This window comes from Falco peregrinus, chromosome 1 (assembly GCF_023634155.1).
Source record: "Falco peregrinus isolate bFalPer1 chromosome 1, bFalPer1.pri, whole genome shotgun sequence".
NCBI lineage: Eukaryota > Metazoa > Chordata > Aves > Falconiformes > Falconidae > Falco > Falco peregrinus.
This window is the reverse complement of record NC_073721.1, coordinates 96,144,709-96,393,135: the sequence shown is the minus strand read 5'-3', so window position 1 is coordinate 96,393,135 and position 248,427 is coordinate 96,144,709. Positions and strand designations below refer to the sequence as shown.

Genomic DNA, 248,427 nt, shown 5'->3' with positions numbered 1-248,427 from the left:
CAAGAAGTCAAGTCACCTGCAGTAACGAGCTCTTTGAGTGACTCTTCAGGGCTTCTATCTAAAAGCTGCATAAAATTTCTAGAGCAAGATATTTATGTAGAAGCTAGTTGTGCTTCCCGATGTTGGGGCCATGTTGGCACGCCGTTCCTGCTGTGCAGGCTGTGCTTTGCTTCAAACTGCAGGCACAAATCCGGTATGGTTCCCGTCCTACGGCAGAGGCGGGTGGGCATCCACTGCTGCAAACAGCTGGTCCTGCAATGCAGCCAAAGTCCTTTTGGCTCCTGTAGCTTATTTGGGATGTTTCCTGGTTCCTTCCGTGAGTGCTGGGCTTTGCAGTCGTGTAGCTCTTCTGAACAAACACGGCAAAGGTCTGTTTAAAGGGAGGCTCCTGCATTTAGTGGCTGGTTTCACGGAAATCCCTGGGGATGTTTGGTATCATCCTGTGTGTGGCTTGTTCCTGTTTGCTTTCCTCCTGCTTAATTTTTCATGGATATTTGTGGCCTTCATCAGGCCCAATGTCCACAGCCTTGGGCTCCCGGTCTGGGTCTCGCTGCTGCTCCCCTGGCTGGCTAGAAGTGGCAAAACTGTTTCTGACATCAGACTTGAAATTTTGCATTGGAGCTGTGAAATCGCACAGCTGTGTCAGTGGCTGCAATGGTGATTGCAGCAGTGATTTTTAATTACGGCAGCTGCTGCTGCCTATGGCAATGAAATAACCAACCAACAGGGGCCATTAAGATCATGGAAGCAAGTACCTGGCTGCTTTTATGCTGGGAGGATCATCTCCCACTAGGCTGCTCTTATGTTACTTTCATCAAAGATGGGTTTTGCTCTATTACACAGCTCTGGGCAGAGCTACAAATAGATGCTCCATCACCTGGAGCCTTCTGTGGAGCTGTACCGAGCCAGCTGGGCACGGGGCGCGCTCATCCAGCGAAAAGCACTGGCAGGACAGTGCTATCTATAACTTTCAATTCAGGTGGAAGTGAAATGCCAAACCAAAAATGAGCAGAAAACATGGAATGGGTTTTCAAGTAAAAACAGTTAAATCTCTACTAGCTGGGTTTTGGGTTTTTTTGGTTGTTTTTTTTTGTTTGTTTGTTTTTAAAGATGCGCCCTGAATAATTTAATAGAATTCCACTGGAGTCTTCAGAAATGCTTTTTTGTCCAGAATTTGCCACCTTTCTGTTGGAAAACCAGGTCTTTTAGAAAAGCCAACCTGGAAACTGTGTCAAAGAACCTGCCTGATGTCGATTACTCTGACCATGCTCAGAAATCCAGCGAGGGGGGATTGCCCTGTGGGAACAGCTGATCTTTGGATGAGATTTGAAAGGCTCCAGCTACTGACCGACTGCCAGGGCTCTGCTGTTTTCTGTCCCCGCGTTGTGGCGCCGAAAAGCTTTGCTGTGCCTAACCCCAACCCCAGCTCCCCCGCCTAATTACTGCCATTCCTCTTCAAACCCCAGAAACACAAAGCACCTTCTCTTTCTTGCTCTTTGTGCCTGCCGTCCTCTCCTGTTGTGTTGCATTATTTGACCTTAAAAAAATAAATCCCTCTCTCATGCATTTTTACTTAAGAAGAAAGTCATGTTAAAGAAGTGGTGTAATGAAAACAGCAGGTGATGGAATTTGCAAAAGAGAGTATTGCTGAATATTTGTGTGTGTGGCATTTTGTTCAGTTACTGTTGTTGCTCCATGTCTAACTTAGAGCTGCTCCTTGCTGGAATGCTGCAGCTACTACCCAAAAATAGTTCCACTCTGGTGGGTTCAGTCTGTCAGCTTTTCGGGGTGCGTGTGTGTGTGTGTATAATCCAAAGTAGCAAACACCCCCTGCACTTGTTCCATAGCTGACAGAGTGTTTCAAGCCCTTTATGTTCTAGAAAGATCTATAAATTACCTACTAGGTGTGCTGGAGCATTGCTAACCTGTTGGACTTCAGAGGAAGGCACTGGACCTGCAGGAAGCTCAGCATTTATTCAGAGAAAGAACATTTGTACTACAAATAAACAAAATATTTGCTCAGCTCATAAAAAATGTTTTCTTTGGCTTTCCCAGCACTTGCTCCATAACATAATTTTGCTACAAAAGAAACCAACACCACAACACAGCCCAGTCCATAAAACCAACGTGAAAAGCCTCATCTGCTGTGGGAGCATCGCACTGCAGTACGACAGGGCATGAGCTCAGAGGAGGATGGCAGGTACGCCAGGGGAGGAAAGCACTCTTCCCATGGCATTTCATTTTCTACCCGAGATGCTTACTGCTGCCGGGCTTAGACACGCAGGGCCAGCAGCCAACAGGCAGGTGACACTGTGGCTGGGCTCCCGAATGAGTCTTTTGCACACCCGACTTTTATTATTTTTTTTAATGGTGTGTAATGCCAAATCCTGACAGAGAAACCTCTCTGCCCTTTGCGTGTCATGAATCCACGTCAACTTCCATTATTTTGGATTTGGAGAGCTTTCTTTGGCTGTGCTTTAAATCCCACGATGAGCAGCCTCTGGCGAGGATGCCAGTTCACATGGTACACAGCACAGAGCAGTAGCTGTTTTCAAATCGGTGTAAGGCCAATTGCTGCCTTTCATAGCAGGAGCTGGAACTTTTTTTGTGGTTTTCAGCATAGGTAGGGATCACATTAGATCTGTTTGCAGCACAACATGCGACAACTTTGTTGCAAGTACTTGGTACTGGAGTGCGACAGCAAATGGTTTGTGGCAATACAACGCTAGGTAAGATGCTTATCTCCATCAGCGAAGAAAGATTTCTCCTCTTGGCTCCTGAGGGTGTCCTGTATCTCCAGTTCCCACAGCAAACCTGGTCCTTCCTGGGGTTAGCGCCACTGATGTTGGCTGGGGAGCTGTTGGTTCCTCAGGGCTTCTGCTGTGTCCCTCCCTCAGGATTTTCATCCATCTAAAGCAAAGTTCCTGTGGCTTGTTTGGAATTCTGTTTCCTCATAAGAAAACTAACTAACTGTTGGTTTTAACTTCTCCCTTGGCTGCTGCAGGGGTGATGCCATCAGACTCAAATGGAGATTTGCTTTACAAAGCTGGTGCAAGTTGCACCCTGCCCCTGGCCTCTGCAGTTGTCACCTGCCCTGACAGTGCATGCAGCTGGCACAGCTTGGCTGCTCCAGCCGAGCAAGTTTCTTACCTTGTAGATGGTTAAAAAAAGTTGATACAAATGATGAATGGTGGGAAAATCAAAAAAACTCAACCAGCTATGAAGCTTGGGGTAGAGCTGGGCAAAGGAGAGCCTATGTTCATGTAGAGGAATGAAGGCAGGTTAATTTACATTGATAATATACAGCTGTGGGCTTGCTTCAGGGGCGGTGGGTTGGCTGAGGTGGATGATGTGCAGCTGTGGCTGGTTCCTGCTGAGTAGTTAAATAGCTCTAAGGGGTAGGGAAGAGGAGCAGTGAATGAGGAGAGACATAGAAGAAGCAGAAGAGAGAGTGCCCTGGAGATAGAAGAGACAAGGAGAAGGATGCAGCAGAGGCAAGAAGTAGGGTGGACTGGCCTGAAGAGGATGAAGAAACAGCATGGACAGTAGATGAACTTTTGAAAGCTTGTGGGGGATTGGTGACTGTGCTGGGACAAGGTGTGGGAACTACTTACTGAAGTTAACCTGGTATGGGGTGGTAGAAGCCTTGTTGCAGCTTGATAGTTTTGAGAGTGCTGTGACATGTTCGGATGAGCTTTCCCTTCTCAAACATCTTCTGGCTATGAAACGCACCTCAATGTCTTTCCAAAGAATGTAACTGTGTTGGTTGTGGAGTGACTCAGCTTGGTAGTCCTGGCTGGCTAGTTCGAGGAGAAGACAACAGCAGTGAGAACTGCCTGTGAGGAGGCCAGGTGTCTCATGCAGCAGAGCTTTTTGATGAAGAACAGCAGACCTGGCTGCTCCTCCCTCCTCTCAGTTGATGCACTACATGTACTCGGCTGAATGCTGCAGTACATGTTTAATAGGAACGCATTTACTTAAAGGCAGGCAATACACAAACACCTACTCAGGCTGCAAAAAGAGCCACTTGATGTTGAACTCGATTGGACATGAATGGCAGAGAAATTTTGCAGGAAGAGTTTGAAGCAGTGTGTTGCCAGGGAACAGTCCAGCCTACAAATCGCATTATCGACCTCGGGGTAATAAAGGTGAGAGGCGACCAAGGGGAGTGATGCAGGGACACGGCTGCTATTCCCGGCTGCCCAGGGCATGAATCAAGAGCTGCTCTTGGTTTAGGAGTGGAGGCACCTAGAGATCGCCCTGGTCACTGTCAGATAGCTCCCCTCGGAAACACAGTATGGGTCCATGGGAGCCTGGGGACTTGTGTTATACATCTGTTTTCACATTCCTAAAAGTGCAAATATGAATTTACTTCCTACAGCCTGGCTGGGCCATCCCTCTGAAAATTTTCAGATTTTTGGGGAGCAAAGGCTGGAGGAGTCCATTGGTGTTCTCGAAATCCTGTGTCCTTGCTCTGTGAAGGCACAAAAGGAAACCCTGGGCAGGGCAAACCAGCTGCCTTCACTTCTAGTTTCACCTCTAGAATGTGAGACCTCACCAGGGAAGTTAAAATGCAGATTGCATCTGCAGGAGACCCCTCAGACCTTGGGGATCCTCTGTCCTTACAGAGTGACAAATCCCTCTAAGAGATTAGTATTTTAGGAGCCTGTAATCAATTTTGCTTGTTATTCTGAGTAACAGAATTAAACTGCTTGTGATTCACTCTTTATGCTAATACACTGTGATTCCAGGGGCTGATAGGTCTCAATATGTATTTTCAGGGCTCAGGAAGGATGTCAGCAGGCTGCGACGTTGCCATCCATCGCTGCTGTGGGCTCAGCTATTATTTGAGGATCACGTTCGGGCCACGCTCTGGCTTGATGTTAATAGCAGGATCGATCTGCATCGCTCTTCTCCTGCTTGAGCTGTTAATGATACACTGAGTTGACACAGACGCTCTGAGAAGGTGGAATTTATCACTTCTAACCTTAAGCTCTGAGAAGGTGGAATTTATCACTTCTAACCTTAAGCTCCGAGCCCAGTCCTAAATGCTCCCGCTTTATAGTCAACAGAGGAAAAATAGTTGTCTTTTGTGCGTGACTTCTCAGCCTTTTGGCAGCTTTTGGAGTATAAATTGCTCTTGAAATACCTTTTAGATGGCCTCATCTGACCCAGTGAGGAATGCCCAGGGTCTCTTCACCCTTAGCCAGCTTGGTGTGGAGAGATTTCCTTTGACAGCCTGCTCTTCAAACCCTGAGGAGCATCTGAGGCATGCAGGGAATGATGCTCCAGACTTTCCCTGCCGGGTCCCACTCAATGCTATTGAAACAGCAAGGAAGCTCAACTGACTAAAATGGGTCAAGGAGTCGGAGCCTGAATACAAACCCGTTCCGTCCCATCCCTATTTTATATTTTCCCTACTTCTGAAGATGAAGGCGGTCTCTGATGGGCTTTACCATAGGCCATGCACCACCCTGGTGCCCAGCAGCATCCCTTTGCTCTTGCAGGGCCCCCCCAGGTACCCACCAGCAGGTGTGCTGAGCTTCTACCTGCTTTAAACCTTATTCTAGATTTGCAAATAATTTAAGTTACAGCCTCAGGGCTTTTTGCTCTCCCTGTTTTGTTGCTTTTTAAGAATCTTTCATCAGTCTTCGAACAGCAAAAATAACCTCCAAGCTCTGAGTGAGCACAGGAAAGAGAAAGAGGGCACATTCCCTCTAGGAAATCCAGAGTATCTTTTAACAACATTGCGCAGTACTGTCTGCTGCTCTTCTGGTTTACAGCCTGCGTTTCACATTTTTTGGATATATTTGGAAACAGCAAGAAAAATTTCTTCAGGAAGGCTCAATGAGAACATGGGGTGTAATTAACAGGGTACTAGCAATAAAATCTTATTGCAAGATACTGTAAAGAAAAAAGGGCCAAGCATTAGTGCTTCTGCTTACCCGTCTGATGTGGGCTTGTGTTTTAGAGGGAGAGGACTTCACCACGGCTGGAAATCATGGCCTGGCACATACCTAAATTACCCAAACCTAATAATCCCATGCTTGCAAATGTTGTTAGCAGAACGGCCAGCATTGGCTCCCGTGTGTGCAACCGCTGCTCAAACGTACCCAAAGTGGTTTTCAGTGCTCACACCAGCAACTGCCCTCATCTCCCCGTAAACAGGAGAAAAACTACAACCAACAACTTCTGACTTCAGACTGTTATAAAGCCTGGGGAGGACTCTGGAGAGAGCATATGGTCTTCTTTTCCAAGAAAATAAAGGTAGTAAAGACTTAGGAGTGCCAAAACACTTAGATGCCCTTTACTAACCCCTTTCTCATATGGACTATTAGGTCCCAGCGGTTTATCGTTTCTGAGAAATGCTACTCAACCCTTTGAACAGTGTCAGCTTGCTCCAGATCCGAATGAAAGCGGTAGTCATTCTGCTGACTCCCATTGCATATTTTTTTTCAGCACATTTCTAGTAAGACAACCCATCTAGTTTCTGTGGAGCATTTGGACATCCGCAGAGGGCTGTGACATCATGTGAGGTCCCCGGCTGCACCCAGTGGGTGACTGGGGAGGAGCGGGGGTGGAGTTCAGAACTTCAGATGCTCCAGCACAGCAGTTTCTGTGGTGGATCGGAGCCCTGGGCAGTAACACGGCAGTAAAGCCTGGCTGGCTGCGGGCCAGCGCCGGCCCCTTGATTTCACCTGAGTCATCCTGCCTCTCTGCTGGTAAAACCTGTGACCAGAAAGCAAATGATAAATGTGGAGTGTGTTATTGCTGCCGGTTTTTTTGGTTTGTGTTTTTTTTTTTTTTTTTTAATTTTTCTACCCCCACCCCCTGTCTTGGTTAAATGTAGCTCTTGTGCCAACAGGGGATGGAAGAAAGCCAGTGAGTCATGCTCCGCGCCTCATTCTTCCAACAGTTCCTTCCCCTCCTTATCCCAGTGATTTACCATTCCTTAGGCACAAGGCGGGAGAATTTCTCCCTTGTTGCCTTACGGATGGATCGGGTGTGAAAAGAGAAGACTTTGTTGTGTCCCGTAGCACCTCAGCCATTTATTTTGGTGGCAACCCAGGAAATGATGGCTTTTGGGGTTGGGGTGGTGGAGTGCACACCCTGTGCTCAGCAGAACCTTAGGACTCAGTTTCTCTCTCATAAAATCCTGGCAGAGCTTTGGTTGGAGGGGATCTCCCTTCCAAACCACCCAACCCAGCATTTCTTTCTTTGTTAACATCTGAACCCTACGTGGGGCCGGGGCAGAAAGGGCTGTTGGCAAAAATGAGCTGTTGATGTCTGCTGTATTTGCCCCCCAAATGCCTGGAGGATGCGGGATGCTCAAACCACTGTCAGGGCGATATCCCAGCCAGATCCCCAGGGAACCCCCAAAATATTTGGTTTCAGGTCATCAGAGACGGTGCGTTTCCAGTGTTGCAGGTGGGAATATGAAAACACCAGGGTGCATGAGCCCTGTGGCAGGAAGGTGTCTGCAGAGCTCATAGGTTTGAAGGGACTGAAACCCAGCCCTGAGGACTCGGAGAATCATGGAATGGTTTGGTTTGGGAGGGACCTTAAAGACCATCCAGTTCCAGCCCCCTGCCACGGGCAGGGACACCTCCCACCAGCCCAGGTTGCTCCCAGCCCCATCCAGCCTGGCCCTGAGCACTGAGGCGAAGCGGTAGGGACTGTCGCGATGGGGTACGTCGCACCCAGCATCGCCCCGAAGGATGCAGCCAGAGGCGGGGGGGACCCAGTGGGATGCGCCAGCAGCACCCCGGGACAAAACGGCCGGCTCCCCAAGCCTGAGAGGAGGAGGAGGAGAACATGGAGAACGGTGTCGGGACTGCTGCCCAGGGCACTGCCGCGCACGCCGGCGGGACCCTCCCCACGCCCATCCCCTGCCGCAGCTGCCCCGCCGCTGCCCCGGGGCTCTCCACTGCCGCGCCCCGCACCGGAGGGCGGGCAGGGGGAGCCCCGCGGCGGCCCGGGGCCGGCACTCTGCACGCCGCACCCGCACTCCGCACCCCTCATCCGGCACTCTGCACCGCTCACCCGCATCCGCACCCCGCTCCCCTACTCCGCACCTTTCATCCCGCACCCCTCACTCCGCATCCGCACTCCGCACCTTTCACCCCCCACTCCGCACCCCGCACCCCCCGCTCCGCACCCGCGCTCCGGCTGAGACCGGCCGGCTCGTGACACGGTGGGTGACGTCGCGGCGGCGGCGGCCAATGGGAGCGGCGCGGGCGGTATAAAGCGGGCGGCCGGGGCAGCGGGCGGGAGCGCAGAGGCGGCGGGCTGAGGGGTGAGGGGGCGGGGCGGAGGGCGACGGGCTCCGGCACAGCGTGCTGCCCGCACGGCGGCGGCCCGGCCGGGCCCTGCCGGCGCCCGATGGAGGCGGCGCGGAGCTGTAACGGGTACGCGCGGCCCGAGAGGCCGCCGCCCTCCGCGGGCGCCGAGACGCCGCGCGTCCCCCCCGGTGGCAGCGGGAACGGCTGGCGGGGCGAGCGGCCCCGCAGCGAGGAGGACAACGAGCTAAGCCTGCCCAGCCTGGCGGCCGCCTACACCACCATCCTGCGCTCGCTGGGCGAGGACCCCGAGCGGCAGGGGCTGCTGAAGACGCCCTGGAGGGCCGCCACCGCCATGCAGTTCTTCACCAAGGGCTACCAGGAGACCATCTCGGGTAGGGAGCGCTGCCCGGGGGGGGCTCCGGGCCGGGGGGGCTTCGCTGCTAGCTTAAACGGCCACCGCCCCTGCCCTGCCGCCGCGCCGCCCCTCCGGTGCCCCCTGCCAGTGAGTCCTCAGCGGGGTGGCCTGGCGGCACCTGGGGTCTCTTCGCACCCTCCTTCCCCCCATTTCTTTTTGTTTCAAGTCCGCGCCGGTAGCGTTCGCATTCTGTCATAAACTTCAGCGCTCCCGGCTGGGGCGGCGGCGTCGCTTCCCCCCGGGGCGGTGCGCGGCTCCCTCAGCCCCCGCGGGCCGTGAGCGGCGCCGGGCCGGTTGCGTGTGCCCGGCCAAGGGCCTGCCCCGCCGGTGCTTTTGTTGGGGTGCGCTTCTTCAAAGGTAGGAATGAAACTTGGGGAAGCGAGATGAGGAGGTTAGGGAGACCCCTGCCGCGCCTCAGGGCCCCAGGAGCCAGAGTGGGTGCGGGGGGGCGCCTCGGGTCTTCTCCCCTTGCTGGCTGCGGGCAGGAGGGGAGGGACTGGGTGGGATTTGTTCTCACCGCCAGCAACTCCGGAGTTTTCCCTTCCAGTGCAGGGTGAATCCTACTTGAAAATTTAGGTTTTCCATCCATTTTTCCTCTTAGCCTTTCCACTAAAGGCTGTACCCAGTACAAACAGTAAAAGAGGGCTTGGTAAGCTGGGGAATTCCCCAGTAAAAGGCAAGTTCCTGTCAGTGCATGAGGGATGCAAATGCTGTCGGCCAAGATCTTCAAATGTGACTCAGAAGGAGCTGATCATGTTCCGCTCTCCGGAGTACAGCGCTGGTGTGTTGAGCCTGCCCCAGAACCGCGCTGGTGTGTTGCGGTTGAATGAAGAGGCTGAACTGTGCCGATGGCTGGCATCAGGGAGCTCCTGCATACGCATCAGAGCCTCTTCGGAATGCACTGTGCTTCAGCTTCAGGGTTGGCTTTGTGTTTAGTTTCTGTTTCACTTCCCAGCTGTTGGCTCTTCTGAAATCAGATTGAGTGTAACTTCCAGCATTAACTTATTCGTGACCAGCTCATACTTGTGTGCCAGCATTGTGTCCTAGCTTCTCCCTAGAGGAGTGGCATTTCTTTTGCCTTTCAGATCAAACTAGGTTTTCGGGTTCAGATCTGGAAATGGGCTCTGGGCTGCAATGGCCGTTCTTGTACCTCTCTTCTTTTAGTCCCGCTGCATGCTGTGTTTGAGTTGGTTTCATCAGGGTCTCACAGAATTAGCCTTTGTCTACTGGGAATAACTTACTTGGGGATTGCATGTGTCTCTACTGCTGTAAAACACAGGATGTCTCTCAGTCATCCTGCCAGTCTCTAGCAGAAGGATTTTCTTTTAGTGATAGTTCCTGAACACAGATTTCTGTGCTGAACCTGGATGAGGCTGCTGCCCCTCTTAGTCCTCTCTCATCTTGCTGCCAGTTTTGGTGTGGAGCCGCATGTTCCCTTAAGGTTTTTTTAATAGTTTTTTCTGCTTCAATGTGGATTCTCTGGGATTAAGCAGAGTAGTTCTGGATTGTCCCTTCCTGAATATCCATACCAATTCAAGAGTAGAAAGCATCACTGCTAGCTGCTGTACTATTGGGCTGCTTTTTTTGTTTTCTTTCTGGGAAATAGAACGAAGCTGTGATACTAACATTCTTTCCTGTGCCAGGTGGGGAATCCTTTTACTTTCTACCTGCTCACTGCTGCCTGTACAATGCCCAGCTTCCAGGCTTCCCACTCTTACTAGCCAAACAGAAGACAGAGCTGTAGCTGAAGGGCAGGTCTGCAGCAGCTAGGAAAACAACTAGTGGATGAGGAATTGGCTGGGAAAGTTGGTATGGAAATAACTTCTGGGGAGAGTTTTCAATCCATCTTGAAACCTAAAGGCTTTGGGAACAAGGCTAGCGGTGGGACTGTGGCTTCTGCTACTTGTCTCTGCTGTAGTTCCCCTTGTGCTGTTAACTTGGTTATACTAGTACAACTGCCTGCCTAGCCAGGCTGTGAACTAGACAGGAATAAATTATCTTGTAAAAGAAATAATTTTACAAAAAAACTAACCCCCCCCCCCCCCCCCCTCAACAAAAAGCAGCCTTCACCTCTTGTTTTTGCAGTTTTATTTTGCAGCTTATCCAGCTCCTTATGTGGAACTATCTGGATAGGCAGAGGTCGAAGCAGTGATTTACATGGTGTATGTTGGGGTGTTCAAGTTTACCCCTCAACAGGCAGAGGACAACAGATAGTTACAATAGCTGTAAGTCCCATTTTTTCATAAAAGGTTTCTTAAGTAAAAGCGCTGTGGTGGTGACTGTACAAACACAAAGCTGGAAGCAGTGTGTGTGGCAATAAGCACTTGTTCTCAGCTGGCCCTAGTTAAGCTCACAACCTGTGCTAGTATGTGGAAGTGTTGCCAGGCTGTACAACCAGAAAAGAGTGGCAAAGATGAGCCAAGGTAGTGAGTGTTAGTACAGTTGCAGGCTTTAAAATCAGCCTTCTGGGTTTGTGTGCTTGAGTATCTGCCTTGGGTAGGCAGGAGAAAAGCAGTTCATTTTTGATGGAATATTAAAATGCCATACACAAACACAAAAATGATATAATATATAAATCCTGAATTATGAAATATAGCGAAGGTTGGAGGGTGTAAAGTTGCAAATACACTAGTGGCAGGAGGTCTTCAGTGTTTAATGTGCTTGACTTGAGCCTCACTTACTGTGAAAATGTGGGGGTTCCGTGGTTGGTAGCACAACTAAGCTACCTGACTACCTGGAATGCTGCCCACTGCCCTCAGAGGTTAGTGGTTTGAGTGATGCCTTGCATTTACCTGTCACTAAATACTTTTGAGTGCAGTCAGGTTGCTGGAAGCTTTTGGGTACAGTGAGGGATGATGGTCTTACCTGCCCTGCAGCAATCTGTTCTCTGTGGCGGCATTGGAGAAGACCAAGTGGTGTGAGTGTGGGGGAGTTTGGCTTAAGGAACCTGTAAAGCTTTTGGAAGCTGCTGAGCTGATGGGTGGTTCCGCAGGGTCAGCTGATGGGTATTGTTTTTCTTTTGGAGCCTTGATTGATAATTCACACTTAAAGAACAAACACCCTCAGCAAGCTTGTGGATGACACAGAGATGAGTGGTGCAGTTGACATGCCTGAAGGATGGGATGCCATCCAGAGGGTCCTGGACAGGCTCAAGAAGTGGGCCCATGTGAAGCTCATGAAGTTCAACGAGGCCAAGTGCAAGCTTCTGCACACTGGGTCAAAGCAACCCCTGGTATCAGTACAGTCTGGGGGATGAAAGGATTGAGCAGCCTTGCTGAGAAGGACCTGGGGGTGTTGGTGGATGAAAAGCTGGACGTGACTCAGCAATGTGTGCTTGCCAGCCCAGAAAGCCAACTACATCTGGGCTGCATCAAAAGTGGTGTGACGAGCAGGTCAAGGGAAGGGATTCCACTCCGAGACCCCACCTGCAGCACTGCATCCAGGTCTGGGGTCCTCAGCAGAGGAAACACAAGGACCTGCTGGAGCGAGTCCAGAGGAGGCCACGGAGATGCTCAGAGGGCTGGAGCCCCTCTGCTGTGGAGATGGGCTGAGGGAATTGCAGTTGTCTGGCCTGGAGAAGAGAAGGCTCTGGGCAAATGTTATCGTAGCCTTTCAATACTTAAAGGGGCTTACAAGAAAGGTGGAGACAGACTTTTTAGTAGGGTCTGTAGTGACAGGACAAGGAGGAAAGGCTTTAAACTGAAGGAGGGCAGGTATAGATTAGATATTGGGAAGAAATTTTTTACACTGAGCGTGGTGAGACACTGGCACAGGTTGCCTGGAGAGATGGTAGATGACCCATCCCTGGAAACATTCAAGGTCAGGTTGGATGGGGCTCTGAGCAACCTGATCAAGTTGCAGATGTCCCTGCTCACTGCAGGGGTGTTGGGACTCGATGGCCTGTAAAGGTCCCTTCCAACCTGAACCATTCTGTGATCTTTTTAGTTACCACATCTCTGAGAACATAACACATTTGGGACATGGTTAAATATGCTGGACATTTGATCTTCTTTCCTGGGTGTTGTCACTTTGCTTCCATGACACCTGATTGTGGTTGTATTTTTGTACTTTCCATGGCTTGACTTTGTAGTGTTGTAGGGAAGGTGACATCTAAATTCTGTCCCTTCTCTCCATTCAGATTTATGCGAGTAGCAGGTTATTCTGCTTTCCAGCTTCCACTGTGTATGTATTTCTGAGCTTGTTTTTGATTGTGGGAAGTAAGTGTTCCTGCTTTACCTGTTATTCATCTTTGCTATCTGTGTTCTGCAGCTGGTCAGTATTGTATTTCAGAGCCATTAGTAGAGTTTACCTGCTAAATGTCTAAATCTGGCTCCTTCTGTTCTTTCTAGATTATGCCTCCTCTCATTAATCCTGGCTTTACTGAAAGTCCCAACCACTGTCTTTAACAAAATGTATTAGTCTTACTTCTATAGTACTAGTCATCAAACTTACATTGGAGTAGCAAGAATGCCTCCAGTGACTTCAAATAAAATCCACCTGGGGACCAGATTAAAAAATGCTAGCAGTTCACACTTGGGCAGCTGTGCAGGCTAACAGCTGTTACAATACATTAAGAGATTTCTGTTGTAAGGATGGCAGAGCAGGGTTTTACTGTTCAGTTTTGTGCAGTGCTTCTGCATGAGCATCCAAGAACGTGTTTTCTTTTCCAGGGTCAGATCTATCAGCTTCATACTTCTGGGAGTAAATTATATTACGAAATGGTACCCTGTCCCCTTGGTTAATACAGGTTCGCAGCAGGACTGTTGATAGCCAGTTGCCTTTAGCATGCTTATAGTTGGTTCAGGCAATTGCTTGCCACAAAAGACTAAATCTTGAGAGATCTGTCTGTCCTTAAAAGGCTTGATGTCATACTCAGAGGTGCTGTCTGTGAATCTATACATAAATACTACAAAGCACAAGTAAACAAGTGAAAAAATGGAAATAGTACCATCTGCGATTTTTTAACTTGTAACTGAAGCTGAAGACTTCAGAATCACCTGCTAAGCAGAGCTAATGGGTAAGTTACAGAAACTGTGTCAGTTACAGTGGATGCCAAGGACGCTAGCTTCAAAAGGTAAATCATAAAGGAGTTGGTTCAGGTTGTGTAATCCTGTAGGAAACACTGGGCACAGGGCTGAACAAGCTGCCTGCATTTGCAGTAGGAAGTTAACTTGTTTTTATCATACATAAGCACTCTTAAGTGGAACAGTACGTTCACTAAACGGTGTACTTGCTGGTAATGGTGGTAGCTGTTAGATGAACAAAGGCTGGGAGAATTCATGGTAGGTGTGTTAACTTTCAAACATGTTGGCAGGTTCAGATGTCCTTTCACCATGTTTAATACGGAAATGAAAATTAGAAATAAGAGCAGGAGATAAATTTGCTGTTTGAAAGGCTGCATGTATGCTTTATTTGCCTGGAAGCTAAGTGACTCTACGATGCAGCTTTTATTTTGCCAATAACTAGTTAGGTCTCGTACTATAGATTAACACCTGCTGAACTGTGTATGTTGCTCTTCCTACGGTGAAAGGTGAAAAAAAAAAATGCAACCTTAGTACTCTTTTTCTTCATCTTCTTGTCTGTGTGGATTTGGTATTTTGACAGGTGACAGTGGTGGTGTAACCTCATATTTTTTTTCCAGTCCTACTTACTTTGCTGTGGATGAGAGGTGTTAAGCATTGCTATGTAAAAATAGAGAGGCAGTGCCTTAAACAAGGCTGTTCGATCAGCAGCACTGCACTTTGCCAAGAGCTGGTGAGTTACTCCATTCTTTCCTGGAAACAGGGTACTGCTGGTTCTCTTGCTTCTTGTAGATGCAACAGCCTAACCTATTAACTTAAGCATCACCATTATTGTGGTAGGGCTGTGGCTTGTTTCTTGTGAACCCGTGAGTGGGAGATACAGGGTTGTTCAGAGTCAGGTTCTTGGGGTTTTCTTTTTTCAACCTGTATCCCCACGAGTGAAGCCTACCACGCTGAAACAGGTACTTGGTGCAGTGAAATTTCTGCTGGGAAGCAGGACTGTAGGACTTCCCAGGATGATCTCCCCTGCCCACTAATGTTCAAGTAACACTGAGTTAGTTTGGGGTTTTGCTGGGAATTTATTAAATATCTTAACCTCTTGGATCTTGAATATCAAAGGCTTCTGCTCTTTTCATGTTGCTTTTCCAAAGTGTTGTTTCATCTTCTGATTTTTTTTTCCTTTGTTTCAATTTCAGAAAGAAGGGTGGAGGAGGGGACTTTCAGCACCTTCTATGACATAAGGCATTGAAATGGTTATTGCAATCCTGATGCATTTTAATGAGCATCTCCATAACCGTGTTTTCCCTCACATTAATAAACCTCCTGGCAGAGGACAACTTCTAGAACCTAATCTTAGCTTCATCTGAGAGTCTTCAATAACTGATCTTTTATGAATAGACTCGAGTCTCACTGCAGCATGAAAAGTGTCTTACAGGAAACTAAATGGATCTGTACAAATGACGGCCAGAGTTAGTTGAATAGCAATAATACTTTCCTTCCATCTTTGCTTCTATGGAAAGTGCCTTAAATTACACCTCTGGTTCACCTCTCCTCAGGTAACTGAGGAATTAAGCTTTGCTTTGGAAACAACTGTTCCTATCTGAAGTTGAATGTCTGTTTTCAGTGCTTTGGTGTGGCAGTGGTGAAATCTGAAATATTAGCCAAACTTGTAAATTCTTCTGTGCCTGGTATTTCTCTTGTTTCCTGTTAGGAAGGTACGTTGTGGCAAGGAAGCCACATAGTGCATGTTTAATTTTCCCTGCAGCTTTTGAACTCTATTGCCCATTTAAATAATAATCTGGTATCTTAGGCTGTGTCTCTTTCTAGAGCACTTCAAGAGTTCTTGAAGCAAATGGTGTACCTGGACTTAGCAACCTGAAGCAATTAACTTTTCTGCAGCAGTACAAACTCTGTATGATTGAGTGTTTTTATAGCCTGATTCTCTTCTCTATATAAAAAATTCCTGGTACCTTTTTAATACTGTAAGGCTGCAATCATTTTCTTGTTTCTTGTCCGGAATATTTTCTCTAACTGCAGTTACATGTGGTGTCATCACATGGATAAATAAATAAAAAAAATTGGTTTTGATTCTTACTGCTTACCCAGTAGCAACTGAAAGGTTTTTACAGAAATTTTCTTCCAGATTTAATTCTGACCCTGTAGTCTCGTGGTTTCCCTGCCACGCGTTCAGTTGTTAGGTCATGTCTCCTGCTATCAGTTACCTCTGTCTTCAGAGGAACTTCTTTAGAAAGACGGTTAAAGGTATCTGCCAGCATATCCCAGTTGATTCTGCCTTAGTGAAGGGTTGGCCTTTCATCTCTGGCTTGTGGCAGTGCTGTTCTGGAGTAGCAGCCAAACCATTACCTGTTCCTGGCTCATGCAAGGTCCCCTGCCGTTGGTTTTGGTGTAACTCTGTGTTCCTGGGAAGTACCTGACCTTAACCCGTACTTCAGTTTGTTCAAACTAATGGGTATCAGTGTGGTGTGACTTGCCCTGCCACCCTGATAGGATGTCTGCCTCCTTCCTTGGCCTGAACCCATGCTGCAATGGCCTCGGCTGTCTGCTGGGACTTATGGGTCACTATGGAGAGAGATGGGCTGTCATGAAGATGGTCTGGAGCTCTGTAATGGGTGGCAGGATATGCATTGTCTCTACCAGGATGGATGAGCTCAAGGAACAGTATTGTGGAATCTCTGAGGCTGCTGTCACCCTGTTGACACTGAGGAATCCTCAGTCTGATTGCTCTCTGAAGTGGAGCAGTGAGGTAAATTAGCACCATGGGGAAGTACTTTAACTCATAGTGAGAACAATCTATATCACTTCAGTCTCCTCTGTCCCAGGCATACTAAAAATGGGACATCTGAAGTGCTGTGAAGCTGATGCATTGCTGCTCTGCACAGTGCTGCCACCCTTCATTCCCTTCACCATATGCTGGGTGGGCTTTAGCTTCTTTGGTTGCCAGAGGTGCTTTTGCTTTCTTGTGTCACATTAAAGCCATGCAAATAGTTTCTATAGCAACAGGTCTTTTTGCTTAGCTCTGACGCAAAATCCTGAAAGGTCTTTCTCATTTTGTCTACATCTAATTCTGATTTTTGCTTTTATCAACTCTTTCTGAAGATAAAGGGGGGAAAATTTAATTCTGTTCTTTCAGGAGTTAACTTGCAGTGGGAAGTGACTGTTCAGTTTTAGAGCCCACTGAAGGTTCTACAGCAGGACTTGAACGCTGGGCTGAAGGAAAAATCCGCTGGAATAATCTGGAGAGCACCCCAGTTGTACATGAAATGTTTGTTCTTGTTCCTTTCCTCCTCAGCCATATATTTTAATTCAAATCTTAGGTTTTCATTAACATGATGTGTCTAGGCTTAAGGACTTAAGCAGTAAATTCTGTTGACTTTTCTGGGGTAGCGGAGAATGAAAATGGTGTTATTTGCAGTCTCCTTTGGCATATAGACAGGGCTGGGTGGCAGCACTTGGGCACAGCTGTGCCTAATAAAAGCAGAGTGAGGGGAGGTATGGCTCTGGCAGGCCAAGGGGTGATGTAATGAATATGCCCATCTTGCTAGCGGAGGAGATGCTAGTCCTGTTCTACTAGCATGTAGATGGTACTTGGAGGGAGTAAAAGTGTTACCTCCTTTGAGAGGAAGAATTTCTTTTTTGTATTAAGAAAAAGTAGCCTGTTGAGGAGGAGCCCATCTGAGCTGAAGGGGCCTGCCTTTGTCAGGAAACCAAGCTAGTAATATTTACTACTTCTAGCCCTCTTTCCCTCTGAAAGCCCTGTTGACTTCTATGCCTTTGCTTTGAAGATTTTGGTGTCACAGGAGGGAATGGAAAAGATGCTGTTGTATTAGAAGGGCAGGTGAGGAATTTACAGCTGAGAGATACAGCCAGTGTAACAGCCATGTTGCTCTGTGAACTGGGACGTGCCTGGGCAGGGACAACATGACTTCTAGACCTTGCCCTGGGTGGCAAGAGTAAAAAGTTTTGGGGCCTCCAAATGAGGAAACTGAAATTAAGCTAGCAAAGCAGGCAGCATGCCCTAGCGGGTAGGATGAAAGAACAGGAAAAGAGGCATGAGTTTTTCGCCTGCTTTGCCTCTGGCCTGGTTAGTCGGAGGCCCTGTTTCCCCTTCTGTCCTCCCAGCTCCGCTGTGTCTCCAGGATGCAGGCTGGACTTGTTGGAGCCCTATTTGATGCCGTTGCAAACTGAATGACTGAAAAAGAATAATAATGGAAGGCAGACAAAGTTAGATAAAATGGTACTGCCTCCCTGCACAAAGTGTTTGAGTCTTTGCCAAACAAGTCCCTCCTGTGTAATTACCGAAAACAATTGCTGCAGTGGGACATAGCACAGCATCTTACAGCTACTTTTACCTAACTGTTTTGTCAGCATAACACTTGGATTTCAAAGTGGGAGGTGTAGGGATAGACAGGCTTCAAGCTATGCCTATTTTCAGCAGAGCAAGTGGGACTGGAGCATGATGGGGTGACTGGGGCTCTCTTAACACTGTGGCCATTTACTTGGGTAGCACCCTTCAATCTCATGTTTTGTTTTACCTTTATCCCCCTGTATCATTTGGCACTTGTGAAGGGGTTACTGGAGGGGCTAACACTAATCTGGTTTCTTCCTTTATGGGCTCTGGCCTTCCTTCTCAAGGAGTAACTGGTGCTGACTTAAAATCAGCACACCTTGCTACAGGCACAGCTGCAGAGGTTATGCGGCTGAGCAGGTATCATCTGTGATCTGGCTGCAAGTTGCTGCTGATAGTAAATAAATCTAAGGTGCAAAATTGGCAGGACCTGTATAAATGAGAAGTGGGAAGCAATCCCACAGCTGTGGTTGTATTCTTGATGCATGGGTCTGTTTGCTCACACACCTCTAAAGCTCTCTTGGCTGTGAGGGGCATTGCCCAGACTCCTGTGATGCTGGGCTCTAGGCTAAGAGGAGATATGCAAGAAGGATAATTTTATTATTCCTGAATATTAAATATTCTAAATAAATATAAAAATAATTTTATTATTCCTGAAGTTGCCTGTGCCTTCACAGGTCACTTAACCTTCTTTTTCTCCCAACTTTAAAATAGGGCTTAACGTCCGTCTGCACAATACAGTGTGGCTCTTTAGCATTCCAAATAATTAGGTTCCTTAGATGAAGTTTCTAAGGGTCTGTTAGTATATATTTTATGGATTTACAAGTGTGTATGTGCATATATATGTACATGTATATGAGACTTTGTGGCTGAAACATCTTTTGTTGTAGCTTTGGCCTTACGCCGTGTCGCATGTTGCCGTGACTCTTAATGAGAATATGGCTGTTTTTGAATGTTCTGAGCAGTCTGCTTTGCGAGCGTGCTGACGTAAATCTATATCTAACATCGGGCTCTGATACGCTCCTGGCAAGGCTGGCGTGAGCCAAGCTGGTGGTCTAATAACAGCAATAGTCACTCTGGAGATGCTTCGTGGATCTGTTTGGATTCTGCTTTAATAACACTGGGCATAGTAGCAGGTTTTGTGAAACCACTGTTTGCCTTTCCGCTGAAGAAATGGCACAGAGTCTGCAGAGTGCACCGAGAGGGAGCTATGGACCCAGGTGGCTGCTCTGTCTCCCCTTCCCTCGCCTCTGAGCCTGCTCTGGCTATTCCTGACTGGATCTGTAGTTATACAACTGTGTGATGCTTCCCATGTAATCAAAATCCTCTCCAGCAGTGTTTGGTGTAAACTAGACTCTAAAATACAAGGAACAAAATCACGTGCCTTTACAGAGTTGTTTCCTGGCCTCTTTCATGGCCCCTGCTCCTGCTCTCTGACCTGATCAAAAGCCTCTGGGGTTCAGCCTTGCTGTCTTGCAGGTTGCCAGCTATTCTCAGGAAAGAACATGCGTCGCAGGCAGAACATCTTGCACACAGTTTCCAGGGTTACCTGTGTAGTGCTGATAGCAAGCAGGAAATTAAAATGCTCCATGATGATGATACGTTATCGACAACAGATGGTGGCCATTAGGTGTACGTGCATGTCAGGGGAAGGCATAAAGGCAAGAAGAGCAGACACAACTATTAGATTTGTGTAATCACCACTGCAGGTGCTAAGCTCCACAGTGGATGAAGCAGGGCAGTGCCTCAACACCCTTGTTCCCCTTCTAGCTATGGTGTATGTGACTCCGGTTCCTGAAAGTAACTGGAAGTCATTGTGGCTTCAAGTTAACTTTTTTGTGGAGTTCCATGTTTTGATTATCAGGCTTTCTGTGTAGAGCTAGTTCTCTCCCCCTACCCTGTTATACAGCTCTTCTCTCTTGTCCTTCAGAAGCTTTGGTCTCTTAATTTGAGATTGTTCTACATTTAACCTCTCCGGGCATGGTCCAGCTGCCTGCAATCTGGATGGAGACTATAGTGATCTGCTGTAAACTATGCCAGGATTGCTTGGGCACTCATTGGGGGACCACTAAATCTGGAAAATGGACTGAGGATCTGTTCTGCTGAGCTCTGAGGATAGCAAAGTGTCACAATCTATGTTCCTTTTCTTACTGAGCTGTCTCTTCCTTCTATCTTTGAGGGTTTCTTCACCTCAACCCTCTGTTAACTCTGAGGTGCAGAGTTAGACCAGAGTATGCATATACATACCTGCTTTCAGTTCAGGACAGCAAATCTCTCCTTGATCTGTGGATACAGAGCTGTCTCTTCAACTTTTGTACACACCTGAACAGCTGCTGGCTGGTGTGCTTCAGGGTGAAATAACAGTATCTTATTTGTGTGCAAAGCCTTCTTGAGGATAGTGAGGCTGGCGTTGAAGTGTTTGAAGAAACCACTGTGACTGCTTAGCTTTTCTAAAACCTCAGGCTCAGCTTCACTTGTGGTATGTGGAAATGCTAATGGAAGCCCACTATGAGATGTGCTCTCCTCCTCAGCACTTGCTTTATCAGCTGTACTTTTAACTGTTCTTAAGACGTCATGTTAATTCTGCAAAGACTAGACTCATTCTAACCTGGGCTCGAACTATTATTTAGATAAAATGTTCTAGGCTGACTCCTGGTGTAGCACGTAGGTAGTCTGACATAGTATTGTGGCAACTGTATGATTGTATGCAAACCAAAGCATACTTGTCGTGTTATTCCTTACTTGCCTCCCATATCTTAACCCTAAACTCTGTAGTTCTGAGAGGGCTATGCTCTTGCTATAAACTTTCTCAAATACTGGCTGGAAGAACCTCCCATGCTTGTGCATTTATTATTTTTTTTAATGCAAATGTTTAATTTCAGATGTTTTGAATGACGCCATCTTTGATGAAGACCATGATGAGATGGTAATTGTGAAGGACATAGACATGTTCTCATTGTGTGAGCATCACCTCGTTCCATTTGTTGGAAAGGTAACTCTTCTTCACAAAACAAATGTGGGAATACACGATAAAAGACCTAAAGTACATGTAAAAGACTTCGTAGCGGTAGCAACAAAGCTTTTAAAGCTATAAGTATTTGCTGCTTACGGCTGTGATTCTAGAAGTTAATTTTCAGAATACAAATAAGGAAGACCTCCTTAATGTGAGTTTTGTTTGGATTTAAGCTCCTAAAATACAACACTAAACCTTTCGTAGTCTAAGTAATCTAATGGTTTCTGACATTTCATATCAAAGCTCTTCTTTGTGAAGCAGCAGCAAGCCTTGAGGGCAGACATCTTGATATTAAACCAGCTCACCCTGCACGCCGGCTCTGTCATGGATTTAGCTTCTGGCTCGGAGCTATCTAGTGCACATTCATCTCGGGGAACCCCCCGTGAGTGGAACAAACTTTTGATTAACGGCCCTGTCTGAAATAAGCAAACCCTGTCAGGGAGAGGGTGGTCAGAACTGACTAGCAGGGGGCTGCTTACGTTGGGACTCCCATGAAAGGGGCTGGTGTTTCGGAGGGTGTTGGCATCACAATTTCAACAACTTTGAAAAGAAAATAAAAATTCTCAAGTTAACCACTGTAAATATGGTGAAGAGTTCAGAGTGGGTAGTCCTTTCGGCACATCTCAGCCTCTTTGCTCCCCTACCAGCATAGAAGGATGGAGCTTATTCTGACCCATCTGTTCTACTGTAAAGTATTCACAGGCCAGAGAGTAGCAAGTGATTTTGTTGTCTGTAAAACTTGATCAGTACCACGTATGTTCCAAGTAAACTGTCTCCTCAAAATAAAATATCCAAACAGAAACTAGCTGTTTATTTAGTTGAGTCAACTCAATTTCATCTGCTTTCTTTTCTTACTGTTAGTATTTTATATTGGAAGACAAGGTAACTTTTCTGTGCAAGCTTTCTATTTTGCCTGTTATTCTTGGTTACATGTACTGTTTATATTCTCTTCATTACTCCTGTGGCAATGTATGCATTCTTTTTACATCTAGCTGTTTAGCCTGTGTGGTTTGGAGAAATCTCCTCGCAAACACCGAATTGGTCCTGCTCGTATAATGGTCTGGTAAATGACTTGGTATGCCTCTAAATATTCTCAGACTAACCATTCTTCTGTTGGGTATATCAAACAGGCTGCAAATACTGACCAGTAGGTCTTGTATTTGCAGTACTATCTTAAGTGAAATAAAGAAATTTGCAAAAGTACTCTGTGGGGAACAGGATTCAACGCTTATTTCTAAGTTATATCTCTCACTTTGAAATGTTTTGTGTCTGAAAAGTATCAGTGGGGTTGATTACCCAACAGAAGTGATAGGAATGAGCAAGTTAGCCAATAATTAGGTGCACTGTGGTACCTCTAACTGCAGGTACAGCAATACAGGATTCTGAGAGGGGGCCTCTAGGCAAAGTGCTAAGACAGAATCCTACACTGACACTCCCCTACTGTATCTTGGCTAATTTTTCAAGTCTCCGGTACAGTGACACAGATGCTGGTTTATAACATATTATAACTGTAAACCCACTTGAGTTCGGTAGCCTGTGTTGCTTTCTGAAACAAGAAGCTGAATGCCTTTCCCCCACCTTCGTATCTGAGCACTTTTCTACTAAAGAATTACTCCAACTTAGTGCAAATATGTGTTCACTAACAAATCCATATTCGAGCAGGATGGCAGTTGACTTAATCATACAGTGATCTATGGTATTACCAAAGCAGAAAAAAAAAATCAATAAGTGCAGCCTGATTTTAGTGGCTAAGTACTTCTTGCCATCAGAACTTTCCCTGGAAGTACTGTCCCTTCTCCCTCCTACTCCCTAAATCCATTTTAGGTCGTGAAGGAAAAGCATGTTTATTTTAGACAAATAGTGCTGTGCTGAGTAATAGACTGCTTTTTGTACCCAAATGTAGTAGTACTCTGTAGCATTCCTGAGACTTGGAACATAAGCCTTGACTTGAAGAGTTGTGATTTTTCTCCCCCTCAGAAAACTTACCTGTTCTTCACCAGGACACTGACCTCACCAGGCGTTTACAGTCTCTTAGCTCCACAATTTTTCAGGCTTGCATGGTGGCATGTTCCTCCCACATGCTAAGACTTCTGGACTGTTCCAGACTTAGTTCTGGGGCAAACGCACATCTCATTCTCTATGCATGAGTTTCATATGCATTTGGAAGTGTGGGTTTGATTCTGTTAATGGTTTGTTCTCCTCTGTCTAGGTACATATTGGCTATCTTCCTAACAAACAAGTACTTGGCCTCAGCAAGCTTGCTAGGTAAGTGTTAACGTAATGAAAGTGATACTAATTTGTAAAAAGGATTCCAAGCTGTGCTAACTGTGCTAATCTTTCTAATCTGGTCCCCTTCTAAAGCTCAGTCCACTTTGTGTCCTAGATTTGGATTTAGACCAATCCTTGGCATTATGCTTTCTGTGGAGAGGACAGATAAGTCTTAGAGCTCTGTATGAACTGACACCAGTTCACTGTAGTAGAGCTGTAACGCTTCTGTATGTTCATTCAAAGCATTAGTGTCTCCAGGGAGCACTGAAGCAAGAGGCATGCTCTATGGCAGGCTGGCCACAAAAACCCACGGGGATCTCTAGCTGTTTCTTACTTGTGTGTATTTTGACCGACAAGAACAAAAATCTGCAACTTCCAAACTGTAGATGAACACAGTCTATGGAGAGAAACCGAATCTAAAGCTTTCATCTGTGAGCTGACTCTTCAGATGAATTTGGCATTTCTTTCTTTCGCTTGAGACCTGCTGAGAGCTGTGGGGCAGATTTTATAGATAAGGCTCAGCCTAAGAAACAAAGCAATTATGATACACTTGAGAAATCCATTTGTTATGTAAAACAGCTTTTTCCTCACCAAGTGCTCTTGGATCAGTTGTTGCACTGAATCTTGTTAGGAAGTGACGCTTTCTAGTTCTGGTGAGGAAGGGGATGGTAGATCCCTTCAATAAGCAGCTTATGGCTTATTGGGGAGGGTCTCTCTTGAGAAATGAGTCTGAAAAATTGGCTGCAGTACAGAAAGACCACATAGGTTTTTCTTACGCTTTCCCTGATATGTCTGTTAATCTTGCTGTAGTTCCAATAATACGAATGAGAATTAGCCTTGTAAATCTGCATGCCTGCTGGGTTTTCTTAGCAGGTAAGAAATGTGTAGGATACAGCACTACAATGCTTTTAAAGTCAGCTCTGTTCTGTGCTCTGCTTGCACAACAGTGAATTTCATTTGGAAGTGGAAGGGCCCTTGGAGGTCACATCTTTATTAACGTTAACCTCATATTACAGGGAGGCCATCTTCATGTCTTTTAGCAGCGCTTATAGGAGCGGACTTTGCTCTGATTAGAAGGCTGAAACAGGCAGTTCAACGTTTAACTTTTTTCCTATGTGTTTTCTGTGGCTGCACCTAACTGCTTGAAATTGTAGGATGAGGTTCTGAGCTGTCAGCACTGCAGTTGCTGGGTGAAAGACACTGCCTTCTGTAGCTGCTTATGCTTGGGGATGTCTGTGTGGCAGTTCAGGGGCTTGTCTTGTGTTGGCTGGTGTGGCTGGATCTTTTTAAGTGGTGTGGTTTGTTTTGTTTTTCGTAAGTTTGATTTCTGAAGGCGAACATCCTTCCTGAAGAGACTGTCTTTAGCACTTGCTTTCATTTCTGCAGGGCTTGAGTGCAGAATTGAGCATCACATTGGAAATACTCATCAGTTGATTTGTGTTTGCTCTGGTTTCTAGTTACCTCTGAATTGCAGATGTAAAAAGGAGCTCAAAACTATCCAGTGATTTTTTTTTTTTTTAATGCAAGTGGCAACATGGTGCTAAAAGTGTACAGTTTCCCTACTCTTTATTCTCCATGTAGGAATATGCATGAATATATGCAAGGTTTCCTGTATTGTGCTTGAAAGGCTGTATCTTGCCTCTTTTTTCAAGTCAGGGTAAAACTCCCATATATTGCAATAATGAAAAGCTTAGATTCGTGTGTAACAAAATGTTCTGGATTCTCACTCGCTTTTGAGTGCTTACTATGAAGAGATTGGTGGGCCAAATAGTGCTTCCCTTTTGTGCCCTATATAATGCAACCAGTGTTCAAACAAAGATTTATGAGGCTGTTGGTACTGTAGGCCTAATCTTTCATAATAGGATTAGTCTAATGTGGTGAGTTTCTGTAGTTGTGGATGACCTGTATTCTGTAAACAAAGATCTTTCTTTGGACTTCAAGCTCAGGCTCGAAAATGATAAGGCAAATAACTGTGTTTATGTAAACATCCTTATAGGACTACTTATGTGCAACACCGGTGTAGCAGTACCTCAGCATCAGCTTGTTTCCAATCTATATATTTAATCTAAAAATTATGTTGCTTTGTTTAGAATAGCTGTAACACAACCATTTCATTTCTGAAGGGCACTTTCTGCATATAATTCTCTTCCCGAAACAGCAGACAAGTCTCGTTGTTAGAAATGTTCCTTGTAACTAATGCCTCAGGCTGCCAGCCGGTGTCTGTTTTTTGTCTAGTCTGACCAGACGGATATTGAAGCTTTCTATAGCAGCTTCTTTACGTGACCACTTGACGTGTAATTAAGCATTTGAGGTTGGCATGAATAACCGATTGAGTCAGAGCAGTTGTAAGACTTTTCTTAAACGTGTGGATTATAGTATTATGGTGATAAATGATGGTAGTATCACTTGCGTTGCCCCACAAGTGGCTTAAATTTGAAGTAATATTTGAGGAGAGCATTAAGGTGATCCCCGCATTGAAATGTGAAGGATGGTGTGATATATGGGTGGAGGGTGTCTGTTTTAAATAAAGACAATTCAGTCTCATTGTTCTTAGTTGGATTTGTGGTTAAAATGCAAGAATTCAAAACATCTCTTGCTCAATTTCAGTAACCTTCTGGGAATCTCAGTATCTGAACTGTCCTTAAACAGCATTTCGTTTAGGTTGAAGCAAAAGGAGGTAGTCTGACCTCTGTTTGAGGATTAGTTTTCAGGGAGTCTTTGGGCATGGATTCCCTTGCAACCATGGGATGCAGGTGGGTGGTGGTACAAGTAATTCAGAAGTAACAGCCCACAGAAGCAGCTTTAGGGAGAATTGCTGGGTTTGCCCCTGAAATAGTCTCTGGGCTTGCAGGTAGGGGAAACCGGTCCCTAAACGCAGTGATGTGGTAGGGGAATTCTTTGAGCACTGCCAGCCAGGGGCAGAGGAGCAGCGTGATGTTGCATGGATTTCCAGGAAGGCTGCAGATCAGTACAGGGTGATCAAATGACACCCTTAACACCAGCATATTTGATAGTGTCGAGTCAATGGTGAAGATCAGACAATGGTCAGATGGGAATAACTAAGCATTGCCTTTTTTTCTTTCTCCTTTAGGATCGTGGAAATATACAGTAGAAGATTACAAGGTGAACAGATGAATTTCTGGGTTTGTTGCATGCACTTCTTTGCTAGCCAGCTCAGGGTACTGATAATTAATTGTGGGTGGACTGTAGCTATGCAAAGTTTAGTGTGAAGAAAACCACTCTTCTTGAAGAGATGTTTCTCGTCTGTCATCTTACTTAGCCTCTGCCTTACAAGTGAAGGGTAACATCAGCCTATGAAAATAGATGTAGGCAGTAACGGATTCGGAGGATAAATGTGCTACAAGATACAGCTGCCAGGAATAACTAAACCAGTTGGATGCTGCTGGAGATGAAGTCTCCTGCAGATAATTTGAGAGATACCTTCAAGATTTCTTATCTGAAGAAACAAAGCGAGCGCTGCCTGCCTGCAGCCCCTGAGAAGTGGAGGAAGTTGCACGACCTGAAGCCTTGGGTTTGGCTCAGTCTGCTCTCATTGTCCTGCAGTTAAATTTGGCCTGTTCTTGGCGACAAAAATCTTGGCGACCTTTAGGTGTCAGATTGGTGAAGACAGGGTGCTAGAGCTGCAGGAAGTAAAGCTTTGCAGGACAATAGAGTCTCTAAATTTGCTCTTTTTTTTTTTTTTTAATCTCCATTTCCTTTCCTTAAAAAGAGAAACTGTGTGTAGGGAATGAATAATGCAGCAGTAAAGCCAGTGAACAAATACATAAAAACTGAAAGAAAATAGAGAAGGAAGAAAATGTAACTGCATAATAGGAAATGTAAGAGCTGTTACAACAAATCATGGTAATGCAATTCCTGCAAAGGGGTAATGCAAAGTGACTCCCAATATAAACAAGTAAATAAAAGGTCTGTTCCAGGGTACAAAACATAAGATGTGATTTGGTACTAATAAAATTTACTTAGGAAGAGCAGTACTTGTGTGGGTGGTGGTGATGGTGGTGGGGAACAGGCACACTTGGAAGTGAGGATGTAATATATCGCTATCCAGATAGTGGTGGTGCATTGATGCTAGTCAGATTTAATCCTGACTGAACTCTGTTGTTCTTTCAGTCCAGGAGCGCCTTACCAAACAAATTGCAATAGCTATCACAGAAGCCTTACAGCCTGCTGGAGTTGGAGTGGTTATTGAAGCTACGTAAGTTACTCTGAGCTGTTCTGAGGTAGTGTATAGGCTGGGTGTAACTCCAGCTGTGTGCTACAGAGCTGTTGTGTGTTGCCTCTTTGGCTGTGGTGGCTGTCATGCTTGTTTGAGGCAGACTGTGAAGCGAAATGGCGTGGGGGTTGGAGCCATGTGGAAGTTGAGGACATACCTGAACTGCTGCAGAGATGTGGCAACTGGCTGTGCGGTCAGCTGTCCCAGTTGCGCTGGGTCTGTGCCTCAGGGCACCTTCTACTTGCTCAAGTAGAGCAAAGCTTGGGACTAGCAACAGGCATGTCCCTGTGATCAGAGTGCACATTGGAAAGGTGGGATTTTCCTAGGATCACAGGAGAGAAGACAGTGCTCAGGGGCTGGGAATTTGACTTTATTTTCTGTAGAGGACAGCTGAGGTACTGCTGATAGTTGTGCATTCTGGATATGGAGGTTTTGTTATTTCCCCAGAATTTAACATGACCGTGTAAGAAAGGTCTCTCCTTGTGGGATTACTTTTTTCTTTTGAGTATGCCTGACTTACTGATTCCCCTCCCATTTCTTCTAGGCATATGTGTATGGTAATGCGTGGGGTACAGAAAATGAACAGTAAAACAGTAACCAGCACAATGTTGGGGGTATTCCGGGAAGATCCAAAGACCCGTGAAGAATTCTTGACACTCATCAGGAGCTGAAACTGTGTTATTCTCTAAATGCACTCTGGAGATTGTTCTGTCCAGTGTCGCTGTCTGTTCTTACTTGTTCCTACATCTCACTTTTAAACTAAATTGTTGTGAATTGTTGTCATAGTCTTTGTGAAGTAAGAGACTTCTGATGGCAAATGAAAAATGTAATGATGAGGTAGGCTCCTCCTGGATTTCCAATGATGCTGATGTCACAGGATTACAAGCTACAAGTAGGGTTTTGGAAATGTTTTTCCACCCACAATGCAGAATATGCTGGTGTTAAGAGAGAAGTGGGGCTTGGGAGTGAAATGGATATTTATGAAATAATTATGTTTATTAGAATAAATATGGAGCAGCACAAGAAACACCTGCAAGTCTGTGGATCCTTTGTAGGACCACTTATGCTGCAGATACTGTACTGCTGCTGAAAAGGATGGTCCTGAATTCTCTCTGACTGTATTTTATTACAAGTCCTACAGTGGCTGTTTCGGTATCTAGATATATATGTTATACCTCTTTGAGATGTTACCTCTGGTGGTGTTTTATATTCTTGCTAGTATTAATGCTCCTTTTTTTGATTGTGGGTGGGTTTTTTTTGTTTGAGAAATTTAAAACACATTTTTCCTAGCCTCCTAACATGCAAGGAATTAGCTTCTAAATTATTTGGGACACTGTTTTATCTCAATGTAAAGGGGTTTATGCACCTTTTTTGCTGTGCCTCAGAATGTCTGACCACTTTCACTGTCAATTTCTTGCTATTTTTAAGCAAACTTTAACGGGGGGAGGAGAAAAACCCCAGATTCTGTCTGCAAAGTGCTAAAATATCCAAAGAGGTTTTTAATGGTATTTATTATTTTGAGCTTCCCTTGGATTTCCATGGGTTAGACAGAGAAGCTAAAACTAGTCATAATCTGAAAATGGAAGACTTCTCTTCAAGCATTTAAAGACTTGTCTCATAAATTTTGGACCAAAGGGGTGAGCACTGAAATCCTGAACACAGCACATTGTACCCCTCCTGCCTGATGGCAGGTCGTTTCAGGGCAAAGTAACCTGAAATGACAACAACTTATTTCATAAGAGCAATTGAGAAAAGCATTTCCAGGGCCATCAAAATTAATTAAACCACATTTTTCTGTTTATGTGGCAACCTCTGTATGTGGCAGTATTGGTACAAAAAGTTTCAGTCGGCTGGACTTGACTGAACTTCTTATACTTTGTTACAATTTTAATGGGTGTTTTGTAACTCTTAATTGGGAAAACATGAGATACAAATGAAAACCACCCTTCTCAAACTAAGCACAGGAGGCAAAACTTAAAAAATAAAATGTCAGCCAGGGTGTCAGATGCCCACAATGCATGTTCCCACAGTCGTATCTGCTTTGGCGAATATGAATCCAAGATGTTCTGTATGCTAACCTAAAAGGCAGTTCCTGGTCTGGCAAGCTTGATCTTACCAACATTCCTGTCTCTTGCCTCAACCCATGTTGGAAATGAAATGAAAATTTAAGTTCTGGCAAATTTCCATTGGGCCTAAAGGACTTCCAAGAACAACCACCTCATGTGTTTAATAATACTCATTTTACCTTGACCTTAACAGCATTATTGGAAAAATCTTTTATCCTCCGTTCTGGATTCTGTAGAGTTTAGGTGCTATAGCAGTGTTTGTCTGCTAGTGTAAACGAGCTGTGTGGTACACATTTATAAAATACACTAACTCTATGGCATTTGTTTTCCTTAAATGATTGAGAGCAGACCTTTTCAGTTCAGTATATGTTTCAAATATCCAGCTGAAAAGCCTTAAATCTTTCTTGCCTGAAAAAAAAAAAAGAGTAAAACTCTTTCTCTTTTTAGCTCAACAACTGGAAGGAGAATTTGGTGACTGCACTAGTACATTTGTTTCTCTTTGCCTATTTAGTTTGGAAAGTAAAAAGTCTCTGTAAAAGACTGTCTTGCTCCTGAGGTAATGAAAAGGTTGTGTTTTAACCACTTATCTCTGTTCAGGATAAAGTTCACATTGCACCACCACTGTTTTTTTTATTTCCATGCGACCTGTAGTCCTTAAAACATACCTCTCTATACTTGTGGCCTTGGATTTTGTTCACCTTTTTTTTTGTCGTTGTAAGACTTGGTGCATTTTTTTGAACATTAGTATTATTGTTCAAATACATGAGCTTTAACTACACCCAGTGTGTATATATGTATAGTACGTACAGCCTGCTGTTGTACCACAAAAGTCCATTGTCTCTAAAATATTAAAGCACAGTATTATCCTTTGGAATGGTAGCATCCTTGGTGACTTGGAGGTGATGGCATCGCACAAGGAGGTGGCACAAGCTCTGTCTCCTTGGGTGGGGGTTGTTTCTATGCTAGCAGGTGCTCCAAGCCTATGATGAGATGTTGGATTGCTGTTGTCCCCAGATGAGTTGTTTGACTGGGCAGCAAAAAACCCATGAGGTACGGTGTCACCTTCTTCTGTCACTACTTACCTTGTTGCCAGAGGAATCATTGGCAAATCTGTTGGGGCAGGGAAGGTGGGAGGCAGTGACTGCTGTGGAGTGGCTGCTGAATTTATCGAGCCTCGCGTGGGCTTGTAGCCCTCTTGGGCACTTCTGGATGCCTCATCACACTTCACTGAGGAAATACCTGGTTTGTGGCCAAATGTTCAAATTACCTGAACAGATATATCCTAACAGCAGGTGTGATGCAGGTGCAACAAGAGACCTCAAAGCTGAAGTCTTGGTTGGGTCTCCCCACGGTGTACCACGCATAGCAACGAGCTCAGCCTGTGCTGGCAGAAGCTGCACTGCTCTTTCAGGGAGCGAGGCTGTCTTCAAGGCTCCTGCTGCCCTCCAGCCTCTCTGCTGGCCTCGCAGGATGCAGGTATTGCTGAGATTCAGGGAAAAAAATTAAACTCTACAGATCCCAGACTCCTGGGGAGCATTGTAGCCGACAGGTAGTGTAGAGGGAAGAGGGGCTGTGTGTGGCTGTGCTTGTACACCCAGGGACAGCATTCAGCCACCCTGTTGGGTCTCATCACCTCGAGTCACCAGAAGGAAAGCAGGCTCTGCCTGTGTGTGCTGGGGAAGTCCCTTTGTAGCCCTTTTACACTTAATGTTTGCTCTCCAGTGTTGCCAGGCGGTTTGAAGGGGCAGGCGGTGTCTGTGCTGTGGTTGGAGCTGTGACTTCCAAGTGCTCGGGGCCAGGCTGGATGGAGCTTGGAGCAACCTGGTCTGGTGGAAGGTGTCCCTGCCCGTGGCTGGGGGTTGGAACTAGGTGATCTTTAAGGTCCCTTCCAGCCCAACCCAGTCTATGATTCTATAACTGCACCAACAGGTGAGTGTGACCACCTGCAAGCTGCCAACCTCTGGCAGGAGCCCTCATCAGCCTGTGTTGGCCCTGGCTTTTCTGCTGCCCGGATGAGAAAAGGAGAGAAAAAAGATAACGTTAAACGCCTATATGAAAATTAACTCTATCACGGCCAAATCCAGCACAGCTTCTTTAATCTCTTACCTACTTCGCTATGCTGAAGCACATGATAAACCAAGCAACCAGAGAAGTTTTTGGGCTGCAGGCGGCGATGGGGAATCCGCTGGTACAGTGTGGCTTTGTGGGTGAACGCTGTGGCAGTCTGCAGTGGAGAAGGAATAATGAAAGTCCCCTCCAGCCCTTCATGCGTTTTTTTTTCCAAATGGTCCATCCTATTGGGAAATAACCCTCCTGGGAAGCCCCAGGAGCATTGTCAAGAATAGTCTTTGTCATGAAGCTGAGTTACTTCTGTCTTTCTCACGGTTGTATATTAAAACTGGTGATTGTGGTGGAAAATGGCCTGTTTGTCAAAACAGGCATTTCTGCAAGAAATGTGCCATTCCCTGCTTTTTTTTTTTTTTTTTTGAGGTGTGGGATTGGGAAGGAACTTCCCTGGCTTTGTGATCATGGGAAAATCTGCTTTCATTGGACTGAAAAAATATTCAGCTTGAAAGTGTTTACAGCTCAAAACGGAAAACCAGAAGAAAGCAAAAATCAAATTGTGAAAGAACCAAAATCTGTTATTAAGGTGACATCCTACCATCCACAGCCTACCATGATTCCCACGTGCTTCATCACGTGCTCTATTCATTTCTGATACCCTCTGGTGGTATGTGTTGCTTCTCAGGTTTTTTTTCCTCAAGAGTCCCCTGTATAAGCAGCTTCTTTGCATTTTTCCTATCACTGTGGTTTACTTTTGGGTGTCTCCCATCATCTCCTGCACATGTGCTGCAGAGTGACCGGTCAACAAGGCCCTGTGCTATGCCCATCCAGAGTCCTTGGCACAGGTTCTGTGGTCCTCTCCTTGTGTTCTACCTCTAGGTGCAGGTTTATCCTTTGGTTCGTGCAACTTTTCTCAGCTAGGAGCCCTGAGAGGTGGTTAGTCCTGTTTATCTCGTGGTGTGAAGAAGTGGCCTTGGTTCCTTTTATGCTGTGGATTGAATTCCCTACTGAGACCTGGCTGGTGGGTTGCTTGCCCTGCCAGCATGTCCCAGCTGGCCCTGGTCTGGGAGCTTGCTGGAGGTGGGAATGCTTCTGGAAACCCTGGGCAGATATCTCCTGCCCACCTGCATTGCTTGTGACTGGAGCTCATGCCTGCCTTTGGGCATTTACTCAAAATAGGCTTTTTCCAGCCAAAAGTCCACCTTCTGACTGACTTCAGCGGCTGCAGTCAAGGGCTCTGATCATCCTGGAGGCTTTATGCAGCCATCGTAACCTTCCAGCAGCTCTTAGTTGCTTAACGAGCTCAAATTGCTCATTACCTGGCCTCTGGTTTCTGCCCCTGCGCTCTCGAGTGAGCTGTGGGTGTTGGGAAAGAGCCCCCCGTCAGCCGTGCCCTTTGAGCTTTGGCTGAGACCTTCTGCTGAACTTGGGGAAATAACCTTTATGAAAAGCTTTGCCTTCCAGTTGTGTTTAAAGTTGCAGTTGTGATTCAGTAGGTGGGAGGATATACAACATTAAAGCTCTTTTTAATTAAAAAGTCTTGGGCTGGGCTGTTAAAAGGGACAGGAAATGTATCACAAGTATTCGAAGAAATGTTGCTAAAATAACCCCAAAAACACAATCCTGAGGAATTGATCTTTTTTGAACAACTTTGCATTGTTGTTTTGGTGTTGGAGCTTTGCAGGGGCAGTTCGGGCAGAGTGGACGGTGCCACGTTACCTGTTTGCTTTGCTGCTCCATACTGAGATTGCAACAGTAAAGCAAAGGTTAAAAATCCACCTAAGAGCGGGTGGCTGAGCTACACAGGCCTGTAAACTATTCTAGAAGTGCTAAGGCAAACAACAGTGGTACTTCTTTTCCCTGAGATGGATGAATGCCACCAAAGGAGCATTGCTGGGGTGGGTGCCCACCACCCAACCTTCACGTGTGACCTGGGGAACCCCTTACCGGGTGCTATGGGGGATGTTCATGGCTCCACTCCGTCCTGCCCTGGCCATCAGTGCTCATACACCCTCTCGGCATCCTGCTGTTCCCCCAGAGAAGCTGTATCTCACCATACAGCATTTCTTTAGCTCCCTTGTCCTGTAACACCTGCAGCAGCCGTGCACCAAGCTGATGGAGAGCTGTGGGAGTGGGTGGAGGAGGTGATGGCCGCCACTCCAGCCAGGACATGCTGTAGCGCATTGATGCATAGGAAGAAAGCAAAATTTTTTTCCTGTATAATTAACGTTATCAGCATCCAACATTAGCAACATTGTTATGAGCAGATTAGCCAAGGGGGGTATCTTGAAGGTAAAACAAATGGTAAATTTGTTTTTACCTATTATTTTTATCTCCTGCAGAGAGCAAGGGCTCATCCTTTGCATGCATTTTCCACTCTAGCCAGCATTATTGCAGGTTGTGTGGCTTATAGATAGGTTATTGGAATACGTAAACATCATTCCCATTGGTTTCCCCTTCATAATATACTCCCAGGATACATTTAGGATCTCTGTTTGTTTTTAAAGTTGTGTAGGGTGACAGCCCTCAGCACTGTGTAAACGCTTCCTACCAGGACCCAAATCAGCATAGCTGCGAGCGGGTGCCCCTCAGGTCTGGGCTCATCTCCATTGCTCGTCACCTGGGGAGATAAACTGGGAGGGAAATGGGTGCAGCTGGAAGAGAGAATGAGAAGGACCTGTTGAACCTTGAGAAGACTGAGAGGGGATCTCATCAATGCCTACAAATATCTTAGGGACGGAGCCAGGCTCTTCTCAGTGGTGCCCAGTGACAGGACAAGGGGCAACGGGCACACGCTGCAACACGGGGAGTTCAACCTGAATGTGAGGAAAAACGTCTTTACCGTGAGGGTGCCGGAGTGCTGGGCCGGGCCGCCCAGAGAGGCGGTGGGGTCTCCTTCTCTGGAGACATCCAAACCCGCCTGGGCTGTGCAGCCCGCTCTAGGAGACCCTGCTTGAGCAGGGGTTGGGCTGGGTGAGCTCCAGAGGTCCCTTCCAGCCCCACCAGGCTGGGGTCCTGTGAGGGGAAAGGTTTTTGTAGGGAGGCAGCAGCAGCAGGAGGGGGATCTGGCAAGGGCTTTGGAAGTGGCCAGGCTGCGGCTGGGTGATGCTCAAGGTCAGTGATGCGGGGAGAGGGGAAAGGGGCCGGGCTGGGTCCCAGCCTCTGCGGCCGCTGCCCGGGGACACACAGTCTGTGGCTCCCTCTGCTGAGCCCGGCTCTGAGCTCTGCTTGCCGCAGGAGAGGAGCAAGAGCTCTCATGGAAGCTGGAAAGGCTTTTCAGGGAGACCAGGTGGTCACCCCGATGCCAGGCTGGGGGTATGGGGGGTGGGAGAGGGGCACCCAGCCCCTCTGCTGCATCCTGCTGCTGGATGATGCCACCCTGGGGAGCAAACACCTGCCTGCAACACCTCTTTGCAGGGATGGGGATGGAGCTGGTTTGTCAAAAAGCAGGGGCTAACCTGCCAGGATGATTTTTTTTTTTAAATTATTATTTAAAATTGGCCAAAAAAATCTATTTTCTGTAGAGAAGTGGGAATTCTGGTGGAGCTGGGCAATTTCTTTTCTGACCAGGCTTGGTCAGTGGGATGTTTTCTTAGAGAAAAGAGGGAAAATGCTGCTTTGCTCTTCCAGGCACCCGCAGGCTGTAAGCACGGCTCTGCTGCCTGCCTAGAGCACCACTGCCGGCCTCAGCTTTGCCTGTGGGGAAGCCACAGTCCGTCCTTCTCTGACTGCTCCCTTCCTTGGTGCCAATGGCTCCACAGCAGCCAGCACAGCTCTGGGACCCTCTCCCCCAAACTGCACAGGGGTGGATCGATGCTGTTGCTAGGTTAATTTAAGCACCCATCACCAGACACCTTGCTGGGAGATGCAGAGAGGTGGCTTCGTCTTCTTAAGGCTGCAGAACCTCTGCCTGCGTGGACATACGTAGCTATATAGATAGAGGGTATCCATTCTGATCCCGTGCCAGGCCCCGTGACCCACAGAGATGGGGACACCCTGCGTCCATGGACACCGCTGACCCAAGGTGTGCCTGTGCCAGGTGTACACTGCTGAGCTGTTTGCAGATCCTAATTAAAAATAGCTCGTTGGAGCGCTCGGTGACGCTGCTGAGCCCTGCAGTGAGTTCACTCTCTGGAAGTGCTGTCAAGCATCGCCTCTGCCGCAGCTGAACAGCGTCATGCTGCTTACGGGAATAACCGGCCCCTTGCAGCCTCGGGTTTGGATGCACCAGCTCTGGGAATATTTTTCTCTCCGGGGATGGCATGGCATTGCTTGCTGCTCATGAGGAGGTGGCAGAGGCCACACAGAACAAAACAGTGGCGCTGCTGGTGCAGGCTGCCAGCCCAGGGCTCCCAGGGGCAGCACGGCAGCAGCAATTCCCGATATTCTGGGAGCGGGTCCCTGGGCTGGCAGATAGCCCCCCTTTATCATTCAGCCTTTTCTTTGTAGCCTCAGCCAACAGACTTGGGGAATTAATTATTCCTTGGACTCAAGGAGCTCTTCTGGTAAAGTCCTCTCCACCGTGATTAAAAACATCTCTTTAATGGGAAATCGCTGCCTACCACTGCTGATAAACTGTCCTCTGGCTATTCCCCTCGCCATTAAATAGGAGGCGTTTGTCCCCACACCGGGAACCTGGGGTTGGGGCCAAAGGGACAAGAGCATCCCCTTGGAGGGTGCACCTGGGTGGCTGCTCTGGCTCCTGGGGCTGGGGCTGCTTCTCCATCACCTGCTGGGGTAGATGTAGGAAAGACCCTCTTAGCAAGATAACCTGGGGTTATCCTGTGCCTGCTGGGGATGCTGCCGAGGCTGAGACAGGCCAAGCAGCTTCTAAAAGAGCGGCCACTGGCTGCTGTCTTTGCTCCCGGCTGGCTGGGGGCTGCAGCCCCTGTAGGGCAGGAGAACAGGAGCCCAGCTGCCCTGGGCTGGATGGGGCTCAGGTGTGACGTAATCCAGGAGCACAGGTTGGTGAAGCCTTTAGTCTTAGGTATGGATTCAGCCAACAGCTCCTGACAGCACAGAAATGTTTGGGGGTGGGTTTTAGTTCCCTGCCCTGCCCCCTCCCCCCCCCCCCCCCCCCTTCTGCTTTTTCTTTTTTAAGCCTCTCTCCAGTTTGCCCATCGGTGGGATCTGCAGTTTCTCCCTCACTGCGCAGCTGCTGTGGACTTTCCTTGGAGCCTTTTCAGCCCCTCCAGCTCCGATTTTCCATCCCAGAGCTTTTGCTTTTTCCTTTCCGTTTTCATTCACTTTTAGTGCAACAAACCGGTGCTTTGAGACCCAGACAGCAGGCACACATACATGGAAAGGCAAAATGTTTATGGAAGGAAATGGCATTTCTCTGGGCTTTAGGTAATGCTTTTCTTAGCCGCGTTGCGGGGGATGGTGCATGGTGGGTGCAGGCAGCCGTTGCCTGTGGGCTGTGGGTGTGGGTGCTTTCCTGGGCAGGGTAATTCAGGTGGGACCAAACACCACGATGACTCTTTCCCTCCTGGGGTGGCCCTGCCGGTGATGCTCAGGAGCATCTTTAAACAGAAGGACCTTGAGGACACACTTTTGGGATGCTTGGCTTCATCAGCGTTTGGGGGGCTTGCTGGGAGCCTCTTCTAAGGAGAAGCAGCGGATGAGCTACCCAGCAATCTGAAGAAGCCCCATGTTTGCAAGTTCTGCTCATCATGGGGGACATTAGCCACCCTGATGCCTGCCGGAGGGATATGGCAGCAGAGTCCAGGCCACCCAGGAGGTCTCTGGAGGGCACCCATGATGTTGTCCTGACACAGGCAAACAAGGGGAGATGCTGTGCTGCACCTCATGCTTGCAACCCAGTAAGGACTGGTGGGGGACATGAAAGTCAGGGGCAGCGCTGGATGCCCAAGGAGCTCCTGACACAACTCAGACATTAAAAGGAACTGTACAAAAGATGGAAGCAGGGGCCCTGGGAGAAGCATAGGGACACAGTGTGGGCATCCAGGGATGGGGTTTGGGAAGCCAAAGCTCACCTGGTGTTGGTTCTGGTGAGGGATGTGGACATGCACAAGTCCATGGGACCTGATGGGCTGCACTCATGGGTGCTGTGGGAGGTGCTGCAAGGCCACTGCTTATGATCTTGGAAAGGGCACAGGGATCAGGGAGGTTTCTGAGGGCTGGAAGGGAGCAAAAGCTGCTCCTTCCCTCACGGACAAGGAGGCTTGGGAGAGCTGCAGGCCAGGCAGCTTCACCTCCCCCCATGCAGGTGGCGGAGCAGCTAATCCTGGATGCCATTTCCAGACACCTGAAGGACAAGAAGGTGATGGGAAGCAGTCAGCGTGGCTTCACAAGAGAACACATGCCCATCCAGCCTTCTGCAGTGCGGTGGCTGGCCCAGTGGATGGGGCCGAGCAGTGGGTGCTTTACCTTGACTCCAGTGAGGCTTTTGGCACTCTCCCCTGCAATGCCTTCATGAAGTACAGGCTGGGTAAGCCGACCTTGATGGGGGCTGAAAACTGGCTGACCGGCCAGGCTCGGAGGGCTGGGTTCACTGGCACAAAGTCCAGCTGGAGAGTGGTTACCAGTGGTGTACCCCAGGGGTCAACAGTGGGGCCCAACTACTCGTTAACCTCGTCATTAATGACCTTGACACAGGGCCAGAGGGTGTGCTCAGCACATCTGAGATAATACAAAACCGGGAGGAGTGGCTGGTGTGCCAGAGGGTCATGCTGCTGTTCAGAGGGGACCTCAGCAGGCTGGAGAAATGGGCTGAGAGGAACCTCAAGAAGTTCAGCAAGCGGCCAAGCCCTGCCCCTTGTGAGGGATAAACCTCCCCCCTCCCCATGCACCCTGGGGGCCGACTGGGTGGAAAGCAGTTTTGCAGAGGAGGAACTAGGAATGCTGGTGGACACCAAGCTGCCACAAGCCAGCAATCCCCCCTCACAGCAAAGGCGGCCACCAGCATCCTGGGCTGCATTAAGAAGACCGTCTCTAGCAGGAGACACACTGGTGTGCTGGGCCTCCCAGTACAGGAGGGACAGGGACATACGAGTACAGAGAATGGCCAAGCTGATGATTTAAAGCTTGGACTGGTTGAGAAGAGCCAGCAGGAACTGGGCTTGGTCAGCCTGCAGAAGCAGAGGCTCAGGGGGATCTTACTGATGCATCCAACAGTGAGGGGGACAAAAACGAGCTACAAGAGGCAACGGCCACAAGCAGAAACATGGGAAATTCCATTTAAATGCCAGAAAAAAAGCCTTTTTTTAACCGTAAGTGTGGTCTAACCTTGCACCAGGCTGCCCATGCAGCCACCACCCCTGGAGGTACCCAACCCCAGGCTGAGCATCCTGCTCTCACTGCCCCCGTGCTGGCTGAGGGCTGCGGCACCCTGGGGGGGTCCCTGCCACCCTCAGCAAGGCGGTGACACTGCCAGCAGCACCAGCACGTGCAGAGCGCAAAGCTGAGAAAATTATGGAAAAACCTGGGCCAGAAGCCATTGGCCTGCCCTCGACACCTCCTGCGGCTGAGCACCCACGGCCAGCGGCAGCACCATCCTTCCGTGCCTGCTCTGGCCCACGGTGGGTCTGAAATTTGCAGGTTTTAAGACCAGAACCAGCCCAGCCTTAAAAACCGGACCCAAACATCTCCACAGCTGAGGCTTTTTGGCCACGTGTCTCCGCAGCCTCCAAGCTGCTCAGCCCTGATTCCTGCTCATTTCAAAAGAAAATCCCGTATCTGAACAGCTCCCGGGGCGTGGGCATCCAAAAGGGACAGAGATGCAGCTGCATGGGGGATGCCGGGGGTTTCTAAACCCTGCCACGGGCTTCATATAATGACACTAAACCCCGCTGCAGAACTGCGCCACTCCTCCTCCCTTACCCTATGGGACCAGGCATTTATTTTATTCTATTTTTTTTTTTTTAAGTACGAGGCCATTTGCCAAAAAGAGGATAAATAAGGAGGCGCCACACCCCAGTGTTACAAAACCTTGTATTAATCATCTCCCTTCACTTTCAATATAACGTTGATATGAAATATAGCCATGATTCCTAGTTACATGGGAGGAAATGAGTAATAAATACATTGGAGCAAGTTGAAATCACGAGGGTGTTTCACTGGGAACAACATTTGAAAACTGTACACTTGCAAAGACCGGCATCTCCAAACATTAGTATTTCTTTATATCGGGAAGCTTTTACATGTAACAAACATGCTATTTCCATATATGACAAAAAAAAAAAAAAAAAAAAGAAAAGAAATTAAAAATATGCATTGCTCGGCAACATTAACTAGGCAAAAATAGTTCTTTGTGCACTAACTTTGTACAGAAAAACCAGGACTAAAGGCATGCATGTACAATAAAAGGCTGCCCAGGAACGGCATGCAACAGAAGAGAGTTCAAAGCTTTTTAAAGTAAGCTTACAGTATGCATAAATACATAAGGGTTATATATATATTAATAAGGGAGGAAGTATTCTGTTTAACATTATTAACATTCCTGTTTGTTTTTTTTTTCTTCCTATTCCTCCCAGAGGAATACACATTCACCTTTAAGTAAAGATAAAGGAATACAAAAAATAAAACTCACTTTGCAAACTCTGATGACTCGTATAAAATCAACTTTAGTGTTATCGTCGCTGTGTGCAAATTATAGACGTCTGCAGGACCCACTTTCCATCAGGCACATTCAGAAAGCCAAACCTGGGGCACAGCCGCACCCCGACATGGAGAAAGGTGACAACAGAAATCGTTTCCCTAAGTGCTGACCAACCTTGAGCTTTGCTCTGCGCCACTCGCGAGCGTAAATCACAGTTTTGGATTTTCCTGCTGGATGCTGGCTGGGCTTGACCCCCGCTAAGATTTTTTTAATGAGCTGAGCAAGCCAAGGCAAAGCCCAGCTCAAGTCCAGTCGAGCGCAGGGCTTGTCCCTGGGGAGGGGGAGGTCACCTCGGAAAAAAAAAAAGGTTTTGTGGTTGGTTTTTCCCCCCCCGGGTGTCGCAGCCACGGGGAGCATCCGCCGGACCCAAGGACACTTGGGCGCTGAGCTGGCCGGCCCCCCCGCCGCAGCCGGGGACGGCTCAGGGGAACAGCACCAGTAAAAGGTCCCCGGTGGGCGCTGGGGGCGCCAGGGGCTGTCTCTGGGGGAGCAGGGTGGGGGGGAGATGCCCACCCAACACCGAGGGCCCCCGTGGTGGCGACATCGCCCTAGCCACAACGCGCGCGTGGTACAAAACAGTTGCACGTGGGGTGAACGGGTGAATACAAAAAAGAAAGGCACTGCCGCTTTATTACTAAAGATTTGACTTCACAGCCTCACTCATGCAACTGGTTTTTTGTGGTTTTTTGTTTTTTTTTTCCCCTTTTTTCTTTTTATAAATAATTTTTATTTTCTTTTAGGATTCAAGCTTTTTTTTTTTTTTTTTTTTCTTTTTTTTTTCTGAACTTCTTTTTCTGGACCTCTGCTGCCTGCACTCAGCACAGGCATCCCAGGGCCAAGCAGGACTTCCTGAACGCAACTGAAGCCACGATTATTTTTTTTTGTTACTTAGAAAAAAACAACCAAGGAACAGCAAACACAACTAAGTTGTTATTAACACTGTCAATGGAAAAGAAGCTCTTTTTTTTTTTTTAACAAAAGGAAAAAACAATTGAATTATTTGGTGGTTGTTAATAACAGACATTATCATGGTTACCAGCCATAGCAAGTTAATAGGTAATATATCCAAAATAATATCTCTTAACAATCAGATAACCTCTGTTTCTATAGTCAGCGAAGGAATAAATAGAATTTCAGCTCCGTAAATACATTTGAGCCTTTCCCGAGGAAGGCTCCTGCTACAGCGGTTGTGTTCACACCTCGGTTTCATACAACCTGGGGATGCTCAGGGGGTGGCCCAGGTGTCCAGCGCCGGCTGGCGCCTGCGGCTCAGCCCCCTCCAGCCCCCTCTTTGCCTTCACCTTCTCACACCTCTTCCCGACCTCCCTCGCTTTCCGTTTTCCCCTTCTCCGCTCCCCCCCGCACACCCCACCCTACCTCATGCCTGCTGGGAAGCAGGGCACCAAGGAATGGCAAACATAAAACATTGCATTTGGCACTTGTGTTTTTTCGTGGTTTTTTTGTTGTTTTTTTTAGAAAACAACTTAAAAATGCTGCATGGCAAATGGATTCACACATCTCCCATCCCTGCTGGCCCAGCCGATGCTCTGGTTCCCCTTAGCCCCCAGCCCTGCTCCCACTGGTCCCAGCACACACTGCTGCCCATCGGTGCTTACGGTCCAGCTCATTTTGGGAATATTGCTGCAACCTCCATGGCTGCTGCTCCCACCCATCACCTCCTTTCTTTAATTAATCTTCAATTTATTATTCCATCAGAAGACTCGGAGCAGCATGAGGACCAGCAGGAGCAAAGCTGCCACTATGCCAAGCATCACTGTTGCACTGATGGCTTCTCTGTCCCCCTTCTTGCTTTGAGCACGGGCTTGAGCAGCACCGTGTCGGATTTACCGATTTAATGCCCTTGGCTCAAATTTAGCTCCCTGTGGCAGGGGGCAAGGGGGCAGCCAAGCCACAGCCACAGTCTCCTCCTTGGCATGTGTTTAGTGCCAAGAAAAGGGGGCTGTGAAGCTGCATTTTGGTGCCTTTTGGGGCTTGGTTTTTTTTTAATTTGGCTAAATAAAACCACAGGCTTGCTCCCAAGCCTCTTTCATCCCTCGTTAGCCACCCCTGGGCTGGAAAAGCCCCTTATGGCTGGATTTTGGCAGGCTGGGGCCAAATGTGTAAAGCCAAGATGCAGCACCTTCCTGGTACCTGTGCAGGCAAGGCAAGAGACATGGAAACTCACCCAGTGTGTCCCCCCCCCTTCACTGACATCCCCCGGGACCCTCTGCTGGGCAAGACGAGACACCCCACCCCACCCCCCCACATCCCCACACCCTGACCCATGCCAGGGGCGCAGGGACAGGGGACCGACCCCACGCCCAGCAGGCGCCCGCCGACCCTCCGCCTCCTCTGCCCGGTGCACAATGCTGCATTGAAACTGCGGATGCTCTTGGCTAAACTGAAAGGAAATTTTGGGGTTATTTTCATTATTATTTGGTTTTGATTTGTTTTTTGTTTTTTAACTCTGGGCTCGCCGGGCCAGTCTATGCCTGAAGGCAGCAAAACTCAAGAGATGGGACCACCGGCCCCGAAGCCCCTGGCAGGACTGGCAAATCCTCCTCAAAGGGTTTTTGGTCACACACGTCCCTGTGTGATACTCGGCACTCATTCGTATCCTTGTCCAGAAACAGGGCTTGCCCATGGTGCTCTGGTGAACCCTCCGTTGTCAGCACTCTCCTGCCGCGTCCTTCCCCACCCTCCCCATGCTTTTCATCATCGTTGTCGATTTTTTTTGCCATTTTTTCCCCCCTAGCATGGATGTAATAAATGACAACACAAATTCCAAGTCTAATGATATGTTCACAAGGACAATCTACACATTCACAAAATTAAAACAGGAGAGAGAGAAAAAGAGAGGAGAGGAGGAGAGAGAGGAGAAAGGATGCAAGCTATCGCTGAGGCTCCCTGCAAGCCCCGACCTCGCCGCTGGACCCGCAGCAGTTGTTCTCCCGGCCAGCGTCCCCGTTGCGACGCCTTCTAGATCGTGGAGGTTCGGTCGACACCATCTGCAAGCAGGAAGGCAGAGTTAGCAGCAGCCCTGGCGAGCAGCTGCTCACCTTGCACCAGCATCCCCTGAGCTGGGGAGTGGAGGGGAACGGACCCCCAGAGCACCCTCAACCCGCAGACCCTACGGTGAGGTGGCACTGCGAAGCCACCCCCTCCCCATCACCCCAGGGGGGTGCAGAGGGGTTCTGGGGTGTCAGCACTCTGCCAGTGCCTCCATTCCACCGTCTGTCCCCACCCCGCAGCAGCCCCCCAGGTCGCTGTTCCAACACCAGTCCAGGCTTTCTGCCCCGTCCCCATGGCACCTTTCCCTGGAGCAGAGGGGGCTTCTGGGCAGCCTGGACTCACTGCAAGATGGGTGTAAGTCTGGGAATGCCCCCCCCCCCCCCCCCCGCAGGTCAAGTTCATGACCCACTGCCCAGGAGTGGGGGGACGGAGCTGGAGCCAGTCACGGGGGGCTGCCTTCCCCCCACCTAACCCGGCCCTGCAACACCTGCACCGCAGAGGATGCAAAATTTTCCTCCGTCTGAGGATGATGGCAGCACCCAACCCCCTGCCCCGAGTCATTTCTGTCTCCCCAGAGCCCCTGTCCCCAGCGTCCCATCACAGCAAGGACACGTTCAGCTGCAGCCCCGAGCCCAGGAGTGAGGGGTCCACGACCCATCCCAACGCCACACAAAGGACGCTGCAGCCAGCAGCCCCCCCCCTCCGCCACCTCCTGGGCACCGGCAGCTCTTATGGGGCCAGAAATCAACACCCAGCAGCATTTCCCACCCCCCAGCCCTCCTCCGGCCGCAACCACCCCCGTCCCTCATCCCAACCCCCCATCCCTGGGATGGAGAGCGTGGGCGGGGGGGCAGCTCCCAGGGTAGCCCCCGAACAGAGCGCTCCCTGTTACGCTACCCAGGGCATCACGGCCACCTCCCTTCTTAAGACTAAAAACAAACAGGTTTGTTACGCCTTTTTTTTTTTTTTTTCTCCCCCGAAGGTTTATTTTTTTAAGAGCTATTTATAGCACAACCAGTTTCCAGAGGCTCGGGTATGCAACCTGGAAAAAATAACTCGGAGGAACAGTACCCTGCAGAGGAACAAGACAGCTAAGCCTCGCCTGGGCACACGCCGGAGAACCGCTTCGGGTGACAGAAGTGTCCTTGTCTTCCCAGCCAGGGATGCTGCTGCGGCGCTGCCAGGGCTCTGCTGCCTCTTACAGTCCTGGCTCCTCCGTCCCTCTCCCCGGACGGGCCGTGGCGTTGCTGCAGGGAGCCCGGTAGCACTCATCCTCCCCGGTGGCACTCATCTTCCCCGAGGGCTCCCGTCCTCAACTGTTCCACACAGTCCGGGGATTGCCGGGGCGAGACCCCAGCTGGTTATTCAGGAGGGTCTGGGCAATGCTGGTGGCCGTGCTCGTCCCTTTGCCGGGGAGAGGGGTCATCCTTCTGCTTGGGGGTCCAGTGCATCGGCGAGGGGTGCTAGGCGCTTCTGGTGCCGGTGCTTTTTGCTGCACCGGGCTCTCCATTGCGCTGCTGTTGCCTTTTCCAGCTTTCCTGCCTGTTTTTTCTGCCTGGTCCTCCTCCCTCCCCATGCCTGTTACCCCCTGCTTGAGCTGGCAGCTGCAGCCACCCCGGGCACAGGTGAGGAGCCATCAGTGCCACTGGCACAGTGCCCAGCACAGCGCCCGGCAGGGTTTTAGCCCCGTGTCCTGGGCTCCCGCACCCCCCGGCCAAACGAGGGATGCTGGTGGCAGAAGGGTAAAATACTCCCAAGCCTGTGAGCCACGTGAGCACACTGGTGGCAGGGGCTTTTATTAAAAACTAGTAATAGACTAGTGAGCTAATACTAATTATTATTAGCAAGCTAACTAGTGGCTAATAAGCACGGACTCCACTAGTGCTGCATGCGAACCCTGTGTTCGGTTTTACCCCCTGCCCCGGCTGCTTCGCCGAGAGAAGCCAATGTCCCCGTCCGACCCCTCCCAGGAGCATCCCCGGGAGCATCTGTGCATCCAGCCCCACCGTCATCCTGACCCCTCACAGCCACAGCCTGTCCCAGGTTTTGGGGGGTAACGGGACAGGTGCCAGGGGGCTCGGTGGAGGCAGCGTGGACATGCTGGAAGAGCCCAAGGAGGAGGGAGTGCTCACCGCTGAGCGCGTGCTCCGTCATGCTCAGGCACAGGGACTCCAGCCTGTTGTTGATGTCAGGTTCAGTCACCGGCACCTGGAACTCTGTGGGGAGAAAGGGACAGGAGACTTTGGTCAGGGGACCTAGCAGGGCTCCCGCCCGCCTGCCCTGCACACCCTGCCTGCCCTGCTGCCACTGGCACGGGTGCGCACGAGGGAGGAAACCACTGGAAAGATGCCCCAGAAGGCTCTGACCGCACGGCCGGACTCTGGCAGCGCTTTGCTTCCTGGTGCAACCATCACAGCCGGCAAGAGACAGTTGCAAAAATAGTCATTGCTCCCCTATTTCTTCTCAATAAGGGGTAAACCTGGGAAGAGGCAATGGCATTGCAGCAGGAGATGGATGGAAACGAGGGGTTCAGGCACCAGTCAGAGATGCTGCAGGGGAGCTGGGGTGAGAGCGGGACCCCCGCCCCAGCAGGGGACAGCCCTGGGCTCTCCCCTTGCCCAAGCCCCGCAAAACTCTCAATATGTGCAAAACCTTCCAGTGGCTCCGGGGAGCCGGGAGCTGCCCACGCAGGCAGCGTGCAGGCAGGGCTAGTGCTGGACGTGGGATGGCAGCACAGACCGGCGGAGCCGCCAGCCGGCTTTTCCATGGCCGGCTTCACCGGCTGCTCGGTCGCCCACGGCCCCGCTGCCACCACCCCGGGTGGGGGGTGAGCACAAAAAAAGGGGGTGAACAAAGTTTGGTGTGCTGCAGCACCCCGGCCTGATCCCTACCGCACCAAACTGCATGCTCTGCAGTAAAAGCTGCAAATACAGCTTTTGCTACTGCTGGGTGGCATCTCCTGCTTGCCACGGGCTCACAGGAACATGGGATGAGATTCAGGAGGGTTGAGGTCCCCGCAGCCTGATGAAAAGTGGTTTGAGAGCCCAGCACCACATTATTGCTTATTTTCTTCGTGACTCGGTCTGCATCTTTGGCTCCCTAATCCTCCTACACCCTCAGTCACCGCAGGCTAACATGCAAAGAGAAACCTATTTATTCTCCCTCAGCGCATGCAAAAATGTGCCCTTGTCCTGGTGTTTAATCAATACCCAAAAACAGACGCTGCTTTTGCTGGACAGGACATTTGCTGCCTAAATTATGCAGTTAAAACACCGCAGGCGTGTGATGTGAGGGGAGCTGCCAAGCCGAGACCATGGCAGAACCTTATGGATGAGGTTTAGTTTACTGGGGGGTGTGTGTAAATCCCTGTCCTGTGGTATAAAACGTTATGGTAAGCGTGCTGGTAAGAAAAGTCAGGCTTAAAGGCTAATGAAGGGATACACAGAGAAAAAAAGCATGAATATCCTAATTGGTAGGATGCTCCAGGTTCAGGGGTCAAGTTCAGCAGAAACCCTCCTGAATCAGAGGATGCTCCTATATATGGGAGCATTTTCACAGTGTTTGGGAGGGAAGCACCGATGTAGCACCATTTGCCTTCACACGGATCATGAAAAGAATTCCCCTTGAGTGGGCAAAGGCAGTCCTTCCCCACCAGGTCTCTGTGTCCACACATGAGCAAAAAAGGTGACGGATGAGCTACCGCCTTCCCCACCTGGCATGAAGCCCCTCAGAAGCTAGGTAAGGCACCAACACTTCTATATAGGGCCAAGATGTTATATATAGGGTCAAAAATCCTTCCGGTGATGCCACTGGGTCAATCAACCCATTAATCCCACTAGTGCCAAAGATACCCAGCTCGGGCTGTGCCGGCACAGCGGCGTGCCTGTGGCGAGGCTCCCCGCCAGGGAGCCTTTCATGCAGCCTCCCCTCGTCTCGCCAGGCTGTGGGTAAGTGAAAAAGCAAATGTCTGCTTCCTACCTGGCTGCTGAAACATCAGCATGGTCTGCGGGGAGGTGTGGACCGGCAGCGAGCGCGTCCTCTGCACCGAGCTGTGGCTCCGGCTGGGCATGCTGTTGCTGCCCCCGGGGTTGGCAAACCAGAGGTTCTGTGGGAAGCAAACAGAAAGAGGGGTGTGGGATGTGAAATGGAGGCTTCTGTGCTGTGTATTTATAACTCCCCTTGGGCTCATTTCCCCGGCCCCCCACCCCTTGGTTTGCCTCCCCCCACCGCCCCCCGCCGCCGCTCCCTCTTCTGCATCCCGCTGCCCGGAGGAGAGCGCAACTCAAAGGCCAGCAAACTGGTCTTGCTCGCTTGAAAAGGAGAACAAAGCCAGGGATCTGAATAATTTAGAGGAGGAAAAGCAAAGGAAGCTTGTCTGGAAAAGCTGGAGATGCCGTCAACGCTGACCAACCTGTCTGCCTTGCTTGAGGATGGCGGGGCTGGCGGCAGGGCTGCGCTGGGGGGTGCCCAGCAGCCCACTGGGGCCCAGCAGCCCCAGCCGGGCAGTGGGGAGGTTGCGGGAGGGGATCTGGAACTGGCGGGGGTTCCGCCGGCCCAGTCCTGCCCCTGCAGATCCGGCTGTCGGTAAGGAGTTCGACTGGCCAAAGCCTCGGCTGCGGAGAGAGAAAGCACTGAGGGTGAGAAACGGGCCCCTGGGAGGGGACGGTGCTGCCAGCACGGGGGCGAGCGGCTGGTTTGGTGCGCTCAGACCAACAGCCAAACGTCCCGAGCGTGCCCCAGTGTTGTTGCAAAGTGCCGTACCGGGGTTCGCCACCCCGTGCCCATCCCACGGCCACCGGACCACCGCAAGCTCTGCTCCTGGCCCGACCTTCCCATCCTGCTGAGGATGGTCCTCCATCCGCACGTGCAGTGGGAAGGAGGAGGTCTGGGCATACCGCAGCGGCATCCTTTCTTCTTCCTACCTGCCAGTCACCCTCTCCCCCTTCTGCAGTTGTCAGATTCTCACTATTTTTCTTTAAAGTTTATTTTACTCCTGCAAAATAGGCCTGTTCTTAAATGCAAGTTAAAATAATGCAGGTAATTCCCTGGGCACTGGAGCTAGCAGCACCTGATTTCTTGGGTTTTGACTTAAACTCTTCATGCCTTTGAACTGTACAAAAGAGATATCTTGTGTGGATTCTCTAGTGTCTGATAAAGGTTCAGCTGATGCTGTTGGGTTTTCTTTTGTGGGAATGCTTGAAGGGTCAGGCTGCCTCCCCTTCCAGGAGGCTTATTTTTACAAACACAGTCCTCTCTGAGACGTCTCAAATTCTGTAAAATTTGGTTAAAATTACCTAACAAATCCAAGATTTCCTAGGGAGGGGACGACCAAAAGGCACATTCCTGCAGAGGTGGGACTGGCTCTGCACCTGCTCCCGTCTCTGCACTGCAAACCTCATCCAGCTCCCTGCGGTCAGAGCAAAACCATCTGGACCCAAGACCACGCAGCCCAAACGTCCCGAGACACAGGTCTCAGGGCACAAAACCATCTTTGTTACTCCTTGGAGGGGAGGGTCGCACACATCGGCATCCCTCCCCATTTAAAACCAGAGGAATGACAAAAAATATCAGGTAATCCTTGGAAACACAAGCAGTGTGGGTCTCCTCTGCACAACATCAGCTTGGTGGCTCTGCCCGACCAGCTGGGCAGCAGGACAGCAATGCCATTACCAGGTTTAAGGGTAGGAGCACTCCGCAAACGCACCGCTGCGGTTGCTTTTACACTCCCCGTTCCCTCCTGCCCTTCTCCAGCTTCATCATCCTCACAGATGTTTCAGCTCACCTTCCTCCCAGCCCTCATCTCTCCTGCTTGTGTGGGTGGCTGCAAACATGCTGCAGACGACATGAGCACGCTGGGATTCCAAAACCAGATAAATTTACTAGGCAGGAGTATGACGGGTTTTCTTTAAACTTCTTCCAAGAAACCCTCTTGCCATTAAATCCCCATGAGAAAACCAGGGCTGGCTGCATGCTCATTCCTCGCCCGTAGCTTCCCAGGAGCAGAAAGAACAGAAGACACGTAAAATGCAAACCACCCAAAAGCAGCAACGAAACTGGAGAGCATCCTGCGTGGCTCCAGGAAAGGGACTGGGATCATTTCAAGCCAGCGGCTCTATCTTGTGCTTGGGGTCAGCCTGGCTGCGCAGCTAAACTGCTGCACCAGTGACAGCCCAGAGCAAATGGGTCCATCAAAAACCTTTGCTCTTGCCTATTCTGCATCCGATCGTGCCACAAACACTGAAACATCTTATTTTTCTCCGTTCCAAAATATTTTATTTCATAACACTGGGGAACACTCTGGTTCTGCGCTTGTTCCTTCCGAACTCGCATCCCAGCTGTCCCAATGCTCCCAGTTATCTCCAAAACATTTCCTTTTTGAGAAAAAAGAACTTGCATGAGACTGCAATAAAACAGACTTAGCAAAATGAAACAAAAGGCTGATGTTATTGTTAAAACTCATCTAAAAATGTATCTTCTTTGCCATAACCCCAACATTTTTCTAGGATGCCCCAAAATCCAGCATCACCCTGGAAGTGAGCGAACACAGTGTTTGCAATACAGCCCTACCCGGTGTTCTGACCCCAGCCCTCTGCATCCTCTGCATGCTCCAAGCCTTTTTTTGCCAGTTGATGGCTTTTTGGTGAAACTCCAGCGCTGACGTAATTAGCAAAGGGCAGCAGGCAGGGGCACAACCGCCGGGGTAAGCACCGACCACACATACAAGTGAACTTACTGCTGCTTTCACTTCCCAGCCAGTGCCTGGGGTTTTATCACTGAAGCTTTTCCAAGCCTCTTCCCTCCCAAAATGCAGCTCTGAACCTGGCAGGATCCAACCCTCCCTGTTGGGAGACACTGGTCCCACTTGAGATGCTCTTGCCGGACCCCCAGATGCTGCATCCACCCCTCCACCCCCGAAATTCCACGTACCTCCTCTGCTGCCGATAGCCTGACAGCTCCAGTAGGGATTTCCGAGGGAAAGACCGAAAGAGTTTCTGCACCTGCTGTTTCCATGACAGCAGCCGTTTCTTCTGGATCTCTGTAAACGCCTGCCCCCAAAAAAAGAGAGAAAAAAAGGAAACATGAATATTTTTCTGGACAAAGTGAGCAGAGATGCGTCTGTGGGTGTGTGGCTAAAGAAAAACAGCTGGAGCGGGCGGTGGCGTGAGTCGAGCCCCACTGGCAAGTCCAGAGGGAAACCTCGGTCTCTCTTGAGGATTTACTCATCTCAGGTGGAGAAAACGCTCCGGCAGTGTCCCCTGTGCCCCTGAGCAATGGCCCGGCTCTGCCCCCGAGGCTGCTGCCCCCCCAGCTCCAGCACAGCAGGGCTTCCCCACAGCTTCCCTGCTCCCTGCCACAGCCCCGAGCTCCCTGCCTGCTGCCAGGCTGTGAGTGCAGCTTCCCATGGATTGATGGCTGGTCCCTGCCAGGTGGTGACACTTGTCACCTGGACGTGGCTCTAGAAAATGTTGCCAGGGTGGGAAAAAGCTGGGATTTGGAAAACAGAGCTGCTCTATGGCATCCTGCATCCTGTCCTCCTCCTCCGGGCTGGGCAGAGCTCGGCTCCGTTCCTGGCACCGACGGCTTCTGTGGGAGGTCACCCAGGGTGAGCTCTGTCACCCGCCAGGCTCCCTGCGAAGGTCACCCATGCAGTGGACAGAACCTCCTCCCAAAACGCCCCAGACCTCCTGGCAGCCGGTGTGGGTTACGGTGTGGGTTACGGGGACACCCACGTGCCCACCACAGCTAACTTTAGACACCCAACGTCTCCACGCTGGCGGCAGAGAGAAGTAGAGGTCTCCGGAGGACAATCTGGAGGCTAATTAGCATCTGACTTGATTGCTCTGAACCGCCTTCCAGAGGAGACGCTCTCCCCCAGTGCTGATTACACCGGAGCCGACACAGACAGTGCTCCCTGGGACACAGGCTGGCACTGGTGGGGTGATGCTGCGTCACCACGGCCACCCTGGGTGCTCTTGGAAAATGAGCCCCTCTGCAGCTCCATGTCTTCCTGGCTCTGCTCTCCAGCCCTGGCCCCTCTGCTCCCACCACCCTTGTCCCTTTCTTGGCACCTCTGCTCCCCCCGAGATACCCTGCTCGGCCATTCAGAAAGTCCAGGCACCATTTCCAGGCTCTGATGCTGTCCAAGAGGGGAGCAAGTGGGGGCACAACATACTCCCCGCTCCAGCCCCTCCAGCTGTTTTCCACTATGTAAAGCACCAAGACGACCATATCGATGGCTCTGAACTCATTTTGCAGCAAACCCCAACAGTGGGTGCCACCCCGATACCACACGGGGCCAAATGTCAGCTGGCACCACAGGCACTGCCAGCAAAATGCACTGAACCCCCCCGCCCGCGACTGACAGAGGTGCCCAAGAGCACTGTTCAGAAAATATGATGAAGCGCTTCCATTTTGCCCGGGATCCAACAATTTCACCCCAATTCCAGATGCCCTGTGTGTGGCCCTGCAGAGATCCATGGATCAAACCTTTGCATAAGCGTGGCTCGGGAGTTGGCTTCAGCTGCGAGGAAAGGGGCTGCACGCTGCCTCTCTCCTCTTCCACGTGCTGTGCACCACCTTTTAGGGTTTGCAGCCACCAGCCCTCTCTGGAGGAGATTTTTCCGTGCTTTCCAGCACATTTTTCTATAAACAAATAACTGAGAAACATTTAAAGCCTGCAGCTCCTACCAGAGGGCGTGCGATCTTCCCCTGACCCCCGCCATATGGGCAGGCGCTGAGAAGCAGCTTGTCCTTCCAGGTGCAGCCGGCATGGGTACAAAATGCTGCAGGACACTGGGGACACGGGCCATCCCTCCCTGCCACCAGGCAGGAGCGTGCCAGAGCCCTGTGGCACTGCCTCAGCCATCCCAAGCCATCACCTGGCAAAGGCAGATCTGCCGGGAGCAGAAGCAGATGCCCCTGTTGCAAAACCCCAGGACCACATGCTGCAAAACAGGAGGCGGCAACGCCGAGGGATCATCGGGTCTGTGTCATAGAAACAGCCTGCATGTTCATCCTGGGTGTTTTTCTTTCATCCAGCTGTTGATCGGACTGTCACGAGCCAGATGAATTTCCCAGCTCCAGACCTTGGCAACTAAGTGAGCGTAGGGGGGAGCAACATGTCCATGCACCACGTTGGAACTACCTCCTGCTCCAGTCCCGCTCTGTCAGAATTCCCGTTAATACCCCCCCAAAATATTTGTGCTAGAAACCAAAAAGTTTACATAAACAGACACTTTGGAAACAGTTCCTAAGTGATGAGAACAACAGCTTTAGATGATCTGTCACGACTCACCTCATGGATTAGACATTTGTCTATGAGCTGTAAATAGGAACTTATATTCTCTTCATCAGGTCGGGAAACTAAAAGTTGTGTGCATACTGGAAAAAAAAGAGAGAAGAGAAATGGGCACGGGAACACCGAGCTGGGGTCCAACAAACACCTTGGACAACCTGTTTCCCTTGTCCCATGGGCAGGTCTTCTCATCAGTGAGAAGAAATGTCCTTCCCCAATTCCTGCCATGCTGTCCTATATTTAGGCCCAGATTTTGTTCTCTGTTATGATGGTGTAAATCCAGAGTAACACCACTGGAGTCACCAAAATTAGACCTGAGCATATCAGGGGCACAGGATTATTCCCTATTCCTATGCAAGAGCAGGCGCTGGCAGAGCTCCTGCTCCTATGGCCAAAATCTGCCCTCGCTGCAAACAGATTCCCACCTTATCCCGATGGGTTTTAACCTCTTTTGGAATTAATGCCATAAAAGCAAGCAGAAACGAGTCTCCCCTGTCTTAAGCCCCAGGCAGGGTTGCCTCGTGGTCCAGGAGGACACCTTGTCCTGGCAAGGCTTGTGCCATACGTGCAGCTTCCTGCGTGACGGAGCCATTTGTCACGGGCTGAATTCATCAGCGGGTTTAAAATGGGGCCCCAAACCCACGTTTGTTTGTGCATGCAGTCAATTAGCTGGTCAGATATTTGGCACCAAGCTTTTATACAGGGGCTGGTATTTCTTTGTGGCATCCCAACGAGCTTCTTTCTATTCCCGGTCTCCCACGTGAGCCTGCAGATGAGGCTCCTCTCTCCTCTTCCCCAGGGAGATCTCCCGCCACGTGGCCAGCACCGACAGCTCAGGTGCCACCGATGGGAGGTAGGACACATCCAGGCTCACACAAATTGGCTCCAGAGCCCTGTACACAGCACAGGAGGTCAGACCCTACTTCACGTCACTCGTGTGCACTTGCCAGTGTGTTAATCCTGATGCAAAGCCGTGCACCCCGCACCAGGCATGGAATGACACCTGGGTATTTTGGATGTCCTGCATATAATCCAGGGCTTAAAAAGGGGCTTGGACCCAGCTGATCTGCACTCTAGACGGCTCACATCCAGCCCATGCACCACCGCTACCCCACCAAACAAAGCAAGCCTAAGGGATGCTGCTGTCAACACCTCCGGACTGGTGGGACGCCTCCAGGGCTCTAAATGGGAAGGGAGAGGATGCTATCTGTCCCCAACCGGGGGGCAGGCAGCCCATCCCATCGCTGCTCCTCCCAAAAACCACTGCCCACCTCCCCACCCATGCTCTTACCTCTTTACCACAGCGTGATGGAGCCTCAAAAAATCATCACCCCTAGGACTGTGGCTTGCAGGAGCTCAGAGAAAGGCTGCTGCCAGTGCTGCCGGTGCACACACCCTGCCCTGAAGCAGCTCTCCCCAGCGAGGACACCAGTAATAAGTGACAGCCGCTCACCTTTCCCCACCACTCTGGTGAACTGTCCGGGCAGGTCGCCTTCGGGCAAAGGGCCCCCCCCTGACTCGCCCTCGCATCCTGGCAAATGGTGCTGCTGCATCCCCCCCGCGGCAGAGTCCTTGCAGTCAGAGCCTTGGCTGTCGGAGCCCATCAGGGAGGAGGGGTGATGCGAGTCTGCGTCCCGGCTGTGCTCCTCCGTGCTCAAGTTTTGGGAAGAGTAGGCTTTGATGGGGGTGAGGATCATTTGGTGTAGTTCCTGCAGCGGGACACGCAAGTTTCCACCTTCCAGGATGTCCTGTGGATTCAAGTGGAGAGAAGAGGGTTTGTCTCTGCAGGGACAACAGGGCATCAGCTAGGAACCAGATCCCTACTGTTATTCCCCAGAAAATTCCCACCAAAGCCGACAGCCTTGCTCCTGCTCCAGGACCCTGCCGCAGTCCATCTTCAACAGCCGTGTTTCATTCACCGAGTCTTTTCCTTAGACCAGGGGAGCATGGGGCTGCTGCAGGGACTGTGTCTGATTATCCATGGATATGCTCGGACCTAACTCCCAGAGAAAACATGCCCTGTCGAGCACTGGGATACAAACCCAGCGATGACCTAGCTTCAGTGTTTCCAAATTTCTACCAGGAAGATGGCAACTCTGTGACAGCAACTGAGCCTGTGAGATTTCAACGCCCAGACCAGCACGTATCTTGCTCCCTCCCCAGCAATCCCACAACCATTTCAGCTTTATTTAATTGGAATTATATTTTTTAACCACAGGCTTGTCTCCAGCTTCGAGCACTGCCTTCACACCTGGCTCTCCATTAATCGCTCAGCCCCAAAGTGCCTGCCACAGCATCCTTATGCCCTGGGACCATCGTGGAGCCCAGGACCGCACTGGGATGCAGGAGCCTGTCCTGCAGCAGAGAAGTGGGGACATCCCTGTCCGCACTGGGATGAGCTGGGGGAGTGGGTGCAGAGGGGAAAGGGAGGATTTCAAGGGGCGCAGGGTGGGTTGTGGTCAGACACAGAAGGGGAGACCACGAGCTTGCAGGCAAACTTACATCCCTATAGTGGAAACATTCAGCTTGGAGACCCTGGGGAGAATTTGGGTACACCCCCAGCCTTGCTGTCAGTTATAGTCTGGACCAAGAACTCCCTTTCTACAGTCAGACCCTTGTTCCACTGATGGGAAATAATTGCATTTTGTTTTTAAGGTAGCCTGGACCAGAACAGCTCATTGCAGGTTCCTGCACGGTCTGGCTCGTAGGATGCCGCTTGGAAAGAGGCAGCTTTTGGAGCGAGTCCTGGCTGTGCCTAGTGCAGAGACACGAGGTGGGCACACAGGCTGCGTGTGAGCCAGCTGAAGCCCTGAAATGGTTGTTCCCCTAATTCCTGCTGCACCCCTGGCTCGCTCTCCGATGTCTCAGCTCCACTTCTCTCCAAGACCTGGTGCCAGTCTGCTGGGCACTATTTTTTGGGAAATATCCCGCTCTGCTAACTGGCAGAGAGGGGTGGAGCAGCTCTTTCCAGGAAAGCAGCGATCTTTAGCAGCAAGACGCTGCCCAAAAAAATCAAGTCCCACACATGCTCTTGTTTAGCAAAAAGAAATTGGATGGGGAGCCTGGAAAACCAGAGACATCTCCTCCCAAGTAAAGCAGATCACAGGCACCTCCGAGCCCCAGCAACGTGGGCCACGGTCACAGCCCCAGAGCCCAAACCCACCCGACGAGGGCTCAGAAGCAGCCCCTGGCACTTATCTCCTGTATTTTACAGTGTGCATGGCTGGTTGTATCAGCTGAACTGGGCTTAAGCTCCTGCACTGCACCAGTCAATCAATACCGTATTTCAAAACCCAGGCAGAGAAGCAGGGGAAGAGGCTGTGCAATCGCCTGCAAAACACATCGCCGAAGCGAGCACAATCCAGCGGGCTGTCTCTTGGATTTAACAGTTATTATTAATATATGGAGGTAAATATGGCTTTACTAGCTCCTGCCATACTCTGAGTACAATCCCATATTATAAATAAATAGTGAAGCAGTGAGCTAACAAAAACACCAATAAATAGCAACACACCACATAAGTATTTAAAAGCCCCTAGCGGGAGGCTCTGCAAGTTGCTGTTTGAAGATGGTGCAATTAAATCTAATACAGTATTGCGATAATAAATAGTGAGAGGATGGGGGAGCTGCTCCCACCATGTCTGTGGTGCTGCTGCTTCTCCGACGGCCATTTCTGCAGAGTTTTGGCTTTTGCTGAAGTGACAAAGAAGTTTCTGTTGGTCCTCCTTGGAAACTTGAGATGTTCAGGCACTGATGTGGGTGTCTGACTTTTTATCTAAGGACTGGTTGCCCGTATGATGCTCCAGAAAAGAGCCATGGCCAACGACCTAACAGACACTGGCATATCCCCTCTCTTTTTGGGGACAGCGAGGCAGGGACAGGGCTGGGGGATCCCCATGCTGACCCTGTGGATGGAGGGGTCTCATGAGAGGGACAGTGGCACGGAGAAGGGAGAAATAACCCAGTGGCCGAGGGATAAGCAGGGGTTAAAAGCTCTGCACAGCTGGCTCTCCAGCAGCAGAGAGGACTGCGATGGCTGGTGTGGCTACATCTGGTCCTGCATCACGGTTCAGCAGATGGACATCCCCCTTCCAGTCAGCATTGCTGGGGTGGTGCCCTCCACCACTCAAAGCTCAGGTGTTTCTGAGCACCCTGGAGCTGGCCAGGGCTTGTACCAGTGCTGCAGGGTGTAGCCATCCCAGCTGCATGCGTGTCAGAGATGGATTAGGAGCCACTCTGCAAAATACAGCCCCAAATAAAACCTGCATCTGGTACAGAAGTGTCTGAGACATCATTCAGATGTGGCCAAGCCAACAAGCCAACAACAGATTCCTCTGCAAAAGATTCCAACAACATGTGTAACTGGAGTACTTCACCCCAGAATGAATTCCTGGCTTCTTGAAAAAGAAGAAATACGTAAGTGGTTGTGATTACTTACCCTTTCTAAAGATTTGAGCAGGTTTTGTCTTTCTTTTAGCTTTTGGATACTGATGACTATTTTGTGTCTTGCGCCTTTGGTAACGTTCTGCAAAAACAGCACAAAACCTGGCATTAACATTTCCACAGGGCAGCCGGGTCAACCCAGATCCTTCCTCCCCTAAATGAAAAGGGCTGCGATAAATTAATCAGATTTCTGAGTGCAGGGATCACAGGGGACATAGAAAATAACTTTGAGACTTGCTGAAGATAGAGATTTCCAGCTAGTCTGTCCCTTCCTGGTACATCTCACACAGTGGAAGCAAAGGTGCTGACCAACCCTCTTCATCCCCAGGATAACGCAGAGGTAAATCTGAAAGCGGGGACATTTTCAAAGGTTAACAAGGCAATCGGCCACCAAGACCCCTCTGACTTTAGAGCAGCTGGTTACTGCAGACTGTGCCCCTGCACCTCCTGAACTTAATCCCAACTGGAAAAAAACCCAAGTGTGGCTCCCAGTGATGGGACTTCCGTGCTGGGGCTCAGTAAGAAATGTGGGACGAGACCGTTTTCAGGTACAACATGGAACTCCCAAAGACCCAATTTTCCTTTCTCCGATCGCTTCCCAACCACCTGCAGGTGAAACACCTTCCATGTGAAGACACAGAAAGAGGTGTTGGAGGCATCTCATCTACCAACTGTGCAAGCACCGGGACCATGGCTGATTGCTTTACGACTGATGTGGGACGTACTTGTGCCTCGAGCTGGCATTCGGTGAGGGCCATCATCTCCTCGTACGTCATCTGCGAGAAGAGGGCAGCGTACTTGTGCAGCCGGAGGCTCTTCAGCCAGGCTGGGACATCTGCAGCACAAAGGCAAGGAGATGAGAGCTCCTGCTGAGCTCCAGACACGGCTTAACCATGCGCAGTAGCATCAACAGCAACGCCAGGAGCTGGTTAGGTGCCATCCACCACCCCACTGGTGCTTTAGATGCCCTGCTGCCCTTCCTGGACCTTTTGGAGGACATAGTGCTATGGATACGGATGGTTGGAGGAACCAGCCCCCAGAGGAGGACACAGCCTCAGAGGCTGGGTTTCCATGGCTGAGCCGCTGGCCATTAGCCCACGGGGAGCCGGTGTCGTGCTGCTGCACGCCAAGCTCCTCACTGCCCTGTTCCCAGGAGCGGGGGAACTGCTGAAGCTGATGGCGCGGTCGAGGTTAGGATTAGCAAATGGCTGTTTTGCAGATGGCAGACACCTGATTTACGGCATGAGAGAAGATGGTATGTGCTGAAACTTTAAACGGCTGCTTAAAGTGAAATAAAGAGGGTTGTTTTTTTTTTTTTGAGCACGGTGAAATGATGTGCGATCAAAGATGGTCCAGCAACACACTTCAGAAAGATGACTTGGGACCTCAAAATGCAGTGACTGAAATGGCTCCTTCCCTCCCAGGCGTTATCTGCAGTGTAGCACCTCTGTGCCCAGCTGGATGGGTACCCAAATACTTTTATCCTCCTGACACCAACGTGGCTTAACAGGGAGGGACCTGGGAGGGGAAACCTTCCTCTGCAACATGCAAAACCCCACCAGACCCCATGATGGGGGTGTCCTCCACAGAGCAGGCAATGGGATATGGGCCTCCCCTGCTCCAGCCTGCTCAGCAGCTACTCGGGGTTTTGCAGGCTTGGGGTGCCTGTGGTGACACCCCACAAGGTGGGGGGGAGCCCTGCAGACATCTGTGCTGCAGCACCACACCGTGCCCACGGCAGCGCTTTTGTTTTGCATCTGAAAGCCTTCAAATGCTGTGCCAAATCGGGACCTGCTTTATTTAGCACCTACAACCCAACAATAGCTCTGCCTTACCCTACCGAGCTCACCTGCTCCACTCCCAGCAATACCCTTGTCCATCCTGTCTCCTCCTGCCACGAGACACCCAGGAACCCCATCTCAACCCATATCAGGTGCAGTTTACAATAAAACCCCAGCGTTTCAGCCCCAGGCAGCCCCAAACTCCACCTTGAATGGAGAGAGCAGGTGGAGGCTCGGGAAATGTTTCTTCTGCAGTGCTGTGTCCAGCTCTGGGGCCCCCAGTATCAGGGGGATGTGAACCTGTTGGAGCGAGTCCAGAGGAGGCCACGGAGATGCTCAGAGGGCTGGAGCCCCTCTGCTGTGGAGACAGGCTGAGGGAGTTGGGGCTGTTCAGCCTGGAGAAGAGAAGGCTGCGGGGAGACCTGACAGCACCTGCCAGTGCCCAAAGGGGCCGACAGGGAAGCTGGGGAGGGGCTTTTTACAGGGGCCTGGAGTGCAGGACAAGGGGGAATGGCTTTAAACTGAAAGAGGAGAGATTTAGGTTAGACAGTAGGAAGAAATTCTTTACTGTGAGGGCGGCGAGGCGCTGGCACAGGCTGCCCAGAGCAGCTGTGGATGCCCCATCCCTGGGAGTGCTCAGGGCCAGGCTGGATGGGGCTGGGAGCAACCTGGGCTGGTGGGAGGTGTCCCTGCCCGTGGCAGGGGGTCGGAACTAGATGGTCTTTAAGGTCCCTTCCCACCCAAACCATTCCACGATTCTACAGTGATTCTATGATCAATACCAGTTAGCAGCAACACTCTGATCTCTTCGATCGCCCCCAAGTCCAGTGTAAGGGGTATGCATCAAATGGGTGGTGCAGTCCATGTCCCATGGCAAGCAGGGGCTGATGGTGTAGGAGAGCCCCAGGAGAGGGAGGGATGGCTGGTAGCAAGGCTGCCCTGATGGAGTTCTTCTGCCCAACATGCCCACCAAGGAGGGAGGAGGACTGGGGGCTTGCACTATTTTCAGGAGGGATTTCTACCCACTGTGCTTCTGCTGCCGGGCTGGGGCTGCTGTGGGTGCTGGTGCTCTGCTCACCACCCCTGAGGCCAGCACGAGGACAACCTTCATGGTCATGTCCAATAACCCTCGCTAACACAGCCAACCTCAGAGGTTTTCTAGGCTGATCCAACTGCAAAGTGCGAGGCCAGACTTTATTCAGAAAGGGATGAGACGATGCGAGGAGGACAGTCTTACTGCTGGGACATCCCATGGTGTGGGTAGTCTGTCCAAAAAGCCCCATGCTGCTGAGGGCCACATGCAAGGCAAGGATTGTCACAGACCTCTTCCTGAACCACCACCTCGTTGCTGGAGGGGACAGGGCAAGACAGACAGACCATTGGTTTGGTCCCCTAAGGCAATTCATACATCTGCCAGAAGTCACTGCCTGGGCTGACCCCAAACCCCACTCACATCCAAGCAGAGGATGCAAACAGCCCCAAAATGCTGCGTTTTGCTCACACTCTCCATCCTCTGACACACATCAGGATCTGCATTTCAATTAAATTCCTCAAATGCTGCACAGGAGATCGACCCTACAGCAGACACGGGGGCAAAGCCAGTACTGAGCACAGACGGGCTGAACTTTGGCATTTCCCAAAAGTCCTGACATTCACCGGTCCTAAACCCTGCTACCGGAGGCCTCTTAAATCAATATTCTGTTTAAAAAAATTAAAAAGCTATATGCAGAAAGCCCTCTCTTTCCAGCATGGGACTGGCAGGCTTGAACCTCAGCTTCATTTTAACACAAACCCACACCACCGTAGTGACGCCACATTAGAAGTCTACCTGAGCCCGTGTCTCCGGGGACATCTGCCTTTGGTGCATGTCCACGGTGACGGCAAAGCCCACAGGAATACTTTCAGAAGAGAGATGCAACTTCATATAGACCTTAAACCCTGCGGAACACCCGCCTCCAGCCTTTGCAGAGAGTCAGAGCGCAGAAGCAGCTCTTCTTTCCCTTTGCATCAGCCTCCCTGGACCGCCTCCTAATTCTGGTGAGCTACAACGGTCCCAGGAGAATACGATCCTAGGAGCAGGCTGGGGAGAAGGAGCCACCCCAGCACACAAAGGGATGCTGGTGGGTCTTTCACCCTTGCCATGGGGAAGAGGCAACCAGGAGGTACAAGGTCATCTAAGGCAATTTCGTGGTCCTTGGAAAGCCAAACTCGCTAATGCTCCCCACGGGGCAGTGAGCCGCAGTGATCCTTAATCACCGATTACCAGCAGCTAATTGTGAAGTCATGGCACAACTGTCAGAAACGCCGTGTCTGATGTGAGCAGCAGAGTGGGGACTTCCACGCTGCTCACATACATTGTCCCCTGTAGGCATTAAACTCTGGAGTTCGGCTGGCACGTGCTGGCATGGAAACTGAGAAGGAAAACAATTCATTCTGCCATATACATACACACAAGCTGACATATACACAGGACACCATCAGCAGTGCCTTACGGCACACCAAGCTAACCCATGGATGTACTCACAGCAGAAACCCCCAGCTCTACCCAAACCCTCCTCCCAGTGCACCCCGAGCTGCGCCCTGCGAAGGGACGGATGGACAGATGGATGGGCTCCGCAGGGAACAAAGTGTCCGCATCTCCCCCTGGAGAAACCAAAGGCTGGGAAAAAGCCAAGAGGCACCCTTCCTTCAGCACGAAGATAGATGGAGAGAAATAGGTGATGTCAGGGGAGATGAACTGCTGAGCCACGTCGGATGGGGTTCTGTCATGGATCTGGTTTCCCCACTGTCCTCCTGGATGCCCCAGAGGGTGTTAAAGAAGGAGCAAGCTGACCAGAGGCACGAGTGACACCAAACCACAAGAGCCTGCAGGAGCTCGTGGAGACGTGGCTGCAATTCAGAGAAGGGACTTGGCAAACCGAGCAACTGGTCTGGATGAAATAAGATGCAACCCAATAAAAATGCACAAAGTTGTGTGTTTCTGTAGGAACAAGAAACAGCATGAACTGAGGGCAGGGAACAGGCAGTACTTTTTTTTTTTTTTTTTTGCAGGAAAGCTGTGGGGACACAATGGGTCATACGCAGCCCGTGGTGGTGTGTTACTTGAGGACGATGAGCTATACAGCCACAGGAACGCTGTCTGTATGGCAAGCTAGTCTCTGTTCTGCTCCCGAGTCCAGTTTTGGGCAACACACCTTCAATAAAATATGGGCTTTTTGGAAAAAACCCAGCAGAGAGAAACAAGGACAACCCCAATTTAGAAAACACCATTTGGGAAGAAACTGGATGACTTCAGTCTGAAGAAAATACAGTGGAGGGGGGAGGACACAACAGTGGTAGACACCAGCGGCTGCAGACATCTGTTTCACATGTCCCCGGACAGCGGGACAAAAGCAGTTGGGCTGACTCAGCAGTGGAGGGAGAATCAGGTTTAGATGTTTCAAGCCTTCCTCCAGAGAAGGAGGATGCCCGGGAAGGGATGGCTCAAGGAAGGGCAGCCATCTCCCCCCGGGGGGCTGCATGCAGCAGCAACAGGCTGTCTCCATATGTCGTTTATTTAATTGGTTATTGCTTGTGGACAGCCTGGGCAATAGCACCTTTGGGTTTTGCAGATTTGGCCACACAGGTTGATGGCACTGCACTGGAAAGTTTCTATGCATACAGGTCCAGGAGCTGCAGCTGTGGACCACAAGGAGCCTGGCTCCCCGTGGTCTCCTCCCCAGCTCCATCAGCAGAAACCTGGAGAAATGTAGCATTAAACAGACCCTTCTGCACCACCTGCTCCCCAAAAGGGTCTCCCTGGCCTGACAGACTGCAGGATCTGGCCCCAGGCATAGAAAACCTTGGGGACCCTTCACACTGATCGCAGCTTAGTCTTCAACATGCTCCCGGTGACCCCTCCAAGCCCACCTGCCTGCCTGCTGCCGGTCCACCATAAGGTTATGCAGGCAGCGAGAGCCACAGGTAGGCACAGAGCCTGCAGCAGCGCTGGGGACCAAACACCCCCTGGCTCCCCTACCTGCTTCGGTGGTCGTTAGCGAGCAGAGCCGCAGAGAAGCCAAGCCCAGCTCTGCAAGCCTGCTGGGCTTAGAAAACTCTCCTGTCACATCTACAGCCCATCGCCCCCAGCCCAGAGCAACGCTACGGTGCACAGTCCAGCCAGGGAGGGGGCCGAGCCCCGAGCATCCATCTCACGGGGGAGCTGTGAGGGTTCTTTTTATGCACTTAATTCATGCACAGCAATGTCATACAGTGCCAAGCCAAGCGCGGTTCCACTTTACAGAGATTTATACGTATCTAGATCTATCTGTAATCAGAATAAAATCAGGCCTTGTGACTATTTAAAAAATATGATTATTTCCTTATTCTGATACATCGCTGGTCTTTACACAATTGAGTTGCTTTGCATTAATGAAAATTGCAGCTGTTCAAATCAGTCTCTGATCGCTGCAGGTTCTTTTCAGTCATTTTGTCTGTTCACAGGAATACACAGTCTGCATGTTCGCCCAGTTTTCATCAATTTATCCCTCTACAGCCTGAAGTTTGCTCTCCATCTTTGACTGCAGCAGTAGGCTTTGTTTCTGCCTTGTTTACCAACAGGATCACATGTATTTACTGCTGAAAGTCTCTGTGAAATGCAGGCACAACGGGGAAAAACAACTGAAACACACTAGATAAAACCACTGCGAACAAGTATCCTAAGCCAGAACTTCCCCAAATACTCGGTGGGTACCAAACACTGCAATGGTAAATCCCACACGGCTTGCTAAACCTACGCTAAGCTATTTTTCACCGTAATAAAACAGAAAAAGAGCACCAGTCACAGCCAAAAGCCACAGGCTATGGAAAAAATCCAGCTTTTTGGAAAGCTGGCAGCTTGCAGAATTCTGGGGCAAAACCAGCCCACTGGCACCCAACTGCAAGATGTCAGATCAGGACCAGCTGCTGCTTAAAAGAAAACCTAACTTATTGCCCTAAACCTAAATTCCTAAGCCGGGAAGAAACGCTGAAAGGCCCCGTTTGCTTACGAGGACTCTCGCCCAAAACCGCCAACCGAGCCCCGCGCTGCCGGGAAAACGGCTTTTCCCCTCCTGCCTCTGGGTGCTGGGCGCGGGGGGGGAGGCGTCTGGTTTTTCACTCACCTTTCATCCCACTCCCTTCCTCCTGGAATGTGTTACGAGCAGAAGGCTGATCTTCTAAATGTTCACTCCCACCACTTCCCGAAGAGGCTACACTGCTTTGTGGAGACAGGGGGGCATGATCGGAAGGGATGCACTGGGGTCCTCTAGCTCGTAAGTCCTCATGAGACATCCATCCATGTCCTAGAGGTTGGTTTGGCACATTCATGGGTGGGGTAAGGGACACAGAGCGTTTCAAAGGGCTGTGGTGTGTCTGGCCTGAGAGAACTGAAAAAAAAATAAAATCAAAGAGGTTATTCCCCCCTCGCGGCCCAGGATGCAGCGGAGTCCCCCGAAAAAAAAAAAAATGAAATCATAAAATGCGTGGTGGTCGGCCCTGAGCTCTCTGCCTTGTCTCGGGCAAGCTGAGGGGATGGGGGTACCTGCAAGGAGATGGGGTTACACGAGCCAGGTCGCGTTGCTTAAGGAAAGGTGTTGTGTGGATTGCACCTCTAGGATGAAAAAAATAATAATAACTGAGCAGCTCTGGAGGTTTTTTTCCCTGCGGAGTCCAGTAGCGACAGCCCACCTGAGCACGGGGTTGTGCCAGGCACTTGGCTGCCACCCCGTGCCTACCCTGGAGCCCGGACAGCATCGCCGCTATTGCACCTGTAATGGGGACCTTCACCGAGGCCATGAAGCTTGCCCTGCTAAAATCATCCAGCCCCGTATCTTTCTGGGAAAGGCATAAAAATCCCCAGGACGGGAACATCCTCCCCCAGACCCAGGGGAAGCTTTCTCCATCTCTCCCTTCAGGTTAAGACTTGGCTTACGCCCCAAAGCACGAGCATTTACACACCTGCCTAACATCATCGTGGAGGTACTTACAAATGTCTAAGCCTTGTGAGTCCTGCTAAGATCTTGCACTTCACTGAGCTGTTACCAGCAATGAGAGAATCCCAGCCCAGCCACCCCTCAGGTGAGCTTCCGAGCACATGCCTTTTAACCCTCCCCAAGAGCAAACACCAAAGCAACGGTGACAATACATCCATGACAAAGAGGTGAGGCCGAATCCACCAACAAATGATCTTTGGAAAGCTATGGATTTGTTTTTCCTTCCCAGTTGTATACGGGTTTGTATTTCCTTGGCTGAACGCCAAGTTCAATTTGTTTTTAGCAAATAACTTCAATGCCACTAAGCGAAGAGTGTGGCACCAGCTCCTGTGATTTGGAGTTATCCCTCGAGAAAGGCTTTACAATGGGTAGGTATTTACCTGCCTTTCAGTCAAGTTCAGAAAATACTTCTTATATAGGCTAAATTATTTAAAAAGCCCAAATCATAGGTTTGCCAACACTTTTTTGTAGAAGCGTTGCAACTTAAGTAGATTTTTAAATACAATTTTTACTGGTCTCCATTTTTCACTGCTCTTCTTCTGTACTGTCTCATTCACTTTTAATTATCTCCTTAAAGATTTAGGTATCTTTTTCTCGAGTCTGTTGGTTAGCAGGGGTGATACACGGCATTTAGAAGAAAAGATGGATACGGACAAAACATATCCTCATAATAAAAACATATTAGAAAATTGGTCTGTTGGCTTAACAACATTCAATTTCTATCAGTCACAAAGTCACTGAACTTCCGGTTAAACCATAAATGCAGTTAATGTATCTTAATGTACACATTTAGGATGTAAAAAACTTGTTCAATGTTTTACTGCACTTACTCTCAATGAAATCAGCTGAACTTACCAGGGGCTGCTTCCTGATCACTGAGACCAAAAAAATGGCTGGATTTAGGCATCGCTCAGCCCAGCCATGTCTCATCACCCACCGGAATAACAGGACAAGTTCTGGGGCCAGTGCTAGAAGGTCCTTTCTAGTTTGCATCAAACCCAAGTGAACGCTGTTGGTTTTGATGTGCCCCCGGTACAGAAGTGGGGCTCACATCGCGACGGCTAACAAAACTGGTCAGTTAACAAGGGGTAATTTCTAGAGAGAAGAGCAAATTCTACAGAACGACACTAATTTCTCACAATTAGCATCTCTAAGCTTCACGGTGGGGTAGATGAAACGAAAAGCAGACTTTCTGCTCCAGGGAAACCTGAGGGCAGAGGGGTTAAAATGACCTTTCAGTCCATATGAAACTGAAGCAAAAACCTTTCCATTTTTCTTTCAAAATCAAGTTTCTTAAGTCTGTACAAAACCTGGGGGAAATTCATTGTTCTTGTTGCTTTTCCTCCTAAAGCACCAAAGCCCTACAGCTCCCTAACCCCCTTTTTTTTGCATCAAAACCACTCGCGGCTCCTCCATGTGTTATTTGCTAATATAAACGAGTCTTGGTAGAACCGCCCCCCGCCCCCCCCCCGGCCAGGTGTACTGTGCTGTAAAAGTTAAGCTGGGTTTAATTCCCAGCTAAAGCCTGTGGGAAAACCTGCCATCAAAGCCATCTCTGCTGACCAGAAGCAGAATGAAAATGAGCAAGTAGTGGGGTTATAAAAGGAGGGGAGAGAAAAACACCAGAGCTTGTTTGCATTTATTAAGCACCTGTAAAAAGCAGCCGGTGCCACACGCAGCTGATGGATGAAGCCAAAACCCTGCAGATTTCTCCAGCATCTAAATTGTTCCTGTTTCCAAAAGCATTTTCTTCTACCAGCCCATAACACTAACACCATGCTGTGCAGGGAAGCAAGGGGATGGCTTATGGTGAAGGATTTGTTCCCTTCCCCTTAAATAACTACAGACACATCTTCCAGATGTCTCCTGGCAGAAAAGGATGTCAATGGGGACCCAGGCTTGTTTTCAGAGCAGTGTTATGTTTCTTAAAGTTGTGATGCATCCTGATGGGAAATACATGGATTTAAGAATGTCTTGGCTAAGCTATTTCAGCTCCTGGCTTTGCAATTGTACCCCACAAGCAGCACCATAACAGGGCTCTGTAGATGTCACCTCACCCTCTGAGAAGAAAAAAATATTTAGCATTAAAAAAAAAAATATGGAGGGGAAAGATGGGGGAAAAAACTGATAAATCAGTTGAAATGCATCACCAGGGCTGAGCACTGCAGCAACATCACCCAGAGCCCCTCCTGAGCTGCTGCCCCTCTGTAGGAAAACGTCTGGTTTAGGCAATATTTGTGCCCTTTGAATGAATGAGAGATGCAGGGGAGCAGGCAGAGAGGACAGGAGCTGATTGCCCCCTTTTAGGAGATGAAGGCTGCTCCGTTAATCCTCCTTCTTACAGGGTGTACGCACCAGCTAGTACCCTGCAGTGCTTAAGCCATCCTCTCCCCACCAAAACCTTGCAAACAAGAGGGTATTTTTGGCTTAAATCCAGACCAGATTCCTTCCTGAGCAGCAGTACCCTTGCAAACTGCTGCTCTTCCATCTTAATTTTATGTCCCCTAATTAGAAGCCGGTGTCGGCTGGAGGAGAAATAATGAACTCCACAGGATGGCCAGGAACAATTAGAAATCATCCAGTGCAACATATAAAAATTAGTTCCACTTCCTTCCCCGAGATAACGCAACGCTGGAGTCCAATAGAGCATGTTTTATTTAAACCACAACCATTTTTACCGAACTATGAATCAATTCACACAAGTTCAGGAGACGCAGTAGAGATAATTCCTCTGCAAAGGATGCTACAAGCAGAAAAAGTCATTGGCTCTTTGAACCCCCCCCAGCTACTCTTGGTACCAGTCACAGATTATTTAAGGGCTCTTAGAACTGGCTTAACTTTAGGCTCCACTTCAGCCTTTCTGGCTGCAACACAGACCTGTGAGCAAGACGGCTTCTTGCAAACCCTCTTAACCAGCTTCCACCAGCACTCAGGCTTAAAAATGCTGCCAACCCTGGGATGGCACCTGCCTGGCATGCACACACCTCTCCCTCTTTTAATTCGTAACCCTTCGAAAGGGGATTAATAAATGTGCCTGTTTATTAACTCTGCTGCTTGTGTTCATGTCCTTGGGTTCTCAAAATAAGAGGATGTAGCGAATGATTTTCAAAGTGTCAGTTTAGCCTAGGTCCTGCCCTGCTTTTGACAATCCTCTGTGCCTTTTAGATGGTCCAAGGTGAACCCAGGGCTGCTGACAGCCCAGTGGGGACAAGTCACATATCCAGTCTCTTGTTAATTAAATGGTCCACATGTGCTTCAGCAGAAAAAAACCAAGTGTGAGTTTATAACCTTACACTCAAGCCTCTTTTTTTTTTTTTTTTTTTTAAATTACAAAAACATTCAACTTTAATATAAAAAGGAAATCTAATATATTCTTCTAGGGTAAGATAAGCTTCCAGGAGGTGGCCAGAGGCACGCCTGCCTTTGAGTGCCACAGCAGTGCGAGCCGGACGAACAAAGAGAGGAAACCACCGCTCCAAAGTGCGAGCCACACTGGTACACGGATCCTCTACAACTTGTAAAGTGTGTCCCTCTTCTGCTTTAGAAGTGTTTTCCTGCCAGCCGCAGGCTCGTTTAGGCGGTGCAAGAGCCATCCGCTCCCCAGGGACCCACCAGCCACTCTGCAAAGGCACTGCCTGTTCCGGCTCCTTCCACCCGGGTATCCCATGGGATGGGGGCGAGAGCAGACCACGGTCCTCCCCACGGTAAGCAGGTTGGGACCGTGGCTCTGAAAGGCCATAGGGGTTGTGCTCAGCCCATGCCAGCCCATGTTTCCTCCAGACCAGGGTCAGCTGCGACCCAGCAGATGCTACTAAATACAATGCCTTTGAGATGAGCTTGGCATGTTTTGCATCCCAGGGAAAAAAGTGATACATAAGCTGGAGCTGAGAAGTATGAGGTGTTGCCGAAGTGCTCTCAGGCTTCAAACCAAGTTTGACTTAATATTCCCAGGTGAAAAAAATTAAAGAGGACGGAGAAAGAGTGATGGCGAAGATGGAGCCACCGTGGCGTGCAGGGCTCCCCATCGCAGGAGGTGGCTGCAGACCACACTGCTGCAGGGCTGGAGCAGCAAGGAGCATCCCTGGGGGGCCACCAACTCTCTGGGCAGCACCGGCTTTATCACGGACCGAAGGCTTGACAATGTGCTTATAGAAACCCTGAGGCTGCAAGTGCTTTCCCTGTGAAGCCTTGAGCTTCTTTTTTTTTCCTTTTTTTTTTTTTCCTCCTCTCCTTCTTCCTTTTTGAAGTGGTGTTGCCTATTTTGGTAGGCAAGGGCTAATTTCAAGAGGGTTTTTGTTCGCTGAAGACCATGTGGAACAGTGTCAGACATTTGTGTTGTGGTTTCTCAGGGTTCCAGGCCAATTTTTCAGCCTGAGAAGGGAAAAGCCACCCATTCCTGTGATTAGAGCTGAGGAATCGGGCTCTGCAGGCAGACCTTCCTCCACAGCATGCGGCGGCTGACGAGGCACTCGCTCTCCCTCTGCCCCGATGCACCCTTCGTTAAATCTGGTTTAATGTGCTGCAAAAGTCCTTGACAAGAGGCATGTGTGGCTGATGTGAGCATTTCCACCGAGAGCCAGACCCTTTGTTGGGTACAGAGGAGTGGTCAGACCGTCTCCAGCCCCCATGGGTCCCTGACACCCAGAGGACCTCTACAACAACCTCACAACCCTTTATACCAGCACACAGTCCATACAGCAGATTACAATTCAGCGTAAGGTCCTCCCCGTGGCTGGAGGAAGGAGAAAGTGCTGCAAGGTGCATGCTGGACTCTTCGCAAGATTTTTTTGCTGTTGTTTTTAGTCTAAAAATGGCCCTTCTTGGCTGCAAAGCTGGCTGTGGCCCATCCTCGGGAGGTGCCCGATCACGTACAATTCCTTTTCTGGTCTGCAGGTATCTGGAGCAGCAGCTTGACCCCAGTTTGCTATAGGAAGCAGGGATGTTTTTAATCCACTGAAGCCACACGGTCTCTTGCGCAGGCCGGAGGCAGCCCCACGGAGGGGGAATACTGAGCAGCTCCTGCAACGTCCCCCTCACAAAGCAACCACCAAGTTCAACTCGGTCCTCTCCTCCGCCTCCTCCTTGCTACCCTGGTCACGAAACATCCTCTCCTCCAGGAAGGCTCCCCCACGCTGGCAGACCAGTGCTCGTGGCTTTTCCAGCCTTTCTGTACCAGGACCCTTGGAAGCAGCTGCCAGTGGGTCACGCTGCCCCGCTGGCACCCAGCCCCCTTCCTGGGCACCTCATTCACCCGCTCCCCACGCCGCTGCAGGCAGCTCCAGCGTGGCCAAAGCAGAACCTGATGGAACATTTTTCAGCTCAGTATCCCCTAACCCTTGGAGCCTTTTCTTTGTGCCTTTTTTCCCCCCCCTGGGTTTTGTGGCTGTGACTTTAACTGTGTTTGTACGGTGCCGGATAAACCATGTCCTTATCCCTGAATCAGGGGCTGATATAAGCCACGGGGGGTGTGTGTGTGTGTGTGTGAAGCCAAGAGTCCTAAATGCAAGCAGCCACTGGGTTGCTGCCTGCATTAGGGAAAAAAATAAGTAAATAAGCAGAGTGCTGCCTTGAGCAGAGAAATTAGGGGAAAAAAATAAATGAGCAGAGTGCTGCCTTGAGCAGAGAAATTAGGAAGAAGCACAGACTCAAGAAACGCCTGGCAAGCAAACTTTTTTTTAAAAAATGACGTTTTCAAACAGAGTTTCCTGTTCAAGAAACTGGACAGAGAAACAATAACCCATTTGTTGGTGCTCTCCCCACGCAGCGCAGGCGAGGCCCCGTCCAGGCTCCGCTGGGAAGGGGACGTCGCTGCCGGCCACAGAGGGTTTTGTGAGCCCCTGCACAGCACGAGCGCGCACGGATCCGCTCTTCGGCTCCGGCAGGAATCGCTGTTCTTTGTATGAACTCGTCTGCGCGGCAGTAGGAGCTGGGCTGCATCTAAAGACATGTAAACGCAGCTCTATGGTGGTTTCAGCAATCCGATGGGACGCATTTCTGGAAGGAAGCCCGGCTCGTCTCACCAAGGAGCCGGAGCTCGGGAGTTGCTTTGGAGGTCCTTGCGCGGGGCTTCCCACCAGAGCATCCAGCAAGGTGGGAGCAAGACAGACCAGGTGCGAAGCCCCACCGTGACGTAACTCGCAGGCAAATGGATGCACGGAATGGCAGTGGGGGGAGGTGGGAATCGGTGTGGGGGACAGAGCATCAGAGGCACGTTGCAGGAAGGCGCTGCCCTAAACCACACTGCTCTCCGGGTAAATGCAACGCCCCAATCTCCAGGCCAATAAATGTGGTTTCTCTCATGCATTTATACACAAACCACAGAAAAAACAGTGTTTGCCCCTGGGAAATCCCGGTCTGTTAATAACAACGCTGCTGTGTGGAACCAAGCCTCCGTAATTATCCCAGAATTCACTGATTTTTTGCTAAAGGCTCCCGGGGGAAATTCCTCCCCTTCTCATGGATCAAGCCAGAGAGACGACGCTGGGATGCAGAAACTCTCCTTCCTACAGTCCTCCTTTTCCACCCAGAAGAGATGTCCAAGAGCATCTGCTCCACTCAAGCTGTGGCCAGCGCTGCCCGCTGCCTCCACCAGCTGCTAATAAGATCCCTGGTCTGAGGAGCATTTGCCTCCCGAGATCAACAGCATCAGCTTCTGCCACTCGTTAACACTTCAGATGGAGAAAACCCTCTATCAGTTACAACCACTTCAGGACACCAGGCTGGAAGACACACAACCTTTATGTAGCGACATGCAACCTGTTGCGAACTGGGAGTAAGAAAAAAAGGGACCTAAGCCAGCTGACTGGAAGGAGTGAGTGAGAAATCTCTGGAATGGCCTCAAGACACCGGGATCCAATAATCCCTACAGAGTCATTAAAAATCCGTGGAGCAAGTGCAGGGAGACACCGTGCCTTCAGCAGTGACAAAATACGGGACAACGTGCATCTCACGTGACATACGCCCCACGATCACCACCCCACCATCACCAGGGGAATTTCACCCAGAAAGCAACTGGACTTTGCTACAGCACCGGAGCTTTTTCCATCCTCTGACTGATTTGGGTTTTTCTCCTCCCTTGTCTCTTTTTACTCACTTTCACTCATTCAAAAAAGCCACCAGCACAAGCCATTTAGCCCTCCGCTCCTGTAGGCACCACGGCCCAGATTTTGCAAGACAAATTCCTCCACATTTCAGCGTCCCCTGGCCTCCCGCTCTCGGGGGCGCGCACCCCTGTCCCGAGCACTCTCTGTCTGGGCTGGCGATGTCTTATTCCTTCTCCTCCATCTTCCACCAAGAGCATAAAATCTTACCAGCTCCAGGAGATAAGAAAAGCCTGCTGGGTCCCTGAGGCCACTGAGGGGCGAATGCAGTACCCAGTTCCCAACATGAGAAGATGAAATAGGTATTGCCGAGGAGGGACACCTCACGACCGCCCGTATTGCCCCAAATACCGAGCTCTGCAATGCTCCCAGCGGTCCCCAGCAGCAACGGGATAGCCACGGCTGCTATCATAAAACAAGTATTAATTCTTTCCCATTAGTGCTCCAAATTGACTCAGCTCAGCTTTCCGCCTCCTCTACATACCGACAGCATATGCATCCTAAAAATCTGTCCTCATCATCCTCCGAAACATTCCCAATTGCTCAGATATTGCCTTGCACTCGAGTTATGACACAGATTTCTGCACCGGCTAACACGAGACTGTATTGCTCAGCAAACAGGGGGGGACTATGGTTACAAGAAAACATCAAATGCAGAGCAACCAGCCTCAAATAAAATTGCGTAACAAATGGAAACAGCAAACTTGAGGGGAAAATAAAATAAAAAAAATTAATTCGGCTTCAAGGCTGCCAAACCTGAACCATTGATTACAGCGCATTTGATCCATTTGCATGCAGAGAGCTTTGCTTTGGAGCCGAGATGGAAACAGAGTCTTAATATAGCTGGAGAGAAAAATATCCTTCTTGCACTCTGCTAACTGCACTTTGATAGGAAGCAGCCACAGAGCAGATGGTGCCTATATATAATCACCAGACCTATTATCCCAGCCTCTTTTAGTAATTTGAAGGATGTGATAACCACAAGGAGAGCAGCAAATATTCCCCCTCTCTCCCTCCCTTCCCCCTGCTAAGAAAAATATATTAAAAAAAAAAAAAAAGAGGAGGAAGCTATAATTATGGTAACGATTAAAAGAATTTCCCAATGAAGTAAATAACTATTTTGTGCACTGCTCCTTTAACCGAGAAGTCAAAAGTTAATTAAATAGCAGCATGTTACTGAGTCAGGAGAACACAGCAAGTCCCCATGCAGTCGGGAGGGAAACTGGAGTCGCTTCGGCTGAATCCAAGCCCCAGCACTCCCTTCCCTCCCTGGTGCCCTCCTGCCATCTCTCTGCAGCTGCTGTTTGATGGCGGGGTGAAGGAGAGCTCATCTGTCTCCATTTCTTTACTTGCCAAAGCCCAGAGCTGCGCAGTTTCAAAGGATGAGTGATGGAAAGGCAATTCTCTCTGGGGGTTTCTCACCCCACGAAGCTGCTCAGGAAAACATCACAAATCTGATTTTCATCATGTGGTGAGGAAAGGCTGGGGAAACATGATGTCGGGAGGCTGTCGTGGAGGAAGAAAAGGGGTTTCGGGGTGGGGGTGGGGGTCTGCATGCCTCTGCCAGCACAGACCCTTCCTCCCCTTCTGCTGCTGCCTGCTGGGCACCCCAAAAGTTCCTGCTGGCACCTAGGAACCCAGGGGCGAGTTGGAGAGAGCAATCCCTAGCTGGAGGCAGCTGGAGGCATTACTCATCAGGCACACTATGGATATAAGTTACTAGCGGAGGCAATGAGGAGCACCCCTGGGTACGCAGCTCCCAGACGGAGCCCCTGGCCCCATGCCGATGGTGGCTCCAGCGGTGATGCAAACTGCAGACAGGGACCCACGGGTGCTCATGGGGTGATGAGAAAAGCAAAGCTTCCCTCGGGAGAGCAACAAGCTCCTATGCAATGAGTAACCACAGCTTACTGTCATCTATGCCAGTATCCAACAGGCACCGGGGGTGTGTGGTAAAATACACCTGGGTCTAGGAGGGTCCATCCATCAACAAAACCTCCCTGTCAACTGACATGGGAGACTGCCGAGGGGTCTGAGAGATTTACTGGGGATGTCTGACTTTGCTCCACAGCCCAAGAGCATCAATCAGCTGTGCTGGCAGCTTCTGCACCACTTCCAGGTCAGAAGCATGATTCATTGGTGACAGGAATCCCAAGGACTGTAGGATAACGTGCAAAACCATCGCTGCTGCTTCTTAATGCCCCTTCCCGAGACACCCGGGCTGCCGTAAAGGAAAGCAGAGGCGGTGGCGGAGCTGCAAGCTTCAAGCTTCCCCCACCCTTGCAGGTCAAGGATGGTGTCCTACCTGCCACTGCCAACGGACAAGCACCCCACTAAGGGCCATGCAAAACCAGGGCATGCAGTGATTGCACCGGGATCTCACAAGTAGAGAGGGTGGGAGCATTGCTGGGTGCTGCTGGAATAGAAGTTCCCAAAATTAGGTGGCCTCGTTCCAGCCAGGAAGCTGCGGAGCCATCACTGTGAGCAGGGTATGTGAATTCGGGAGCGGTGCCCCGTAAGATGTGCCGGTACATGCAAAGATCAAACCTCACATATACCAGATTTGGAGGAAGCAGTGGTGTGGTCCCAGAGGATGCATGTGTGACGTGCCCTCTTGGGGGACAGGCACGTTCCACCTGCTGGCACCCAGAGCTCCCCCTTCTCTTCACCAGCCACGCAGTCCAACCACCTCCTGCTTCACCGCTTCCCTAGCGATGGAGCGGTTTGCTAGGGCTAGGGCAGGCTGGATTATGTGGATTATTTAAGCGCCTAGAAGCATCATTTGGTGTCACGAGGGCTGGTTGAGGAGCATCAGTGTGGGTCCGCACTTACCAGCAGCCAGAAGCAACCAGCGACATCCCCGCGTGTTTATGTGCCACCCACGGTGCAAACCACCACTGAGCCCAGCCTCGAGCTCCCCTCCCCTCTTTCCTTTTGGGACTACAGTAGGACCCCTCTGCCTCTCGGTGACACCTCTGCCTCTGAGCATCATGGTTGACGAGGGGCCAAGCAGAGGCAGGACCACCAGATCCAGCCCGCTGCCCACGTGAAAACCCACTGGCTGCAGCATGCCTGTGGGAGACGCGTTCGCTTCCCTGCCTACTTGCTCTGCTTGGTGAGCAGGTATCCGTCACTCACTCGACACCCTGCCTACAGCAGGATCGGCGCACAGCCCAAAAGCACTGCCTACTGTAGGCTGCACATATGCCCCCCGTCATCACTTGCTCCCACATGAAAGCAGTGAGCATGGCAGGGAGGACCCCATCTCTGTGCTGATGCCTGGGATAACATCAGCCCTGCTCTGCTAACCTCAATCCCCTAGAGCCATCTGCATCCCCCCAGAGCCATCCGCGTCCCCCCAGAGCCATCCACATCCCCACAGAGCCATCTGCATCACCCTAAAGCCACCCGCATCCCCCTACAGCCAACCACTGCTGGCAAGAAACTTCTTCTGCCCCACTGGCTGTGCCTCCCCTACGAGCAAGGCTACCTGTGAACAGCAAGTCCCAGCTGAACAGGAACAGGAGAGCCACCCTCCCAGATGCTGGCCTGGGGACAAGGACCAACGATAGTCCTCTCTTTTTTTTCCTTCCAGTGCAGACCATGATAGCTGGGAAGACAACAGCTAAGCTGATTAGCTTCAATGTCAGTCTAAGTCCCCCATGGAGATGCACTGCAGGTGGGACCTCAGCACCACATGCCCTCTGTTAGCCACCCTCTTTTCTGGCCAAAGACACAGTGAGGAGAGACCCTCTGGGAGCAAAGAAGTGAAGGAAACATGCCAAAACAGGCTCTGACCACTGCTCGAGTACAAGAGTCCATCAGGATGCTTCAATACCTTGGGTTAGGAAACACTGAACACAGCAGCACGGATGATGAAAGGTGACAGACCAGAAGGCTGGGCCAAACCAACTTCCTGCCCAAAGTGTCTTCAAGCCTCTTCACCTTGAGAACTTGCGAGCAAGTGCACAGCAGAGATCACAGAATCACAGAATTGTTTAGGTTAGAAAAGACTGTTAACATCATCAAGTCCAACCACTAACCCAGCACTGCCAAACCCACCACTAAACCATGTCCCTGAGTGCCACATCTACACAGCTTTTAAATACCTCCAGGGATGGTGATTCCACCACCTCCCTGGACAGCCTGTTCTGACACCTCACAAACTTTTTAGTGAAGAAATTTTCCCTAATATTCAAGCTAAACTTCCCCTGGCACAACTTGACGCCATTTCTTCTTGTCCTATCACTTGGACTGTATGATGGGGCTGCCCTGATCTCTTCCGTTTAGACAACCCCGTTTTCCCAGACTGTACCTTGCTGCTGCACAACTGGATCCCACAGACCCCGGGGCAGCAACCTCCCTCCCTGCACCCAACCAGCCAACAGTCACCTCGGGGGCTGCTCTGGTCCCAGGGCAGGGTGGCTCACCTGACCACCCTGCTTGAAGACCAGGTCTGGGCAATGTGGGAGCTTAGCTGACCGTGGGATGAGCGCTCATAGCTGGCCCATCAACTAAAAACATCCTGCCCAGCAGACCAGCTCATGGAGCATGGGCACAGGTTGCTCTGTTTTGACTCTGGACACCTCACTGCTAACCAGAGGGTGAGGGACATGGCAACTGGAGTGCCCTCAACAGCAGGAAGGGACGCTGGCTGTGAAACACAGCTTTGCAGTGACCACTCAAAGAGTAGCAGCAGATTTTTGCCAGCATTGCTGACACCCCAAAAGGCCATCGCTCTTGTCCTCCATGAGTGCTACCATCTCCAAAGTTTGATGGCTTCCAGGCTGAGGGCAGGTGACTGTTCATCTCCTTGCTTGCTGAGTGATGGTCTGCTGAGCAGCGGACAGTACCTCCCAGGGACCAAGTGCTTTGAATTTATAGAGGGGCCAGGAAATCTGTAGTTAGTGTTCAGAGCTGGAGTAGATGATTATGGTTGGACTCGATGATCTTAAAGGTCTTTTCCAACCGAAATGATTCTATGATTCCATGTTGTCCTTACTCAGTCCTGTTTGCTGTTGTATTTGTGCTTATTCTGCATGGATTTGAGAAAACAACTCTGCTCACATTAGCTTTTTGTACAAAGACTCTGTTTTTAAGCTATGGACTTAGCAAGGTATTGTAGTGATGGGACCCTGGCAAAGTGGGTGACTCCTAGAGATGCTCTCCAACAGCTATGTGCAACACTAGAGGGCATGAGCAAGACAACAAATGCCCCCATCTGCCACCGCTGAAAAGCTCAAGTGTAATAAAGTCCAATGAGCTTTTCTCAGTCCATCAGTAAAAGAGAAAAAACAGCAAGTATTAGAGGTGTCCCCGCCTGGTAGGATGAATGCCAGGGTGCCACGTCTCAGCTCAGAGCACAGACAGCCGAGGAACAAGTTTCTGGAGGCAATCCCCAAGTACAAAGCTAATCTCCCCCTCAGTAAGAACAGTACATTTGTTTGCTTCGCTGTTGTAACCTTATTAAGACTTTGGCACTCTATTTTTGAGCAAGCAAAACGACATGTTTTGCTAACGTATGGGAAGAAACGTGTTGCCCTGCATAAGTCAAACATCAGCTGAGGGCACACAACCCCCTTCAGGTGTCATTGCAAATGTACACAGAGGAGAGCATTGTACCTGCAAGCTGCCCATCAACCCAACACAAACCAGGGTGGTCCTGTGGGTTGGAACACGCAGCTATCCCGTTAGCAACATCAGCTGGGATACTGGGTATGATGACAGGGTTGTCTCCAGTGGTAGGCAGTGAGCTGCTGCACACCAGTGTAGGTGAGGAAGAGTCAGGAAAGCCAAGCTCTGTTCATGCCAAGTTCTTTCTTGGTGTCGTTTCTTCCACCCTCAATTCCCTGATGACCTGGGGAAGAGCTCCATCATCTGTGCTCTCATCAGGGAGACCACAACTGGGACAAATGCAGGCAAAATCCAGCAAGCCACGTCACGCACACACATGCCGACATACAGTTTAGCAGCTGTAGATCTGCCTGCAGGGCAGCAGTTGAGATTGAGTCTCTTCTGAGAAAGAGCAACCCAACAGAAAGCCCTTCCCAGGATGGCAGGGTCTCCGCAAGCCGGCACTGGGTCTGCCCCAGAGCCAGCAGCCCCTGGTGGGATCTTCACATAAGAGTCCATGGGGAGGTCCTTCCTTCTGCAGGCTGCCCTGCTTCCACCAGTATCTCTACATTTCTGTGGTACTGGGAGTTTGATCATCAGTACGACTCGCTGGTGCCACCTGAACATCACTGTGAAACATTAAGCATTTCTCGAGAGCTGGGAGGTGCGGGGGGAGAGCCATGAATCTGGACTGGTGTGCATGGAAGGAAGTACGCTGATTTATTCCTTTTCTTCAGCTCCAGGACAAGACAAGAGATTTTTCTTTTTCAGGACAAGGAGGTTATATAGGTGAGTACTTCTTCTGCATTGCACTGCTCACTCTCCTCTCTCTCTCTCCTCACAGACAAACATCATCAGTTTTCTGGCAGAGACTCGCATGGGAAGGGTGTAGCCAGCCTGAGCACCCGGCATCTTTTCCATTTGTGCAGAAGTGGAAGGGTGGCTGCAGACTGGCAAACAGCTTTGCTGGTCCCAGGACCTCTCTGTTCAACTCACAGGGGAATCCAGGCAGCACAGCGACACTGACACACCAGAGCCTGCAGCACCTCTCCTGTACGAACACAGTCCCAATGCCTGGGATTCCTGCTCCGCAGGATACTCCATAGCAAGGTCTCTGACTGCCACTATCCACCAACAACCAGTGATGCACACCATCACCTTGTCCCCTGGTGCCACCCACACCATACCTCCAGGCATTGGTGCCACTCCAAGCAACCCAGGGTGCACACACCAGGGACATACTGGGTGCTCACCCAAGGACAGGACTGCTGGGCACCGCTGGCCATGCACAGAGATACCACCACTACCAGTCCAGGGACCTCCTCCTCTTTTTGGAAAGACAGACAGGAGATAAGACCCCCAGGCACGCCGGGCTTCAGTAAGACCAAACGCTGCCTACCTTCTCCGGGGCCACCCCTTACTGGGGAACCTGATGTCCCATTGCTTTATGGCAGCACTACAGCCCACACAGAGGCTGGGCAGAGCTGCTGTCCCCCCGGGAGGGTGACAACTGGAGGCACTCACCCTGCCTGAAGTGCTGCCTGTGCCTGGCACTGAGCTGCCTCTTCTCCTAGCCAGGTACTGGCATAAGGATGTCCTCACTCCTCTGTGAGAAAGAGCCAACATCTGGCTCTTAATTTGGATTTTTGGGGCGGTTACTGTTGCTCCTGAAAGACCTTCTGCTCCCGTGCAGAGACTTGCCCCTGGGAACCTGCTCTCCACAGGGAGCTGAAGTGCCCTGGCACTGCACCGGAGGCGAGAGCACAGGAAAACCTCACCATGCCTTGATAAGAGAAGTAACACTGTTATCCCCAGCTTATATGCTGGGAGCAGAGGACCAAGACACTCATCCAGCCGATGCATGTTAGAGCCAGGAATCAAAACCTTACCTCTTCAGCTGTGTTTCAACAGGCTCGCTATTGCCAACTGGAGTTGCTACCACTCTCGCCAAACCTTGTGCTTTTCTATCCCTTTTTGTGCTCACAGACCTGATGGTCCAAATGAGACCAGCATACCCGCACTCCACCTTCTTAGCGCTGAACAAGTGCATTTAACAGCAGACCCTCCTTCTCCTTGGCACATATTTGCTTCCGAGAGGGTGGAAAACACAGGGTTAAGCTACGCCGTACTTCCATCTGACAACCAAAACCCCACATGCCATCAGACCCTACTCAGGTGGAACCAATTACAGGGGAAAGGAAGGAGCCAGAGCTCCCACGCAAGAAGCTGTTGGCCTGCAGCTTTGAAAGCTAGCTGCTTTTTTCTGTCCTTTCAGAGTTTCCAGGCCCTGTCTGCACTGCAAAGGCATTGTGCAACCCAGCCGTTTTGCAACCGCCGCCTGACTCGAGCCGGGGCTCGGGGCTTCACCCTGTCCCACGGTGCCTGGAGCAGCTCTGGCCTCCTGCCCAGCTGCACTCCGAGCCCGCGCCCAGGCTACCTTCCCTCCCGGCACGCTAAAGCCTGGTTTAAAGCTGCAGCTGAAGCTGTGCAGGATGGGCCAAGAAAGCAGTTACAGTGATGCAGCGGATGGGAAGGAGGACGTGAACTTCTGTCGCTTTGGGCGAGCCTGTACCCAGAGCCAAACCCATCGCTTAGCTGGTCCCGCTCCTGGATCACCATTACTGTGGGAAATCCAGAGTGACTCCTTCAGAGTACTCCTGACTTGCCCTGCAAAGGCTGGATGACTCCAACAACACCTCCTCAAGCCTTGGCTAACGCCAGCCAGCACTGTGAAGCGTGAGCTGGAGATGAACCAAGCCTGAACCAAGTCTCAAAGGTCTAGGCTGAGTCAAAGACAAGGGCAGCACAAAGCAAATTGTCACAGGAGCTTCAGCCACCCATTTTTAAACCCTATGCCGTAACAGTGTTACATCTAATTATGCCACAATACCAGAAGAAAGTACCTCAGGCAAGATCACCATGCTGCTCCTCTGGGAAAGACTTTGCCCCGTTTCGGCATCAGGAGCAGGCAGCACCTTTGCAGGGATGGGCTGTGGGAGGCTGTGCGCGGCAGGGTGTTGCTGGATTAAGCCCCTGCCCAGATAAACACCTCCAAGCAAGAGGGAGAATTTAAAAATACTAACATGGAAACCTAAACAAACAGTAACAGTTTGAAGGCTTTGCTTTGGAATAAAAGATTAATAGACCTATTGATTGACTCAAGGGGCTGGGACAAAGGCTGACAGCCGTGTTTGTTTTTTGGCATCTGTCTGTGGACTTACTGTGCTTGTGTCCAAGCAAATATTGCCTTAAGGAAGCTTATGAACTAACACATGAAGCATGGTCGGGTCATCTTCAGCTCAGCCCACAGGCTCCCTGAACATGCTGCCACCAAAATACACTAGCTGGAGTTACAACATCTTAACATTTAGGATTAGACTGGGCTGAAGATGTATTCAGATGCCTCTGCAAAACTACGCCGTCTCAGAAATACATGCTGACCATGCTATGATGCTCAGAGAAAAGGTTCCCTGAACACGGAGTCTTATAAACCTTGCAGCTCAGAGCAGGATGATGTGAGTGAGCTGCCCTGGCACCACGAAAAGCAGCTACTGCTGGGTGCTGGGAAGGACCAGAGCGGGCAAGGGCTGCCACGCCGGCACTGAGGGCAGGGGATGCTGTGGCAAAGCAAGTGGCAGAGATGGAGGAGAGAAGTGGTCTGCCTGCGTCCTACAGTAAAGTGTAGGGCTGCTGCCAGACCCACAGCTGCTCCTGTCCCACCACTGTGCTGCTGCGCCCACCTAATCCTGGGAGAATTTAGGAAAAACCTCAGCAGTGCGGCAGCTTGGGTACTGATGAGTAATTTGGCTGTTGCCTGGGTTTTGGTGCCTTGTGCTCATACTTGCGAACCCTGTTGGGCAAGAGGTGGGTCACTACTTCTGCTAAGAGATAAGTCTGAACACAAAAAGGCTCAAAAGAAACACAAAGGGGTTTTTGAAAAGCGTCCTTCAAGACCTAACACATCTTGCACAGTTACAGCCACTGTCAATGATTAAACTGCCGCACCCATCAGAGCTCCCTGCTTCCAGATCTTGACGTGAGGAACCAGATCTCTTCTGAAGCCATCACTTCCCACTGCCTCCATGATGTGCAAAGCCTCTGAACAGCCAGGCATGCAAGGGAGAGCTGCCCCCACCCCCCAGAAACAACATCCCTGGAGAGGTTTAACAGACTGATTGCAAATACATTCATGGTTCTCACCCTGTCTCCTTGTTAAGCCTTTCCCATGCAGCTTGCTCACTCTGAAACAGCTCTCCTCCGCAGCGCAGCGACCCAGCTCCCAGAGAAGCTGAACATAACACAATCACATGGCAGCAGGAGCTGGGGCTTCACAGACAGGGGATGGGATGGGCATGACGTCCAGAGTCAGCGGAGAAGCTGAGACCCTTCTGCCAAACCCCTGCGCAGCGCAGCAGGCAGCACTGCCTGCAAGGATGGACACCAGAGAGGCAGGGACCAGGGTGCTACAGCAATAAACCCAGAGATGCATTTCGTATCGTTGTTGATTTGAAACACCACCTAAAAAAAGCGCTTATTACAGGAGAGGGAAAAAACCCAGAAGCCTTAAGCGACCATTTTAAAGCTTTCAGCTATTTAATTGTGGCTTTCCACATGCTGATAGAGAAGCCAGCACCCTTGCCGCAAGAAGCCTCTCCTCCCCAAAGCACTCTCTGCATCTCTTACGTCTAGGGGAATGCCAAGTGTCTTGGAAAAAGACCTTCCGAATGCCTCAAAGGGAGGACGCCTTGCAGGTGAGATGGTGGTGGTCACCAAAGGTGATAACCAGGCAGCTGTGACAGCCCTCCAGAGAGGGAGTGGGTGGGCAGAGGAGCTCCTGAACCCCACTGAGAAGATGGCTTTGTTCCTCCTCTCCTAAGGGTGGCTTGTAGGCATCCATGGCTGCTTTAAACACCAGCTATAGCTGCTCTTCGTGCAAAACCAAAGACAGATCTCCAGCCACGGTGCTCTGCAGCATCTCCCAATGTCCCGAGCCTTGGGCTGGGCTCTGCACTGTCCACCGCTCCCATCAAAGCCCGGTGGGGCCCCCAAGGGGAAAGAGCTACCCAACTCTCCTGGAAAACGTTAAGGACTGTATATCTATCTATCTATCTATATATCTATATATACACACTAACCCCCCAATGAGCACCAGCTTCACACTTCTGCGCACTGCAGATACAAGGGTGGTTTTCAGATACGCCCTGCAGATTGTGAATCCCAGCCCTGCTTCCAAAACCGGTGCCTGCGCTTTGGGGCCCCAATGCCATTACCTCCCAGTAAGTCTCCAGGTCACTTTTGGATTTGCCAAGTCCCCCAGCTCACTTCTGGACATGAAGCATCAGCTCCCCGCTTGCTTTAGGAACTCTGAAACGTGAACTGCAAATCTACGTGGAGCTACATGAAATAAAAGGGGCTCTCTTCAATAATGCATGTTTTTTGATCTTACAGCTTGGATGTGTTTCCCTCCCCTCCAGCTGCCAGGTCTTTAAAATCCTACAGGACTAGAGGAACAAAAAAAACCAGTAAAAAAAGGCAGGCAGGAAATCAAAAAGTAGGTAGGGGAAAGGAAAAAAAAAAGTTTTCTATGGCCCACATGAACCTAACCCCTCTGCTAACCACGGCAAAGCAGTATTTTCTAGTGGGATGGGGGGACCATGCTGTGAAGTGGCCGTGGGTGGCCGTTCCCAGAGCTTCCCATGGGTACTTACTGGTGCTTGTGCTAGTGCCGATGGTGTTGATGGTTGTGGGGACGGAGGAGGAGGAGTAGAGGGGCAGATGGCCGTTCTCGCACGCCAGGTTTTTGTCCTGCCAGCTGGAAGCGCTGACACTTATGCCCGAGTCTCGAGAGTTTTGCCATCCGTTGAGTTTGTCATCAGAGTTTTGTCTTTGGTGATAGTAGTGCGTCTGCCCGTAGTCCACCGAATCCGACCGACCTCTGTTCTGGCCGCCGAAGCCACCCGACGTGCGGTCCTCCAGGTGGTTGAGCCACATGGCCAGGGCGCTCCTGTCCTCTAAGGAGGTGGCAGGGTGTATCAAGGCATAGGACAGCAACTGCCTGCTCTCCTCGATGTGTTGGTTGTGTTCGATTGAGTGGGCCAGGATTTTAGGCAAGAGTTTCATGTATTCAACTTTTGCCTCAATGTTGCCAGGCTTCAGTAAAGGCAGGTGGGTTAACAATAGGGAAATCACCTTATCCTTGGATTCCTGTTGCCATTGGTTAATGATTCCTGTGAAAGAATAGAAGAAAAAAAAGAAGAGAATTGAGAAATCGGTAAACAGAGCTAATAAAAGAAATAAACAGACCCCAGCGGGGTAAATATAAGACATGCCAAATGGATGCTTGCATGCGTGATGCCACTGCGTGAGCATCTCCCAGGCAGGGGGACCACCACTCTCTGAAAACCAAGGTCATAGCACCGTGTGCTGAACTGGACACCAAGAGTTACCAGACGCTCCTGAAAATCACTAAAAAAGCCAAATTACATCCACCTCTATCACCACGTAGCTCCACTACCGTTCTCCTAATATTAATCCAAGTCACGATTTGGCCCAAATTTTCCGTATCGTTGCGGATTATACAAAATACTACCCAAAAGCACCTCATGGATAAACATAACCTTTCAAAAGCACTGGTTAGAAAATGGAAAGGGCCGAAGTTCAAATAAGCTAATACGGGTGAGAGCCACGGAGGCCCAAGGGAAGAAGCATCCCAGCAGGGGGGCAATAACCAAAACAGGGTGTTGGTCCATCTGCCAGCCTGGTGTGATAAGATTCCCCAAAGGTATTGAGGAAAGGGCTCAGCTGAAGCAGACACAGAGCTATTGTTCCTCTGATAGTTCACAGAAGATAGGAGAGGTTTTAGAAGACCAGAAATAAAGCAAACACAGGGTTTAGCTTTAAAAATATGCAAAAGGAAGAGGCACGGAATTACAAACTGGCCACTTAACTCAAACTCCGGGAAAACTGATGGAACAAATAATGAAACAACCTATTTGTAAGCACTTAGAAGATAACAAGATGATAAGTGACTGTCCACACCTATTTGTCAAGAACAATTTAATTTCCTTCTGCGACAGAGTAACTGGCCTGTGAATAGCTGGAGAAGCAGTCAGTGCTGTGTATCTTGATATTCATTAGGTGCTACCCCACATGGCTTCCTCAGCAGCACACCAGAAAAACATGCTCAGGCAAAACTATCCTAATGTGGGCACACAGCTCATCAGAAAACCATATGGAGAGAGTCGTTACGGGTGATTTGCCATCAGACTGGGAGGATGTGCTGAGCAAGGAGACTTGTCCTGGCTGTGGCACTACCCAGTATGTCATCAGTGACATGGGTGATGTGATAAATGTATTCAATGTGCGGCTACCAAGCTAGGAAAAATGAAAACACTCCAGAATACTGGACTTGGGAGTAAAACAATGTTGGAGACCTGGAGAAAAGTCAGAAAAAACCAGCTGCATTAAGTAGGTGCAAACATCTACATGCAGGTGGGACAAATCGCTGTGCAGTACCAGGTGGGGAAGCGCCTGGCGTCAGGAAGCATCATGGGCCGAAAATCAGTCAAAATGCCACGTTGCACATAAAAACTGCACCAGCCCACCCGTCATCTGTCTGAGAGGCAGAGAACAGCGTGGACAAGCTGCTCTCCACATCTCCTGGGGACTGCAGTAATAGGTTTGAATGGCAGTGAAGGTGAGTCAGGTCGGTCATGAAGAAACTTACCTCCTACAGTTAGGGCGAGTGATGCACAGGGAGAGACTGCCTACAGACATTGTGAAACCTCCATCACCAGAGGTTTTTCCGAACAGCTTATACAAACACCGGCCAAGGATAGCTCTGGATCTACCTAGACCACCCAACTTCCAGCCCCAGGTCAGTCTCTCCTCCAGAGTTTACCAAACACCTCTATGAAGCCTTCAAACTTCCAGCCCCTGCAGCAGGCTGTGCCTAAGGGTGCCACAACAGAATCATCTGGTGAACTAGGACTTTCATTTGCTTTAAACCCACTAAAGCCCAAAACTTCACCAAGTGAAATGCCCCGAGTTCTCACGTTATTAAGAAAACCCCAAAACTTTACGTTCTCTCTCCCTGTCTGCTATCTCCTATCCATACCGTAGAGGAAGCTGCTCTAAATCATTGATTATCCCTGTATCCTTCATGTGTTTTGGAGCTAAGGCAACCAAACCCGCACCAGTGAAATGAAGATCTGGATGTCCATCAGAAGACCTATGCTGTGATCCAGCAGCTAACCCAACCCTTCCACCACCCTGTGACCCTGAAGAGGGCCATTGCAGTAAGGTCTTTTCCAAATTAGGTCCAAACCCCCTGCACGACGGTTCCCCTACACAACTGCGGTGGTGGGCAGCCCTCGTCCCTCCAGCTTTGCCTTCCCAGTTTCAAGACGTGCAACCATTTTAATAGGAAGCCACTAGATGGCTTGCTGGAAACACCGATGGCTCTCGCTGGAACTTTCTGCAGCAGTATTTACTTCTCTGCAGACCCACCCCTCCTCCAGAGCTGCTTCCCGATCCCACGACAGCGTGCCTGAGCCACCTCGTGCTGCTGTGCCAAGAGGTGCAAGGGACACAGCACGGCACAGCTTTGGTGGGGAAGGAACTGCTTCATTTGCAGCAGAAGCGAGTTTCGGTATGCTGGGTGTGCTCCTGTGCCTGCAGAGATGCTGTGAGGTTGTTTTGGTGTTAAAAAATGGGATATGTAAAAGCAATGCTCAGCCCCAGGGATGCTGTAAAAAATACATGAGCGTGGCGGAACTTAAGGTCCACCAGAGCATCTCCGTATTTTCCATATGCAGATATAACTGCTCCAGGCAAAGCCTCTTGTCATGCTTAATCTGATTTCTCTGTCCCCTCTCTCTGTCTCCCCACCCTGGCCAGCTGCCCAGTGGGTTGAAAACCCATCTTATTTTCTCCCCTCCTCCTGCACAGGGGTGTCACCCGTTCCCTTATCACCCCCCTGTTTTATCATTGCCCTTGGGACGATTCAGCAGCGCTTTCAGGCTGGCACAGCCGAAGCTCAGCCTGGCACCGTCTGTGGGAAGAGGCTGTGGGATTTTGCAGCAGCTCAGATCAACTGAGAAATCAAAAGATCATTAAAAAAAGGCATGCCATGCACTGCTAAAAGAAGCCGGTGCCACTTGTACATGGGAACTGCGTAGCAAAACACATGCAGAACAAGCAGAGCCCGGGTGCAAACTGGGTCCAAGGGAGGAGGAGGATGCAGGGAGAAAGGTGGCCATGCCCAGACTCCTCTTCCTCACTCGGGGGAGAGCTAAGCGTGAAGGTCACCACTGGAGAAACGCAGGACAGTGCCAGAGCTGCTTCTTGGGGAACTTGCCTCAGGCCTCCAAGAGATACAGGGGTTTGAAATCACAGCCCCAAAAGATGGAGTGCTGATCCGAAAGCCCGCAGCTGGCAAGGAGCCGTGCGACCCCCCTGCCCCAGCACGGGCAGGAGCCGCTCTCCTTCTCAGCCAGCAGCAGCATGTGCACAATTAAACAAAAACGGAAAATAATTAGATCTGAAAGAGGTTTGGCTCTGTCTGAGATGGGGTGGTAGGTCAGGCTTAATCCTGTCTGCCAGAAAACAGAGGGATCTGGAGAGGGTGGCCTGGGAGGAGGAAAGCTGGAGCTGCTTCTGGGCAGGGGGAGAGGGGCCAGTGACCCCCCTGAAGCCCCTCTCCCCAATCTCCCCGAACACAGGAGCCCCTGCTTCAGCTCCCTACCTGCTGCCACACACTCCCGGACATCAGGGACGTCTCACCCTCTATCTAAGCCCCCCTGGGTCAGCCATGGTTAAGATGTGTCCCAGTTTTCGGCTGCCATGTCCCAGGGTCCTGGCACACTACTTGCAGTGGTGTATGGGGTCACAGGCACTAATCACATTACCGCCTCATTAGTTCCCCCGGGGTGCTGCTTCAAGGATGCCTGACGCTTTCTCACAAGGCTTTTGATGCTTTAAGGGATGGCAAGACTATTGTTACTTGCAGCAGGCAAATCTAAGCATAGAGAAAGCCCCAAAGTGAGAAACTCCACCTTGCTGCTTTGAAACTCCCCAAAATCCCTGTCCTGCCTCTTGCTGTCATTGCATGAACTCCTTTTGCAGATGAGCTAAAATAACAACTGACCACGAGCACCTTAAGGACCCTGTGACCCCTGTACGGGGAAGGGATGGGAGCTGCTGGTGCCCCCAGAGCAGAAAATCCCCATTTTTATTACAGATCCTTTTTTCTTGGGCGAGAGGCTGAATGAAGATGGGATGTGAAACTACCTTCCAACATAGGATTATTTAACCAATATGATTTTGCTGCTCTAGAGCACAGCTGATGCATGTGCAGAGTGCCTGTGTATAAATAAAGCACCAAATATAGCCGGGTCCTGCTCCCAAGGCTGAAACCTGCACTATGAATAGGTCCAACACTACCCCCAAAACTGGGGCTTTCTGGCTTGAGAAAGAAGCCAGAAAGAAATTAAATTTGTCAATTTAATATGTGCTCATCAGATCCCTCTGTCACAAATCTGCTTGATCCGTTCAGGATCCCTGCGAACTGTTGATTGCCTTCATGTCCAGGGGTGACAGATCTACCTCTGATGCTGCACTGTGGGAAGGACCTTCTTGCCTTCACTTGAACGTGCCTCCCGATAGACACCTGGGTTATTTCAACCACCAGTGAGGCACGTGGAGCTCCCGAAGCTGTTACTGATGGACCAAGAACAGTCGTGGTTTTCCAGCCAGCCTGGATGGACAAAGGGAGGGATACACAGGGTCTCTGTGGATATCCGTAAAAATGCATGCAGCACACTAGTGCCTGCACTTAGAAACCCTGAAGTACCTATCTGCCTAGTTTTTTCTTCTATTTTTGATTTTTGCAAACAGACCTCTGCCCCCCACCTCAAAAACACTGACCCTGCCTAGAGGGATGGCCAAGAGCTGTCAGCATAGGCACAGGGACACGCGTGTCTCACCAGGTAAGCAGGTCTCCAAGGAACAACGACAATGTGGGATACCTCTCAAGGACTTAAAAAGACCCCAAAAACCAACAACCCCAAGAAAGATGAACCTTTTCATTTTGAAAGCAGAAACTGGGTTATCCTCGTGTTGTCACATCTGACTTACCACATTTCACAAGTCAGGCAGACAAATATGCTCACTGGGATTTTGACGAAGCAGGCGAGATGAATGATGTGTAATTTATAAGATAGACAACAGCTCATCACTGGTAACAAGGACAACAATTAAAGACTGGAAGTGTTTTAAAAACTGCCCAAGGATTTTCTGAGTGACAAAGAGTACGTTCAAATAGCAGGCTTGGTATCATTGCTGCACAATGGTAGGTCAGTGCATTTAAGGGCTCCTGTTGCCAGTAAATTGCTCTTAAATTACTTTTTTATTAATCCCTTGTTTTCAGTTTAATACAATTATCCATTCAGAAGTTACCAAATGCCCATTCAGATAATTTGTCCAAGCAAGAAAGGACTAAGAGTTAGATGTGCACATCTGAAGGACACCCACCAAACAGAGCATCTTCACAGCAGGGCTGAATGGGGCGGCACTCTCGGATGTACTCGAGGAGGAAAACCAGGAGCTTGTACCAAAAATTTAGGCTGGGATCCCTGATCTTGCCAAGTGCCATGCAATGTATGAGGGGCTGGAGGGAGGAGGAACTGGGTGCTCCTGGACGGCAACCAAGCCCTCCTAGGGATGGAACGACACTGAGGTTTTCATTTCTTGGATGACCAATAGCAAAACAAATGCAGCTTGTGACTGCTTCAAGCGAGCCTGGAATCGGTGGCCCCAGTGCAGGTGATGGCTATTTCTGGGCTTGCAGCAAGGTTTTGCAGGAGCCCTTCCTCAGCAGCTCACAGAAGAGGCTCCCGTTGTTCGCTGTTTCCTGGATGACCGATGTGGCATCGGCTCCACGCGATGGGCAGAGCTATGTGGAGGCACTCACTTTTTTGGCAGAGGCAGAAAAATCAGCACCCGGACTCCTCCTGCTGTGTAAAAACCCATTAGCACATCACTGCCCACCAACTCCTCCATGCAGGCATGCAAGATGCTGTGCTTCCACCAAAATCACCAAAATCTGTGGTGACCGAGGTCATCACGACTCGGCCCCGATATCTAACACCTACTACAGCCACATGGGTGTCTTCACCAGGGTAAAAGGGGTCAAGAAACCTGACTCTGCACATGACTGCAGCCCAGCAAGCTCTGTTTGGCCAAAATGTCATCTCCCAGTGAACGGCCATCAAGAGACAAACCTCAGCCCTATGTCTACTGGTTATTTGTTCCAATGTCTCCCAAGCACTTCAGTTTGCCTTCATTTCCAGTTGGAATGATCTGGTTTAAGCTTGAATTTATCTGGCTTCAGCTTCCAGAAAAATTCCAGTCTGCATCAAAGAGCTCCTTGATGTCCTGCGTTTTCTCAAGTGAAGGTACTCAGGACTCAGCGCTTAAGTTACCTTCCACTCTTGTTTCTGGTAAGCTCAGCAGAAGCTACGTGTCCTGTTTCAAACAGGTCGTGGCTCTATGCACATTAGTCTGCAGCCCATGGCAACATTTCTGCTGGCTCTATGACTTCCAGCATCCACGTGAATCAGGTCTTACTTGGCTTGGTGAAAAGCATGAGTAAGGTGGAGAGACCATACCCCATCCCACAAAGGGTTGCTTGCAGTGAAGTTAAAGCAGAAGAGCAAAGAATGAAGACGTTCCAACCACCAGCCTGAATTCGCACCACGCAAAAAAAATGCAGGTCACTGCCGGTTCCAGTCTTCCTGCAACTGGATGTACTGGTCTGTGAAATGGCCCAACACCCCACCACCCATCACACAAATCTGCTCTCCAGTGCTGCTGTGGATGTGAACCTCTGCCCTGGCGCCCGCTGCAGCACTTGGCTGTAGGTGAACTACAGTGTGTTTCCAGACAAAGGGGATCATATCATACAATCACAGAATGGTTTGGGTGGGAAGGGATCTCAAAGACATCCAGTTCCAAGCCCCTGCCACAGGCAGGGACACCTCCCAGCCCCATCCAGCCTGGCCCTGAGCACTCCCAGGGATGGGGCATCCACAGCTGCTCTGGGCAGCCTGTGCCAGCGCCTCGCTGCCCTCACAGTAAAGAACTTCTTCCTACTGTCTAACCTAAATCTGCCTTCTTTTAGTTTAAAAATATTCCCCCTTGTCCTGCACTCCAGGCCCCTGTAAAAAGCCCCTCCCCAGCTTCCATGTCGGCCCCTTTGGGCACTGGCAGGTGCTGTCAGGTCTCCCCGCAGCCTTCTCTTCTCCAGGCTGAACAGCCCCAACTCCCTCAGCCTGTCTCCACAGCAGAGGGGCTCCAGCCCTCTGAGCATCTCCGTGGCCTCCTCTGGACTCGCTCCAGCAGGTCCATGTCCCCCTGATACTGGGGGCCCCAGACTGGACACAGCACTGCAGGAGGGGTCTCACCAGAGCGGAACAGAGGGGCAGAATCCCCTCCCTCGACCCGCTGGCCACGCCGCTGGTGATGCAGCGCAGGGTACGGTTGGCTTTCCGGGCTGGGCCATGCTGAGCTCCTCGTCCACCAACACCCCCGAGCCTTCCTCAGGGCTGCTCTCGATCCGTTCTCTGCCCAGCCTGTGTCTGTGCTTGGGATTGCCCCCACCCACGTGTGGGACCTTCAGTCATCCAAATCATAGAATTATTTAGGTTAGGAAAGACTTTTAAGATCATCAAGTCCAACTGTAAACGGAACAAACCTGAGAGGTAAAGCAACTAAAATGTTTTTGCCTTGCACTGGAAATGGGTCTCTGGGTACGTGGTGTTGAGTGTCTAAAAAAGCAAATGGGTGACCTGTGGGTTTGGCTGGAGAGGAATCTTAATGGAGAAGTTTTCCACCAACACCCCCGAGCCTTCCTCAGGGCTGCTCTCAATTAAATCAAGAGATTTAAATTATTATTTGCAGTAATTAGCACCTGCATGCTGACCCATTCACAGTACTTTGTTTGGGTGGATTTACATAATTTTCTTCCTAAACCAGCCTCACTCAAAAGACCAACATTAAAGAAAACAAAGTGAGATCCCTGTTGGAAACCCTCCCTGTGCCCCCTCCAGAGCACATCAATACCCTCGCCGTTAAACCTGGCAGCCTTCTCCCTCCCCAAGAGGCCAAATAATAAGAATTTCAGCATGTGCCTTTTGTTATTGCAACTGACACTAATAAAAAGAAAAATATCTTGACAATAAAGGCTATTGCAGACTTGCCAATTGCATAAGACAGAGATGCAAGCTGACATCAAAGTGCCGGTGAACCTGAATGCTGCTCATCTCACCAAAAGCAATCCAAAACCACAGCTAACACCAGGCAGGAAGACACCAGTGATGTTTCTAAGCACATCTATGGCTGGGAGGCTGCAGCGTGATGTGTAAACGCTGCCAACCTCCCCCTGCTACGTTCAAACAGGTCTGAATTTATGCCTGCGCTAGAGCTGACCTCAGCATGGAGCGGAAGGACCTAATCCTATATGTCTGAAGGCAACGGGAGCCGTGCCAAACAGCATCGTGCCTGCTGGATCCGGCACCCGCGGCTTCCTGGCACCTCCTGTGTCTCTGCGCTGCAGCGGCTGGGAGAGGCCAGCTCTGCATCCCGGGGACTGCTTCTGCCTAGGTCCCCAAAACCACTCGTCCTGGTGGATAACGTGGGATTTGAGAGAGGAAAAGCCAAGAAAACCTCACAGTTGGCTTTTTGCTTTTGCTCCCTCCCATGTGGGTCTAACAGCCCAACTTGGGAGAAATTTAGGGAATAGCGGCGAAGCTCTTTCCCTGTAACAAGCCTTGGTAAGGAGCTGGGAACAGCCAGAAAGTCTGCAAACAAGCCCCAGACAGCAGAAGGGCTTGGGGGCTGCTATTGTGGCAATCAGGGCTCTGCACTTCCCCTCCTGAAGCACCCACCCCAACAGCTATCAACCTCTAGGTCCAAGGTGGCTCCACAGCTTCATGCTACCCCAGCATCTTCAGTCTCTAATGAGATATCAAAAGGCAATCACTGAATTCCCCCTTTCCCTAGCTGGTCAGCTTCTGTGCAGATTTAAGTGCAGATGACCTCTCTGAAGGACAGAAGCACATTCTGTCCATCAGCATCCATGAGGAAAGGACAGATAGATGGCAATATACACCTCGCATCACACAAGGCATGAGCATCATCTCCCTTCTCCAGTGCCCACAACCCACCTTGCACCCTGGCTGACGGTGCCAAGGAGCACCAGCACTCGACGGAAAATTTGCCGGTGAGGCACTGCAACCTATCGGTTCACATGGTGCTGGCTCTCCTCCGTGTTTCCAGCAGCTACATCACATTCTAAGAGGCTAAAAATACACTAAGTACTTTCCTAATGTTTCTCTTCCACCCGAGCGGTTGCTGCAGAGAAGCTCTGAGCAGGAGGAGAGGTGAACAGACCAGTGTGGATGCAGGGAAGAGATGCCATAAAAATAGAGCAATAGGCACAGCATGTCCTGCAAAAGGAGGTGGCTGGAGAAGTCCTCACTACAGGCAATATCAGTTCTGTAGAAAGAGAAAGGCAAGAGCCACACAGCCATGAAAAGCAAAGTGTTCCCAACTGTACTGCAGGATTCAGTGCCGACCGGAGCACAGAGGACTTCACCAAGGAGCAACTTCTCTAACGACTGAGATTAAGAAGCTCCATGGAAATTAACTATGCAGTATCTCCTTGACTTCTTAAATGGAATGGTGCAGATTTAATTAACTACTGAAAACAATTCTGTCCAAAAGACACAACCTCCTTGCAACCGCCCCCAGCATCTCCCTGCGCGCAACAGGCAAGCCCTTCAACAGCCACTGTCGAGGCAGCAGGGATGGGTTTGCCGGTGCAGCTGGGTGGCAAGAGGCACGCTGGCCATCGGTGGCCTTATTTTCTGTGCTTCACAGAAGGGGCGTCCCTGCTGGGCAGTGCTCTGAAACAAAAGGTGCCTTGATGGTGAGGTGACTGTGGATGAGCACCGGGGAGCTGGCTGCTGCACGCTGAATGTCCTTCACGTCTCAAGAACGGCCAATTTCTTGCAACTTTTCTTGGGAAGCCAGGCTAAGGAGCAGGTGACCATATGACACGCAGCTTCTGGGGAGAAAAAAACCCCAGAAACCCTGTGGGGGATAAGACATGAGCCCTACCCACCTCGTTGCCCTTTTAAAGGCAGTTCTCTTTGGGCAGCAAGTTCAGCTGTTTATTACCAGCAGCTCTCCTCTCCATCAAGCTCTCCAAAGCAAAGGCAGCCCCGTCAAGCGTTTGGTTTGTAGCATTGTCTCTTCTTTGTGTGGAAGACATGACTGGAAAGGAGTATCTCAAGCTGAGGCTGCAATTCTTGATCTCACAGCAGGGACAGCATTAGCAGGAGTCGGGAATTTTGGCACTGAAGCCAGCCTCAAAGACAACCCACGACCAGATCCCCCCAAACAGGCTGATGAAACCCCACCGGCAGACAGAGCAGCAGGACAGGGAGCTCAGCGCTCTCCATTTGGGTTGTAAACTCCAAAGGGAGCAAAATGCCCCTTATTTTGGTCAGAAGCAGAGCCCACTGGGACATCCCTCAACAAAACATCCCTTATTTCACACTGACAGCCACCAAGGACAGAAGAGCCCAGATCTACTGCGCTGCAGAGCAAGTAGAAAGAAAAAAGATTTTCACATTTTTGACACTATTTTCCCCCCCTACCTCGTGAGCTTGCCACTTGCCACAGCTCCAGTTATTAGGAGGCTGTTTGTACAAACCCAGAAGCAATATATTTTTAGCACTGGAGAATCGCATGGCACGATCATTAAGTGTGCTTCTGCAGACAGCAACAAGAGCAGGGATTTTTCCTTCTCTAAATTGGCTGCAGCTACTATGGTTTTCAGCCCAAAGCAGACTTTCAGGAAATTCAGAAGGAGCGGGAGTCTTTTTCCATGACATATTTAATACCAAGCTGAAGTACACTCGATTTTCATACGGTGCATCTGATGGGAGGTTTTATGGATTTGTTTTCTAGGCTGTATCTGTCGCCCGCTTTTGCTACACAGCTTAATACCACGTATTACCACAACACTCCCTAGCAACATGACTTTTAATTTAGTGCAGAGCTTTGCAACGTTGAGAGCATTTCACTGACTCAGAGCAAAGAATGACACACTGGGAAACCTTATCAAAAGCCCCATAGGTGCCAAGGGAACCTACACCGCATAGATGATGGGATTTGAGCTCCTCAATGCAATGTGGCTGGCGCTGGCATGGAGAACACCTTGGGAAAGATGAATTTGCTTCACCGATTTCGCAAGCTGCAGTCCAGCCTCCTCCAAAGAGCAGGAGGAGGACACAGGCTTGGTAGACAAACCAACCAACCTCCTACAAAAGCTGTCCTGAAGGGTGAAGCCAGCCTGACACGTGACAAGAACTCACAGCACCAGTTTCTCTTTACTCCATGGAACATACAAGCTCCTGGGCATCGAGGGCATCATGCTCCGAAGCCTCAGATGGGGAGGATGGTCTTTTGAAAGCACAGGGAAATAGTGCCTGGGCCCCACCTGCCAAGGGAGAGCATGCAAAACTGCAAAAGCACCATCAACGGTGTGGACACCAGCAGGTGAGGTGTTTTTTCACCTCTACCCAGTGGTGGAGCAGCAGAAAGCAGGAGCGCCCATCCATATGGGGTGGGGGATACATTCTGTAGCAACAGGAATGACAACAAAATGCTGTCCCTCTTGGAGCGGAGGGGAATCCATCAGCCCTTGTCCATGCAACCAGGAGACAGAAGTATCAGAGCAGCCATGCCAAGCCTGATATCAAAGATATCCCGACGAGATCCTGGGTCAAGTGGCTCTTGCTGGCTGCCGCGCAAAGTTAGCTGCGCTCAGCCGGCCCGCAGAGGCAGCTTGGCCCACAGCAACGGGATGGGTCAGCAGGGATTAAAAGGATAATTAAACAGGGGGCTGCAGATTGCTTCCAGAAGTCCCATCGCTTCTTGGAGCTCGTGAGCTCAGCCACGGCAAAACGCTGCTGATTTTGCTGCTTCTGAGACACAGGGGTACAGGTGGGAAATGAGTTCACCGCCTGCTTTCACTTATACTGGGGTTACATTGCTCATATGCCTCCACACGCCCTCAAATCCAGATTTTCAGTGGAATTTCCTATGATGCAGGAAGCCAAAGAAATAAAACATGCGATTTCTGTATCTCTTCTTTGAGCCTAATCCATAAAAACGCTCAAATCTTCCTGGCTTTCAGCGAGGAGACTACAGGCACAACCACAGGCACGGAGGAAATACTCCTCTGACTTCTTAATTTCAATTGCAAAAAGCCTTTTAGCAAAAGCGCAATTGAAATGCAGATAAGTTTCTTCAAAGGCTAAAAAAAAATCAAAATAAAAAATTATGTGAATGTCTTAACTGTGTTGCCTAACATGGATAAAGGATTTAGAAGGGGGAAAAATAATACTAAAAATAAGTTATGAAGGGTATGTAAGGTATTGATACACAGCACATGGTTTAAACTGTTAATCATTGAACAGATTCCAGTATAAAAATAAAGAGACTGAAGCTGCACATAATGGAGGAGTTGCTCTATTTATAAACTTCTCTGTGCAAAGGGCAGGCGAGGGCTGGGACGAGCAAGCAACGGAGGCGGAGGGACGCTGCTACACAGCCTGTATTTTGAGGGGAAATAAAATAATAACAATAATAAAAATAAAAAAAATCTGTTTAAGTGTTGTCAACAAAATCAAACCAAGTTGTCCAAGAGCCTGTGTGCCCCAACCATGTGAGCAACATTTACAGCTCCTGCATGTGACAGCTCTCCCAATTTAGCCAGTAACTGACTCCCTCTGACCTGTAATAACACCGCTCCCAAATTAGAGCCCTCAATTTGACTTGGCTTCAGTCCTTCCCTCCCAGCGACATAAAGCATCCTTTTCCCCCTCCTCCCCGAACATTCATAATCCCATCCTTTCGCACTGCCAACTCAAACTCACATTTAGCCTATTTCTGTTTTTTTGGGGGGTGGGGGTTGTGGAGGGACGAGGGAGTGCAAGCAGCGAGGGGTAGGGAAAAAGCCCGGTGGAAAAACACCAAGAGACAAAAACAACAACAAAATCAGACAAAAATTCCAAGTTGGTGACATTCAGCTGGAAAAGCTCAATGACTCACATGCGAATAAAATCTGCCTAAATTCACTGCTGCATGACGCAGGCCACTGGCTTCAACATAAAAAGGCCAGGATGAAATCATCCACAATTAAATCGGAGCTTGGAAGGCTGCAAAAGCAGCCGCATCAGCGCAGTTCCCTCGGCTTAATAGGAAACACAAAGGAAGGAAGTTCAGCGGAGTGAGAACATCCCCCTTTTCCCCTCCTTTCCACCGACACCTCGCACCATCAGTCATCCCCAACCATCGGCGCGGCTCCTCCAGCATCACACGTCGGCGCTCAGCTCCGGCAAGCTGCTCGCTAGCAGGCGGCTGCCAGCTTTTAATGGGCTTTCCTGGAATACTAGCTCAAAAGTAAAATAAAAATAAATGTGGCTACGTAGGAAGGCAAACCCCCACCAGTCAGCGACTTCTTCCAGAGATTTCTGCCCTGTCCTTTGCAGAATGGTATGATATATTGTAGAATTAACATTTACAAACCCTGGATCAAATCCACTCCCTCTCCAAATCCCCCAGATACGCGAGGAGGGGAAGAGGAATTTAAATCTTCGCTCTTAGTTTTTTTCTTGCATTGCAACTGTGCTTTTAAATCTTATGATTCTTCACGTACCAGCTGAAGCCACACTATCGAAATGCACCCGCAGTGAGCCGCGGCGTAGGGTCGAGGCAGGGAACAGGGTGCAAGGGGTTCCCCTCACACCAGCACGTGAACTGGGCTCCATGTCCCTACCCCTCCAACACAACCCTTCGTGGGGCTGTGCCATGAACCAGGTCATTGGGCTCCTCCAGGCTAAAAATAACGCCAGGAGCAGGGGGAATAAACTAAAAAAGGTCATTTTAACCTAGATCGGGCTGCTGATGGGATTCCCAGCATGGCTCTACAAAAGGCTTTTGGTGCTCCAGCTGAGAAGGGAAAACAATCCTGTAAATGAGCATCGGCCCCTCTGCACCCTGAAATGCCACTCCAGGGAACAGCTGGTGAGCATCCATCCATCCGGGATGCAGGAGGACAGCGCCCCAAGCATCCAAAGCGGCCACAGCCAGCGGCTCATCGCACCACATTTCAACTGAGATAACCCAACGAGTCCACAGAAATTAGGTAACGGGTTGCACATGCACTGAGAAACCAGGTGCTTGAACCTTTACGGGTTTTCCCCGCGCCGGAGCCGGCGTGCCTATCCCTGGCATTAGCCACAGTGCTGTGCTGCCGAAAGATCCCAGTCTGAGCCAAAGGCTCCCCGGCACTCGCTCGCTCAGGCTTGCAGCGCTGCAGAAGCAGGGTGTTAACAGGTCCATAAAAGGTCACGGGGAGACATGAGCATCCTGCCGGCGAGCCTGCATTTGCTCCGGAAGAATCTGCACCTCTCCAGAAAAAAAAGAAAAAAACCCAACACCCCAAAAATATATATAGAGGTCTGCAAGTGGGAATGGTTGAAACCGCCTGCAGGAGGACATCCGACAGAGCCCGGGGCCATCTGGTCACCCACCCTGTGCAGTGACACTGCCTTCCCTTCGCCACCAGATGCTAATTCCTTTCATCCTGCCTGGCCCTCCACTGGTGTAATTTTAGGTCTGTGAATAGGACCATCTGCCTTTGAGATGCTCGTTTATTTTTGGCTAAGCCCTGCCTTTCACCACTCCCTTCTTAAAGGAAGCCCAAATTGGGCGCTGCTGGAAACGGTGTTTCTTGTCTGCTCCTCTAATCACCGAGCATTAATGAGCTATCTACAGCATGCTCTGTAATGCTGCCACTCATAAAATTGGGGGGTGTCATTATCTTCAAAGCGTTTTGCAAACACTTTTTCGTTCCTCCCTGCCCTACCACCACAAAGTAGTAATTATTCACTTCTCTCTGAATATGGTGGGCTTGGTCCAGCATCCTGGAGCTCGGCCAAGATGCGCTCAGCAAAATTTAACATGGTCAAAGTAAAGATAAAACAAACTGGTTCCTATGTTTGGATACTAGGGACTGCCACCGTTGCTTCCTGTCCCACAGCAGACATGGAAATGTTAAAAATAAAAGTAAACGCTGGAACCACACTGGCCAATAATGTCATTTCCATGCATTAAGAGGAAATGCAATGCCTGGAGAAAAAGGAGTTTTAAGGAAAGTTTTGCTTTTATACACATCTAAGCACTATGACGGAAAGTCACCACCATGAGCTGCTGCTGCATTTAGCAAAATGCTGCACAAAAATGCTGCAAAAGCCCCTGATGGCTGAGCTGCCCCGAGTCCTGCCGGGCAGCACCAAGCCCCTGTGGGAAGAAGAGACCAGGAGCTGGAGGGAGAACGTTGTGTGCAATATCGTGCCCATGGCTGCTGGCACGGCTGTTTTTCAAAACTCCACATCTGGAACCTGAACATGTTGCCTGCACCCCTCAACAACGCTTTTATCCCCGAGCAGAAAGGAGCTGGGAGGGAAGAGCATCCTTGGTGGCCCCAGGTTGGCTTCTTCAGGTGGCTCTGAGTGTGCAACAACACGCTCCTGGTTGGGGTGACTGTACAGACCCCCCCAGCCACATGCACATGGACAAGTCCCAAGACCACACCAAGGCCATGAGAGACCACCACCATGCTGGGAGCTCAGCACCCCTCTTGGGATGAATGTTGGATCCTCCTCCAACGTGAGAGGCCAGGACCGCTCAGGAGGACCGGTCGAGGTAGTGCGGGCTAACAGGCTAAATCTGTGCATCTGCCAGCCATGAAATAATTATTTTTCCCTTCTTTGTTAAGATTTCCACAAGCGCCTGGGGCAGATGGGAAGAGTGCTCCTGCCTCCCGGGTAAGCCCTTCTACAACAAATTGGCTTCTTGCATAAATCCAGGCTGGGCAAAGCTTGTGCAGATCTCCCAAGCCCCCTTTTTTTTTCCCAAAAGATGAGGAAGGTTGTGTGGTTCGGCCTGAGGCTTGGCTTGGTTCTCAGTCCTCTTATGAACCTCAGGAGCTACAGGAGCATGGAGTCTATTGCTGGAAAACAGCGTTAGACAATGGAGAACATCTATACAGGGCACTCCTCTTGGTGCATGCATCCCAGACACTGAAAAGCAAGAGCCTGTTACGCTGCTAAGCTCCTCACAGGGAAAATGTACCCACGACTTAAAAAAAAGAAAATTTCCGTGCAATGTTTGAAGTGTGAAAATCAAGCCCTGGCTCTGGCTGGCCGCAGCTCTCTGCTCTGCAGGAGCCTGGGGAAATACCTGGCTGCTCCTCGCTTCAAACTCTCTGCAGCAAATAAAATAAAGAACAATTTAATTGACCTGATCAGATCTCAGATTTGACAACAACTCCTCCCTGGGTAAAACCTGACATATTTTGTTTTGGCTTTAAAGTACAATGAACAGACAAGAAGGATAGCTTGGCTGTGAAGTGAGGACAAGCACATTGCATGCTGTGGGTGCACAAGCCCCAGGAGGAGCCAGGCAATGCAGACACCCACCCCTTCCCCTTTCTGCTAGTCACATCGCCCAGTGCAAAGCACTTGACCAAAGCCAGCGATGAGTCACTGTAAGGAGGAGACTGTCTAATTTCACCCACTTTGATCCTGCCCTGGAGTGCCAACGTCAAAGAGGAGGGAGCAGAGAGCTGGGGGCTGAGTCAGGGCGGATGGGAAAAATCTGTGCATCTACAAGAGAGACATTCAAAGCAAGTGAAACTCCTCTTTTTTTTTTTTTACAAACAAACAAACAAACAGAAAAAAAGAAGTGAACTGGAAGAGCTGACTCTCACCAGTTAACAGCTTGTACCAGAGCAGCCGTACCAGCACTCGGGCAACTCCCCTGCCCCTTTGCCAGCTGTAAGAAGCACTCACAAGGCAGAAACACCAGCTTAAAACACACTTTTCACCGGGGAATTCACCGCATTTCAGTGCTGCCCGCGGCTGGCACGTAAAGGCAGCCAGCTTGTCTTTCCTTCATAACCAGCTTCACATTTTGCTTCTTGTATACCCACGAAATGCTGCAGGACCTCAAAACAAAGAGCGACATTGTTCCTTCAGAATAAAACTGCTGTTCGCCCAATTTATATTTCACAAAAACATCCCAGGAGCTACAAGGCTTTGTTTGTGGGGCAGGGGGGGCTAAAATGATCTGGCGGCTCTGCAGTCACAGCTATTCCACCGGGAAGATTTCCATGATGCTCTTTCCACTGTGAACACAACACAACGTGGGTCAACGTGGACATTTAACTTAAAAGAATAAAGAACACTGGTCCTTGCAATTACATGTTTCCCCTGCTTGGCTGGTTGTTTGGCCACACATGGTGCTGAAGGCACTGGATTCTCTCCTGTAATTACTGCTGCCCACAGAAGTCCCCAACATTACATTAAGGAACCCCCAAAAAACCTGACAGTCCCATTTTGCCACTCTCTCTATATACTACTGGGTGTTGGGGATGTTTGGCAGCAGTTGGTGTAGTTCCAGCAGCTCATGGTGGTCCAAATGGTGGTGGTAGCACCACTGACCACCAGCATTAGGGCAGATGGCAAAGGAGGAGAGAAAGCGAAGACCACCCTTAAACACCGAGGGAAATACTGTAAGGCTCCAGAGGGACACCATTTCCTGTTCGGCTGTAAAATAACCATTCAACGCTGCGTTTTTGAGCTTTAAGACTGATGCTGAAAACCGGCTGCTCTCCCAGCTCCAAGCAATGATGACTTCAACGCTTGTTAGTGCCTGAAACCCGAAAACCTTTTACCAGTTAATTCAAGTTTTCAGTCAAACCCAAATCCTTCCTCCTCCTCCCCATGCCTGGCTGAAACATCATTCTCAACACAAGAAGGATTTGAGATTTCATTTCCTTGACCAAATTCCATAATGTTTGCAAAGAAATTTCCAACAAAACAGAAACCACGTATTTTTGTGGGGGGAGAGGGAGGAGCAGATTTTCCTGCAGAGGAAAATCCCCTTCTGTGCACCCTGTTTTCCCCTGAAGACAGCAACACGTTGCAATAACCCACCCAGAAAGATTCAACCTGCAGTACTCAGAAGTGACGAACATGAGAAGCGACAGGATTTCTGGAAGCTGCTGACCCTTCCTTACCCTTCAGGCTATTGATTACAGCCGACCAGCCACCACGCTCCTCAAGCGGCTCCGAGCCAATCTACAGCGACACCGTAGTAAAACACGCAGAAACCTAGTAAATTACGAGAGCTACGCGATGCTCTCTGGGATTTTGCAGTGGGTAAATCCTGCCTCACGACTCCTGGCAGTCACTCCCGCGATGCCTCGAGCCCTAATCTCATCCCTGCAAAGAGTGGGCAGAGATGAGCAAAGACAAAAGCCGACTGCTGGATCCTCAGAAACAGTGCTAGAAGCTTTTCTTCGATACAAGCAGAGCTGGAAAAACACAGCAAAACAACAAGCAACCAAAAATACAAATGCAGCCGATGTGAGTAGTAGCTTATACGCTGCAGGGGACCATGGGGAAGGTCAAAGTGCCACAACCTGGTTCAAAGCCATACCATGTGAGGTTCAGACCGGCCGTTAGGAAGCATTTCTTTATTGAGAGGGTGGTCAAACACTGAACAGGCTTCCTAGAGAGGTGGTCGATGCCCCGAGCCTGTAAGTGGTTAAGAGGCATTTGGATAATGCCCTTAAGAACACACTTTAATTTTTGGTCTGCCTCAAACTGGTCAGGAAGTTGGACTAGAAGACTGTTGTAGGTCCCTTCCAACTGAAATAGTCTATTATTCTATTCTACCCTATCCTATTTATTTTATTCCACTCCATTCCATTCTACCGTCATGCAATTCCATGCAGCTGAGCACTGCTGCAGGCAAGGCTACCTTGCAAAAGGACCCAATTGCCAAACACCTCCAGCAATTTGGACTCTGGTCGGAGAAATGCACTCTGCACCCACCCAGCATGCAGGAGCCAGAGAAAAATTTCACTGCATCACAATATCATGATAGTATTGTCCCGCTCGGCGCTGTCTGCAACCTCCTTCTCAGGGGGAAATCTGGTCTACATCCCGGTTCCCCATCAGAAGAGCAAAGCTCCAGCGCTTCCCAGCTCAGAGATTCCTACAACTGCTCAGGTCCTCCAGGTCTCCAACTCTCCTTGTGTGGCGTGAAGGGAAACTTCGGGATGGGTTTTATACAACTCCGAGTTATCACCTGTCTCCTCCACCTTCCCACCGTGTCTCTTCCCGGTATTAGGGAGAGACAGTGTTTCTTAGCTAACGTAAAGCCAGCGCAGCATTTCCCACAGAGGGTTGCTTTTGCAGTCAGTAGCCTTTCACTAAAGCCTGTGGACAACTCTTTTTCCAAGCAGCTACCCCAGGTTTGCTCCTTGAGGAGAAATGTCTTAAGGAGAGGGGAACTGGAGGCTGCAGCTCTCCCACATGCTGGCAACCCATGAAGAAAGGCACTCAAATGAGTAACACTTGCAAAGCATCCGCTCCTCTTCTGGGCTACTTTACAAACAGCAACACAGCAAGAGACTTGTTAAAGTCAGAAAACTGGAAACCAGGAACGAGCTCCCTGACCTGCCACTTCCCTCAGTCCCTTTGCTGCTGTGGAATATGCATACATAGTCACCAGACAACAAATTGCAATTCTCAACGAGCAGCAGAGTGACAAGAAAAGCTGCAAAATAAACAGTGACAAGTTTTATATGGGAATGGAGCAGGAGGGAATGTTACTCCCAGAAATGATTCTCCATCAGATGCTGACAATCAGTTCAGAGCATGAAACCTTACCAGCTTCAGGCAGGACCAGCTTGCGGCGGCACAGGGAGGAGGTGGGGAAGGTGGTGAGAAGCCCTGGTTTCCCAGTCCCACTAAATACCACTGGGGGAAAACTGGAAAACAATTTTGGGGGAGAGATGATAGATGCAACAAATTCCTAGCTTGATAAAGCAACCAATGCAAGGCCATGCTTGGGTTTCAGACCTTGTAACAGCCATTGCTGTTTGCAGAAGAAAGTTATTTCAGGGAGAAACCTGATCGGCTCTTGTGGCAGCCGGCACAAAAGCTGGGAGAAGCACCTCGCTGCTCTCCCTGGGACGCAGCTGCCAGGGACCTGCCTGCACCGCAGCGCCGGCACTGCCTGCTGCCCTGCTCCCAAACCCACCGGTCGCATGGTGCCTGCCCATGCCACCAACGCCAACCCAGAGGGGATCAGGCTGCTGAGAGTGGGATGGGATGGGATGGGATAGGAAGAATGGCATGGAATGGAATCGAACAGAATCAGATAAAGTGTAGAGTAGAGGGTAGAGTAGAATATGATAGAATAGAATAGGATTGAATAGGATTGGATTACATAGGATAGGATCGCATAGAGCATTATTTATTTTCTCCTGCGATCCCAGAGGACTTTCACCCCCTGCATGACTTCCTAACACCCTTTCCCCTGCACCACGCTGGGAGCCCGGCACAAGCAGTGTGAGGACTCCTGCTCACAGCAGTTGACATGGATGGATGGACAGATCTCGCTACTTTGTTAGTGTTCAGCAAACTATCGGCAAAAGCTGTGGACCTGCAAGTCTGGAGCTCGCCAGCATCTCCTTCATCCTCGGCCTGGCCTTTCCTCTCTTTCAAGTACTTTGACAGGAGTTGAAAGCTTCCTGTGCCTTTGAGTGGTGGCAAAGGAGATGTGGCAGAACACCTTGTCAACGGAACAGTCAGAGCTCTTCAGCCCCTGCTGTCCTCCTGGACACTGAGATTGCCTTTTCCCACTGCTCCACATGACAATGATTTTCCACTACACCAAATGAATGCAGAATTGGGTTAAAAAACCATTCCCCCATCCTCAACCACCCCTTTCACCGGTGCAAACAACAGCCCAAAAAGGCAGTGGAGAATCACCTGCCTGGGACTCAGATCTGCCTGCGGGTGGGTGATGTCCAGGAGGACCTGTGCACCGCTGGTCGCAGCGTCACCCACCGCAGGGCTCTGCATTGCTGACGGGCTTGGTAACCAGCCTCCCTGCCGGCTTAACGCGGGCGCCCATCAGCCCAAACTGCTCCTGTGGCAACTCACCCGTTCCAGCCAGGGACCTAAAACCGCCACCCACCCACCGCAGGAGAGGAACTGCAAATGTGGCGAGGGGATGTGGGAGGTTTGGGCTTTGAGAGAGGAAAAGAACATTCAAATGCTGGGGGAAAAGGAAATAAAACAACTTGACCTCTGAGAACGCTTCTACCATCTTCTTTTGAAGCATTTTCTGGGTAAACCCATGAAACCAGAGGTACCCAACAGCCCCATCAGCTGCGGTGTCCTGTGTAATGCTTGCATTAATTAAGCTTTTTCTCCCCGCCCAGGCTCTTGCAAGGAAAAGTCAGTTTCTCCAGCCTGGCTAAACGACTTCACCGCACTGAAATGCAGCCCACTTCCAGCTCTCCCAGTGCTGGGGATTACTGGGTTACGGATACGTGGCCTTACCATACGAAACCACTTTCCTGGATACTTGCACCGTGGCCTCTAAATTCTGTTGTGGTCTGGACTGCACAGGCTGCTGGTTTTAATATTTTTGGATGCTGAAAGCAGGGCAAGCTCACTGAAGGTCCCTGTGATTTTCTTTAACCCTTTTTTTTTTTTTTTTTTTTTTTGAGGTGCATTTTCCATGATGCTGAAGAAGAGACAAAAGCGGCAGGGTGGGAGGACACCAAGACGGCTCTGGGGCACAACTGGGTCCTTCCACCATCTGACCTCTCAGCAAACTGTTTCCAACAGACTGATGGGTTGCCTGAAAATAGAGTGGCTTCTAATCTCTATTCATGTAAAGACGAAGTGAAGTTACTTTTCATTACGTAAATACATCTATTATGAATATGATTTATGGCTTGGCATTATTCAGTGAGATTAATGAAGCATCCTTGCCTCTAAAGATAAAACATCTTTCCAAATACTTCCTATACACATATTGCTTGTTCAAAGTTTCTGCATTATTCACCTATAGCATCAGGACACTCTTGTAATGGCTTTCTTTAGCAGTGCCCTCCACAGTGGGCTGCTCCAGGTTGGGACAAGGAGACTCGGACCCACCTTCTCCTCCTGAACAGGACAGTTTAAGTACTCTGGGATTCTCCAGATGAATGGGGATGGGACTCCTCAAAACCATTTTCCCCCGAAAGTCTCCTAGTCTTTCACAGTGGGGGTTTATCTTCCAGCCTCCTACTGAAGGTTTGTTCTGGACAATACCATGAGGGAGGTCGAGCTGACACTGGTGATGACAAAACGCGGATGGATGCAATTCAGCTTTGCAACCCGGCCGGCTGCTGGGTTGCAACACCACAGGTTGGCTCCTGGTCCTTTTCTCACCATGGACTGATGTGACCCAGAAGGTCCTGAATGATTTGTACCTTCCAGCACAAAACCTCTCCCCATTTCACACAGTGAAGACCCACAACAGCTCTTGAGGTCCAAGTGACATGGGTGCCGGACTGTCCTTGGGAGTTCTCGCTCCTGCAGCACCTTTGCTACAGCCTGGCGCTGGGGACTCTCTGGGTATCTTGCCGGGCAGGTTTCCCCAAACTTCTACAAGAAGCCAAGGCTGCCGGTGTAAAAAGCAGCTTCTGATCAGCCAATGCATGACTTTCAGTAAGGACATGTTTGTCATTTCTCCCTGGCCTATTTCACAAGCTTTGTGGCTACTGTTATGCCCCGGGCACCTTCACAACACATGGGGTGAGGCCTTAAAGGCAAAAAAAATCCCCCAAACCCAAACTCTCTGGCAATGTGATTGCAGCCAGCTACAGAGATCAAAGCTGTGGGCACCAACTCCCTTGAAACTTCAACACCAACAGGCAAGGAGACCTTGCCCAAGAGCCAACAACAGGAAAGTCAGCCTTGCTGCAGATTTGAAGCAGAACCCTGATGCTGTACGCTCCTGGAAAACGCTGCGCCCCATGAGCCAGCGTGGGGAGACGGGACCCATCTGATAGACCACCATTTTGGGAACGGCCAAGTGCAGCCCATCAGCTAGTCAGTGTTAACCCTTTCAGTGCAGAACACATGGTCCCCAACCTTGGTCACAGCCCTACAGAGCACTGGAAATCTGAACCTGAGCAACACCATCTTGTATTGCCCAAAACCAGACTCTGGTGCAATGCTGGTCATGTGCGTCACACCAAGAGAAACGAGCCACCAACCTCACTCCAGCTCAGAAATCACATCTCCTGCATGTTCAGAGCTGAAGAAAACCCTCAGTGCCGGCAGAGGAACAGGCAGGGAAGAAGGCAGCATATAACTCCATCACCATATGAAATCACATAAATCCGCAGCGACCAGCATTCAGGAACTCACTTTTGATTTCAGGTTATGCCTGTAGCGTCTCTTTGAGGAAACCTGTCTTTCATAAACAAAATCTAGCCCAGGGGACAAAGAGGGTAATCACACATCTCAGCTTGCTATTGGGAATTTCCCAAAATAAACAGCACGTTCACATTATCAACCCAAGCTCTGCTCATCCTCCCTAGCTATCACCATCTCAGCCATCTGAATGCTGGTGTCCTCCAGCAAAGTGTGTCACACCATCTTCACCATCCTCACTGCATTACTGTAGCAAACCAAAACCTCTGCTTCAGCTGAGACCTCTCCTTGCCAAGTGTGTTATCACATGGGATAGAAAGATCTAACTCCAGCCCCAAAGACATACACTTCACAGAAGAGATCTTCATGACTCTGAGGGCACTGGAATACATCATCTCTGTCTGACCAGCACCTATGGTAGCAAAATTCACAGCGCCCACAGAATTATTTCCAGTTAAGACAGTTAACTCCCTCAGCCTCCCGCTCACAGCCCCAAGTGTCCTGCAGAAACCACGGCTCCCAGAGATACGCCCTCATCTTGTAACGAAAGGTTAGCTTCTAGAAAACAAGGAGTACGAAGTGCAGTGCCGTGGAAGAAGCATTAGTTTATGCATTAGGGAAAATCTGTTGTTTGCAATAAGGGCACCAAACACTGGACCAAGGAGGTAGGACAACCTTCTTCATAGGAAGAGTTTGTGAGCAGAGAAGACAAGCGTGTCCAAAACAGCCCAACCCTACTAGTGCAGAAAGACAGATTAAGTCATCTCGATGCTCTTTCCAGTAGTCTATACAGGCGTTATCTTCGGTAACTTTATATACAATACAAAGATAAAAACATTCATTCAGAAACCAGTTAACCACTTCAAAGGGCGTCTGCTCTGCTCGTTCCTGAGGATCCTGCACACATCAACTGATGCTCCCCCTACAAAGCAAGGGAGGGCTGTACATCTTTCCATGCATCTTCTGCAAAGGTGACATTAAACTCCACTCCACTGCAAGATGCAGACACCCTTCTTGGCTCAGCTGGACTGTTGGCTCCATATCATTCAACAGAAACCAGGTAATTTACACCTGCCGAGACAGTTTCTCACCTCTGGCAGCTGAGACCATGTAAGCCAGTCAGATGCTTCCAATCAACAAGTTTCTCCACCTCCTCTGCAGTTTAGCAAAATTGTTTTAAAGATCCTTTGTCTAGAAGAACAGCCTCATTTACTTAAAAATAAATACGCAGGACTAAAAGTACTCTTCCTGAGCTTCCTGAAGCACGTGGGTTCGATTAGAAGGCGTAGGGCTGGTGGGGAGGGGAGTCTTGCCCAACAGCTACAGTAGGTGATACGACTGAACATCTGAAAGGCTGGAAAAATAGCTTTAGAAAGCATTAGCTCCCACACTTTCATGTAATCAGATACAATGCTAGCCAACAAAATCCTGGTTTTAATAGCCAATCCAAGTTTTACTTGGCTGGCAGACAAAATTTGCTTTCTGTTTTTTAACTCCAGCATAAGTCACTCCTGAGAAACAGATTTTGCCTGCATCATATTTTAAACAAGTCAATAAAAAAGTGATTTAGAGGACTTAGCATTAAAAGGTTGGGGTGAGGTTTTTCCATTTCTTATTCCTGAGCAAATGTTACCCTCCCATCTATCTGTCTGGCATGTACGAAGCCTGTCTAGCGCAGCTCCTCTGGAGTATGCATGATCCCCCAATGATTTATGAATGATTTTCCATCACTCTGACTGAATATATTCTGGTTTATAGCTATCTTATTGACATGCTCTTTGTATCATGCTGTCCCTTCCCTTTAGATCTTCACATCTGCACAGGTAAGCCAGCAGCCTGCAGGTAAGACTACAGGGAGAAAATAGGGTGTCAATCCCAGTGGACTGCATGTACTCAACAGGAAAAGAACCAAGAGCTCCCATCGTTAGCATCCTTCAAAAGAAAACACCTGTTTCCAGGGCACAAGGAGAAAAAGGATACTAACACTGGTAATTTTATTTTTATCAGATAAACAGTTTTCAGGCAGGCAGTTATTTGCCTGAATAGCTAGAATAAATATGCAAGATCATCATATTTAAAGGATGTTCAACAAAAAGGCTAGATATGTGCAGTCTCAACTAATATATACGTAATATATGTACGTATTTGGACAATTAGGTAAGTTTCCCAAGAAAAGATCATTCTAAACATACCTGAAGACAAAGCACATTTGTATTGCAATGTATTCATGCATTAGTACAGGACGCATTATTACAAATGGTATTTTTTTCATCTTCACAGGTCAATTAAAAAACCCAACAGGTTGATAGAAGCCCTTGAAGGCTTTCTTTTCCTTTTTTTTTTCTTTCTTTCTTTCTTTCTTTTTTTTTTTTAAACTAGCCATCCATGATCAGGGAAAGGACCCCCAAGACCGGTAACCTGTCAGGGAAGCCTGCATCCCTGTGACCGGCTGGGCAGGAGGCATGGCAGCACATTAAACACAGCAAACACATGATCGCAGATCTAAAAATACACTCTGTATCGCAGCAGGCCAAGAATAGATGGACAGGGAAGATGGATGAAGCCATTGCAAAAGGGTTTTCTCTGTTTTATCTTTTCGCACCTACTGAAGTAGCGGTGGGCTTGGCAGTGCTGGGTTAGCGGTTGGACTCAATGATCTTAAGGGTCTTTTCCAACCTCAGTGATACTATGATTCTACATAAGCTGCAACTGTCAAACACCAGCCCTGTGAGATGAATCTACGTGCTTGGCTCTGTGCAACACCCATCACCTGCATGGGGCAATCCCTAGGGAAGGACCAGGCGATGCCAGCAGCACTGGGCAAGCTGGCTGCATCCCCAAGCTATGCCAGCACCAGTGGCGGGCCAGCCTTCTTGGGCATCAGCACCCTGGGCTCATTTTGGCACCTTTTGCAAGAAAACCCAGCAATGTTTTTTGCAAGAAAAGCAGTGGCTGAGGCTGGAAGGCTCCTGAGACACCATGCTCCCCACAGGGAGAGGGGCACGCCGGCAAGAGCAAGTGTCTTCCCCAGCTGAAGGGATCAAAAACTCTATTGAAAGCGAAGTTATTGATCTGCTGGTGTCAGCACAGGGAGGGAAAAAAAAGCGTGACCTGTCTAGAACCTGCACATCTGAGCACAGGGTGTGAAGAAAGGTCCCACCAGGCACCGCGTAAAGGTAACTTCATAGGGAAGAAGTAAAGAGGGATCACAGCCACCACCGAGTAACTTAAGGGCCTGCCACAAGATTGTAACATCCCGTCTTCTCCCCAAAAAGGCATCGGTATTTTCAGAAGGCGCATTCTGAGACAAGGCTCGGCAAGAAACACAGCAGGTCTGGGGAAAGACACCTTACACGCCAGCTAAAAAAAAAAAAAATAAACCCACCAAAATAACACATTATGAGACTATTCACAGATCCATAAGCCAGTCAATGGGTCAGTGAGGGCTGTACTGTGGTCACTTACTCCAATGCGCTGAATTAGGAGAGTAAAGAGAATTTTACAGCCGGGGAGCCCTGCATCATCTATACCAAGTACCCTGTGGGAGGCTGACACCCCTGACCTGAACCCCATGCAGAATCCACCCCAGCCCCTGGTAAGCTGCTGTGCAGACCGATTCTATGAGAAGCTGAAAACCCAGACCCCATCTCCAGCCTGAACGCCTCCAGCATCCACTTCCAGCCCTTCCATGTGTCATAAAACTGGCTACCCATCACCGCCAAAACTGCCGTCAGTATTTATACGTAGACAGATCAATTCTTCGTGTCCTCCTGGATAAACTAAATAGACTGAGTTTCCTTAATCATTCCCTGGAACACAGTCTGCCACAAATACTTCTCCCAGGCGCGCTATCTGCTGACACGGGACTAACACAGAGATTTATCCCCCAGGCAGCGCATCTTTTATTCACTGCTTTATCCATGGCCGAAGAGGCCCCGACCTCTTGCATCAACTCTGCATTCAACAGCTTCCTTGAAGGAACCGCCGCTTAATATACAAACTGGACAAGTCAACCTTCCGTTCAAGTTCATCAGCATTTAAACGAGGGCAGGTGGCAGCTGGCACGCAGCGGGGCTCTGATTTGCCACGTTTAAGGACAAGGGGTGGAATTATGATAAAATACAGCCGCTGCACGGCTCACAAACCCAGCGGGTCCATCACCCCGACACGCATCTGGCACCAGATTAGCATGCCACCAGCAGCTGCTCCTCACCTAGTCTGCAGTCAACGCACCTTCCCAAAGCCCGGTTTTGCTGCAAGGGAATTTATTACAAGGCTTGGAGGGACAAGCACTCCCCTCTCTCCCTCCTCGAGGCATGCAACCCCCAGGCAACCCTGGCACTCAGCATCCCAGGCGAGATGCCACCCACAGCACCATGGGGTGCAACAGCATGGAGGAGCCTCACCTTTCCTTGCAGAGGAGCTGGCAAAGAGAGGGAGAACCTTGCTCCCACCCTGGCACCCCCGCGGCAAATTCAATTACACTCTCCACCTCTGGCAGAGGGTTTCGTGTCGCCCCTCACCATCTCTGCGAGCACCCCCTGATCTCCTCCACATCCTGGTCTCCTTGCTTTTTCCTGCACGGTGGGTGATGGGAGCTGCACTCTTTTGCTCCCAGCTCCAAGCGAGTGCAGAGGCTGCTTTGCAGCACAACCATGACACTGGATACCAGCGAGGGACGGATGCAGCACAGCAACATCACGCATCACGGGCAGGGGCAAGTAAGTCCTGCCAGCAGCATCAATGACTGAGGAAATTAGGGGATTAGGGAGAAGTCCAAAGCAGCAGCTACAACCAGGCTGTGCAGGGACTTGATCTGTATCTGTACTTCCAGGTGAAGAACCAAATGCCACCATCGGCAAGCGAGCGAGGAGATGGGTATGAAACAGGTCTGGGCTCCTTATTTTCTGCCCCCCCCCCTGCTCTTCAAGGGCTGTGAAGTGCCTGAAAGTGGAACATTTTGTAACGAGGAGAAGAAGAAAAAAAAAAAGGAACTAGGTCAATCAGTTAATAGGCGTGATTTAAGAGAAAAATCGCAGCGTTCGTAATGGGCTAAAAACAGCGCTGATGCGTTGCCGAGAAAGAATATAATTAAGAGGCTTTTTAAAGCGGCGCTTCCCCACCCCAGCCACAGAAATCACAGCTCACACTACCAGTATTGCTTCCACCTCATGGAGCAGGAATGCGCTGGCGTGCCACAAGCTGGCCGAAGAATGCGGAGTTTCCGTGGGCCGGGAGAAGATCCCGAACGGCAGCGGTTCCCGGCATTCCTTCGCGGGTACATCACTGCTATCCAGTTATAAAGCATGGCAACGGAAATCGGGCTGGGGGCAGGGGGGGGATATCTGACATTTTAATTCTTTTGGTTTAACGAAGTGGTCTGGGAAAGCAGGCGTAGCCCGGCGGCAAAGTGAATGAAATAATAGATTAAATAATTAGATGGGCAATAGGGTATCTCTTATTGGAGGCGGATGGCCCAGGAGGGCCTACGATGAGCATTTATGTAACGAATGCACCTTTCAACAGCGTTCATTCAAGAACGAGCTTCTTGGAAGAAAACTCTTGTCCTAATTAGGTGCAGATGGCCCAATTCGAACAGACAGCGGACAGGGCTCAGGAACTGCCGAGTGGGTATCTCCAGCCCTGCGCTACGCAAGGGGTCACCCCGGCAAACCCCCGCCTCCCACCGGACCCCAAACACCAAACCCAAACCGATGCCAGGAAGAGGAAAGGGGATTTTCCTGGATTCTCCTGGCGCTGTACAACAGAATCACGGAATCACTCGGGTTGGAAAAGATCTTTAAGATCATCGAGCCCAACATACACGTGCCCCAGCGTTTAGTCCTGTGCCCCCCAAAGTCTGCCGGAGCCAAAGGACCGCGAGCTCACTACAGGTCCTGGCTCGGAGCAAAGAGCTCGGGTGAAGCCATCGCCCCATGTCCAAGGACACTGTCAGGCTTGGGAAGCATCTCTGGGGACATCCCCACCCACTCCGCTCTGCCAGAGAGGAGTAAAGTGGATGAGTCAGACCCAGAAAGTTCATTCCTTCAACTTCTGCTCTTTGCTGTAATTACCCTTCAGGGTAATTGGATAAGCAGCCCTTCCTTTAATCTTGCCATAGCTAAGCTGCACGTGGTACCATCCACCTTGGGGGCTGTCACCCAGAGTCGGTGCACTTCTCCCCCATAGGAACCTCCTTCCCATCCCAATTGCCACCCCCTTGTCATCTTTGCCTGACCGAAACACAAAGCCAAACTGTGATGGGGACCGAACAAAACCACACGGTGGCTGGAGAGGATGGAGGGAACAAAAGGGAGAGGCAGAGCAAGCTGCTCCTCTTGAGAAGCTGCTGTCTGTACAGCAGTAGGTTAAAGCCCAGCTACCCCAGTTTGAGTTATTCCACCTCCCTCTAAATATCCTAGCAAGGAACGGCGCATCAGGCTTGCCAAGCCCCAGCAGCTCCCTGCTGGAAAAATTTTGGCTAGGGCGTCCCCCTCCCTCCGCACAAACGCTCGTTCTCCCTCTCTCACAGGCACGCACAGGGAAAGGGAGGGAGAGAAGAGAAAAAACCACAAGCAAATGCTCTGGTGCAGTATTTCCCCTCATCAGGCTTTTGTACTTGAGATTTGAACCGTGTTTAGGGAATTAAAAAAAACAGAAAGCCCCTCCCCTGCGCTGGAGGCAGCTCCAGCAGGACACGCTGCTCTCGCTCGGGCAATACCCCACCGGTGCAAACACAAACCCCTCCTTAAGAGCTTAAATGAATTGGAAAATAATTAAAACATTACCGGCAAATTTAATTATTTTTTTTGTACGGAAAAAATAATCATGGTAGATGATATATATTGGGAAACCTCCAAGACTTTGACCTTTAAATTTGCAGCTAGGACAGTCAGACAAGTATGCCTGAGGATTGCATATACATGCAAAGGAGCTCCAGAGGTTTTTCCAAACCCTCCACAAACCAACCACACACCTCGTTTAAAAAAAAAAAAAGAACAAAAAAATCTGTTTTCCTCTCAATTCACATGTTAGGGGAGGCAGATGCTCAAGTCAGCGCTACGCATGGCATTACTCAACCCTACACCACGCTCTGGGAGATTTTATTTCACGTGGACTCTCGGCTGAATAGGAAGAATGAGCCCTCTCCCCTGATTTTAAAAAGAAAAAACAAAAGGAAAACAAAGGCTAGATTCCTAATTACTCTAAGGAGTCTTTACATGGTTCTGATGATGAAAAAGCACGGGGAAGCGTGCAGAAGAAATCTATTCATCTTCTGAGGGTCCTTTGCTCAGCCAAAATATGATTCAGCTTAAAAGCCCAAAATCCTTATATTGAAGTGACAAACAATCCACTTTGTTGCAGAACAATGCAGGGGACTTAAACCTTATCTCTGGAAAAGTGGTATCAGAGGTAACAAACCTGGTGTGAACATTTCCATCCCGCCTCCCCTATGGTAGCTGTAGCTGCACGACGTTTCCAGGGCTTTGGAAAAACTTTCAGGTTCTGCTGCCTCTATCTTGGCACCTAAACCAAGTTTCCATTAGTTAAAGGCTGAGGGATGATTTCACTTCAGAGCTGAAATGGGGAAACCAGCAAAAGGAGTAACATGCAGCTAAACATACACTCGTGTCTTTTCTTCAGCCTGTGCTGACAAATGGGGGTTTACCAGCTTTTTTGGGGGGACTGCCTTACTTGATATGCACAGGGAGGTGCTTTTAAAGAGGATTCCTGAGCTGTGTGCCGGCAAATGCACCATCATCAGGGATCATCAGGGATGCTGTGGGACAGCCAGTGGGGAGCAGACACCCTGGGACAGTGCCCAGGAGGGTGCAGGAGTGCCCCGGGATGGGCAGGGGTACGGGGAGGAAGGGATCCAGACCAGGAAAACACCCTGGGATTCAACCAGGTTTCCCCAGGCAGCAAAGGTGCAGTAACACAGCAGACTGAGAAGCTGTTCTTCAATGCGCTGCCAACAAACGCTGGGGTTATTCACGTCCAAACAAATAATTCTTCTATAAATAACACAGCCATTCCGACTTCCTGAGCGAAACCCATCTTTTCTGGAGCTCCAAGAGGTGGAAGGAAACAGCACGGACTTGAGGAACTCATTGCAAGCGGCTGAACACTGCAGCACCCGTGCGAGGGGAACGGGGACCTGTACCTCCCTGTGCTGTCCCCGTCCCCCTGGTGTGCACACACGTATGACACATGCAAGCTGCCATGCAGAGCTGCTCAGGTCCTGCAAATGCAGCCAAAGAACAAGAAAACTTAAGTTTTCCTTCTTTTTATGCAACAATAACAAGCTTTGCCGTTCAAGCCGTTAAGCAACCGCTCCCCACAGATATTAAAGACACCCCTTTTAGATACCGCTTCCCTGGCCGAGCATGACAAAGGCACCTTGGAGTCAATACACATCAAGGTGCATCCTCGGGGAGGAGCCAGCACATGCTGCCAGCTTGCCTGAGCAGTGGGGACCCAACAGGGACCCTGGCCAGGTGTGATGGCGGTGGGAAAGGCGCAGGTATTACCCAAGAAACAGTTCCCTGCCCTGCACCCAGCACACGCAGACCCCACAGGCTTGCAGGCTGCACCCACTGAGCATCTCCTCCTCCAGCCAGGCCACCCCGGGGATGCTGCAGCCAGGGAGCAGCTTGGCCCAAGCACAGGGGAGCGCTCCGGGGTCTGCTCGGCTTTGGAGCATCTGCCCATCTTGCTGCTGGGCTGCCTGAATGAGCCATGAGCCTCCTCCCTCTCTCCACTGGGCACAAAAATAGCAGCGGTTCGGTTCACCTGAGCCTTGCCCCGAGGATGTTCCCAAAACCGCGCGCTCCCTGAGTCAGACCCATCTGTCTAGACGGAGGACATTCCTCGCCCCACCACCAGCCCGGCAGCTGGTACGAGCCATGTCCTCACTTGTCAAGGGCAGGATCTGCAGTGAAATCCCTTGGGGCGGCCAGAAGCAGCATCTTGATCTTCGCAGGAAAGTCAACGATGCCTCGAGAAGACGTTCTGGCACCTGCATCCCCTGGACCGTGGAGGGTGCAGCTGGGGATAGCTCAGGCATCTCCTTCAGCCCTGGGAGCTCTTTGCAGAGAGGCTGCACCTGGCAAGACACCTTGGACGCCGGGGTGAACCAAAAGCCCGTCTAGACACCCAAGAGGACCCTCACTAGGTGGAAGCCAAGCCCCCAAGGGCAAAGGATGGATCCTCTACCACTGCCCAGCCTTAAGGTGCTACCGCAGCTGGAGGTGTTGGGAAAAGCAAAGCCATCACATCTCCAGACATCTAGTGCTCCAGAGAAAAACACCCAAGATCTTCTCTAAGAGGTCTGAACCATACTCTCTTCTCTCCAGCCAGGAGAATAAAACCGATACAGGTGGTATTTCAAAGCAGAACTGCGAAACTGGGTGGGGTTTTTCCCCCCTTCTGCTTTTAAGAGAAGCTGGGCATCTAAGACACACGAAGACCTGAATGCTTCCTCCCCTTTGCAGCTATTCTGTAACTACAACTGCACGCAGGTTCCTAAACCTCTGAACACTTGAGTCCCACTGACTTGCAACAGGTTAGAGAAATGAAGTTATTTAAAGCACTTTTAAAAATATTAATTGGCATTTGCCTTACAGAGGCGGAAAAAAAAGGGAAGAGACAGAGGTAGGACCCACAGGGATCCAGACGATCCAATTTCGGGCACCTAATTAAAATTAAATTTCAATTAATTTCCAATTACTTTATTTTAAACTTATTTTGTATTTATACTTTTTTTGTTAGTTGCCTAAAAATGAGTATGTCCCTTTGGTTGCTTTTCAATTAAATATCATCTCGACACTAAAATTAGTGCTTTTATTTGCTAACTCAGAGGTTATTCAAAATCCCTACACATTTAATTCAAGGACTTAAGAGAACTTGACAGACATTCCCCACCTCCCTTTTTCACTACGGTAGGAATGATGAATCATTATATTTACTACACACTCATTCTTTGCAGCGATGTGTTAAACTTCACTCAAGTGGAAACCGAAGAGCAGAATGACAAGGTAGCTTTGGTGCTGCAAAATACGTAGGGAGAAAGCAGCGGGCTCATAGCTTATTTTGCTTCTATTTCAGACTACCTGTTTTTTTAATTTTTATTATTATTTTTTTCAAATTTTTTCTGGTTAGTCTCAAAAGTTTATAAGTAAGAGACCTCACCTTTACTTGGGGGCTGATAAGGAAAGCATCCCCAGCCTTGTCTCAGCCCCTGACGACTTTCTTTGCTTTGGCGGGACCAGCCACTGGATCAATTTGTCAATTCAACAGAAAACAAGAAAATTTAGCACTTTGGTAACCTCTTCATAGGTACTTTGCTATTGACTCCTCACCCCCAACAGTCCGACTTCAATGCTCTGGCAGCAAACAAGCAGCACCAGAATATTTAATACAAAGCACAACAACTCAGCGTGGTGCATTTTCATCTTCATGCAGACTGTCATCATTTGAAGCTTAATTTTCACTCTTTTCTTACAAAAAATACACTTTAAACAGTCAGGGCTTGCTTTATTTTACCTGCCCTGTCCTGTATTTACAGCTTACACTTTGCCTAAATTCCCCAGCATTATACAAAGGCTAGGAGTTGCTGCGGAGAAGCCAGACAGCTGATGCTGTGATAAATACCTGTAGGCTCTCTGCCATCACTAATGAGCAAAAATATGTATAGAACTAGAGGGAGGGTGGAAAAAGTTTCCCAAAAGTTGAAGTTACAGTGTTCATCTCTGGAAGGATTCCCACTCGTTTTTGGAAGCATGCACGCTGGAAAAAAAAGCAGCAGCCAACGAAACCAGTGGGCGTCTGAAGCCACCTCATCTTTCAGAGACTGAAGATCTGTTTTTAAATTGGCAAAAACATCCTTCTGCAGAAAGACAAATTGCAGACAGAAGCAATTCGGTGTTGCTCAGGAGTAAACCTGCACCACAGATACACTGCTGCTTGCAGGGAAACTACAACGAAAGACGTGACAGCGCAGAGGGAGCAACTTGCAGTGGGCACCAGAAGCGCCACAAAAAGCTCCACACAGAATTCCCCGCACTTCACAATCGGGAATAATATTTTTTTTTTCTGAAGGCATTTCTGACACATCATGTATTTCTTCTTTGCAGCTTCTTCCCCCTCCCAGAAAACCTTACAGAGCTGTGGTTTAAATCGAAGATGTTTCTGTTACAAACAGGGACTTCTTGGTCACTTCTTTAAGATCTCACACAGGATCTGACATCCATCGCTGCACTTCCTACTCAAACGTAGCCACGCCGGGGTCACCCTGATAGATGCAGTTGTAGAAAAGAATTGAATATCCATTAACCAATGCAGTAAGTGACTCTTCTGTGCCAGTCCATTATATACTCTTCCCAGGCTAAGCTCTGTGCTGCTGCACCAGGCTGGAGCCCCAGGCGACGTGACCGGCTCCCGATGGAGCTGAGCCAGGTTCACAGGGTGCAGCAGGAGCTGCGGCTGTGCCAGATCATCAGCGACTGATCCGGGAGCACGCAGGAGCACTTGTGGCTGATGACAGAAAATAAAACATCCACACCGAGCCCAAGATGGGCACACCAGAAGCACCGACCTCGGTGAGCAGTGCCACAGGCAGGGAGGGGGTATCACCACTGTTGATGCTCGGATGTCCTTGACGCCGTGCGTTGTGCTCGGTGGCTCTTCTCAGACTGCAGCCACGCCGGGCTGAAGCGCAGCACCACGGCCCCAGGGATGAGCCAGGATGCCCAGCAAGCAGGGAACAACCTTGTGTCAGCCCTGAGTGATGCTCAGGGGGCTGAGGAAAGGCAAAAGGCAAGCTGCCAGCTCCCAAACGCCCCGTGCTTGCTCCTCAGGGTGACAACCCGCTGCCAGGACAGCAACACCCACACAGGGGGATGTGAGGTTCAGCCTGGACCCCACTGCAGCCCTTCACGCTGCCTCCCCCAGACCCACCACAATCCCTTCTGCAAAGCCACAGCAGCAACAAGTGCTACCAGCTAATGAGGTGTCATTTTAAAAAAATAAAGGAACAAAGATGCATCATTCTGTTTGGGTTTTTTTGTTTGGTTGCGTTTTTTTATCTTCTCTGTGTTCACAGCCAAGTGACACTATCAGGTCTAAGATCACTTATACATACTTTCAAATTGCATACATCTTCAGCACATGACGCTGATAGATTCCTGGCACCAGCGTACGCCGCCAAGGACTGAAATTGTCCACACAGTACAGCAAGTTTACGCTTTCCCTACACTTCTTGCTCCCAAAGGCTTTACCTTGGGCATTGCACAACAGCCCACAGAGCCAAAACCGAGCCCCTGGTCTCACTCTGCAAGGGGCTGGCCAACTCCCCCCCTCAGCACAGAGCCACAGTGACCACTCGGATGTCAATGGGCACAAAAGGCGAGAAAACCCAGCCACCCCGTCCAGCAAAAATGGGTTTAAAACCCAACAAAATAGTCAAGAAGCTACCACTACCTTCAAACCCTTAACGCACAGCCTGAGAAATAATATCAGCAAAACTGCAAAGCAAATGCACTATTTTGGTTTTAAACTGTGCAAGCAGCAGTTCTTAAAATTCCAGCTTTTCCCCAGTTTTGTTTTCATTTTGAAATCTGTCAGTTTGAATCAGTTCTCCAGTCCAGGAAAATGCTTTATGATCTTCCATCCCCAAAAACGCCGCCTTTGCTAGTAACACCTTTAAAAAGAAAGAAGAATCTTTATGTTCCCTTACTCTATCCTCAGAGAGGCTGGTTTGATTCCTGATGCTCCAGCATATTTCTGTCTTTCACCATACTTCAAGGCTATTTTCTCCCTGCCAAAATATGCAAGGAAAAGCAACACAAGCCCTGCAGCTCTGGGGGAAGGGCTAGCCCCGCAGCTCTTATTATCTTTGGATGGGAAGAAGGAGAGAGACAGAGACACTGTTAATGCCTCAAATATTTCTAGATCCTACCACTGTCCTACCAAGGAAGTCTGAAACATAAAATGCCACTGGCAACATCACACAGGGCATTTAAAAAAATCCACCGTAAGAGTCTAATTGGCTTTATCATCAGCACCGAGAGTTTCTCAGATGTAGCTTGCTTGAAGATTATGGTGGTTATACAGCTCACATGCTGCTCTTTACGACTTCAGACCAGCACCAAACTTCTGCCTGGAGGGTCACATCTTCCTAAACACATCTCTGGTGTCAAAACATTTTAGGGACTTAAATGTTTCCTTTCACTTGGAATGTGACATGATAACCAGCTGCACGTCAAGCCAGTGAAGAGTGAGCCAGGGCAAAGCTCGAAGTCTGCATCGCTCCCCTACAGTTCACAATTTGGTCCACAATTTCAAGACCAAGCAGATAAAAGTTTGGCATTAACTAGTTCACAATTGCGTGATGCTTTGAAGATACAAAGCATGAGGTCTGTGCACATCGTTGTTTTGCAGGATTAGCCTCATCTGCTGCAGCCCTAACCAGCAAATGCAGAAGTTGCCAAGCACAGCCTGCATCATCCCCGAACTGCTATGGTCATGATGATCCATCATCCCTAAATCTATGGTTTGACACCATGGTTGCTCTTCTCTGAGAATACACTTAAAATGGGGTTTTATATTAATTGCTATGATGAGAAGTTAGAGAGCGAGCAAGTAAAGCTTCAAAGACTCATTTACTTCCCCCCAGAACAAGAAACAAAATCCTTAAGTCTGTTTTCCATTAGAAAAGAAGTAGCCCAACAGCTACCCATTGTTCTTCTGCTTATGGGATCGTTTTCCCAAACCTGCATCTCAGCCCAGTTGGTCTGGATGGAACCTAAGGAAGTCCCCAGAAACGCTGGCTTTTGGAAAACGAGAGTTTACACTGGGAAAGCATCACTTTATAGGGCTTGCTATTGGGAGGATTTCCCATGCATCTGCTCGTCAGTCACCAGCAGGGCTGGCCACACGTTGGGATGTCCCCAGCCCAAATCCTCGATCAGGCTGAGGATGCGGCACGGTGGAGGCTGCAGGCTAAGGGGTATAGCTATAACCGTACAGGTATGGCAGGAGTCTTGAAGCTGCCCACACAGGCTGCCTTTAACCTCCCCCGTGTCTCAGCACCGAGTGTCCCAGCAATACTGACTATGGAGCAGGTACATAACCACCCAGCTCAGCGCCTCCCATGTACCAGAGGCATCCCCAGCTGTTAGCCCCGTATGCTACAACCAAAGGAAAGCTCTCAGGTTTTCATCCACAGCTCCACAAAACAATGGGCCTCTGTTCACAGGCTCCAAAAGGACACAAATCCAGACTTCAGAGAGTTTATCCAAAGCAATTCTTTCCAGCTTTCGAAAACCGAGGCTTGCCTGGCTGAAGGACAGGCCATGCTATTTCTGTGCACATCGGTCGTCCTGCAAACCACCCCAAGCAGCAGGGCAGACTGCAAAAACAGTGATTTTATTATTATTTTTTTCCCCTTTTGAGGGTGGCAGCAGCATCTCAGTGAGACAGTCTCACAGGAGGAGACTGGCTTGGCTCTGGAGACCAGGCACAGGTTGGCCAGGAACAGGACTCGCCGTGCCAGTGGTGCGGGAAATCTCTCCCACCCCTCCACAGATGTTCCTCCAAACACTTGTGCTAATTGAATTGATGCCTCCCTGTTCAGATGAGCATATGGCTGCATTTGTACCAGCACTGCCTTAATAGTTCCTACAAGGTGCTTTAAGGACAGGCTGGACTGCTAAACTATCATTAGAAACCTTTTTATGAAAAAAAAATAATAAAATAATAGTAATTAGAAAAAAAAATTAGAGCTTGACCATCACTGCAGGGTCCAACTGTGAGCCCTGGAGCTGTGGTCTGGATGGCCAGCTCAAGGACACAAGCCGTCCCCTGATTACACAGGCATCCAGCTGGAAAAGGTCCAGAGAGCTCTAATTAACCAAACTGCTCGTTTACCTTTACAAAGCCGCTTTTCCCATGAGCTCCATCAGAGCTGAGGGAGGGATGCTGTGCCCCGTGAGGGGCAGGATGGAGGCAGAGCTCTCAGCTCACACAGGTGCTAGTGTAAATCAGCCTCTCCGCTGATTTTACAGCCAGGAGGACAAACAGGAGAGCTGGAAAAAGGTGGTGGGGAACATGAAAGCTCACCGAGACAAGAGCAGCACCGCCAAACCTCCTGCCACAACCGGGAAGGGGTTCGCCAGGGGATGCACGGGGACCATCTCCTCTCGACGGATCGCTCCTCACTTCTGCAGGAGCACTCAGGTCTTGTTATGCATAATCCTTGCTCCTCAAAATAAGGTTTTACTGTACAAAAAAGCCCCTCAAACACTAGTAGGATTAAACCAGAAAAAGGATGCTCTGGGTATGAGGGGCCATGGGGCACAGGGAGCCCATCTCAGCTCTCCTCTGAAGGGGCATGAGATGACTGCAGAGCCGTGATGGGTTTAAGGAGGCAGGAGCTGATGCTGATGCTAAAAAGCTGCCCTGTGCCATTCCCCCTTCCAGCAGTGAGGTTTGCTCTGCCATGTCCCGCAGCCGGCGGGGCTGAAAGCATGGGGGGCAAAGCTAGAAGGGGTGCAAAGGGGGCAGAAACGCCTTCTTCTATGGCAACATAGTTGACTTGCAGGGTTCCGCTGAGTTCTGGGAGAGAGCATGGACAACGGGGCACACGTGGGCCAGAGGGAAGGGAGGCTACGGTTAAAAATGAATAAATAAAAAAAAAGCAAAAGGCAGCGGGAGAGTGGGACCAAAAAAGAAACCCCATCAGGAGCGATGCAGAGGTGGCTTTCAGTGCTCTGGACCTTGTGCTTTCTGGCCTTATTTATGAAACACAAATAATCCAGCCTTCTCCGTAAGCAGCCAGATCCGGTGGAATTACATGTCTGAATACTCTCGGTAAACAGACAGAAAGCTGTGGAAACACAGCTTAAGGCAATATGCATTAACAAGGGGGCCTTTATCGCTCAACCTGGCTCCTCCTGGCAGAAGAGAACCCGCTGGCCCTGGCTGAAGTCTGTGCAACTGGTGCGTTCCATCAGCTGCGAGCCAGCTGGTTGCTCCAAGCGGGATACCCTTGCCTGCATTTATTTATTTATTTGCCTCTTGTGATGCAGATGGCACCCACTGGAAAAAGACAGCCAAGGGGCAGGGAGGAGGGGATGCTGCTACCCATCACCATCCTTTCCCAGGGCGAGAGAAGGGATAGTGAAAGCCAGACGTGTAGGAACCACCTGCCCCCACAGCACTGAGCACCTGCTTTCATCTCCTGATGGAAGCACCACATGCTACCGACATGTCCCATTGGCAACGTTCGGCACAGGAGAGCGGATTTCCTGCCAGAGCAGCACAGCATCCACTGGAGAGAGCGGCAGGCAAGAGCCGACCGTTTCATGGAGTTGATGGAAAATGCTGAAATAAAATCCAGCTCACCCAAAAACCAGGAGCTCGGCTACAGGAATGACGGAGTGCAATTGCCTGGCCAGACCGGACGACCAGCATGCTCACTTCTGGCTGGAGGATCTAAAGGCCTGCAAGTATTTTCCAGACGAAAAACATACTTACTCATTTTCAAAGACCTTCTGTTAAGGAAAGCCCTGTTCGTACAGGGGTAAGCTCCCATCTCTGCCGAGAAACTGCACCATGCCTTAAGCAAGGAAACCTCAGTGCAAGGGTAGCAGAGGGGTCTGCGGAGCAATTTCCCCTTCACCCACCAGCTGCAGGGTGAAGAGGCACAGAAATGCTTCTTGCATGCCGGATGAATCGAGGGGTCTCATGGGTTTTGTCCAAGACGTGCATGGCCATGCCCAGGCCCACCCCAAAGCAGAAATCTACATCCTCATCTCTCCCCCCTTCACCTGCGTGAAGGATTGCAAAGCTATTGCAGCCTCCTGCTTCCACAGTGTGCTCCAAATAAATTACTATACTCAGTTCAAATAAATTATACTCAGCTCAGACACCTCAGCTCTTGTTTCTAGTGAGGAGCATTCCAGGCTATTCTTGACCAAAAAACCCCACCAACTCAGGAAGTTCAGGTGGAGCCTTATTTATTTTTTCTACCCTGAGAAACTTCCCTTTTATATAAACCTCACTGCCCGATGACAGGAGGGGAGTCAGGCCTCCTGACAAAGAGCTGCAATCCTCTGTGACCGTCAGATAGGGAAAAACAGTGTCTTGCAAGGGCACATCCTGAGCAGGGACCTGTACTGCAAGATGAGGACGCGGGTACAGAAAGAAGGGAAAGATGAGGCTTTGCTTCGGAAGCTGGAGGTCACAGAGAGCACCGCTGGGCTGATTATTCTTCCTATATTTACACTTTCAACGGGGCAGGTGGTTTTGAAAGCCATGCTGAAAGATATCAGCACATTTCTATGTGTACGTTAACAGGCGCCATCCGAGTGCTATACAGCACTGTGCCTACACCCACACTTTGTGCTTACTGCAGCGTTTTCTGTCTGAAAACCTCAGCGTGAATTCATTTAGCTTCTCAGTACCCTTGCCAGGTAGATTATCTTCCTTTTACTGAGAGAGGAGAGGACCAAGAAACAAGCAGGGGCTAAAGGTGAAGCCATCGCACTGGGACTGCCTTTTAGCACAGATCTTTTTGTAGGTTTAATTTCTCCCCACCCCTAAAAAAAAGCAAAAAAGCAAAAAAGTGCATTTGCAACACAAAAGAGAGCACACAAAAGGTCAAGCATCAAGACTGATGCTGATACTCTGACTTCAACCCATGCCTGCAGAGGCAGAGCTGTGTGCCTGTGTGCTCCGCAAGTCCACGCCAATGTGACTTTTCAAGCCAAAAAGCGTGTTTTATAGCCCAAATGCAGTCACAGAACAAGGTCATACATGGGGGGATGCAGGGATGTGGGTACGCAGAGCTCAAGGCCCCGTCAGAGCTGCTCTCAGCATCAAAAAGTCGTGTGTTCCCTGCCCCCCCCCCCCCCCCCCCCCCCCAGATCCCTAATTCCCAGTGACTTGGAATCAGGAACAGGGGTGTCACAGGTGGGGTGGAAATACCGATTCGGGCAGGACAGTGGATCCAGCAGGAGGAGGAGGATCAGGAGAAGCAGCCCCCGTCACAGCAGATGCCCAGTCCCGCTCCTGCCCCGGGCACAGCCGCTCGCAGCCTGGCCTGCGTGAGCCGGCTCCTAAATCTGAAACAGCCAGCGAGCAGCTTTGAAACAACAGCCAAGCCTCAGGGCCGCAGCGTGCCAGGGGAGGGAGGGAACACATCCCCGGAATTTCTTCGGCTTATCTCACAGTCTTGGACCAGGGGGAGCAGCCCCGGGCACCTCGCGGACAGTGCTGTCATCCAAACACTTCCCATCTGCCCACCAAAGCCAATGCCACAACTGTGAGAGGTCTGGATTAGGGGCATCGCTCTCACAGCCATCCTCGGCGCATGGGATGCAAGGATGGATCCTCCCTGGAGCCAAAGGATCCCTTTGCTCCCAAGTCGAGGTGGCAGGCACTCCCTCATCCTAACACACACTGAATTCCCATCCTCCCCCTCCCAGAGTGGAGTCACAGAATCGTTCAGGTTGGAAAAGCCCTTTATCATCAAGTGCAACTGTTAACCCAGCACTGCCAAGCTCACCACTAAACCATGGCCTCAAGCACCACATCTACGTGGATTTTAAACACCTCCAGGGATGGAAGCTGGAATCCAACCATCCACCAGCTGCATGGGGTCCCCCCAGCTGATGCTCTCCTGGAGGCTCTCCAAAGGAGACCAGGGCAGAGCCAGAGGGGACCCACTGCTGAGCAAGAGGAGGGAGGAGGGGGGCTCGTACAGGAATCCCTCAACTCAGGGTGCTGTGCACCCCCTCTGCACCCTTGCTGCCTTGGCATGCCTTCATCCTGCTCCTCCCAGGCCGCTGACCGGGAGCCTTTCCTGGGAACCCGCTCCCCACTTGTGCATGGACCGTGTGCTAGAAGAAAGAAGTGTACAAAACGAGTGGTGCACGTAAACCCCCTGGAAAAAACAGAAAACCGAGCAAAGCTGGCACATTTTGAGCAAGGTTCAGATACACCACAGCATGCCATCATCATCCTCAGTGACTTGCGAGAGCCCGCACAGCTTCTGCTTGGGTCAAAAGGCCCGCTATCCCTCTAAACTACCCAAGAAATCCCCTACAGCTATTATTTCACACAGAAAATGCTTCTTCTTTCGTAATAATAATAAAAACTGAGCTATTTGTGTGAATTCTGCTTTGCTGGGAAAGCAGACGCAGCTCAGAAGCATGCGGCTGCAGTGAATCCCACGTGAGCCCTTCTCATGCTTCGCTGCCGGCTCCAGCATTAGGGACAAAACACTTCTCTTTATCCCTAAGTAGGATTTCCCCTTCTTTCTTCTCCTCTCTACCACACATCACCAGCCAAAGGAACATCTGAGAGGAAGGGTTAACAGTAACTGTAAAAAAGCCGGTTCTTCAAACACAGTTGAATCAGGATGGAGGGAGCAGTACCATGGCAGCCCCACACCCACCCAGCCGCTCCCATCCCACAACCCTGAAGGACTTTTTCCTGCAATCACAAACCTTTTTTGCTCCGGAGCAGGGATGCACAGCCTGTGTCATCACAGCCCCCTTTCCCCTAAACCCAGCCCTACCGTAATTTTAGTGTTTTGACCCTGCTGAAAGCACCTAATGCCAGAGAGGAGAGGGGCAGAAGCACCCCTGCTCCCTCCCCAGCACCCACGGGCTCTCCCAGGGATGCAGGAAATGATGGACCACTTGCCCTCGAGTCCCCACCTGGGCTGACAGGGAGGGAAGGAAAACCTGTATTTACGAAATCTCCACCTTAAACAAGTAGCAAGCTGTAGGACAGAAGAAAGCTTGTGCCCAGGCTTGGTGCATGAGGACCACGGCAGATGCCAAGGAGGTGACTGAGGACCCCTGCAGTGGCGGCACCGATGAGCCGGCCGGCCTCAGGAGAGCCTGGTAAGAAGCAGGAGGGATAAGGAAGGAGGGAAAACCACTGCATACATTCCCCAGTTTCACAAGCTCTTTCCAACTGTTAAAAAAACGCAAATTCGCAGCACTGAAAAAGCCTTCGCAAATTCAGCAAAACATATCAACAATTTTTGTGTTACAGCTCAGGCACACGTGCTCCCCTCACTGAAAGGAGATGCATTTTTAGAAACCTTTTGCAAAAACTGTTGGTGTTGGTGGGCCTTTTGTTTGCCTTTCTAGCACTACATACTCACAAGCATCCTGGAAACTTAAAAAAAAAAAAAAAAAAAAAAAGGCCATTTTTAGACCTACATGCACAAAGAGGACTAAGAGCATGTCACCGTGTGGCTAAGCTAGATGTTAAATTCTCCAAAAAACATATGCTGAAGATTGCTATAACAAAAGAGACTAGGATGATAAAGGGAAGCCTTATGTTCAAGTACTGGTTAGTCATGCAAGATTAGAAATTAGCTTACTAACCAATTCTTACATAAAGGCTTTAAAAGAACAGGATTTCTACTTAACTTGAAAGCAATGAACTGATTGCTATTAGTTACTGAATTACTCATTCAGATTTAAAAGCAGCAGAAGTACAAAGCTTTTCGTCTTCTGTGTCGTCAAGGTAAACCACAGGGGCAAGGGCTAGAGCACTGCATCCAGGATTGCAAACACATCCTGCGGGTTTCATGCTTAAAGCCCACTCCCACGGGGACCGAGCTGTCCTGCTGAGAGTTTGAGGTCAAAGATTTACCGGCCCATCAATACAGCATATCCCCAGGGTGTTAGGAGTTTAGTTACGGAAAAGATGGACCACTCAATTAAAAGAAACTAGAGGAAAGGAACCAAGGTGTGTGTTTGCAAACAGGAGGAGACTCTGGTCTGGCTACGAGGCTGCTTGTGATCTGACTCTCTCGGAAGACAGGAGGAAATATAAAAACCCTTCAGGAAAAGGCAGGCACACCACACAAAACATGCAATGTCTAACACCTGCGGGGCACGCGAGATGTACCTGCACACAAGCAGAACCCCAAAGGATGCCACAAAACCCACCAGACACCCCACGCCACGGATCTGAGCAAGGCACCTACACCACCAGTGGCACGTGGCATTTCTGTGCCTCCCCACGCAAGCGTGTCAAGGAATAGCTGCATATTGAACCGTTCGTGCCAAAACTAGTGCTGCTCATCAGACACAGAGGCAGCGGACGGACACCTCTGTGCCCCAAGCCAACACAGCCAGGCAAGCCGTCCCCTGACACAGCTCCTTCCCCCAAACCTGGCTTCAGTTTCAGCTGCAGTTGTTCCCTCCCGAACTGCTCCTCCTTAGTCTCCGTTCCTCTTACCTGGGGGAGGATTTGCCCCACGGGATGACAGCAGGCTGTGCGACCAGGAGAAAGCTAAAACAGACTTTCACCAAGATTAACAACCCACTAGCAGCTGTATTACCGCGAAATGCAACCACCTGGAGGATTAATATATGGACAGATTAATATATAGACTAAAATTTATAAATAGACTGAATATTTCTGCAGCGTACTCTCCGGAAAGGAGGAAGGTGGGAGCACCCACAAAATAAGGAATACACCACCCAGGCAGAACAGCTGTGCACATCCTAAAGCACTGCCCCTTTGCCTGCAGCATCATGCCAGCTCCGATCGGTGGGAATACAGGAATAGGAAGGAGCCAACAACATTCCTGATATTTACCATCCAACGCACAAAACTACAGCTAAAAAAGCTAAAGCGAATAAATCCAAGGTGCATTTTTTGGGCAGAAACCACCTGAAGCGACAGGAAGGCAGGTGCTTCAATACCCTAAATGAGCAACGCTGCACGTATCCAAAGTCTTTCCAAGTGGTTTCTAGAGAGGTGGCCGTCACAGCCTGGCCACCAACAGGCGGTCTGCAAGCATGTGTTGCAGATTAAGTACTAAGCAACACTGCAAAAACAGCTGTAAACACTCCTGCCATCTGAACATGGTAAGCGGGAAAGAAAATCGACCTGAATATCGGGGTTACCCCTTGGAAAGCCCAACCCTCCCTTCCCATCCATCAGAAGTACCAGCCACAGCTACCTGCTGCGGTTGGGCTAGTTACTTATTAAGCAGAGCTACAAGAATCAAACAGTTTGTGCTCAAGTTGTGGTTCACCACTGAAAAAAATCCATCTTAGGAAAACCAGAGTGCTTGTTGCAGAATCAGATATAGTTACCTTCAAAAGTTGCACCATTATCTGGTTTCAACACACAGTTCCTCCAGACAGTCGGCTGTGGTGGGACGTGATAAATCATAAAGCTAACCTTAGCAATGTGAAGGTAATGCATCTATAAAATAGCCATCTTGTGTAAGAAAGCAAACACACAGCAGGAAAAGTAGTTGGTGACATGAGGGAAAAAAAGGGGGGGGGACGGACAGATGGACACATACACACACTCCCTTGACAGGGTTTATTTTTAAATGATGGTTGCTCAAGCCGGCTCAGGGAATTGGTATGGCAGGAGTAGCTCCCGTGCAAGAGGATGAATGGTGACTCAGCAGGTAAAAGCTGTCAAAAACGTGTCCAAAATTGGAAGGATAAAAAAAATCAAAGGAAAAACTATAAATATCTCAAGCAGTCTTGCTTTGTGCACTGGTTGGATGCCTATTGCTGCAGAAGACATGAAGTGAGCAGGGAAACCCCGTCCCCAGCCCAAGAGCCCATGGGGGCGGGGGGGGGGGGGGGGAGAGGGTAGGGGGGGTGTGTCCCTTCTCCACAAGCAGGAGCCAACAAAGGCGAGGGGGCTTCAGGACGCCTGGCGTCCTCATGCCGTTAGAAGCCGCCCTGGGCCCCACGCCTGTCCCTAACGCAACATGCAAGGGGACCGATTCCATTGTTGCTGGGTTTCAGCAACGATGCTAAAGAGCGCCTTGCACCCCCAAGGTGCATCCCTCCCCAGCCTGCACCCCTCTTTGGGCATCGGGCATCACTCTGGAGCAAGACTTTTTAATGCACATTTAGACAAAAATACCTCTTTTTATACTGCCCTTTTTTTTCTTTTTTTAAATAAAAGTCAAAAAGCCCAGCCAACATGAAAGGCTGGATAAACACTCCTCCTTTCCCCAGCAGAAATTACAAAAATGCCTTTGAATTTGTTTTGGCAAGAAACAATGTTTTTTATGAAAGAGCTTCATTGAAAAGTCACAATTTGGAATGTACTCATCTATTCTAGTTTTTTGGGTTTTTTTAAAGTTTTAATTATCACCTTAACAGTATTTTGACATAGTTTATGGTTCGTTAGATTGTATTGTGTATTACAAATGCCAAAAGCACCTTTTGGAAGTGCCTTATTACTGTATTAATGCAAACTGTGAGGTTTGTGCTACTGAGTCTTGCGTCAGCAATTGAAAAATAATAAATTAATTCCATTTGGAGAAAATGCTGCCGTTTATAACCCAGCAATTATGAACAGATTTAATTTTAGATATTGCCACATTCTTCAGCTTATTGAGTTATTCAGTACCAACACTAGTACTATCAGTATATGCCCAGTTCCTAAAAAACAGACCCAGGCTGCTTTCTCACCCCTTAAATTAGCAACGACAGAGATGAAAAGTTAATGCTGCTTGACTCTCTCCCAGGAGCTGCAACATACAATCTTTGCTGGGGGAGGGGAAGGGAAGGAAAAAAAAAAAAAAAGGCAAGCACAAGCATGGAGCAAGCACACACTCATACACTGGGATTTCTACCACAACAGGCCACATTCTGTCAGTCAGGGGCATATAAAAAAAGAAAGAACACCTCAAAAGAGCAAGACAGAGATGACTGTATTTGCAGACAAGGGTGCACAGACATTTTAAGGGAGATAAAAGCAGACTGCAGATGCCCACAGCCCCATCTCCTTCCCCGAGGCCGGGCAGTTGGGTGGCAGGTAGGAAACTGAGAAAGGAAAATGCTTTTTTCTTCTGCCGTGGCTCTGCCAGCAGGCAGGTGATGCCCAGGGAGGTCTGGTGCTGCTGGCAGGGCTCCAGCTGGCAGCGAGGGGACCGGAGGTTTCCAGCTGCATCCCACGCAGGGAAGAGTTGGAGCAGCCCAGGGACCAGCACCTGCATCCCGGTGGTGACGGGGCAGCCCTGGGGCTCCCCAGCAGCCAAGGCTGGTGGGAAATAGAACACGTCCTCACCGCCTCCCCTTGGGCACACGGCAGCAAACACTCGTGATCACCCGCAATCTCTACACCATGAAAATCATCTCTCCAGACAAGGAAAGGGAAGGTGAATCAGAGCGAGGGCACAGAAGCTGCCCTTCCCCACTCGTGCTCACAGTGTCACCAGGCTCCCAGCCACCTCCAGCAGCAGGAGACCATGATGTACAGAAGAAACCCCACACGAAGGTTGTGGCAGCAGTCCAGACTTTGAAAGCAAAATTAACCCACGCAGTAAGCGACAAGTTGTGAAACGGTTCTTTAATGATGGCAGTGGAGGACCTTGGGCATCAGCTGGAACGCTGAGGTGACAGGGTGACAGTCATGTGCTATTAACACCATCCATCAGGGCAGCACTGCAGCCAGGATAGGCTGCAAGATCCCCAGATATGACCTGACTAAAGCAAGATACGCTTTGGCCACGTTCAAGCTGTGGGACTTACTGCAGAAAAAAGCAGGATGATGCTTTGGGCTCCCTGTTACTCTGAAGGCCAGAACAGGTAGCACGCCAAGAGCTATGTGAAAATAGCCAGATTTTGTTTGTTTGTTTTTTTCACATCAAGATGACTAAGCTAATAGTCACAACAAGTCTTAATGGTGCAACAAAAAGATTTTGCAAAATAGCAGCAGGACAATCACCCCTGAAAGCCCAGCACCCGGCTGCCACGGAGCAGCAGGGCTCACACAGGAGCACCAGACCAACTCAGACCCCAGAACAAAAGCTCTTGGCACCCTTGGGACCCTGCCATGGGTAAACCTGGCCAAAGCAAGTGATGAGGACCCAAGAGACAGCAGCACTCTGAAGTATGCAAGGACACCTTCACCATGTCTTGACCACCTGCCACAAGTCCTCTCGGGTCAGAAGCACATGTGAAAGCAGCAAAAATAAATTAAACCTTGGCTTGTATGGGGTTCCCCCTTCTCCTGGCACAAAAAAAGGAAAAAAAATCTCCAGGCACATATTTTTATTTACCAAGAATCCAGCAGTCTCATTTCCTGCCACATCCTTCCTGAAGACAGGAGTACTGTTGCAGTAATTCTAAGGCTATTGAGAAGCAGGCTACCCTCTGCTTTCAAACTGGAATTAGTTACACTCAGTCTGACCTTGCATTATTTTGAAGCACTACAACATTACAAGAAAATTAGAAGGACTTGTTAAATCCTTTAAAAGGTAAAGCAACCCTATTGCTCCAGGTTCACGTACACCAAAAAAACCCCAACCAAAACAAAACAAACAAAACACGAAACCAAAATCAAGCTCTTAAATCTTGGCTACTTCTTTAATGTGGTAGGATTTAGTCTTATATTTTAAACTCGTTCATTTCTCGTTTACTTGAACAATCCTACTAGATCTAATGAGCTCTCCCTACGAAGACGGCAACTACAGAGGATCACATTTGCTTATGTTGCAGAGCTCCACACACCTAGAAAGGAAATCCTAAAGCATTGTGTGCTTCTTTCAGCGCCAGATTACTAGTTTTTAATCCTCTCTGCCAGATGCATTCTTAATCTCTTTGCGTATAATAAAGCAAATTAGTGTAATTGTATGGGTAAACTGAACCAAAATATGTGCATCAGATTTAAAAAAACCCCACCACCTCGGTTATGTTTTGCAGAGCTGGCAACTGACGGAGCTGGGGGCTGAATTTGGCTCTGCAGGCACTGGCAGAGGAAGAAGCTGCTGCATGGTGAGCAAGGAGCTTCATCACCCCTTGGCCACAGCTCAGGGGCTCCCGTTTCTCTGGTCCCCTGAGAGGGACCATGCCAGGTCACAGATGGGCAACGTGTCCTTGCAGTCATGGCAGGGTGTCAACAGGTAAGAGCCCAGGCTACCATCAACTGCTGGTCCCCAGCAAGTTCATGTTGTCGCTTGGCACCTGGGAACTACTTACCCCTCCAGATTTACACCAGTCTGGCTATCTCAAGCCACCTCTTAACCCATTACATGGGTGCTTTGCTGTCCTCCATCAGCAGATTTTATTGCCCTGGTAAATCGGATGCTGCCACCCTCACACCACAAGCTGAAGCGTGAGATTCATCATCAAGCGTCCCTACCCACTAACCCAAAAAGTAAAATTAATCACAAACCACTGACTGCCTCAAGAAAGCCCCCAGGTAAGGTGGGCACCTTCTTAGCACCGCTGTCAGCACATTCTCAGAGCCACAACCCTGGGCTTTCACCAGCAGCAAAGGCAGCACGGGAAGCACAGCCCGAGCGCACAGCTCCAGACGGTGGGACCGCAGCACCAAGGGCTGCAGCTCTGCGTCCAGGGCTCCGTATCTGCACATCATCCCCATTCCTGCCAAGCCCGGACCCCCCAAGAGCAGTGTGCCGGGGAGGGAAGCTGCACATGCCAAGCTTCTGCAGCCTGGCGGGTTTGCAGCGAGAAGCTCTGCCTCTCCGGAGCCTCTCACCCTGCAACAGCTTTTGCCAGCGGCATCTATTTGTTAACTCAAGAAGATCTTGATTTGCCTTTACAGAAAAAGAGATTCCGTATCACAACGTGTTTTCTCCAGGTCAAGGAGATCGCTGCCAGACTCGGTGGCCCTGCCAGGATTCGGGAGGTTGTTCCCATTTTCCACCACAGCCAGGGGCCCAAATTCAGCAGGATAAATTCACAATATTTACATCCAACCCCCCCAAAAGTTATTCTTTTATGTTTCACTGGTGAGCAGGACTCGCCCACTGGAATTAAACCCAACTAAAAACATCACTGACTTCACAGCAGGGTGGTTCACCGAGCAGACTACATCCCTCTTTGCTCCCATCCTCGAGGTGGGACTCACACTGCAATTTGGCATAGGGGTCCAAGCCTGGCTGGTGCTGAGGGAGACCGTAAAAGAACCAGCGTGTGAGCACTGGCTGTGCACAGGGACAGCCTTGCTTTCCCATGCAGGACAGGGACAAGAGCCCAGGAATGCAAGAAGTCACCCAGAAGTGCTGACTGTCTCCTGGGGAAGAGCTTTAACAGCTTTTTTTTTTTAATTGAAAAAAATAAGCAAAAGTCACCCCAGAGCAGGCACGTTCTGCTGAGATGTTTTCTGCAGGGGATGCAGATGGTGAAAGGGCTGGGGTACACCACAAGAGGATATACAGCAATATAAACATCTCTGCCAAGACTCAAGCTGTAGGATAGGAATAAACACACACAATTAGAAATAGATATTAAAAGGTCCCAGCACACAGGTCACCCAGGCACAAGCATTCTGGAGCTAGAGGAGGGCTTCCTTCCCCACCTGCCGTATCCAAGCCATAGGTGGGATGCTTGCTCCTGTACTGAATCCTCTTTTTCAAGGACAACAGCCTGTGCCTGCATGGTGGGATGATCCCGGCTGGGTGCTGGGTGCCCGCCCCAGCCGCTCCATCGCTCCCCTCAGCTTGGCAGCAGAGAGACAACACAATGAGGGGCTGGTGGGTTGAGATAAGAGCAAGGAGAGATCACGCAACAATCACAGTCACAGGCAAAACAGACGCCACTTGGGGAAACCAGTTTGATTTACTACCAAACCAGAGTAGGACAATGAGAAATAAGCTAAACCTTAAGACACCTTCCCCCTGCCTCTCCAAGCTTCCCGGGCTCAGCCCCACGCCCGGGGTCTGTCTCTCATGCTGTCGCTGTCGCTCTGCTCCTTCCCCCTCGCACCCTGCCCTGCTCCAGCCTGGCACCCTCCCCCCACAGGAGACAGGCCTCCACGAGCTTCTTCCACGGGAGCCCTTCCCACAGGCTTCAGGGGGGAATCTGCTCCCCCATGGACCTCCCCGGGCTGCAGGTGGGGGTTTGCTCCCCCATGGACCTCCCCAGGCTGCAGGTGGGGGTCTGCTCCCCCATGGACCTCCCCGGGCTGCAGGTGGGGGTCTGCTCCCCCATGGACCTCCCTGGGCTGAGGGCACAGCCTGCCTTCACCATGGCCTTCACCACAGGCTGCTGGGGAATCTCTGCTGCAGCACCAGGAGCACCTTCCCCACCAACCTGAGTATCTGCAGGGCCATTCTCGCTCCTCTCGCCTGCTGCGACTGCCGCTGTGCAGCAGCATTCCCCCCTCTATAACACCCCAGAGCCGCTGCCACCAGCACAACAGGTCTGGCCAGGAGCCACTGGCACAGGCTCTGTAAGGCACAAGGGAAGCTTCTGGCAGCTGCTCACAGAAGCCACCCCTGTAGCCCCCTGCTACCAAAACCTTGCCACACAAACCCAACAGAGCCCAGGAAAACAGATGACCCAGCAACTGAGCGTTTGGTACCAGTTCCCAAGGGACATGGGCTGGCGTGCCAGCTGCCACCCGCCACAGCCCCCGGGCAGGGAGCAACAGCCTGAGCGGCCCCACAGAGCAGCCTCCACAGCAAGAAACACGCTCTGCGGTGGCTCTTGGCATCCTCCCTCTGAGGGAGGGTACAGAAGTGGCCTGGGACAGGGACAGAGCCATGCGATCCAGGCCACCAGCCGCAAGGGGACAGGCGATGCTCCCCACAAGCCGGTTGCACATCCAGGGAGAAGGGTGCCAAGCAAAAGGTTGATTTCAGAGATGCCCAAACAGCATCATCGAATCCACAGTGGCAGCGGATCTGCCAAAATCAGGGGCGTTACACCAGCACAGAGCCAGATCTCCAGGGTCTGGGGGATGCCAGGGCAAGCCCAAGGCCTCACTGGGGCTGGGCTGCAGCATCAGCCGGGCTCCGGGCCCCTCTGCAGCAGGACCCCCGGGTATGACACACCGAGAGCATCCACTCCTCAGGGTAGGGGAAGAAAACACAAACTATTTCTATTTTAAAAACAGAAAACTGAACATGAATGCTAATATCCAGTTTGGCTTTAGGAGGGATTTAAAGAACTTGGGCTTCTTCGTTCCTTAATCCCACACGATGCTTCCCCACTACCAAGCAGTATCAACTTCTAACAATGCAAAAGCATCTGCCGACATTTTTGCAATTATTTCAGACCCGGCAAAGAGCACCCTCCCCTTTCTGTAGGGTTAATCTAAAGAACAGTTGCCAAAATGCTGAGAACACAGTTGAACAATAGCTCCTCTGATGAAATTCCTCCACTCCATAGAGAAACCAGTATCCTCCAGCTGCTGTGGCTTGTCCAGAGAGATCTCAGAGTGTTTACCCGCTCCCATAAAAAAAAAAAGGGGGGGGGGGTGTGGGTGTGGGAAATGACAAACTGAAAGATTCCAGTGCAGCTCGCAAAAACATAATGCACAACCCTGCAATCTAACCTCAACACAGAAGTTTTATTAATGCAACATTTGCTTTGCGTGAGATACAAACCCGGGACATCAGTGCAAAGAGGGCAACGCCAGCCACCTGTCCCGGGGACAGGGACACGCTATACTTATCAGTACAGAGACCACTTCTGGCAGCTCCATCCCTTTTAATACTCATTCTCAGTGGAATCTCTGATCAGTCATTTATAAAAGCTGGGGAGCCGAGCCGGACAGCTGAATTACAGCAGCTATTATCCACGTATGCCTGAATACAAGCAGACACCTTTATTTATAAAGGCTCTCCGGCTGACCGAGATTTGACATCGGCTACAAAAAGCATTCAGCATCCAACTGACTGCTTCAGAATAATGTGATTAAAGGTTAGCGAGTGCAGTCCGAGAAGACACCTTTACACAGCGCTAAGAGCTATCGTTAAAAGAATTCATGCTGATGCAATGACTCTTTTAACCGAGCAGGTTTAAGTAATTGATTTCCTGCACAGACACACCGAGTTGCACACCTTTGCCTTTTCTGGTATGTATTCAAATGGATATTTTTTTTTTTTTCCCCAGATGTAATTCTAAGACATTTAGAGTTGGGGTTTTTTTGTTTTATCAGGCCTATCCCCTTTGCTTTTAGATTCCAAGCTGCTGCTTCTCGCTTGCCCACCTCTTGGCTCACCCCTGCCCACGAGACGTGAGTGCAGACACACGCTTTCCATGAAACGTGGGAACCCGCGACACGCAAGCAACGTGAGTGCAAAGGGATGGGGAAGGAAGAAAGTGGCAAGAAAAATCAATTGCTCACAGTCAGTTTTCTTTAGCTCTAATAATCTCAGTGGCAACCCCTGATAACAGGAGGTGACCAAGTCCATGGCAAAAGCGTGAATTCTGCTTTAAATTGACAGAATCCCCAGGAGCAGCATGTGCAAACATACCAAGCAGGGCTCGGCTGGGCAAAGGAAGGCTTTAAGTATGTCTGTGTTCACACCAGCCTCCCAACTCCATTATAATAACCCAAACCAGAAGCTTGCACCTCTGCTGGGGCGCAGAGATGGGACCCAGTCCTGATGGGTCTGTCAGCACAGTAAGGGTAACAGAGTGCTCTCCTTGCCCAGTCCCTCATTTCTTAAGCATGGACCACCAAAAGCATCCTCCTTTGACTTCCGAAAGCATCCTCCCTGCTCCCAGCACCTTCTCCCCCTTGCACCCATCCCTCCCACCCATCCAAACCACAGCACCAGACTCACCAACACAAGACTGAGCCCCAGCACAACTCTCTGGCTAAAATCCCCTACAGATGATGAAAATTCAGGGGCTGACAGCAACAGGCAAGTGACCTCGGGCATCCCCTGCAGCAAAAACTTGAAGCTCCGGAGCTTTTCCCAGGTCCCCCCCGCAGGGCTGGATGGCATCCCCATGGTGCTGCCCCCCTTGAGACCCCAGCACCAGCATTGGGAAGAAGCTGCGCATGTCGCCGAGTAAGTTGTTATGGTTACTGAAGGGTTTGTTGGGTTTTTCTTTTTTTCCTGTCCTCTTTTAAAATGAATTCTTATCAGTTTAACATAATACCACCAGTCAATAACAATTCTTATCTGAAAAGGTCACTCAGGTAGTTATAACTCAACATTTCATCTAGGTTCACATTATCTGGTGGGAAACAGCCTGGGGACTTTGCATTTTGGGTTTTTTTGTTTTGTTTTGTTTTTCTTTAATGATCTACTTCTTCGGAACTAAGATTTTAAAATATAAAACCCCCATACCCAGAACCAAGCTGATCCCATGGGCAATTTAAGCACACTGGGAAACAGACAAAAAAAAAGGTAGAAATATCGCATCGATGTTTGCTGCATGAGAAACAAGGGGAATATCCCAACAGGAAAAAAATGAAAACCAGGGAAATGCATGAACGTAGACCACAGCTGCTGCAGAAACACTATGTTCTACTTGCAAACGTCAGCTCAGCCAAGTTTCTCCACAACAGAAGTTGTGGGTTTCTTCCTCCACATTTCTCTCCCGATTTTCCGCCTTTTTCACTTCCCATTGCAGACAGGGGACAGAGAGAAGGGGTCAGAGGAAAAACCCAAGGACAAGAAGAACTGATCTGTGATGTTTAGGGGTTTTTCTTTGAAAACACAGAAAACAAGGGGGGGGGGGGGGGGGGGGGGAGAAGAGCAGCAGCATGGAAAGTGAGTTTTAAAACATTTTGAGATAAACCTGGCCAAACCCTGTTTTATCCACCCACTCAGTTTCTCCTTGTAACAATTAAAACTCCAAGCACGACACACACCCATACCCCACTAGGCAACAATACCGGCAAGGAGCAGGAGAAATAACCGCTTAAAAGGCAGGTTTGTCTGAAATAAGTTTTATCAAAAAAAAAAAAAAAAAAGAAAAAGAGAAATCTGGAACTAATTACTTGTGAGGATCAGTAACAGAAGAGAAGCTTTTTTGAAGTGCCCTATGCTTCCACTCCAAGGCTGCCTCACTCAAGAGCAAAGAGCGGAGCAAAGCTGCTGAACCCTGCAGGTGACACTCGCAGTAATAATATTACTTCAAGTAAAACAACATCTGCAGGCACGGCCCAATGTGCTGGGCCACATCCAGCTCCTGCAAATACCAGAGAAGGCTTGCAGGGATTGCAGCAGAAGCCGGCTCAGCCCTTGGTGTACCAGAGCCATGGGCACCATCCACCTGTATCGTCCGTAAGGCAAAGTCCCACGCTTGCAATACACAACGGCCAGGAGTTTGTTCAAACACAGGAGAAAGTATTCTTCTGCCCCGTGGGTTATTTTTGTATGCTGTAAGAAAGATTCTGTGCTATAGCTCAAGCACTGCAAATGCCCTGCAAAGTCTGCAAAGAGCAGCGACCAGAATGAAGAGCAGCAAAATATATGGTTATCAGCCCAGTCTTAACTGAGACCAGAGTCTACAGGCTTCATCAGCGAACAGAGCTTCACCTACGCCAGGCAGATGCCCCAAGCCGGGGAAGCCTTAGTCAAGGTGCTGTACCGCACACCAGCACAGCCCTGCAAGCACAGAGCCTGACCAGAAAAAACACACTGTAACTCAGACACCTTCACGCAAGCCTTTGATACTACCATACCACGCAGTCACCACATGCAAATACGCAAATAAAACTACAAGCTGTGAACCAAGCATCGGACAGGTGAACCTGCACTGATAAATCCTTTGCTTGTATCTCCTCTTGCCTTAGATGTGTTTGCCTCCTGCATGGAAAGACTAGTAGAAGCCCATGCACCTGCCTCACATGGCTAACTCCTCCCAGGTACAAAGCAAACCAAGTTTCTGCCTCCGGAGCTGGTCTCCCCACCCCAGCCAGGCTCGGTTTCTGCTCAGTGCCCTGAAACCCAGCAGGCGGAACCGCACAGCCATCACACCCTGTGTGCCACCATCCCAGGCCCTCTGCTTGGGGAAGGGAAACCCAGCTCGCAGCTCCCCCACACCGTACCAGAAACATGACTCCCTCTGCCCATAAAACCCCTACCAAAGAAAAGCCAGCATCACATTTTCCAACAGAGAAATACTCCCAACCTTGTTTTGATGAGATCCTGCCCCTCCACTCCACGCATCTGCTGCGGAAGAGGAAGCGATGCGCAGGCAGAAAGTCGGGAAGGGATCTGCTTGCTCCAGCCTCCACTCTATTCATAATTACTGGGGCCAAGATGGAAAGCCATCGGCTCTGCTGTTTGCCACTGCCAAACTCAGGCTCAAACTTTACCTCTGCAAACCTCTGGGTCTCCTGAGCACCAGAGTGCTGCAAGGATAAACACATCAGGGGTTTTAAGAGAAAAAGGGTGAGCATGCAAGCCCGTGCACCCCTGCATCAGGGCCTGCAGCCTCCTTTAGATCCCTTCGCAGCCCTTACGTAACCAAGAGTTAATTAAAAAAAAAAAGTAACAGACTTGTTTATTCAGTGAAAATAAGAGTACACGAAGGGGATGTGCACACTCAGAGGTATACACGCACACACACACGAGTCACATAAGGGCTTGTCCCAGCTCCAGCCCTCGGAGCCAAGCCCCGCTCCCAGGATTCTGCAGACAGAAAGGGTTTTGACCACAATGACTTGTGCTTTGCCACGGGCTCCTGTGGTCACTCGGCACCATGCAAAAAGCAGGGAGAAGACTGGAGCAATCAGGTGGGAACCCCAAACCAGAGCCCAGCAGCTGCCACGGGACACCAGCTTCTCTGCCCTCTGATGAATCCAACCCTGTGGAGCTGCAGGCTCTGAGCCCTGGGCTTTGGATGCAGCGGTAGCACAAGGGGTGCCCTTTCTCCAAACAGTTATCTGCGGTAACATTAGACACAAGCATGAAGCTGAAGAGCTAAAGCACTGACGAATGCATCTTAAAATAAAGCAAGTGTTCACACTAATTACTATTTCGGTTACGCTGATTGCAAACGTAACTCCCAGCTTGGTAAAAAAGTGCTTGTATTGGCCACAAACTGAATAATGGTGTTTTTTTGTGGAAGATGAGAAAAAGAAAGGCCAAAGCTTGAAAAATTGCAGCAAGATGGGAATTTGCACCATGATCCAGAGAAATATTCACCAACTGCCTCAGGGAAACTTTGCAGGAAACTTTTGGCTGACCAGAGCATCAACCATCTTAAAAGCAAGTGGACCAAATGCAAATGTGTAAAATATAACCGGTGAGACAGGCATGGAGCTTTGGTCTGGCATGCCGACGGACGTCAGTGCACAGACGATCATCCACCAGCAGCATCCCAGGCTACGAGCAGAGCGTTTTCCCCATTCATCCATGTAATCTCATTTGAAGATAAGTGTATTCGCAAACTAGATTATTTTAATTGATGGCTCTACAGTTGGTTCTTATTCAGCTCCTGATCTGAAGCAATCCTTGACCTCCCTCCAGCAATCTGTATCTTGATGGGTTGAAGACTGCCACATGCTGCTGGCAATGCCCCGCACATCCCTCCCCTTCACATCCAGCCTCCCTGCACCCACTGCTGCAGGGCACAACTTCACCTTGACTACTTTTCCAAGCACAGACATGGGATAATGCGCACAGAAGGGTAGCACTTGGATAGAAACCAAGAGACAAGCAGCTGGCCCAGGCTGAGAACTCCAGCTCAGGTCTGTGACGATGCATGAAATGCTTCTCTGCATCCTTTAGATGCATTTCAACAGTGGGATTTTTCCTAACTGCAGTCAGTGGGGAAATTAATCCTGACATCAGGCCCCTTGCCGAGACATGCATTACATGACAAAATGGTCATACCAGACCGCTGCAAGGTATGGAAAAGCCTCTTTGGGAGAAAGCAGACCACCAGCGGGCAGACCTGCTTGCACCATGCGATGCTCTAGGCAGCAAACCACGCTGTTCTCATAAGGTTAACTTCTTCCTCTCTCCCTTCCGTTTAAAGGATTGCTACCAAAAAAAAGTTTCCCCCAGCAAGCTGGGCCACATGGGTAGAGACACACCCGGCACCCCAATGACCCAGCCCTCGTTAGCTCTGTCCCACACAGGGAGACCTCACCATTCGTACTGCCAGCGCTTTGGGAAGCAAGCCACCAGGAGCCGCTCCCCACCTCTCCGACTGCAAGAGACATGTGCCAGGAACCATGGGGGAAGGAGTTTTTAAGCAAACAGCAGAAAATATAGAAGAGTTAAGCACAAGCCCAGAGGCGTCTCCCCTAGGTCCCAGCAACCAGGCGAGGAGGAGAGTGAAGAGGAGCCTTCTTCACGCCGTGCCACAGACCTGCCCCCAGCCAGGGCTGGCACGAGCCAAAGGCTGGCCTGCGGTGCTTCCTACAGCTACTCTGAAAAGTGTCGTTAAAAATAAAAATATCCTTGAATTGCAAGAGAATGCTGGGTGTGTAGCCTTGCTCAAAGCCTGTGGCTAACATTGCTTGTACCTCTATAACCCTCTCTTTGCTATTCTCAAAAAAAACCCAGAAGAGAGAACTTTTAGCCCTCAAGTTTGCAAAGAAAACCTGGGCAAGATGCATGGCAACAGCTCAAGCAACAGCATGCAGGTTAAAAGAAGCCAGTGTTCAACAGCTCAGCAGATCTCTCCATTAAATGAGTCCCTGCTCATGATTTTTAATGAGCAGAACGATCAGGCTGCTCACATTCCTCTCCAGGCAGGGACAAGCATGTGGAGGGACCACACCATGCCAACATGCAGTGTTGTGCTTAGAACTCCCTATCGCTCCCACTCAGCATGGGGCTCAGCTCCTCACCCCACCCTCCTCCCTTGATGCCTGCTTGGTCTCTCTGGTCCCCACCATGGGAGAGCCCAGTGATGCTCTCACACAGCCCAAGGGCGCTTAAACTAGAGCTCAGCATTGCAATGCAACAGTAAGCCAAGAAATATAATTTAAAAAAAAACCCCAACACAGCAACCATGTTCAAACCGGGCACTGGGATGATTTTCCATCACTGGGGGCAAACTGCAAAATTTGCACAGCGGAGGGGTAGCAGCTTTCTGATAAGCTGGGAGACTGTCTGTGGTCAGGGTGGCAGCAGCAGCCGTTGTGCTGGAGCCACTACAACCTAAGGGTGCAAGAGGCGAGGTCTGCAGAGACATGTAATACCTTTTAATAGACCAGCTGGTACAGTTGGGGAAGGGAAAAAAAAAACCCAAACTCAATTACACAAGTCCTCCTTTGAGCTGGTACACCTTCATGTTTGGCCATTTTTTCCAGCTGCATCACTTGGTCTAATTAAAGACATTATCACACCCTGTAACCCTTGTCTCTTCCTCTAACCAGTCCTTCCCAGGACAAGAGACCTAGGTCATTTTGATGCCTTCATTGGGGCACTTGAGATAAAGCTTGCTGAAATGAAATACAGATTTCTACCTTAACACATGAAGTAGTTAATGTCCTTTGCACAGGGCAAAGAAAACTTGTGGTCCTTCAAGACCAAGAGCTGAAAGCTGTCACCCTGCTGCCATCAGCACAGATGGGAGTCTGGATGCCTGGAGGATCCACAGGATCGTTTGGGCATCTCTTTTGACCAGCAGTGACCCCAGGAGCAAGGAAGCCACGGCAGCTCTGAAGCCAGGGCTGATGGGATGGGATGCTCCCTTTTATTTCAGATGGGATCTGAAAAAAACCACATTCGTACCCCTGGCCATCAGAGGGGGGATGCCTGAGCAGGTGAGAGCAGAAACACATCCTGCACTCAAATACCAAAAGCCTACGAGACCACGTTTTGCGTGTACAGCAGCCCCCCACCTTCTCATCAGGTCCGTACCCCATGGAACAGCCATACTCAGCATCCCTTGGTGTCTTGGTCCCAGCTGGTGGGCACAGGAGCAGCACAGGTCCCGCTCCCACACCACACTCCTGCCTGACCTTTACCAGTGGCTCGGAGGAGGTTGCCACGTCCTGATGGCTCCAGGCAGCTGGGACCGAAGCCGCCCGGCAAGGCCAGGCTGGAAGGAAGGAAGGAAGTTATAGCAGGCCTTTAAATAGTGCTATATAATACCTGAAACTTCTATTTCTGTGCACTGATAATATGGTTTCTATATTCTTCTCCACACATGGCAGATCAAGCTATTCGCATTCAAACTGAAGTTAGCAGCAACCCACATTCTTCACCAGTTAAACCATTAAAGCTCCAGGAGGCTACTCACAGCCACCACGTAGGATAACCACAAGCTGTACAGTTCACCTAATAAAGAATCATATAGATTTCCTTCTGTGTTTGCTTCTCACTTCTATGTTACCTTTACAGTCAAGCAGTACCTTTAAATGCACAACAGATTGCAGGTGGCCTCGCAGCCACCGCACCACATGTAGTCATCACATCTCCGGCATGCTCAGAGACACCGGCGTAGCTTTCTGCAAGATGTCTCTCATCTGAGGTGGGCAACGTGGTTATATCCACCCCTCCATGCTGGAGCCGGCATCCAAAGAACCACAGAAACCAGAGGCTCCTCAGGGCTTTCTGAGGGTCATCCATGGCTGTACGCAGCAGAGCCACACGGGCTTGCAGTCCCAATGAGGAGAGCTTGACTGTCATTGTCAAAAATACTTTTTTTCCAAATTTGAGGGTAAGATGTAACTCCTTCAAAGTAAATATACTTGCTTCTCCATGTCAATTAACTAGTTAGGAAGAGTTATTTTAATTCCTTGAGGCCGTCCCATTTCATCTGCCATACAGCAAACCTCTCATTTGGAGTCCAGCAGGCAAGAAACGAACCTGGACTCCTTTACCGGGAGGAGTTTTCCCCCATGCCTGGTCCACACACCTGAAAGTTCACAAGCCCAGCTGTACCAGCCGGTGAGGAATCACGCTCCAGCCTCCCTCCTGATCTCAGGTTGTTGGTGATGGTATTGCCAAGGGTGGTGCCTATCCACCACGGAACACAGCAGGGCTGCCACCTCCTCCTAAGGGCTGCGAACTAGGGGTAACCTTCAAGTTTCCCCGCCTCCCCAACAGGGTTGGGGCAAGCAACACATCCCGCATGTACAAACCAACTCACTCTCACGAGGAGCCACCTTTTAAGTCAATTCTGACACTTGCTCTGTCATGTTAGACAAGCGCGTTGGATTCAGACCACCGTTGCTTAAGTCACAGTGACACCCCTTGCCAGCCAGAGGACTTGACCCGTGCTTCATTGAGGTGACCACCCCACAGTCAGCTCCCAGATCCCATTTAGGTTGTGCAACCCCATCCCCCCCAGCCCCTTGCACACTACCATCGCCACATCCCCCACACCAGCAAGGATGCTGGTGGGACACCTCTGAGCAGGGAACCACCATTTCCAAGTCAGCAACCACCAGGAAAAAGCACCAGGAGCCAGCCCAGCCCTCAGCCCAGGAGGGCATCGAGCCCCAATTAGTTATGCAAATAAACAGGATTCAAACAGTAAAGAGTAACACAAGGTTAGATGATGATGCTGCTTTCCAGAAGAACCTGGTGCAATTCCATTGCCAGGCAAGTGACAAATGCCAGACTGCAAAACTGGCATGGATCAAGAGCGATTTAAGAAATACAGGTGTTTTATAAAGAAGTCCACACAATACTGGAGACTAAAAGCTATTTCCTAACAGTTCTGGGTTGCAAATTTCTGCTGCCCTTTCCTCTGCCACAACAGGATCACGCTTGGAAAAGCACGTGTCCTGCTCTGCAGGATGCATGGCTACGTACATCCCATGGGAAAGCAATACGGAGAGAAAGAGGGACTCAGCAGATCTGGGTTTTGCTATCGGAGTTACAAATGCCCTAGAGGAACAGCTCATTTTTGGAAGAGCCATCAGGGAAAGCGCCGGCAGCTCCCCAGAAAGGGCCAGGCAGGAGGTGGGATGCCAAGCTCTGCTCGGAGGAGAAATCCCTGTGCCAAGCAAGGTCGGGGGATTAGGGAGGCAGGCGGGGATTGCTCACACAAGTAGAGATGGGCAGGACCCAACCCCTGGTTTAGACCCTGGCTTACATCGAGCAGATGCCACCACACAGGCAGCCACACGTGACTATCTCGGAAGACTTCAAAACCCTGGTTTTTCCTTTGTAACCCACCGTTTCTGTGGACGGGAGGTAAATCGCCCCCCTCCAATTACCCAACCGACCTAGGGGACCCTGTTACTGCCAAACCCACAACCTGACTGAAAAATTGCAATGCTGATAAAAAAAATAAATTAAAAATACATTGCTTCCACTGACTTGCAGCAGGACTCATGGCAAGCCTGTGCTCAGGCCAGCGTGGGAGGCTACATGGTTATGCCGAGCAGCCCAGTTTAGGGAGCATGCTCCCTCCTTGCCCCCCCCGGGGCCTCCCCACCCAAATGGCTGAGGCTCGGCCCGTCAGCTGTTTATAAAAGCAGCAGTATTGCGCCCAGACGCACTCGGCAGCATTCCTCCCTCTCATTCCTGCGAGCTATATAAGGGAACAGCCAATTCCAGCCCCGCTCCCCCAGAGCCAGCCTGATCCCTTTGCGCCGGAGCAGCCCCGGGCTCGGTTTCCTGCAGAAGGACTTGTATCTGTCCTCGGTGGAAGACGGCGCTGCGCTGGACCTTGTCATCAAATGGCAGCACAGGCAGCTGCCAAATCCTGCCGGCTCGGTGCTCTAATAAGGAACAGCTGGAGAAGGACCCTGCATTCCTCCCGCCCAGTCAACACCGGGGGCTCTGTTCGGGATCCGGCCGCCGCCAGCCCACAAGGTTTCCATCGATCCCAAAATGCAGCTGGCTGCTCCCCGACACCACTTCGATACAAACAGCCCGAAAAGCAAGAGCTCCCAGCACACATACACACACCCCCCTCCCAAAGGATTTTAAACAAAAGGGATGCTTTGCAAACAGGGGGGGTTGCATTGTTTTGTTGGGGGGGGGGGGGTTGTGTCGGGGTTTTTTTTGGTGGTGGTGGGTATTTTGGAGGGGTTGGGGAAGCAGCGCCATGCAACTTAAAGACAAATTTTGCCTTCCCTATGCACACTCCGTCTTTCAGAAACTCTGCTTAAAGCGACTTGCATGCCTGCGTATATCCGCACGCACGCGCCTCGGAACAGAGGTGTCTGTAAATGCATACACACCCATAAATAAATACACGAACACAGAGCACAATCTGCACGTCGCCTGTGCCGTTTTCACCCTGCTCTCGCTCCATTTACTTCTGCGGAGTTAAGCAACTTGTAATGGTGTATAAATAAAAGCAAAAATCACTCTTGTAGCCGTGCACATTTTCTGTAACGCATCCTGTACGTTCAGTAACATAAAACGGTCTACTCATATTTTCTTAGAGCTCCACTGAAACACAAGGGGGTATTCAGAGCCACAGGAAAAAAACGCGTCCAAACAGGATCTGAATGATGAAATAGGAATTGCCACATTTTAAAATAAATAAATAAATAAAATAGGATAACCCAGCTGCCCAGACCTTTAGAAAAATAACAGTTCGTCTAAGGTAGTGGAGGGCTGCTTCTGCATGTTGCAGAAAGCAAAGCAAGCCACGTTGTCCAAAAGAAGCCTAGAAAATCCAGACTCTACGTGACCTGACTTACTTATTTCACAGGAAACTGCATGGAAGGGGGGGGGCGGGGGGGGGGGAATACACACAAGGAAAAAAAACCCACCAATCATTCATGCTACTGTAGTTACACTGCTCCATGGACTGGAGTAGTTTGCTGTGAAAAATGGAACTGAAATAAACCATCTCCCGTTTGAAAAAATAAAACATCAGAAGAGAAGCTGTTAATGCAATCAAGCTGGGGAGCCCTGGCCCCCCGATCTCCCTCTTTTCTTGGGTGGTGGTTTGGGATTTTTGGGAGGAGATTTTTGTTGGTTTGGTTTTTTTGGTTATCTTTTTTAATGTTGCCCGCATTAGAGCATCATTCCAGAAGGGTTGCAGCAAATGACACTCACCGGGGTTGTTGGCCTCCCCTTCGAGGATGTGGAGCTCGGTGCAGTCTGCCAGGGAGTGCTCCAGGCAGAGCTGGAGGAAGCGAGCTTGGGTCCGGCTGACGCGTTTCAGCAGCGAGAGCAGCGCAACAGTCTGCTCGCACTCGTTCCAGCCCTTGAACCAACCGGCCAACACGCCGACCTGGTCTCGAAACATCATGGTGAGCTGGCGGCCGGAGGAGACACCTCTGCGGGGGGAGAAAATAAATAACCGGGAAAACCTCCCTGCCCTGACTCTGCTTCCTCCCTGGCGTTTCGGGTCAGGATTCAAAAATAATAATAAAAAAAATTAAGGAGGGAAAAAAAAATATTAAAAAATCTCCTTTACAATAAAAAGGGTGGGTTTTGTTTCGGACGCAGCTCTCGGCCTGGGTTGGGTTTTGCTCCCTCTCTTCTGGCTTCAGTGCGGTGCTGGATTCCCTGGCGGCGACACGGGAGGGAGGGAAAAGGGGAAGGGGGGGGGGCAAAAATAATAATAATTGAAAAAAAAAAAAAGCTTGAAAAAAAAAGATAAAGAGAAGGAAAAGCCCAGCGTCAGGGCTGCCCCGGCGGGGCTGCGGCGGGCAGGGCGGGGGTGGGCGCGGGGCTGCTCCTCCCGGCGGGGCCGCTCCTCCCGGCGGGGCCTCACACCTGGAAGAGAGAGGGGGGCGTCAGGGGGGGGGAGGGGGAGGAACGCTCGCCCTCGGCCTTGGCACCGCTGCCTTCCTCCCCCTCGCAGGAGCGGCTCCCCGGCAGCCCCCCAGCCCGGGGGGAAGCACCCCCTCCCGCTGCAGGCAGCGCGGGGTGGGAGCACCCCCCCCAGGGGGCACCCAGCAGCACGGGGGAGGGAAGCCACCCCCTTTCAGCGCGCTCAGCACGCCCCGGGGGGGGGGAGGGGAGTAAGCACCCCCCGCCATGCACCCAGCGCCCCAGTATAGGGGGGAATAAGCACCCCCCGCATGCAGGCAGCACCCGGGGGAGAGGGATCTCCCCCCCCACGGCACACAGGCATAGGGGGTGCCCCCCTCAGCACATCCAGCAGCCCCGGGGGGGGGGGGGCAACCCCCGCAATGCGTCCAGCACCCCGAGATAAGCAGCCCCCCATGCACAGAGCCGCGGGGGGGGGGATAACCAAACCCCCCCTCCCCATGCATCCAGCACCCACGTTTGGGGGGGGGGAACAAGAAACCCCCCAACGCATCCAGCGCCCGGGGGGTGTCCCCACTGCAGCAAAGCACAGCTAAAAGCGAGGGGGGGGGGGGGGGGGGGGGCGGAAAGCGAGTTACCCCCGCCCACCCCCCCGAAAAAAGTTACCCCCCTCCGCACTACAACACTCACCTGACTCATACCGGCCCCGGGGAGCGGGGGGGGGCGGCGCGGCGCTGGGGGGGGCCGTGCCATGGCGGGGAAAGGGGAGGGGGGGAAAAAGGGGAGGGGGGGCGCGGGGCGCGAGCGGCGGCGGCTCCGCGACGCGAGACTGAGCCGGGCGGCGCGCCGAGCCCCCGCTCCCCACATGCCGCTCATTTGCATAGCGGTGACGTCATAAGGGGCGGGGCGGGGCGCGCGCGTCGCGCTCTCTCCCCCCCACCCCCCGCCCCCCAACCTTTCCCCGCCGCTTGCCCGGCTGCAAGCGCTTTGCAAACCCCTGCAGCTCCCGTGCGATACCCTCCCCGCCCCGGGGGATTTCGAGGTGCCCCCCCCCAGTGCAGGGGTGGGGGGCTGGAGAAGCTCCCGAACCCCAAAGTCACTGCCCCGGGCCCCCCCCCCATCCCCCCCCCCCTCCAGCTGCGGATTTCCCGCTGGAGGAAACCACCATCTAGCGGACTGCAGGGTAATGGCAAGGGTTATCTAATTATCTAGCGAGGGGATAATGCTACTTTCGGCTCCCCTAAGTGTCGCATCGGCAAGAAAGGGTATTTTAAAAATTATTTTAATTTTTTTTTTTTGGGGGGGTGGGGGGCTCTGGCACGCTCAGTGGTTAGCGAGCGGTCGGTGGGGAGGGCTGGATTTAACCCTGGGTGCAGGGAAGGGCAGGATTTGTGTTTCGGGATATCGATTTCCCCTAAAGATTTTCTTTCCCGGCTACTCCTGGGAAGAGCCATACAGGTATATACGAGAAGGGAAATGGGGAAAATCCTGCCAAGCACAAGCATTTGCAAGGAGACACCCAACACAGAGTAGAATCTAACACTTTATAAAGCATAAATAAAGGTGTAATGTGTGTTTCTTCATGGGTACTGTGAAGGGATGTCAAATGCCCGATGCACGCACAGCTTGTGCTTCAGGGAATGAGTGACACCCGTCCCTTCGTGACATTTCCTTGTCCCCGATGCTTTGTGAAGCTCAGGGCTGAGGAAGAGACGTGCTCCGGTGTCAGGAGATGGTGAGGGAGAGAGATGTGGTGGCAAAGCAGGGGGCTGAACCCTCACCCTGGTGAATCCATTCCCCAAAAGCAGCTCCGTGCTCTGCTGGGTGCCAGAGAAAGGAAAACTCCAGGATGGTGCCCCCTTTGGCTGGAAAAGCAAGGCACATGGCTGCATCTGTCCCTTCCGGGGACCGAAGCCACTGGGAAGGCCCAGTCCCACGTGCAGGAGCATCGATCCCGCAGCAGGACCATGAGATGAGGATCACCAAGTTGCTCCCAGCTGCTCCTATACGTCAAGCGCAAATGGTCCATCTCCCCCTGCTTACGAGTTTGCCTCCAACACGCTTTAGCTTTCAGGATGTCTGGTGACTAATTAAACAAACAGGAGCGGAGTTCCCTGCCAACAAACCCCAGCCATCTGTCTCATCCTCCAGCTCCGTCCTAATAAACGGTCAATCAGAGAGCCCCTTTCCCCTCCCCTCGGTGCTGACAGTCCTCCCGCTGGCCAGGCATGCTGAGGGATGGCCCACGGAGCTGTGAGGATACACCATCTGCCACGCCGGTGTGCCCGTCTTGCACGGGAACACGGAGTGAGGCTCGTTAAACTATCGGTGTTAACAGCACGAGGAGCTCTGGGCAGAACGCCACGCGCTTGCATGTTGCTAATTTAAGGGTTGCCAAGCTTGCTTTGCCGATAACGCCTCTCAGGTTTTGCAATTTGCACATCTGAAGTGGTAATAGCAGCGAGCACAAGAATATTTAGGGCTGGAACATCAAATGCGTCCCTCTGCAAGGCCAGGCAGAGCGGCGAGAGATGGTGTCCCCCCATGCAGCAAGTTGCAAAGGAGCGAGAGTAGAAGGACCACGGCCACAGAGTCTGTCCCATGCTCCAGGAGCCATCAAGAGCATGCCTAATAATAAAACCAAAAATAATCCCCTGCCACTTGGGACAGCAGAGTGCCTACTCCCCATAGTGTGCCCAGGAAGGAGATGCAGAGGAGTGAGATCCTGACGCAAGAGCATATGCTGCGATGTTTGGAGGTTTCTATGGTAATTAACAAAGGTATCTGCGACCCGTGGAAGAAATACCCTGCTGCATCAGTAAATGCATTGCGGGGCAGGTGCCCATGCAGATCAGGGTTACAGAAGGGTCCCCAAGCTGGCTGGAAGCATATCCCCTTTCCTGGGGCAAATCGGCTTGGGGGGGGACGCATCACACCTCCATGGTCAACTCCTCCCAGCACTCGGGGAGCATCCAGTGTGCAGAGCCTGTCCTGGGAGCAGCTCTGCACAAACACAAGACAGAGTGAGGGGAGAAGCAGGATAATTCTATTTTATACCACAATTCCTGGGGAACCTTGGGATCTTTGCAGATCCAGCCAGAGCATTTCCGCAGGGCTGCAAGTCCCCGGGCAGTAAGCGGAGGCTGTTAGCAGGGCTCTGCATTGCCCGTGCTGTCATTATTTGGCCGGGGCAGAGCCGACGATGTGTTGTGGCCAACCTCTGGGGCCGGCATGCCAGAGTGGCTCGGTACAGCAACATCTAGGCAGTGTCTACGTTTCTGTTTACCACTTCAGAGAGAAAACAAGAGGCCTGTGGTAGTATTAGCCAAGCAGGTGGTCTAAGCAAATTAGTGAATCTTAACGGTTCACGAGTTCAAAGGAAGCGGTTGCTCATCTCCGTGGAAGCTATCTGATAACATATTTAGCTGAGGAAAGGATGGGTATATCCACCAGCACACAATGGCCCAGATTTTCCAGCTCATTAAACCCAAGTATTAGTGCAAATATCGTGGTAGGCAGGCTGAGATAATTAAACACAACATCTCTTCCATTTGTTCCTAAACAAAGTGTGGGAATTGGCCACTGGGATGTTAGTGTTTTCCTTACCTTGGGTGGTAGAGGGTACAATTCATACAAATAAGCCCTGCCAAAAAGAAACACACACAAAAAGAAATGTAAGAGAAGTAAAAATAAAAAGTAAACAAGAAAACCTACATAGGTCTGTATTTCCAAATGGGACAGCGCGGCCATTAAAAACTTGTACTGATACTCACACTCTTATGCCCATCTGGGGCTCAGAGATGACCCTGGGCCTGAATTCACCACAAGAGGAGCAGCAATCTTCAAGGTCCACTTGAGGCTGGGGGAGGAGAACACAGATCTCTTCTGCGCTGAAGAAAATGCAAGAAAAGACAAGGCCAGGCCTGGAATACCAAATCTAACTCTATATACAGTATATTTTGCCGGTGTTGTTTTGGGGCAGGGTGTGAAATGCTCATCTTCCAGCCTTAACGCATGACTCTGCCACGTGCATCAGCTTGCAGTCCGGGTGTGCAACCACTCGTTCTTAAGCCCCATTAGCAGTAAATTCGGTGTTGCAGCCTAAATCCTGGTGAAAGCAGCATGCACCAACTCACCTGATGCAGGAGGCAGTGACTGCTGGATAATGAGGGATGAGGGCTGGGAGGAAGAGCACATTTAACCCTCTGGATTGTGCTGCAACAGGGGATCGGTGCACATCTGAAGTGGAAAGAAAAGTGGCAGCATCTGGGTGCAAATGAAAGCACTGGGAAATACTGGTTAGCATGGGAAGTGCTGCTCACGTTTTAATTGTTTAGCCGTTGTCAAGGGGTTGCTTCAAGAAGACCCTGTTTCATCTCTGAAAACACCATCGTGTTGTGCTGTGAGCGCGCTGGCATCTGCCTCTCCAGCAACGTCAGCTCTGCCCTGTGCACTTGGCTCACAGGGACCCCAGGGACACAGAGGCAACAAAATAAATCAGCTTAACTAACGGTTCTCAAAAAATCGCCCCTGGCAAATGTATCACAGGCTGCTCTCACACCCGGTGACGCACACAGAATCAGTGATGAAGAAGAGCTGAGGAAGAAGGAGACGCAAAGGATTTATTTAACCCGGCAGGCAGTAAGTTTCATTGGGGTCCAGTTTCAAAGAGCCCCTTGAATATAAATGCAGGCTTTTGCACTGCAAAACCATATCATCCCATCCACAGCAAGTGAATATTCACAGAATTTGTCTTTGCAAAACTGAGACCTCTGTGTGCGTGGAGGGCAAAGCCTGACTGGAGCCCCGCTGGGCCTTCGGGGCAGCCTGGTTATTAGGCGTGCTGGTGTGTGCGGCACACAGGGGATGTCCCATCCCACCCCTTCCCACCGGCTGCCGGCACACAGAGCAAAACTCCAGCTCACACCTCGGATGGGTCTGCAGCAAGATGCCTGAGTGGCTCTGTGCCCCTCTTCATGCACACTAACACCCCGTAAATGCCTGCCGGTGAGATAACTCCCTGGATGGCTATATCCCATAGCCTCACGTCATGTTTACCTACAACACTCAGATTTTTCAAACCATTTCCAGCCAGCAATGAAAGCAGCTTGTTGTAGGACTTGGAGCTGACTGAGGCTGTGTTGCAAGCAGATGGCCCTGATGAAACAAGACACTGATCCCCAAGGAGGCACCATTCAACAGAGCTGCTCGACTCCCCGGCTCCAGCAGCTCCAAGACAGACTTGGAGATGTGCATTAGCATGCACCGTCGAGGAAATTGCTTCCCTAAATACCCCTTTCAAGCAATTCTCTTTTGAAGCCTGGTTCCAACTCAAGACTGTGTCAGCAGCACTGATACTAAGGCAGTTTTCTTACTTAATTATCAATAATGAAGCATACCTGGTGCTGACAAAATGATGATAATTTAAAGATAATTTCCCTAAAGGAGAGTGGAAGAGTTGCCAGGCTGGGTGAGGGTTTAGACATAACCAGGATGCCAGGGCGGATGAAAGCCTTCACACCTTCAACCTGATGAAATGGCAGGGGATCCAAGCATGAAAGGCAAACACAAGCGGAAACAGCTCTCGTTGATACTCCTGGCTCCAAACACGCAGCTTTCAGCAACACCTCCAGAAGCGACACCTAGGGCTACACAGACCTAACAAGCACGTGTGCATGTGGCTAGAATCGATGAGAATAGAGATGATCCGCTGAGACCCCCAAGGGCCTTTCGCATTTTGCCCAAGTCCTCTGAAGACATTGCAAGAAGTGACAAGAAGGGGACAAGACACGGACACTGAGCGAGCTGGGGAGAGAGGCACCATGTGCTCAAGGAAGCAGGATGGGTTCGGCAGAGGGGCTACAGTCTCAGCTGTGCCCTGCACACCATCCTCGTTTCTCTCTCCATCCCACTGCACCTCAGGCCACTCGCTTGCCCTGGACTCTGCCTGCTCATCCTGGTACGGAGGTGGCTTTTCAGGAGTCCTCAGGAGAGCCCCATAAATGAAGGCTGGCATGTCTATGAAGGGCTAACAGCAACCTGGATTATACCAGCCCCAACTCCCTGATGAACCAGACCAGTTGTACAATGTTCTGCCAGATGCTTAAAATGCTGCTCAGCTGTTTTTACGTGTTTCCTTAAAAACAGGAAATAAATAAATATGTAAAATTGTAAATGTTGCTCCGTATACACCAAACTCAGCTAACCCAGCTCTCTGCAGCCACCACCCAGCAGAGCACAGCAGAGGTCACCATTTCCCCAGAGAGCCTGGCACGGAGAGCAGGGAAGCCTGGTGGCTCTGCTAAAATGCCCCGAAACCACCCCTCCTGTCTTCATGGGTATCAAAAAGTTCCTCTGCAAGAGGTGGGAGAAGAAAAGATTCTCATGGAAATGAGGAGACGCAAAAAGGGGATAAACCCACCTTACTAGATTAGATTTGTGCAGGTAGGGTCACTCAGCTGGACCAAGGTCCATCTCCAGATCCTGCTACAAAGGATTACATTGCTCCAAATAAGAGATATACAAAAGTCTGAAATTAATTCCTACTTTTTTTAAGGAGCTGCTTTAAGGAGCTTGTTTGGAGAAACAAGGCTCTTGATCAAAAGTCACTGGACAAGTCTTTGGGTTTGCCTTGCCCTTGTATGGATTGGTCCTGCTCCCTAAAGCAGAGACTACCACATAGTTAAAATACGAGATCATGTGTCACGTCCCAGTGCAGATGGCTGTGGTTAAAGTCGGTTGCTCGCTCCAGGGCAAAGCTTTACAAGCTACCACGTTTTCTGTGATTGAACCCAACTTCACCAGCATCCAGCCACCTCTCTGCTCCCACCACCTCTTTCAGTAGCTTTCCAACTATGTGGGACAAAGGAAATATTGGCTGTGCTGGAGGACATGTTTTTTATGGAAATCTGTGGAGAACGAACACTTAATGTGCAGTCACCAGGAACACTCAAGGACACTATTGAAAATGTGGCCTAACACAGGTCCCCCTGCTCCAGTTCGCTGCAGCAGATGTACCAAGAGGGGGACAGTGGAGTCCCACATTGTGGAGGTCTTACCTGGCTGCAGTCATCAGAAGCAGAAGTGGGATGAATTGCAGAGAAACCTTCACGTTGCCAACGTGCCTGTCAAACCCAGCAAAATAAAGCCCAGCAAAGTACTGCTGAGGGTACAACTCTGCAAAGCCTGGAAGCTTCTGAGTCCATGAGGTGCTGTGAAATAAGCACCTAATGGGTTGCTGCAAGTAGATCCAGCAGTGAGACCGTGGGAATGCCAAGACAGAGGTTGCTGAAATGAAGGATATAAAAGACCCCATCAGAATCTGTCATAGGGTCAAGAGTCCTTTATATTATCAAATATCTTTTTCAGGACAGGAGAAAAGCAAATGGTTTGTTAATGACAGAGCACTAAATGCTGTTGGACTTGATGGAGACTTTTTCGTTAAGAAGTTGGCGCTGAAAGGGAAAACGAGCTGGCAGACTTACTTACACATTTTCATGTCTCTGGGAAGATACTTAAAGATTGAAAGACTGGAAAAGCTATAGCCATTCCTCAAATGTGAATCCATCAGCACTTGGCAAACATCTTTCTTTTGGTCCTATAGCAAAATGTAAAGGTAACTTTTTGCGTCATTCAAGCTGTCCCAGTGGAGGAGGGTTTGGATGATGCTGCAGCTGTTCCAGCCAGGGTTTGGTACTGACCACCTAGGAAGAAGCCAGCCTTAAGAAGAAAGGCAGCAGCTGGGTTGTCAATCTTGTCTCCATGTATGGCAGCATCTGGTGAAGAGCACTGCTTTTCGAGCTGTTATATGCCATAAATCGCTGCCCTGTCTTACTCTGATCAATGAAACGTGCCGCCATGGAAAGGGGTCTGCTAACCTTGGCAAGCAGAGCAGCCATGTAAGAAAATGCAGTGCCTGACTCTCTTGGGGCTCCATGCTTGCCACAATTATCCTCAGCCTCGTTGCCAGCAATATCCACCCTCAGTCTTCCTGCAAGCTGGTGCATTTTGAACTTGCGGTCTAGGCCCTTCCCCTACAAGGGAAATCCCTGAAATCGAGGACCCTCAGGAACTAGACACCAAAATCAAATAACTTCAAGCATGGCATTTGTGTTGCATTTGACCAGCTAAGATGCAACAGAACATCTGTATCTCACAGTAAATTCTGGTGGCTGGAGATTGATGCATGATGATCCCTGGTAGATCTCTGGAGTCTCACTGCCTCCAAACTCAATAGCATCGGCAGATTTAAAAGAAAAAAAATCAAGAGGAACAACTATCAAAATAATTCACAAGCTAGCAATCCTCCCTCTAGCCTATTTGTTAAAATACTGTTCAGAAGGAGCTGATAGACACTGAAGTAAATAGCACTATGAGAGAGATAAGTGATGCATTACACTTCTCACCAGTCCCCTGACTATAGCTACTATTGAAAAATCTGTCAAGAAATATTAGATGTGAAGTGGCTATGCAATGGGAGAGTAAAAAATATTAGCAACTGCCAAAACCCCTCATCTGATGAAGACAAAAAGTTGGAGGAGGCATCTAAAACCTCGACAAGCTTTCTAGGTACAAATCTGCTGCTGATACAAGGATGCCGCCGCAGACTGAGGATATAAACAGAGGTAGAAACTAACTTTCCATATCATTTATTGCTGGTCTTGCAGAAGCAGTTCTGGGATTCACCCGATGCTCAGGAGCACCCAGACACTGCATAGGTAGGACAGGTGGTCCCTCAAGAATAGAAATGCAGTGACGCCTCGTGTCACAACTACGGCAAACATCACAGTATTGCCCTTTCTATGGCTGAGGAGTACATGTGTAGGGAGGAGGAGGAAAAGGAGGGTTTTGGGTTTCTCTGAACCATGATGGAGGATCAGTAACCTCAGCAGGAATTTAGAATGTCGTTATTTTTCAAAATACTGTCGGGAAAAATTGAGAGACTTCTCACTCTGGACATCAGACTCCACTGAAGACTTCATCTAGTCTTAGGACTATGTTTACATACAGTATTTTTACTGTTTAAAATCATTCCCATTGTGAGATGGCATAATTTAGGCAGGAACTCTCCTAGCCCAGATGCAGCAGCATCCAGACAAAGGTGCCTTTATGTAGGTGTTGCACATTCCTACAGATTTATGTAACCAAACCATCAGAAGTCCCTTTTTACAAGTATAACCATCACTGTGCTACAAGCCCGTATCTCTCTACCCACATTGCCCACTGACACGAGTAAAAGCAATAGAGAAACAACGGGTAAAGCCGCCTGAGCAACTCCACGCTGTTCAGCAGAGACTTTCTGAGCCCCTCTGTGGCCACTAGCTGGGGCAAACATCCCAGGGGATTGTGGCTAGCACTGCTTGAGAGAGCAGTGGCGAGGCAGGGCGTGGGGTCTGGCTGGTTTTGGAGGACCCTATAAATCATGGGACTCCAGGACGCTTGGTCATGGTCTGATAGCTGCACTCAGGTAAGCATTTCCATTATGAGGCTACTGCATGCTGTCAAAGCAACATTAAAACGGTAGCAATACCCAAGTTAGCCAGAAACATAACCCTTATTCTGGTTTTCTCTTTGCCCTTCCTGCCCAGCATACTCCCACAAGACTATACCAAGCTTTTCTAATGGCTTAGTTCGGAGGAGGACTTTCGCTGTATCAGATAAAATTCAGCTATTCCTGGCATTAATTATATCAGCTATAAACATGCAGGACACCAGGGACAGCCTTTGCAGGGGCTGCACATCCACTGCAGTAACAGAGGCGAGTCCTTGTTTATTCTGGGTATCAGGACAATTGAGCAAATGGTGACTGGTGACCAGTTACTGCAGAGACCTCCTTCACCTGGCAGACCTCGCAGAGCTTCGTCAGGGCAAGGAGAGACTCAACAACGCACAAACTAGCAGGAGAAACTCAGACCCTGATTCCTGGCTCCTTTTACCATACTTCAGGTTTAAAGCTTGATGTTGGCAAGTAAATTAATCATTTTAATCAGATTCACACAGAATTTGCCTTGAAGCTGAACAAAACACGTACATGAGTTCTCATCTGCTCAGACCCACCAAAATATGAGATACTGAACTCGCCATTCCCTTATTCCCTGATGGAGAACAGCATTGTGCCAGGCTGGTAGTGTTGGCTGCTGGTAGCTCAGCAGACAGCCTCAGCACTCTGATGGTCAACGATCATCCTCAGTGGTGGTGGTGAGACTTTACAAGGTCTGTAGCGGAACGTCCACACCACTTTAGCCCACAAGAAGTAGGGGTCAGGGCATTAGCCAGTTTTCAAATTGCCTTATGGCAATTTTGAATTCTTCATGGGAATGGGAAGACCATTTTAAGATTAATTGACTGGAATTGTCTCCCTCCTACCATTTGCCCTCTACTTGGAGGGGGCAGGTAGGAAGGAGAGAAGACCCTAACAGAACAGCTTTCTATACAGAAGGAAGATGTCCACGTCATAGTCCATTGGCATTTGGAAAGGCACCTTGGGACTTAGTGTGATAACTAATTTCAGAGCCTCAGCTCTGATTACAGTTGATGAACCAAACTAAGCGGTGAGGTACCTCCCACCTCTCTCCTGCAGCAAAAATCATTCCAACTTTGTAATACACCAACGCTGCTGAAGTGTCTCGTTACCTGCATCAAGGAACATATGTCTGCATATGTTCCTTGACGTCACCAAATCCATAAACATCATCTATAATGAGTGGAAGAGAAATGTTATATTACCTCTACTACAACAGGGTGACCGAGCAGAACAGCCTCTGCCAATATACTGTGTTTTTGTGGGTCACTGGAAGGTTTTATTTCTCTCTTAGAGCCTTGAATTCCTGTTTTAAGACAACCAAGGGACACACAAGGCAGCTTTCGAGCTGCTCCTTTTACTTCTCACCTAATCTATATTTTCAGATGGGTTCTTGGAAGAAGGGCAAACATAATAAGCCAGCTACTGTACTTTTTATAACTCTCCGCCAGGTCTTTGATTTGGGCCAGCAAGGAAGCTTGTTAGATCTGATAAAGCAACTAAGCATCTCTGGAAAATGCTATTACAAGAACATGAAACAAATGAAAAGCTGGGACAAACTCAATGGTAAATACATGGCCTGGCAGTTCAGCACAGCCACATCCTGTTTGCAATTATTATTTAATACTGGCATCGATTGGTTGAAGGATGAGACAGACCAGGCAATTCTCAGCAGGGTTTACTTGAATACCATTTCACTCTGAGATAAAACAAGCCCACAAATTCGGATCGCACTGTCTTGTTGGGAAATTTTTAATTAATTGATTTAATATCAGGGATGAGTGTGGTCAAGCAGTAAACACCTCTTTGATCACCTACGTGGACAAACCAAGTCCCTGCTAACTACCAGACAGTGCCCAACTCCAGGTTAAAACCAGCACAGTACTAACCTGCTCCTCTGGAATAATGAGCTGTACAGCCACTATCCCACATGCTGGTAGCATCAGCTGTGTGTATGGGGATAGCTAGTGTCACGGCTCAGGCTCTTTGGTCTTTATATTAATTTTTCTGAGAGCCCACAGAGGCTTAGAACTATTTACACCAGCTCTCCATTTCACAACAGTGACACATGGATATGAAGGAAAGCCTGAAGAGTAATTATCGCCACCATCATCACGTTAGCTGCTCCCCTTTAACAGCACGACAAGGCTAATAACACAGATAGAGAGGCTAAACTCAGCAACTGCCTCCAGCAGGCATGCCACAATCAAGCTAGCAAAACCCAATGCAAGCCCACATAGAAAGGGAAGGTGATTTTTATTTTTAAGACTGATTTCACCCACTCATTCTTGCACATTCATATTCTCACTAGCACCAAGAGACATGCATCCAAGTGACCTGGTGAGGATTGCCTATAGTGACAGAGAGGCCAAGTCCTCATTGCATCTCAGTGATCCACCCTGAGTGGTGAAGACACGTATGATATTTAGTCTTTACACTCTCTTAATACAGGCAGCTCTGGGTCTACTTGAGATGCATCACACTGTAGTCGCTCCACATCCGCACTGTGTTCTTATCTGAGACACGGCCTTGCTGCCACCAGTGTTCATTCCTTCTGCTGTTACCTTGCCCTCAGCTCTCCTCTTGCTGTTCTCAACCTCCTGAATTGTAGCATATACACCATCCTTTGCCATGATGATTTCCACACGGAACCATCTGTCTTCTAAAGTTCTCTGCAAGTCCTGCTCAGTCCCGACAGACACCAAGGTATTTAATTGCTGTTTGATATACAGCACAAACAGAAGGCTGATTTGGCCAGCAGTTTATTCCCAAGTTGTCCCTGGCAAGGAAGGTCACTTTATGTAGACCAGATAAATTGTCTTACTAACAGCCTACTGATCACTGGCTGGAAATCTGTGGCTACATACATCAATTCCCAACCTCCATCTGCCTTTACAACTAAGCATTAGTCTTTCTACCACCACCACCTAAATCTTTTTCTCAGAGGCAACTGCCAGGAGTTTGGAAGCAGGGTCATGGCAAAACAAGAAAAAAACCAACACGAACGATGGAACGATGGAATACCTTTGAGGAGGGGAAGCTTCCTTCCCTGGTGTGGAGGTGTGCAGCACCTTGTGCATACCCTGTACCGGGAGCACTGTTAAAGGAGCTGCAGGAGAGTGCAGCTGAATAGCTTGGAGCACGGCTTTCTCTCTCTCAGACTGAGCAGCTGTCCTGGAAATGGATGTGGGGAAAAGCTGCAAGGGAACAAGAGGGACAACAGAAAGCAGCTATTCCCCATTTTTTTTACAGGTTCTAACAAGCATTTGTATTTTTTGCCTTATATGAACAAGTGTGAAACCCAGCCCATCTGTCTTTAGGACAATTCAGCTCTCTCAAGAAGCAAAACAACACCTTCTCTTCTCAACAGCCATTTTTATTGCTTTTAATAATACACCACTGGAGGGAAAAATAAGTGATTTTCTGCTATTCTTCAGCTTCTTTCTTTATTAGAATAAGTAAATTCCCTGGGACTGTTGATAAAAGGTAAATAGTTAACTTTGCATCTAGCCTGACAATGCAAGTAAAAAGAATTGGAAATTCCCCAAAGCAGGCTACTTATATTAAGAATAGCATCACAAAACTGCCCAAGTAACCACTCTATGGAGTAATTAACTAGTATTTACATGGAAAACAAGCTCTTACAGCCATTGCTAACAAGAATGAAAGTCTGTGCCTCAAGATGACATAGCAGAGGCTCAGGCTTGAAAGTGTCAGCGACATTTAGTTCAAGCCAACAATAATCAACACAAAAGTCTTTCCACTCATTCCAGTGGGCTTTGGCTAAGGTCCCTCACACACACACATGCACACAAATCTTTCAAAACAGCCAGAAACAATGTCCTGAATCAGGTCTTAAACTCCGAGCTCCTGCCATAGTCCAGCCTTCATCTACAAAATAAATACAATTTAACAATGAAGAATATTTACTTTCCTTCATCTGATGTTCTGTAAAGTGCTACGTTTCTAAATTATACCGAGTTAAAATGATAATATTGCTCTAGTATTTTAAATACGATAAATATAGAATGAGCTGTGTGCAACTTCACTTGCAAGTTTTATTCTTTTTTTAGTAGATATACTAAATTTAGTCATCAAAATAGCCTCCAATAGTACTCCATGAAAAACTAGTAAGAAGTTATAAATAAAATCACATCCTTCAAAGAAATCCTACGCACCACTTCTGTCCACGTTGCATGGAGAAGCCTAGTGTTCCTGTGAGCATATGGAGCGAAGAAAAATGAGGAAGCTGAGAATTACCTAACAATAAAAAGCAAAACCATACAAGTGAACGCTACATATCCTCCCATAAACAGTCTGTTTTCTACATTTAATCTTGGTGCATACAACCCAGTTCTTCTATGTTTTCCCCATTAAAAAACTCTTCCAGGAAGAACATCTTGCAAGAGATGGGTTGATTCATCTTCATCTTGCTCCTTTTTACTGCAAAGAGGAAAAGATTCTTGTACAAACTGCCTACACATTGGACACTGTTGAAAATACTTAATGCAGCCATCACATAAGCACGCGTGCCTGCAGGGCAGGAGTACCCAGTTCACTGTGCCATTTTGGCAAACAACACAGTCTTTACTGTTTTCTTCAGGCAATTCTGGTTCATCTTCAGCCAGTCCAGCCTTTTCTAGCAAGCTTCTGTCAGTGCCTCTCTCACCAGGGGATGTATTGCTTGAAGCTGGTGCAGTGCTATTTGCAGACATGAAGAGCTGCTAAAATACACATAATACACAAACATTTAGAAGTAAACAAACTGTCCCCCGATACCTGAACACACCCATGCAATGTAAGTGCCTCTGGGTCAGCTTCACTGGTTTCCACTGGGTCAAACAGTGCCAGACTCACTCTTTGCTTGAGTCCTGACAGTTGCCTGGCCTTCAGTTAAAGGTATTTCAGAAGTGTAAAATTACATAAACCACTGGAATAATATTAAGGATAAGTCATCAAATCTTAGCCGAGTCAAATCAATGTACGTGCATGAACTTTAATGCAACTGCCCAGGTTTTGAGCAGCTCCAGTTTCTGTTTCTGGTATACCATTCTCTATGCTTAGAGGGATGTTTCTATCCATTCCTACCAAAAAATACATCCACCCAGTTGTCAAGTCTACTTCACTCAACCCATTCCACTCTTGCTCATGTTACAACCCCCCACATCTTATGTGAAGTGCAAATTCTTCTGGGTGTGATCACTCAACAGAGCCAGTAAACTACCATGCAGCCCAAGACACCCATAGAGAGCATACTATGCAACTACACAGAATGCAGCTGCGCAGTTATTTCTGTTCAGTTTATGCATTGTTTTTACAATGGCAACCATACATGAAAAGAAAGCTTAAGGGGATCAGCAGGGAAGTTTACCTGGATCAACTACATCAGCAAAAAATGGCCAGGACAAACATCTCTTTGGAAAAATCTATTTCTGAATAAATGTTAATCGACTCAATTGAATTGATTTGGCCCAATTTCTAGCTTACCAATACCATACATTATTTTTATCATCACAGTAATGTAACAGTGAATCACACAGAATCACATCATCAACTGCCTGACAGACACAGGACAAAGATGGCCCCGCAACATGTGTAGATAAGGGGAACTGGAACAGAATAATGAGAGCATTGGTTTAACTTACGATGGTATGTGCTAGACAGATTCCTAACCTTTGTGCATGTATTGCAGTAAAAAGAAAGTAAAAAAGTTTCTTCTGAGGCTGTCCCAATTGCAGGACAGTATAGGAGAACGTGAGAGACTAGCAAGGAGGTAACAAATGTTCTGTAGAGAGGAAGCATTGGACAGCTAATTTCTTGCTACTGCTTTAGTAAGTGAAGATGACCTAGGCCTCATAGACCAAATCAAGCAATTTCTCCAGGAAATCTTGAGTATTTTCATATAAAATATTTCTGTACAGTAACTTTGGCTGGAACTACTTGACTGATAAAATAATTTTAACTATTATCCATTCTTTGCATGACAATAAATGTCTTGTACTAATTTAGGCTCTGAAATCCTACACAAACTAAACTTAACAGTGTCGCCCAAACGAAACAAGACTCAGTACATGGCTTACCTTCAGATCATGGTATTGACCTTGAGCTAGAAGTAGATACTGATATAATATCCTGCAGGAAAGTCTGTAGCTCTCATCAGGAATGTGAATTACAGCCACCATTGAAATCTACCAAGAAAAAGCTATGTTTAGTAACTTCCTTTTCATTATATGAATCATATAGAACAGTTTGCTTGAAAGACTGCATACTTTCTTACAACCTCTGACCTGCTTATTTCCTTAAAACAGTCAGGATTTGACCAACGTTGACTTCAAGCACAGATCAAAAAAATATACTGGGTAAGGTGAAAACAGAACGTGGCACAAGAGAGCACTTTGTGGTGCTTCAGTTTTCTGCCCCAGTTTTCCACAGAGCCCTTCTATGGCCCGTTTACAGCAGAGGCCTGCTCTAACCACTCTCACCTAGTGGAATTAGGCCCCAAACCAACAAGGCACCTAAGCAGATGCAGTCCTCCCAAAGGTAAGTGCTTATGCAGCTGAAGTAAGGCTTGCTTGTAGAGTCACGGATATGCCTCGGAGAGGCTACCTGAGTAATGATTTCAACCAGAAGTAGCAGCTCCCACTCTCCTCTCTTCACCCCCCTAACTCCTGATGAGCTTCTCCTAGATGGGAGAGACTTTGACAAACTGTGAGGACTTTCCTACAGCAACTGAGCCCCAAGCAAGCACATGCACTTAAGTCCCATACAACTTCTGCAGCCACATCCCGGACTGTCTTCAACACAAGGAATGGCCCTGTCAGCTCAAGTCTGAGTGCAGAATTACAGGGGAACACGCAAAAGGCAAAGTCTTTTCTACTTTCTCCCACCTTCCTCACAAACACAAGGACCACAGTTTTTAGACTCTGGAAAGCATTGAGAGGTGTCACTGATTGGCTTGTAAACAGAGTAGGCAAAAGACAAATTTCACTGGAAAGGATTATGAAAGGACCCCATGGGCTGACTTTAGAGGCATTTTTCTGAATAAGCTTGCATGCTGTGCCTAAAAACCCTCACCCTGCCCAAATTATGTAATAGCCTCTAAAAAGCAGGAAAAAAAGAAAGTGAAATTCAATGTTATTGTAGTTCCCAGAAGCTGTCAAAAGAGAAATGAAATATAGAAGAAAGCTGTTCTGTTTAAAAAAAAAAAAGTAATTTAAAGGCAAATCTGACTTGCACTTCAAAATCCACACATGGCTAATTATATGCAGAGTTTAAATATATATGTACTTATACATAATGTATTTATACTAACTACGTTTACTACGTTTTGGCAACAAAGTTTTTTTTTTTCTAAATTACAATGCCCAAATTGTGCACAAAACCCCTCCCAAATCACCAAAAAACAAAACCACCCCACACCACTATTAACTTCATTTCAGAACCTGAAAGCCATTAAATCGCCAATAAAATGACAAATTTTGTATTTTGAGAATAAGAGTTTAAAAGTTAACGGTTCTCAGTGGATTTCTATTATGTCATCCCACCACAACATAAGTGCTTTCTCAATGATGACGCATGTCCCAGTTCATTGTTTGTTCAGACACCTAGGCAAACTTCTAAACTGTGAATGGGACCAGTTCCTAACACAAGCATCTTGATCGTCAAGGTACTGCCTTCTCTGTTGTGCTGTCCTATAGTATAGAAACATACACAGTGATACTATATCTAGTAGAAATGCTATGCTGTTTGATTATAGGACCCCTTCCCCTTAAGCACTAGGTATTTTCTCTTTGTAAATACTTGTACACCATAATCAAGTTACTTCTCAGTCTTCTCTTTTGCACACAGGCCTGATAGCTAAGCCTTCTTCCACTTTAGCCCTGCCAGTCCTCAGTTTCTGTAACTCTTATATATGGTCATGCTAATTTTCTGGAGCTAAAGGAAAATCACAGCACAGAACCAAATAGGTATGATGTGGCCAAAAATACAGTTAGGATGAAAGTGAGACCACCCCCCCCAGGAAAGAGATACTGGAACACCATCTGTAGTGGTGGATGTACACATACACACAAAAATAATTCTAGATGGAACTTGATGTACTGATGCAAGAACAATGTGGTAATACCATATTGGCCACAGAGGCAAAGATCCCTTCCCACACTATATTTATATCTTAGAAGTTCGTCTCAACAACAACAGATGCAATTCTGACATTTGATTGGCAAGGAGTTCAGGTGGAGTTATTCCTTTGACCATACTAATAGATTCCAGTTGTGTTCCTTTTCTCCCAAACCAGAGGAAAAACACCTCCACCACTTCTCCTTCCACCCCTTACTTCCATGTTAAGGAACAAGAGAGAGGTGTTACAAATTCACATCCATACTAATGTCAAACACATTCAAATATGAAATTTGCAGTCTCTTTATATTAAATTAATCTGAGCTCTAACTATAAATAGACATACTTATCTGGGAAACAGCTGGGGTGAGGGGGAAACAATCCCATGTGGGGACAGGAGGGAGAAAGGCAGTCCTAAGGTCAAGTGAAATGAAGCCAATGACAGGCATCACTTGGAAAGGGAACGGACTACTTAGGCACAGGTGTAATCACAATTTCCCAATGTACGTATGGAAAAGCATTCAGTGGGTTTAGGCAATTTGCTTCTGAGTTCAAATAGAAATCCATTATTGTTCAAGCAGTTAGCACTATCAGGTCATCAACCAAATGAAAAGATGGGAGATAAAAGCATGTCCAAAAGAATCAGTCGATTTAGAGTTTAGAAGGGATATTGCACTGCATGTGACAAGGCTGAAGCTGCTTTAAAAGAGAGCCTTTTGGGAAACCAAGTATCTCATCTCAGTCTCCTGCAAGACCTTCACATCTTCCTGTAAATGACCTGGAGCTGGCTACTGTGAGGCATAACATACTGCATTACATATACTCGGGCCTGTTGCAGAAAGGTAATTTCTATGTTCCTAAACAGTCAAGTCAGCAATCAGCTCAAATATCTGTGCCAGACACTAGAAAAATAAATCCTCCTACCTTGCCAACAGCAATCCAAAAGACCGTATCAGCCCAAGAGCTCCACCACAGGTTTATGTGATCAGAAAATTCAGAGTAATAGCTTACTAACCTACCACAAGGCTAGCTCATCTGACCACAGGGCTTACCACAGAGACCTTTGCAGATATGAGCTTTGTGAAAATCATAAGCATCTTTTGAATGACATACATAATTTTTATATAACTATCCTTGCTCTTCTGCCATGCTCCTCCGGAGTCATCAGTGACAAAGTTAGGGACCAAATTCCAGGGCACAAGGAAATGAGGCTGTTTTATTCAAGCCTGTCTCCTGAAACATTCAGGCCTTAAATACAGTGACCCTAAAATAAATTCTTGTATTACTTACAATATCATATATTTCTCTGTCTTCTTCATCAGCTAACGTCAACAATGCTATCAACGGATAGCGAGATCTAGGCACCGGGCCAAAATCGACAATTTGAGCATCTTCTGGTAACTGACAATATTTTTCTTCCTTGTCATTTTTTTTAATGCTTTGTATGTGTCAAGGAAAACAATTAGCATAGCTGCAATTGTAGACAAATGTGACTTTTGCATAAAGAATATTTGTCATCATTTTTGTTCATAAATATATTGTGTCAAGAACTGCTGAATGTTCACAAGTCTCTACGCTGCCTGTGCCAATAAATTAGCATATTTTGTCAAAACAACTTAAAAAAAGGATACAAGTACTGCTGTCGATAGAGGTATTCGCTGTACAGAGCATCCTCTAATGCCTGAGGAGTCTTTATTCTGAAGCAGTAGACGTGTTTTTGCAATGCTTCGTGGAGTTTTTGAACACTGCAGCCCCAGTAACACGTAAGAATACAGTCTTCCAGACAATCAGGTGTCAGGGTTATACCCTCTTGTAGAAAGAAGATAAGGATTTCATTTACTCACCCACATGTAGGAATTCTGGAATTGCTAAGTGTACGTTCTTAAAAGGGCAACAAGCAGAAAACAACTTCAGTGTGCCAGATTTTTATCCTTGTAATCTAATCTAAGAATTTAGCCTAGGTTTAGTGCTTCTGAAAGTCAATGGAGATGAGGAAGTGGGTGTGGGGGGATAAAATGGCTGATCAAGCTAAAAAAAGAGCACGTGATTTTATGAAGGGTAAATTTTAACTTCTGGTAACATTTTACACACTCACTACGAGATCCAAGAGCACAACCCCTAGCCCAAAGTCCATTCCCTTCTTAGATAATGGTATTAATTGGATCACTGGCCTACAACGCTCTCTGTGGTCTCAAAGAATAAGGCCTTCTTGATCATCATGCATAGGGAGGATAATAAAAGGACCTCTGTGCTCCACTTCTTTCCTAAAAATCAAGTACCCAAACCATTAACTTCTAAACACTTACAGCACAAACAGGAGCAGAACTCCTTCAAGAATTCAAGTGCTCAAACCTCCTGAAAAATCCAAGTTACCTGAATACTAAGTTGTTAGGTTTGTTGGGTTTTTATGTTGAAGGAGCGGTAAAACTGCTGCAGCCCTTTTCTCATTCATAGGAAAGCTCCACATCTGTGTTGGTGGAAGATCTTGCTTACTACTCCCTAATGATGGAGAAAGGCATGAATTTCACTTCTCATGTGGGCAATTTCAAGGATGCTAGGAACCACTTGAACTCTGATCCAAATAGATATTTAAATCCGGTTTCCACTGAAGCACAGATAGAAAGACAGGAAGATTATTTGTTTATTAACAGTAGTGTGCTTCCAAACACCTCTGGAGATCTGGACTTAGGTTTAAGTGGGTGGCATATATTCTTTCATGAATTCTACAGAATTCTACAATTCTGTGCAGTTTACAAAAATATCAGTGGTAGCTGGTAATCTGCAAATGTTTTTGTTACTTAAAAATGTGTTATAGCAGGAAGTGTTTAATTAATAAAAATTAAACTGTACTTAAATATCCAAACATTTCACTTTTAAAAACACATTTAATTATTTGTATTGCAATGATGGAAGCATGTTTCTGAGGAATTTTATAACAGAAAAGGGCAAGAGCAAGAAAAGAGAAAGCTCAGGAACCTAAACCGACGAAAATCAAGCACATCAGAAATATACTGACTTGTTACTGAAGCTGTAGCAGGATGAGGGATTTCTAACCCAAAAGGATTCTTCACTTGTCTCATCCGCTTTTTCAATACTCTTGTGCTGGATTCTGTTTCTTCTGAGTTTCTCAGAATAACAGGAACACCCAAACCAAACCTATGAGACATGAAACAAGAACAAGTGGGTTAAGTGTTGATGGCGACACATTTGAGTTTTTCTTCAGCTCTAAATAGCAAGCAGCACAACAAATAGAGCTAGCTTGGCTTTGCAGAGTATCTGCTAGGATACATGCATAATACAGCCTGCCAGTCTGACTTCAACTTTTCATGGCAGAAGGTAGGAGTCTTCACAGTGATACAGAAAATTTTAAGAGGGGGAACACTTTACTCCTGTGTTTCCAGAGCGTAAAATTAATGAGAACGGTCAATGCCCTCTAGTGGTAAACGGTTAGCCAAAGCCTTCCCCTAATTGACATTGCTGCACAACCTGTCACAGGACACCCCCCGCCCCCCCAAAAAAAATTCTAAAAAAATCACTACTTGCAAAGATGGAACAGCCTTAATGGACAGTGTGTTCAAAAGGAAGACCTTAAGAGTAAATCATTCAGCCCTAAGATATTTCTAGCTGTAACTACAGCCAGCAAGATGTCTTTATGGGAGACTAAGATCTCGATTTCCCATATAAACCTCAATTACAGTAATATGCTAATAATAAATCCTGAGCCAGAAACCAAGTGCAAAATAGTCAAGAGTCCAAATCAAAGCTGAGACTGTAAGACCTCTTCAAAGCTGAAACCAGCTTGCTAGCCCAAGTGATGTTCTGACTCTAAAAGGGTAACAAAGCAAAGGTTTAAAGGTTTAAACACCCTATGAATCAAAATAAAAATCAAAGAAAGTGAGGAAGGATATTTTGGGATGATTTCCAACATCAATTAAAACCCCAAGATTTTCATATTACCTGGGGCTTTTAAAAGAACAGTTACAGAAGAACAAGCTCCACAACAGACTTCCTTTTACACTTAGCTAAAAATAATTCACTTTTAAGGTGATAGCAATAGCTTTCCATAACCAAAAGCTGATTAGAGAAACTGTCCCAGATTTGCAATCAGAAGACTACTTTGGAGACTGAAGAGATTTCCTTAACTGCATTAATTCAGTCCTGTCTCATTAGTAAGGCAACAGGGAGAGGCTGTGGGAGTCTTTTGTTAATGTATTTTAGAAAACAGTTACTAATTAGCTCAGGCTGTACTTCCCTGAACTTGTGCTTTTACTGCTGCCACCTGTACTGTTGATGTGAAGGCCTGTTTAATGGCTTTGAATTTTGGTTTATGCAGTCATTAGAATATTGGGCACTGGAAAACTCCAAATGGCACGAACCATTGGCTCTTCCCTGCATCAATTGTTTCCATTTAGTATACTGAAATAGCAGCTGTTACAGTAAGATAGGTCTCACATCAATAACTCAAGCTGAAAAGAGCACTACCAGAGCTTCAATGTAATCAGTTTGATAATTGGTGATTTCATGTACAATACAGCTCTGAGCCAAGCAGACAATTTTGTGGCTTAACTGCTACTTTTTCCTGGTTTTAAAAATCTTTTCCAACTCCTGTGTGTCAAACAAAGAAAAGTAGAGCTTTTACTAACATTGGGCTCCTTTCTATTGATTCATGTTGGAGGGGTGCCCTTTGTAAAACTACCAGGCAAAAACAGCAAAGTGATTTTCAAGTTGACGGAAAAAAAATTCTCGAAGCCATTCCCAATAGCAACAACCTGTTCCTGGCAGTCTAACAAATACTCGCCTTTGCCATTTAACATCTTGTGTGCCCGAGTGTCAGCGATACACCAAAAGGGAAAGAGACTGAGCTGGCAGAAAATACTGTATACTCATTACTCCATCTTTGATAAAGTCCTTTGGCTTGCTAGACCTTGATGAAAACATTTGCATTTCTTCAATAATATACTATAGGGTGCTCAGCCATACTTCGTTTGCATGCACAGAAGGTCAAATCTGTCCGATGCAAGCAAAAGCAGCCACGGCTGTAACGAAGTACACAAGTTAAACATCTTACTCACAAAGGAACCAGGTGCAGCAGCTGTTTCACTTACTCAGTATCCAAAACTCAATGGAGCTAATCTTTCCAGCCGCACATAAAGATGCCTCCTGTTTTATACCATCTGGCTGATTCTGAAGTAAAACCCCTGTTCTTTGGAAACTTTATTTGCTGGTCGAAAGCAACAGGATAATCACCATGAAAAGCAGGCATAGAAAAAAGCCTCTAGTACAGTTTTCCCAGCAGCTGAAGGCAGAAGGGCCTTTCTGTTCAACAATAAAGTACAGTGTTTCTGTAAATTTTAAGGTAGTATTCAGTGTATGAAGGATAAATAAAAGTAGTTTTTATTTTATGATCTAACAGTCTATCAGCCCAGATCATTAGCTAGTATAGGGGAAAATTAATTTCTTCAGAACAGTGCCAGTTTAGAAAAGGCAGGAGTTTCCAACGGTTTTACTCCTGAGTTAATTTCTCAAAGAGCAGTCCAGACTTCAAACAGGTGCCGAGTCTAACGTGAGCATTAATCTCCAGCTAAAAAGGCGATGCACAGGACTGTATTCAGCTAATCTAAATTCTACTTCATTCCTATGACCAGAGCATCTATTGAGCTGGCTCTAGAAAGCTACCTATGCAGTAACCTACTTAAGACTCTCTCAGCAGACCCACAGGTATCCAGGGCTGGCCATAAAAACAGACACTCATCAAATCACTGCATAATTTTGCAAATGAAAACATTAACACTCCTAAGCAGTTGGTGTTTTTTAGGCTGCCTGACACCATCACAAACACATCCATAAAACAAGCTGACAATTGATGCTGAAAATGACGGGGAAAATAAAATGTCATTACAGCAATATATCATGTATTATATGACACCATATGCTTTTCTAGTACTCTGTCTAGCAAATAAAGGATCAAGTTGTTTTCATGAGTAAGTTCAAGAGCACTTAAACTGTAACTGTGGCTGCAGACACACTGAAGTTGCTTGGAGGCTCTTTGTCATACAGCCGTGGTACAGCAGAGTTCAAAGGTAGCAGCAAACACCTCTGAGCAGCTGGCCACATACATACATACTCGTATGGGCTGAGCTCCCCGCCACTGCTTCTACTTGACTAACAGTTCCTTAAAAAGCTAATTTGAAGATAGTTTGTATATATTTATATAAACTGCAAGAGCATCTAGTGTAGATGCACCTAGAATCTGATCCTGAAACAAAAATGCATCTGGACAGTCCTCTGAACACCTTGTAGTCCAAAAAGCATCAACGGACACGTGTGCAGATGTAAGGATCTTCTGGCACAACTATTTCAGACATTTTACAACAGGGGATTGCAAAGCATTTATTATAGGCAGATAAATAATGATTAAATTGATAAAAGGATCACTGGTTTAGGATATACATGCAGAGGTTTATTTGAATCATGATTCAGTATCTTTTTTTTGTAAAGACAATATTTTTAAAGAACTGATGAAGTGGAAAAGGAAGAGCAGTTGGCAATATAATACCGTCAGCGTGCAGTGGGACAGAGAGAATTATGAAAAGGATTTCTACTACCTCTCTCTCCAAGTAAATAATGAGGTGGAGCTTTATCCAGCAAAAAGGTGAAAAAAGACCAGTTGCCTTCACTACCACGTACCCAGCACTAGGGGAGGCAATGCAAAACAAGAACAAAAATTTTCCAAAAAGTGTATCTGAAAGATCAAAGATCTGCTTCATTCACGCTGAAAGCAATAGATGGCATATGTTTGAGCAGTGGCAGCTAACAAACTGATGTAAACAAGGGGAAGACTTTTAAAGAAAAGTCAAGCAGAGTATTTATAAGCTGCCAAGAGAACAGCTGCAGCTAAGACATCTGTAATTCAAAGAGAGACAAAGGATGGAAAACACTGAAGTACACTATGATATTAATGTTAATCCAATGGAAGGAAATGCAATAACTCAACTTATTCTCTCCAGAAGCCACACAATTCCCAATTCCTACATAAAATATTTTGATTGCTAATCAATGGTATCCACTTGGCAAGTATCAGTATTTACATTTACAGACACTCCTGAGTTGACAGTGCTCTGAACCAACGACATTCAGGATCCTGTTTCTGAAAGAGGCAACAGTGACATCTTTGCTGAATCCTCTCAAACACAAGAAGGGGAGTCTTCTACTCATAACACCTCTAGACACTTTAGCAGATCAGTTGTTTAAGGTTCCTCCCCATCCCAGTCCCTGTTCAGCTCACTTGAAACACCCTCTTCTCTGAGCTTCATCAGTGGAATAGACTGGTATCACATCAGCAAGCCTGGGTACTCTGGCACCTCAGTAACAACCCTGCCTTACAGACTGGCTACAAGATTCAGCTGCTACTCAGCCTAGCGCCAGTCACCTCACTCAGTATCTGCTCATTTTATCTGCCACGAAGATCTGAGATGTTCATCTCCAACAGTGTCAAACTCCTCCCTTGAAGCAGCCCTACCTGACCCCCATTCTCTCACTCAGGGTCAGGTCCTCTCCTGCCCACTTTGTTTTCTCCACAGCTTTCATCCTCCTCCTGCTGGAACAGCAGCTCTTCCCCTTCAGTCAACGCTAGCCCTCCTCACCCTCCTTTCTTCAACACAGCCCCACTGCCCCCACCGCTGCCACCCCAGGGCCACCCCACACTCCCGGAGCTCATTCCCCAAGGGGTGCCAACTCCCATCACCCCCCTCCTACGCCGGTCCACCTCATTACACCGCCAGACCTCCGCGGCCAAGGTCCATCGCCCCAGACCGGCCTCCACGGGCAGGGCCAGCCCCTCAGGGACGGCGTCGGCCCCACACGCTGCCCTCACTGCCGCCGCCCCGCCGCACTCACCAGCCCAGCACCAGGCCGCTGGTGACGAGGAAGCAGACGAACACCACGGTGATGTAGAAGAGCGGCGAGTACTCATAAAGCGTGACGAGAAACACGGCGGCCATGGGGCCGGGCCCGGCCGAGCCGCCCTGCCCTACAGCGGGAGAGCACCAGGCCGCGACAGCCGCTTCACCAGGCACATGCGCGGCGGCTGAGTGAAGCCACTGCCCTCAGCTTGCCCGGAGATGGGCGGGCCCGCGGGCGGGGCTGCGTTGCCTAGCGACGGCCGTGGGCTCCCCGGCTGCCTGGGCTGGCACAAAGCATCCCAGTAATAAATCTAAGTCATAAAACCTGCGTTATGTGGCCGTCCGCCTTCAAACTCCTCCGTGCCGTAGCTGTAGCAGCCCTGACACTCGGGGAACCGACCTCCAGTAGAGATGGGATGCTGCCAAATTCCTCCCGTGACCTCCACTTCTAAATAGAGTGCTACAGAAATATGTTTTGCATACTGAAATGAATAAGCAACCTACCTACACGATACCACAAAGGAAATAGCTGTACTTAAGAGTGTACAGAGATCAACTGACGCTTCAACAGCTGCTTGACAATCCTGCACTTCCATGTGGTTTACTGAAGCGCTCATTGAAAAACTGCATAAATAGATCCCATATTTAAGTCATTAATATAGCTTGCATGAGGTCGTACCTGAGATGCAAAGTCTTAATCTATACTTTCATTCTCTTTGAGCAAAAAAACGAATAGCATTCTTAATTAACTCCCACTACAGGAGTGTGAAGAAGGCATTCTTTGTTATAGCAGCTTAAATTCCCAGCAGCATGAAGAAGGTCAGATATTTGGCCCAGCGTTGAGACAGCCCTCCACCAGCAGCCTGTTACTGAACAGAAGTGCCTGCCTTGCACTCCCTTCTCATATTTGTGAGCTCCAAATTCTGGTTTACTTCCAGAATTATGCTCAACTTGTCCAAACAAGAAGGACCATGAGCAGCAGAACTTCCAATTTGTGCCTCATATTTGAATCTCCTAACGTTTACAGAGTCAGACACTCCAGCTGTGGCTTTTTTGACAGCCATTTTACTGTGTATACCCTCAGGTGTTTTAGTAAAGGATGTGAAGTTACTAACAGGCCCTAAGGGCCTTTTCTAACCGTGGCTGCCTGGCGCTGCCCACGGGCTGACATGCCAGCCTGGCCTCGGCAGGAGGAGGCCCCTCCGCGGATCAGGGTTTAAATGCTCAGCCCCGGCCCTCCCTCGCCACCCCGACGGCCGCATTAACCGCCGAAGCACCGAGCCCCCCACGTTCCGAGCCTGCTCCTCCGCCTCGACAGGCCCCCCCGCGGCTACACGCCCACCGGTTGCACACGGCCCCGTCCCGTTGCCATGACTCCCGCGGGGAGGGGCGGGGCCTCGGCGCCGCGGTAACGGGGCGGGGAACTGCGGAGTGCGAGGCTGGGCTGTCACGTGGTACCACGGCGAGCGCCGGCGCCGGCGCCCCTTCCCTCCTTCCCGCCCTTTGCGGCACGTGGGGCGCTCCCCGCCGCTCTTGAACCTTCCCGCTACCCGTAGGCGGGTGACACCGCCCGCCCGGCTGGGACGGCGGCGCTGATTGGCCGACGGGGAGGGGGAGACGAGGGGTCTTCGCCGCGCAGGCGCAGTGGGGTGCGCAGCCCAGCGAGGAGGCGGCGGGCGGCGGCTTTCGTTGTTGGCGCGCGAGCGGCGGCGGTTAGGCGGTTGCGCGCGCGCAAGGATGGTGAGAGAAGCCCGTACCGCCTGAGGGGGGGTTGGGCCGGGCCGGGCCGCGGGGAGCCCAGCCGCGGGGGTTCCCCTCGCTGAGGCGGGATGGGCGGCGTGAGGCTGGTGTCCCCGCGGGCCGGGCCTGGCGGGCCGGGGAGGAGGCTCTGAGGGGAGAGCAGGTGCCTTCGGAGCAGCGGGGGCAGGCGGCCCCTCAGGGCGAGCCGGCGGTCTGGGGGTGCTGCCCGGCGAGGCGCCGCCGTGAGAGGCTTCTCCGGCTCTGCCCAGCCCCGCCCGACACTCCGGGCCGTGCCGTGTCACCTGCTGCCCCGCCGGCAAAAGGACCTTCTCGGTTGTTTTTCTGCTGGGGGCTGGCAGCCTGCGGGGGGAGAGTGAAGAAACAGCTGTTTAAAAAGGAAGTCGTGACCTGCCTTGCCAGCGGCTGTTCGGCAGACGGCTAAATCGTGTTCTGAAAACCGTGAAGCGTAATGCTGGTATGAATGGTGGCTGAGGTTAACCAACCGCAACACCCCCCTACCGCGCTGCTTGGCAGGTGTGCCCGCTCTCTGTGCAGTCCTCCTGTCTCTTTGACTTTCTTTGGTCTTTACTAAACCAAGCACTGGTGAGCCAGCTTATCCCCGATAGCTGATCTGAATCTGATGTGTTTTGCCGGCACAGCCTTCAACTTCTCTTAGGGATTTATGTTTGTGTGGCTGCACTGGTGTGAAACAAGCACTGCTTACCCTGCAGTGTCTGCTGGAAGATGTTAGGAAATGGCTGAGCCCAGAGGACTAGGAGAAATGCTCCCTTCAGAAAAGAGCATTTGGTAAAAGAATATAACTTCAGCCTTGAAATGCAGCCCTAAACTCTGTTGTTTTTTATAAATAGAGACCTGAAATGGTAAGAGTGGGTATTAATGAGGCTTGTGGTTCAGAGGGAGCCAAGAACAGTCTTTAAAGTTTCGGGGAAACAAGCAAAATAACGAAGGCTGTGCACACAGTGCCTGACCTGTCCTATCGCAGCAGAGCCTGATTTCCTCCCCAGCTGTTAAAAGGAAGTAGAGGCACAAGACTTTGTGCCAGAATATGGTCAAGGTGGAAGTCTCTTTAGGAGTAACAGCAAGCATAGGATATTTGCAAGGTGGTTTTGTAAGTGGAGAAGGAGAGACACCTCTGCTTTTTGATGAAAATCTCACAAACAAACCAATGTTGAACATGAGGAGACAGAACTTGGAGTTTAAGTAGTAACTTTCTTCTCATTTGTAAGTAGTGATTTGTCTTGATGAAACACCTCTTTAGTAGAGCTTGTGATAGGTAATCTTACAACTTTCTTCTTTTTAATTTGAGCAATTTTTTTAAACAAATCTTAAAATACAGTTGCCCTGGCACAAAAGCCTTGATGCCTTAAGAATTTATAAATACAGTAATATGAATAAACTGGAGATGTTAAATATCTTTTCTTCATCTAACTGGCATGTGCCTCTTCACTGTGGCAGTAGAGGTTGTGTGTATAAGATGCTGCTCAGGAAATGGCAGTGGTTGGCTTGGTACAGTTTAAAAGTTGCATGTGTAATGGAAGATAACCTGCATGGTTGCTTGTGAAATAATCATTTCCTTCTCCATCTTAAGTGTGATGACTAATATGCTATCTGGACACTTCTAAAAAAGATTGGAGTTAGTAACAGAGAAGCACGTGGGGAAAGTATGCATGCTTTTTGATAAAAATGCCTTAAATGCTTTCTGTGTATGTAAATCTCCGAAGTTCAGTTAATGTTTTGGTGGGTAAAAATAAGCAGTGATCCTTGATTAGTGTCTGTGTTCTTCTGAGATACTAAGAGTAGCTTCTGTTACTTTAAATACTTACTTTAACCCATTTCCTGCCACTTTGAGGGGCTTCCTTATTTCAGGACTTGTCTTGGCAAATGAACTGTAAAATTTGTTTACTTGTAAGAGATGTGAGGATAATCCCACTTCAGGAATAGCTAATATTTCTAGCTAATTGTGTGGTATTGAGGAGAGATATTAAAACAGATAAGAGTTCTGTTATTTTCAGAAACTACTCTCATCGATGGTTTTTCTGGTATACGTGTAAGTTCTAAAACTTTGGACATGCCGCATGCAGTTCCACTTTGGTAGGGTTTATGTGCACGTATGCGTGACATGCGGAGTTTTTTCTGGTTTACTAGAAAGATTTATCTTTCCCTCCCCTCTGCCATTTCCTTTTTGTAGAGTGAGTCTCTGGTGGTTTGTGATGTTGCTGAAGACCTGGTGGAGAAACTAAGAAAATTCCGGTTTCGTAAAGAAACCAACAACGCTGCCATTATAAGTAAGTTAAAAACACATCTGACAAAATGCAAGGTCTTGCAGAAAATCCTGTCTTCTCTTTTCCTTCCCATGTAATATTGCTGATGTAACGGGTAAATGGGAGCCAAGAGGCTGTTTCTCACATGAACTTCAGTGTTTCTAATTCTGTCTGTAATTTTAACTGTAAAGCAGTGTGTTCTTCTGATGTAAGACAGCATTTGCTCTTAGTTGAGTATTTACGCTTGATTGCAGCTCAGTCTACCACTTTGTGAAATGATAGTAGAAAATGTCAAGGCACAGTCATTTTGAGTTCATAAATTTTGTAGCCTTTAAGCAGGGGAGTTTGAAGTTTCAGTCTTTAAAATTTAGGAGTGTATCACAATGAACAGCGCTTATATTGTATGCTTCTCTTGACTTCCATGATTTTTATGAAGTCCTGGGGCACACCGAAGAAGCAAAATGGAAGCACAAGGAATATACTTGTGGGGGAATGTTAAAAAGCTTCATGTGTATGTTATATAAATTGATTGAGAAAACATTGATCTATGTTTCATTTTGATTTGTAGTGAAAATCGACAAGGATAAGCAGTTGGTGGTACTGGATGAGGAGCATGAGGTTTGTTAAATGAATTGTAAATAAGAATATCTTCAGCCTGCAATGTATTGTTGTCTCTAAGGTACTGCCTTAGTTTCAAATTGTTATCAAACTCTTAATCTAATTTGGGTCATGAGCTTATTTAAATGCATGGTCACTCTGCATGTAAAGCACAGCACTATTAATAGTGGAACTATGCAGAAGCAATTGAGTTGACTAATTAATTGCACAAAAAGGTTATTTTAAAGCTGTTACCATAAAACTATGTAAAAAGTACCTTTGGCACCTGCTGGCTTTTTGAAAAGATTTCTGCTGTGCTTCCACGTAGATCTGCATATTTGACTCTGAGCTGGTCTACCATCAATTAGAAGCTAGGATTGCTAATCCTCTGCAGACTCTAAATTTGATAGGTGGCAGAATAAGGTCAGCCCAGTGTGTAGTGTTTCTTAATGGTACATAGGGCAAAATTAAATCCTTCCCAGGGATTTGAGCATTAACCATAGCTCTTATTCCCCAGAATGTAGAAATTAATGTAACATTTAAATAGAACGGGGGTTCTTTTTTTTTCTTGCTCAAGGAGGAAGGACTGAATTTTTCAAAAGCACCATTTATGTAGCTGATTTTAACAGCTACTTTTTGCTGTGTGCTTGCTTACTTCTGTTTAGCACTAGTTAGATAAGCATGGTAGCTGCCAGCATATCCAACTGGAGCCAAAAATGTTTCCTAAACTCATTATGCCTAAAATAGGGATGATTATTCATACTAACATTAATTCTACGTTTAGTCATAGGAATTTGTTAGCACATGAATTTTCCTGAACTGCTCTAGTAATTTAAGTGAGAGATCATTACCAGTTCAGCTGTAGATGTACATCTAACTTACAGATGTTTTACTCTTCCATTATTCTGCTTTAGCCTTCGTAGTACGCCAGCAAGATCACTTGTTCAAATGTTGCTTGTGTTTAATGTTACCAGGGTATTTCTCCCGATGAGCTAAAAGATGAGCTGCCTGAGAGACAACCTCGATATCCTTCTTGCGCTGCTGGGATTTGGTCTTACTCCTGCAAGCTGTACAAAGTTGGACTTCACCTTTTTAGGCCAATACCTGCCTGTAGTGTGACTTTACTGATACTTTGTGAGATAACCAAGGGATCAGTTCTATGATGCACTGAACAGTTGTCCCATTGTTGAAACAATGACCATTTAAGTCTTTCCCAAGATCTTATTTTCTTTTTGACTATATAATGTTTGGGGAAGTAAAGCAAAGCCACGCTGCTGTTAATGTAAAGAAATGAGTAAAAAAGTGCCAGTTTTGTATGTGGCTATTTTTGAATATAGAAAACTGCCTGTGTAACTTGGGATCTGTTTTGGTACTTTCTTAGGATGTGGCCCTTGCTATGTTGCTGCAGTTACTGATTCTGGGAGTGCTGTAGGCATGTGGTCTAGGGAAGAATCTCTGTATTTTAAAAAGGGAAAAGAAGAGGGACAAATAAATTATTCTTCAGCTAGGTGAAATAAAAAGTGTACTTATAAGCAAAGAAAATACCTGCCACCATTAGCCTTAAAAGCTGGCTGGTGCTATCCCATGTGTCATTCTGAATCTTTCCTTTCATGACTGTAGTGTAGTAGTAGACTATAAAGCAGGAGTCCTAGTGAAAACTTGAGTTCAAATTGAGCAAAAATACCTGAAACAATAAAGTGCTTAGTCTGCAAAGAAGGAATTTGGCTTTCATCAAGCCAGAAACATGTTGGTGGATGTGGGAATTCTTTTTACAAAGCTAGGAGAGGAGTATTAGTGATGAAAGGATAATTTTTAGCTCTGATGTGAAACAGTAATACCAAGGCAGCCCTTATGCCCAGCTATGGTAGACTTTGGTAAGGGCAGGTGGGATCAGTTCTAAAAGTCAAATATGGAAGTGAAAACAGGAAAACAGTGAGACTACTTACCAAATTTAAAGCATCTTTTAGAATGCAAGACTTATTTATACCTGCATCAGGCTCTGATAACTGAGGATTGGATCCTAATAACATTTATTTCTTAGTTTCTTTAACCTCAGAAAAAACATTTATTGTGTATAGTTACAAGTATCAGCATGATGATGGAAGAGTTTCTTATCCCTTGTGCTTTATCTTCTCCAGTCCAGTTGGTGAGTGAACATTGTGAACAGTAGCTATTATGTGTTGTAAATATGGGAATATTATTTGCTATGGAAGATAAAATGAGTGCTTAATGCTTGAGTTGTGGTTCAGATGCTTAAGGCTAGGTTTGCTTATGCCATTGCCGGAAGCAAGGCACTGTAAAGCTGTGGCATTATCTGGAGACCTTCTTTGGCAGCAGGGAATCACTAGTATATTAGCTTCATCCTCACCATCAGCTCATGCCAGGTGTGAACACTTCCTCTGCCCAGATCTACCTGGAGGTTGCTGAAGGTCTTTGCTGCCTTTGGGGTTCACATTTAGGGCACTTAAGATGTATGATAGAAGAGATTTTTTCTTTCCTATTTCTGATGGCTGAACAGAAGTGTTGGTTTCCTGCTTAGATGGCCAAAAGCTGCATCCTTCTAAATGTGCCTGCCCACTGTGTTCTAGTGGTGTGCTCAGCAACATGCTCCTCTAAAGGAAAGGAGCCAGGAGCGCTCTGCATCTGTTCATGTAGGTTTAACCTAATGTGTTTGTTGTCACTCTCCCCTCAGATCTTGGGAAATCAGACAAGGCTCAGGAGATGAATGGGGAGAGGGCTGGGTAATACCACCTCTGTTCCTGAGGGTTTCTGTTCATCTCTGTCAGTCTTGCTTTTCAGATATTAGGGACTAGTTGGGAGGAAATCCCTCTCCTCAGAAGGGCATGGGAACCCATGTCTACCTGTGACAGGAACAGGGCTCTAAAAGGGTGAGGATAGGATTCAAGAGGAGTGTTTTCCAGGGGGGCTCTGTGCAATGGGCAACAACAGAGGATGCCTCCAAACAGCGCTTTCATGTGAAGGTCTAAAGGGCTGTCACAATTACGGGTGAAAAGGAGGGAGAGAGGACTCCATAACCCAGATCTGGGCAGGTGAAAGTGCTGGCTGAATGCACTGTGCTCAGGGAGAAAGACACTGATCTTGGATCATCCCAGGTTTATACAGAGCAGTGACTTCCACTGCTTGTGTCACAGCAACACTTGATATAGACATACCTGCATGGGGAGCTGTGTAATTTTTATAGAACCCAAATAATCTGTGACTTGATTTGGACTTAAAGAGCTGAATTGCTCTGTGGTTACAGTCTGTTCTGAATTGTAATAGGGTAGCTTGATAGTGTTACTGGATTATCCTTGTTATACTCTAGAAGAAGATAAACTGATTGCATTGTTTTACACTTCATTATTTGGACCTAAAATAACTAGGTAGGTAAAAGAGTTGAGCAACTAGTGAGCATATTCTTCTGTAGTTACCTGAGAAATGTTACAGGTGTTAACTTCTCTTCTGAAGGATAGCTATTTTGTGAGTTAGAACAGCAGTAAAAAACATCCTGGGAGACCTTGAAATAACAAAGCGGGCAGACTTGCAGTACTTCATAGGAAAAGAGAGCTTAGACAATGTTCTTTATGGGTGGCAAGATTTAAAAGTACACTTGTATCTAGAAACTTGTAAGCAAGCAACTTCTAAAAAAAAGCCTTTTTTTTCTTGATGTTTTCTGTTTCAAAAAATGTTCTTCAAACATAAGTCGGTGGTTAGACTGATACTGGAGTCGGAAGCAATGAGCCATTAGTTGGGACTCTAAACAGCAGTTAACTTCAACTGTGACTGAAGTTGCTCTGTGGGAGTAGGGAGTCATTTTGAGCTGCCAATTCACCTGGGGAGAGATTAGGAGAAGGAACAACAAATTCAAACTGACTTGGTTTGTTCTCAGTTTGACTCCAGCTCAAAGGCACATGGTATAAAGATCTGCGTAAGTGTAACTAGCAAAAGCATGGACATCTTCTAGAAATAGCAAGAGCAAAGAATGTCGTGTAATTAGCTACTGTAGTGGCAGGAGGTGCTGATTAGTTGGCTGTTGTGATTCAAGTTTGACTGCTGCAATATTTGATGTTAGGTCTAAGCAGAAATGGAGGTGCATGTTGAGACCACCACTTCAACCTGTACACTTACTACTTCTGGAAGTGCTTTTCAAGTACTAGATATGAAAGTAAGAGCAAGGATGATAATGTATATAAAGAAGTAGGTCACTTTTCTGAATGGAGACTTCAGCTTTGTTTGGATTCTTTTTTTAAAAAAAAATAAAATTTATTTTTGAAGTGTTGCAGTCAAAATAACTAAACAACCCCTTTTTTTTTTCCCAAACAACTACAGGATGTAAGCCTGAACAGCAGATGATGTATGCTGGAAGCAAGAATAAGCTTGTACAGACAGCTGAGCTCACTAAGGTATAATTGACTAGTTGAAATAACTGTCTCCCCCTTAAATGCAGGTTGCAGAAGCTGTTTTGTGTCTTGCTTGAACCTATCACAAGAAGGATGTTATGAGACTTTGTAATTACAGTGCACAGATTCTGTTGTAGGAAGACTGGAGAGAGGCGTGGGGATTGCTGGAGTTTTAGGGTACAGGAGGAACTGTGTTCTCTAAAACTAAAATATCCATTGATAGGATGGCTGTCTTTATTTTGGGAATGAATTTATTGATGGGAAGAATAGACTGAAGTCTCAGCATGGTGTGGTGCAGACTGGTGTGGCTGCACAGTTCATGGGGCTGTACACTTGCAGAACATAGCCTTCAGGATAAGTAACGTATGTGCCAAGTGCTGAACAATTCCAAATCTCCCTGTGTTTGCTTCTCCCAGTACTAAGACCAAAAGAAATCACTGCATTCACTAGGCCTAGGTGTATATATATTTAAAAAATAAAAAGCCACCTAATTGTCATTTTGGAGACCTTTGAAATCTCTACTTAATTGACACCTAGACTTCTTAAAACTTTAGTTTCAACCAGTAAAGTTAAAGAGTCAGTGGTCACTTCAGGTTTTTCATACAATGTGAAATGACTTCATCATTCCCCAAAAGCACTGTTCACTTTTGTTATTCCTTATCCTTAGTCCTTTGACATCGCAGTAAAAATGTACATTGGGCCCATAAAAGAACTGTGAATTTCTACTTGTTCTAGCTGTACTTTGTGAAAAAGGCCCTCTCTGTTTTAGATTGGACATCGAGTTGACGGGTAAATGGGAGGGAAACAGGAGATAAAATGATGGAATCAATCAGTACAGCCCCAAGAAATATATTTTTTTTTCAGTTCAGTTGAAAGTGCGTCTTAGAGACCTGAGAACTCTAGCATCTTTGATAGACGGGAAGAATTCCATGAGGAGGAAGGCAGTTTTCAGTGAGCGAGAAGGAAAAGTTGATGAGAAGGTGAAAGCCTGAGGACTAGCTCTGTTGGAGATACTATCACCTGTCAAGTGGGAGAAATTCGGTCTGAAAGGCTTTTGAATGAAAGCCTAGGAGCAGATATAGAGGACCATGATCATCTTCCTTCTGAAGCTGGAGATGATAGCCTGTCTCCAGTTCAGGTTGCTTACTTGCTCTTCAGTTGTGCTTTGTTCTTGCCGCTTGCTGAGCTATGTTTCATTTTAGCTCATGCTGTGACTTCCTCCTGGTGTGCTTTCTGCATGTGACTGAACTGAGTCCTGTTATTTTTTTCAGTGACTTGCATATTAACTTGCCTTCTGTTAAGCTGATCTTTTCTTATAACACTGAATTTTGAGGTATCCCCCCTATCTTTTACTTCAAAAACAAACAAAAAAACCCCCTCAATATTATTTGATAGTAGTGGATCACTGAATACAAGAAACAGTGTCCAAAGTCTACTGCAGCAGAAATGGGTAATAAGGAAGAAAAGATACAGAACTTGAATTGCTTCCTGAAGATTAAAATGGTGAAATGGCTGAGAACAGGACTAACTAGGAAGCTCATTCCAAACAGCAGGTTAACCGAGAAGCTTGTTTTGTGAGTCTTACAAAATCCCATCCATTCTAATGGCCTGAGCATGCTTTTTGCAGCTATGTACTCGATACCATTAGAGGGGCAGATAACTGATAAAGTGCTGACATAGCCTTTTTCTGTGTTGTCAGAGTAGTACACCACAGTCTCAATTTAAAATAGTTTTCTTGTTTTCATTACTTAGAGCACCACTTTTGAAGGCCTGTGGATTTGCAAAATTTACTTACTTGACTCTTCTGAAAAGATTTGTGGGCATCTGAAAGGTTCCAGTTAGCAATACAGAATTAACTTAGCCTCTCTTCAAGGGTATTAAGAAAACCCAACAAAACAGTCACTTGCCTGTATGGAACGTAAAGAGTATATTCATGTCTCTGGTCTTTTCTGCTTCAAGGCTGTGTTAAAGATTTGTTTTAAGGCTTCAGCAAAGCTTTGAGTTAATGGTTTTTGGGGTTTGGTTGTTTGTCTTTGGTCTTGTTTGGGTTTTTTTCCAAGTTTCCTATTTTGAGGTATCCCGGGCTTGTTTCTTCAGGGAAAACAATGTTACTGGATACTAAGGGTTTATTTCAGTTCAAGTAAGAAATTGAACAGTTCAAAAAGGAGAACCCTCTTGGGCTGAGCAAAATTCCTGAACTTTGGGCTAAATCCAGTCCAGAGGTTAAATTCATTTGTAGTCTTAAAACAGACAATCTTCTTGCTGAGGTAATACATATGAAATGGTGCCATTTCAGAGTAACTTTAAAGTATTGTACTTGTGCTGTTCTCACATACTCTAGCAATACGAATTATGGGATTCTTGTTTGTTAGTAATATTCCTTGCCATTTAGTGTTGCATATTTTGTACTGATGTTATTTGAGAAGATTAATTGATCCTTTCAAGAAAGCACATGGAACCTCTAGGTTGGTTACTGGTTTATTACAGCTCAAACTACTTGTGTGGAAAAGGTACTGGTTGCCTTGTATGCTTACCCCTTTCATGTACCATCACCTCAAGAATTTACACAATGCAATTTTGTTTAGGTATTTGAAATAAGAAATACAGAAGACCTAACTGAAGAATGGCTGCGTGAGAAACTGGGCTTCTTCCATTAAGAAAACCTCTGTAATAAGTATTTATGTACCATCCTGATAATACTGGAACCAGACATGAATACTTACATCTAAAAAATGCACTGTATTTACATCTGTCTCCTGCAGTGTATCTCTTGTGCAAAGTTTGTGCAAAGAATAGCAGGTCTGTCTCCTTGAAGTAACAAATCTTTGCAGGTGTTTCCTTATTTGTACCTGTTAAAAGGGAATACTCCTCTGCAGGGACTCCTTTTGCACTCTTGTGACTAATATTTCTATAACTAAAATAGTTCAGTTCTGGATTTGTATCTACAAACATAATTTGGAAGCTGATGCTAACTTTTTCTGAGCTACAAATGCATCCTTATGACACATACTAGCCATTTATGTGCAGAAATTGTGTACTGTTACTTACTTTACAGACTTTTTGACTTAATGTCTTTTCAATTTTGAAAATTACTCCCTGCAAGCATTTAGTATTAGAAAGACAAAATCCTTGTATAGCAAATCCATCCATTTATCTTTCCATTGAGTCCACGTGAGCTTTCTCAAATGCTTGGAACTAATTTTTGTCATTCCAGTAATTCCTCACTTGACTGAGTCAAATCTTTCTAAATTTCAGGGCAAAGCTTTGACTGTCCAGTTCTCATGCTGATACAGTCTTACAGGAACTAGATGATAACTAAGGGCTGAATTACAACTCTGGTTACTCTCATACCAGGTGTCTTGCATATATAACTTACTACACTGTTACAGAGTTTACCTCTTTGCTCATTTCCTATGATATGAACACCTGCTAATACTGTGTGCCTTTAATTTGTTAGCTTTAAAATGACTTGAGAATTTTACACTGCCACTTAGTACAAATTTGGTAAAAACTTTAAAGAATCGAAGTAACATTTTTTCCTAGTGCCTGGTGTTGCAGTTGACATCTGATTTAAAAAAAAAAGCTAACCTCATTTTCTTTGAAATTCCTGTCATCTACTCCATTTGTAGGAGTCAGGAGGTTAAAGCTTTTCATGATAATGAATGATTTGTATCACTTTTTGTTATAAAAGTTGGCCACACATAGCTTTTGAGTACTTTACAGTCTCTTAACTTTCTTAACTGCTTGTTGGTCAAAATTACATTCCAGATAGAGCTTTTGCATAAGTGATAACTTGATTTTCATTTAGTTACGGTTCATCTCTTTGAAACAGCAAATATTCTAATGTGAAAATAGTATTTAACTTTTATAAATGACCAGTCTTTTTACAGGTCTGTTTTATATTGAATAGAGTAGCTGTCTGATATGGGACATGTTCAGCCCATGCAGTGGCAAAAGGAGTACTCATGTGACAGTATCTCACTGTCTTGCTCATGTTTGTTGTGCTACTGAGTAAGTATCTGCATAAGAGCAGCTTCCTGTTGATAACATACTTTAAAATACAGCTGCCCTAACAAATCTGTTTGGTGAGAAGGAATGCAGTGTTAAATTTAGAGGCCAGTATTTCATGCTGTGAAACCTTTGCTGAAAGAAGGTTTATTTTTTGGTAGTAAACATATGTTGTGATAGTGCTAAAACACTTACTTCCTCTAAGATCACAAGGAATTAATTTGCAAAGGTCCTCATTGTTGGTAAATCTCTTCTGAGTTTGATGTTACTACTCATTTATTTGTATACAAATCTGACTTGAGGGGAGCTTTTCAAAATACATGTTAGAATGATCCACTTAAATTGATCTTTCAGCGTGGGAAAGAAATGCTTGTAATTAAATGTCTGTGTTAGTGCAGTGACTGGAAACACAGTTTCACTTCCCTGGACAAAAAAAATGTTGATTATGAAACTGTTGCTTGATCTTTCTGTACTACAGATAAATAAAACCAATGTATTTTGTGACAAACATTGTATAAATAAGACTTTGGCTTAAAGAATAGTGTCATTCTAAGTCCCAGTCTTGAAACAGCAAGGATCTAGTTTTGTTGGCATTGTGCTAAAGGTAAGCCATGTCAAAGTACAGTGTGGGTGAGAGGAAAGCTGTCACTTGTAATGTTCAGCTTGACTTGCAGTGGGGAAAACTGAATTAACAATCTTTGTCATTGTACTTTGTACACTGGTGGGCTGCCAGCATCCAACCGCTGCTGCACAGGTCTTGACAAAAATAACTGTAAAAGGGGCCTGTCTCTCAGGAGGCGAGGGGAGGAGCTGGAGCTGCTGCAGGCAAATGATTGAATTTGATTCTTCATCTCTGGATCACTCCACCTTCTGCCAAGAAAATATTGCTATTTATGGCTCTATCTTCAGTCTGAGTTCTTTAGCTTTGGATGCTGTTGTTGCCTCTGCTTAAGGACTTTCTGCCTCTGGCACTGCCCTGCAAGTCTTGTAGAAAGCAGACAAATCCTGATGAGAGTGTTAAAGTCCACTTTCATGGGAAGGGTGTTGATGCTGCTCAGCCCACCAGTATTATTCTTCAAACAGCCTTGCTTGGTGGCTGTACCTCCTTCCCTTCTCTGAGCTGTGGAAGCGAGGAAGCAGCTGCAGGCACTTGGAGAATGAGTGTGCAGAGGATGTTTGCTGTTCTAGGCTTATTTGTGGTTTCCTTGTTTTTAATGCAGTGTTTTGACGCAGCTGTCTGCTGGTTACTGTCCTAGGCCCTTCAGATACAGGTAGTGCTAATACTTGATTAAACAAAGACATTAATTATGTCAAAATCTTTCCTGCACAAGTAATACTTGTTTTCTAACCTATTTTTCCCAAGTTATCTTTAGCATTGTATTTTCTGTACTGCTGCCCCCATAACATCAGTGGGAGGCAGATGTGTCTGTGTTCAGAAGGCCAGTATGTTCTCACTGTGCTTTACTAGTGAGTTGTCCATCTGTAATTGTACGTTTGTCTTGAATTTTCAGATCTCTAAAGAGCGTTCAAATTAAAGGGCAATGTAAATTAACTAATGCCACCTGTGGGAGCCTTTGTAGCTAAAGGTCTGAGAGTCAGCATCTTCCATTGTGAGCTCCTATTTTTCAGGAGTTAGTGAGTTGGCCGTAAAATCCTTGGCCTGGAGTTAACAGTCTCTCAAAGGGAGATTTCTGCCACAATTAATCTGGTTTGCTTTAAATACTGACTAGATGGCTGGGATACAGCTCTTCTAATCCTATTAATCGATGGTAAGCTGAATTAAAGCATGAGTTTGCATGTCAGCCCATAAAATGGATTTGTATTGTTTGAATATTTTTAACAAAAAAACAAATTCTGGTATTTGATGGTTTAAGTGTGTTTCTAGTATCATAAATGCTGTTTTGATCTATCAAAGGAGGCAATAATGCGGGTGTTGACACCTTTTCACTTCTCCAAAGGAGCATCTTACGCATTTGTACCAGGATTCCATTTTTGTATCTTTAACTGTAAAATAGCTAGTCCAGAAACAATGTTAAACTAGTAACAGGGATCTGAATCACACATGCAAAGGGAGTTAAATTCTTCACTTTCATGTGTTCAAAAAAGAAATAATAATGCAACATTTTTTTGGATACAGCCACCTAGTAACTGTGAAATGGAGGTGTGATGGGACATGAGAAGGGGCAGTGACACTCTTGTGTTTGTTACGTGATCCAGACTTGGTTGACTTGTGTACGGTGACATGTTGGTTGGCACCAGTGCTGCAGTTGCTAAAAGGTGCGAGAGGGTCATGGCCAGTTTTGAGAATTTGGCAATTCCATGAAAATATTGGTAACCAGTACAACTTCCATATGCTGTTTAGTCTCTGCTAGTTCACATTGCATGTTTACTTTAAACCAAATCTTTTTTGCTAAGCGTGGTGCTTGTATTGGTTTAAATAAAATGTTTAATTAAGAGATTGTGTTGCCCTGTTTTAATTGCAAAGTAGCACATCTAGAATGGGTGTCTGACAGGAAAATGTATTAATAGTAGGTATGATTTTCCTCCCTTTCTCAGCTTTCTGGAGTTTGCTTTGGACTTGCAGCACCCCGTGGGCTTGAACGTACTCCCTCGCTTGCTCTTCTACCTAAAATAATTCCTCTTTCCATCTGTTGTGAAGGGTGGCAGCCAGGGAGAGGGGAGGACAGCATCTGATGGCATACTGCAGGATAACTGCCATCCGCCTCTGCTGCTCTGCACCTTGTATCACAGAACTCAAGTGAGCATACTTGTAAGCTGCAAGACAGCACGGGGGCTCCATTTCATTCTGGAATACCACATAGACTTCTATTTTACATCTCTCCCACAAGGTCAAGGTTGCTGGCATAACCTGGAGCTGTGAAATGACACTATAGAGTGCAGGTGCCAAGTGAACAGTGTCAGAGTGGCTGTCAAGGTCCTCAAAGCTTGAAAGAAGCCAAAGGAGCTTAGTTGCACCCTTTCCTCACAGTTGTTGGCTCATCTCTTTCCTGCTCAAGAGACCATTAGATTAATTTGATTGAAGCACTCCTTTTCCTCATTCTGGCTGACTGTTTCTTCCTTTCCTGATCTTTGGGGATTTTTTTTTCTTATGTTGTTGACCAAGGAATTTGGCTTTGGTAGCTGATATTCACTGTTTCTGCCCATGCTGAAGAATAGCATTAATGGTAGAAGTAACATCCTTCTCCCCCAGGCAAGAGAGCTCTTGTGAAGGAGAAAATGCCAGATGTGCTGAAGCAGCTGTGCTCTTGAATGGCATCTTGGTCACCTAAGTATGTTGCAACAAAATCTGTTGCCCAAAGCTCTGAAAAAAACACCTAAGCTGCTGTGGGAGAAGAATGACTCTCAAGAGCAGCTGATTATTCCTTTCCCCCACTCTCCTTCCCTTTAAATAGCTCTCACATCGAGGGTGAGATCAACTGTGGAGTCCTGTGACATTCTTTGTTGTTTGTTGAGTATGCTTAACTAGAAAATGAGGTGATAGTTTACTGGCACTGCTAGATCATTGAGAGAGTAAAAACAGAAGCAGACCAAAGGGAATTGCAAGAAGATCTAGGGATATAAAGCGAAATGCTTTCATTTGGGAAAGGTCATTGACTAGTAATAGGTACATGAAAAGGGCAAAGTCAAGGCTAGAGAAGGGAATAGGAAACAAAATGGAAAACCTCCGTGCAGCAGTACACATCTGCAATATGCACATAGCCTGGGTATCGCACAGCTGGTGCTTTCTCTCCCAGGTGTGTGGATAGATGGCTTGCCCAGGGCGAGGAGGAGTTTGCTAAGCAGATCCCTTGACTTGGTGGGGTCTTTGGGGATATTGCAGAGAAGAGGAGAAATGTAGTTGGTTTTGGAGGAGCTGGGGCAATCATTGCCCATATGTGCAGAAGTTTCCTGGCAGTGAAAGGGGCTCCAGCCAAAGGGTCTTGTGAACATGCCTGTGCCTATTGTTCTACGTCCCCCACAGGTGGTGGAATTGATTGGAGTACGAGCTGGCTCTCCCAGGCTCCTTACCTGCTCCTCACAGGCCATGGTCCTGCCATGTTGTGTCTGGGCGCAGGTAAGGGTGGGGAAGCCAAGCACAAGCAGGAAAGGTATTGGTGTGGTGCTGCTGAGCAGCCTTAAGGGCGAGTGCTGGCAGGGAGGCTGTGGGGCAGAGACCCGAAGCACTCTGTGGGTGTGAGAGTGGTTGGGGTTTATTCTGCTCAAGTCCTCTATGGCAGGGGTGATGATTTAAGGTGGGCTTCACCCCTTGGAACAAAAATGAGGGTGTGTGGTGGATGGGCCATCCCCTGCCCTTGTTAGTTGGCACAGTCGTGTCAGCTGTGGTTTTGGTGATGCGCCCCAGGGCCTTCTGCAGCAGCAGAGGAGACCTCACCCGTGTGGGGGCATTGGCTAAGGGCACCTCTCTCGGTAGCTGCAGGCATACCAGCTGCTGTGGAGACCCAACAAAGCTTTGGCCTGATCTGGTTGGATTGTTCATGTGTTACAGCAGAAAATAGAACAAGACTTGCCAATCTCCTAAGAAGTGGCTGGTTAGGAAAAAAAAAAAAAAAAAGTGTGCTCAGCTTCATGTGGAAAAGCCTGCTCAAAGGGATTTATAGATCTCAGTGCTGGAATTCTTGGATTTTGCTTCTGCATGTATGACTAGTTTGATAACAGTCATTCTCTGCACGGTCTTCCCTTAGGGTAGGCAACTCCTTCTCTCTAGCGGCAAAGGAAGAGCTGTGGAGATGGTACCAAGTTTGTGGAGTGGCTGCTGCTTCCGCATCTCCTCCAGAGTGGTGTCGAGCCCAGGGAATCGGTCCTGTGCGCTGAGCTGGTCTGGGTATGCAGCTTAAATCGTAACTGCTGGGGAAGAGAGAATTTTTCTGCCATCTGAGAGGAAGCTCCGGTGTTCCTAAAGAACAGTCTTGAACTGCCAGATGTGGAGGTGTACAGGTTCCTGCAGCTTAGCAAGAAGGAGTTGTAGTTCTCAAAATGTCTCTTTGGGGTCAGCAGTCGGTCTTGAGGAATTGACAACCTCTATCTGAGCTGCTATGTAAGGCGGTGGACTGGCTTGATTTGTGCTGTATTCAAGGCATTGGGAGCTTCATTTTCAGCCATGTTTCAATGAACACAACAATTCTGAAGCATGAGAAGCCCTGGCATTAGCTTTTGACTTCTCCGATTATTAATATGTATTTGTAGCTGCCAGGTCTCTATATTGAAAGGTTGAGCATAAGGCTGAGCAATCCCACACCCCGATTTTTCTCTTTAACACTCATTTTATGGGGTTTATTTGTTTTTTACATTCAACATTTCATTTTGTGAAAAACAGTGAAGGAAAATGGTGAAATACTAAAGAGTGAATATTCTCTGGTAGTGGTTAGGACATTACTGGCACGTAAAGTTGTATTCGCATCAGTTTAAACTTGGCCACCATTCCTGTCCCAGGTCTTGTAGGCTTCCTTTTGTATCTGCTGTTCCTTTTGGTGCTACTAAGATGGTGTGATCTTGTGCAGGTAATGGGCTGGCTGCTGCAGTGTGTATATGCAGCTTCCTTTGCAGCCTCGCCTTGCTCAGACTAGGCTCTGTGTCCTTTCTCTCAATGCAGCCATAAAGTGAAGGAGATAATTTTAATACATTTGCATAGATGTAGTTAATCGGTGTGGTCCGTTTTGTCACACCACAGGGGAATTGTCTCCTCCGGACTGTTCTCTCGTGTTTCATTCTTTCAGGGACTGCAAACACTCTTGGTTAACCTTATTCACCTTAGGTGATAAGTGAGACATCTCATACAGAATGTGACTGAGCTCAGCTGAAGCTCCCCTGACAGCTCTAGCTGGCCAGCGGGAGACAGTGGGGAGAAGAGAGCAATTATCAGCCAGAAAGACACTGAATGCAGAACAGATGCGAACACTGGGAAAACAGCATGAGTGTCTTTCACGGCAAATTTACCACTGTGATGGGGAAGTCCCATCAAGGCTTTCTGAAAGGCGCACTGTCAACTGTTCCTGCTGTTAGGTGCTACGGCAGGCAGCTCCTAGCATGAAGGCAGTTTCTCTTTCCTTTTCTGCAGTACTTAGCTGATCAATTAATATAATGCACCCTTGAAATCCCTATGCCAAACAGCATCTGTTGTTGTCACCTCTTTTCTGCAGAAAATGGGAAGACAGCAGAAGAAAATAGGGCAGAAGATATTCAGTTGAAAGGGAAAGGGTCACCAGCCATCCCACACTTTCACCAAGGCCTTCGAGGACAGAAAGTTAGGGGTCAGTGCCCTTACTGAACTGAATGAGGAGCAAGAGAGATTTAGCATTTCTTCAAAATAATGTCTAATATTAAATATCTGCTATAGGAAAATGCAGCTGGATAACTGGAAGGAGAATGTGCCCGCCTTGCTCACAAATGCAGTCTGCCTGGCCATCTGCTCTGACAGCAGCAAATCCTGGAATGATTTGCGAATGTGATTAATTCAGCTAGAACGACTGGATCAGGGGATCAGCTAGAGACAATGTTTATACCCTACCTCCAACTGTGAATGTGCAATTGTTTGGTTCAGAAGTACAAAACAAATTGTATAGCTGTATTACTGGAAGAATAGAAAAATAGATGCATCCACTAAACAGCCCTTTTTTCCTTAGATGGCCCCATTCCAAGGTCTGTAAGTATAGTCCACCATAAGCTACCCTGTCTGAGCGGTGAAGCCGAGCTGTTCTCATTTTACAGAATGCTTTTGCCTCTTTATTCCCTACACCAATGCTGCTGTTGCTCTCCTTGCTGCAGTTCAGTCCTAACATTTTGGAGCTGCTTGTTCTGTGACCTCGTCCATGTGGTCTGGAGATGCAGGTGTGGAGCGTGAGCCAGCCACGCCACCCTGCTCCCTGTGCCTGAGGTTACCAAGCGGAGAACTGGTACTGATACCAAACCAGTGCAGGGCAGGACTTACATTCTAGAATCGTGGAACGGTTTGGGTTGGAAGGGACCTTAAAGACCATCCAGTTCCAGCCCCCTGCCACAGGCAGGGACACCTCCCACCAGCCCAGGTTGCTCCCAGCCCCATCCAGCCTGGCCCTGAGCACTCCCAGGGATGGGGCAGCCACAGCTGCTCTGGGCAGCCTGTGCCAGCGCCTCGCCGCCCTCACAGTAAAGAATTTCTTCCTACTGTCTAACCTAAATCTCTCCTCTTTCAGTTTAAAGCCATTCCCCCTTGTCCTGCACTCCAGGCCCCTGTAAAAAGCCCCTCCCCAGCTTCCCTGTCGGCCCCTTTGGGCACTGGCAGGTGCTGTCAGGTCTCCCCGCAGCCTTCTCTTCTCCAGGCTGAACAGCCCCAACTCCCTCAGCCTGTCTCCACAGCAGAGGGGCTCCAGCCCTCTGAGCATCTCCGTGGCCTCCTCTGGACTCGCTCCAGCAGGTCCATGTCCCCCTGATGCTGGGGGCCCCAGAGCTGGCTGCAGTACTTCTTAAGAACAACCAGGAGGGTGGATTTCTACTGCTGATGGAGCCTTGAGCTGATTTGCTAACATGGATAAAGCTGGAGAGATCAAGAGCAAGATTTGTGAAGGAATTTAGATGTAGATGAAGGTTTTTGAAATCCTATTTAGTGTGATTTAAGTGCGTAAATACACATTGGGCCTGAGGATGCCGTACTCAAGGCCACGTGGGATGTCTGTGGGAGAACAGGGAGATCAAAGTCTCCTGTGCCCTATGCTGACTATTTTCCCTCACAAATTTTGAAGCATGCTGCAGGCCTTCTGCTGGAACTGGAAGAGCTGCTTGGCGAAGCGTGAGGCTGTGGTAACTGGGCTGTGTCTTCTGGCTGTTGACAAGACACTGAGCCCTGAACAGCTTGCTTTATTGATACAAAGCAGAAGGTGCGTGTATCTTCCCTCCTTTGGGGCAGAAACAATCATGATGTTACATCTGGCAGAGGACCAAATGCCTTTGTCCCAGCGAGTAACTGCCCTGACTCTACCTGATGCAGTCTTCTCCCCTATCCAGCAGCGATGGGGTTTCTGCTAAAATGATTAGCAGTGAAATAATCAACAAGGGAAAGTTTTTTGTTGGTTTTTTTTTGTTAGGTGGTGTCATTTGGTACCTGACCTAACACCATCTTAAAATGCTACCACTGTGGTTTCAGCTTCTGTTTATTCAGGCTGACACCACTACACTGGTTTATATTTGGATCAGAATTTAAAGTTACTCTTTGAAGAGCTAAGACTAAGGGTGATATTTTCAGAGTCAACACTGCTACAGTTAGACTAATGCAGAATGTTTTGGAAAATCCCCTTGTTAATGAGTGGCCAAATCCTGAAACACATTATAAAATGTTCTTGAAAAAAACAACTGTTGGTCCCTTTGCCTGATCACACACTGGTATTATGTTGTGGGCTCAGAATTGTACAGAGAGCCATTAACAGGAGCTCTACGCAAGAGAAAACCAAACCCTCTTATTAAAAGGGCAGGTTGCACATTCAATATTTAGCCTATTGAAAAAAAAATGTTGCCATCTGACAGTAAATGTTGGAGGGATTGAGGCCACGAGTGGATTCCATCATGAGATGCCTGGCAGCATCTGTGTTTTGAAATAGAGTTTTAAATGTGATTCTTGTTTCTCTTGAGACTTACTTTCATGTGCAAAGGAATTTGTAACGATTTTATTTTTTTATGTGGTCACACACATGGTGGTAGAGTCTAAACAGGGATTCTAAAGATGAGTTAATTAGTGCAACAAGAAAGGAAATTTGCCGGTTCAGAAAGGAAGTTGGTGCCCTTGCAAGTCCAGGGATCTTTCCATCCTGCTGATTGAACAGTGAACCAACATCCTCCATCCTGATGCCTGTTAGCACATAAATGAGGTAAGTGGGTGGGGAGATTGTGTGCTTTTGCTGCTTCTGATGTATATTTAAAAGGTGTGCAGAAAGGTGACCTCTGCTAGACTACATTAGAGGTACTTGGAGAGTCTCTTCTAAATTGGAGATAAATATTCAAATTTTCCTCTCCTGAAAACCCAGTAAGTGAAGTTTTTATTGAAGTCAGCAGCATTTTTATTACTGAGTTCAATAGTATTAGATTATTCCCTGATATTTGTAATGGAAATGACTGTTTTTCCAGGGGTATTATTTTTAATGTTGAAGAATGTGGTTAACCCGTGCATTTCTACTATGATAATTCAGAGGAACTGCTCTGTCATATTCCTTCACAGCTCTCTGCTAAAGTGCTGTTGTCATGACCTGCCAGAGCCGTCCTGTCTTCAGCTAAATCTTCTGTATGAACAGACTGCAACGCGCTGAATTACAACTGATTATATGACTGTTTTCTGATAAGGACAAATACTTGAAAGGGATTTAAGATGAAGTGAACAGGCACTGATGTTTTCCCTTGGGATTCCAGGAAGGGTTAGACTCCATGAGTCCAGGCTAAAAGGGAAGTGCATTAAAAGCTGTAGGCCATCTCCAGATCTCCACTGTCTTCCTTATCTTGTTTACAAGATAATCGGAGAAAATTCTGAAAAGATACTCAGTTGTTCTTTGATTTGAGTTCCCAAATAAATGCGTGAAATGAGAATTGATTAGACCCTTTTCTACAGAACTTGCTTTTCATTTCCTTTTGTCTTATTATATAAAGATAATTATAATACAAGAAGTCCTTCAATGAACCAATCTTTGTTGTACAACATTACAGCTGCCTTCCACTTCTCCTGACAACATAATTGCAGTTGAATGGTGTGCAAGCATCAGAGTTAATAAAATATTGCGTTCCTTGAGGCAGAACCAGTATTAATTGCAAATGCAAGAACGTGGCTGACACACCTTTTCATTTCTGGTACTACACATCCCTGTTGCACAGGAACACCAAGTACAATCGGCAGCGTAACAACACCACTGCCTATTTGGGTGTTGAACAGATTGTTTGCCTTTTCTTTCCCATGTTTCAGCTAATACGGATCACACATCCCAAAACAAACCTGTCAGGATTTGTTACAGCTGGAGCGCTGGGGAGAGAATGTTACCGCTATGGTGACTTGTCTGTGCAAATGGCCGCGACGCTGCTGACAGCAGTGGTGCCAGCCCAGGCGCTACATGAACAGCAGCTTGGCCCTGGCCTGTCTAGAGTCCTGCCTCCGTATTTATGTGTCTTGAAGTACAAGTTCAGAGTTACAGGTGAGACTGGTGGCCTGAGGTGGGTCTTATGGGGAGCCACATCTCCTTCTTGGACAGTATCAATAGGCTTGTTGCTGAAACATCTGTAGTTCTGCAGAGCTTTGTGTCACCAGGGAGGCTCTAGGCATAAGTTAAAGTAGTGATGGTCACTATATCCAGATGCCTTTTAAAGTACGTATCTACCTTGAATGGATCAAACTGCTCGTTTCCATATTGCAGTCAAAAATGAGCAATTCCCTGGTCCCACGATATAACAGCATCTCTGCACACAGCCTCTCTTTCTTTACCTTCTACAGCTTCTTTGATGGAAATGACCCTCCGGAATGGCTGGCTTAGGAAAAGCCTGGAATGGGGAGTTTGAACGCTGAGCATCAGCTCTTCCAGTAAAATCCAGTCACATGGTCTTGGGAGCAAGTGTACCTGTGCAGCTCGAGGATACTTGAGGTAAGAAATAAACAGTAACCTAATAAATAGGGCCTAATGAATGATAAAATAAGTTATATGTAGAAAGTAAGTTATTGCAAAGATGACTTTGGCCCCCTGTTGTTTCCAACTCGCTCCTCTGAGGAGCAAGGGACAAGGAGCAGTTAAGCAGCGGCCGTGGTGTGCGGACAGCGGTTTTATGGGAGTAGTTTGTGGACGAGAGGAGTGATTTTATACTGAAAGATCAACTTCATGTTCGCAACAACTGATTTCATAAAGACAGCCCATTTGCTGCAGCTTTCCCTATTCTTTTTGGTGAAGGAAATAAAGCTGCTGCGCACCCCTCGTTGTGACAATTAATTGCATGTAAAGCTTTCCAGCAGGTATCACCAGAAAATGTAATTTACTATTTGGCAGCTGTTAGTTTTATGGAAATCATTATGTACACCGTTGGTCTGGAGGAAACTATTGCAGCAATACCGCCCGGACTTTCCTTTATTGCAAAGTGTTGTTGCTTAAAACTGAAATGACTTTTGTGCGGCCCTGTGGAAGGAAAATAGACAATTTTTTTCTCCTCTTGCAGTCCCCTTCCAGCAGGCTCCAGGTGGTACCGTGCCGGGGCTGCCCGACCCAGGGCCCCGCTGCCTGTGGGGCGCACACAAGCACTGCACCGCGTCCAGGCTGGCCGCCTGCCTTTTCGGGGGACACCCCGCGCCCCCGGGGAGCCCCCTCCGAGGCTGCACGCCCGGCTGCCCCACGCCGCCCCAGCCCCCATCTTCTCGTCCCGCGTTGGGCCGGACCCGCCTGCAGTCCGTCCCCCGGTCCCGTGGGGCGGCTGCTGGGCACCTGCGGGGCCTCCCGGCTGTCGCGGGGAGAAATGGCGGCGCGGCGGGGGGAAATGGCGGCGGGCGGGCGGGCGCGCGCCGGCAGGAGGGGCGGGGCGGGGCGAGCGGGGCGGGGCGGGGCGAGGGGGGGCGCGCGGCAGCTGCGCGGCGGCGGGTTCGTCCGGCCCCGCCCCGCCCCGCCCCGCGGTGGGTGCGCGCGGCTGGCGTCCCTCGCGCCGCTACCGGCCCGCCGCCATGGCTTTCACGTTCGCCGCCTTCTGTTACATGCTGGCGCTGCTGCTCACCGCCGCCCTCATCTTCTTCGCCATCTGGCATGTGAGTGGGGGGGGGCGGCCCTTAGCGCCGTCCCTCCCGCGCGGCCCGAGGGGCGGGTGCCCGCCGTCCCGCCGCCCGGGCTGCGCTGCGGGGCCGGCAGCCTGCCGCCCTGCCCGCCGGGAGGCCCCGGGCGCTGCTCGGGCCGCTCCCCCGCCGAGGCCGGCGCTAGGCCGCGGGGCTAGCTAGTCCCGCTCCTGGGCGGTTGGTGCCCTCCCGCTCCCCGCGCCGGGCCGGGGGCAGCTGGGGCTGGCCCTCGCCGCGGGGGGCCTGCGGGGGCGGGGGGCGGCTCGACTGTGGCACCGCGGCCGGGGCGCGCTGTGGGGGTGTCCCCGCGGCGGGCTGCCGGGGCTCCGCGCCCTGCCCTGCCCGGCGGCTGGTGGGGCGCCCGGCGGCTTCCCGGGGGCCTGGCGGGCCGGAGGCCGAGCCGCCTGCCCGGGGCCGCGCTGGGCGTTGGGGCCCCCGCCTGGGCCGCCGGCCTGGAGAGGCGGAAACCCGGCGGTGCCGCTCTGTGGATAAAATGGGTTTTCAAGTTCCGATGTAAGACACGTCCCTTTCAATAAACGGCGCTTTACATGAGCGCAGCCTGAAAATGCAGTTGTTGAAAATGTTTTCGGCTGAGGTCAGTTTGGCTGCAAACTTAACTGAAAGAATGAGTTGAGAGTGGCATTTTTTCCCAACTTGAGATCTGATAATTATAATCGTTAATATTTTGGGGGGAGTTTTCTGTCTTGAGCCTGACCCGGGGAGAGCTAGCCAAATGGGAACCTGGCTTGGATCAACTGTGAGATCCTGCTCTAGGAGAGGATGTGATGTTTGCCGTGACCCTAGTGTGGAAGTGGCTTTCCTTGTATTTCATCCCGCACCCTTGTCTCATTTTTATGGCAAGAAAAGTTTAAGTATATGTGGGGGTTTTCTTTATGGATGCACCTTTTAGACATACAGGTAGGGTCAGCATGTACTTTGACAATGAGACAAAACATTTGGCTGCTTTTAAGGTCACTGTTGCTTTTTCTTTATTAACAAACCCTGTGTCGGGTTCCTGTTCCAAGAGAGTCACTTGCGAGGTTTGGGGTCTGCGCGCAGCGTGGGGTTAAAAACTGCTGAAAGTGACATTGGAAGCTCGTTGTTGGTGGGGAGGTAAAAAGGCAGAGTGTGGGCAGAGGTCTCTGAACGCCTGAAGTGTTTTCTGCTTTTTTCTTTGTATAACCTGTTTCGAATGTGACTTACCTGTGGGTTTATGACACTAGGGTTTACTCAGGAGAGATTATGTTCCTGGATAGAATGGCAGCAGTTGAATGTTATGGCTCTGTGCCAAAAATGTCATTTTTCATGCATAAAATACTTTGCTGCTCCTGCACTGAAGAATCGTAACTGTTTCAATTTTTATTTTTTTCCTAGATTATAGCATTTGATGAACTGAAGACCGATTACAAGAATCCCATAGACCAATGTAATACACTCAATCCTGTAAGTAGCACGCTAAATATTTTTTAAATTAATATATGTAAAATGCTTGTTGGGTGTTACTTTGATGTAATCAGACTAGGCAATAGAATTGCATCTGGGTTGACAAAACCTAGCTGTTCGACAGAAGTTCTAAGGAAAGTGCTTTGTCTGATTCTTTACTTTCAAGTTGAATATTCTGACTGTTATTAATCAGCTGGTGATCTTGTCAGCTGTCGTACTAACATTCTTTCAATCTGCTTTCTACGTTTTCGGCACAAAGACAGTTGAAAAGGTCAAAAAGATTAAAAGAGTCAAAATTGCATTAAAGGTGTGTACTGCTTTTCAGTTTAACGTTTTTAATGCCACTTTCATTTTGTTAGGAACGTTTGTAATACTATTAAGCTGTTTTGTTTAGTGTGCCTGTTCATCTGCTCGTTATTCATTTGTGGGGGGTTTATAACAGTGTCATGGGTTTCCATATTTTGTGCAAAACAATTTTGCTTGCTTACCCAGTAAAGTGGGGAAAACTGTTACATGCCTGTTACAGGTCCTCTTGGTTAGCCAAAGTAACTTCAGGTAGAAATAATACTTCTCAAGCGAGATGTATTGAACGCTGAGATTGTAGGAGATGAATTGTTTTTTAAGCATTGACCAAGTCGATTCTGATCTTGCTTGAGGATTTAGGTGGGCAAAATGTGATAGGCGTTATCTTTACTTCTTTGTTTTATGTTCCAGGATCAGGGACGTACTGTGGTGTCCTCTCTTGGATGCAACTCTGATACTCCTTGGTTTATGAAAACAATTTGAAGCAAGCTATTTTCTTGCATCTGTAATAGTTCAATAACAAAAGGGATACTTGTTAAAGGGAATGTAGTTTGATAGTGCAGGGCTTTTGTGTGTTTTTCATGGTTTTTACCTTGGCTTGGTTGTGCCCAGGCTGAGGTAGAATGCCGGGCAGCACAGCTGGACTGGAACTTTACTGTGTTTTGAAGAGTTAAGTAAATTATGCGAATGAGAAATGAATTTACCATTAGCTGCAGGGGGAACCAACCCGCTTGTTCGACATACAGCACGTAAACTGACAACAATTATTACAGCCTGAGAATGGGAGGGGAGAAGAGGCGGTAGGCAGAGGATTGCATCTCAGGGAGTGAGGTTTGCTGCTCAGATAGCTGTGCATCTAACAGTTTCCCTTGCTTGGTCTGTTCTACAGTCATTTCTGCTACAGTATGGGGAAGGGCAAATTCTCATTACATTTATGCATTATGATCTTATTGCAACCTTTGAAGTATAATGCGCATGTTTAATGCAAATATTAACCTTCTGTTAACCCACATGCATGTAGTGTTTATTTATATGATAGCTTTGTGGACTGAAAATATTAAATAACTTAATATTTACTGTTCCTGTGAAAGTAGAATAGATACTAAAAGTGAAGTTAAGATCCTTCGGCGACTCTTGAGGGGCTCTTGTAAATGACGGTGGACAAAAAACGCTGAAGTGTTGTTTTTCTGTACAAAGAATAAAAAGTCCTGGTAGGAGCTGAGACACCTCAGTAGAAAGATTATCCCAGAATAGTAACTGCTTAGTACACAGTTGATGCCTTCTCTTTGCTGCTCCTATTATAGTTGTATCTCTTCTCAGCAAGGAGATTTCTTCCTCCCTCGCTTCTGTGATAAATATCACAGTAGAATATGATACAGTTAATTTTCCTTCAGGTCAGCCAGAGAGGATAAAGTGCAGTAAGATTGCAAGAGACAAGTATTCTGATGTGAGAGTAGGGTTTAATAAACAATCAAGATAAAGAAAAATATGTTTTGAGATGTGTAGTTAAATAAACTACAGCTTTTCAGACCTGGTAAATCTGTCTCAGAAGGGTGCCAAATGCATTGCGTTTTGGATAGGGTTGTTGTTGTTCTGCTATAAATAATTGCCGAGTTGTGAATGGTAAGTATGCAAAAAAGGATCTGGACAAAAATGTTTACGTGAAACATCTCAAGTCTGACGGCTTATTTTTGTTGATGTTGATGCGAGTTTGCTTTGTTTGATATTCTTCATTTAGGGAAGCAGAGTGTTGTAGCAAAGTAGGTGGTGCAAATGGCTGTTGATAGTTTTTAGATTTCTGGGAAGATATTTTTGGGGTGTAAAAGAAGTGTCTGCTTAGAGAGAATGAAAAAGAATTCTAAAACGCTGAAACTTCAGCATAGTCATCCTATGCAATGTTAGTCATGTTACACAAGAGGGGCAGAGTGCCCTGTGTGTGTATGCGTGTGCACACACATACACAATTTAAATCTTCGTGTGGAAATGGAGTATCTTTCATGAGGAGATGTCCTGAGCTGAGAAGTCAGAAGCGTACGGATTTGCTTCTTTCTGAATTGTGTGATAAAAGGAGAAAATAATACCACTTTGGGGTGACGCGTTTTAGCGAATTTTACTCTTGTGGTGGGTGTGAGATTTTGCTGGCTCTTTGCATGCCTTAATCTATGTATCTCTCCATATTATTCCTATTAATAACACTAATACTACCTGGCATTTCACGCTTTCTGTGATTTCATAGTAAACTGATAATTAGCTCTGTGGGCTTCTGCTGGAAAGCATGATGCTATAAAGCATGCATATTAGGTACTTGTGAAGGAAAACGAAGCTGGCCAGTACACCCTGAACTCTACGTGCGTCGCTGCTGTCATGCCCTCCTGCGCAGCAGGTGGCACAGCGCTCGTCTGTGTGCAGACCCGTGTGTGTGACGGCTTTGGTTGGGTAAAGCTCTGCCTGGGATAATATATTTTGGCGGTAGTTTAAATTTGAAAAATTTTCTATGTGTGCATACCAAAACAAAGCTGTAAAATAGGAAAACACAAAACATCTTTTTGCCTATAAACCATTACATGGAGCACGTGTCCTACTGATATTTCTCTGTTGCATGAGCAGAAATATCTCTATGATCTCTTCTGTTACGAAGGTCACGTATAAAGCGTGGAATCTGTCAACAGTGCACTCTATTTAATAGAAGCAATAAAAAAAGAAAATTGATCTGGGCATTTAACTTTCTAATTTTTTCTTTTTGGTTCATGAATTACCATTGTGAAAACAGCAAGGCAGATACTGCTAGTTGCTGTTTTCACTCTCTGCAGTCTTGTTCTTGTTAGTTGTTTTTAAATAGTATTCCTTAAACGGTAGCTTACCTCCAAAATAAACACCACACATTTTGCTTTGAGTAATCGAAACTTCTCATATTTTTCTTTTCCAGCTTGTACTTCCAGAGTACCTCATCCATGCATTCTTCTGTGTTATGTTTCTCTGTGCAGCAGAGTGGCTTACACTGGGTCTCAATATGCCTTTGTTGGCTTATCATATTTGGAGGTAATATTGATGAGTCTGGTATCTCTGTACTCACGTTAACTGTTTCTTCATTCTGTCGTTGCAATGTTCCGTGTCTTTGGCAAATAAAGATGCTTTCTGATATGACAGAGAGAAAGTTTACGTCATAGCTATAAAATAAGATCCATCACTTTGCTTTCTCTGTCATTTAAATTTTTTATTCACTTGTGCTATGCAAGAATCAAGTTGTGTTGCATGTGTTGAAGGTAGCTGACATGTCAAAGGTGTGCTAATCCTGCTGACTTGTGGAGCGGATTGCCGGTAGAAGCGGCAATCCTGCTTTCCTCCTACCACCAAGACGTGGGCACCACCTCACCTTGTGCTGGGGAGCTGCAGGAGGAAGCTCTCTGTTTGAAATGTGACCCAGGGAAACAGCTTTCACAGCTTGGCTGTATTTGTGCTAGTACCGGCAGGAGGAGGAATCCGAGGGGTGGAGGCAGGACTGTTCCTAGCAGCCTGCGTTAAGCTATAATTTCAGGGTCACTTTGTATTGGCCCGTATGAGTGTTCCTTCACCATGGTAGCCAGCATGTCTTTTAACAAGTAGAGGCTGCAGGTTACGTAGGGTAGTACGTTGGTCTCTCCATCCTTTTCACCCCTTCCGTAAGGAATTCAGTTTTTCATTTACTTATAAATTTGTCCTAGTCCCTTTTGGCGTACTAGAGTTCAGCATGGTTTAAGGCTGAGGTAAGCTGTTGCAGCACCACCTGGGAACGCCCCTTGATAAGACACATTTAGTATGGGGCTTCGTATTGCTCTCACAGTTCACCATCTCCTACATGGAGTGATGGACTTTGCTGTGAGGGGTGCGATTCCTTGTCTCGGTTCTGGTATTACTTGGTGGGTGGGGGGCAGGAACCAACGTTTCCCATCATCGCCACCACAAAACTAACTGTGCGTCACTTTCAGGTACATGAGTAGACCTGTGATGAGTGGCCCTGGTCTGTATGATCCTACAACCATCATGAATGCAGATATTTTAGCCTATTGCCAGAAAGAAGGATGGTGCAAATTAGCATTCTACCTTCTATCATTTTTTTACTACCTATATGGGTAAGTTTTTTTCCTCTGTCTCCCATCTAATCTTCAGTCTGAAATTTTGGCTCAGTGCACAAGAGAAATGTTGTACATGGGACTTCCCTGGAAAAGAATCCACAGTCACCATTTAGTCTGTTTTAAAACACAAGTCTTAATTTGGTCGCAGTTACTCTTTCGAATATACCGTGATGGGAGACTTGAAAGCTCCACACTTTCCTTCTTTTAAGCACAGTATAACAACCCCCCACCCAAGTATTTTCATTTAGAAGCTGGAACAATATTTTTAGAATAAGTAGGTATTTTGATGTAAAAGTGATTTTTGTTGAAGTCAAATGTGGAAGGATCATTCCAAGAGTGAAAAGGAGTGGGAGGCACAAAAGCCAGTGCCACCACCTGGTTCCTCCTCCCAGTTCTTTGGCTCAAAAGCTAACTGGCTGCTGGGTGGTCACATCTGGTCTGGGTGGTGTGACATGAGAAGTAGCGTGCAGGTGTTCTTGGCACGCTGCACTTCTTACAACGCAGCTGGAATAGTTTAGGCTTTCAGCATGTAGGCATCACATTTGTACAGGGCTCCCTGTGGTAATGTCACTTGCTCTAGTGACAACTGTTGTTGCAGCAGTTCATGTGGTACTTTACAGTGCCCTTCTGATGTGTTGTGTGGAATCTTCAGTCACAATCCACCTTCCTCACACCAATTTGTTCCTTAGAATACACAACTGTATCATAAAATGTGTAACATGAATGGAAATGGTGCATCTTAACTATTTTAATTTTATTTTCCAGCATGATTTATGTTCTGGTGAGCTCTTAAGAAGACATTGATCGAGCATTGTTCCAGTTAAGTGCATGCAAAAGCCACAAAACATGGATTCTTTACAATGAGAGCCTCTTACCAAGTTTAAACACAGAATCTGATTATTGCATTTGTGTTAGGAATTTATGGTTCCCCTGTTTTTTAACATATTTCCACACTTTATACTTGTGGAAAGACTGTTTTCTTATATTTTACTGGGTTTTTGAAAAGTTCTGACTTCGCACTCCATAAGGAACAGCCATAATCTTCAAGTAGGTATGCGTTACTGACTAGCCTTAGTGCACTAGGGATTTTCTTTAGGCTGGGCTTTGTAGTGGCTCGTTTGGACTTGTGTATCCCACTTGTAACTATGAATCAGCTGTAGCTGCTGAATGCTTGGGAAGGACCAGAAGTGCTCTGTGTTTTACCTGTAGGCGATGTTGGCCTTAAGAGATAAATTCGTGGACACAATTGCAAAAAATAGTTCTGGTTTGTTTGGGGTTTTTTGTTGTGTTTTGCTTCCCCCACCCCCACCCCACATCTGGTTAGTCCTTCCCTGTATATGCATGGTTCAGAGACTTCTATATTTTCTCCAAACATTTAATCTTGCTTTAATCTCAAGCATATGTCATTGTGATAGAAGTTGAATTGTCCACAAAGGAATGTATTTAAGTGATTATTTTTTTTTCAATGTCTGTGCTGTCTTATTAACAAATGGACAAACCTACATTTGTCAAGTCCAACGATGAAAATACTTGAGTAATACTACAGACTTTTTCAAAGCAGAAAGTGAGATTGTGAAACTGCCCTGCTGTTCCTTAGTGCAATAAATAAAAATATTAAAAAAAACCCTCAGATGTGGAAACACTTATTTTTACCTGGTGCCTTGTTTTGTTTTGGAATTGAACAGATACTTGTTGTATTCATCAGTTAGTTTTTTTGATGGATAATTGCATTCCCTTTTAAAAATGGAACACTGAATCAAGTTGTACCTGGAAAAGGGAAGCTCTGCAACACGGGGAGTTCCACCTGAATGTGAGGAAAAACGTCTTTACCGTGAGGGTGCTGGAGCGCTGGGACGGGCCGCCCAGAGAGGCGGTGGGGTCTCCTTCTCTGGAGACATCCAAACCCGCCTGGGCTGTGCAGCCCGCTCTAGGAGACCCTGCTTGAGCAGGGGGTTGGGCTGGGTGAGCTCCAGAGGTCCCTTCCAGCCCCACCAGGCTGGGGTCCTGTGAGGTAGACACTTTGTAAGAGTCATTATTATATTGATGACAGGTCACCAGCCAAACAGTAATGAACACCAATAAAATGTATTTTTAAGGCAGTGAGTATTAAAGGCTGCTAAATAGAGGCAGATGCTGCATGTCCTGTAGGATTTCCTTCCCCCACCCCAACATTAGACATGCAGATTTGGAAGCGAGCAGTTGTATCACACAGGCAGTAGCAATGAGAAACCGTAAAGGTCAGGAGCGAGGTGTCTTGCCCAGGTGTCTGCCGCATCCACGTGGACAAAGGTGCACCATGCTAGCGTGCATTATCGCGATACTGATCTCAATGTTGTATCCTTTGTTGCCAGATGTGTGGCTAGGTTCTCCCGAAACTCATGGAGGTAATTGTACTGCTGGAAAAGCACAACCAGATTTGTAATGAGTGCTCTGCACTTCCAGAGGGGGTACTACCCATATCAAAAAGCTGTATCTTGTAAACTTTTTAAATATCAGCTCCTCTTTCCTTTACGTAGAACGGTTTTAAAAGCCTAACATCCAGGACTCACACCAACAGAAGGAAGTATGTAGAGTAGCTAAAAATCCCACCAAAAGAAGAGAAACCCCATTAAATTCAGCCACTTGGGCCTCCTGCCATGTAGGTTTTCACACTAGTGCTAGGACACTTAAAAGATGACTGCAGGTCTATTGATGTAGTAGCTACAGAGGACAAACATGGCTAGCTGGGTTAGGAAGATGGAATAAAACCAAGGCAGAAAAAGCAACCAGATGTCCACATTGTGGAGGAGAACATGAGTAACAGAAAAAGGGACATAGCTTAGCGAGTTATGAGCAGGTATAAGGATGAGAAAGCAACAAGTTACTAATGGTGAAGAGCAGACAGGGAGAACAGATGTTGAATTCAGTAGAGGCAGAACAAGACAGAATCGGCACGAAAGCAGAAAGCCAGAAGCAGCTCAAACCCAAGATGGCAGCAGGGGCACCAGCTGCAGAGTATCTCAGAAAGACCAGAGGGACCCCTTCACGAAGAGGAGGACCAGCTAAGCTCTCCACTTGTTTCACCATGTGATTAAGCTGCTGTAGCCTCATTACCTTGATGGTCTGTATCGCTCCAGATCCCCTCAAGTTCCTGAGGCTGTCTATCACTTGCTGAGGCGCCAGCGTGTCCAAAAGCTGAAGCAGGAGACACGCAGCTACTGTGAATGAAAGGTATATAGGCATGCATGCTGCTGAGCACCTCTGGCTGTGCGCAGCACCACTTTTGCACAGTAGTAGGTTTGTTCCATGAAAACCACTCCAGTAAAACTCAACCTCTTCGTACCAGGGTCACAGAGTAGTTGGATCTTTTGCTGAACAGAATTTCTTGGCACTGGCCCCATCTGCCTGCTGTTCCTGCCCAAGCCTGCAGGTTTTGGAAACAGGTGAAAACCCCTCCCCCTGTTTCCCCCCTGCCTTTCCAGCAGCATTTGGGATGCAAATTCTAGGCTTTTCAAGAATGGGTCCCAGTACACCCAGTAAATTCCCCTTTGTGTCTTCTGACCACATTTGCTTTTTTAGCAGTATTGCCACCCCCTCCTTCCAGGACACACACAATAATTAAAGGCCCTGAAAACTTTAGGGGGAACACTGGGCTGAAGAAAGATGCCGAGGAATAGGTTCATCTTTTTTTGATGAGAAGTTCGGGGAAAAGGAGAAGGTGCAATCCCATCAGTCAGATGAGACTAAAATGTGCAGTGAAAATGGAGAAAGAGTCAGGAATTTGACAGAACTTCCCATCAGCCTCACTGAAAGACTGCCCCTGTCTGACCCTCCATCTTCTCACCTACATACTAAGGTCTATACTGTGACATACTTATGTCACTCATCACTATTTCTATGCCACTACCATTTGACAATTTGACCTTTCCTAAGAAGTGGGCCCAAATACATTAACTAGCCTGCTCTTTGTAGTGGCAGCTTGCACTGTAACCACAGTTAAGCTTCAAGTAGAATTTGGCTCCTTTAGACAGTGCTGTCTCATGATAACGGGCAAGATGAGCGAGTTAGGTACTGAGAGGGGGAAGACAACTGCTTACCGAGACATGAGCGCCCGAGACCACTGTAACAGCTGAAACAGAAGAAAATAGTTGATTTTAACAAGCTGTAGTACACTGCAACACCCAGAGCCCCCTCAATATGTAAATATATGAACACAATTCTTGCCTTAATATAATCAAGAGGAGTAGGGGTACAAGAAAGTCAGAATAAGAGTTTCAATAGAAATACCCACAACGCTATCTCCTGTTTATTCTTCAGGCCTTCCTTAAGTGGTGCCTTTCTAGAGGAACCTCAGTTTTAAAGCTCCCCCTTATTCATGGGAATAGTCCCAAAGGCACAGGAGGACAATCTCAGTTTTCTTTAAATCCTACTCCAGATTAAGGTTTTGATGATAGCTGTAAGACAATGAAAGCAGCAGGGTTCTGCATCAGCAGGAAGCCCAAGGACTCAGTGGACACCTATGCAAGGAGCTGTCAGCGGGACCATTAAGAGAACATGCAACTTGCAGAGCTCTTCCCCTCTACCCTGCGCACAGCTACACGTGTCTAAAGAAATTACTTTAAACCAGTTTTGTGCAATTTAAGAGTGAATTTTGCACTGCTGGAACCCACCGAGTCCCTGATAAATAACCCAGGGGTGTGTTATCCTCTGACAACAGCTGCTTTAGCTTACAACTCATACTGTACACCCAATATCGAACTAGGCTAGCAGCAAGGAGTCATGTGGTGCCATCCAACGCACGCTTTAAAGCCCTGCTGGATAGAGCAAGAGGAAATGAGAGATTCAGATCTTACAAAGGACAAGGTAGCTCCAAAAGGAGCTTCAAGAAACACAAGCAGCTTTTCAATGCTTGAACTAACCCTAAAGAACACAGCTGTCATTGGACAGCATTCTGTTGCAGCTGGTTGTGCATCTAGAGACAAGCTGGTATCTTTTACAGGAATGTGGGGTGAACCAGAACCTACTGTATGATTGTTTTCCGGTTACTTTCCAAGCAGCTTCTGAGCTCTTCCAGAATTTTGCAGCACTTGGCAATGTCAGGAGCGTCCCCATCTGGGATAGGATAGTGGTGCACACAGATCCCATGCTGTTGGTAGGCATCTATAAGGTTTGGCACTCTGTATTTTAAGAGCTCTCCTCTGGTACAAAGCACAAATATATCCTGGGTCCCATAATTCTTTAGTTCTTCTGCCAACAGATTAAGACACTTGCAAATAAACAAAAGCCTATAAAACTTAAGGATAAACAGATAAGCTACTTGGTACTGATTCTCTTTTTTAATCTCTGAGGTTAAGACAATAGGAGTTGGCAATTTTGCTTTGAGCAGCATTTACTTCTACTGACTCTCTCCCACATTTGCCCTCAGGTAACCCATGAGTGGAATTTTCTCAGTTCAGAGTCTTGAGACAAGCCTCATTAGAACTGTCAGCACTCTGAACCATCTGTTAACTGCTGCCAGCTGAAGCATGATTCTGTCCCACCTCCAGCTGTGACTACATCCAAACCGCGTGGGTTTTTGCTATTAGCCTCTGCTCTTCTAGTGTTTACAGATGAACACTCGGTACAAATCTCTACATAATTTCATCTTTTCTATCCCAATCTCACTTTTGTCTGGGAAGAGGAGATTACAAGTTTGTAATTCATCTTGATCCCAGATGCTTTGAAGAGACTTTCTCCTGCAAATGACTTGGCAGACCTCAGGGTTACTGTGAAAGATAGAGATGCCTGTATAGCTCCAGCCTGGCCATACCCTGACTATTTATTCAATATTTGGTGGAGAAGCCACAGAGAAAGTGGCATTGCATACTTGAAAATGGTACCTAATACTCATAACAGTGACCGTGCTAAGGTACTTGCTGCACCTTCAAGCACAGTATCACCAAAACTCAGGTAGACATTGCTGTCAGACATACCCTCAAACAGGACTTTGTAAAGAACTGCCTTGCATTCTAACATCATGACATGCACATAGACAATTATAGCATCCATCGTAAAAGTATGATTAAGAGACCACCATTTTAGACACCTGGTGTCTGGATCTTTATGCCCAGATTAGATGAACAGCAACTCCAGAAGTCTCCAGACTAAGACAAAGTAAACCTGCAGCTTCTCAGCAATTTACACTTTCAATTTACCTGCATGCTGTTCTTGCTGATTACATGAAAATGAGAGACATTTACACACTGTCCAGAAGACTCACCTATATCTTTCTGAAGATTTCTTCTGACATCCTTAAACCTGCAACCTAAAATAAATTATGGATGACAATTACCACTCCAGGTATGTGACATTTATGGAATGGCTGCTACAGCTGAAGAACAGAGCACAGACAACCTCTCCTTCAGAGCCAAACAACAAAGCCACACCCCAAATACCACACAGTTCTTATTTTTGCAAATAGATCACTGGCACAGAAGACAGTTTGAACACCATTATCTGATTAACACTGTAATTTAATAGGATTAAAAAAATCTGCCCAAGGTTTTAAACTGCTATGCATTTATCCAGATTAAAAGTTTGGGATATTATAAAGCACAGTACAGCTTAAACACCCCCCTCCCAAAAAAAAACCCAAAAAAACAACCAACCAAACCACCCAACAAACAAAACCTAAACAAAAAACCCCAACAAATCAGAGGGCTGGATGGAGATCACTTAAGAGTTGTCTGGTAGGAAAGTGAGTTCCCTCTTCTGTAATGCTCAGCACAAATCACATTAAAAATCCTCCTTACTACTCAATCTTCAGCCACTTTCATTTTTTCCTCATACCATGCTACCGAGACATTTTTGCAACCCTTGCAGAATACTGCAGCACAACACTCACAGCTATGGTTTGGTTTGTAAGATGCAATTGCTCAAAACATTTACACTGCATCCTCCCTCTGTCTCCCCTCTTCCCCTTACAGCCCCACAGGCATAAAATTCTTATGCCTTTGCTGACAACAGTCAGGACTGTGCATATCCTCTAACACCTTCTGAAAGCATGACAGCAGAATCCTGCAGACCAAAAGCTGTATCAGCAGGGCTGTGACTGGAGGTTGGAATATGAAGATGAAACAGCTATTACATGAACAGGTGAGGTAGCTAAAAAACATAATGCAGGGGGTTTTTTGGCATATATGTTAACCGGTGTTCAAGCGTTAGTGGGATTTTCATCAGTGCTGGCTATCATCCACCTCAAGGTACCCTAAGTTCAAATATTATTCAACATTTGTTTTCTAGTTTAGTGTGGTGTTGTTCCCAAGCTTGTATATTTCTCAGAGTTGGCTAATGAAAATCAAGTAACTGCTTTAAATGAAGTAGGGAAAGTTCACATTGTCACTACCACCAGTTCTGTCTCTTTCGTGACCACAGGAGATACACCATGGCTGAAGTTCTGGTAGTTAAAAATACAGTGAAAGCTTATATGTTAATTTTTATATCATGGCCATGGTAGGGCAACCCAGACACTAAGGGAGAGCAGTATAGAACGGTCAGCACAGCAAGTGATTTTAATTCAGGCCCGATATATTTTATTAAGGAATTATTTATTAAAGTAGTCTTGTTTCACTGTTGTTGCTTGTTATAAATAGTAAGCCAGGCCAAAAAGCCAAATATTTTAACTGACAAGGGAAGACAACCACTATTCTCTTACCACTCTGATGTATGATCTTGCATTAAGATATTCTTTAGATCAGCTTTGGTATTTCTGAAACAATGATTCCAGTGGCAGATTAAAAACCAAGTCACCCTACCAAGCACATGCAACTGAGGATCTTGGAGTGCAAGGTATTACCTTTCTTCAGCTTCAAACATGTCTGCTAATTTCAGTGAACACTTCTTACCTGGAAGGGAACATAATCCCAGGAACTCGGAAGAGTAGACAGGAGACAAAGGCAACCTATCAGGGGAGAGAATAAAAAAAGTCAGAACAGAACATTTTAATTATTTGAATAGAGATAACTCACTACTAAACACTCCTTTTCTGTGGGACCATGAGACGAGTTGCCTACCTATCATTCAATTTTAAGAATAAACTGAATAAATTCCAGTGTTATTTCTATGACATCAGACAAGGGAATCACACGTTTGGTAGCATACTTCATCGCATACCCCTGCCCAAGAGAAGGACTGAAAATGTTGACGACTCCCCGCGCCTCAGCACCGAGACCCCCGGGCCAGCAGGACCAAGGGTGGCCAGGAAACGCTCCCAGAAGCGGGCCTGGCCCCGCACCCACAGGCAGCTCACCGGCAACACCTTCATCCCCTGCCAGGGGCACCACCGGCCCAGCCCCAGCCTCCGCCCTCCCGCTAGCAGGTCACCGGGGCGCGGGTTTTCCTCAGGAAAACACTCCCGAGAGAGATTTAATGCAAGCTCCCGCGTCGTTTCTGAGGGAAAAGTCACCCACACCCGCCCCGCGGCGCGCCTTACCAGGAGACAGGGAGCGGCCTCAGCTCCTCCTCAGCAGTCTCGTCGTCAGAGGAGTCGAAGTCGCTCATTGCCATGGCGCAGGGCTGCGGCGGAAGGAGAGCCAGAAGCTCACCTGGGGGCCGGCACCGGGCCGGCGCGCGCCCGCCCTGCCCCCTCGGCCGAGGCGGCACTGAGGGACCCCGGGAGCCAGAGCCCCGGCCCCGCTCCCACTCCCGGTCCCGGTCCTTACCGGCTTCACCATGGCGCCGCTCTCCGCCGGCCGCCCGTCCGTTTGAACTGTCCCCGCCCACCCCAGCCACTTCATTGGCCAAGCCTTTCCCTCCCTTCGCCCAATAGGAAGCTGTCGCGCACAGGAAGCTTGGAGAGCCAAGCGGCCGGCCTTACGGCTTCACGAGAGGAGCATTCTGATTGGTAAGCAGCGAAGGAGAGGCGGGCTTTAAAAAAGATAAACAACCTAGAGCTGGCAGCGGAGGGTCTCTGCGCTGATTGGCTGAGGTGGTGTGGCGGGAAGGGGCTGCGTCTCGAGCCCCCGGGGGCCTTTGCAAGTGGCTGCCCCAGCCCGCAATTCCTTTTTTTAAGGCCGGCTTTGCGTTTCTGACTGAAAAAGAAGTGAAAGTAGGTTTACTTTTAATTGCTTTCACGTTGCCCCAGCCCGTTTAGCTTGGGATGCTGTTCCTGAGGTATATGTGTTGCAAAGTGTCCGGTCGATGTCGACGTGGAGTACTGTCCAGGCTCCTGCAGCGCCAGCCTTTTATTTCCGTTTCTCTTTGGTAGTCTTGTATCACTCACAGCACCTGTGAGAGCAGGGATGTGCTTGAATTTATGGGGTCTGAGTGCAGTTTGGTGGCGCCTTTCAGCATTAGTGTGGTTTTTGTGGGTGGCTGTACCCTTCATGGGTGCAGGGGAGTTCTCAAGGGGCTCCCAGGTACACTGCAGAGGTTTTGGGTTACCAGTTCTGGGTGCAGAGAAAATAGGACTTTCTAAAAGCAGAAAATGAGCTATGCTTGCTCTTTTAAACCGTGAACTTAATATCAAATATTTTGGCAGCAGTAAGACATAGAACTTTTGGGACTGTCCGCACGTCACAGGTATACTTTTAACATTGCTGCTTAGGTCGCTGACTCACAACTCCATGTACAAGGAAAGCTGAAGGTGGCTGTCGTGTATGCTCTTGTGAGATCTCATGGAAAATTCAGACTTAAAGCAATTACATACATCCGCATCCTGCTCTTGCCATGGTCCTCTTTTCAAAAGTCCAGTGTAAATAGGTTTTAGGGATATTACATGGAGTTTTTAGCTGAGTTTAACACAAAAGATGGCTCCAGGGGAGGGAGGGAGGGGTGGGGGGAAGATTCTGGATGCCTCATCTTTAAGAGCTTAGGGCATTTTAGTAGACCTCTTTTTGCAGCATATCTGGTTTATTGTGCCAGTAACTCTGGCCATTAAATAATAGGAAGAAATGCATAAGTTGATAGTGTGGAGTTTTGTTTTTTAAAATTGTTTTAAGGCATTTCTAGTCTGTGTTTAGACTTGTGTAGAGCTATGTGGTGAAGGAGCCAAGGAGGAACAGTGATTTTTCACATCAACCTGGAGAATAAAGTCATGGAGACTTTTAAGGATGTTTGAAGTTGAGAGAATGGCTGTGTACAAATTCCTTAAGTAGTTTGAGTTTGGTGGGATTCCCAGCAGGACCAATGCAATGTCTCCAGGTGTGGAGATTTTAGTTCTACATTAGTAATGTTCCACAGCTGGAGGTTTTAATGAAACCTGCCTGAGAAAGATTGTGGAAGCAAATTGCTTGGTATTGCAGGATTTAGGGTAGGTTCAGGGAACGAAGAAACAGATGATGAGAGGATCAAGGAGAAGACCACTTTATTAAAACCTAGAATACGATAGCAGATGTAGAAAGTTACATTACTGAGCATAATGGAGAATTAAAACAATGCAGATGTTGTGGACTACGATGAGCAATGGGAAAAAATTCATCCAAAGAATTGAGGCAACATGAGGACAGCTAGCCACTGTAGCTGCAAATACCACTTTAATGACTCCTACAGCCACTGCATGATGGAACAGGTATGTTGTTTGCTTCTGTTTGCTGTCTTTTTAGCTCTTGTTCCCTTAGAGATTATGTGCAACACTTGTACTATTTGATACAGATGTGAAATTTGCCATACTTTTCTCCTGTGATTGATTTTGTCTATTCATGTGAGAGGTGTTGCAGACTTTAATCTGAGCATTAGATCTTTATGGAAGCAGCAACATGAGAAAGATAAATACAAAAAAATAGCAACGGTGATAATAACTTCTGGTTGTCCTTTGAAAAGATCAAAGGAATTCTTTGGAGTTTGGGTGCCTTCACGTGGTAAAAATCAGTACAGTACTGCATGAAATCTAAAATGGTAATAACAGCTGGTAATGCCAAGGAGTCTGCAAAATGTGAGGCTAAATCTTGGGTCTGTTGTGGCAGGAATGAAATGAAGTGTGAAATCTGAAGTAAATGTAGGAAAAAGTTTGGAGGAAAAAAACCCCAAAAGCAAACCTGGGGAGGTCCTGCGAGATCATTTATTACCATTGGCACCTTGCAGCATGAAATGACAAATATGTCTATTAGTCTTAAATTGAGCTGTTGCCCAGCATACCAAATTGTAATGTGCTAAAGCAACTAGATCAGCTTGTTTGTGGTGTATTTTATAGGAAAGACTTACAGGAGCTGGTATGCAAGAAAGTGCCCTTTTGGCATATATAAAGGAACATGTTGACATCAAGGCTTTACCTTCTGGAAATTTTTGTCAGTTTGTAGATTGGAGGCTTGTGCAAAGTGAAGAAAAATAGACACAGACATGGGCTGAAATACATGGCTTGGAGGATTTATTTCACTGGTGTGAAAGGGTGATGAATAAGATATGATTTAACCAGATTTTAATTGGGCTTTTAGATAAATGGTTGGGCCAGGAACAGCTATCTACAAATACCTGATGGGAGAGTCTGAAAAAGATGGACTCTGACTCTTCTTAGGGGAGAAAGAGAAGAGGCAATGGAAAAAAATTAGAATATGGGAAGTCTTTGCTTCATATAAGAAAATAATTGCTTACTGCAAGCATTGACAACAAAATAAGAGTCTGCTTGGTAAGTTTGTGCTTATGCGGTAGCTGCTTGGGATTATGTTTTTTCAATTGGCTCTTCCTGTTTTTGAGATAATAATGCTTATGTTACATGACATAAGACACTTATGCCTCTAATGTGATAATAAATACCTTCCCAGAGATGTTTAAAATAATTTACGGTGAGGGGGTCAGGCAGCAAGATTTTCCAAGGAGCCCTATGTCCCAGGCTTTAAATACACTTATGTAGAATGGGTTTGTGGTCTGGCAGCAAAATCTGCATACAAAATTTGTAATATAAGAAAATGGTGTATGAAAATCCAGACAGGTCTGGTGTGTTAGCTAAGAATTTACTCATGGACTCAATCATGACTCCTGTGTAAGCAACGCTGTACAAACCTATCTGGGTTTTGGGTCATTCTTATTTCTCATTTCTCAGCAAACAGTCAAGTGCCTGAGAGCTAGCTGCAAATGTTACTCTGGCTACATCTGGTCCTTACGTCTGTGTGCACCAAACCAAAGTGAAGATCTTCGTACCTTGAGTTCATAGCTTGTCTACCAGTGAAGTGTTAAAATCTTAATTGCCAGACAAATACAGTTAAGCCTAACCTGGTTTAGTTGTCAGGGGAATAGCCCTTATCCCTGGGGACAGTAGAGTGGTTTGTATATGTAATATCTTCTATCTGCTATTCTGCCCTCGGGTTTCCCGGACAAAATAAATAATGGATTTACTTTGGGTAAAAGCTTAGGAGTGAACTAGTGTGTCTGCAGTGGAGGCAGGCAGGGACTAGTGTGAAACAAGGAGTGAAGGAACGTATCTTGTTCAAAGAGGAAACTTTAACAAACAAGTTATCTTCCCTTCCTGCAAGGAGCCAAAATGACATCTGAAATGTCCAAACCATCAAAATAATTTTTAAGATAATTGGTAACTGATTATTCCAAACAACCATATGTAATGCCAAATACCTGTTAGTCATTGCTCATTTCATATATCAGTTTTTAGAAGTTGCGTTTTAGTAAGACTGACTAATACATGTAGTGTTCCAAAAGATGCACTGTAATGTCTTTGGGAGCACTCCACTGGTGATATCACCAGAAGATCCCACAGGGCATCGTATTAATTATTCAGATTGTTAGTTTTGGAGGGAAAAAATGATAGGTAGGACACAAAAAAGAAGCCTACAGAGAGTGGACGCAAGGACAGGTAGCCTGGGAGGAATACTGAGACATTGTCCCAGCAGCCAGGGATCAGGTTAGCAAAGCTAAAGCCCTGATAGAATTAAATCTGGCCAGGGACATCAAGGGCAACAAGAAAAGCTTCTGTAGGTACATCAGTGATAGAAGGAAGACTAGGGAAAATGTGGGCCCTCCCTGGAAGGAGGTGGGAGTAGTCAACGGCTATTTTGCCTCAGTCTTCAAAGGCAAGTGCTCTGGCTGCATGGCCAAAGGTGCAGAAGGCAAAGGCAGGGATAGGGACAATGAAGAACAGCCTGCTATAAGAGAACATCAGGTTCAAGACCGTCTAAGGAACCTGAAGGTGCACAAGTCCATGGGACTTGATGAGATGCATCCACAGGTCCCGAGGGAACTGGTGGATAAGGTGGCTAAACCAGCTGTCCATCATATTTGAGAAGTTGTGTCATTCCGGTGAAGTTCCCACTAACTGGAAAAGGGGAAACGTAACCCCCATTTATGAAAAGAGAAGTAAGGAAGACCTGGGGAAGTCCAGGCCAGTCAGTCTCACCTCTGTGGAAACATCATGGAGCAGGTCCTCCTGGAAACTATGGCAGGGCACATGGAAAATAAGGAGGTGGTTGGTGACAACAAACATGGCTTTACTAAGGGCAGATTGTGCCTGGCACATTTGGTGGCTTTCTGCAATGGGGTTACAGTGTTGGTGGATAAGGGAAGAGCAAGTGACGTCCTCTACCTGGGCACTGTTTAACATATTTGTCAGTGACATAAGACAGTGGGCCTGAGTGCACCCTCAGCAAGTTTGCCAATGACATGGTGTGGTTGATGTGCTGCAGGAAAGGGATGCCATCCAGAGGGACCTTGACAGCCTGGAGAGGTGGGCCTGTGCGAATGTCACAAAGTTCAACAAAGCCAAGTGCAGGGTCCTGCACGTGGGTCAGGGCAATCCCAAGCACAGATACAGACTGAGCAGAGAATGGATCGAGAGCAGCCTGGAGGAGGAAGACTCGGGGTTGTTGGTGGACGAGGAGCTCAGCATGGCCTGGCGATGGGCGCTTGCAGCCCTAAGCCTGCGCTGCATCACCAGTGGCGTGGCCAGAAGATTGAGGGAGGGGATTCTCTACCTCTCCTCCACTCTGGTGAGACCCCACCTGCAGCACCATGTCCAGCCCTGGGGCCCCCAACATAAGAGGACATGGATGTGTTGGAGCGAGTCCAGAGAAGTCCATGAAGTTTCTCAGAGGGCTGGAGCCCCTCTGCTATGGAGACAGGCTGAGGGAGTTGGGGCTGTTCAGCCTGGAGAAGAGAAGGCTCCAGGGAGACCTGACAGCACCTTCCAGAATCCAGAGGTGCCTACAGGAAAGCTGGAGAGGGACTTTTTACAGGGGCATGTAGTGATAGGGCAGAGGGGAATGACTTTAAACTAAAAGAGGGCAGATTTAGGTTAGACAGTAGGAAGAAATTCTTTACTGTGAGGGCGGCGAGGCGCTGGCACAGGCTGCCCAGAGCAGCTGTGGATGCCCCATCCCTGGGAGTGCTCAGGGCCAGGCTGGATGGGTCTGGGAGCAACCTGGGCTAGTGGAAAGTGACCCTGCCTGTGGCAGGGGGTTGGAACTAGATGGTCTTTAAGGTCCCTTCCAACTCAAACCGTTCCATAATTCTATGAAGACAAGTGAATGGAAAAAATGCATTTCAGAATCTTTAAAATAGAATTCCTTTCTACTTTTCCAAAACCTGCATTTTTATTTTTAGACTCAATCCAGTAACTTACATCCACTGACATTCTCGGGGCAAACCCTTCTTTGCAACATACAATTTAAGGGAACAGGCTAAGATGAATGACTACAGAACTAAGAAAAGAAAGAATCCTCTGACTTTGCATCCAATGCTTTAACCCCCATTTTTTTTAGTCACAGTGCGTATCCACAAACAGCAAGAGACAGCAATATATTTTAGTTCCTTCAAAACATAGATACCAACCCCTGACACTGACTTCAGCCACATCCCCCTTTTGTTCCTATGGCCTCCCAGAGCAAGTCCCTTGAAATAAGATTTTACAGGTTGCAGGAAGTAACTTTTGGTTTTTTATTGCACTTTTCCTCTCCAAGTTGCATTTTGATACTTAGAATCCTTTCTTGTTCTGAAAAGTCCGGACTGTGAAAGTTTAATTATCTCATGAGTCACCCCAGTTGATGAGATTGTAGCTAATTTTCAGTTCAACTCTCTGAAAAACAGGAAAAATTGAGAAAGAAAACATGTAAATTTATCCAGTTTTGTGCTCTGGTAGTATTTCCATTGACTAGTTTGTAGGGGAAAAAAAAAGATTCACTATGCCAGAACTTTCATAAACTTTTCTGGACTATCAAGCTTTAAACATATGTCCATTTATCAAATATTTGGTTTATGTCCTTTACCTTCATTATGGCTCATGAAGTTGTTTCACAGGCACTCACTCAAAACTTTACCTCCTGCTGTTTTCACAATGGCTGAAGTAATAATTCAGCTGTCTGTTTGGGACTATATATCATCTCCACTGTAAAAACCTGTGCTGTCATAGACCAAGTATTTAATATCATTGAAAAGACAATGTCTGGAAGAGCAAGCCAGAAACACACAAAAGCCCCAGCCTCACTGTAGCCTTCTTATAAGGAACTTGGTAAGTGCAATGAAAAAGAACAAAATAATCCATATGCAATGTTTTCCATTTCATCTTTGTTACCATTAAGGGAGTATACATTTTAAAAGTGCAATTTAGTATTAGCTGGGTTAATGTTAAGTAGGGGTGAATTATCTACAAAGGTAATAAAAGCAAACAGAAATAATATTTCCTAGGGAGAACATAATCTCCAGTTAGTGTAAACCAGGATAGCCACCAAGTGTGGCAGCCTTATCAGTGGAAGATTCGGTCTTCTAAGTTTGTTTTGCTTTCCTATGCTTTCCTTCTTTCCTACTGTTGCTGCCAATGTCCTGTTTTGATTGTTGCTTTGAAACTTCATATAAACCACAAATACAGGAAAAAAAGTTAGTAAGAATTCAAATCAGTTTGCTAGCAAATGGTCTCCAATCTCCAAAAGTTTTACAGTAATTATTAAATGATAATAAAGAACAAGTAGGTCCCATGAGGAAAACGGCAATATCTACATGGCCACATATAACTCGGAATAAAAAATACTCCTATTGTATGTCAAGCCAATGATTGATAGGTGATGCTCAGCTCCATGGGCAACATTGCCTTTGTTGCAAATATGACTTTATCCCTTGTAAATCAAGTAACTGCACATGCAAGTATGCTGCTGCATGCACGGTGCAATATAGATATCCACAAATTACCTGCTTTGGAGCAGTAAAGCACAACTGTTAAACTCTCATCTGCTGTGTTGTTGTCATTAACTGTTATTATTACTTGTGTTCTGGTAGGGCTTATGTAGTCAAGTTATAATCACAGGACCCCAGCCTGGTGGGGCTGGAAGGGACCTCTGGAGCTCACCCAGCCCACCCCCTGCTCAAGCAGGGTCTCCTAGAGCGGGCTGCACAGCCCAGGCGGGTTTGGATGTCTCCAGAGAAGGAGACCCCACCGCCTCTCTGGGTGGCCCATCCCAGTGCTCCAGCACCCTCATGGTAAAGACGTTTTTCCTCACATTCAGGTGGAACTCCCCATGTTGCAGCTTGTGCCCGTTGCCCCTTGTCCTGGCGCTGGGCACTGCTGAGAAGACCCGGGCTCACCGCGTCTTCTTGGCGCTCGCCCCTAAGATATTTGTAGGCATTGATGAGATCCCCTCTCAGTCTTCTCTCCAGGCTCAACAGCCCCAGCTCTCACCTGTCCTCACCAGGGAGATGCTCCCGTCCCCTCATCATCTTTGTAGCCTCCGCTGGCCCCTCTCCATGAGTTCCCCCTCTCTCTGGAACTGGGGAGCTCACACTGGACACAGCACTCCAGGTGCGGCCTCACTAGGGCAGAGCAGAGGGGAGGATCACCTCCCTTGACATGCTGAAATCAAACCACACTGTGCTAAAACCTAAAATAAAAATATTTTTAGTTTTTACTTGATTCAACATGCAATACCTATAGAAGAAGAAAGAAATATAAAGGGAATCATACAGCAGGGAAAATCTTGCTTTTAAATAATAATTTCTCTTGGAACAGATTCTTCAAGGTCATGAACAGACCACTGTAGAAAGAGCAAGTCATGGAAAGTAAACAAAACAAAAAGTACATTTCAGAGACTTTCTTTACCATATTAGATATAACTTCTTTTTTTGTTTAGCACAAACAGGAAAAAAATATGAGAGAACTGTGATAAAAGCAGAGCAGACAAGAAACATACATCATATCACATCAGGAGCACAGTTCTTGAATCCAAATAGCAGTAGACCTTCTTTGTATCTATGAAAGGCTTCACATTTCAATCCAGAATAAACAGGGGTTTGTTGAATACTGTGAGTCAAAACATCCTGATGGCAGTGACACTTATATCATTAGTCTCAATAAAAGCAGGGCAGCCCCCTGCCTTAGAAACACAGAAACTAATCTCCACTAACAATTGCCAGTAACAAATTTTAAAACTGCATGGAATACTATTTTATTTACCTACAACACTGTTTTTCATCACCAGCTTTAGGGCCAAATCTCAGTTCTTGTTTTAATTCGGTAGACATGTAGGATTTATAGGGCCAGACAGATCTTAAGACCCTCTGTCTTGGTTTCAAATCTTAACTCCATGGTACTATGCTGGCAAAAGAATCCATAAATCTAGTTCTATGGCAGCAGCAGCAGTGTGTAACACCATATTCACAAGTAAGTCGCTCTGCAATCCAACAGCTGTTCTCAGTAGGCAGGGTGTTTTTGTTCGGAGCTACAGAGAAATTAGTTTTGAGGCTTTATTGACAGAAGAGACCGCCAATCCATGAGTTTTATGTGTTCAGCCAGCTCTCTGCCACAAATGTATTTGGGCTGTGATTGGAAGTAATGAAAATGCACATGCATGAAAGAAAGAAAAAGTTCCCTCAAAAAATTTGGAGTAGGAGGATAGTTGCTTGTTGTTCTGAAATAACATACCTTGCAAAGAATCTGCCTTCAGCAAACACTTCGGCTTGGAGCAGGCAATCACCATTCACAAATATTTCTGTCAAGGTTTTATTGGCATGGTTTTTGAATAAACCCCTGACAAAACAAACTCAAGTGTAGCTGAAGAACTAAGTAAAGATGCGGAAAATATATGGAATCCCTCAAAATTGTGCTTGCACTTGTACAATTTTCTCTCTCAAGTTCGAATTGTTTCTCCAAACATCACACAATTTTATCTTGTGTAACAAGAATTTTCCATTCATATCCTCATTGTGAGGTGCATTGTAAAGCTTATAATGTGGTGGTTCAGTTTTCTACAAACATAGAATTTAAAGTGAAGGGGGGAAAAGAAGACGCTTGAAAATTTTGAAATTCTGTTCATAGAATCAAGGAGTGCTTTGGGTTGGAAGGGACCTTAAGGACCATCCAGTTCCAACCCCCAGCCACGGGCAGGGACACCTTCCACCAGCCCAGGTTTCTCCAAGCCCCATCAAGCCTGACCTTGAGCACTTCCAGGGATGGAGCATCCACAGCTTCTCTGGGCAACCTGCCTGATGTCTCACCACCATCACAGTAAAGAATTTCTTCCTTGTGTTTAATCTAAATCTGCCTTCCTTCAGTTTAAAGCTTTGTGTATTTGTGCTTGGAATTGCTCTGATCCATATACAGGACCTTGCACTTGGCCTTGTTGAACTTCATGAGGTTTGCATGGGCCCACCTCTCTAGCCTGTCAAGGTTCCTCTGGGTGGTATCCCTGCACCACACATGTCGATGACAAACTTGCTGAGGGTGCACTCAGTCCCACTGTCCATCTTGCTGATCTTAAACAGTTAGTAAAAAAAATAGAAATGTTCCCCAAATGGTTTAGGATTTTTCTTCAGTTAAGTAAAAACTGGAGTTTGATCAAAAGGTAGATTGCCCAGCTGGCCTAGTAAAATATATCAGAAGTAGGAATTATTTTTTGGCTCCTAAATCTTATTTTTATATTTAGGAATCTAGGAGCAATAATGTTATCAAATTATGTCACAAGCTAATGAATTTTACTGAGCCATGTCCATAGTATTGTCAAAGATTCTAAATAGACAAAAGCTTAGTGGTAATCAGGAGCTGAAGTTGTGTGGTGATGGCAGAGAGATCAAAGTGCCAAACATGCCAGAAGCTTGTGCAATGGAAGGAAAATGACTGCATGAATTATACCTACACACTGCCAGCAGGTATGTAATTTATTTTGCTGGGTGTCTACTCATTTAACTTCAGAGAAAATCATCCTGGCTCAAGATGGGGCGATCATAATATCCGTATGCAAAATGCATCACCCAAGGACTTAGTCCAGCCTGCCTGAAGTTCCATCTCCAGCTGTGCCCAGTGCTTTATGAAAGCATTGATATTAGCTCAATAGTAAACTTATGGGACACAGGTTTTGCAATCTTTTTGTTACTTTTTTAAAGCCAAAATCCTGCACACAGTAATTTGTGATTCACTTGGAATGTATTTCAGCCTTCCCCTCAGCACAAAGTTGTGTTTCAGTGCAACTTGTGTTTTTTAAGTAGTTTAGGTTCGATCAGCAGTTAGACTGTAGGAAAAGTCAGCAGCTGGAAGTGTCATCTTCCAGGTGTCATGGTGTGGGCTTCATGGAGTCTGTGATAGTAAGGAAACCTTTGAAGAACCAAAACAACGAAAGAAAAAAAAAACAATGTATGCTTAAGCAGTAGAGAAGAGAACACTACTGGAAGTTAATAGACATCCATCAAAGATGCTGTCATATTTAGATTAAGGGAATAACGAACCCAAGTCAAATGTAAGGTAATAGTAACACAGCTAAAAAGATTTTGAAGGACAAACTCCTTGGAGAGAATTAGTAATATGCTTTTTCCAGTCCTATTGGAAGTAGAACTTGCCACGGAAATTTTGTGGCCTAATGACACTGTTGTAAGAGGAATCCTTGATGAAAGTAAGGTTGAAGTTGAAGACTAAATGAGTTATTTGGATCAATGTTCTTTTCAGAGTAGCTTAGGGATCTTCCAAGAGTAGTCTTTATTCAAGATGTCTCTGAGGAACTACTCAAATTGTAGTGTCAGTAGAAGAGTTTAAAAAACTAACAAAACCCAACACAATGAAAATGCAAAATAAATGGCTAGAAGCAGAAGGTGTTCACTGAAGAATTTCAAAGATATCTGATAATGAGTTCACCAAACTACTATGCTGCTACTTTCTGTCTTGAAATGGAGTTCAGATCACTGGGATGGCAGGTGACAAACACTTTTAGGAGAGTACTCACAAAGATCCAGACTTATGTGGGTCTGACTGCCATATTAAATTGGTCAAAGCTGTGATAAAAATAGAAATAACAGGCATTTGGTTAAGTAAGTTCTGATGGCAAAGAGTAAACACTGCTTTTATAGAGGGAAATCAGGCCTCAGTGATCTGATAATAGTTTTTAGGAAGAATCAAGAAATTGCACTCTTTTTGTGCAGTCCTCTTGGTTACAAGAATGATTTTGACCCAGTCACATTGTTGGCTTAATGTGTCTTGTCATTCTACCATATGATTTTGGGCTTATGGGCCTATTGTTTGTAGGCAAGTTTAGAACACTTAAGGTAAAGACACTTTATGATAATAATTATTCAAGGATATTATCCTATTGAGCAATCCCTGTCTTTTAATGAGTCTGGAAGGCACTGAATACCAGCTCAGGGAAAAACAAGGCCTATGTGCAGCAAAGGCCAAGCATGCCATGCAAATGAGCCTACATAACTTCTGTGCACTGGAGGCAGTTGTGTACCAATTTCAGAGAGAGGAGAGGATGTGTAAATAAACCGCCTTACATCCTTGGCAGCATGGAGTTATTGCTCTGCAGTCACTGAGCTCACTCAGGAATGTGCTTTGTGGGAGAGGGAACAACTCCCAGGCTGTGAAGCCATCAAGGTTTGCAAAGCATCTCCAGGCCAGGAGCTTCACATTTTGGTTATGTAAAGACCATACAGGTAAGGCTGATAGCAGCCTTCCAGTACCTAAACGGGCCTCCAAGAAAGCTGGAGAGGCGCTTTTTACAAGGGCATGTAGTGACAAGATAAGGGGGAATGGCTTTAAACTGAAAGGAGGGCAGATTTAGATAGATAGATATTAGGAAGAAATTCTTTACTGAGAAGGTGGCGAGACATCAGACCAGGTTGCCCAGAGCAGCTGTGGATGCCCCATCCCTGGGAGTGCTCAGGGCCAGGCTGGATGGGGCTGGGAGCAACCTGGGCTCTTGGGAGGTGTCCCTGCCCGTGGCAGGGGGTTGGAACTTTGACGATGTTTAAGGTCCCTTCCAACTCAAAACATTCTGTGATCCTTCCTAGTTTTACTGTTTTCTAAGCAGTAGAGGGCGATCTTGTCTTAAAAATGTAGACTTTACACCTATCAATGCCTTGCTTTTACAAATTGTTGCCAAAAGAATGAAGGCTTTTATCTCTAGAAACATATAGGATCAGATGTCTGTATTATTCTCTGTAAATGTTATCTTTGTTAAAGATACTTGCAGTAACTATCAGGTTTTATGCCACACAGCAACGTTTCTCTATATTAAGTGAGAATTGCTGAAGTAGAACCATTATAATACTAATGGAACAAATAATAGAATCCACTGTGGAAGTACATTATAAAAGTGTGCTGTAATTGAGTGGTACCTAAGAATATTCGGAAATTAACATTTTTTTCGACTTAGGATAAAAAATATTGAAACATTTTGATTAATGAAATGTAGATAAAACTGGTAATTATTATTTGATGTAGTACATTACATGAAAATCAGGAAAACAACATACTAAATGCATTTTGTAAACATTTCTGTATGGAAAGTATCTGCCCTGTATTTATATATGTGGAGATGGCTGCCTGCAAACTGAGGTGCTAAGCTGGCCTGTATATTCGGGGTGGGAGGGTGGATGGGGATAGTTCCGTTTACACAGACTATCCTTATAAGCATGGACAGTGTGCATGAGTAAAAGCTAAAAGATTAATGCTTAAGTTACTCAGACACAAAATAATATGAAGCACGTGACTAGGCAGAGAATTGTTTTTCTGAATATATTTTTGGTGGTTGTCTTGGTTTCAGCTGGGATAGGGTTTTTAAACTGTGTTTTTTAACTCACTTTTTAATTTGTATAAGAGTTTGTATTCCTAACATGTCATCTGGAGCCTAGTATGGTAAAGCATTTGGCCACTATGAAGGAGAGCTACTGAACTATTGTAGATGGCCTGTCTCGATAAACTTCTTTGTCAATTAATCTGTTGCGAATGCCCTTAGTTTTCTAACTGGGTTTTCCTCTCATAGCCCTGTGATAGTTCCCTATGGCTCCAGGATGGAACAATCCTGGGCAGTAAAGAGATTGAGATAATGACAGTCCATGGTGACAGCAGGGCTGGCAGAGCCAGCCTGGGGGAAGACAGACACATACTTGCCAATAGAAATACTTCCATCCTTTGGGAATTGTAGCTTGGGAATCAAAGCTGACCTCATAGAAAAGAATGATGGAGAACAAGCTTTTGATTTATGACTAGATGAAGCTCAGAGTCTGCCCTTCTGATCCTTCTTTACAACACACCTTTTGTATTTTATATGAGCTCTTTCACTTTATTCTCAGAACGTTATCTCCTGGGGTATTGTTTTTAAGTCTTTCAGTGTTGTAATAGTTCACTCATCTCCTTCATAGCAGTTTTTTTTAAATGAAGCTAAAATCCCTTTTTAGTATCACAAATAAACTGTCATTTATATTTAACAGGACTGATCAGCTGCTTTGCTTTTTGTGGTTTTTTTTCTTTTTTCTTTTCTCTCTGCACCCCCACCCCCGTTCTCCTGAAAGCTAAAACTATATCTGCTCTCTAGACCACATACCGCATACTCATCTGGGGAACCCCATTTAGTACTTATTTGCACCTGAATATGAAAAAATTGCATTTTTAATACTGAAATTTATGAGTCAGATCCTTACTAAGGTGTTGACCTCTGCTGAGTTCAAGGAAGCTGTCTGCTTTTCACCACCAATCTTTAATTAAAGCATCCACTATAATGATTGGAACAATATGTCCCACTGCTGGGAAGTCTACTATCTGCTACTGGTCACTTTGCCTTATAGGTCTTAAGCAAAATTGTGAACTACTTAAAAGTGTTAAAAATATGAATCTGGATCTAAATCTTTTAGCTTGTTCTTGTCCAAGTTATCCATTGTTTGTATTTTCCTAATCTTCGCTGTGTTCTCTGTGATGAGCCATAGAAAGGGCATAAAAAGTGTTTAGAGTGGTGTCATTTATAAATAGGAAGAACTATGACAGTGTGAAATTGAGCGCAGCTTTCTGAAAAGGAATGTTTCTGTGCATCAGCTCTGTGGTATCTGTGTTTAGGGTGTTTGTGTTTCCATATATCTGTCAGTCTGTCTGTCATCTGCCTGCCTGTCTTCCTGACTTATATGACTGTTGATAAATATGCTCCACTGGTGATTAAAAGGAAGTGACCTCATAAGTTTGTCTTTTCAACCACAAAGGTTTGGTTGTAACGTGACATTCCATCCTATTACTCTGGTTTACACCAAATTCAACAACTTGTGGCCTGCAGATACTCAGTATAAAGAGCAGAAAGAGACTGACCTTGACAACCTCATTTCTCATTCCTTTCTTGTTATAGGTAATATAGCTGAAAATGTGGTTTTAATTATAGTACTAATGAAAACTGAAAATCCAGACAGACACTTGACAAACTCTGGTAGGCTTTATGTTACATTTGTGCTAACTACAAAGTATCCAGCTGGGTGTAACATTATATCTCTTTTCCTTGCGCATCAGCCTGACTTAAGCTGTATAATTAATGTGTACTTTGGCTGGAGGTCAGCTTACAGTTGGTTTTTTAGAATTTTTACATTTTTTAAGATGTTATAATGAAACAAATATGTTTATTACCTCTGTGCCTGCATTCCCCAGGGAGAGTTAATACCTGTGGAGGAGCAGTGGCTGGGACAACTTGAATAAAATGCATCTGCCAGCTGAGTCTGATGCATGAGAAGTCTGTTTTCAAAAGTGGGTGTAAGAAATAGAATCAAAGAACGTAATGTCTACAGATGTGTTTAACTTTGATTCACCTCCTTTGTATGGTTTGTTGATTTTCAGTTATGACACCGATATACAATTGCCCAAAGTAGAATTTGTGAAGGGATTTCTTTTCTTTCTTTTCTTTTTTCTTTGGAAAGGATTTTATTTTCAGAACTCACCAACGAGAAACTGATGTTCTCTACTAGAGCCAAAAGCACTAAAAGCAGGTTCCCTGCCAAGCCCCACCAGTGCACCTTCATCCTGACCTATCTTAACTCTGCTATTCCAGTCGGGCATCTGACTGCACTAGCATGTGTATGTAATCGTGTTAAATTAAGTACTGGTTTTCATGATATGGACAAATGCTCTCTTGGGACCAGGCTGAAATTAGCTTTGAAGGAATTTTATTGTGATGTAAGGGAAAGTTGAAATAGGGTTGCAAATGATAAAAATCTGAGGGCTTGCATTATGCTGCTGTTTTCAAGGACCTGCTGCATAATCTGAATTTTTTTTTTAAACAAAAATATTACTGTCATTCTTACACCAAACTTCAAAAAAATTCTGACATAAAAGGAAATGGCTGCAGTACAGCCACATTCACAGTGGGGGCCACAAGGTGTTACTTATAGAAATGAGTGCATAATGATTTTCAAATTACCTTTTCTGGCATGTTTTTGTGCAAATGCATGAAGAGACTAATCTATGTTGCCTATCCACAGCTGTGCTTTAAACTTGTTTGCTGACACAGATGATCTGAGGAAAGTTTGATTTTTCTCTAAAAGCCTGAGATTGTTTCTGCTTTCCCCTTTTGTGATCACAAAGCCAAACATGGATCTGAAAAAAACTATTTCTTCTGAATAATTATTCCTGGGCAGCTTTGCTAATGTTTAATTGATTTTTGGAAGACAAACTGAGTCCAACTGATCAAAAGGTCTCCCCAAAACAGTATAGTTATCAGGTGATTGTTTTTAAAAATTGCCTTTCTAAAAATGATTGGTGGGTGGAGTTCCTTAAAGGCTGTACGTTGTCATCGAAGATATTTGGAAAATATGATGCTAAAGTGGTACATTTCCTTTGTTCAAAGGAAAGTATAGATTTTGGAAATAGCAATCTTCATTTCTGTTCCAGAAATACTGAGAAGCCTTACCCAGGTTCAAGCTCTGTAGGACCAAATGCTACGCTGACATGCACAGTAAGAGACAACCTTTGTTCCAAGGGCCTGCCACCTAAACTGACACCATGCACAAATCCCACCCCTGTTTCTACAACAACCGCTTAACTGGTTTTCATAGTGTCTCATGAGTGCCCATTTGGCACGAGGGAGATGCACCGGCATCAATTAAAGGCATTTCCCATCTCAAAGAGGAAATAACACCTAGTCTCCAGTTAGTAAACAGCTCAAAAAATGAATTAAACCAGATGTTGCTGAGCCCTTGGTATTGACACACATGGTAGTGCAGCCTTTAAAGTGTCCCTCCTGTGGCCCCTCTAGTTATATTAAGATCTTATTTCCATCCTATAAAAATCTAGGAGAACAATTAAGCAACAGTACCCCATTCATATTCCATGTTATACCAAGAAAAGTTCATGGCCGCATTGTTTCTTGATTGAAAGTGTGCTGGGTGGGTAATGTAATGTCACTTATTTGTTATTCCATTAACTGTTATATTAAACCAACTTACAGGACAGAAATACCTGAAAGTGTTTTTTGTTTAATATTTGTACCTTATTATTCTTTGGCTTGTTTTCTCCCCTTGGTGATTTAGACTCTAACTCTCCTTCACTGAGCTGAATAGTCCCAATTAACCTTAGTGGAACTACTGTAATTATTATCTTTGTTCTGATTTTGTTCCCATCATCTGCTATTTTCAGCTTATGGTTTGGAATTAAGAGATTGATGCTGAGGCACTAATTCTCCATTTGGCATCAAATACCATGCACAGGCATGAGAACAAACTCTTTTGTAGAGTAGCTTGGTATTTGCTGGACAACACAGCACAAATTAAAGGGGAATTTTATCTGGGATAAAAAATGGCTGTATGTTTTTCAAACCCCCCTCTTTTCATAACAAAGTAAAAGATTGTTTTGTGTGGATGCAGGGTTGTTACCTTCCTGAGGGAAGATGAAGGCAGAGAGGTGGGTTATACGCTTGTGACTGAGGACAGTGAGACAGTGGGGTCTAATAAGGAGTTACAGCTCAAGGCTGGACCCAGCTGCATTGTGAGCTGGGGCAATATGCTGCCCTGGGGCTATGCCTTTGCTGTATAACCCAAATAATTTGCTGTGTGATAGGTAACACCTCTGTTAGACAATACTAACTAAGGAGGGAGGTACTACTTAGTTAGCCCTTCCCTCAAGAAGTGGATGCCTGTAAGTGATAAATTGTCAGCGATTGGCATGTTAAATGGTCCTGGTATGGAAAGGAGCCATGTGTTTTATAAGCAAGAACAGCAAACCTATGGAACTGCTTAAATCATACCCTGTGGATGTGATGGGTTCTCTAAATCAGTGTTGATATTTGTATTGTATACTGCCATGCAGTATACAAGATGGTGGGCCTCTGTGCTAGAATTGAGGGTAACCCCTGCTCAGCTGCAGGTAGTAGAAAAAAACATTTCTCTCTCTCTTTGGGTTTCCTGCCCCGCATTTGGAGGACTCTAAGCTACACCTGTGCGTCTTTGTGTTTGGCTTTCCTTAGTGATAGGCAATGAGATGCTGCCAGTTAAATCTTTGGGATGTCTCTTCTATTTTCATTTGCTTTTGACAAGAGGCACAGAGTTCCTTCTGGGTTTCTTGGACGTGGAAATAGTTTACTCCAGTGAAGGCTTCAGTCATGAGTGTTCTGCATGTGGCCTCTTGTATATCAGCATCACAAGGAAAAGGTGTTCTGGGAACATGGAAAAAAGTGTTAAATTTTGTGATATGCTCACTCATACATAACCACATTGCAGTATTATGCTTGTCATATGCTATGTGTGTTTTGGATTAGTTATGTATTTATAAAAGCTACAAGTAGAAAAAGGAGGGTCAGCATGACAGTAGCTTGCATAGTACCTTTCATTTAAAACGGTGATTTGTTGACTTTGACAAGGTGTTCATACTTGTGGTTGTGCAGGAAATGAAATTTACTGGGGTAGATTACTCAGATGGAGCAGTGTTTTTTATCATATAACATTTCAGAGGAATGGCTGGAAGAAAGTTGAGACAGTTTTCTTAGATGGGAATAGTACTGGAAAACAGTTAGATCTGTCCAGAGTGAAAAACAAAAATCTATATGCCTAGCTTTACTGGTGCCATAGTTCTCTAGGAAATGAGATGTACCTGTGCATGCTCCTGAATGTTTTGTGTTTAGATTTCTGATTTCCTTGAGCTTGTAGATCTGTGGAAATAGTAGTATTTTTTTAAAAAGTGCGGCTGCAGTTTGTGTTTTATCGTTTGATGGGTTTCTTGTCTGTGTGGGGTACCGTGTATGTGCATGTGCCTATCTACGTTTGTATGTTCTCAGTTGAAGTGTGCAGATAGTTAGGTTGCTGACTGGCAGATTCAGTCAGGTGCTTCATTCTCTGACAGCAGCTTCATTCTCAAGTAACACCGCAAAACTTTATCTTCAGATACTATCAGCTGCTCAAGAATGGACTCAAAGAGCAAAGGCAGGATGCAGTTGCATTTCAACTCGCAAGCACAGTTTTGGGCAGCCGGACAGCTCCCTTTTGACTACACAACTGAAGATTAAAAGTTTGAATTATGCCCAAAGTTACTAGCACTGGCTGCATGCTCCATGATACAGAGAGAAAAACATCAGTGTTTGCCCTCAGGAGTTTACAGTCTAGGTTACAAAGTTTGATAATGTAATATTTTATAGTATGTGCCACATTAGCTTGAATCCAGAGTTTTATCTCAATTGAGTTTTTACAGATTCATACCTGTTCTGTGTTAATTTACATTAATTAATAGCTGCACAGTACTTAAGAAAGGAACACCTGAGGAAGGACACTGAACACATTCAGTTTTTGAGCTCTGACCATGGAGGACAGAAACATAACATTTCCTAATAGAACCCTGTTCAAGAAAACATATATATACACTTTGTTTCCTGAACTGGCCCTTTTAAATTTTGGAGCTGGAAGAGAATAAGATTCGCAACACATTAATCTTGGAAGTATAGTCATGAATAATGGATCTGAGGATAGGATTTGGCACTAAACACTAACCATGGTTTTAATGATTTTATAGAAAGCTATAGAACCAATCTGACCTTTTTAAAAGAAGGGGAAAGACATACATTAAAGTAATAATTTTCTGTCTGCAAGACCTAAATCACATAAATGCTGAGATCCATTCTTCCAACTGTAAAGTGCAGAGGAAGATATTTTCTTTCTCCCATCATCTGTCTGTAAGCTTTCACTTAGATCGCAAACATTTGGGGAAAATGTTGCTGCTTGCTGTGTTTGCACAGTGCTTAGTATGCTGCTGCTCCAGTTTCACTGAGGGACTTCTGAAAATGCAATACTGCACAAGGATGCCAGGCAAATGTAATGGTACATTTTGCTACAGTAGTGCAGTAAGTAAATTGCTTTTAAAAGCACAACGATTTATAATTTCACCAAGTGGTAGTTCTAAAGTAGTGACAGACAGTTCAGCACTAACCCATGGCAGTGTGTATTCAGCACAGCAACAATATACTTTCTGATACTTTGAATTATGATACATGTGGTGGCCCCTGCGTTTTGTGTGGAATAGCTGCGGTGCAAGCTGATGGGCTATTTTGTACCTTGGATGCAGAGTTTTTATGATGGCCAATACTCTGAAACTCGTTCAGGCAATAAATTTACTTGCCTTTGAGTTTACAAGGCAATAAACAGCTGAGGCCTTTGACCTCAACATTTACCAAATACATTTGCAGCAGTTGTGTTTATTGACAACTATTTATAGAGAAGTATTTTATACTGAATTTCACATGTGAAAGAGAACAGTTCAATTTTGCAGCTCTTGTTCTTCTTTCTGATTTCCATCTCTACTTCCTGTCTCTTTACTTTAATAGCTGAAGTTGCACGTTAATGCTGCAAAATACTCAGTTATTGATAAAACAATTAATTTAGAGCTTTGTGCCAAATTTTTAGAACTTTCTCTATTTTTATTTTGGATGACTGAGATAAAGGTGTATATATGCTACATTTTGCAAGGCACTGTATAAAATCCAATTTAAATTTTCTTATTAATCTCGATAGGTATTTAGTAACTTGAAAACATTCCCTTTATTAGAACATGAAGTAAAAAAAACCCCACAAAACAAAAATAATAATACTTTAAGCTCCTTTTCCCTGATTTGTAGCAAGCTGGGGTTCTCATTTTCTGGTGGGTGATTAGCATCATGGACGTGAAGGCAGCTCTACAGACCCACAATATCTAGTGACTGACTAGGGTTTGCTGTGTACTGATAAAGACCAAGAACTCTGTCCTGCTCTGCAAAAATCTCTGCAGCTGAGGGTTCCCTACCATTTAGGCATGTGCAGGATGGATGCAACCAGCTGGGGTTGTTCATAACAGTAAGCAGCAGACCAGCTGGAATTTTAATCAGCATAAACTCATGTAGTCCTGAATCTGCTCTAATTTATACCAGGGGTTAAATGAGAGACTGGCAAGCCCTGGTATTACTGGAAAGCAGGAAGGTAACAGCGCTTTCATCTCTTCCTGCGACTGTCAGCAGAGCTCACACTAGGTGCACCTGAGTAACTCTTCAAAAAACAATCCCTGCTTTTGGAGTTGCCACTTTCAAAATTGCATTGGCCCTGATCCAGCAAAATACTTGATTTAATTTGAGGCATGAAGCATGGGACTTCAGTGTGACTGCCTGTAAGCTTAAAGATAAGCACATGCTCAAGTTCCTTGTTGGAAAATAGCCAGCATACTTTTTATCTTGCAGCATCATGCCTGTAAGATACTTATTTCAATCTGTTGAACTCTGATTGCTTGAGTTCTTCTAGAAAAATAATTTCAGATGCTGTGGAATTACAGTCATTCATTTCTATATAGCTCACCAGATTCTTGCCCCATGTAAGTTGCTTCATGCCAGTTAGGAGCAGTAGAGGATATGCTGCAGAGTTTTGATCAGGAATTCTTTATGCCTTCTTGTAATTGGACTCTTTTCCTTTTTGTTGAGGTATTTATCATTAATATCTACAGGCCAAGTGCAGATTCTGAAATCTATTTGAAAAATCATATTTAACCAGATGGTTGGACTGTCAGGTGGGCAACACCAGATAAGTTTAGAAAGTAGTGTCCTATGCTTCAATAAATCATGATAAATGTGTCCACAGTAGATAGTCATCCAGTGTTGATTTTCATTCATGTGACATAAAGAAAATGGGCTTATTCTCTAGAGTGGATCTGTCCACACAAGAAGAGGTTCATATGCAAAATGTTTAATGTATTTGGTGTGTTGAATGTTTAAACAAGTAAGAAAAATACTTAATCAGTACAGCTTCAGCTTGCTTTGTGAATTATACTTACAGCTCATATCCCAGATTCACACACTGGAGATCTGTGGCAATAATACAAAATGGCGCTGACTCACACTGAGGCAGTGACAAACTGGAGTTCTGGGGAGGGACCCCACTTTCTTGGCACCTCCACTGTCTGCTTAATGAGGTGGCAGTGACGCTGGGCTGGAATTAAGGTCCTCTGATATGAAGGTGTAGGGGAAAACCCATTCCTTTGTTGGGTTGGGTTTTGGATGAGTACCAGAACCCTCCTAAGGAAATCCCATATAGGCATGCCTAGAAGACTGCCTCAGTATGGTCATTTGGCTGAGCTTGCTGTGAAGTGTAAAGAGGAGATATGGGCCCATCAGTCTGTAGGGATGAATGCATGCAGCTTTGTTGGAGCTAAATATGAGTCAAAGAAGTAAAATGAGATGAGGAGGACAAGTGGGGAGGGACACTGCATTAGCAGTTTGACTGTATGACACTGTAAAAGGCCACTCCAGATATGTCAGCACAACTGTGTGTGGAGCAAGCCAAGAAACCAGATGCTCTTCCTGCTGCTGAAAGACTATTTTCCGCAGTTCAGTGTTGGGGCCTTGTGATGTAGATCCCTGACCTTATTCCTGCCTAAAGTAGTGAATGTGGAAGAAAGGGAGGAATCTTATGCTTACTTGGGCTGATTTATAAACTAAAACCAAATTGATTGGATTGCATAGTAAATTTAAAAGGGGAGGGGAAGTTAACTTTGTAACAATGATTTATATGTTTAGGTAGCAGCATCTGCCTTCACGATCAGTGTGTGTCTCAGCTATAGTCCTCTCAACAAAGACGCATGCCCCAAAAGCATAATAAATAATTTTAGAAGGAATTATTAAGCTAATGAGAAACATACTTAAGATCACTGCTTTATCCACTTGGTCTTCCTTCACTTTTAAAATAGTCTTCCTATTTTCCTTTGCATGTATCTATCCTAAAGGATTAAGCCTTCACATGGCACACATCCTCACTAGAGGAGTCATACTCAATGGCCTTTGGAGGCTGGTGGATGGAAATGCCCACTAATAAAGCCACAAAGATTTAAGGAATTATAACAACCTTCATATATCCTCCTGGCCCACTGTCTGCCCTCTGAGACAACTCTGCGTTGCTGTGAAAAGAATTACAAAGGTGCTGTTCTGTGTGGCCTGTGAGGATTTACTATAAAAGCAACAATAAGGAAACTGGGCTGTTATGAAAAGGTGCATCAGAGAGTATCCATTAGTCATTAATTTGCTGTTGACTCTTTTTTGATAAAACATGTAGACTATTTGTTTTATATATAGAAATTTTGTACTTTCATGGAAATTTTTGACTTAATCTCAAAAGGCATATTTCATTCTGAAAATCTATTTTTTATGTCATTAAGGGGGTTATTGATTGAAAGTAATTATTTTCTACTGGAAATTTGTCAGAAATTAGTATCTTTCCTCGACAATTTCAGGAAGGGGAAAAGCATTAACCATTTTGCCGGTAGCTTTAATCAGCTTCTAATATCTTCCTGGTGTATTCAGTACTTCTTGGCTTTTATATTTTCATTGTGACCTAGAAATTTGGGGTGGGAGGGAAGAAGTAGGTACTCAAATAGCTGGAAGAGGACAGAAAAAAGCACTATCGTGAGATTTCCTTTGTGAAGCTTCCTAGCTAAATGGAGTCAAATCCCAGCTGCCTGGAAGTGGTTGTGCAGCCTGTTAACAGCACCCTTGTGTTATGGGTCTTAGTGTTTTCCACTGATATTCCTTTCTCCAGGTCAACTAGCCACCATCAGGGACTTAACCTCTTTGGAGAAAAATTTTGTTTATTTTTTGTTAACTATGTACTATAATTTTATGTTAAACATTTTTGTCCTTTTATTGCTTGAAATCCATTTCTCAAGTGTGTGATGAGTTCGGCCAAACAATCAGATATAAGTTTTTCTCTAGCAATGTTTTGATTAATTTAGGGTGCTAAAATAGGAAAGGAGATTTAGATGGGCCAAAAAAAATAAAATGTGAAAGGAAACAAAGACCTCTGAGGTCTTGGAATCACCACCCTGTGATTAGACTATTTTGCCTCCTTTATTTTTTAATAAAAGGTCTGCAGAGCCAAAAGGCTGAAGGGGAAAACTATCACTGAATTTCCTTAGTTTTCTCTGTGAAAAGAAGAGACAGAGTATTGGTATCACAAAGCATATATTATATAATATGGCTCTTAAAGCCTTAGCTCCAGGAGTCACTGCAAGATGTAACGTACCTTAGCCTGCTTGTTCGTGTGATTTATCCTTAAATTTAAGAAACCTTAGTCCTAAATTTTTATTTGTTTAAATTTGAATTGATATCCCCAGAAGAACCCAAATTATTTAAGTACATCTTGCACTGATATCTGTTCCAAATTTTTAACTGTTTTTTAATTAGTAGCTCTCCATTCACTCTAATAAAAATTCATTAATAAAGAAAGAAAATGTTTAAATCAAACAAACAAACAACCCACCAGCAAACCAAAGGTTTGTCCATTCTCATCATCAGCCCAGGCAGGCCACTTTGCTCTACAGGCTGAGAAAAGATGAACTTGATAGGATGCATGGGAGGTTAACAGATTCAGATTCTGGTGGGCCAAAGCATGGGGAAATGAGTGGAAAAACTGAGGACACACATAAGGAACAGTCTGGTCTGTCCCTCCCTATTTATTCTGAGGAAAACTTAGCTCAAGCATACTGTGGTCATAACCTTACAAAGTATAAACTGCCATGCATTCTGTGGAGTTATTCCAATTGATCTCAGCTGAGGGTCTGCCCAAAGACACTAATTTGAGAAAGACATGTAACAGGGTATGATTTTCAGGATTATGCTCCAGATGAGGAAGACTGAAGGTCTTGCTTGTCTTTTCCAATATATTAATTTCCTACCAATATAACTCCATTAACTTCAGAAAGCACTCACTACTCTTCTACTATATGAATGTAGTGTTACCGTCTATAAGTAAGAAGGCATGTCTAGCTCTAGTGTTCCCCATTGTGTGGTTTGGGAAGGTGTAGGACTCAGCCCTAGGCTTATAGGTGCTGTGCTGGAAGAGACTCTCCTAGAAATAAACCACATTCCTCAGCCACAAAGTAGTGCAGTAGTGTATTTTCTACAATTTAATCTGCCGCTCGAGATGGGTCACATGCCACATTATGGGTGTTCCATGAAGCTCCACTTTTGCATAGTGGCATAAAAGTGCTGCCAGTATGTGCTGTGCTGAGCTTTGCTGTCGGTGGTGACAATATTTCTCTCTGTTAATAGTTAATCTGTATCAGTAGGCAAACAACTATTCTCATTTTTAAATTCTAGCATTGTTAAAAATACCTGGAAGATGCCCATGTTGTACTTGCCAGTGATTCTAGCCTTACATTACATTAATTACATGCAAAGTAAACAGTACTATCTATGGTGTTATCTGGAGCTTTACATTATAACACTGTGTTGCCAGTTGGTTTTATCATTGTCATTCTTCAGCTATTTGGAAGGAATAGCTAAACCCAGCTGCATTGTTTATGAGATTAGAGAAAGATACATTTCTGTTGTTGCTAAAATTAGAAATATTTTTTAAATTATGCTTTGGACAAACACTTAAAATCTGATGTGGAAGTTGTTCTGGTATCAGGGGGAGATCTCTTGGCATGCCTATAAAAATTCTCCCAGATCTGGCCAAGCTGTATGGCTCTCAAAAGATTTTAGTTCACAGATGTTTAGCAGAGGCTTGTTAGAGTTTGGCAGCTAAATTCTCTGAAGTTTTTGTCTGAACTGAACAAATAGTTTTCTCATAATTCCTTTGCTGCTAGAGCTGTCTCTGAAGGATATAGGCAAAAAAAAAAATACAGAAAGAAGCACCTGATGAGAATTTCAATGGAGAAAATGGGAGGGAAGTAGAAATCAGAGGTAGCAGGAAACAGAAAATAATCTGAGTATTTTCTGCTTGTTCTGTTCTCACATATCTGTTGTGAAGACAAATGTTTTACCCTGTGTGAAGCACTTGGATGCTATGCCAATAGGGCCATAGGAATGGCTATGAGGAAATGAATAATTCTGTATTAAACACAGATTTTAAAGGCTGTGTATAGGATAAAGCCTGGGGCTACATGTTGAATGGAAGAATAGAAAGAAGTATTGAATAACTGCTTGTTTTCTGAATGAGGGAGTGTTTCTACAGACAGCTGTCTCCTTGACAACCCTAATTCTTTCCTCAAGCCTCCCTTACCTCACAATGAATGAGGCAGTGGTTTGGTGCAAAAAAATTGTGCATGATCATGTAATGAAAACCTGTATCATGAAGTGCAATGAGAAAAGGGCTGAATGAAGTTTGTACAGCAACCTTAATTTTGGCATTTCCTAGCTTTTAAATTTTGGGCATTGCCTTGTCAATGTTATTTTAACATAGTTTTTGGATGACACAGGGAAAAGTGATGCCTTGGAAGCTGTATTGCTTCCTTAGCTCCAGTGAAGCATTCCTAATCTTCATCTGAATGAGCCTAGGGGGCTTGTTTGTCAGACTTAGAGTCAGTGGCAAATTGTTCACAGCAACATTTTAGAAAACAAACCTCATGCCAAGTTTACAAATGATCTTCCAAAAATGCACATCTTGTGTCTTGCCCCTGCAGCTATGTGGACAGCCACTTGCATACTCAGATGACATTTGCCTGAAGAACTCAGGAAGCAAGATGTACAGTAACATAGCTAGAGTGTCCATGTGGATTTGAGTGGCTTCCTTCTGGAGACCACATTTGCATTTAGTGCTTGAAATATTATGAAAGACCACATCACATTTCCTTTGTAGTAGAAGTGACCAGGCCCTTTGTCAGTTCAGTGGAACCTAATGAGGGTCCTGGTTCAGAGAAGCTCACCATCTGTAAAATAGTTAGGCATACTCTTATCGTTCTTATTAAGGGCATACTTAACCCACCAACTTAATGAGGAACATACATCTTTAAAGGTAATCACATACTTAAGTGCTCTGTTGAAAAGGGATTGATTTAAACCTGATACACTCTGTAACTCATCCTGTTCACCAAGTACTCATTCAAATTCCTTGCTTAACTAAAAGGTCTGGTTTACACCTTCTAGGCATTGCTTTGAGCAGCAGCAATGTGGAGCTGTACTGCTTCTCACAGAATTGCAGTAGCAAAATAGGGCTGAAAGACACCTAGAGAGGTTCTTGATTGCAAGGGTGCTGAGCCTGGGATCCATAGGCTGTGTATTGCTCATTCAAAGCATTAAACCAGTTTGCAACCTGCTCCTCCTTTTCAGGTAGCAACTCAGGAGCACATAAAACGTGGACTGTTGGCTTTCAGAGTTGTTTGGGTGGTGGAAACTCATGATCATGACCCCTGTTTTCCTTGTGGGGTTCCTGGGCTTGCATTCCATGAGGTGCATTGCGCCAGAAGTGAGCTCCTGTGAAGGGTATCGGTGAAGTGTATATCAGTGAAGTGTAGGCTACCACCTCTGGTGGAGTTCATCTGGCTTGCAGTCTGCAACCTCCTGATTCTCCCTCTAAAAAGGAGTTGACAACTGGGAACAGGCTGTTCAAACTGATCAAGAAGCATGTCCATGACTGTTTTTTCCAAGGGGAAATGGGGATGCTTAGAGGCTTTCCTGCATGCATATGCACGCATAGAAAATTAAGAGACCTCAGGAAGTGCTGTTCCTGCTGTTTCAGCACCCCAGATCTTGTAAGGGAAGGACAGGAAAAAATGATCCATCCAGCCAGAATGTCTGAATACTACGCACCTAGTTTGCTTCCTTGCCAAGATGGGACTGACTATACCTACTTTTTTCCTGGCAGTTTTGTGTTTATGTGGTTTTTCTGTAATTTTAAAATAATTATTGCTCTTTTTTTAATAGCATCTCAGAACAAAGGTATGAAAATTTCCTCCTGTCTATAAATGCTCACTGGTGTATTGTCTCAAGGATGGCAAACACAGTATTACTGTGCATGTTGTATCACAATGCCGAGACACATTTGGCCAACAGACTGAATCCGCATGGGAAGTGGCAGAAGGGTTTTCCAAAGCTCAGAATTATATGTTGAAAATAATTGTCTGGAAGGTAATAGTCCCCCAGAATGGACTTACAGACCGTCAGGTTTCATGTTTCCTTAAGTGACATTCAAATCCATAAAATGTTCTGGAACACTCTGATCCACATTTGATTCTCAAAAATGTTGGCTCATGGGATGAAGCTTTTTACTCCAAGGTTTTACTTGAGGCCAGCTTCTGTTTGCCTTTCCCATTTGGATAGCCTGAGTGAATCAGGTGGGCAGACTTGCACTGCAAGAGTTGGTTTGTATTTACCCTGTCAGCATAAACTCGGTGAAAACACTGGTGAGGGTGTTGGTGGTATAAGTGTCCAGCTGCTAAAATACAGATGTTGTACAGCTAAACTGGATTGATCCAGAATGGTAGTTCACTGGCAAGACTTAGCATTCTTAATGCAAAGTGAACCCTCATACTAGGGCCTCTTATACTGTAGGTTTTGTACTTTAATGAGGTAGATATTTAATCAATTTTAGGGTATACTGGTATCTGCATTTTGCATATGTTTCAAATAACAATGAAATTTATACGCAGATGAAGTAATTGAAGCATAGCCTGATTTCAGAAGGGCACACAGTCCTTACTGCAGTGTAATTTGAAGAGATTTGGGATCAATCAAAGTGTTTTAAAATTAAGAGTTTTCTGCAGCTGGGACACTCCCAAGTTGAGCTACTTTGGTTTCAGTTTATAGCACAACTTTTTTTCCCCAAGTCAAATGGTTTATTGTACCAGGATTTTTTAACTGTCACATCTGAAAATGTAAAGTGTCTTTAAAAACTTGATATTCTGTAGAGATCTAAACCTGCACTGAGCTGTGTGACCCAAACATACCCTGAACTTTAATGGCAACAAGTTTAAAATTTAAATCCAGGTCCACATTTCATATGAGTTCCTATCCTTGTGTGTCAGAATTTGAACACAATATTCAGCTAAAATATCTTGGAATTTGCCTTTACTTAACTGCTCTCACATCAGTTACAGCTCTGGCAATCATTTATTGCCTCCAAATAACAATTATTTATTGCGTCTAATATCATGCCTTAAGCATGATCTTAGCTATTGTTTAGCAAATAACCCTTATTCTTATGGTGGTCCGTACCACACTGTTTTATATCTCTGCCTGCAAACTCTGGAGTATTTGACATTCTGATATGGATTCTTACAAATAAACCATTACCAGATTTTCATGATGTTGCTTTACAAATCCTCTTACTTTTGTAGCGAGTGTATTTTCAAACTTTCTCTGCTGAGAGCGCATTATTAAGTTATTCGCTGAGGTCCGATTTCTGATACGTTTTCTTGCAGTAAGTAACACCATGTTTTGTGGGGAGTTCCCTGTGGAATAGGAGCTATTCATTCTGGGGATAAAAGAAGCAGACTTTGGCCATCAAGATCTGATCCAACGGCCACTGAGTACAGTGGAGGTCTCTCATTGCTTAGCAGGGCTTTGTATGTGGTTGAAGAATAGGATGATCAAGTCAGTCATCAGGAGTAAGGACTAAGACAAATTGCATTTAACGGTAGTTAAACAGTTTGTTTAACTGTGTCTTAGAATGATGTAGATTGTTTCTGTGCTGGATTCTGAATTTTATAGCTAACTATTAACTTAGAATCCTTCTACTAACAAAGCCTCCTCTAGCTCAAAGATGAGTCTTAAATTCATTGCTCTAATATTCATAGGTGGGTTTCATGAAAAAATTCTATTAGTCTAATATAGGCCAATACTCCAATATATTTTCAGGCTCATTTTACTGCTTTTATTAATAGGTACATTTAAAGGATATTTTGTTTATAGTTGGGGAAAGAAAAAAAGGCAGTAGAAGCATCTTAGTAGAAATAAAAAGCAAAATGAAGTGCCACAAGTGGGTAGAATGTAGAACACCATGTTAAGTTATAAGCAGCAGTTACTTACACGGGAGTAATTACAGGATTGGGTCCTGCAGTATAGATTGATAACAGACATATACAAATAAAACTATATTGAAAGAATTACATTGAACAGGAAAGCATAGTTTAGTTTTAATGATACTTTCAGTAATTTGGAAGCAAAAACTTCAAATGTTTCAGTTTTTTTTTTTTTGCAAGTTTTAACATAGTTTTCTATTAAAACTTCTTTCTCATTTGGAATAAGTTGTTTGACCTCCTTCCTATTAATTCAAACTGTTGTTAAGCAGTGTTTCTTTAGGAAATTCTTAAAATAAGCTATGAGCCATATTTTTCAGAATGCCATCTCTTTCAGAGTGCACTGTTGAATGGAGTCTTGTTAGATAAAGGATGCACATTTTCAAAATTCCTTCAAAAAGAGTTTATTTTAGGATTACGTGTGCAATTGGAAATAAATTCTGATATATTTAGATCTTGATTACAAGTAAGAATAAGTATCAAGTTCTCTAATGGGGTGTACCAGCTGGCAGCTAGCATGACACTGTGCTTATCACTATTTCTTTCTTTCCCTGGTGTTATTATTTATTTAGTTTTTCTCCCTCACCTTCTTACACAGACCATGAGTGGGAGCTCACAGTGTAACAATACAGGTTATACTGCAGAGCAGGTGCAAGCCAGACTGGTGGTGGGGTGAATGGCTTTGAACCACTGCTTCTATTCCCTCCCTTCTGCCCACTGAGCGGTGTATTTAGACCTGTGGTGGTCCGGCACCCTCTCCTGTCTGTCCAGAATAGACAAATACTTTTTTTTGAGCCCTTCTGTGCTGCTGGAATAGCACAAAGGGGCTAGAAAAGGGATGGAATGAGGGCCGCTCCTCTCTGGATAGTTCACTAAACCTTCCAGTTCCTGATGTGCTGGTGGCTGTGTTTAGAAGTACTTGCCATGAGCAAAATTCTCTTTTAGAATACTAATTGCAGGGTAAATTACAGTGTACTTATGTAGGGAAAAAGTCCAAACAAAACCACAACAAATTGTTTAGCAAAATAAATATTTTGAAAAGTGATCTAAATTGTCGCCTTTTATACAACATTAATGAAGTTATGTAGTGAACATAAAACAAATTATGAAGTCCATTCAATTTTAAAAAGGAGCAGAGAAAAACTTTTGCTCATGTGAAATATCTGACAGCAGCTACCTATCATGCAGATGAGGAAGACAAAGGCTAGGGATGCAATGTGCTTTACTACAGAAGATTCTTTGTGTTTTGTCTTTTATATCAATAAATGAAAACAGAATTTTGTGGTTAGAATATGGCTTTAAGTGCATAGATAAGAGCCCAAGTAAATACTAGCACTCCTCCATTCCTGAGGGAAGTTGGTGGCCTGCCCGTATAATTTGCTGATAAAGTCCCATCTGTTAAAACAAAGTACTGCAGCACTAGTAATAAATTTCAGGCAAAGACCATGAGAGGTTATTTTGCATGACAGTCTTTGCTGAGCTTTATTTTAAACCAGGAAAAGTATTTGAAACTGAAATAAAGATTATAATATTGGCTTTAAGTTAGCTTTACACTTTTACAGGGCAAATGAGAAATCCCGCTTCACTTTCACTGGTAAACAGTGTTGCATGATAAACTGTTAGGAGAATAAAGTCATAAGGAAAACTCTGCTTCACAAGTGACATACGTAGAAAAACAGCAGATGTCTGATGAAGTAAAGAACCAACTTATTGCCAAGTCTTTGGAAAACAAAATTAATTTCCTTTCGTCTTTGATAATGATGATGTAATGTAGTTAATAGGAAGAGCCTGCCATGCTCATGGAGTTATTAAAGAAGAAATGTTAGACATGCAGCAGGTCAGAAATACGGGTTTACTTACCAGTGCCATTTCCATGAGAGTATTTATAGATGTGGAGGAAAAAGAAAGATGATAATGATGTACAATGTTGCGTTTTGTCTTATTTGAAGCACAAGAGATGTGTAATGAAACAAAACTCATGAATGTCCTCCTAATGAGTTCAGCATTCTGGTTGTTCAGCACAAAGAAGACAACTCTTCTTGGTAGGCAACTTTTTTCTGTTGTGATATTACTTTAAAGAAAAAGTAAATATTTTTCTAGAGTGAAATTAAAAAAAATTAATAACTTGATTTCTGTTTTTCCCTGATGAGGGTTAAACCAAGTGAAGGTAGTGGATGAGTGGACATGGCCTTGGCTGTTTTACTGGGGAGAAAATACCTCAACAACAAGAACAACAGAATAAAAGAGAGTGTGTTTTTCTTCATTTTCAAACACTTAATTTTGCCTCTTTGATTTTAACAAAAATAGTGTGGTAAATAGGTGTAATGCTATATTTGCAATATCTCCTGTAGTCACTAGATGTCCCTGCATGCTGTTGCAGTAACTGGTAGGGTGTGGTTCCTGGTAAACAAAAAAGGTAAAGCTAAAACTCAAGGAGGGCAGATTACTTGAGGGTATGTGGGAAGCTGTCGTGTTTTTTGTGAATTTTGTGTGCACTTAAATGGTGGAGGACGTAGTGCTGGAATGTACTGTACTTTTACTATAGATACCGAATGAAAATTAGATTTGTTCATGGAAACTTTTGAGGAGCTACTTACTGGAATGGTTGAAGCAGTCAAACATGGTTTGGCAAAGCATTGGAGACTCAGTCTCCTCCCCAGTGATAAATATTAAAAGTACATAAAGCTGGTAGTTAAAATTGGAGTTTCATTGCTGAGACATGAGGATAACAGCAATATACATACATACATGTGTGTATACGTACACCTGTGTGTAAATGTATATATATCTGGGAGAGATCCCACAGTCCCGCAGTCATAACTAATGTTGGTTTTAACAATGTCCATGATAAAAATCTTGACAGTGAAGTTTTATATTCTACAGCAGGTTTTATATTATGTGGCAAGGCTGGGAGAAGTATCTAATTAACGAGAAACCTAATGTTGACCTGTCATGTAGAGGATTTGCATCTATTTCTAAAGTTTTCCCCTTTGAGTACAAAATGCACACATTTTGATAAATCTGACTGCTAAATTCTACCCTGGTGTGAATAAACGCAATGCTGTTGCTATCACTGGAGTCTTGTTCTCATGCAGGTTATAGAACTGGCTTTTGTCTTTCTAGTAACTACACATTTGCTACACATGGAAGCCAGGACTCATGTTTTGGAAGGTCAGCTTTGAGGAGAAGTGGGACAGATATGCTATCATCTAAGCGATTTCACTTGTGAGGACAGCCATTGGGCTTTCTGAACAGTGTTACGTGCCTTCACTTTATAGATCGTTCTTTTCCACCATTAAAGATTCAACAGGTTAGTGCAAATCACAGATACAGAAAGTAGAGCAAAACACTGCAGAAGTGATTGTGGTTTCCAATTAACAAGTGAAAAATAGTGCCAGAATTTAGTGCAAAATACCAAACATAACTCTCAAGAGAAAAAGAACATGTGACTGAAACAGTTACTTCAGCTGAAACATATGCATGGGGACTACTAAACTGCTTTTATTGTTACAATTTTATTTTTTGCATATATAGCTAAAAGTTTATGGATATTTACTTTAGCATTAGACTGCCCTATTCCCTATTTAACTTGCCACAGGTTGTTATAAAAAGAAAATGATTTTGGGTATTTTGAATACCTACAAAATTGCTATGGTTATTAAAGCACACGCAAGCTGATAGACTGCATGCTTATTAAGCTTGGATATTCAGCCCTTTAGAGCCCACCTGCCAATGAATTTTTCACTCCAAAAGAATCAGCTAAAGTTCAACAAATTAATTTTGCAGTGGGTTGCTCATGCAGAGGTGAGACCTGCTAGTATGCCATCAGAATGTTGAGAGCAATCTCAGTTCGCTTCACTAAATGGGGGTTTCAGAGGTGAATTATATTGATGTGGCGGACTCAAGCAAGTTCCTTGTCCTGGAAAGCTGCTTTTCTGCCTGTGGAATCTTTGATCTCTTAACTCTTTAGGAAATGGAAATTTGAAGGTTCTCTGTCATGTACCTGATAAATCCAAACCTCTCTGTCCCACTACCTCCCCTCCCACAAATACTCTACTGTGGGTAAAAGAATAATTTCTATTGTGTGGTATTTGTTTAGATTAGGAGAACCATGGCTATCCAGCTGGAACAATGGCTCATAAAGTAAAACTAATTCTTTGAAATTCTTGCATTTAGTACATGTTTGTTCTAATTTCAACTGGATAACTAATTTTTTTTTATTGTGCTAATGGGCTGTTATGCATATGTGGAAGCCATTTACTGCATGCCCTAGATGGAAACAGACTCATATTTCAGCTTTGAATATTTAACACTTAATAAGGTAGCCACCTGCTTTTAAAGTTATTCCAACATATTTGAATGGCCTTTATGGCTTATTGTGAATACCAGGGTTATTTTTGATCTTCTGTAATGAAACAAATAACCAAACCAATTTAAGCACTAAATAAAAAAAAAAATCTAGCCTGTCTATTTTTCAGAAAATCAAACAACTTTATAATAGCACCTTATAAATCACTTAGAAAGAGTTCTGTAACTTTAAAAGCCGGGCCTGCATATAGTGAATGTTTGTTCTTCTCAACATGACGCAGTGAAACCACTGAGTGCATAGCGGGGTGAGGGCAGGTGCTGAGCTCTGATCACCACCCAGCACTGCCTGTTCTCTTCAACCCTGACCAAAGCTGTCTGGAGCATTCCCGTTGAAACCTCAAACCAGGAGAAATGATTCTGTGCATCTGTTCCACTTTGCCCCCAAATTTTGTCATGGCTCATGAACCTGCATCTGGGGAGTATGAAGTACAAGCCAGAAATTGGCAGGGAGGTATTGCAAATGTGGCTTGAAGCCACGTACTTACTCCTCACTTTGGAGCTGGCTGCTCAGGACTTCAAACAGCTTGAGAAGTCGTCTAATTTACAAGGGTTGGCATTGCTGCAGGGACAGAATTAGGACTGTGTGGTGGTTTGTGTGGGGGAAGTGTTACCTTAAGTCAGCGTTTCCTGTTTCTCTAGTTTTTGCTGTTTAATTTTGATGATGAGTATACAGGACAAGAACATGATTAATAACATATTATCAAGCTCCAAGATGTCAGCCTTTGTCATGCAGTGCCAGCAAGGCTGGGGACTACTAAGGTGAGTTTTCCTTCTGGAAATAGCAACCCTATTGCCATTCCCCAGTGCAGTCAGCTTGCCAGGTTAGCACTTTGTTGTCCACTTAACTGCTTTGCTTCTGGTGACTATCTGCAAAAAACCCCCACTTCCTTCCAGTTTCAAAGCATAGCAGTGCATTGGTTGTGTATACATGGGGAGAAAATTTAACAGAGGGAGGGCTCACTTTGGTTTGCTGTCTATTGGGTGGGTTGAGCTGTGCATTGTTGCTATGGAAAGAGAGGTTTAGGATGGGCTTGGGCAGGAAGGTGGAAATGCTTATGGCAGCCTTGGCTACAGCAGAAGATGTTCTACCACCTGGCAGCTCTATTTCCAGGTCAGTAATTCTCATTTTAATGTCAGCCATTGCAGTATTTCTGAGAAAGGAACTCTG

The 248,427-nt window shown here is 47.1% G+C and overlaps 6 protein-coding genes and 2 long non-coding RNA genes across 18 annotated transcripts; 3 read left to right on the top strand and 5 right to left on the bottom strand.

The window, feature by feature from the left end:
* Window positions 1–1,955: 1,955 nt before the first annotated feature.
* LOC129783690 (uncharacterized) lies at window positions 1,956–6,489 on the bottom strand. Its single transcript, XR_008745493.1, has 2 exons — window positions 5,025–6,489; window positions 1,956–4,987 (listed from the first exon to the last, which is right to left on the bottom strand). It is a non-coding gene; the product is annotated as an uncharacterized LOC129783690 (long non-coding RNA).
* Window positions 6,490–8,295: 1,806 nt separating this feature from the next.
* On the top strand, window positions 8,296–30,539 carry GCH1 (GTP cyclohydrolase 1). Its single transcript, XM_005243006.4, has 6 exons — window positions 8,296–8,674; window positions 20,967–21,076; window positions 23,307–23,362; window positions 26,457–26,488; window positions 27,497–27,581; window positions 28,144–30,539. Exons 1-6 carry the CDS (start codon window positions 8,383–8,385, stop codon window positions 28,268–28,270), a joined length of 702 nt encoding a protein of 233 aa, XP_005243063.2. The 5' UTR covers window positions 8,296–8,382; the 3' UTR covers window positions 28,271–30,539.
* A 9,129-nt stretch (window positions 30,540–39,668) lies between these two features.
* Window positions 39,669–149,140, bottom strand: SAMD4A (sterile alpha motif domain containing 4A). 3 transcript variants are annotated; one of them, XM_055798017.1, is made up of 13 exons: window positions 149,050–149,140; window positions 147,697–148,362; window positions 83,313–83,831; window positions 64,022–64,285; window positions 57,825–57,934; window positions 57,095–57,181; window positions 54,110–54,404; window positions 52,657–52,742; window positions 50,289–50,407; window positions 47,773–47,974; window positions 47,340–47,466; window positions 45,494–45,577; window positions 39,669–43,357 (listed from the first exon to the last, which is right to left on the bottom strand). In XM_055798017.1, the coding sequence occupies exons 2-13, from the start codon at window positions 147,890–147,892 to the stop codon at window positions 43,329–43,331; spliced, it is 2,118 nt and encodes a 705-aa protein (XP_055653992.1). In that variant the 5' UTR covers window positions 147,893–148,362; window positions 149,050–149,140; the 3' UTR covers window positions 39,669–43,328. The 3 variants fall into 3 exon arrangements, with proteins under 3 accessions (XP_055653992.1, XP_055653999.1, XP_055653997.1); XM_055798024.1 differs by lacking the exon at window positions 64,022–64,285; XM_055798022.1 differs by lacking the exons at window positions 39,669–43,357; window positions 64,022–64,285 and having other exon boundaries at window positions 44,183–45,577.
* A 749-nt stretch (window positions 149,141–149,889) lies between these two features.
* On the bottom strand, window positions 149,890–154,976 carry LOC114013737 (uncharacterized). Its single transcript, XR_003556900.2, has 2 exons — window positions 152,133–154,976; window positions 149,890–152,002 (listed from the first exon to the last, which is right to left on the bottom strand). It is a non-coding gene; the product is annotated as an uncharacterized LOC114013737 (long non-coding RNA).
* Window positions 154,977–161,234: 6,258 nt separating this feature from the next.
* Window positions 161,235–174,108, bottom strand: CGRRF1 (cell growth regulator with ring finger domain 1). 2 transcript variants are annotated; one of them, XM_005243003.4, is made up of 6 exons: window positions 173,894–174,108; window positions 169,014–169,153; window positions 167,629–167,806; window positions 167,288–167,435; window positions 163,960–164,067; window positions 161,235–162,603 (listed from the first exon to the last, which is right to left on the bottom strand). In XM_005243003.4, the coding sequence occupies exons 1-6, from the start codon at window positions 173,995–173,997 to the stop codon at window positions 162,253–162,255; spliced, it is 1,029 nt and encodes a 342-aa protein (XP_005243060.1). In that variant the 5' UTR covers window positions 173,998–174,108; the 3' UTR covers window positions 161,235–162,252. The 2 variants fall into 2 exon arrangements, with proteins under 2 accessions (XP_005243060.1, XP_055670222.1); XM_055814247.1 differs by having other exon boundaries at window positions 161,235–162,600.
* A 1,375-nt stretch (window positions 174,109–175,483) lies between these two features.
* GMFB (glia maturation factor beta) lies at window positions 175,484–189,383 on the top strand. Of its 3 annotated transcripts, none has more exons than XM_055806551.1 (7): window positions 175,484–175,638; window positions 177,848–177,944; window positions 178,489–178,538; window positions 179,492–179,543; window positions 180,583–180,663; window positions 182,847–182,920; window positions 185,503–189,383. In XM_055806551.1, the coding sequence occupies exons 1-7, from the start codon at window positions 175,636–175,638 to the stop codon at window positions 185,572–185,574; spliced, it is 429 nt and encodes a 142-aa protein (XP_055662526.1). In that variant the 5' UTR covers window positions 175,484–175,635; the 3' UTR covers window positions 185,575–189,383. The 3 variants fall into 3 exon arrangements, with proteins under 3 accessions (XP_055662526.1, XP_055662522.1, XP_055662531.1); XM_055806547.1 differs by lacking the exon at window positions 175,484–175,638 and adding an exon at window positions 175,766–176,113; XM_055806556.1 differs by lacking the exon at window positions 175,484–175,638 and adding an exon at window positions 175,774–176,172.
* Window positions 189,384–198,508: 9,125 nt separating this feature from the next.
* CNIH1 (cornichon family AMPA receptor auxiliary protein 1) lies at window positions 198,509–206,174 on the top strand. Its single transcript, XM_055814841.1, has 5 exons — window positions 198,509–198,668; window positions 200,067–200,135; window positions 203,365–203,477; window positions 204,404–204,547; window positions 205,316–206,174. The coding sequence occupies exons 1-5, from the start codon at window positions 198,588–198,590 to the stop codon at window positions 205,341–205,343; spliced, it is 435 nt and encodes a 144-aa protein (XP_055670816.1). The 5' UTR covers window positions 198,509–198,587; the 3' UTR covers window positions 205,344–206,174.
* Window positions 206,175–206,619: 445 nt separating this feature from the next.
* CDKN3 (cyclin dependent kinase inhibitor 3) lies at window positions 206,620–213,305 on the bottom strand. Of its 6 annotated transcripts, none has more exons than XM_027794663.2 (8): window positions 213,229–213,305; window positions 213,000–213,082; window positions 212,413–212,468; window positions 210,789–210,833; window positions 209,554–209,776; window positions 208,627–208,658; window positions 207,644–207,747; window positions 206,620–206,946 (listed from the first exon to the last, which is right to left on the bottom strand). In XM_027794663.2, exons 1-8 carry the CDS (start codon window positions 213,301–213,303, stop codon window positions 206,860–206,862), a joined length of 705 nt encoding a protein of 234 aa, XP_027650464.2. In that variant the 5' UTR covers window positions 213,304–213,305; the 3' UTR covers window positions 206,620–206,859. The 6 variants fall into 6 exon arrangements, with proteins under 6 accessions (XP_027650464.2, XP_027650465.2, XP_055670786.1 ...); XM_027794664.2 differs by having other exon boundaries at window positions 206,620–206,943; XM_055814811.1 differs by having other exon boundaries at window positions 207,644–207,744.
* Window positions 213,306–248,427: the final 35,122 nt, after the last annotated feature.

Excerpts from the sequence above, each read along its gene's own strand:
- GCH1 (XM_005243006.4), top strand. The coding sequence starts at position 8,383 with ATGGAGGCGGCGCGGAGCTGTAACGGGTACGCGCGGCCCGAGAGGCCG. Across the intron at positions 21,077-23,306 it reads TCGTTCCATTTGTTGGAAAG|GTACATATTGGCTATCTTCC; the intron begins GTAACTCTTCTT and ends TCCTCTGTCTAG. Across the intron at positions 26,489-27,496 it reads ATACAGTAGAAGATTACAAG|TCCAGGAGCGCCTTACCAAA; the intron begins GTGAACAGATGA and ends TTGTTCTTTCAG.
- SAMD4A (XM_055798017.1), bottom strand. The coding sequence starts at position 147,892 with ATGATGTTTCGAGACCAGGTCGGCGTGTTGGCCGGTTGGTTCAAGGGC. Across the intron at positions 50,408-52,656 it reads ACAAATGTCTAATCCATGAG|GCGTTTACAGAGATCCAGAA; the intron begins GTGAGTCGTGAC and ends TTTTGGGGGCAG. Across the intron at positions 47,975-50,288 it reads GGCTATCGGCAGCAGAGGAG|CCGAGGCTTTGGCCAGTCGA; the intron begins GTACGTGGAATT and ends CTCTCTCCGCAG.
- CGRRF1 (XM_005243003.4), bottom strand. The coding sequence starts at position 173,997 with ATGGCCGCCGTGTTTCTCGTCACGCTTTATGAGTACTCGCCGCTCTTC. Across the intron at positions 167,436-167,628 it reads CTCTATCGACAGCAGTACTT|CATTAAAAAAAATGACAAGG; the intron begins GTATCCTTTTTT and ends ACACATACAAAG. Across the intron at positions 164,068-167,287 it reads ACAGAGAAATATATGATATT|ATTTCAATGGTGGCTGTAAT; the intron begins GTAAGTAATACA and ends TTTTCTTGGTAG.
- GMFB (XM_055806547.1), top strand. Across the intron at positions 177,945-178,488 it reads CAACAACGCTGCCATTATAA|TGAAAATCGACAAGGATAAG; the intron begins GTAAGTTAAAAA and ends TTTGATTTGTAG. Across the intron at positions 180,664-182,846 it reads TATCTTCTCCAGTCCAGTTG|GATGTAAGCCTGAACAGCAG; the intron begins GTGAGTGAACAT and ends AAACAACTACAG.
- CNIH1 (XM_055814841.1), top strand. The coding sequence starts at position 198,588 with ATGGCTTTCACGTTCGCCGCCTTCTGTTACATGCTGGCGCTGCTGCTC. Across the intron at positions 198,669-200,066 it reads TCTTCTTCGCCATCTGGCAT|ATTATAGCATTTGATGAACT; the intron begins GTGAGTGGGGGG and ends TTTTTTTCCTAG. Across the intron at positions 204,548-205,315 it reads TTTTTTTACTACCTATATGG|CATGATTTATGTTCTGGTGA; the intron begins GTAAGTTTTTTT and ends TTTATTTTCCAG.
- CDKN3 (XM_027794663.2), bottom strand. The coding sequence starts at position 213,303 with ATGAAGTGGCTGGGGTGGGCGGGGACAGTTCAAACGGACGGGCGGCCG. Across the intron at positions 212,469-212,999 it reads AGGCCGCTCCCTGTCTCCTG|GTTGCCTTTGTCTCCTGTCT; the intron begins GTAAGGCGCGCC and ends CTCCCCTGATAG. Across the intron at positions 210,834-212,412 it reads GGGATTATGTTCCCTTCCAG|GTTGCAGGTTTAAGGATGTC; the intron begins GTAAGAAGTGTT and ends AATTTATTTTAG.